We start from the raw sequence: 288,358 nt of genomic DNA, 5'->3' as shown, positions 1-288,358 counted from the left end.
TGGAGTCTTCGGATTGTCCTGGAGTGGATACTGTGGTGGATAGGTTGCATCGGATTTGGGGACAGGTGGTGGACAATTTGGAGTTGTCCCAGGAGAAGACTCGGCATTTTGCTAACCGCCGTCGTCGTGTTGGTCCTCGTCTTCGTGTTGGGGACTTGGTGTGGTTGTCTTCTCGTTTTGTCCCTATGAGGGTTTCTTCTCCTAAGTTTAAGCCTCGGTTCATCGGCCCGTATAAGATTTTGGAGATTCTTAACCCCGTGTCCTTTCGATTGGACCTCCCAGCATCTTTTTCTATCCATAATGTCTTCCATCGGTCATTATTGCGCAGGTATGAGGTACCGGTTGTGCCTTCCGTTGAGCCTCCCGCTCCGGTGTTGGTTGAGGGTGAATTGGAGTACGTTGTGGAGAAGATCTTGGACTCCCGTGTTTCCAGACGGAAACTTCAGTATCTGGTCAAGTGGAAGGGCTACGGTCAAGAGGATAATTCTTGGGTGACAGCCTCTGATGTTCATGCCTCTGATTTGGTCCGTGCCTTTCATAGGGCTCGTCCTGATCGCCCTGGTGGTTCTTGTGAGGGTTCGGTGCCCCCTCCTTGAGGGGGGGGTACTGTTGTGAGTTTGGTTTTTGGGCTCCCCCGGTGGTCACTGGTGGTACTGGACTTGTGTGCTTCACTTTCTCTGTTCACCTGTTTCCATCAGGATATGGGTGTATCCTATTTAGCCTTGCTTCTCAGTTATTCTAGTGCCGGCCATCAATGTAACCAGAGCCTTTCTGTTGCATGTTCCTGCTTCTAGACTACTATCAGCTAAGTTGGACTCTTAGTCCTAAGTTTGTTTTTGCGTTTTTGTTCCAGTTCACAGTTATGTTATTTTTCTGTAGCTGGAAGCTCTTGTGGGCCGAATTTGCCACTCCGGTGTCATGAGTTGACACATGAGTCTTAAAGTAATTTCGGGATGGTATTTTAATAGGGTTTTCAGCTGACCGTGAAGTTCCCTATTGTATCTTCTTGCTATCTAGTAAGCGGACCTCGCTTTGCTGAACCTACCTTCATACTGCGTATGTCTTTTCCTCTGAACTCACCGTCAATATATGTGGGGGGCTTCTGTCTCCTTTTTGGGGGAATTTCCCTAGAGGTAAGCCAGGTCTGTCTTTTCCTCTATTAGGGTTAGTTAGTCCTCCGGCTGGCGCAAGGCGTCTAGGGATAAAACGTAGGTACGCCACCCGGCCACTGTTAGTTGTGTGGTAGGTTTAGCTCACGGTCAGCTCGAGATTCCATCACCCAAGAGCTGTTCTGTTATTTATGTTCTCTGACGTTCCCTTGCCATTGGGAACCATGACAGCTGACATATATTGTAGGTAACATGTTATATTTGCAGGGCACCTAAGGTGCCTAAAAAGCAGAAAACCCCCACAAATGACCCCATGTTGGAAACTAGACCCCTCAAGGATTTTATCCAGGAGTATAGTGAAGATTGTGAACCCAAAGGTACTACACATTATTTGATAACATTAGGTCATCATATTGAATATGTCGTCATCTGTGTTGACTACTTGAGTTTGCATCAGGTGCTCGGGTACGTGCCGAGTGTCACAGGTGCTTGACTGACATGCTCGAGTCCCCAACCCTCATGTCTGTTAGACAGCCAAAAAACATACAAGGATTGCCCGTGTATGGCTGGCAATCCCCGCATTTGCTTTTTGTTGTCTAACAGCTGTAAAACCTGCAGGGCAGAGACTCAAGCATAACTCGAGCACCAGTGATATTTGGTGAATTACCCAAGAACCTGATGCAAACACAAGTATCAAGCATTTGCGCTCAACACTAGTCATCATATGGTCATCATTTTTTTTAAATGATGAGTTATTATTGGCTTTTGTTCACTGTGATAGGGTCTGTCTCCACTCACTGCTACAGCACATGCTGCTTATTCAGAGCGTTCGTTATTGCCTGTATCCTTGTGCACACTGCAATCTGTCTAACTGCTGAAGGTCATTATATGATCGAAATGTCTTCTTTATTTTTGGATTGCCTGCCAACATTTACCTGAGTGTCAAGTTTTCTACAAGATATCACAATGATCAAGCCAGGAACCAATAGGAAAAGTCCCTGCTGGGTGCCGGCCAGCAGATTTCAGCGGGCGCGTGCGTCATTTATTTTTCAGGAACAGGACATGGTGGGCCAGAGGATGGAGCAAGAGGGCCCGGGGGGATGGTAGAGGTGTCAGGGGGGGCTTCGCGACATTATTTCTCTCTCCTATGACATGTACAGTCCTTCTCATCGTTATTGGCACACCTTCATTTTTTTCACAGACTGAAAATATCTTCAGAAATAAATGGAAATGTACCAAACTTATATCCTCAAGATTTTTAAATTAGTGGTGCAAAGTAATACAACAATAAAATATTGTTTTTCAACTTACATGTTGCTATTTCAAAGAAGAAACAGAATCAACAGCATGTGCAGCAATAAAGGCACTCCTAATTAATACTTGGTTGCACATCCTTTGGCATTGTTGACAGCCTCCAAACATTTCTTATAGCCATCAATAAAATTATTGCACTTCTCAGCTGGTATTTTCTCCCACTCTTTCTTTTTCAGTTTGTTCAAGCTCTTGAATGTTTGCAGGGTTCTTTTCCCCAATAGCATATTTCAGCTCATCCCAAAGATTTTCAATGGGATTGGGGTCAGGACTCAATGCTGGCCCTTTTAAAACAGTCCTTTTTTCTTTTTCAAACATTCCTGAGTACTTTTGGATGTTTGCTTTAGGTCATTCTCTTTCTGGACGACCCATGATCTTTGATTCCATGCAAGTTTTCTTACACTGGGTAGGATATTTCACTTCAAGATTTCTTGATAATTCTCTTATTTCATGATTCCTGTGATACGGGTCAAGGCCTTCAGTACCAGACACAGCAAAGAAACCCCACAGCATCATGGAACCTCCACCATGCTTAACTGTTGGTAATTTGTGTTCTTTTCCTTATAAGCTTCATTGCACAGCCTGTAAACAAACTGTTGCTTTGCATTACCAAAAAGCTCTAATTTTGTTTCATCTATCCACAGAACATTTTCTCACAAAGATTGTGGTTTGTCAACGTACTCTTTGGCAAAGATCAGTAATTCCTTTTTATGTGTTTTCTTCAGCAATGGTCTCTTCCTTTTCCTTTGCTGATAAAGCTCTCTTTGGTTTAGTGTGCGGCATATGGTACTTGTTGAAACCATGACCCCAGACTGTTCAAAGTTGATCTTCAGGCGTTGGGATGTTTGACGTGGTGTTATTTCCACCTTTCTCACCAACCTTCGAAGACATCTCTCGCTAATCTTCCTCTTTCCCCCATGTCCAGGAAGGTTCTGTCACGGGGATACAAGGAGGGCGAGAGCTAATAACCCGGGCCCCTGCAATTTCCCTCAGACTAGGGAAACCCTGTCTGACCCTCTACCTGAAGTTTACACTGAAGGTGTGCATGTTCAGGCCTCCACCCTCACCCTGACTCCTGATTCAGCCCTAGACTGAACACCACCGCCCACCACCCAGTGAATGCAATAGACCAATACCCACAGTTATAACAAACAAGGATAAAGGAAAATATACACCACGCCGCAGTCAATCAGGAATACACTATAAAGGAGCAGGGCAAAATAAATACAAATATAGGAAGGAGTAAATAAGACAAAGGAAAATACACCACCAGCAACGATTCTCCAACAACCAGCTCTCCACTCCGGACCAAGATAACTACGGATAAGACAGAAGCTATAATCGGCGACGCCCAAAGATCAGGAGAACTATTTAAAGGAAATGTGCATGGCCCAGCTTCCAATCCGAGGATCAGATAAATTAACCCCGGAGCAGTCAGACGAAAACTAGCCGACGCCAATGAGCAAACAGTGGTCAAACGCGGAATTACCGCTGTCTGTCAGACGACCTGATCTGAACAGTGTCCGACATGACAGGTTCTTGATGGTTTCATGCTTGGCAAATTTCTTAATTACATTGTTCACTGTTGAAACTGGGATACCAAGGTCTTTTGAGATGGCCTTATACATTTTGGAAGTTTTGTGTGTGCGAATAATAGCAGTTCTGATGTCCTCAGACAGCTCATTTGCCTTCACCATTGCGACAAAGGAACAGGGACTACCATGTGGCTTTTTAAAACACTTGAGTCATCATTCATTGGCTAATTCATGTCACATGGGCACTGACAATTAATCACAGGTGATTCTCATTTGTGATTATTCACAGGCCAATTGAAATGTTTTTCTATACTAATTTAATGTAAAGGGTGCCAATACCAGTGTCACAGCAGCTTTAGGTTTTTCTATTTTCCCTCCCATTGTTTTTTGTTTTAAATTACTGTTTATCATTTGCGCTTTTGTATTTAACACAAGTGTTCTATACATTAAAACTTTCACTTGATTAATTTTTTTCAGTAGACATTCCACATTATGTACTTAAACTTCGTGGGTGCCAATGGCGATGAGTAAAACTGTAAATCATGTGAGAATAGAGAGAAATTATTTTAATAGCTGGCATACTTTTTATTTTACGTGATCACCATTGTTCATTTAATTCATTGATTTTTGATTGGGGACCTGAAAATCTGGCCCTGATCATTTTCTCCAGGGTCTCCGCTACTCCCAGTAGCTGAAAGTTTGAAGATTTTTGGATTCTGGGGAGGGGGGCGCTATAACCTTTCTCCCGATTGTCGTTGAGCCGTCTAAATGCGCATTGGTGGTCGTTAAGGAGTTAAGGCTCTTTGCCTCAGCAATAATAGCAATAATAATATTTTTTTTTACAAAATTTCAATGTTTTCTGCAGCTCTGTCCAATAAGTTATACAGTGACATACAATTACAAACGGATGCAATCATACAATATAAACAATAAAGTTGAGACCACCTCTGGCAGCTTAATGTAGCCTAATGGGCCATATAGAAAAGCATTATCTACAGTTGAAAACACTTTATCTGTGTCCTGGATTTAAATCACATTTATGTTAATGCCATCTAAAACAACAACTGCTTTTGAAATTACAAAGAAAACATTTTTATACATACCAACTGCAGAATGATATGCTGTAGAGTTATTGTCATCTCTGGTCCTTGGAAATGGGGAAAGATAGGCGTGTGTGCAATTCTTAGTTGGAGCTTGGTTTGCTATAGAAAAGAATACAATTTCAGAATACAGAAAGGAACAACTACAGTAGGGTCTTCACATTAAATTATTATAGTTGTAGTTTTGAATTACTGCATTCTCTTTACCACGTAAGTATTTAAAAATAAAACTAGTAACTACAGCTATATTCTATCATTTCAGGATATGCATAGTTTTTAACGCTTTTCATTGCATTTTGGTGGGCAGCGCATTAGCTGAAAACTAGCATTTCAATTCTTTTTCTACGAGTCTAAGGGGTAACGTTTCTCTTTGTGGAGAGTGACATACCGGCTCTGGCATGCCACGTTAAGGAGGCTTATTTGCCGTGCATTGATCTGCTGGGAAATTTCATATGCAAATTGCATCTTCAGAGAGGAAGAGGACTTGAACTCTATAGCGCCACCTACAAGTCCCTATTGACCTTTTAACGAGTCTTGAAATGTGACTCAGGACAAAAGCCCAATCAGAATCTCAATTTGCAGATACAGTGTTCTGCGGTATTGCCCCTCGTCAGCGCAGAGTATGAGAACTGATTTGGCTAGGTGAGAAGCTCTGGACTGAGGGCCTTGACTTTTTTAATGATTTCTGGACTACCAATAGATTATAAACACCAGGGAAGTTTGTTTTCTCTGCATAGTTAAGCAGCTGCACTACATCATGGTCCCTGAGGAAGCGAGAAGCCTGCTGACAGACACAGGCAGACAACACGTAGAGAAAGAGATATCGTATTTTTCGGACTATAAGACACACTTTTTTCCTCCCAAATTGTGGAGGAAAATGGGGGGTGCATCTTATAGTCCGTATGTATGGGCTCTTACTGTGGTGGGGAGGTGAGGGAGCGGTTTCGGCAAGCAGCCGGCGGCTGACAGTGTGAACTACTGAAGAGGGATACTCACTACTCTCTGAGATGAACGGTCCCTGTGAGTATTCTGGCAGCTGTGCTCCGCTTGTGAGCAGCGCATGACGTCCCTGCCACTGCAGCTGTTGGCACCGTAGCAGGACGCTGTGAGGCAGTGCTGTGTAGGTGAGTGTAATGGTATGGGATTTTTAATCTTTCCTTAAGATGTCATACATACCAGGAACGGGATGGGGCCAATTATAACGAAAAAAGGATGGGACCAATCATACCAGGAATGGGATGGGGCCAATTATAAAAGGAAAAGGATGGGGCCAGTCATACCAGGAATGGGATGGGGCCAATTATACGAGAAAAAGGATGGGGCCAATCATACCGGGAACGGGATGGGGACAATTATATCAGAATAAGGATGGGACCAATCAAACCAGGCCCGTGATGGGGCCAATCATGCCAGGACTGGGATGGGGTTATGCATACCAGGATGGGGATGAGGGCCATGCATACCAGGATAGGGATGAGAGGGCCATGCATACCAAGATAGGGATGAGGGAGCCATGCATACCAGGAAAGGGATGAGAGGCCATGTGTATCAGAATGGGGATGAGGGGACCAAATATACCAGGATAGGGGATATTACAGTACAGAATTGACCATTTTTTGCTTCAATTTTTTTTCCTAATTTCCTCCTCTAAAACCTAGGTGCGTCTTATAGCGCAAAAAATATGGTAGTTTGTTACCATCTCTGCCTTCCCAATTCCTCCATACAAAGCTCTGTGCAAGCACAGTAGAAAGGAATCAAAAGATTCAAATCAAAGATTCTGATGGTCCTTCTCCTCTTAAGTTCGCAAGGCACTACATCAATTTCACATTTTCATTAATCTGACCACAGAAGAGTTTTCCATTTTGCTTCAGTCCATTTTACATTAGCATTAGTCTGGAGAAGAAGGCAGCATTTATGCATTGAGTTGATATATGGCTTGTTTGCATGATCCAGCTTTCATTTGCATTTGTGTTCACAGACAATGATTTTTGGAAGTATTCCTGAGCCCATGCAGAGATTTAGGCTATGTGCACACGTTCAGTATTTTTCGCGTTTTTTTCGCGTTTTTTCGCTATAAAAACGTGATAAAAACGCGAAAAAAACGCTAACATATGCCTCCCATTATTTTCAGTGTATTCCGCATTTTTTGTGCAAATGTAGCCTTTTTTTCCGCGAAAAAATCGCATCGCGGAAAAAAAAGCAACATGTTCATTAAAATGCGGAATTGCGGGGATTCCGCACACCTAGGAGTGCATTGATCTGCTTACTTCCCGCACGGGGCTGTGCACACCATGCGTGAAGTAAGCAGATTCTGTGCGGTTGGTACCCAACGTGGAGGAGAGGAGACTCTCCTCCACGGACTGGGCACCATATAATTGGTTAAAAAAAAAAGAATTAAAATAAAAAATAGTCATATACTCACCTTCGATGGCCCCGGAGTGTTCCCGCCTCTCCGTGGCATGCTGCCGCTTCGGTTCCTATAGCTGGTGTGCGGTGAAGGACCTGCGATGACGTCACGGTCTTGTGATTGGTCGAGACCGGTCATGTGACCGCTCACGTGACCTCGACGTCATGGAAGGTCCTGAACCACACCGGCATCTATAGGAACGGACGCCTGCAGGTGAGTATAAACATTTTTTTTATTATTTTTAAACATTCTATCTTTTACTATAGATGCTGCGTAGGCTGCATCTATAGTAAAAAGATGGTCACACTTGTCAAACGCTATGTTTGACAAGTGTGACCAACCTGTCAGTCAGGTTTCCAAGCGATGCTACAGATCGCTTGGAAAACTTTAGCATTCTGCAAGCTAATTACGCTTGCAGGATGCTAAAAAAACCCGAAAAAAACGGAAAAAAACCGCAAAAAAAAATGCGGATTTCTTGCAGAAAATTTCCGGTTTTCTTCAGGAAATTTCTGCAAGAAATCTGGACGTGTGCACATACCCTTACACAACCAATTCATAGTTGTTGATAAGGCAGTGCCACCTGAGGGCTCAAATATCACAAGCATCCAATATTGACCATCAGCATTGTCCCTTGTGTACATGGCCAGAATCTCTGAATCTTTTGATGATGTTATACACTGTTCCACAATTTTTAGCCTCAGTTGTTCACTGATTGGTGAACCCCTGATATTATTTGCTTCTGAGAGACTTTGCCTCTCAAACATGCTCTTTTTTATTCAGTCATGTGAATTGAAAATTGAGTTTCATTAGTACCACTTAATTTTTCCATCTCTTGGTGAACGCTGCACCAATTTTTTAACCTCTTCACCCACGAGTCTGCTTTCACCTTCCTGACCAGACCAGATTTTAGAATTCTGACCAGTGTCACTTTATGTGGTAATAACTCTGGACTGCTTTACCGTATCCCAGTGATTCTGAGCCTGTTTTTTCATGAGACATTGTTCTTCATGTTAGGCCAGGTTCACACTGCGATATTGGCGTCCGTTAGATAGACTACGTTGAACTAGATGGACTTAAAGTCTTCCTTCAACCTTAATAACTATGTAACGTTACACAGCGGCATAACGAGGTGTAACGCAGTCTGTTAACGCCGCCATTAATTCCTATGACAGACGCATCGCTAGCACACGCCCATAATGGGCGTGCGCTAGCAATGTGCCATCATTGAGTGACGGACCCTGGGACGTGGGCTGCAGCGTTTCCGGGTCCATCACTGCTAGCGCAGATAGAGCTAGCAGATGCTCTATCTGTGCTAGCGCGATGACAAATTGGCACTTGCGTTAACAGCAGCCCGTTAACGCATGTGTTGAACGGGCTGCTGTTAACGCAATGTGAACCTAGCCTTAGTGGTACATTTAGACCGATACTTTTTGTGTTGATTTGTGAAAATATTGGAATTTTGGCTAAATTCTTGATTATTTCAAAATTTTCAAACTTTTAATTTTTATGCACTTAAGCCAGATAGACATCACACATCACACAAAATAGTTAATAAATAACATTAACTGCATGCCTAATTTACATAAGCATTAATTTTTAAGTATAGTTTTTTTGTTAGGAAATTAGAAGGGTTAAAAGTTTATCAGCAATTTCTCAATTTTCCAACAAAATTTACAAAACCAATTTTTGTAGGGATCACATAACATTTGAAGTAACTTTGAGGGGCCTAAATGACATTAAATACTCAAAAGTTACACCATTTTAAAAACTGTACCCCTCAAAGTGTTCAAAACCACATTCAATAAGTTTATTAACCCTTCAGGAGCTTCACAGTCATTAAGGCAATGTGGAAGAAAAAAATGAAAATGTTACTTTTTCCCTCAAAAATGTTGACTTAGGCCAAAACTTTGCATTTTCACCAGGGTAACAGGAGACAATGGATGGCATAATTTGTTGTCAGTTTCTCCTGACCACACCGATTGCCAACATATGCTGGAAAACTACTGTTTCAGGACATGGCAGGACTCAGAAAGGAAGAAGCACTGGTTGACTTTTAGACTGCAAAATTGACTGGAATAAATAGCAGATGCCATGTCGTAGAGACCCTGATGTGCCAAAACAGTGGAAAACCCTTACAAGTGACCACACTTTGGAAACTACACACCTCAAGGAACTTATCTAGAGGTGTGGTGAACACCTTTAACCAACAGGTACTTCACAAAAATGTATACCGTTGAGTTGTGAAAGTGAAAAAATACATTTTTCCTGCTAAAATGTTGGCTTTGCCCCAATTTTTTAATTCTCACAAGGGTAACAAGAGAAAAGGGACCACAAAATTTGTTGTGCAATTTCTCCTAAGTACACTGATACCCCATATGTGGGGAAACTCTCTTTGGGCACACAGCTGGGCTCGGAAGGGAAGACGCACCAACTGGATTCTTGAACTCAACTTTGGCTGCCATAGATTTTGGATGCCATGTCACATTTGAAGAGTCCCTGACATGCCAAAACAGCAGAAACCCCAACGAATGACCCCATTTTGGAAACTACACCTCTGGAGGAATTCATCTAGGGGTGTAAAGAGCATTGTTAACCCTCAGGCAATTTACAGAATTGTATAATATTAGGCTTCAGTAAATGGAAAATTACAATTTTTTTCCACAAATGTTGCTTTGTCCTCAAGTTTTTAATTTGCATAAGGGATAATAAGAGAAAATGAGATATACAATTTGTTACTCAATTTCTCCTGAGTATGCCAATATGTCATATGTGGTCAAAAACTACTTTGAGCCACAGTGCAAAGCTCAGAAGGGAAGAAGCACATATTGGAGTTCATATTTTGCTGGAATGATTTGAGGGTGTCTTGTCACACTGACATTGGCAGAGCCCTGAGGTGCCAGAACAGCAGAATCACTCCATAAGTGAGCCCATTTTACAAACTACATCCCTTCCAATGAATTCATTTATGGTTGTAGTGAGCATGTTGACATCACAAGTGCCTCACAGAATTTTATACCATTGGGAGGTGAAGAAAGAATAATTTCATATTTACCACTAAAATGTTGTTATATTTTTATAAGGGCTAATAGGAAAAAATGGACCTCACAGCTTGTTGTGCAATATCTTCTAAGTGCGTCTTTGCCCTAGATGTAATGGGGGAGTACTTTTCAAGCACAGTGGAAAGGTCAGAAGGAAAGGAGCACCATATTATAGTGTAGATTTTGTTGTTATGGTTTGCGAGTGCCATGACCCACTGGAAGAGCCCCTGAGGTGCCAGAATAGCAGAACCCCCCAAAAGTGAACCCATTTTACAAACTACACTGCTCAATAAGTTCATCTAAGCGTGCAGTGATCATATTGACATGGGTGTGTCACAGAATTTTATACCATTGGACAGTGAAGAAAAAATAATTATATTTTTACCTAAAAAAATTTAGTTTTAGCCCCAAGTATTACATTTTCACATGAGGAAATAGGTTAAAATGGCACCAAACTTTGTCAAACAATTTCTGCTGAACGTGGAAATACCACATTTGTGTCTGTAAAGTACTGATTAGCCATACGTCGAGGCTCGGGAGTGAAGGATCCGCTATTTCACTCTTGGAGAAAAAAATATTGTAGAATACTTTGCAGACTCCATATACAGAGCCCTTAAAGGGAAGGTGCCACAATTTTGTTTTTGTATTAAAAATGATTGTTTACATAAACAATTATTTTTAATACAAAATTATTTTTTTTTTACTTTAATATCTTTTTTATTATTAATTATTTTTGCAGCCACTGGGTGCCGCCATTTTCCTTTGCAGGAGTGTAAGAGTCCCAGCACGACACTTACAGTCTGAAAATACGGCAGCCCTGGGCATAGGAGGCTGCGGTCGGGAGCCGACCCCATACCTATCATTGTGCTGCTCCCTGCTGTGATCTGGCCACGCCCCCTGAGCTGTCTCCACATCACAGCAGAGGCAGGAGGTCGGCGCCATCTTTCTTCAGCCCACAGTGTGTGAGCTCCACTGTGACCTGAGAGCTGCGAGAGCTGCGCTGTTATAGGAGGGACAGCTCCATCTGTCTCCCCTTTCACATTGTCAGCAGCGGCCATTCCCTGTCCTCTTCTCTGCTGCCTGGTGCCCTGGCTCTAATCTCTAGAATCGCTAGAGAGGGTGAAGTACTGTGGTCTGATGTCGTGTTATCAGGAGCTGCAGAGAGGTAACACGGGGGAGGGGGAGGCTCTGTGCTGCTCCGACCCTGCCTCTCACTGCAGCTCCTCATCAGGACATCAGACCGTGTATCTATCACTATACTGTGCTGAGCCATGTATCTAATCCTCTCCTGTGTGATACTGTCTGCTGAGCCGTGTATCTAATCCTCTCCTGTATGATACTGTCTGCTGTGCCGTGTACCTAATCCTCTCCTGTGTAATACTGTCTGCTGAGCCGTGTATCTAATCCTATCCTGTATGATACTGTCTGCTGAGCCATGTATCTAATCCTCTCCTGTGTAATACTGTCTGCTGAACCGTGTATCTGATCCTCTCCTGTGTGATACTGTCTGCTGTGCCGTGTATTTAATCCTGTCCTGTGTGATACTATGCTGAGCCGTGTATCTAATCCTATACTGTGTGATACTATGCTGAGCCCTGTATCTAATCCTATACTGTGTGATACTGTCTGCTGAGCCGTGTATCTAATCCTATACTGTGAGATACTGTGCTGACCTGTGTATCTAATCCTCCTGTGGAATACTGACTGCTGAGCCGTGTATCTAATCCTCCAGTGTGATACTGACTGCTGAGCCGTGTATCTAATGCTATCCTGTGTGATACTGTCTAGTAAACCGTGCATCTAATCCTCTCCTATGGACTCCTCTCGCCCCTGCATGTCTTTCCCCATTGCACACACAACTCAATGCGTGCGATAACAGGAGCTGCAGGGGTCATGCTGTATTATGGCATTATGTGAGATCTATATGACGGTATTATGTGATCTGTATGGTGGTATTATGCTTAATCAGTATTGGGAGAATTATATGGTGGTATTGTGTGTGATCTATATGGTGGTATTATGTGAGATCTATGTGGCGGTATTGTGTGATCTATATGGCAGTATTATGTGAGAACACTATGGCGGTATTATGTGTGATCTATATGGCGGTATGTGAGAACACTGGTGGTATTGTGTGATCTATATGGTGGTATTATGTGAGAACTGTATGACAGTATTGTGTGATCTATTTGATAGTATTGTGTGTGATCTATATGGCGGTATTATGTGTAATCTATATGGCGGTATTATGTGTGATCTACATGGCGTTATTATGTGAGAACACTATGGCAGTATTATCTTCAGAAAGAGGACCCATTCTATGTTGGTTCTGGTTGAGTACCTGCACGTGGGTCTGGGGTAATAGAGGGGGCAGCATGCCCTAAAGTTAGGTGCAGTCAGGGCTAGTGAGGCAGCTGAAGAGAGGGGTCTCATTTTTATCGTTACTATATGGCTACATTTCCTTCCCAGCGTCACCCCGACTGCGCCTGTCGCCTCGCTTTCACACATCGCCAGGACAGGTATGGGGTCTGCATGCAAAGTCTGGACCAGACCAGGCCATCAATCCACAGAAATGTTTCCTGTATTTTTGTGGAGCAGACAAGCAGTCTGTCCATCCATGTGTATAAAAGACAGCGCTCTATGTACATACAATCCCTGGCTGCTCCACGCACCAAACAGGGTGCCCCCATAGACCAGCACACTGCTCTCCTGAAATACTCTGTGCTGCTGTTACCCTGCTCCCTCCACCATATATCTCCCAGAATCCTTGCTGCCTGCCATCCTCGGTGACTGTCTACTTGTCAGTATAACTTTGCAGTCACCAACAAAATGGCTGCTCACTGGGTTCCTGAATATCATCCTCTTATCCCTTAGCAAACACCTAGAAGGGGAGGAGAGGAGACATCACACACGTCAGCAGACTCCGCCCATAATTACTGCAGTGCAGTAATGTGAGCTAGTTGTACACGAGGTTTTTCTGGAATTTCAGCAGTTGCTCCCCCTAGTGATTAAAAGTGGAAATTCCAAAACTTTTCAAATTATTTTTCATATTTTACTAAATTATGAACAAATGATAATATTTTTTAAGAAAATGTAAACATTAATTCTTTACATTTTTTCAATTGCTGTAAAAAATATTTTTTTAATGGCACCTTCCCTTTAAGTACCAGAAGAGCAGAATCCCATATAGTGACCCATTTTGGAGATTACACCCCTCTAGTAATTTATCTACAGGAGTAGTGATGATTTTGACTCCATGGGTGTTTTCCAGAAACAGGCAGCAGTGGATGTTGCTGAGTGAAAATTGCAAATCTGCCAGTGTAGTGCCCATACATTATGCCCAGCTCGTGCTTCTGGAAACATGCACCAGTAAATTAAATGGGTTCTCATCCCTATAGAAATACTAAACATGTGGACACTAAATGTGGTTTAGGCACACTGGTGCAAAGACGTGATGGGGTGGTGAGCAAAAGTCGCTGGATTTCTTTTGGTGGGCCAAGAGCCATAGCGCTTTTCCTAAACCTTTGTACTACCAGTAACAAGGAAGCCACCTATATTTCCAGAGACAGGTTATGGACCTGAGTGGTGACTTCCTTTTCATGGGGATTGACTGGAAGCTTTTATTGGGAACATTTTACATAACATTTTGGATCATATTTATCATGCGTTTGTCATGCCAGGGCAGACAGATGCCTGACAAGCGGCACAAATTGAGAGGGGGAAGCAGGAAAAGGAATTCCCTGACTATAGGGAGAGGGGGAGATTGTAACCCTTCATCATTTACCTAATGCAGGCTAGTGCGATGGACAGCAAGACACTGGTCTTAATACTACCACAAGACAACACAGGGAAGGAGACAAGCAGGGGAAAACACAGAAATAGAACTCCACGGCATTAATGGAAGACACAAGAGTTTGTCCAGGAACCCTTCTCCAGAGATGTCAGGCTCAGGATAGAAACTCTATTGCTGGCAAGAAAGGAAGCCAGGAATGAGCTAAAATATTGACGGGGAGGGTTCCCAATGAGCAGCAGCTGAGACAAATGCCAAATGGAATCTCAGCAGATTTAAACCTGGAACTTTTCTGTACCATAAGAAACAGTAAACCTGCACCACTCATGTGAACAGCCACATACACTCCAAAGAGGACCTGTGATCAGCTAATCTCTTTGATTCTCTGATCTCAGGCTCACGACATGGTCCAGCAGGGTGCGACACATTGGTGACAGTGCTCTAAGCATCCAGACCTCAACCCAATCAAACATTTGTGGGTAGAGGTGAAGAAAAAGCTGTATACATACCCTAGTGTATCGACCAGTATGCACCAACTTTGGGAATGTGTAGAAGAGACCTGGGATCAGATTTTGGTCAACACATGCTTGAATTTGATCAAGACCATGCCTAAAATGATTCAGGCAGTGTTGAAAGCCAAAAGTAGATTTACAAAATACTAACAAAATAATAAAAATTTAAATTTAGATTTTTAGGAGCAAAACAGTAACAATGTAGTGACATGACATGAATCTACATAGCTAGTCATATGCAAAATAGTTGCAAATCAAATTTAGATATGAGATAGCCAAGATGATTGTCTATAAAATTATGATAGTCACACGTTCGAAGCTGTAGTGGATGGTGAGATACGGAGCCTGAAAATCAAAAGTTCAAAACATTGTTACCCTTTTGCTCCTCACTGTATATCGGGGTTTCCCTCTAAATCTCTGAATGATGTAATTCAGATGAAACCCGTTGTGGCCGATTGCACTTTTATACAAGCTTAAAAAGATTGAAACTGCTGGATCACAGGCGAGACAGGGTTCAAAGTGTCTCCATTTGCCAATCTTCCACTGGGGTTCCATTTGAATCACGTAGTTCAGAGATTTGCATGGAAACTGTGGTGTAAGTGCTCAGTGACAAAAGTTTGGGCATTTTTTAGCTATTTATCAAAATATATCCAAGATACAGTTACATAATCAATATGAGCTTTAATTGAAGGGTATTCACATCTTAACTGAAGTAAGGGTTTAGGAAGGGTTTACGTAGCAGCCTCTTTTTCAAGGGACCAAAGATAATTGGACAATTATCTCAAGGGTATGTGCACACGTTGCAGATTTCCTGCAGATCTGCAGCTTTTTTTTCTGCGCAGAAACGCTGCAGATCCGCAAGTGATTTACAATACAATGTAAATCAATAGCAAAAAAAAATGCTGCGCTAATGGTGCAGAAAAATCTGCATAGAAAACGCAGATTAAAAAAAGGACCATGTCAATTCTTTTTGCAGATCTGCTGCGTTTCTGCACCCATTCCATAATAGAAATCTGCAGGGGTAAAAAAGGAAGAAAGCTGCACAAAAATCTGCAACGTGTGCCCATACCAAAAAAAGGCGCAGATTCTGACCTGCGTTTTCTGCCAAGAAATTCAGAATCTGCACAGAAAATTCCACAGTCAAATCTGCAACGTGTGCACATACCCTGAAAGCTCTTTAATGGGCTGCATGGGCATTTTACTTATCAATCGTTCATCAACTAAGCAGGCAAAAGGTATGGCTCTGATTCCAGGTGTGCATTTGCATTTGGAAACTGCTGCTGTTAACCACAACATGCAGTCAAAGGAACTCTCAATGGAAGAGAAACAGACCATCACTAGGCTGAAAAAAGAAGAGATCCATCAGAGAAATAGCAGAAATGTTGGGAGTGGCAAAATCAACAGTTTGGTACATTCTGCAAAAAAGAAAACTGGTACGCTTGGGAGCTCAAAAATGCAAGGAAGTCTATGGAAGACAACAGTGGTGGCTGATTGCACAATCCTTTCCATCGTGCAGAAAAACCACTTCACAGCATCCATCCAAGTGAAAAACACCCTCCATGAAGTAGGAGTTTTAGTATCGTAGTTTGCCATAAGGAGAAGTCTTCATGAGAACATATACAGAGGGTTCATCACAAAGTGCAAACCATTAATTAGCCTTAAAAATAGAAAGGTCAGATTAGACTTTGCCAAAAAAATCTAAAGAATCCAGCCCAGTTCTAAAAAATGATTCTTTAGACAGTTGAAATTAAGATGAACCTGTAACAGAATGATTGAAAGAAGAAAGTATGGAGAAGGCTTGGAATGGCTTATGATTAGAGATGGGCGAACCAGAACAGTAAAATTCGCAGTCAGTACCGAACACCTAGTGTTTGGGCACAGACCCCAAACACGGACTTCTCCAGGAAGTCCTTGTTACGGTTCAGGTTTAGCACCTGGAGCATCGGGTGTTTTCCATGCTGTCATCTGTATGACAGCGCAAGAAATACCTATGGCTCCAACGCTGTCTGATGACAGCATGAGCGAGCAGCTGTGACTGTCAGTAATTGAAGTTGTGTTCCCACTCTTCACTGTGAGCCGGGACGATGAACTGCGGTGACCTCAATGAGATCCCGTGAACACCATGATTATTTCCTCACGATGCTCGCGGTGATCTCATTGAGGTCACCCAGTTCACCAGGCTGCTCACAGTGAAGTGTGGGAACACAGCTTCAATGAACAGCGGTGAACTCTATGACGTCATAGCTAGTCACTGAAGCTGCGCTAGCAGCACCTCATTCTCCCATGGTTTTCAGCCTGGACAGTCACATCATGTTACCATCCAGATTCTAAACCACATATCGCAGACATGATTACGGTGTGGAACATCTTCACTTTGGACAGGTGAGGGATATATTTGTTTATCATTTTTCTTTTTTTACAGGGGCAAGAGCTTCAATTGAATGGATGTAAGGTGAGTATTTTTGTTGTTTATTATTTTCTGTTTCTTACAGGTGACAAGGGTTTCAATGGAATGGGCGTAAGGTGAGTATAACAGTGGTGCCTGTTCTTGCTGCTATCAGTGACAGAAGGCGTAGGCTGATGGGAGTAGTACTCACATCTGCCAATGCCTCTTTGACTGGGGTTTCCGTGTAAATATCTTAAATACGTGATTCAGACGGAACTCCAGGTGGAAAATTTTCTAGGTAGATGAGGCAGATGGAGCCCCTGTGGACACTGTTTGGCCTATGATCTAGCGGTTTCTGTGTTTTTAAGTGTGCATAAAAGCGTAGTCAGCCACAGATTTGTGCACCTCTGAAAAGAAGGACACTGCTGAACAGAGGCCAGATGGAGCCCAGAGTAATGCTGCTTCCTGAATATAGTGATTGGATCAAATGTGAGTTTCATCTGGATCCCCTCATTTGGAGATTTAGATGGACACCCCATTGTGAGTGCTCAGCGTAGAGCACAGGATAAATGTGATCCAAAATGTTATGTAAAAAGGTTCAACTCAATCCACAAAAAAATCAAGTCCCACTCAGATTAACGGAAATATAGGGGCTTCAACAATACTGGAAACACAAAGGTTCTTTAAAAGCTAAATGGCTTCCCTAACAAGAAATCCAGTGAATTATGTGCTCCAAAATCCAAATGTACCCCTTATGAGCCCCAGTGTGCCTAAATCACATTTAGCATCCAAATGTTTGTCAGTACTGTACCAATGAAAGCCTACTTAATTTACGGGGTGCATGTCTTCAGAAGCACGAGCTATGCACAATGTACGAGCACTATAAGGTTCGTCCATTACAACAACTGAGTACTTCAATTTATGGACACTACAACGTACTGGGCACTACGATGGCAAAATTGCGATTTCACTTAGTAATATTTTTATTGCTGTTTGCTCCTGGAAAACACCCATGCAGTCAAAATCGTTAGTACAACTGTAGATAAATTCCCAGAGGACTGTAATTTCCAAAATAAGGTCACTTGAGTGTTGATTCTGCTGTTATAGAACTTTAGGGGATCTGTATATGGAGTCCCCAAACTTTTCTAGATAATTTGTTCTCTGAGAGTCAAATATTACTCTTTCCTTCCTGAATCTCGCCATGCAGTACTGTACAGGTACATTTGGGTTATTACCACGTTCAGCAGCAATTGTGTGACAAATTTTGGTGCCATTTTATCCCGGGGTGAAAATGTAAAATCTGAGGCTAAAACAATTTTTTTCGTGGTGATAATGTAACTGTTTTTTATTCACTGCCCAATCTTATAAGTGTAATGACACACGGTGTGTGTTATGACGGACACACAGATTGTGTCCAGGGAATGAATGCTAGGGGGAGTGAATGGGGAGACAGCAGTAACTAATAGAAGTGTATAGCTGCTGCAGAGAGCGAGCTGCACTAACAGGACCTGAGACAGGTGATCACAGGGGGAGTGGCTGGAGAAGGAGCAAAGCTCCGTGCAAGGGACAGAGAGAGTGGTCAGATAAGCCTTGTACAATAGCCAGAGGGCAACGCAGTATCCAAGGGCACAAACTTAAGAATGGTCAAATACAAGCCGAAGTCAGAAAAGCCAGAAAGGAACGCAGTAACCAAGGGCACAGACAAGGAGAGCAGTCCGAGAGCAAGCCAGAGATCAGAACCAGAGAAATAGCAGAGGTATAGAATCAGAGCACAGACACAAGACGAGGGACAAGCCAGATCATACACTAGAGAAGCACATGGGAACATATGGTATACACAAGTATAGCAAGGTCAGCTGCTCAGCCGAGGACAGAACTATCACGGACAAGCCCCCCACAGGAGAGTGGGTTAATATAGCCCTCCCAAAACCAAAAAGAGGGCAGCAAAGTTAACTCTGTACAGCCTTGGAAGGCAAAAGGAATTCCCATCCAGAGCCATGACAATAAGGTTCTGTGACACACCCGTAGTGTCATCAAGATCTGATAATGTATTCATTGAAGGGTGTAGCTTGAAAAATGGGGTCCCTTATTGGAGGGTTCTGCTGTTCTATCTCTTCAGGGGCTCTGCCAATCTAACATGGCACAAGCAAACCATGACAGCAAAATTTGCACAATAGCAAACCGCTCCTCCTTCCCTTCTGAGCTTTGTACTGTGCCTCAAAAGTAGTTTTTGACCACATATGGGGTATTGGCGTACACAGGAGAAATTGTGTAACAAATTTAAATATTTGTTTTCTCCTGTTCACCCTTATGAAAATGAAAATTTGGTGCTAAGGCAACATTTTTGTGGGAAAAATTTCACTTTTTTATTTTTGCAGCTGAATATTATAAACTTCTGTGAAGCACCTGTGGGTTTAACATGATCACCACACCTCTAGGTAAATTCTATTGTTTAGGCACATCAGGGGCTCTCCAGACGCAACATAGCGTCCGCTACCTATTACATCCAATTTTGCACTCCAAAAGTCAAATGGTGCTACTTTCCTACCGAACCCTGCTGTGTACCCAAACAGTAGTTTTTCATCACGTATGTTGTATCGGCGTACTCAGGAGAAACTGCACAACAAATTGGACTGTCCATTTTCTCCTGTTACCCTTATGAAAATTTAAAATTTGGAGCTAAAACAACATTTTTTGAGGGAAAAGTCTTAAATTTCATTTTCAAGACTCAACTTACTAAAATTCTGTGAAGCGCCTGTAGGTTCAAAGTGCTCCGCACACATCTAGATAAATTCCTCGAGGGGTGTACTTTCCAAAATAGGGTCTCGTGTGGGGGTTTCCCCTGTTAAGACACATCAGGGGCTGTGCAAACACGACATGGTGTCCACTATCTGTACCAGCCAATTTTGCGCTCCAAAAGTCAAATGGTGCTCCTTCCATTCCAATTGCTGCTGTGCACCCAAACAGTAGTTTTCCACCACATATGAGCTAAAGCAATATTTTTGTGAGAAAAATAAAAAATTTCATTTTTTCCTTTTCATTGCTGTAATTCTTGAGAAGCACCTAAAGGTGTAATAAACTTCTTGAATTTGGTTTTGAGAACTTTGAAGGACACAGTTTTTAAAATGGTGTCTCTTTGGGGTATTTTCCGTCACAGGTCAAAGTCATTCCAAACGTGATGTGGTCCCTAAAAAAATGGTTTTGTAAATTTTGTTGGAAAAATGAGAGATTGCTGGTAAACTTTTAATCCTTCTAGCTTCCTAACAAAAAAAATATTTAAAAAATGATGCTGTTGTAAAGCAGAGGTGTGGGAAATGTAATTAATTAAATATTTTTGTAATATATATGGTAACTCTGCTTTATGGGCATAAAAATTTAAAGTTTGAAAATTGCGAAATGTTCAAAATTTTTGCCAAATTTCTGATATTTTGACAAATAAATGACAAAAAAAAATCGACTTAAATTTACCACTGCTATAATGTACAATGTGTTGCATTCCACAAAAAGTGACACTAGTCAGTATTGGAAAATTTGGCCAGGTCAGGAAGGTGAAAACAGGCTTCAGGGTGAAGGGATTAATTAAGTAATTAATTTTGGATGATTTTTACATAACACACCAATACTACTAATAATTAACAGGGTAATATGTTAGGTGATTATAGCTAGGGATACTCTGCTAAAATCTGTTCTGTAGGTAAAAAAAAGCTTGTGAAAAGAAAATGTATTACTATTATTACTTAGTTGCTATAAGCCAAAAACTTGTGATATGTTCAGACCCAAACAATCTGCATACACACAAAAATAAAATAGTTAGCAGGAATGGAAACCATCTTTTAGGATTTTAGGTTTGTCATATCTGTATACATTCAAATAGTATGAATGATAGCCAATAAGTTAAATAGTATATAGAATATGTATCTTACTGATCCAAAAAGCAGTCATGGTGTTATTATCTGTTCCTACATCCCCATGAAACCAGCATCTCCAAAAGAAACCTTCATGATGAAGTAAAACTGGGTCGACAACCTACGGATGACAGAAAAAAAATACATAATAAAATATATAATGCTTATACTACAGCAAAACAAATTACGACAGAACACTTTAGCAGTAATAACACAAACCCCATCTTGGTTTTTTGAACATTTTTCAACCTCCTTGGCAAGTAGCCAATAGTCTGATCCAAACGCCACCAAAAGGACTAAAATTCCCAAAGCACCAAAAAGGCCACCAAAAAAGATCCCAATGCTGAGCTTCATGCTTTATGTGGATATCAGTGTTTTAAATCGCAAACAATCCCTTCTAGATGAGATTTTTCTCTTCTGTTTGTTACGCAGTATGTCCTCTATCAGTTTGTAGGCAGCTAACTAGTACAGTGAAATATGGGTATGGACTGCTATTTTGGGATTTTGATCAAGCAGCTCTGCTATGTAGCTATGACTAGGGAGTGTCCAGTCAAAAATAACTGACCTTTTTTCAGAGTCAATGGATAGCTTGCAGGCTAGTTTCACTTCATACACTGGTAAAATACAGGTCATCCAACAATATTCATTCCTTGTGAGAAACATTGAACAAGTGATCAGATTTGTCAGATTGTACACTTCACTGTTTAATTTGTTGCAATTTAACAAACTAGCAACCTGTTTCCAATATGGCACAATACAGATTGTCATGTTCCTCTAATATGTCTCCTAGAAATTTATGAATAAATTGACAACTAGGTGTTACTATTCCACCTGTTAGTAGACCATGTCTTTACACGCCCTGGGGCTCCATTCATATAACTATATTTTCAGTCTGTGAAAAAAAACTAAAACCTAAAGAGCTGAACTGGAATATAAGTTGGTTTGGATGCAATGTGTAGGAAAATGTGCACACTGGCCACTAAACAGGCAAAGACTAAGATAAACACAAAATAAGCAAATACCCTGCAGTAAATAGAAAAATACCAATGGTGCATGAAGATAACATAAGATACTTGGCTAACATAATTTTGATTTAAAAAAAAAAAAACGTAAACGCCATCTCACCTCGTCAAGGTGACTCTATTCGGTACTAATCTCTAGTATTAAAACCTCTCTTAGACTAAAGTCGTCTACATCTCTATGGGAAGGTAGGATCCTGCTGTAATTAAAAACACCTGAGGCTGAGGGGGCGGAGTGATCAGTCAAAGAGCTAATGCATACAAATATCAAAAAACTAACCGTCACTTCCAAACAGAAATCAGGTATGAACAGGTGCTTACTAGAGATGTAGACTTTAGTCTAAGAGAGGATTCACATTAGGCAGGTCCTGGCAATGAGAGTTGCCTTATCGTGGCTGCCGGGTACACATGAATTGGCCAATTTATGCACTAAGTATACTCAATTTTTCATATTTTCTAGTGCAGTAATGCAATTCAATTTTCATATTTCATGTTTGCATGCTATAGCGCTACAGAGTGCTACTTTATTTGTTTAGTTGTATATGGAGATGGCTACTCTTAGGCTACGTTCACATTTGCGTTGTGCGCCGCAGCGTCGGCGACGCAACGCACAACGCAAACAAAACCGCAACAAAACGCACGCTAAAACGCTGCGTTTTGCGACACATGCGTCCTTTTTGGCCGAAAGTTGGACGCAAAAAAAATGCAACTTGTTGCGTTCTCTGCGCCCAACGCTTGCGGCCATGCGTCGCAAAACGCAGCACAACGCATGTCCATGCGCCCCCACGTTAAATATAGGGGCGCATGACGCATCCGGCGACCGACGCTGCGGCGCCGAACGCTAATGTGAACGTAGACTAAGTACCTGTTCATACCTGATTTCTGTTTGGAAGTGATGGTCAGTCTTTTGATGTTTGTATGCATTAGCTCTCTGGCTGAGCCTCAGGCATTTTTATTTACAGCAGGATCCTACCTTCCCATGGAGATGTAGACTTTAATCCAAGAGAGGATTCACATTAGGCAGGTCCTGGCAGTGGAAGTGACGTCAGTCTTTTGATATTTGTATGTTTTGGAATGCAGACTTTGATGGAATGGTCTTCATGTGTCACGTTTGGAGAGCCCTTGATTAAAAAAAACCCACAAGTGACACTATTTTGGAAGATGGGTCCCCTTACGTAAAATGACATATTCATCGCTCGTACTGTACGGGCTCGTTCACACAGGCGTAGTAAATGTCCGTGTGCTGTCCGTACGCAATACTGCTAGCATGCAGACAACACACTGACACTCCGGGTAATATGGCCGTCACATGAATGTTTTTACACTCAGAAACATGGGTAAAAAAGCACTGCCTGAACTATGATCAGTATTTCAGAGGAATGGGCATGCAACAAACACTCACTACATGACAATGGCGCCTACAGCTGCAGTGGAGGACGAGTCATTTCATTTTTGGGTCTGATGAAGCAAATATGACTCAGGCTATGTGCACATGTTGCGGATTTCCTGCAGATCTGCGTTTTTTTCCGTGCAGAAATGCTGCAGATCCGCTGCAAATCTGCAAGTGATTTACAGTACAATGTAAATCAATGGCAAAAAAAAAATGTGCTAATGGTGCGGAAAAATCCACACGGAAAATGTAGCAGATTCAAAAAAGGACCGTGTCAATTCTTCATGCAGATCTGCTGCGTTTCTGCACCCATTCCATAACAGAAATCTGCAGGCGTTAAAAAAAAAAAAGAAATCCGCACAAAAAATCTGCAAAATGTGCACGTACCAAAAAAAGCTGCAGCTTCTGACCTGCGTTTTCTGCCAAGAAATGCAGAATCTGCACAGTCAAATCTGCAACGTGTGCATATACCGTTAATATGGAGGCAGTGGGCACTGAGGCTATAATGGGGGGACTGTGGCTAGAATAGGGGCACTGTGATTATAAGGGGAGAACTGTGGCTATAACGGGGCACTGTGGCAGGCCTGCAGCCTAGAGAAACATTTCCGGCCAAACTCCTTCCATAGCCATTAAAAAAAACAAGAAATAATGTTTTGTAGTGACACTTCTATGGTTCATAGACGCCATGATGCTATGGAGATGGAGACACGGCCGGCAGGCGGCGCTACAGGGCGTCAGCAACAACATCGCGCTTTGTGTATAATCCACGTCACACCAGCGCCCGGCATCGAACCCAGCATTCTGCGCATGTGCAGCAGCACTCGGCAGGTTCCGCCGGCAGACTCGGCAGGTTCCGGGTTTTCTCCTTGTTGCAGTGGTCCTGCACTGTGCAGCTACACTGCGGGGCTTCCTCTATAGACGATGGAGAATGGGGGCTGCCAGTCCAAAGAGCACGCCGAATGGGCGGAGCCTGCAGCAGTGCCTACACTTGGTGGGCTTCCTAGTAAGTGACAAGTGGGTGGGGGATGAATGATACTGATATAGCCCTGTGTTACTGTATACGGTCCCTCTGGTCCATACATGGCTGGTACCTGGGCTTGTGTCATTCTGTATCTGCGAATGCTGCACCTGCAAGGTTACATGCTAAATCATAGAAGTATATAACTATTATATCTATGTGTGTGTGTATAGCTATATATATATGTATGTAAATGTATATGTGTACTGTATGTGTATATTTATATAGTTATGCATGTATGTGGCTATATATGTGTGTACATGTGTATGTGTACTGTGTGTGTATATATATATATACTAGCTGTACTACCCGGCTTCGCCCGGGTTAATGACTGCTGTTAGCAAAATAGAATGTGTTAACAAAAATTTATTCTGCACACAAAAACCACAAAACAAATAGATAGAAATGTAATTATTAAAAGGCAAAAACTAAGCAAATAGAAGCATTTCACAACATATATTAGCTTTGTTATACTGAGAATGTCTTTGTTGCCTATATTAACCAATCAGAGCTCAGGTTAATTAACTGTAGCAAAATAGAAGCTGAGCTGTGATTGGTTGCTATTGGCAGCCTGATAAATCCCCAGCCAACAGGAAGCCCTCCCCCCTGGCAGTATATATTAGCTCACACATACACATAATAGACAGGTCATGTGACTGACAGCTGCCGTATTTCCTATATGGTACATTTGTTGCTCTTGTAGTTTGCTTATTAATCAGATTTTTATTTTTGAAGGATACCAGACTTGTGTGTGTTTTAGGGCGAGTTTCGTGTGTCAAGTTGTGTGTGTTGAGTTGCGTGTGGCGACATGCATGTAGGGACTTTTGTGAGATGAGTTTTGTGTGGCGACATGCGTGTAGCAACTTTTTGTGTGTCGAGTTGCATGTGACAGGTTAGTGTAGCAAGTTGTGTGCAGCAAGTTTTGCGCATGGCGAGTTTTGCGCGTGGCGAGTTTTATGTGTGGTGCCTTTTGAGTATGTGCAAGTTTTGTGTGAGGCAACTTTTGCATGTGTTGCAACTTTTGTGCATGTGGCAATTTTTCTGCGTGTGGCAATTTTTCTGCGTGTGCAAGTTTTGCGTGTGGCGAGTTTTGCACGTGTGGCGAGTTTTGCATGTGGAGAGTTTTGCGCGTGGCGAGTTTTGAGCGGCGACTTTTGTGTTTCTACTTTTATGTGGCGAGGTTGGTGTATGTGTGGTGAAATGTGCACTGAGGGTGGTATATGTGTTCGAGCACGTGGTAGTGTGTGGCGCATTTTGTGTGTGTGTTCATATCCCCGTGGTGGTGTGATTATCCCATGTTGGGGCCCCACCTTAGCAACTGTACAGTATATACTCTTTGGTGCCATCGCTGTCATTCTTTAAGTCCCCCTTGTTCACATCTGGCAGCTGTTAATTTGCCTCCAACACTTTTCCTTTCATTTTTTCCCCATTATGTAGATAGGGGCAAAATTGTTTGGTGACTTGGAAAGCGCGGGGTTAAAATTTCACCTCACAATATAGCTTTGACGCTCTCAGGGTCCAGACGTGTGACTGTGCAAAATTTTGTGCCTGTAGCTGCGACGCCTCCAACACTTTTCCTTTCACTTTTTCCCCATTATGTAGATAGGGGCAAAATTGTTTGGTGAATTGGAAAGCGCGGGGTTAAAATTTCACCTCACAACATAGCCTATGACGCTCTCGGGGTCCAGACGTGTGACTGTGCAAAATTTTGTGGCTGTAGCTGCTACGGTTCAGATGCCAATCCCGGACATACATACATACATACATACACACACACACACATTCAGCTTTATATATTAGACTAGCTGTACTACCCGGCTTCGCCCGGGTTAATGACTGCTGTTAGCAAAATAGAATGTGTTAACAAAAATTTATTCTGCACACAAAAACCACAAAACAAATAGATAGAAATGTAATTATTAAAAGGCAAAAACTAAGCAAATAGAAGCATTTCACAACATATATTAGCTTTGTTATACTGAGAATGTCTTTGTTGCCTATATTAACCAATCAGAGCTCAGGTTAATTAACTGTAGCAAAATAGAAGCTGAGCTGTGATTGGTTGCTATTGGCAGCCTGATAAATCCCCAGCCAACAGGAAGCCCTCCCCCCTGGCAGTATATATTAGCTCACACATACACATAATAGACAGGTCATGTGACTGACAGCTGCCGTATTTCCTATATGGTACATTTGTTGCTCTTGTAGTTTGCTTATTAATCAGATTTTTATTTTTGAAGGACAATACCAGACTTGTGTGTGTTTTAGGGCGAGTTTTATGTGTCAAGTTGTGTGTGTTGAGTTGCGTGTGGCGACATGCATGTAGCGACTTTTGTGAGATGAGTTTTGTGTGGCGACATGCGTGTAGCAACATTTTGTGTGTTGAGTTGCATGTGACAGGTTAGTGTAGCAAGTTGTGTGCAGCAAGATTTGTGCATGGCGAGTTTTGCGCGTGGCGAGTTTTATGTGTGGTGCATTTTGAGTATGTGCAAGTTTTGTGTGAGGCAACTTTTGCATGTGGTGCAACTTTTGTACATGTGGCAATTTTTCTGTGTGTGCAAGTTTTGCATGAGGTGAGTTTTCCATGAGGTGAGTTTTGCACGTGTGGCGAGTTTTGCGTGAGCCTAGTTTTGCATATGGCGAGTTTTGCATGTAGCGAGTTTTGAGTGGTGACTTTTGTGTTTCGACTTTTATGTGGCGAGGTTGGTGTGTGTGTGTGGTGAAATGTGTGCTGAGGGTGGTATATGTGTTCAAGCACGTGGTAGTGTGTGGCGCATTTTGTGTTTGTGTTCATATCCCCGTGTGTGGTGAGTATCCCATGTCGGGGCCCCACCTTAGCAACTGTACGGTATATACTCTTTGTCGCCATCGCTCTCATTCTTTAAGTCCTCATTGTTCACATCTGGCAGCTGTCAATTTTCCTCCAACACTTTTCCCTTCACTTTTTCCCCATTATGTAGATAGGAGCAAAATTGTTTGGTGAATTGGAACGCGCGGGGTTAAAATTTCACCTCACAACATAGCCTATGACGCTCTCGGGGTCCAGACGTGTGACTGTGCAAAATTTTGTGGCTGTAGCTGCGACGGTACAGATGCCAATCCCGGACATACACACATACATACATACACACATTCAGCTTTATATATTAGATATACCTGTATGTAATCTCCTGTATATAGTATATACCTGTGTGTCATCTCACCTATATATAGTATATATCTGTGTGTCATCTCCTGTATATAGTATATACCTGTATGTCATCTCCTCCTATACATAGCATATACCTGTGTCATCTCCTCCTGTATATACTATATACCTGTAGGTAATCTGCTCCTGTATATAGTATATACCTGTGTGTCATCTCCTCCTGTATATAGTATATACCTGTATGTCATCTCCTCCTGTATGTAGTATGTACCTGTATGTCATCTCCTCCTCTATATAGTATATACCTGTGTGTCATCTCTCCTGTATATAGTATATATCTGTGTGTCATCTCCTCCTGTATATAGTATATACCTGTGTGTCATCTCCCCTGTAAATAGTATATACCTGTGTGTCATCTCCTGTATATAGTATATAGCTGTATGTCATCTCCTCCTGTATTAGCCCTCGTTCACACGTTATTTGGTCAGTATTTTTACCTCAGTATTTGTAAGCTAAAATGGCAGCCTGATAAATCCCCAGCCAACAGTAAGCCCACCCCCTGGCAGTATATATTAGCTCACACATACACATAATAGACTGGTCATGTGACTGACAGCTGCCGGATTCCTATATGGTACATTTGTTGCTCTTGTAGTTTGTCTGCTTATTAATCAGATTTTTATTTTTGAAGGATACCAGACTTGTGTGTGTTTTAGGGCGAGTTTCGTGTGTCAAGTTGTGTGTGTTGAGTTGCGTGTGGCGACATGCATGTAGGGACTTTTGTGAGATGAGTTTTGTGTGGCGACATGCGTGTAGCAACTTTTTGTGTGTCGAGTTGCATGTGACAGGTTAGTGTAGCAAGTTGTGTGCAGCAAGTTTTGCGCATGGCGAGTTTTGCGCGTGGCGAGTTTTATGTGTGGTGCCTTTTGAGTATGTGCAAGTTTTGTGTGAGGCAACTTTTGCATGTGTTGCAACTTTTGTGCATGTGGCAATTTTTCTGCGTGTGGCAATTTTTCTGCGTGTGCAAGTTTTGCGTGTGGCGAGTTTTGCACGTGTGGCGAGTTTTGCATGTGGAGAGTTTTGCGCGTGGCGAGTTTTGAGCGGCGACTTTTGTGTTTCTACTTTTATGTGGCGAGGTTGGTGTATGTGTGGTGAAATGTGCACTGAGGGTGGTATATGTGTTCGAGCACGTGGTAGTGTGTGGCGCATTTTGTGTGTGTGTTCATATCCCCGTGGTGGTGTGATTATCCCATGTTGGGGCCCCACCTTAGCAACTGTACAGTATATACTCTTTGGTGCCATCGCTGTCATTCTTTAAGTCCCCCTTGTTCACATCTGGCAGCTGTTAATTTGCCTCCAACACTTTTCCTTTCATTTTTTCCCCATTATGTAGATAGGGGCAAAATTGTTTGGTGAATTGGAAAGCGCGGGGTTAAAATTTCACCTCACAATATAGCTTTGACGCTCTCAGGGTCCAGACGTGTGACTGTGCAAAATTTTGTGCCTGTAGCTGCGACGCCTCCAACACTTTTCCTTTCACTTTTTCCCCATTATGTAGATAGGGGCAAAATTGTTTGGTGAATTGGAAAGCGCGGGGTTAAAATTTCACCTCACAACATAGCCTATGACGCTCTCGGGGTCCAGACGTGTGACTGTGCAAAATTTTGTGGCTGTAGCTGCTACGGTTCAGATGCCAATCCCGGACATACATACATACATACATACATACACACACACACACATTCAGCTTTATATATTAGATATATATATATATATATATATACACACACTCACACAGGAGGATGCGGAATGCATTATGCTCCTTTAATCCAGTATAGTTATACATTTATATCATGTATTTCTCCTGTTATTCATTACAGGGGTTGTCCACTACTTTCAATTTACCCCCCAATGTATCCCCCCGGGGCCCCTGATGAATTGTGTAATTACCTTCCGTTGCCATTTTCACCTGTGAGCGGCGCTATGCTGGTGGCTGAGTCCGGGTCACGTGACCCCCAGGCTGCAGCCACCGCTTATTTCCGCCGACGTCACGTCAATTTCCAGACTCTGGAAATTGACGTGACGTCATGAGCAGGCATGACCCAGCCGCACAGTCAGCAGTCACTCATCAAGAGTGACTGGGCTGTGGGCGGCGCTGGGGGCTGCAGGGCTGTGCTGGGGGCTGCAGGGCTGTGCTGGGGCGGGCGGGGCTAGGCAGGGATGTGCAGGAAGGGATGATTGTGCAGGCCGGCGCCGGTATGTGCGGGGGTGTGCGGGCCGGCACCGGTATGTGCGGGCCGGCGCGTGCGGGCGGTGCTGGGGTCTGCTGCGGGGTTGTGCGGTGGTGGTGGCGGCGGGGGTGTCTGTGTGCAGGCTTCGTCCGATGGGACTACAAGTCCCATTGGGCTCTGCCTGCTACAGTGACAATAAGTGACACATTAGCCAATGATGGGACAGTAGTAGTCCCATCATCCGGCTAATGTGTTGAATGTAAAAAAAAAAACACATACACACATATACACTACATACATACAGCACACACCATGTAACATGTGACAACATGCGACAACATACGACATGCGATGACATGCAATGACATACGACGAATGCGACATGCACCATGCAACGACATGCAACATGTGACATGCAACATGCCACATACAGTACGTACATACAGTACATACATACAGACATACAGTACATATAACATAGAGTACATACTCACCATCACTTGTCACTTTGTTCCCCGAAGCCAGTGTCATCTGTAAAAAAGATTAAAATAATAAACAAACAACATACTCCCTGATCCGCAGATATCCAGTTAAAACGAGTGTCCCTCGATGATCTCCCGTGGAGAGCAGGAGCATCAGCTGATGCGACCGCTCTCCAGGGGCTTCAGGAATACAATGATGGAAGGTATCCTTCCACAATGTATTCCTCACAATGTATTCCTACGCCCCTGTGAGAAAATAGCCCCTAGTCTCACTTTATGCCATTAATGTGTAAGAAATTTTCCCGGGCAGCAATTGCCATAAAGTGAGACTTTGTCCTAAGGTAACCTCAGTGATGCATTGCAGGAGCCATTGTCTCCTGTCAGTGTGTCACTGAAGGTCCTATAGAGCAGTGACATCACCCGATGTCACTGTTCTATAGTGGAGATCGTCATGGGATACTCGTTATTAATTGGACTACGGGGGACAGGTAGTATACGGATTATTATTTTACGTTTTTTGCAGGAGCTGAAGTATGGTAAGTATGGTTAAATGAAGAATATTAAAATACTTTTTTCCTAATGTGTGTGTGTGTTTTATTAACCCTTTATTAGTATTGGATTAATAATGGATAGGCGTCTTATTGACGCCTCTCCGTTATTAACCCGGCTTAATGTCACCTTACAATAGCAAGGTGACATTAACCCCTTATTACCCCATATCCCACCGCTACACGGGAGTGGGAAGAGAGGGGCTAAGTGCTGGATTTGGCGCATCTTTCGCCATTTCTGGGGCGGCTGCGGACTGGTATTTGTAGCTGGGGGGGGGACCAATATCCATGGCCCCTCCCTAGGCTATGAATATCAGCCCGCAGCTGTCTGCGTAGCCTTACTGGCTATAAAATATAGGGGGACCCCACGTCATTTTTTTGGGGGTCCCCCTATTTTAACAGCTGCGGGCTGATATAGCAGGCTACAGATATTGGTCCCCGGGCGTCGGCTTTCCCCCTCTGGCGCAGAAAATTGCGCAGGAGCCCACGCCATTTTTTTCCGTTTTTTTAATTAAATTCAACGCTCATTTACGCCTCTTTCATACTTGCGTCGGTACGGGTCCGTCGCTATGCATCGGACCGACGTTCCGACGCACGTTGTGAAATTTGTGCACGACGTGGGCAGCGGATGCAGTTTTTCAACGCATCCGCTGCCCATTCTGAAGTCCGGGGAGGAGGGGGCGGAGTTTTGGCCGCGCATGCACGGTAGAAAATGGCGGACGCGTCGGACAAAAAAAGTTTACTTGAATGGTTTTTTGTGCCGACGGTCCGCCAAAACACGACGGATCTGTTGCACGACGGATGCGACGTGTGGCCATCCGTCGCTAATACAAGTCTATGGGTAAAAATCGCTTCCTGCGAGCACATTTGCAGGATCCATTTTTTCACCAAAAAGACGGATTGCGACAAACGCAAGTGTGAAAGTAGCCTTAGAAACATTGGCCTTTCTATTATATATCTATGGATATATCTATCTATCTATAGATACATAGATGTATCTATCCATATATCTGGCTGCTTTCACACATCAGGTTTTTGCCGTCAGGCACAATCCAGCGAGTTTTGTAAAAAACGGATCCATTTTTTTTCCGCCGGATCCGTTTTTTCATCATAGAGTTGAATTAGCGCCGGATTGCGCCTGATGGCCACACGTTTCATCCGTTTTTTGCCGGATCCGTCAAAAAAGCTATTTCCGCCGGACGGAAAACACATACAGAGGAACGTTTTTTCTGTCCGGCAAAAAAACGCACAGCGAAAAACGTATGAAACTGAGATGTGAAATGATGAATCCGGCCTCCGAATCCGTTTTTTCATGTATGTTTCTATTCCAATCATGCACATTTTCCGTTTATTTATTTCCAAAAACTGCATCAAAACCACGCAAAAACTGTACCAAAAACAGCATCAAAACCACCAAAAAATTCATCAAAACTGCACCAAAAACTGCATCAAATCCTAGTGCAGTTTTGGTGCGGTTTTGATGCAGTTTTTGGTGCGGTTTTGATGCCGTTTTGATGCGTTTTTCATGCAGTTTTTGGTGTGGTTTTTGCGCGGTTTTGGTGCAGTGTTGATGCAATTTTGGTGTGTTTTTGATGCAGTTTTTGGTTCGGTTTTGATTCAGTTTTTGGTGCAGTTCTGATGCTTTTTTTAATGCAGTTTTTTGCGCGGTTTTGATGCATTTTTTAATTCGCTTTTTGCACGGTTTTTATGTATTTTGGTGCGTTTTTGAAAGCTAAATAAAGATGTATTATTGAACAAAAAAAAAAGATTTGTGATCTCATTATTGTTCAACCTTCTCTTTTACATTTGTCCAACCCACACTCCATTACACACACAGATAGACAGATAGATGATAGATGAAATGGATAGACAGAGCTACATATAGATAGATCTATAGATGCATCTATCTATTCCTATATCTATCTATAGATATATCTGGATAGATATATCTATTGATAGATGTATGGATAGAGTAGGGTGTGTGTCCACTGTCCAGATTACATCCGAATGAGCTGCAGATTGGATGCTGCGTACTTGTAGTCCCATCGGATGATGCCTGCACACACACCCCAAAAGACCCCCGCACGCACCCGAACAGCCAGGCACCCACTCGAACGGTCCCGCACACACCTGAGCAGCCCCGCACACACACGAACAGTCCTGCACACACCCGAACAGTCCCGCACACACCCGAGCAGCCCGCAGACCCAGCACACACATACACGCACGCACACAGTCACCGCCCACTTTCCGCCCACACACTTCCCTCCTCCTGAACTGCAGCGTTTCTCGGACCCACATCCGCATCTAAACTGCAGATCTTTTTTACATCTGCGGTTTTGCTGCGGATGTGCCCGACTCAATGAAAGTCTATGGGTGCAGAAACGCTGCAGTTCCGCATAAAAGAAGTGACATGCTGGGATGCTTTTCCACAGCATGTGCACAACAAGTCTGCGGCTCCCATAGACTTACATTGGTTGAGCACTACACTGCGGATTTGATGCAATTCAGTGCAGCAAAAAACGCTGCGGATCTGCAATTAAATCCGCAACGTGTGCACACAGCCTTAGCACTTAGTGAACCTAGCAAAAAAGCCAAGCAAAAAACAAGTGTGGGATTTGCACTTTTTTTGCAATTTTATCGCACTTTGACTTTTTTTCACATTTTCTGTTACACGACATGGTAAAACCAATGGTGTCGTTCAAAAGTAGAACTTGTCCCGCAAAAGATAAGCCCTCACATGGCCGTATTGACGGAAAAATTATGGCTCTGGAAAGAAAGGGAGCGATAAACGAAAAAAGCTCCAGGGGTGAAGGGGTTTAGAAACATGGATATGGACATAGCTATAGAAATAGACATAGATATATAGATATATCTGTATGTATTCATCTACAGTTAGGTCCATATATATTTGGACAGAGACAACATTTTTCTAATTTTGGTTATAGACATTACCACAATTTAATTTTAAACAAAACAATTCAGATGCAGTTGAAGTTCAGACTTTTAGCTTTCATTTGAGGGTATCCATATTAAAATTGGATGAAGAGTTTAGGAGTTTCAGCTCCTTAACCTGTGCCACCCTGTTTTTTAAAGGGACCAAAAGTAATTGGACAATTGACTCCAAGGCTATTTCATGGACAGGTGTGGGCAATCCCTTCATTATGTCATTCTCAACTAAGCAGATAAAAGGCCCGGAGTTGATTTGAGGTGTGGTGCTTGCATTTGGAAGGTTTTCCTATGAAGTAAACATGCGGTCAAAAGTGCTCTCCATGAAGGTGAAACAAGCCATTCTTAAGCTGTGAAAACAGAGAAAAAACCCATCCGAGAAATTGCTACAATATTAGGAGTGGCAAAATGTACAGTTTGGTACATCCTGAGAAGGAAAGAAAGCACTGGTGATCTCATCAATGCAAAAAGACCTGGGCATCCACGGAAGACAACAGTGGTGGATGATCGCAGAATAATCTCCATGGTGAAGAGAAACCCCTTCACAACAGCCAACCAAGTGACCAACACTCTCCCGGAGGTCGGCGTATCAATATCCAAATCTATCATAAAGAGAAGACTGCATGAAAGTAAATACAGAGGGTTCACTGCACGGTGCAAGCCACTCATAAGTGTCAAGAATAAAAAGGCTAGACTGGACTTTGCTAAAAAACATCTAAAAAAGCCAGCACAGTTCAGGAAGAACATTCTTTGGACAGATGAAACCAAGATCAATCTCTACCAGAATGATGGAAAGAGAAAAGTATGGCGAAGGCGTGGTACAGCTCATGATCCAAAGCATACCACATCATCTGTAAAACCCGGCGGAGGCAGTGTGATGGCTTGGGCATGCATGGCTGCCAGTGGCACTGGGTCACTAGTGTTTATTGATGATGTGACACAGGACAGAAGCAGCCAAATGAATTCTGAGGTATTCAGAGCCATATTGTGTGCTCAGAGCCAGCCAAATGCAGCCAAACTGATTGGTCGTCGTTTCATACTACAGATGGACAATGACCCAAAACATAAAGCCAAAGAAACCCAGGAGTTAATTAAAGCAAAGAAGTGGAATATTCTTGAATGGCCAAGTCAGTCACCTGATCTCAACCCAATTGAGCATGCATTTCACTTGTTAAAGACTAAACTTCAGACAGAAAGGCCCACAAACAAACAGCAACTGAAAACCACCGCAGTGAAGGCCTGGCAGAGCATCAAAAAGGAGGAAACACAGCGTCTGGTGATGTCCATGAGTTCAAGACTTCAGGCAGTCATTGCCAACAAAGGGTTTTCAACCAAGTACTAGAAATGAACATTTTATTTAAAATTATTGAATCTGTCCAATTACTTTTGGTCCCTTTAAAAACAGGGTGGCACATGTTAAAGAGCTGAAACTCCTAAACCCTTCATCCAATTTTAATGTGGATACCCTCAAATGAAAGCTGAAAGTCTGAACTTCAACTGCATCTGAATTGTTTTGTTTAAAATTCATTGTGGTAATGTCTATAACCAAAATGAGAAAAATGTTGTCTCTGTCCAAATATATATGGACCTAACTGTATCTATCTATCTATCTATCTATCTATCTATCTATCTATCTATCTATCTATCTATCTATCTATCTATCTATCTATCTATGTGTAATGGAGTGTGGGTTGGACAAATGTAAAAGAGGAGGTTGGACAGAAATGACATCACAAATCTTTTTGAAGCTAGAGGAGGGAGGGGTTGGGGTGTGTTTTGGAGTGGGTGTGGTAGGTTCGTGCTTAGTAGCAGTGCAATGCATCATGGAACTTGTAGTATTAGAGCACAATAACTCAGGAGAAAGGAAGTTGTCGATTAACCCCATGAGAGCTGGATCCAGCACTGAAGATGTGCTGCTACAGCATGATAAAAGGTAATATTGCTAAAATAAAAACAGTGGATGTTTTCAGTGGCACATAATAGCAAGATTTATGAAAAAAAAAAGTTATAGTAGTGGACAACTTCTTTAACTATCTACACAGACCTCATTACTGTAATTAAGCACAAATGTGGCACTAAGGTGTTGCTGCCCTTTCAATCAAAGATTTTAAAATATATATATTTGTCTTTAAGTCACTGTTTTTATGAAAATAGTTACAAGAAAGTTATATATTATATTTTACCCATTTTCTCATTTCGGTTACTTATATAAACAAGTACTGTGGAGAACTGGGGTCTTCTGGAATGCAGACTTCCACCAGTAAGGAAGTGAAATGTAATAATAATAATAATAATCTTTATTTATATAGCGCCAACATATTCCACAGCGCTTTACAGCTAAACAGTTTCAAACACAACAGTCATAAGTAATAGCGTAAGCAATACAATAATTAAAGCGAAATAAGACGACCCTGCTCGTGAGAGCTTACAATCTACAATGAGGTGGGGGAGATACAAAGTACAGGTGTGTATTTACAATGATGTACTTATGTAGTTCTACCTTGGCAATCTGGCACCAATTCCTATGGAAACCAATTTTGGTTTATGTTGAAAGGCAAGACATGTTTTTATGGGGTTAATAAATTACTTTTCATTGTATGGTTTCTTACATTCATATAACACACCATTCATCAAAACTGGCGTAGCACACACTCGCGTTATGCCAGGCTTGTTAGAGTAGAAGGTGCTAAATTCATTAAGAGGAGATCGCAACTTAGTGAATTTGGCATCATTTTCGGAGTGGCTTGAACCGGGCCAGAAATGTTATTCCAGTTAGTAACTGGAATAGCATTTCTGGCATGCAAAACACCGGAACATTTGAAGACTTTGATGGGCTAGCGTGCTCACGCACCCATCCCGCCCTGAATCCTTTCCATCCTCACCTATATTGGCACAGCAGATTCAAACTCATGTATAAATCCCAAAAGTCGCTAAGTGTTTTGTGCAACTCTCAGTTGCGCTAAAATGTTGCAACTTGTTAAAGCTTTTATGACAGTTTTCTGGCGTGAAAGCTTTGTTTATATACAGTATTGGGTCCCTGATGGACCTGATGTATAACAGGGGAATATTCAGTATGTGCCTTTATACAATATGAACCCTTGCAGAGCCCCCTATATACAATGAGCCTTCACATAGCCCCCTATATAGAGTATGTGCCCCAACATAGCCTCTCTATATACAGTGTGAGCCTTCACATAGCCCCTATATGCAATGAGCCTTCACACAGCCTCCTATATACAGTAAGGGGTCCCTGATTGACCTGATGTATAGACAGGGGAATATGCAATATATGCCTTTATACAATATGAACCCTCGCAGAGTCCCCTATATACAATGAGCCTTCACATAGCCCCCTATATACAGTATGTGCCCCCACATAGCCTCTCTATATACAGTGTGAGCCTTCACATAGCCCCTATATGCGATGAGCCTTCACACAGCCTCCTATGTACAGGAAGAGCCCCCACATAGCCTCACTATATACAGTATGAGCCCCAACATAGCCTCACTATATAGTGTGAGCCACCATATAACTTCACTATATACAGTATAAACCCTTTCATAGACTCACGATATACAGTAAGAGCCCCCACATAGCCTCACTATATAGTGTGAGCCACCATATAACTTCACTATATACAGTATAAACCCTTTCATAGACTCACTATATACAGTAAGAGCCCCCACATAGCCTCCTATACAGTATGAGCACCATACAGCCTCTTATATACAGTATATGCCCCCACATAGCCTCTCTATGTATAGTGTGAGCCCCACATAACCCCTCTATATAATGTGAGCTCCACATAGCCTCTTCATAGACAATGAGTCCTCAATTAGACCCTATATACAGTATGATCCCCTACATAGTTCCTGCTTTCACACTAGCGTCGGTACGGGCCCGTCGCAGTGCATCGGGCCGACGTACTGACGCATGCTGTGAAATAAATGCCTGACGTGGGCAGCGGAAGCAGTCTTACGATGCTTCCGCTGCCCCATTGCAAGGTTCGGGGAGGAGGTGGCGGAGTTTCGGCCGTGCATGCGCGGTCGAAAATGGCAGACTCGACGCACAAAAAAAATTACATGTAACGTTTTTTTGTGCCGACGGTCCGCCAAAACACGACGCAACCGTCGCACGACGGTTGCGACGTGTGGCAATACTTTGCAATGCGTTGGTAATGTAAGTCTATGGGGAAAAAACGCATCCTGCAGACAACTTTGCAGGATGCGTTTTTTCTCCTGAACGACGCATTGTGACGTATTGCAAACAACGCTAGTGTGAAAGTACCCTAATGGAATGTCAGCCCCTGACTAGTGTCATAAAGGAATGCAACAATCATGTATATCCTTGAAGTTATATTAGGGGTTAGTAATAATTTTAATATTATTTATTAAAATCTACATTTTCTTATATTCTACTTGAGCTTTATTGATACAAATGAGACATGTTCACTGGGACTTATAATGCAAATATTTGCCAAAATACACTGCTCAGAGGACAAATCTTTAATACAAAAGGGCACAACTTATGTCAACATGGGCTAAAGAGAGCATTCTCTATACAGGTTTATCAAGTTTGGCGTTTGCGTTGAATTATCTCCAGTTTGACTGGAATGGTTAACAGTAAGGCTAACTTCCCATGATGAGCTTTTGGTGCGTTTCTGACATTACAGAATTTCTGCACCATTTCTGCACCTATTATTTAAATTAGGTTACTTGCTTTTTCTCATTGCGTTGTATGCGCTTTTTTTTACCATTCGTTTTTATTGTGTTTTTAATGCTGCAGTTTTTGTCTCTTTTTGGTGTGTCATGTTTTAAAGGGAGCCTGTCAGCAGGATTGTGCACAGTAACCTACAGTTCAGGTCAGCGCCATTATACCGATTACAATGAAACTTTGGTTGATGAAATCCATCTTGTTGTTGTTTAATCCTTATTTTCAGTTTTGAGTTAATGCTTGTGCTTCAGGGCGGCCTGTTGGGAGGGTCTTTATTTGGCGCTCTGGCCTCATATTAATTCTGGTGGGCTTATATGACAGGTCAATGAACCATCAGTGACTTGTCTCCTATTTTTAATTCTGCGCTTGCGCAGTTAATAGTATGAGCTTTAGAAAAAAATTAACTCTAGCAAAATGGAGCCGGTGTCGAATGCGCAGTAGCATCTATCTTTTGCCGATAGATGCTACTGCGCATGAACCACCGCCATTTTGCTGGAATTATTTTTTTGAAAGAGTGCCAAATAAAGATCCCCCACAGGCTGCCCTGGAGCACGAGCATTAACTCAAAACTGCAAACACAGATTAAATAAGAACCACAAGATGGATTTAATCAACCAAGGTATCATTTAAATCAGAATAACGGTGCCAACCTGACACTGTCTGTAGGTTACTTAGCTAAATCCTGATAACAAGTTCGCTATTAATAATGCAGCTTTTTGATATTTCCTGTTTTTTTTGCTTAGACAAAACTTTAACATATTTAGGTGGGAATTACATGTTTTTGATGATTTTGTGCTGAGGAAACGCACTAAAAACGCATCGGCTTTTTTTTGCTGCGGAATTTCCGCATTGAATGTAAGTCTATGGGGAAAATCCACACAGAAAACTCGGCGTATCTGTAAGAAAAATTGACATACTGCAAATTTGAAAAACGCACTGCGGTTGAGTTTACGCAGCATTAAAAAGAAGCACAGTGGCCATGAGATCTCTATAAATCCCATCCACTTTGATAGAACTCTAAGGGTACCGTCTCACAGTGGCACTTTTGTCGCTACGACGGTACGATCCGTGACGTTCCAGCGATATCCATACGATATCGCTGTGTCTGACACGCAGCAGCGATCAGGGACCCTGCTGAGAATCGTATGTTGTAGCAGATCGTTTGGAACTTTATTTCGTCGCTGGATCTCCCACTGTCATCGCTGGATCGGTGTGTGACACCGATCCAGCGATGCGTTCGCTTGTAACCAGGGTAAACATCGGGTTACTAAGCGCAGGGCCGCGCTTAGTAACCCGATGTTTACCCTGGTTACCATCGTAAATGTAAAAAAAAAAAAACCGTACATACTCACATTCCGGTGTCCGTCAGGTCCCTAGCCGTCTGCTTCCCGCACTGACTGACTGCCGGCCGGAAAGTAAAAGCAGAGCACAGCTGTGACGTCACTGTGTGCTCTGCTTTCACTTTACGGCCGGCAGTCAGTCAGTGCGGGAAGCAGACGGCGAGGGACCTGACGGACACCGGAATGTGAGTATGTACAGTTTGTTTTTTTTACATTTACAATGGTAACCAGGGTAAACATCGGGTTACTAAGCGCGGCCCTGCGCTTAGTAACCCGATGTTTACCCTGGTTACCCGGGGACTTCGGCATCGTTGGTCGCTGGAGAGCTGACTGTGTGACAGCTCCCCAGCGACCACACAATGTCTTACCAACGATCACGGCCAGGTCGTATCACTGGTCGTGATCGTTGGTAAATCGTTTTGTGTAACGGTACCCTAAGACGTTGTGTTTTTGATGCAGCTCATTGTGGGAACGTTGCCTAAGGCTCCGATTCATCAAGACTAGCTTTCCTCTCAACGGTCTTGATTAGTGATGAGCGAATATACTCGTTACTGGAGATTTCTTGAGCACGCTCGGGGGTCCTCCGAGTATTTTTTAGTGCTCGGAGATTTAGTTTTCCTTGCCGCAGCTGAATGATTTACATCTGTTAGCCAGCATAAGTACATATGGGGGTTGCCTGGTTGCTAGGGAATGTCGAGTAACGAGTATATTCGCTAGTCTTAATGAAAGGGCGTGTTGGCTTCAGGATCTCCTGATTAAGAGGCGCTACAGGGCTGTTGAGTCGGAGTCCATTTTGGTGGAGTCGCAGTCGGTGTCATGGAAATTGAGTCGTCGGAGGATTGGCTTAGGCTGCTTTCACACTAGCGTCGGCCCGACGTGCCGACGCGCGTTGTGAAAGAAATGCCTGACGTGGGCAGCGGAAGCAGTCTTACGACGCTTCCGCTGCCCCATTGTAAGGTCCGGGGGGGAAGGGGGCGGAGTTTCGGCCGCGCATGTGTGGTCGAAAATGGCAGATTTGACGCACAAAAAAAAGTTACATGTAACGTTGTTTTGTGCTGACGGTCTGCCAAAATACGACGCAGCCGTCGCACGATGGTTGCGACATGTGGCGGTACGTCGTAATGCGTCGCTAATGTAAATCTATGGGGAAAAAACGCATCCTGCAGACAACTTTGCAGGATGCGTTTTTTCTCCTAACCGACGCATTGCAACGTATTGCAAACTACGCTAGTGTGAAAGTAGCCTTACCGACTCCACAGCCCTGGAGGCGCACACCTCTTAATGGTTCTGGAGCGTCTGACGAGTGGCGTGCGCCTCCATGTGCCACGTCAGGAATCTTACCCAATACCTGACTGGAGAGAAATTTCCAGAGTAAGGAATGCCACTGCTCATTATGCATTAGACAACCTGCGGTGTCCTGCCCCCACGGCACCTCTGTTCCATCCTAGATCTGCCCATATTGGTGCAACTGGGAAAAACGGGCGTGAAAATGTCAAAGTCGCAAAAAAATCTTGTGTAATTACGAGCGGTGCACAAATTTTGCAACTTTTCAAAACGATTTAAGCCAGAATTTTGTAGAAATTGCTTTGATAAATCGGGTCCTTTGTGTCCACTCAGAAGTGAATTGCAATCAGTGACTGATTACTGTGATGAGAGGAGAGAAAGGAAAAAGAGCAATGTGGAGCACTGAAAAGGTCACAGCTCACACTTTTTTTTTTTTCGGGAGTATACTTTTTATTTTTAACCTAATGGCCGATCAAAAAACAGATATATTGATCTCATGGCAATGTATGACGAGCAGAAAACATTGCTGGAACCTGATGCAGATTCATCATTAGATTTTTTACAATTCACAAAGCAGAAAACCTTAGGCCGTGTTTACACCTTGAAAAACGTAGCATTTACACTTCAGCTGCTTATTACCTGCACCGTGATACGTGATAACAATCGTCTCTGATTACTGAATTTTTTCTATGTTTTCCCACTATATTTGATTTGTTTTTAGTGTAAAAATGCACAGCATGGTGTATGGTTTTTTTTTTCAGTACAGAAAAGCTTTGATTTTGTAGTAGAAACACAACTGCATTTTTTTTTCATGCACTTTTTTCAGGCTCCGCAAAGAAGCCTATGGAGGAGAGAATGCAGCAGAAAATGCACATTCACATCACTTCCACTTTGCTTGAACAGCTCAATGCAGCAGAATTTCTTCAGTGGAAAAACTGCAGCACTGTGTGAACATGGCCTCAGGGGAAAAAAAAAAGTACGGTAATCACAAATTAAGCTCGGACTTCACTGGCACTTATATGTGCTTTTCAGTTTCATTAACCATGCGGGAATAGCCAGGTATAATTATGCTGAAAAGACTGTCATATGAAATAGACCCTATATAGTAATAGCATGTATTTGAACACACGCATATGATCAGTGGGGAAGTATAAGGTGCATAGAGGAATATGTGTTATATATAATAACAGTCAACCATGGATGGCATGTGTATGTAGAGGCTGCAGGAGACAACCATTAAACAGTAAATATGGTCCATTAGACCTAATAATGATTACTTGACATCCCACTAATGAAGTAATGACCTAATACAAAGAATTTCACCCACATAATACACAATCCTGATTAAAGTAACTCCTGTTTTTTAAGTAAAGAGAAACTTAATAATAGGAACAAGTGACCAACCTGCTGCAAATGTGGGAGAGACAGGCCCCGACGCGCGTTTCGCTATTTGCTTCTTCTTGTTTACATAGCAACACCCCTGGCCACCCACTATACATTAGGCTAGGGTCACAAGCTATTTTATTTCTGTCATCCAAGAGAATCAGATCGATTATGCAAATCACACTCTGATCAAACTCTGATCAGAAAATCACCGACAATACGGCCATGTGCATGAGCCCTGAGACTGGGGCATCAGTGTGCAGGAAGAGTATAAATCCTTTGATAAATGGATGTAAATTTTGGAACCTGGAGATGAGGATCTATCTGGCTTGTCCTTAAAATATTGTATTGTTAATGTTGATGTTGTGATTTGTGACTATAGTTATACTTCTAGTTAACTACCGTATTTTGTTTTTCTGTTTAGGATAATAAAACAATAAAATAAGGCACATTTATTTTAAAAGGTTACGGTATATATTTTCTTCCCTTTTTATAACATTGGTGACAACATTTAGAAAGTGAACTGCAGCTACATTTAGTCGTCAGCTGCTCGAGCTGACTCCCTGACCATTTGCCCCAGAAATACCAGCCGTGGAATCCCAGAACACCACCAGCTCCACTTTTAACAAGGCATAGAAATAGGTTTGAAGCTTGCTGTGAGTGCATTGTGTTCTGGAGAGAGCACATGATTCTCATGTTACATTGTCATACAAAATATATGAATCCAATGTAAATGAGTGCAGAACATGTATCATATCATATTCATTTTTTTAGCTACCCAGGAGGGAAAGGAGATTTAGGCCGTTTGTAAGCCAAAACCAGGAGCGGAACAATCAGAAGAAAGGTATAATAGAAACAAGTCACCACTTCTGATTTTGGCTTACAAATAAGGACTCGCTCAGACTGGCGTATAGCCTGCGTATAACTCAGACGAGTGCTCTCCGATGTTTCATCAGATAGCATTCACTCCAATGTTACACTATGGAGTAGTGCTGATGAGCGTTTATTTTCTCATGTCCAGTCGGTGGAGAAAAATTGCTGCATGCTGCGATTGGCAGCGTATATTGGACGGCACGCATCAAGGTAAAACAGGCAGTGAAATGTTTTTATCTCCCAGAAAGAATCAGCTGTGATCCCCTGCTGTAATGTCTTTATACTTTTTTGCATCCTCCTCTGCCCAGGAGCTGTGGTATGATGAGAGCATTTTCCTGTATGGTCAGACACAGCCATTACACAGTACTCAGAAAGGGCCCATGTATGAGGGTATGTTTTCACGGTCAGGAAATGCTGCGTTTTTGACACTGCGTAGAACCGCAGCGTCAAACACGCAACGTTCAGATGTTACAACATAGAGGAGGGGATTTCCTGAAATCTCGTCTCCACTATGCGTTAAAAGACGCAGGCGCCAGGCCCGTGTAAACGGACATGCGGTGCATCTTTCCAGAACACAGCATGTCTGTTTACAATGCGGCGACGCTCCGTCACCGCACAATAAATTTACCATAGACTATCATTAGATGCGGTAAAACCGCATCTAATGATTAGTCACATACGTAGAACTGCGTAAACGCAGCTTACTACGGGTGTCTACTGATTTACATATGGTCTGACCAGTCCAACCGCCGGAAGTCCGCATCTACTGCAGTTTTCGCGATAACTTAGCTTACCGCAAGAACTGTCGTGCACTTGACCGGGGGTAATCTCCAGTCACCCTAGGCTGGTTCTCACGGTCAGCTGACCGCGAGAGCTATAGTGTAGGTGATCGCCAGAGATCTTCGGTGGTCACCTACAAGCTCTGCTACAGTTAAGTCCATATATATTTGGACAGAGACAACATTTTTCTAATTTCGGTTATAGACATTACCACAATGAATTTTAAACAAAACAATTCAGATGCAGTTGAAGTTCAGACTTTCAGCTTTCATTTGAGGGTATCCACATTTAAATTGGATGAAGGGTTTAGGAGTTTCAGCTCCTTAACATGTGCCACCCTGTTTTTAAAGGGACCAAAAGTAATTGGACAATTGACTCCAAGGCTATTTCATGGACAGCTGAAAGTCTGAACTTCAACTGCATCTGAATTGTTTTGTTTAAAATTCATTGTGGTAATGTTTATAACCAAAATTAGAAAAATGTTGTCTCTGTCCAAATATATATGGACTTAACTATATGTCTGGATGTCAGGCATCCAGATGTAGCAGAGCTGGACTCGTCGTGGGACACTCGGACTGCGTCGGATCACGTATATTGTTGGTTTATTATTATTTTTTTCTTTCAGAAGATCGATGGCTTCGCTTGGATTACCAGTACAATAAAGATGTCAAAACTGTGTGGTGTTTTATTTAATTAAAATACTTTATTCTGCATGTGTGTGTTTTATTAACTCTTTACCAACTATAGGATTAGTAATGGTAGGTATCTTATTGACGCCTCTCCATTACTAAGCCGGCTTAATGTCACCTTACAAAGGTGACATTAACCCCTTATTACCCCATATGCCACCACTACAGGGCAGTGGGAAGAGAGAAGCTAAGTGTCGGAATTGGCGCATCTTACAGATGCGCCATTTCTGGGGCGGCTGGGAGCTGGCATTTGTAGCCGGGGGGGGGGGGGGGGCAATATCCATGGTCCCTATGACCCTATGAATATCAGCCCGCAGCTGTCTGCATAGCCTTTCTGGCTATAAATTATAGGGGGACCCCACGTCATTTTTTGGGGGTGTTCCCCTATTTTAATATACAACTGTGGGCTGATATTTATAGCCTGGGAAGCTCCATGGATATTAACCCCTTCCCAGGCTACAAACATCTGTTCCCCGGTCGCTGGCTTTCCCTCTCTGGCGCAGAAAATTGTGCCGGAGCCCACGCAATTTTTTTTTTAATTTATTTATTTTTAATTAAACAGATATTGCATTTAAGGCCGAGGTCACACTTGCGAGAAACTCACACGAGTATCGCATCTCAATACCCGGCACTGCCGCCGGTATTCGGACCGGAGTGTTCAGCTACATAGAAATACACGTAGTCGCATGCTTCGGTCGGCAGTGCCGGATATTGAGGTGCGAGTCTCATGCGAGTTTCTTGCAAGTGTGACCCCGGCATAATGCAGATTTTGTGTGTGTGTCTTTATTTAAGGCCGGGATCACACATGCGAGAAACTCGAACGAGTCTCGCATCTTAAAACTTGGCACTGCCGCCGGCACTCGGGAGCGGAGTGTGCGGCTGCATAGAAATACATGCAGCTACACGCTCTGCTCCCGAGTGCCGGCGGCAGTGCCGGGTATTAAGATGCGAGACTCGTCCGAGTTTCTCGCATGTGTAATCCCGGCTTAATTCTTTATGTACCATTTTATTACGTTTATTACTAAACATCGGGCTTGGTATTTTCTATCATATCTACGGTATGTATCGTATCTGTCTATCGCATCTACCTATCTATTATCTGTCTATTATCTATCCCATATCTATCTATCTATCTCTGTCCTATCTATCTCTCCTATCTATCGTATCTATCTCTCTATCTATTATCTATCGATACATCTATCTAGCTTTCTATAGATATATCTATCGATAGATATATCATTAGATAGATAATAGATACGATAGATAGATAGATAGATGTGATAGATACTATAGATAGATAATAGATAGATGATAGATAGTGATGAGCGAATATACTCGTTACTCGAGATTTCCCGAGCACGCTCGGGTGTTCTCCGAGTATATTTTAGTGCTCGGAGATTTAGTTTTCATCGCCGCAGCTGAATGATTTACATCTCTTAGCCAGGCTAAGTACATGTGGGGATTCCCTAGCAACCAGGCAACCCCCACATGTACTTATGCTGGCTAACAGATGTAAATCATTCAGCTGCGGCGATGAAAAGTAAATTTCCGAGCACTAAAATATACTCGGAGAACACCCGAGCGTGCTCGGGAAATCTCGAGTAACGAGTATATTCGCTGATCACTAATGATAGATAGATACGATAGATAGATAATAGATAGATACAGTAGATAGATACAGCTATAGATAGATAGCTATAATAATAATTTTATATAGCGCCAACATATTCCGCAGCACTTTACAAATTATAGAGGGGATTTGTACAGACAATAGACTTTACAGCATAACAAAAATCAGTTCAAAACAGATACCAGGAGGAATGAGGGCCCTGCTCGCAAGCTTACAAACTATGAGGAAATAGGGAAGACACGAGAGGTGGATGGTAACAATTGCTTTCGTTGTTCGGAACAGCCATAGTGTAAGGCTCGGGTGTTCATGTAAAGCTGCATGAACCAGTTAACAGCCTAAAAATGTAACAGTACAGATATAGAGGGCAAATATATGCATAAAGTGTATGAGATCACGATGCAAGGAACCTGATTATGGTTTAAGTTTTTTGAATGGGCCACACAGGGATGGTTAGGTTAATGCATTGAGGCGGTAGGCCAGTCTGAGCAAATGCGTTTTGAGGGCACGCTTAAAACTGGGGATTGGGGATTAATCGTATTAACCTGGGTAGTGCATTCCAAAGAATTGGCGAAGCACGTGAAAAGTCTTGGAGATGGGAGTGGGAGGTTCTGATTATTGAGGATGCTAACCTCAGGTCATTAGCAGAATGGCGAGCACGGGTAGGGTGGTAGACTGAGACCAGGGAGGAGTTGTAGGGTGGTGCTGAGCCATGGAGTGTTTTGAGGGTGAGGGTAATAAGTTTGTACTGGATTCTGGAGTGAATGGGTAACCAGTGTAATGACTGGCACAGGGTAGAGGCATCAGTGTAACGGTTGGCTATCTCTATCTATCTATCTATCTATCTATCTATCTATCTATCTATCTAATCTATCCATCTACAGATGTATCTATCTATCCATCTACAGATGTATCTATCTATCTATCGATGTATCTATCTTTGTGTAAACATTATTCTTCAATGGAGTATGTAAAAGAAGAGATTGGACAAGGAAATTACATCATAATTCTTTTGTATATCTTTATTTAGCTTATAAAAACACACACAAATCCGCATGAAAAACGCGGATGTAAGCAGCATCCAACCCGCAGTGTTTACTGACCGTGGGAACATATCCCAATATATCTGCAAACAGGAAATCACTTTTTTTTCCTTCCCAGAAGCCAACTTTCAATTAGCTTTATTTAAAATGACAAAAAAAACACATGCAATGAAAAAACGCATCAAAAACGCATGCAGAAAAAACACGGCTGCATAGAAATACATGCAGCTACACGCTCCGCTCCCGAGTGCTGGCGGCAGTGCCGGGTATTAAGATGCGAGACTCGTCCGAGTTTCTCGCATGTTTGATCCCGGTCTAACTCTTTATCTACCATTTTATTATGTTTATTATTAAACATCGGGCTTGGTATTATCTATCGTATCTATGTAACATATCTATCTATCAGATCTATTATCTATCCCATACCTATCTATCTCTCTCCTATCTATCGTATCTATATATCTATCATCTATCGATCTATCTATCTAGCTATATATAGATATAGAAATCCAAAAATTTTTTGCAACTATATATAGATATATCTATCTATCAATAAATATATTGATAGATAGATATATTGATAGATAGATGCTAGATATGGCATAGATAGATAATAGATACGATAGATGTGATAGATAGATATGGGATAGATAGATAAATAGATAGATAATAGAAATGATAGATATATGCGATAGATAGATACGATAGATAGATAGATACGTTCTGATACGATAGATATGAGATAGATAATAGATAGATAATAGATAGATACGATAGAGAGATAGGTACGATAGATATAGCTATAGATAGATAATAGATAGATACATAGATATGATAGATATAGCTATAGATAGAACTATCTATTATCTATCTATCTATTATCTATCTCCATTATCTATCCATTATCTATCTATAGATGTATTTACCTATCCCATATCTATCTATTGTATCTATCGATCTATCTATCGTATCTATCGTATCTATCTATCTATCTATCTATCTATCTATCTATCGTATCTATCTATCTCTTATCTATCGTATCTATCTATCTCTTATCTATCGTATCTATCTATCCATCTATAGATGTTTCTATCTTTGTGTAAACATTATTCTTCAATATGGAGTATGTAAAAGAAGAGGTTGGACAAGGTAATTACATCACAATTCTTTTTTTTGTATATCTTTAGCTTACAAAAACAAACACAAATCCGCATGAAAAAGTGCTTGAAAAACGCAGTTGTAAGCAGCGTCCAACTCGCAGCGTTTACTGACTATGAGAACATAACCCAATATATCTGCTAACAGAAAATCACTTTTTTTTTCCTTCCCAGAGGCCAACTTTCAATTAGCTTTATTTAAAGTGACAAAAAAAACCACGCATGCAATGAAAAACTCATCAAAAGTGCATGCGGAAAAAACGCATCAAAAACGCATGTAAAAAAATCATCAAAAACGGAGGTGACCTGCCAGTGACCTCAGGTGCAGATTTGGTGCAGATTTTACCTGCGCCAAATCCTGAGCAAATCCTGACCATGGAAACATACCCTGAGATTATCTCAGCACAGGTACATTTTTTTTTAACACATCCTGACATCCACATATTAATGATAGAGAAACTTGTTATGTTTCTCATCAGTGAAAAAAAAACTGATGGAACTTTGATCAATATCACTTATGAAACTCAGTCCTCTTTTCTTGTACTTCTGAATGGGGCCCAACACATCGCCATCTTGCGATCAAAGAGGGAAGTTGTTGTTTGTCCTTTGGGTGCAGCAGTACTTGTGAGCCAGGTGTTCTAATAAAAGCTGTTAATAATGTGGTTATAATGTTAGAAAATTAAAGTTAGATGCCTATAAAAATGTGATGCCTAACGAAAAGCATCTGTGTCAGTGTGAAGCTTTTTCTTTCAAAGGCATACATCATACGGTCTAGTATTTGCTTATAGGGAAGCAGGAAAATGACATTGCTTAAATCAGGTTTTTCTGTTATACATAATGTAAAAACAAATTGGCAATGTTTTCTTTTATATCTCGATCTTTATAAAACAAAACCCTTTCCCTGGCACCCAGCAGTTTTATGTTAGTTTTTTTTCTGTTGGTGAATATAGAAGCTATTAAACCCTTTTTGTTCCATGACATAACATGAAACAAATCTGTCATGAGTTGTGTGACCGCCATTTGTTTCCTTTTATTAGTGGTCCACTTAGACCCCGACTGTGTCTAAAAATGCTGCCTGTCATTGCTGTCCTGATACAGAGGTATTGTAGGGTATTAAATGAGCGGTCAGGCTCATAGATGTCCTAGTGTCCCAGTGGGACTAAAAGGATAAAAAGTTTAATAAAAAGTCAAATAAAAAACACTAAAAAAAAATCACATTTTTCTCTTCGCTCATTGTGTTGAGAAAAAACATACCAAAAACAATTGAAAAAAAACCCATTACACTAATTATAAAAATATCACATTATTTTACACCTTTCCAACACTACCAGTATCCTTTTATTCAAGAGAAACATCTTTTTTTATTTTTGTCCACATAGACGTGTGAGGGCTTTTTTTCAGGAAGAGATGTACTTTTGAATGACACCCATTGTGGTCATCAGTACCTGGCGGTATGTCCACAATGTCTATCGTCATCAGTACTTGGCAGTATGTCCACAATGTCTGTCGTCATCAGTACCTGGCAGTATGTCCACAATGTCTGTCGTCATCAGTACTTGGCTGTATGTCCACAATGTCTGTCGTCATCAGTGTTTGGCAGTATGTCCACAATGTCTGTCGTCATCAGTACTTGGCAGTATGTCCACAATGTCTATCGTCATCAGTACTTGGCAGTATGTCCACAATGTCTGTCGTCATCAGTACTTGGCGGTATGTCCACAATGTCTGTCGTCATCAGTACTTGGCAGTATGTCCACAATGTCTGTCGTCATCAGTACTTGGCAGTATGTTCACAATGTCTATCGTCATCAGTACTTGGCAGTATGTCCACAATGTCTGTCGTCATCAGTACTTGGCAGTATGTCCTCAATGTCTGTCGTCATCAGTACTTGGCAGTATGTCCACAATGTCTATCGTCATCAGTACTTGGCAGTATGTCCACAATGTCTGTCGTCATCAGTACTTGGCAGTATGTCCACAATGTCTATCGTCATCAGTACTTGGCAGTATGTCCACAATGTCTGTCGTCATCAGTATTTGGCAGTATGTCCTCAATGTCTGTCGTCATCAGTACTTGGCAGTATGTCCACAATGTCTCTCGTCATCAGTACTTGGCAGTATGTCCACAATGTCTATCGTCATCAGTACTTGGCAGTATGTCCACAATGTCTGTCGTCATCAGTATTTGGCAGTATGTCCACAATGTCTGTCGTCATCAGTATTTGGCAGTATGTCCACAATGTCTATCGTCATCAGTATTTGGCAGTATGTCCACAATGTCTATCGTCATCAGTATTTGGCAGTATGTCCTCAATGTCTGTCGTCATCAGTACTTGGCGGTTTGTCCACAATGTCTGTCGTCATCAGTGCTTGGCGGTATGTCCACAATGTCTGTCGTCATCAGTACTTGGCAGTATGTCCACAATGTCTATCGTCATCAGTACTTGGCAGTATGTCCACAATGTCTATCGTCATCAGTACTTGGCGGTATATGAATGAATGCTGCAGAATTTGTCATGTTTTCATGGCCTTTGGGGGAATAACCAAAACGGCATTGTTCATAACTTTTCATAATACCACTCCTTTGAGCACAACACATTAGATTACAACATTTCATATCTAGTGTTTATAAACTGTGTATGATATACAGAATTTGTCTCTTTTTCTAGGACCTTTTTGGTGTAAGCATGATTGTGCCATTGCTGAACCATCATATGAAATCACTTGGGGCAAGTCCCACTACAGCAGGAATAATAGGTAAGAACCGTAATTACCATACATTACAAATTGTAAGGCCACGTTCACACGTTCTGCATTTGGTCAGTATTTTACCTCAGTATTTGTAAGCCAAAATCAGGAGTGGAACAATCAGAGGGAAAGTATAATGGAAACACGTCACCACTTCTGTATTTATCACCTACTGGTTTTGGCTCACAGATACTCATGTACAATACTGACCAAATACTGAGCATGTGAACATGGCCTAATAATGCAGTGTTGTTAAAGAAAAATATGTAAACTTTTCTTTTAACCACTTCTTGTGTCTGTCGATTTTCATTTCTTGTGCTTTCATTTTTTTTCCCTCACGTTCTTTTATGGGTTTTTTTCGACACCGCTATATAAGGCCGGTTTCACACGTCAGTGGCTCCGGTACGTGAGGTGACAGTTTCCTCACGTACCGGAGACACTGACACACGTAGACCCATAAAAATCAATGCATCTGTTCAGATGTCATTGATTTTTTGCGGACCGTGTCTCCGTGTGCCAAACACGGAGACATGTCAGTGTTCGTGGGAGCGCACGTATTACACGGACCCATTAAAGTCAATGGGTCCGTGTAAAACACGCACCTCACACGGACGGTCTCCGTGTGGCGTGCCGGAGACAGCGCTACAGTAAGCGCTGTCCCCCCCACTGGTGCTGAATCCGCGATTCATATGTTCCCTGCAGCAGCGTTTGCTGCAGAGAAAATATGAATAATAGTGTTTAAAATAAAGATCTACCTGTCCCCTGCCCTCCCACCCCCTGTGCGCCCCCCCACCCCCTGTGCGCCCCCCCCCCCCCGCTGTTCAGAAAATACTCACCCGCTCCCACGTTGGCTGTCACTCCTTCCTCTCTGCCCCGCGCCTTCTACTGTATGCGGTCACGTGGGGCCGCTCATTTACAATCATGAATAGTCGGCTCCGCCCCTATGGGAGGTGGAGCCGCTTATTCATGACTGTAAATGATCGGCCCCACGTGACCGCATACAGTAGAAGATGGGGCCAGACCAGGAAGCCGCGACAGCCAACGAGGGAGCGGGTGAGTATTTTCTGAACAGCGGGGGGGCGCACAGGGGGTGGGGGGGCGCACGGGGTGGGAGGGCGGGGGACACATAGATCTTTATTTTAAACACTATTATTCATATTTTCTCTGCAGCAAACGCTGCTGCAGGGAACATATGAATCGCGGCTTCAGCACGATGCAGGGTACCACTCGTGTGGGTACCACACGCTCCGTGTGGTACCCACTCGCCATACGGGCGGCACACATGTGCCTACGTGAGTATGGCCTACGTGAGTTCACAGGCACACGGACACGGATAACTCCGGTACCGATTTATTCCGGTACCGGAATTATCTGGACGTGTGGGACAGCCCTAAGGGATTGTTTTCTGTGGGACAATTTGTAGTTTTGCATAACTTGTTTTGCCATACAATGTACTAGAAAACACAGAAAATGTCAAGTGCAGTGAAATGATGAAAAAAATGCCATTCCTCTTCCAATGTTTTTTCGGTTCTGTTTTTACAGTGTTCATTTTATGGTTAACATGACCTGTTAAAATGATTTTCCTGCTCAACATGATTACGGCTATACCAAATTCGTATAGTTTTTTGTAATTTAAAAATGTATTATGAAAATCTTTTGTGTCTTCATATTCTGAAGCGACCTATAACGTTGTATTTTTCAGTCCATGGACCTGTGTACTTGTACTGTGTGTGGCGAACTGAAGATTTTGTTCGCACCATTCTTGGTTACATATAACAGTTTGGTCACTTTGTATTACACTTTTTAGGGGACAACCAAAAACAGCAATACTCACATTTTCAATTCTGTATCTTTTTACAGCGATTACCATACAGGTTAACTAATTGTCATCTAGGGCCCCAGCTGCTAGGCAGCAAATGCCATGAAACTTTGCCACAGCTACTGTTGAAATCTGTTAAATAGGTAGAAACGGTAGCTTCATGTCAGTTACTATGAATATCAACATGTATTTTGATTTCTAATTAGACAGTTGAGAAGTTAATTTTGACAATTAACTCTTAGCTTTTGGAACTAACAGTAATATCAATATTCTTTTTTTTAGGTTCCTGTTATGGCATCCTCCAGCTCTTTTCTAGCTCGATGGTGGTAAGAATCACACAGCAAGCTACTATTACCAACACCTTGATTGACCCTTCAAAACATGTCATGAGAGAACATCACCCACCCCAATTTGCTCCGTTTGCTGATTCAGTCAATGCCAGCTTGTATCTGTCAAAGTGAAAATCTCCCTGAAAGCAGATACTTGTATTGTGTACCCCTTTGTGTAAAGGGGCCAAAGCTATCACGCTGCACTGAACCAACTTGCTTTAACGCATTGTTATGAAAGTGAAACTATCCTCATAAAATAACCTACTCTTTAATTCAGGTTTTTGTGTTGCATGAACTGTGGATATAAAAAGTCTACACACCCGTGTTGAAATGCCAGGTTTTGTCATAAACTTTTTCCCACCTTTTATGTCACCCATAATCTGTACAATACAATTGAAAAACAAACTGAAATCTTTTCAGATGGATAAAGAAAAGTAAAAAATAAAATAATGTGGCTGCATAAATATGCTATTACTATTGATGAAGTAACCTTTGAATTTATGACTGCATTCGGTAATTTTGGGTAGGAGTCTAAGGGTACCGTCACACAGTGAAATTTCCATCGCTACGACGGTACGATTCGTGACGTTCTAGCGATATCGTTACGATATCGCAGTGTCTGACACGCAGCAGCGATCAGGGACCCTGCTGAGAATCGTACGTCGTAGCAGATCGTTTGGAACTTTCTTTCGTCGCTTGATCACCCGCTGACATCGCTGGATCGTTGTGTGTGACAGCGATCCAGCGATGTGTTCGCTTGTAACCAGGGTAAACATCGGGTAACTAAGCGCAGGGCCGCGCTTAGTAACCCGATGTTTACCCTGGTTACAAGCGTAAACGTAAAAAAAACCAAACAGTACATACTTACATTCCGGTGTCTGTCCTCCGGTGTCTCAGCTTCTCTGCACTGTGTGAGCGCCTGCCGGCCGGAAAGCGAGCACAGCGGTGACGCGGTGACGTCACCGCTCTGCTTTCCGGCTATGGCGCTTACACAGTGGAGAGAAGCAGAACGCCGGGGACAGACACCAGAATGTGAGTACGTACTGTTTGGTTTTTTTACGTTAACGCTGGTAACCAGGGTAAACATCGGGTTACTAAGCGCGGCCCTGCGCTTAGTAACCCGATGTTTACCCTGGTTACCCGGGGACTTCGGCATCGCTCCAGCGCCGTGATTGCAAAGTGTGACCGCAGTCTACGACGCTGGAGCGATAATCATACGACGCTGCGACGTCACGAATCGTGCCGTCGCAGCGATGGAAATTTCACTGTGTGACGGTACCCTAACAGAATTGCACATCTAGAATTGGCAGTCTTTGCCCACTCTTCCTTGCAGTAGCGCACCAAATCTGTCAGATTGTGAGACCAGCTCCTGTGTACAGTGCCCTCTTCAGGTCAACAAACATATTTTCAATTGGATTCAGATCTGGGCTCTGGCTGGGCTATTTCAAACCTGTGGTTGGAGGTATGCCTTGGGTCATTATTATGCTAAAATGTGAAATCCCTCTTCATCCTCAGCCTTTTAGCAGAGGCCCGAAGGTTTGGATGCAAAATTGACTGATCTTTGTAACTGTTCATAATTCTCTCCACCTTAACTAAAGTCCCAGTTCCAGCTGCCGAAAACAACCCCAGATCTTCCACCGTACCTCACCGTGGGTGTGGTGTTCTTTTGGTGATAAGCAGTGTTAACATTGCACCAAACATACCTTTTGGAATTTTCATCCAAAATATAGCCAGGCTTGGATGTTTTTGTAAGAAAAATGCTTCCGCCTTGCCGCTCTACATCACAGGCTAGACATATGAAGAATATGGGAGATTGTTGCCACATGCAGTAAGTAACCATATATTGTCAGAAATTCCTGCAGCTCTTTTAATGTCCCTAGGTCTCTTGCCAGCAGTTTAGAACCAACTTATTTTTGTTTTCTTTCATCAATTTTTGAGAAGTGTCCAGTTCTGTATAATGTCACTGTGGTAACAAATTTAAGTCACTTGATGCCTGTCTCCACAGTGTTCCACTGTATATCTAAACCTTTGGAAATGTTATTGTACTTTTCTCGTGACTGATAACTTTCAACAACGAGATCTCTTTGCTATATTGTAAGCTGTTTACTGGTCATGGCTTTTACTGGAAAAAATACAACTAAGAAAATGTGAAGAAAATTTTACCAGAACAGTTACATTTTGTATAGGGTTAATCAGAATTAAAAATAAAAGTAGAACTATTTAAATTTTTGCACGGGCCACTGTGGCTTTTTTTTAGACTTAAATTTCCTATTGTTTCAGGAAATATCACATGTACAATAGCCCCAATAGTAGGATCTCTCCCCAATCTTTTGTATTGAGCTATATAATGAGCCTGTGCAAAGGCCATTGTGAAGGGTGGTGGAGCAGGGTCAGGTGTGAAATCTCCCCTGGTGATTGGTAGATCTTGTGATATCAGCTGTGTACAAAGATGGTACCTGCCATTGTAATACTGCTTCTGATAATATGGAACCTGATGAAACTTCCTGATGGAACAGTAAGGGTATGTGCACACGTCAGGATTTCTTGCAGAAATTTCATGAAGAAAACCGGAAATTTTCTGCAAGAAATCCGCATTTTTATTTTTTGCGCTTTTTTCCCGTTTTTTTCCCGTTTTTTTTTTTTTTAAGCATTTTGCAAGCGTAATTAGCTTGCAGAATGCTAAAGTTTTCCAAGCGATCTGTAGCATCTCTTGGAAAACTGATTGACAGGTTGGTCACACTTTTCAAACATAGTGTTTGACAAGTGTGACCAACTTTTTACTATAGATGCAGCCTATGCAGCATCAATAGTAAAAGATAGAATGTTTAAAAATAATTAAAAAAAAATAAAAAAATGGTTATACCCACCTGCAGACAGCCGATCTCCACAGCGGCTTCCGTTTCTATAGATGGTGTGTGTGTGTGCAGGACCTTCAATGACGTCGCGGTTACGTGACCGCGACGTCATCGCAGGTCCTTCACACACACCATCTATAGGAACGGAAGCGGCAGCATGCACCGATGAGAGGCGGGAAGACTCCGGGGGCCATCGAAGGTAAGTATATGACTATTTTTTATTTTAATTCTTTTTTTTTTTACCAATTATATGGTGCCCAGTCCGTGGAGGAGAGTCTCCTCTCCTCCACCCTGGGTACCAACCGCAAATGATCTGCTTACTTCCCGCATGGTGGGCATAGCCACATGCGTGAAGTAAGCAGATCAATGCATTCCTAGGTGTGCGGAATCCCCGCAATTCCGCAAATTTAATGAACATGTTGCTTTTTTTTCCGCAATGCGATTTTTTTTGCGGAAAAAAATGCAACATTTGCACAAGAAATGCGGAAGACACTGAAAATAATGGGAGGCATATGTAAGCGTTTTTTTTGCGTTTTTATCACGTTTTTATAGCGAAAAAACGCGAAAAATACTGAACGTGTGCACATGGCCTAAGGCTATGTGCACACGTCAGGATTTCTGGCAGAAATTTTCCTGACAAAAACTGGACATTTCTGCCAGAAATCCGCATGCGTTTTTACCGCGTTTTTGACGCGTTTTTTGTGCGTTTTTTCCAAATGTATAGAATCGGGGGAAAAACGCGGAAAATCCGCAAAATTAATGAACATGCTGCTTTTTTTACCGCGATGCGTTTTTTTTGCGGAAGAAAACGTACCATGTGCACAAAACATGCAGAATGCATTCTAAATGATAGAATGCATAATGTATGCATTTTTAATGAGTTTTTATAGCGTTTTTATTGTGAAAAAACTGTGAAAAAACCTGAACGTGTGCACATAGCCTGAGTGTAAGGGTACCGTCACACATAGAAATTTCCATCGCTACGACGTTACGATTCGTGACGTTCTAGCGATATCGTTACGATATCGCAGTGTCTGACACGCAGCAGCGATCAGGGATCCTGCTGAGAATCGTACGTCGTAGCAGATCGTATGGAACTTTCTTTCGTCGCTTGATCACCCGCTGACATCGCTGGATCGTTGTGTGTGACAGCGATCCAGCGATGTCTTCGCTTGTAACCAGGGTAAACATCGGGTAACTAAGCGCAGGGCCGCGCTTAGTAACCCGATGTTTACCCTGGTTACAAGCGTAAACGTAAAAAAACAAACCGTACATGCTCACCCGTCGGTGTCCTTCAGGTCCCTTGCCGTCTGCTTCCTGCTCTGAGTGCCGGCCGGAAAGTGAGAGCAGATCACAGCGGTGCTGCGCTCTGCTCTCACTGTATGGCTGCACTCAGAGCAGGAAGCAGACGGCAAGGGACCTGAAGGACACCGACGGGTGAGTATGTACTGTTTGTTTTTTTACGTTTACGCTGGTAACCAGGGTAAACATCGGGTTACTAAGCGCGGCCCTGCGCTTAGTTACCCGATGTTTACCCTGGTTACCCGGGGACTTCGGCATCGCTCCAGCGCCGTGATTGCAACGTGTGACCGCAGTCTACGACGCTGGAGCGATGATTATACGATCGCTGCGACGTCACGGATCGTGCCGTCGCAGCGATGAAAATTTCAATGTGTGACGGTACCCTAAGTCTAAAATAAAAACAATAGGCAGTGTGAAAATTGCTAGATTACTAATTGTTTTTTTTTTAAATAAAGACCGTAATATATGTAGCACAGAAAAGCATTTCAAACAATAGGTAATTTTCTGATGATCACTTCCATTTAATTTGGGCCAGAACCCCTGATTCAGAAGCAGCAGGGTGAAATTATCTTGGAATATAAGGTACAATGCTTCAAGAAAAGAGAATATATTAGGCCGGCCTCACACTCAGCGTATGTAAATACGGTCCGTTTTTTACGGCCGTAATACGCAGAAAAGTCCCCAAAATAGTGATCCGTATGTCATCCGTAGGCAGGGTGTGTCAGCGTATTTTGCGCATGGCATTCTCCGTATGTAATCTGTATGGCATCCGTACTGCGATATTTTCTCGCAGGCTTGCAAAACCGACATCTAATGGATTTATGTGCTCAAATGTTCGTTAAAACATATATACAGTATATATATATATATATATATATATATGTCATAGAGACACACATATATATATATTCTGTATTTATATTTACTACAGCGCGATATCTGTGAACAGCCGGTAATTCAATTGCCGGCTTTTCATTTCTCCTTCACAAACCCGACAGGATATGAGACATGATTTACATACAGTAAACCATCTCATATCCCCTTTTTTTTGCATATTCCACACTACTAATGTTAGTAGTGTGTATGTGCAAAATTTGCGCACTGTAACTTGTAAAATAAAGGGTTAAATCGCGGAAAAAATTGGCGTGGGCTCCCGCGCAATTTTCTCCGCCAGAGTTGGAAAGCCAGTGACTGAGGGCAGATATTAATAGCCTAGAGAGGGTCCATGGCTATCGGCCCCCCCTGGCTACAAACATCTGCCCCCAGCCACCCCAGAAAAGGCACATCTGGAAGATGCGCCTATTCTGGCACTTGGCCACTCTCTTCCCACTCCCGTGTAGCGGTGGGATATGGGGTAATGAAGGGTTAATGTCACCTTGCTTTTGTAAGGTGACATTAAGCCAGATTAGTAATGGAGAGGCGTCAATTATGACACCTATCCATTATTAATCCAATAGTACTAAATGGTTAATAAAACACACACACATGATTACAAAGTATTTTATTGAAATAAAGACACATGTTGTTGTAATATTTTATATTAGACTCTTAATCCATCTGAAGACCATCGTCCTGAAACAAAGTTAAAAAAACAAACAACAATATTCCATACCTTCCGTTGTTATGTCCCACGAAGTAAATCCATCTGAAGGGGTTAAATCATTTTACAGCCAGGAGCTGTGCTAATGCACTCGCTCGTGCCTGTAAACCCCGGGTACTGAAAGGAAAGCTGGGTGATCTGTAGTTACCTTGAGTTGCGGTGATGCGCCCCCTGCTGGATGTCCTCATATGAACTCGAGCGTGGGAACTTTTCCAAGGCTCCAGTTCATGAGGACATCCAGCAGAGGGCGCCTCACCGCAACTCAAGGTAACTACAGATCACCCAGCTTTCCTTTCAGCACCCGGGGTTTACAGGCACGAGCGAGTGCATTAGCACAGCTCCTGGCTGTAAAATGATTTAACCCCTTCAGATGGATTTACTTCGTGGGACGTGACAGATCATCGGAAGGTATGTATATTGTTGGTTTATTATTTTTCAGAGCGAGGGTCTTCAGGTGGATTGAGAGAGCAATAAAATATTAAAACAACCTGTGTGTTTATTTCATTAAAATACTTTTTAATAATGTGTGTGTGTTTTTTTAACCCTTTCATACAATTGGATTAATAATGGATAGGTGTCATAATTGACGCCTCTCCATTATTAATCTGGCTTAATGTCACCTTACAATAGCAAGGTGACATTAACCCTTCATTACCCCATATCCCACCGCTACAGGGGAGTGGGAAGAGAGTGGCCAAGTGCCAGAATAGGCGCATCTTCCAGATGTGCCTTTTCTGGGGTGGCTGGGAGCAGATGTTTGTAGCCGGGGGGGGGGGGGCAATAACCATGGACCCTCTCCTGGCTATAAATACCTGCCCTCAGTCACTGGCTTTACCACTCTGGCGGAGAAAATTGCGCGGGAGCCCACGCCAATTTTTTCCGCCATTTAACCCTTTATTTTACAAGCTACAGCGCCCAAATTTTGCACATACATACTACTAACATTAGTAGTGTGGAATATGCAAAAAAAAAAGGGATATGAGATGGTTTACTGTATGTAAACCATGTCTCATATCATGTCGGGTTTGTGAAGGAGAAATGAAAAGCCGGCAATTGAATTACCGGCTTTTCACTAACACCGCTGCGTATTTCTCGCAAGTCACACTGCTGGTCCGTGTGGAATCCGTATTTTTCTCGCCCCCATAGACTTTCATTGGCAATTTTTTTTCGCAATACGGTGACAAACGCAGCATGCTGCGATTTTCTACGGCCGTACAAGACCGTATATTACGGATGCGTAATATACGGCAGATAGGAGCTGCGCCATAGAGATTCATTGGGCCGTGTGTAATGCGTATTTTACGGATTTAGTTTATGCGCTCATACGTCCGTAAAACTCGCTAGTGTGAGGCCGGCCTTAAGGTGTCCTTACAAAATTCAGTGGCAGAATATGGAGGTTAAGGCTTCTTTACTTAAGGCCATCACTTGACCAACAAACAAAATGCTTGGTCATCCCACGATAGATCTTTTATACCGGCAAAGAAATCATTGGTTTCGACAGCACATCGTCCCCTTTAAACGGGAGATGTACTGACGATAATGAAGATATTCTATGGGCAAAGAACAATCATATTAATGTTCTGTCTGTGCCCATGGGTTGAAACAGGTTAGTAAATGAGCCTCTATAGACTTCTGTATCCTCGATCAACTGTCGTTTAGACCCCTTTCACACATCAGTTTTTTGCTATCGGTCACAATCTGTCAAATTTTGAAAAAACGAATCCGGCGACTGATGCCGCCGGATCCGTTTTTTTCTCATAGACTTGTATTTGCGACGGATTGCGGTGGCTGGCCTGACGTTTCATCCGTTGTTCGCCGGATCCGTCGAAAATTGTCTGTCTGGCGGCCAGAGACGATGGACAAAGTAATGTTTTTTGTGTACATCGAAAAATCGGACAGCGACAGATCCGTCGCCATCCGTCGCTTGCTCGAATGGAAGCCTATGGGTGCTGGGTCTGTCAAACGACGGAATCCGGCAACGAATTCCGTTTTTTTTTTTACTGAGCATGCTCCAATTTATTTAGGATCCAATTAACCAGATCCGCTAGTCGGATCCGTCGTAAAACAAATCCGTCGCATCAGTTTTTCACAATCTGCGGCAGATCCGTCGAGCCAACGGATTGTGACTGACGGCAAAAAACTGAAGTGTGAAAGGGGCCTTAGCAGCCTGAATACCAGTATAAACACAGGGCTGGATCATACCTCTGTTATCAGAAGGACATTTCTCTCACTTCTGATCACATGACTTTCTCATAACTATAGCCTGGTTTACACATGGCATTTCAGGCTATTAAAAGTGTGCCGATAGACCGTTGATTGGCTCTCGTTTAGACAGACCGACGAAAATGAATGGGGCAAGGAACGATTGTTAACCTGTTTCTGACCTCGGACGGGATAGTACGTCCGAGGTTAGATACTGTGCTTTGATGCAGGGCTCCGGCGGTGAGCCCGCAGCAGAGCCGATCGAGCTGTGCCAGCTTCTTGCCTCCCATGGAGGCTATTGAAGCATGGCAAAAGTAAAAAAAAAAAAAAAAAAAAATTTAAATCGCCCCCCTTTCGCCCCATTCAAAATAAATCAATAAATAAAAATCAAACCTACACATATTTGGTATCGCCGCGTTCAGAATCGCCCGATCTATCAATAAAAAAAAAAAAGGATTAACCTGATCGCTAAACGGCGTAGCGAGAAAAAGTTTTTTTGGTCGCCGCGACATTGCATTAAAATGCAATAACAGGCGATCAAAAGAACGTATCTGCACAAAAGTGGTATCATTAAAAACGTCAGTTCGGCACACAAAAAATAAGCCCTCACCCGACCCTAGATCATGAAAAATGGAGACGCTACAGGTATCGGAAAATTTTTTTTTTTTTTTTTTTTTTTTTTTTAGAACTCGTACGGACCTGGAGAATCATAATGGCAGGTCAGTTTTAGCATTTAGTGAACCTAGTAAAATAGCCAATCAAAAAACAAGTGTGGGATTGCACTTTTTTTGCAATTTCACCGCACTTAGAATTTTTTGCCCGTTTTCTAGTACACGACATGCTAAAACCAATGATGTCGTTCAAAAGTACAACTTGTTTCGCAAAAAATAAGCCCTCACATGGCCATCTTGACGGAAAAATAAAAAAGTTATGGCTCTGGGAAGGAGGGGAGCGAAAAACGAACACGGAAAAACGGAAAATCCCAAGGTCATGAAGGGATTAAAGATGACTTGTTACCAGGTTAAAAGCAGACAGTTTTGTTTTTATTTTATTCTCACTGTTCCCCTGAGTAGCCCATTTTGATTTTTTTGTTGCTTAAATTCCACATGGTTCCAGAGATATGAGCTTTCTTATTTATTACTAATGTTATGGCTTTTACTAAAGGGGCAATGTTCACAGGGTAATAATGCAGAGAAGACCAAAGACAAGCCCTAGAACATCCTGTGGGGTCAGCCTCCTTGGTATCGACCATAAAATTAGCTTTAAATGAAAAGACTCACATCTCTGGAATAGTATGGAATAAAAACCAGCATACTGAGGGGATCATTGGTAATAAGTAACACCAAAAACTTGCCACTTTTACCTGGTGATGGGTCCACATTAACACGATTGTTCGGTGCCCATAGAATTTCATTATTACTGCAGTGCATTTACTATATACACAGTACGATATGCTGCCGATAACAATCATTTTTATGCCAGAATAAAAGATCCATCATCTGACAAACAAAACATTCTGGCAGATTTACACAGGCCTACAACTGCCGATACGCCTTTTACGATACGGCGACAGTTAAGGGGCCTTATTCGTCAGTGCCGCTTTTTACGGCGCTGAGAAATAAGGGTATAGCGCCATCCAGCGTCGGAAAATCTCTGGGGCCTCGGCTACAGGGGGTAGCTGAGACCCCGGAGAACATGATTCGGGTCGGCACTTACCGTCCACAGTCTTGTGATCACCGTTATTTACTGATTAACGGCGATCGCAAAAAAAAGTCAGATTTCACATTTATTTCTCTCTCTGATATGATCCAGCATACCAGACGAGAGAGAAATGGGGTCCCCCGAGCCCCCCGGTACCTCCGCTATCCCCAGACCCTCCTCCTTGAAGAAAATGGCAGGCGCATGCGCAGTGCGCCGGCTGAGATCTGCTGGCCAGTACCCAGCAACAATAGGAGATTTTTCCTATTGGTTTATTTTGATCACTGTCATACACCCTATCACAGTGATCAAAAAAAAAAAAAAAGTAACTTAAACTCCCACTTAGGTAAAAATAACAAAATAAAAAAATGTAATTTTTTCCATTAGGGTAGGGTTGGGTTTAGATCTAGGGTTAGGGTAGGGTTGGGGTTGGAACTAGAGTTGGGATTGGGTTAGGGTTGGGGCTAGGGTTAGAATTGGGGCTAGGATTGGGGTTAGGGTTGTGTTGGGGTTAGGGTTGTTACAGTTGTGGTGTTGGGGTTAGGGTTATAGTTGTAGTTAGGGTTGGGATTACGGTTAGGGTTGGGATGAGGGTTAAGGCTGTGTTAGGGTTGGAGTTACAATTGGGGGGTTTCCACTCTTTAGGTACATCAGGGGCTCTCCAAATGTGACATGGTGCCCATCATTGATTCCAGCCAATTTTGTATTAAAGAAGACAAACGGTGCTCCCTTCCTTCTGAGCCCTGCCATTCGCCCAAACAGTGGCTTTCCCCCACATATGGGGTATTGGTGTACTCAGGAGAAGTTGCACAACAAAGTTTGTGGTCCATTTTCTCCTGTTATCATTGTGAAGATAGAAAAGTTTGGATTTAAAGTACATTTTTTGTGAAAAAAGTAAAATGTTCATTTTTTTTTCTTCCATTGCTTTAGCTGTTTGGAGCACCTGAAGGGTTAATAAACTTCTTGAATGTGATTTTGAGCACCTTGAGGGGTGCAGTTTTTAGAATGGTGTCACTTTGGGGTATTTTTAACTTTTAACCCTTATAATGTCCTAACAAAAAACAATTATGTTTCCAAAATTGTGCTGATGTAAAGTTGACATGTGGGATATGTTATTTATGAACTATTTTGAGTGACATAGCTCTCTGATTTAAGGGCACAAAAATTAAAAGTTTGAAAATTGCAACACTTTTCAAAATTTTTGGCAAATTTCTGTTTTTTTTTAATAAATATACGCAAATCTTATCCAATAAGTTTTACAACTAACATGAAGTATGATATGTCACAAAAAACAATCTCAGAATCAGTGGAATTCATTAAAGCGTTCAGAGTTATTGCCACATAAAGTGACAGTGGTCAGAATTGTAAAAATTGGCTTGGTCACTAAGGTCAAAATTGGCTCTGTCACGAAGGGGTTAATCAGCCTGTGTAAAGAGTGCTTAAAGGGAATCTGTCACCAAGTGATCTGGGAGCAGCATAACGTAGAGACAGTAACCCTGTTTCCAGCGATATGTCACTTACTTGGCTGATTAGTGTAGTTTTGATAAAATCATTGATTAATCAGCAAGAAATTATCACTAAAGGACTAGTAAATCTGCTGCCAGGTAGTCCTCTATATTCATGAGTTCTGTATAACCCCGCCCCCACCACTGATTGTCAGCTTTCTGTGTACACTGTACATGGGCAGAAAGCTGCCAATCAGTGGTGTGGGCACTGGTAGATCTGCGGCAGATAAAACATTAAATTAAATTTATCAAACATGCAAACCCGTAAGTGACACATCGCTCAAATCAGGGTATTTGGCCCTTCATGCTGCTTTCAGAAGGGGTAGCAAAACATGTTGTCAGATTCCCTTTAAGTCACTCACTGAGATGGATACAAAGGATAAATGGTCAAAAGCAAAATGGCATTAGGCCATTAAAAATGTCCTTTACAGCAACACCAATTTATGTAAGAGGGTTTTGGATACCAAAGGTGACTATAATCATGTAATCATGCTTGATATCACACTGGGGGATATTTTTTCTTTTGCATACCTGGTTAACCCCTCGGTTAATGGGCTGAAAACTGACTAAATTACATGCATGTATTCCAGCATTGTTCTGTATTGTAAATGGCCTGGATCTTGTTACATGAGCATCTACCGCTCTGAGCTTCATAAGGAGAGTATATGGGAGCTGACTCCTTGCTTTCTAATCTGCCAGCCATTAGCTTGTAGGCCTGTCCGGCCACAACTTTCTTTTATGTTTTCTCAGCTATATTTCCAGAATTTCTAATCCCAAGCTAGTCATACCAATACACCCTGTAAATAAGAAGCATATGTGCTTCATGCCTCCCCCCATGCTGTCTATACAGTGGATCATGAATGTGAATAGACTGCCAATATAAACAGACAGGAATTATTTATACATTTATTTACATTCAAATCAAATCCTTAGGTCATATGTAGCTTATATTATATCGTTTTTTTCATGGTTTCCGTAAATGTATTACTTAAAAAGGACCTATTATCAGGTGAAAAGTGGCCAGTTTTTGCTCTTATTTTATTTCTTCTGTGCCCCTGAGAATTCCACTTTTTATTTGTTTAAATCTGACAAGTGGTTTGTGAAGTACGGGCCTTTTATCCGGTGCTAATGTTTCTGCTCTTTACATAATTTAATAAGTGCCCTTATTAAAGACCCCCTCCCAGAGAATCCTGTAAGTCACCCGTCCCTTGGCAAAGACTATGAAAATGACCCCTAATTATAAATGCCTGTATCTTTGGAACCGTATTGTGGGTTAAAAAAAAGAAGGAAAACAGAATTCTCGGGAGCAGTGGAATAGCATAAGAGAAAACAAATGGAGTCTTTTGACCTGTACAGGTCCTCCTTGACCTTTTCGGAGTATACTGGCACTTTCTGTTTTGGTGTTTGCCTTTTCCACTAGCCCAACCCAGTGATGCATGCAATTCAACAAAAACACTGTAAGAGAGACAAACCGCAACTGTGACCCCCTAGCTGACCACCTGTGTAGTATATACTGTGGACTGTTATTTTTTTTTTAAAGGGTTTCCTTGTTTCAACATTTTTTTGTTCCATGGGCTAGTCTAGCCGAGGTATAAAATACCAAACTGAGCTGTGCTCCCCTTCACCTGCTCCAGCCATTGCTTGCAGGCTGCAGTGGTGACGGCACCATTACAGTGCACATCCCTGCTGCTGCCAATCACTGAGCTCAGGTCTACACTACAGTCGTGATGTCACCACTGCAGCCTGTGAACAATCACTGGCACAGTGGAGGAGAACCTGCACTGGCGCGAAGGAAGGGGAGTACCAGCTCAGTTTATTTATTACCTTTGCTAGCCGGAAAACCAAAGTACTGAGGATGCACTACTAATTTATGGGATGGGAAGAATTATTATGAGTCTTCCAAAACTAGAAATCTGACTAAAAAACCTGTAACATTATAATGAAATATGAAATGACGTTTTATTTCTTTGCAGGGGAGTTGGAGTGATATTGTTGGACACCGGTATGCACTAATTACCTGTATTCTTATTAGTGCACTTGGATATGGTCTCCTTGGTATATCCATTAACATATACATATATGCAATTGCTAGAATACCTGTGGGTAAGTCATCAAAATTTCGTGACCTCAGGGTTTTTTAGATCACTACCATATCTGAATTGTTCTCCAGGCAGCACGGTGGCTCAGTGGTTAGCACTGTTGCTTTGCAGCACTCATGTCCTGGGGTTCAAATCCCACCAAGGACAACATCTACGTGGAGTTTGTATGTTCTCCCCACGATTGCGTCAGTTTCCTCCAGGTAGTCTGGTTTCCTCCGACACTCCGAAGACATGCGGAAAGGGATTGGGAACAGTGCCAATAATGTTTGTAAAGCGCTGTGGAATTAATGGCGCAATATAAGTGAGTAAAATAACTAAAATAAAAATAATGTGATGCAGGAACCACTACGGGCAATTCACAAGATAGATAATTGCACTAAAACAATTTCAGCTAAATATAATAATACAAACTATAACATTAAAAATGCTAAATAAATATATTTTTCGTCTTCACGTAATAGTCCTTGTGTCATCGTTTCTAAGACAAGACATTCTGGCAGACAGGGTGCCCGCTGATGTGTAACGGTTAATTGCAGAGACACCCCTCAAGCTTTACGTAGTTGTGCTTTGGAGTCTTTGTGGAACAGATTCGTTTCCACTCCACTATCAAAATTTTAGTGGGGCTGTTTCCTCATTAAATCTGAAACCATAGGCTTTCTGTCTGCATGCTAGAAAACTTCTGTATACTACAATGCTTAAAAAGAAACTGACTTTGCAATAATCAACAGCACAGGCGAATATAAGAAAGTTTGTAATATAATCATATATCCACCTCCTTCTGTCTCCTACACATCATCTACTCTGAAAAACTAGTTAAAATCCGTCTTGCTCCTTCAAGACTCGCTGCGTGTATCATGGGGTGTCTATGAGAGGGGAGAGTAAGGAGCAAGGAGAGGATACAGGCAGAGGGACAAATAGAAGCGTCATGATGAACGTTCTATCAAGTCTTTTACCCCACCCCAAAACTGATTCAGAAAACTCAGCTCTGCTGTCTAAAACACTTCATTATGCTATACTAAAAAATGAGCCCAGGAAAGAGTAGGACTTGTATGCTTGTATATAAGGGTTTGGGCATTTTCTTCTTAAATAGCATCTAAGGCTTCTTTAAAACCATTGATCTTTCTGACTATAACAAGCTTTTAACTATAGCGAGAGGTTGGCTGGTCCACAGATTAATTTTGCTCATTGTAAGGGTACCGTCACACATTGAAATTTTCATCGCTGCGATGGCACGATTCGTGACGTCGCAGCGTCGTATAATCATCGCTCCAGCGTCGTAGACTGCGGTCACACGTTGCAATCACGGCGCTGGAGCGATGCCGAAGTCCCCGGGTAACCAGGGTAAACATCGGGTAACTAAGCGCAGGGCCGCGCTTAGTAACCCGATGTTTACCCTGGTTACCAGCGTAAACGTAAAAAAACAAACAGTACATACTCACCCGTCGGTGTCCTTCAGGTCCCTTGCCGTCTGCTTCCTGCTCTGAGTGCAGCCGTACAGTGAGAGCAGATCACAGCACCGCTGCGCTCTGCTCTCACTTTCCGGCCGGCACTCAGAGCAGGAAGCAGACGGCAAGGGACCTGAAGGACACCGACGGGTGAGTATGTACGGTTTGTTTTTTTACGTTTACGCTTGTAACCAGGGTAAACATCGGGTTACTAAGCGCGGCCATGCGCTTAGTTACCCGATGTTTACCCTGGTTACAAGCGAAGACATCGCTGGATCGCTGTCACACACAACGATCCAGCGATGTCAGCGGGTGATCAAGCGACGAAAGAAAGTTCCAAACGATCTGCTACGACGTACGATTCTCAGCAGGGTGTCTGATCGCAGTAGCGTGTCAGACAGAGCGATATCGTAACGATATCGCTAGAACGTCACGAATCGTAACGTCGTAGCGATGGAAATTTCAATGTGTGACGGTACCCTTAAGACAGCAGGTTAAAAAGTCAGATAAAATGGGGTACATCCATAGGGATCAAAATTGTGAAAACCTAAATAGCATATAGGAGTTGCCATCACTCACTGATTGGTAAGATGCCGACCACTCGGACTTCCACAAAAACAAATCCTATGAGTAACGTACAACAGCGCTCTGGACAATGCTGGCAACTGGTTTACCTGAATTGGTTGAGTTGCACTCCCTAGATCAGAGGTGTCAAACTGCATTCCTCGAGGGCCGCCAACAGGTCATGTTTTCAGGATTTCCTTAGCATTCCACAAGGTGCTGGAATCATTCTGTGCAGGTGATTAAATTATCACCTGTGCAATACAAGGAAATCCTGAAATCATGACCTGTTGGCGGCCCTCGAGGAATGCAGTTTGACACCTCTGCCCTAGATGTACAATATCCTTGTAAGAAAGTGAACGGGGTAAGTGCTGATATACCATCACTATCCTTGATGGGCTTCACCTTTGTAAAGGACCACTGCAGCAGTGTTTAATTACCTGTGTTAGCAATCAGTACTGTGTTTCAGTGTGTGCAGTGAAATACCCATCTCTGTCTTATGCGGTTACCAGTTCTACATCGGTCCCTCTCCTGCATCATGTCACAATAATTATGACCAGCTGGCTCCACATAATGTTATGTTTATGGACCAGACATCATTTTCTCAATGTAAGCGAATGAGACTCCGAACGAGGCTCTCATAGACTTACATTAAGGGTTCGCTCACACTAGTGCATATATGAAACAAATGCTATTCAGTGTTTTTTCAGATAGCATAACAATTGGTCCGAGTGCTATAGGTTAGTGCTGATCAGCGTTTTTTTCTCTATAATGATTTGGCATGCATGCTGCAATTTTTGCAGTGCAAATTGGATCAAACTCGCCATTTAAGCCTATGGACTCGTGAAAAACATTGGACTGCACACTGTGCCATGCTCTACTGTGACATCTGAGTGCAGTCCAATATATGGGACTCAGAGAATGGAGAAGATGGAGGATTTTTGATCTCCATCTTCTCTTTCCCTGTTTTACGATTCTCTGGTCTGGGACTCAGATCAGAGTTTGTTTGGAGTGTCATTAACATAGTTGATCCAATCCTCTGGGAAGTTACCCCGGCCTTAGAGAGGAACTAATGGTCTGCAGCGTGAACAGCCAAAAAAGAGCTGCCGTCACATGATGCAGGAGAGAACTGGAGCAGCGCTAGAAACGGCCAAAGACAGCAACGTGTAAGCATTTTAATACACGCACTGCATACACCGTTCTGATGAATAATAGAGGAGGCAATAAAAAAAACACTTACGTGGTCCTTTAAAATCTCATCACGGAAAGTAAGCAGATGGGGGGGGGGAAGTAAGCCTAGTATATGACAAAATAAAGATGGTGCATAAGCAGAGGTTTGTCAGTAGAACAGATATTCAAATTACACCAATATGTTTGTTTTTTTCTTTTATAGGAATTTTTAAACATTCACTTTCAATTTCTAAAGCATTCCTCTCTGAGCTTGTATCTGAGAAAGAGCGCCCCCATGTCATGGGAAGATTTAATTCAGCGTCCAGCATGGGTTTTATCCTGGGACCTGTTGTTGGTGGTTACCTAACAGAGCTGCAGGGAGGTTTCTATATTACCTCTGTCCTTTGTACATGCATATTCATTATCAATGCAGGTAAGGAAGGAAAGACATATTAACCAGTGCAAGGTCTGCTTTTCTTTTTATGTATCTGTTATCTGCTTTATTATTTCTTTTTAGTGCACCATTGGCTCCATGGTGCTGTACATAAGAAGGGATTACATACAAGATACAGATATAAATTACAGCTAAGAAACTACCAATCACAGACTGGTACATAGGGGAGAGGGCCCGGCCCTTGCGGGCTTTCAGTCTATAGTAAAATGTCACTGCTGTTTATAGGTACAGGTGGAGCATCTTTCTGTGGGCTGTGCAGTATCCAACATGCACTGTATACCACCAGCCCAGCTGACTCCATTGACTTCTCATGGGGCCAGTCAGGTTCAGTAACAGAGGCTTCAAACAATCTCCAGCAAAGATGTGACCAGAGTTTAACGAATTCCTGTAACTTTTTTTATAACTATAGGGAGGTGAGACAAGAACTTTTGTCATGTGTAATCCTCTTACTCCCTTACCAACCACTTCGATTGACACATTTAGGTAATATTTAGCATTTTACAAAATTAGAGAGATGACCCTTTGCATATCTGTGCACTCCTAAATTAGGCAACTTGTCGCCTATGTGACTCTGTATTTACTCTACTTGTTAGTGTAGACCTGGGTACATGTAGTATGTACTAACTCTGAACATGTTTTAAGTCCAATGCTCTGCTTGGGTCAGAATTTAAAGGGAATCTGTCACCCCAAAAATCGTATATGAGCTAAGGCCACCGACATCAGGGGCTTATCTACAGCATTCTGTAATGTTGTAGATAAGCCCCTAATGTAACCTGAAAGATAAGAAAAACAGGTTATATTATACTCACCCAGGGGCGGTCCGGTCCGATGGGCGTCGCAGTCCGGGTCCGGCGCCTCCCATCTTCATACGATGTCGTCCTCTTCTTTTCTTCCTGCCAGGGCTGCTGCACAGGCGTACTTTATCTGCCCTCTTGAGGGCAGAGCAAAGTACTGCAGTGCGCAGGTGCCGGGAAAGGTCAGAGAGGCCCGGCGCCTGCGCACTGCAATACTTTGCTCTGCCCTCAAGAGGGCAGACAAAGTACGCCTGCGCCGGAGCCGCGGCAGGAAGACAAGAAGAGGATGTGATCGTATGAAGATAGGAGGCGCCGGACCCGGACCTCGACGCCCATCGGACCCGGACCGCAGCGTGTCCGCCCCTGGGTGAGTATAATCTAACCTATTTTTCTCATCTTTCAGGATACATCGGGGGCTTATCTACAGCAAACCAGAATTCTGTAGATAAGCCCCTGATGCCGGGGGCCTTAGCTTATATATGATTTTTGTGGTGACAGGTTCCCTTTAAAGGGAATCTCGTCACAAGGATTTTGCTACTTCAGCAGCACAGTGTAGGAAAAGTGACTGATTCCAATGATGTATCAGTCAGTTTACTAGGCGTAGCCGTTGTGACACAATCAATGTTCTTAGATATAGCGTGAATCAGAGCTGAGAAAGCTAACCCCATCCCCGAGAGGCTCTGTATGTACATGGTTTGTTGACAGATTACATATCAAAAATCTGCTGATTTCTGTTTGGTTTTTCATTTTTTCTTTTTTTGATATACACATTGTATTATTTTTTAGGCCATTTAATTTATGATATTATGTGCAGAAAAACAAGAGTGGAATGGTGAAAAACACAATTGTGAAACTTAGGTTATGCGCACATGACGTCATTTCGACGAGGCTTGCACAGCCACTGAGTTTTCCTAGGCGAAGTGCTTTAGGGAAATGGTGATTGTTCCCTTAAAGGGCCACTGTCACCCCCCTCCAGCCGTTATAAACTAAAAGAGCCACCTTGTGCAGCAGTAATGCTGCATTCTAACAAGGTGGCTCTTTTAGTTTTAGGTTCAAGCATACCCCAAATAAAGCGTTTTTATACTTGGCCACAATTCCTGTCTCTGGCCACGTAGGCGGGTCCTCACTCCCCAGCTTGGCCAGCTCCTCTGCCGTCACTCACATCTTCCTGCGCTTTCGGCGCCGCCCCCTCAGCGCTGTTATCTTTTCAAATCCGGCGCCTGCGCTGTGTACTGGTGTCCTGCGCAGACGCAGTAAGCTCTGGCCGTCTGATGTAATGGCTGATACCAGAGAACAAAAGACATCCACAGAAAACCAGGATGAATCTGCTGCACAGCAAATAGCTGTAGGACCTGCGATGACGTCACTGCCATGTGATTGCCCTAATCACAGGGGGTGACAGTGGCCCTTTAATGCGACTTTCACTCTGTATGGTTAAGTAAAGAGAGTGGGTTGCTTCCACTAGAGTTAGCATGCCTACTTTTTTAAGTGCTTCAGGGTTTATGAACTTTGAAGCGGTTAAAAGACATGAAACAAGAGGGATCATGGGCATACTGTCAATTTTACGTCACTGCGCACTCTGTTCATTTTATGTGGCGCTTTTTCAAGAGGATTCTACCTGAAAAAGATGGCGTGTGAACATACCTTTACTTTTTTTATTTCGGTGTTCATTGTGCAGTAAAATGACCTGATATCTTTATTTAAAGATATTCCCATTAATTATATAACAGACTTTAAATGCTTAGTTCAGATACACAGAAAGATGGTCAACCCATTTCACATAGCTTTTTATCTCTTTGCTACTTCTCACTTCTACTTCGTGTCCAAGAATCATGTAGAACAATTTCAATTATTTCATATTTTAATTTTCAGGTCTTGTCTGGATGATGCCACAGACTACGGACACAGCAAACATTGTCACTCCTGGTAGACATGGGAATTTGCCCGATAACCTGACATCTCATTCTAATGGTACAATACAACTCTCATTGGAAGCCAATGGCATAATGCCAAGCAGATCTGCACAAACATTGTGGGCACAGATTGTGTCTGTATTTAGGAAAGTCACAGGCGTGGCTTTTTCTCAGATGTGGGACATATTTTTGGTTCGTCTGTTAATGGCAGTTGCTGTCATGCTGTACTACAGCAACTTTGCTTTGGCAATGGAAGAAAGATTCCTTATGACTCCACGGATGACTGGCTATTTAATAAGTTACGGCAGCACACTGGGAGCCCTTGCTGGTTTTTCGCTGGGACCACTTTCTAGACTTTATCAATATAATATTTACACCATGCTGTTACATTCCAGCGTCCTCACGTTCTTTTCCATCTTGTTATATTCTGTAGCACCGAAGATGTGGATCGTTGTATTGTCCTCAACGTTCTTGGCTTTTTCTACAAGTATAGGGCGAACATGCATTGTGGATCTAGAACTCACTCTAGGCCAGAAGCATGGAAGCGGTACTCTTATAGGTGTTGGACAGTCAGTGACATCGGTGGGACGAATACTTGTTCCCCTCTTCTCAGGAATTGCTCAGGAATATAGTCCTTGTGGGCCGCCACAGCTTGGAGCCGTCTTGGCGTTAGCATCTATATTCCTAATGTACAAAAGTAAATCACACTATGATGGGTCAGCCCAAAGCAAACATAAAAGAGAATGAATAGTCTTTCTTTAATATTACAATAGAAATATATTGAATCTTATATAGGGGCATGTGCAATAACTACTGATTTCTATAGCGTAAAACACAAGGTAAGATGATACGTCTCTAAAAGCCATGACTTGTATTTGATGCTCTGCTACTGATATACAGATTTTAATTAATAAGTTTAGTGATTGTAACCACTAATACGATAGACATTCTGCTGTTCTAGACTATGAAGTCAAACACAATTTTGCTTAATGATGAGCGATTCTCGTTAGGCTGGAGTTGCCTGGGAATGGCGTATGTAATTCTAGTTTAAGTGCCTCCTTAGGAACAAAATTACACTAAAAATGATTGAAGTAAAATGTAGTATATTGTTACAAAGACACTACCGGTATTAGAAATTAATATCTTGGCTGTGGATGAATTAGATTATTATACCATGATAATTTGTAGGGCTTCCACATTAAAAAGGTGTTCTCATCATAAAATGTTTTGGTATACTTCCAGGACTCCATGCCATACCTGATACATATTGATGGTGGTTCTCCCTCTGAATCGGAGAGGACCACACAGGTGAATTTATATGTATAGTGGCTCACTACACAGTGCAGTAGGTTGCCAAAAGACTTCATGCAGAGGGAATTACTGTGAAAGCCATAGCACTTTGCTGCAACTCCTTATTCGAACAGTCCTGGCAATCCGGTGGCCAAGATCAGTGATGGCACTGAAATAGGTCATTACTTTGGATGTAAAACAGTCCTTAAAGCACACCTCCAGCTCATACTAAAAACTAAGGGGTCACATTGGGTAAAACTGAAAGGATAGTGCATGATACATTGCATGCAGCGATTCTCTTTCATACACCAGCTCTTCAGGTCCTGAGGAAGTTGGCATCACACAAAGTAGCCATCACTCCACACAATGGTGAATTGTACTGTAATTTGCTTCAGATTTCTGTTGATTTTCCTTTCCTAAAAAAACAGTACAGACTCATAAAATATAGGCCAAATATTTTTTTGGTGATGCATAGTGTACAGCACAAATTTTTCAGTGCCAAAAGCAATAGTAGAATTGTTCGTTTTTCTACCCTCGGCACCCAGAAAGAGTATGAAAAGTTATATGTTCCCCAAAATGCTGTTGAAAAATACAAATTAAGCACACAAAAAGAACAAAGCAAGTTTTCGTGCAACACATCAAAGAAAAAGTTAAAACGTCATTAAAAAATTCACACTGAAGGCATCAAAACTATGAATTAACACATGGAATTATATACCGTATTTTCCGGCGTATAAGATGACTTTTTAACCCCTGAAAATCATCTCAAAAGTCGGGGGTCGTCTTATACGGCGAGTGCGGTGCGGATGGTTCCCAGGGTCTGGAGGAGAGGAGACTCTCCTTCAGGCCCTCGATCCATATTCATGTAAAAAAAAAAGAATAAAAATAAAAAAATATGGAATATACTTACCCTCCGATGGCCCCCGGCTCTCAGCGGTGCAAGCGGCGGCCTCCGTTCCTAAGGATGCAGTGAGTGAAGGACCTTCGATGACATCGCGGTCGCGTGACTGCCTATTACAATAGTGTATATAGTGCAAGTGATCAAACGATTACAGGTTCTTTTCCTATATGAGGGACATAAAAATGTTTTTTTTTTTTTTTTTTTCTAAATATACATTTTTTTTATACTGAATCAACCCTTTTTCTTCATTTAAGGCTGTGTGCACACGTCAGAATTTCTTGCAGAAATTTCCTGACAAAAACCGGACATTTCTGCCAGAAATCCGCATGCGTTTTTTTCGCATTTTTTGCGCTTTTTTTCCCCAATGCATTAAAATAGCGGGAAAAACGCGAAAAATCCGCAAAATTAATGAACATGCTGCTTTTTTTACCGCGATGCGTTTTTTTTTCGCTGAAAAAAACGCATCATGTGCACCAAAATTGCGGAATGCATTCTAAATGATAGGATGCATATGTATGTGTTTTTTATGCGTTTTTATAGCGCTTTTATCGCGAAAAACGCAAAAAAACCTGAATGTGTGCACATACCCTAAAAAAAGAAAAAAAAACACAACATTTTTTCGGTATCTCTTATTCTGTTAAGGGTTGTCCACTACTAGGACCACCCCTTCTTAAAGTATATGTTCGGCCCCGATGAAATAATAAAGCCTATACTCTCCTCTCGTGCCGGCTCCTTTCCAGCGGTGTCAGAACTTGCGGTTCTGGGGTTGTGATGCGGTGGAAGGACACATGATGTCCGCCCAATCAGTGCTGGCGTCAATGTCTCCGCCTTTGAACAAACTGAACATGAAGAGGAAATCTGGGATGAGCTGCAGCCCAGACTTGCTCTTCATGTTCAGTTTGTCCGAGGCCTTAGACAGTGACACCAGCGTTGATTGGGTGCCGGGCATCACGTGTCATTCCACCACATCACAGCCCCGGGTAGAGCGAGGGCTGACACTGCGGGAACAGCGCCGGCACAGGAGGAGCTTATAGGCTTTATTATTTTATCAGGGCCGAACATTTACTTTTAGAAGGGGTTATCCTAGTAGTGGACAAACCCTTTAAAGTCAAATCCATCAAAATAAAAACCATTTATTTAACCAGTGAGGTAAATGTATATAAGAATTGACGTATTTCACTTGTCGCACACCTTCCGCCCAAAATATGCAACACAAAGCAATCAGAATTTGTATCTACTATAAATGGTACCAATAAAAAATATACATCTGGGTAAGCAAAAAAGTCCCATTGATGGAAAAATAAAATTTTTATAGGTCTTGGAAAATTGTGACACAAAGAAATGTGAAAGTTTACGGTACACTAAACTGATTATAAGAAAACCCCCAAAAAAGATATGTTTAATGTTGTCATACTTGTACTAAACAGGAGAATCGTGTTGTCAAGTAATTTTTATCACACAATAAATGCCGTAAAAAAAAAAGAGCAATGGTGGAAATGCATTTTTTTTTTCAATATTTCACCTCCCTTGGCATTTTTTATTATGTCTTTCAGTTCAATATATGGTAAAATCAGTAATATCATTTAAATATACACTCTATAAATATAAGCCATCTTTCTCCTAATTTGACTGAAAAATCGAAAAGTTGTCTCTTGGAGGAAGGATGGAAAATGGAAGCAAAAAAAAACAGAAATTGTCTTAAGGGGTTGGGGTTAAAATAGGACAGGGCATTACATTTTTGGTTGGAGGTGTGCTTTAAAACACTTTATTGCATTGTGCATGGAATTATGTTGCATTAGCAAATTTATTACTTTGTTATTGATAGGCTAAAAAAAATCCTGCATATACACTACTGTACAATACTCAATCCTCCACATACATATTCTATCAAGTGTATAGATATAAAACACTTTCTATTGTAGAATATTAAAAATATACACTTGACATTCTTCTGTAACATGGCTTACAAGTTCTGAGCTTGGGGCGTGACATTTTCACTTATTTCCTTCTTCATTTCCTGGAATTTTATCACATAACTAAGCCATGTTTTCGTCATAATTAATGGAACATATACAGTTCCTTGAAAAAGTATAATTAATATCCCGTGAACAAACATAAATGTATTTTACGGGTATTTATGTGATGTACCTACACTAATATATATATGTAAATTGTGGCATGCATTTGTATTCAGCCCTCTGTAGTCTGGTATCCCTATTTAAAATCTTGAGTGACCAATTGCCTCCAGAAGTCATAGAATTAGTAAATTGAATCTACTTGTGTGTCATTTATTCTCACCATAACTACAGTTGTTCTGTAAAGGCCTCAGAGGTTTGTAGAAGAACATTAGGGATCATAACAACCAAGGCACACCCTACGGAGGTCGGGGATAAAGCCAAGAGGCCCATGGTCACTCTGTAGGAGCTGCAGAGATCCACAGCTCTGGTGGGAGAATCTGTCCAACTATTAGTCATATACTCCACAAATCTGGCTTTTATGTAAGAGTGGCAAGAAAAAAGCTATTTTTGAAAGGAAGCCAAAATAAGTCCCTTTTGCAGTTTTCAAAAAGCCTGTGGAAGAAGCTGATCTGATGTGACCAAAGTTGAATTTTTTTGTCTAAATGCAAAATGTTATGTGTGGCCGAAAACTAACACTATTTATCACTCTAAATCCCCATGCCCACCATCAATCATGGTGGTGGCAGCATCATGGTGTGGGGATGCTTCTCTTCAGCAGGGACAGGGAAACTATTCAGAGTTGATGGGAAGATGGATGGAGCTAAATACAGTGCGATCTTGAAGGAAAACTTGTTAGAGGCTGCAAAAGACTTGAGACTGGGGCGGGGGTTCACCTTCAAGCAGGAAACTGACCGTTAACATACTGCCAAAGCTGCAATGGAATGGTTTAGATCAAAGCATATTCATATATTTGAATGGTTCAGTCATTGTCCAGGCCGAAATCCCACTGAAAATCTGTGGTAAGACTTGAAAATTTCTGTTCACAGACGCTCTCCATCCAACCTCACTGAGGTAGAGCTAGTGTGCAAAGAAAATTTAGCCTCTAGATGTGCAAAGCTGTTAGACACATACTCCAAAAGATGTACAGATATAATTTCAGCAAAAGGTGGTTCTAAAAAGTATTGACTCAGGGGAGCTGAATACAAATGCACATCACTATTTTGTTATTAATATTTTTAAAATATTTAAAGAACCATGTATCATTTCACTTCAGAAATACTTGTTACTTTGTATTGGTATATCAAATAGAATACATGTAAGTTATTGGATGTAATGTGAAAAAATGTGGAAAGTTCATGCTATATGAATACTTTTGAAATGCACTGTATGAAAGGTGTTTAGAGTGCTTCTTTGGATCTATTCACACTAAAGCTGCAGTGTCCATCAGAGAACTGCAGCTCAGCTCCTGTTCAGTTCAGTAAGAACTGATCTGCAGGTCTTGGCAGCGGCCACTACATAGTGCTGCTTTGGCTCCATTCACAGTCCCGCTGCAGATGCAAATAACAGCGTATTAGTGGGGATGGTGGGTGTCTGACCCTCACTGTTCTTATATCATCGTCCTATTCTAATTATAACCGTATGGGGCTAGCTCTGGTTTTAAACTCTTCATAAATGTGATAAAATATATCTATGTAGGTTCACAACTATTATTGGAGAGAAAAATACAGTTTCTGATTCTTCACTGATTGTACTGTACTGATATAGGCCACAATGAGGATGTAAAACATAAAGTTCTCAATTTTTTTGTCTCTTTGTGCTTTCAGATTATTTAAAGAGTCCAAATGTGTGTCTAATGTGTCTTCCGGAAGGTCTTCGTGTCTCCATAGTTATGGTAGATTGGAAAAAATAGCTGTTGGCTGAACAAATGTTTGGCTTTCAGTTGCCAAAACAGTATGGACAGATTCAGTGCTCATGCAGAGCAATATATCCCATATTAGACTAGGGCCGCCGCATTATGGCTTACACTTTTTTATATTTGGGATAGCTTCCCCAGCAGATGACACAAAATTACAATTGATAGCAGTGGTGGGAGCTATGCAAGAGCACAGTTTGTCATTTTCTGTGGTGCTCTTTTTAGACCAAGATTGCAAAGCTCATTACATCATCATGTCATCTTTGTCATTTTGATTACTGCCTATGCAGAGTGCAGCAGCCGATGAAAACTTATTTCCACTGCTGTGCTTGGCATAGAAATCTGTGGCACCGACCTAGATGTCAAAGCAATTTCTGTCTACATTATTCTGATAGTTTGCTGGTTAATAGATAGGCACACGTTGCTCCCTAGCACCACACCAAGAAAAATCATCAGTGTTGGTAGGTGGAGGTGAATTTTTGCACCCCAATAGAATTTGGCAACTACACTAAACCACCCCTGTGTCCTCCTACGTCACTGGGGCCTTTAGGTCATAGCCCAGTAAGTATTCATTCAAACGAGTGTATTACATGTCCGTGTGCTGTCCACGTGCACAATTGCTAGAATATGGACAGCACACTGACCAATGTACTGGAAATCAGTGTGGTAGAGAGAGTCTGCCAATAATGGTCAAAGTGTGTGCACCAAACAGATCACATACGGGTTACCATCTGCATGTCATACGTTCTTCTCGGATTCATTCCGATTAGTAACTTAGGGAACTGTATTTGGCCTTTTATTGGTCATTAAATTGTTCATGTAAAAGCTGACATACGGATGACAATTAGGAGGAAGATTTATCCATTTTTTTCTGTATAAAAAAACCCAGAATATTTTGCACTTGCTTGTCTAAACCCAACCTAACATGACTGAAATATGTTAGAAGTATGAAAAGCCTCAATGATCATTATGGTCTTAGCTCATGAAATTCCTCCTGTGAAAACGTCTGAAATGTTAGAATATGATTTTTTACATGATGGTGGTGTTTAAATTATGTCCATTCCTTCATCTTCTGCAAAATAAAGTTTTAAAGTGTGATCTATCTCCATTATTGGCACAATACGTGAGATTTACTGACGCTAGAAAGTTGTATACAGTGGCATGTAAAATTTTGGGCACCCCTGGTCAAAATAACTCAAAATTACTGTTATTGTGAACAGTTAGGCAAGTTAAAGATGAAATGATCTCTAAAAGGACTAAAGTAAAAGATGACACATTTCCTTTATATTTTAGGCACAAAAATATATATTTTCATCTTTTGGGCACCCTGCATGGTTATTACCTAGTAGCACCCCCTTTTGAAAGTATCACAGTTTGTAAACGTTTTTTGTAGGCAGCCAAGAGTCTTTCACTTCTTGTTTGAGGGATATTCATTCATTCTTTCTTTGAAAATTCTTCCAGTTCTGTGAGACCCCTGGGTCATCTTGCATGCACTGCTGTTTTGAGGTCTAGCCACAATATTGTTTAGATCAGGGGAGGGACTGTGAGGACTATTGTAAAACCGTCAGCTTGCTCCTTTTAAGATACTACCTACAAATAAACTGAAGCATATGCCAAGTAAAAATTCAAAAAAAATTGTATTTATCAAATATTGACACACAACTGTTTAAAAAGATTTACTGGATGAATACACACATATGGACCTAAGAACACAGGACTTAATATACCCATGTCATAAACATATCCAAAAAATGGATAAATATCCAGAGCATACAAAGAAAACATTTTTTTTTCTCTCTAGGGTTCCTCAGAAAGGGCTACCTTATATATGGAGCAAAGCTTTCTTGAATGTTAATCAATGTTACTGTATATAATTCAATATATTTCTCTTTGCAAACAGTGCTCTTGGACTCATATGTCAGCCAAATTTGGTATTCAATATAACATTCATAAAGCATAGACACATAAATAAGGCAAAGAGTTTTCCATACAGCTCTATTTAGATGCCCATATAGCTTGTCTACATATATAATTATAAGATTGCTTGCTATCTCTATATCCAAAGACAATAAATAACATTAAAGTGCATAGTGCTAAATAATGTCCAATATTAGTGCAAAACATGCTTTAGAATACTTGCAGAGACAAAACCATATTGTGAGGTGCAAAACCAAGCTACTAAATATGGCAGCAATCAAATGGATGACAGTTTATTTGTAGGTAGTATGTTATTTTGTGACTAGGTCATTGCTTCTTGGTTGCTCCTTTTAAAGTAGTCTATTGTGGATTATGATGGTGCTCTATAAATGAGTAAAATAAATCACTATTAGACAGGAAACTTGAAGCGCTAAATCCACTGTGGCCCTATAACAATCTCATATTTTAAATGTTTAAAATAATTGAACCTCTTTGATTTAAAGGTAGTATAACATTAATTTGAATTGCATTATTGTGTTGATAAAGCGTATGTAGAAAACATTTCTGCCTGTGTTGTTCAAATTCTCCACTAGATGGTGATATAACACCTTATAATGGTGTTATCAGCAAAGTATGTGAAAGAAAAAAAGCTTTAGTACCATGTTAGCCAGTTGAAAAAATATTTCCCTTAGTGGGAAAAAACAAAATAATAATCTTATAGTTATTATACCTTTAAATAGCTAATAAAACTAAATGTTGTTACAAAGCAAGATTTCAAGTCTTCTTAGTTCTCTTCATCAGACATGATGAAGAACTAAATATTTGGTACAGAAACCTTTGTTTGCAATTACAGAGGTCAGATGTTTCCTGTAGTTCTTGATCAAGTTTGCACACACTGCAGCAGCAATTTTGGCCCACTCCTCCATACAGAGCTTCTCAAAAAATTTTCAGGTTTCGGGGCTGTTGCTGGGCAACATTGAGATTCAGCTCCTCCAAAGATTTTCTAGTGGGTTCAAGTTTGGAGACTGGCTAGGCCACTCTAGGACCTTGAAATGTTTCATACGGAGCCACTTATTAGTTGCCCTGACTGTATCTCGGGTCATTGTCATGCTGGAAGATCCAGCCACAATCGATCTTCAGAGCTCATACTGAGGGAAGGAGGTTGTTGGCCAAAATTTTGCTATACATGACCCCATCCATCCTCCCCTCAATACGGTCCAGTCATCCTGCCCCCTTTGCAGAAAAACATCCCCTAAGTATGGTGTTTCCCCCACCATGCTTCAAGGTTGGGACAGTGTTCTTAGGGTTGTACTCATCCTTCTTCCTCCTCCAAACACAGTGAGTGGAGTTAGTACCACATAGTTCTATTTTGGTCTCATCTGACCACATGACCTTCTTCCATGCCTCCTCTGGGTCACCCAGATGGTCATTGGCAATCTTCAAGGGGGCCTGGACATGTGCTGGCATGAACACAGGGACCTGGCATGCCCTGAAGGATTTTAATCCATGACATTTTAGTGTGTTACTAATGGTAATGTTTGAGACTGTGGTCTCAGCTCTCTTCAGGTTATTGACCAGGTCCTCCAGTGTAGTTCTGGGCTGATTCCTGACTTTTCTCAGAATCACTCTTACCCCACAAGGCGAAATCTTGCATGGAGCCCCAGACCAAGGAAAATCAGTCATCTTGTTTTTCTTCTATTTTCTAATAATTGTGCCAATAGTTGTTGCCTTCCCACCAAGCTGCTTGCCTATTGTCCTGTAGCCTTTCCCAGCCTTGTGCAGGTCTACAATTTTGTCCTTGGTGTCCTTAGGCAGCTCTTTGGTCTTGGCCATGGTGGAGAGATTGGGATGTGATTAACTGAGTGTGTGGACAGGTGTCTTTTATACAGGTAACACATTCAAAAAAGTGCAATTAATACAGGTATTGAGTGCAGAGTAGGAGTGCTCCTTAAAGAAAAACTAACAGGTTTGTGAGAGCCAGAATTCTTGCTATTATTATTTATAGCGCCATTTATTCCATAGCGCTTTACATGTGAGGAGGGGTGTACTTAATAAAACACAAGTACAATAATCTTAAACAATCAATACAAGTCACGATTGGTACAGGAGGAGAGAGGACCCTGCCCGCGAGGGCTCACAATCTACAAGAGATGGGTGAGGATACCATAGGTGAGGGCAGAGCTGGTTGTGCAGCAAATTGGTGGTTACTGCAGGTTGTAGGCTTGTCGGAAGAGGTGGTTCTTCAGGTTCCTTTTGAAGGTTTCCACGATAGGTGAGAGTCTGATATGTTGTGATAGAGAGTTCCAGAGTACGGGGGATATGCGGGAGAAATCTTGTATGTAATTGTGGGAAGAGGAGATAAGAGGGGAGTAGAGAAGGAGATCTTGTGAGGATCGGAGGTTGCGTGCAGGTAAGTACTGGGAGAAGAGGTCACATGTAAGGAGGGCACAGGTTGTGGATGGCTTTGTATGTCATGGTTAGGGTTTTGAACTGGAGTCTTTGGGCAAAGGGGAGCCAGTGCAGTGATTGACAGAGGGGAGAGGCCAGGGAATAGCGGAGGACAGGCGGATTAGTCAGGCACCGGAGTTTAGAATAGATTGGAGGTGTATGAGAGTGTTAGAGGGGAGGCCACAGAGCAGGAGGTTGCAGTAGTCAAGGCGGGAGATGAGGAGGACATGGATTAGGGTTTTTGCAGATTCTTGGTTGAGGAATGTACGGATCCGGGAAATATTTTTGAGTTGAAGTTGGCAGGAAGTGGAAAGGGCTTGGATATGTGGTTTGAAGGAAAGATCAGAGTCAAGGATTACCCCGAGGCAGCGAGCTTGTGGGACTGGGGAGAGTGAGCAGCCATTTACTTTAACCCCTTTCTGCCAGCTGACGGAATAGTACATCAGCTGGCAGTATCCCCCGCTTTGAGGTGTGCTCCGGCAGTCAAAGCTGCGACATGTCAGCTGTTTTAAACAGCTGACATGTGCTCGTAAGGGGCGCGAGCGGAATCACGGTCCACCCGCGCCCATTATCTAGTTCAATGCCGCTGCCGGCTGCGCGGCCGGAAGTATGTGCACCGGTGACCCCCGTCACATGATCGGGCGTCATCGGTGCATTGCCATCACAAGCAGAGGTCTCCTTGAGACCTCTATGGATGTTGATGGCAGATTGCTGTGAGCGCCACCCTGTGGTCAGCGCTCATAGCAAGCCTGTAATTCTGCTGCATAGAGGTGATCTTTGCTTCACCTCTATGTAGCAGAGGAGATCGAGTAGTGGATGCTTCTAGCCTCTCATGGAGGCTATTGAAGCATGCCAAAATTAAAAAAAAAGTTTAAAACATATATAAAAAAAATAAAAGTTCAAATCACCCCTTTTTCGCCCCAATCAAAATAAACAATAAAAAAAATCAAACCTACACATATTTGGTATCGCCGAGTTCAGAATCGCCCGATCTATCAATAAAAAAAAGGTTTAACCTGATCGCTAAACGGCATAGTGAGAAAAAAAAATCAAAACACCCAAATTACAGTTTTTTGGTCGCCGCGACATTGCATTAAAATGCAATAACAAGCGATCAAAAGAACATCTGCACAAAAGTGGTATAATTAAAAACATCAGCTCGGCACGCAAAAAATAAGCCCTCACCCGACCCCAGAACACGAAAAATGGAGACGCTACGGGTAATGAAATAGTGCGTTTTTTTTTGTTTTTTGGGTTTTTTTAAACAAATTTGGGAATTTTTTTTACCACTTAAATTAAAGAGAACCTAGACATGTTTGGTGTCAATGAACTCATATTGACCCGGAGAATCATAATGGCTGGTCAGTTTTAGCATTTAGTGAACCTAGCAAAAAAGCCATACAAAAGACAAGTGTGGGATTGCACTTTTTTTGCAATTTAATTGCACATTTTTTTCCCGTTTTCTGTTACACGACATGGTAAAACCAATGGTATCTTTTAAAAGTACAGCTCGTCCCGCAAAAAATAAGGCCTCACATGGCTATATTGACGGAAAAATAAAAAAGTTATGGCTCTGGAAAGAAGGGGAGCAGAAAACGAAAAAAGGGGTTAATGGATAGGTCCATTGGGGGAGTCGAGTGGGATGGGGGAAAGATGATGAATTCTGTTTTGTCCTTGTTAAGTTTCAGAAATCTAGCGGAGAGGAAGGATGAAATAGTGGACAGACATTGAGGGATTCTGGTTAGTAGGGAGGTGATATCTGGTCCAGAGATGTAGATCTGTGTGTCATCTGCATAGAGACGATACTGAAAGCTGTGAGACTCTATGAGCTGTCCCAGGCTAAAGGTGTAAATGGAGAAGAGCAGGGGCCCAAGGACTGAACCTTGCGGGACTCCGACAGATAAGGGGGCGAGGTGAAGAGGTTGTGTGCTAGTGGGAGACGCTGAATGTCCGGTTCATTAAGTATGATGAGATCCAAGATAGGGCCAAGTCTGTGATGCCAAGAGATGAGAGGGGCTGTAGTAATAGGGAGTGAACCAACAAGACTCAAACGAATGGATTTATATATAGAACAAATGATATATATAAATAAATATATCAGACTAGATGTATAGAAATTGCCTTTATTTAATAATATTGGCAGACAGTAATACTAAAAAAGAGACATGTGCACATGTCTGAACTTATACTCCCTAAAAAAAAAAAAATATATATATATATATATATATATATATATATATATATGTGTGTGTATAAAAAAAAAATCATAAAACAAATGAATTAAAAACACATAAAAAACCGGACCCAATGATTTATATAATTGTATAAATATTGCTCCTAATCATAAAAAGAGTCCCATAGGGTAATAGAAGGGAAATATATGGGAATTTTATGTGAAAACATAAAAATGTAAATATAATAGTGGGTAGGTGAAAAAGAAAATCAATTATAAATAATCACACAAAAAAAAAATTTTTAAAGAAGTGCTACAAAAACTTATTAACTGAACACTTTATGAGTGGCAAAAAATATATAGAATAAAATAACGCCATTACTCTAGATCAATAATAGATCGTTAAAGTGCTGGAGTGCAAATAAGAAAAGATCGCACAATTGTATAAGGACAATTTCAGGAGCAATATACCTTGGAGGTCCAGGCTGGGGGAGACACAGACACACGCACACCCCGACGTGCGTTTCGCATTGGAATCCTTCGTCGGGGTAATAGTAATAGGGAGTGGGCCACTGTCAAAGGCAGCCGACAGGTCCAGGAGGAAGAGGAGAGAGTAGTGTTGCTTGGCTTTGGCGGTTAGTAGGTCATTGGTGACTAGTTAGGGCAGTTTCAGTGGAGTGATGCGGCTTAATTCATATCTCGCATTGGTATGATGCACTTATGTGATGCATGCTGCAGACTGACTGAGGTGTACTTATTTTATGCAATTTAATAATTTAAAAACATCATACAATGTGATTTTCTGGTTTTTATTTTGAGATTCTGCCTAGCCAGTCTCCAGCCCTGAACCCAATAGAAAATCGTTGGAGGGAGCCGAAACTCAATTTTGCCCAGCAACAGCCCCAAAGCCTGAAAGATCTGAAAAAGATACAATGGGGGAATTAAGTATTTGATCCCTGGCTGATTTTGTAAGTTCGCCCACTAACAAAGACATGAACAGTCTATAATTTTAAGGGTAGGTTAATTTTAACATTGAGAGATAGAATATCAAAAACAAAATCCAGAAAATCACATTGTATAAATTATATTAAGTTATTTTCATTTTGCAGTGAGAAATAAGTATTTGATCCTCTACCAACCATTAAGCGTTCTGGCTCCTACAGACCAGTTAGATGTTCCCAATCAACTCATTACCTGCATTAAAGACAGCTGTCTTACATAGTCACCTTTATAAAAGACTCCTGTCCACAGACTCAATCAGTGAGACTCTAACCTTTACAACATGGGCAAGACCAAAGAGCTTTATATGGATATCAGGGAAAAGATCATAGACCTGCACAAAGCTGGAATGGACTACAAAACCATAAGTAAGATGCTGCGTGAGAAAGAGACAACTGGTGGTGCAATAGTAAAAAAATGGGAAAATTACAAAATGATTGTCAATTGACGTCAATCTGGGGCACCATGCAAAATCTCACCTCGTGGGGTATCCTTGATCATGAGGAAGGTGAGAGATCAGCCAAAAACTACACCGGGGAAACTTGTTAGTGATCTCAAGGTAGCTGGGACCACAGTCACCAAGAAAATGATTGGTAACACATTACACCGTAATTGTTTAAAATCCTGCAGTGCCCGCAAGGTTCCCCTGCTTCAGAAGGCACATGTGCAGGCCCGTCTGAAGTTTGCCAATGAACACATAGATGATTCTGTGAGTGATTGGGAGAAGGTGCTGTGGTCAGATGAGACAAAAATTGAGCTCTTTGGCATTAGCTCAACTCGCCGTGTTTGGAGGAAGAGAAATGCTGCCTATGACCCAAAAAACACCGTCCCTACTGTCAAGCATGGCGGTGCAAACATGTTTTAGGGGTGTTTCTCTGCTAAAGGCACAAAACTACTTCACAGCATCAATGGGAGAATGGATGGAGCCATGTACCATAAAATCCTGAGTGACAACCTCTTTCCCTCCACCAGGACATTAAAAATGGGTCGTGGCTAGTGTTGAGCGATACCGTCCGATACTTGAAAGTATCGGTATCGGAAAGTATCGGCCGATACCGGCAAAGTATCGGATCCAATCCGATACCGATACCCGATACCAATACAAGTCAATGGGACTCATGTATCGGACGGTATCCCTGATGGTTCCCAGGGTCTGAAGGAGAGGAAACTCTCCTTCAGGCCCTGGGAACCATATTAATGTGTAAAATAAAGAATTAAAATAAAAAATATTGCTATACTCACCTCTCCGACGCAGCCTGGACCTCACCGAGGGAACCGGCAGCGTTGTTTGCTTAAAATTCACGCGTTTACTTCCTTACGTGAAGTCCCGGCTTGTGATTGGTCGCGTGCCGCCCATGTGGCCGCGACGCGACCAATCACAGCAAGCCGTGACGTAATTTCAGGTCCTTCAGGATTTTAAAATTACGTTCCGGCTTTGTGATTGGTCGCGTCGCGGTCACATGGGCGACGCGACCAATCACAAGCCGTGACGTCACGGGAGGCTGGACACGCGCGCATTTTAAAATGCGCGCTTGTCCTGCCTCCCGTGACGTCACGGCTTGTGATTGGTCGCGTCGCCCATGTGACCGCGACGCGACCAATCACAAGCCAGAACGTAATTTTAAAATCCTGAAGGACCTAAAATTACGTCACGGCTTGCTGTGATTGGTCGCGTCGCGGCCACATGGGCGACGCGACCAATCACAAGCCGGGACGTCACGGGAGGCAGGACACGCGCGCATTTTAAAATGCGCGCGTGTCCAGCCTCCCGTGACGTCACGGCTTGTGATTGGTCGCGTCGCCCATGTGACCGCGACGCGACCAATCACAAAGCCGGAACGTAATTTTAAAATCCTGAAGGACCTGAAATTACGTCACGGCTTGCTGTGATTGGTCGCGTCGCGGCCACATGGGCGGCACGCGACCAATCACAAGCCGGGACTTCACGTAAGGAAGTAAACGCGCGAATTTTAAGCAAACAACGCTGCCGGTTCCCTCGGTGAGGTCCAGGCTGCGTCGGAGAGGTGAGTATAGCAATATTTTTTATTTTAATTCTTTATTTTACACATTAATGTTGTTTCGATACCGATACCCGATACCACAAAAATATCGGATCTCGGTATCGGAATTCCGATACAGCAAATATCGGCCGATACCCGATACTTGCGGTATCGGAATGCTCAACACTAGTCGTGGCTGGATCTTCCAGCAAGACAATGACCAAAAACATACAGCCAAGGCAACAAAGGAGTGACTCAAAAAGAAGCACATTAAGATCATGGAGTTGCCAAGTGGCAGCCTCAAAATCTTAATGATTTAGAGATGATCCGCGAAGAGGAGTGGGCCAAAATTCCTCCTGTGCAAATATCATCATTAACTACAAAAAAATGTCTGACTGCTGTGCTTGCCAACAATGGTTTTGCCGCTAAGTATTAAGTCTTGTTTGCCAGAGGAATCAAATACTTATTTCTCACGGCAAAATGCAAATAAATTTATATAATTTATACAATGTGATTTTCTGGATTTTATTTTTGATTCTATCTCTCAGGCTGTGTGCACACGTTGCCTTTTTTTTTGCGTTTTTTTCGTGATAAAAACGCTATAAAACCGCAAAAAAACAGCATACAATATGCATCCCATCATTTAGAATGAAATCTGCAATTTTTGTGCACATGATGCGTTTTTTCCGCGAAAAAAACGCATTGCGGTAAAAAAAAAGCAGCATGTTCATTAATTTTGTGGGTTTTTTGTGGATTTCCCACTATAAAATGCATTGGGAAATGTCCAGAAAAAAACGCACCAAAAACGCGCAAAAAACGCATGCAGATTTCTTGCAGAAAATTTCAGGTTTTTCTCAGGAATTTTCTGCAAGAAATCCTGAACGTGTGCACATAGCCTTAATGTTAAAATTAACCTACGCTTAAAATTATAGACTTTTCTTGTCTTGGTCAGTGGGCAAACTTACAAAATCAGCAAGGGATCAAGTACTTATTTCCCCCACTGTATGTATGAACAGGGCCAAAATCCCTCCTGCAGTGTGTGCAAACGTGGTCAAGAACTACAGGAAACATCTGACCTCTGTGATTGCAAACAAAGGTTTCTTTACCAAATATTAAGTTCTGTTTTTCTATTGTATACAATACTTATTTCATGCAATAAAATGCAAACTGTAGTGCCACTCAATTTATGTAAAAATTAAAACAATACAGGGTTCAAGAAAATGTCAGCTTTTTTTTTTTTACAAACTTTATTTATAACCTAAATTATCACTATCACTGTAATTGTATCGACATGTAAAATCATTGTCAGTTCATTTTTACCGTACAATGAATACTGTAAAAACAAACCCCCAAAAACAATTTCACCACATTTGGATTTTTTTTCCATTTTTCCTGTGTATTGCATGTAAAAATGATTGTGTCATTCAAAATTACAACTTGTCCACAAAAAACAAGCTTGGTCAGGAAGTGGTTAATTATCTAACAGATGGTGCTTTAACACTTCCTAATAGTGGTTTTATCATCAGACTAAATTTAAGACTTTGAAGAGATATAATATGAAATTTATTTATTTATAGAGTATTATCCAACATTAAGACTTCTCACCTAATAGTAAATTCTAATAAAATATTCCAAGGCTTAAGTGGTCTCTAAATGATGTCAATGTCTTCAGAATAAAATACTAATATTACAAGTTTGTGTAATCTCTCTCTTATTCACATTATCTCCTCAAGCAGATTTTAAACAGAACCTGTTAGCAGGATTGAGCCATATAAATTAAAGGCTATGTCCGTCATAGGTCGACTCCTCTTCTTTGGTGCAATGAGCCCACCCCTTTTCCAGCACATGACAGCTGATCCGATCCGGGTGGAATCGCAAAGCCGAAATCTCAATCTGCGCATGTGCCGCCCCTGGCATCGTTTTATTTAAGTCCTGCACACATGACTTTGGCTCCCACTGCGCGCACGCCACTCACATAATGATGGTGGCGGCACAACATTTTAAAAAGGAGGGAGGTCGCTGCACAAGAAACAGGAGGCTGATGGAGGGGCGGAGAACGAAATGGCCATGTTACCACATCCTGCCCTAAAATACACAGAAGCATTTAAGACGTCAGTTTATGAAAACTTCATAAAGGTTAGTAACTACTGAGGGTATCGCTTCACATCAGGTATCATATTAATTAGCACCACAGTGCCGTTATGGCCATGCCTTTAGTTTATAGGGCTCAATACTGCTCACATGTTCTATTTAGGATTTTTTTTAGGTCTGAAAACCTTAAAACTGACCTTTAACCAGATTGAGCATGTTAAAATGGTCACATCATAGAATAGTGGCTACAGAACTGAATGAAAAATTTTTATTTTTTCATTTCTCATCTCCTTTGCAGAGATATTAGCTTGTAAAGTTTTGAATATAATTTACAAGTTCAATGGGGCGTTATCAGGTGTACTCCTTCATCTCCCTCTTTTAATTGTGCACTCTGGAATCCATGGTCTATATGCAATAAGCTTCCTTTCCTCCACAACTACTTTATAAACAACTCTCAATCTGTTGGCCCTCACTGAAACCTGGATTCAGGATTATGACACCGTCTCCCCTGCTGCTATTTCTCATGGCGGCTTGCATTTCTCCCATTCCTCGAGACCCGCAAACAAACTTGGTGGCGGAGTCGGCATTCTCCTATCCCCACAATGCACTTTCCAGGTCATCCCCCCAGTTCCATCACTATCATTTCCTTCTTTCGAGGTCCACACCATGAGGCTCTTTCATCCCCTCTCCCTCAGAGTAGCGGTCATATACTGTCCCCCAGGCTCACGCACCCACTTCCTTGACCATTTCTCTGCCTGGCTGCCATACTTCATGTCCTCAGAATTACCTGAGACTTCAACATCCCCATTAACATTCCCACTTCCCTATCTGCATCCTAACTCCAACCACTTCTCTTGGCCTTTCACAACTCTCAACCTCAGAAACACACAAAAATAGTAACACCCTTGATCTGGTCTTTGACTTCTCAATCTCCACCCAAGATAACTCACCTCTTCCCCTCTCTGATCACAACATTCTCTCCTTCACCCTCACAAATCCTCTCCCACCCCAGCACACTCCTACCTACCACACTTGCAGAAATTTACAAGCCATTAATACTCATTCACTTACAGACTCCCTACACTCATCACTGTCCCCGATCTCCTCTTTTTCCTGTCCTGATCTGGCTGTACACCACTACAACGACACTCTCGGAAGCACCCTTGACTAAGTAGCGCCCCTCACCTTCAGAACCTCCAAACAGAGTAAAACAGCCCTGGCTCACATCGCAAATGAGATTTCTCCAGCAATGCTCTAAGAGTGCTGAACGCCTATGGAGGAAAACTCGCACACAAGAAAACTTCAATCAATACAAATTTATGCTAAGGACCAATTACTCTGCCCTTCATCTTGCCAAACAGACCTACTTCACCACCCTGAATTCCTCGCTATCCATCAACCCAGAAAACCTTTTTGACACCATTCACTCAGTCCAAAAACAAAGGCTCTTACAACAGACATCTGTGCTGATGACCTGGCCTCCCACTTTATAGGGAAAATAGAGAATATCCGTCAGGAAATCTGCTCCCAGCCAAGTGCTGTGACTCCCATTCCCCTCTGCATATCCCCTGGCTCTCTCCACATTTGATCCCATCACAGAAGTCTCCAGGCTCCTCTCTTCTCGTCCGACTACATGCACTACCGACCCCATTCCCTCATATATCCTCGAGTCTCTCCAGTCGTTACTACTCACCTAACTACAATCTTCAATCTCTCCCTCTGGCATTTTCCCATCCTCCTTCAAACACTATCATTACAACATTATTAAAAAAAAAACCTCTCTCGATCCATCCTGCACCAACAACTACCAACCAGTCTCTAACCTCCCCTTCATCTCTAAACCCTTGGAGCACCTGGTCTACTCCTGCCTTACCCGGTACCTTTCCACTCACTCTCTCCTAGATCCATCACAGTCCGGCTTCCACCCCCTACATTCAACAGAAACTGCACTTATCAATGTGACTAATGACCTTCTGACAGCAAAACGTAATGGTGACCACTCTCTGCTCATTCTTCTCGACCTCTGCAGCTTTCAACACTTGACCATCTCCTACTCTCTATGCTCCAATCAATAGGCATAAAGGACACTGCCCTCTCCTGGTTCCTATCTTTCAGATCGCTCCTTCAGTGTATCGAATGTCAACTAGGAGCATAATTTCATGGTTTTGGACGTCTTAGGTGTGATCAATGAATTCATAGTATAGTCATGTCAGGATACCACATCTATTTGTTCTTGCCGATCTCTGGCAACCTCTGGAAGAACAGTAGTCAGTGATAAAAAGGCAATCTATAGTGATGTGCTATCAATTAACCCCTTTACCTTCAAGGGTGGTTTGCACGTTAATGACCACGCCAATTTTTACAATTCTGACCACTGTCCCTTTATGAGGTTATAACTCTGGAACGCTTCAATGGATCCTGATGATTCTGACACTGTTTTCTCGTGACATATTGTCCTTCATGATAGTTGTAAAATTTCTTTGATATTACCTGCGTTTATTTGTGGAAAAAAACGGAAATTTGGCGAAAATTTAGAAAATTTAGCAATTTTCCAAATTTAAATTTTTATGCCCTTAAATCACAGAGATATATCACACAAAATACTTAATAAGTAACATTTCCCACATGTCTACTTTACATCAGCACAATTTTGAAACCAACATTTTTTTGTTAGGGAGTTATAAGGGTTAAAAGTTGACCAGCAATTTCTCATTTTTTTTTAGGGACCACATCACATTTGAAGTCACTTTGAGGGGTCTATATGATAGAAAATACCCAAGTGTGACACCATTCTAAAAACTGCACCCCTCAAGGTGCTCAAAACCACATTCAAGAAGTTTATTAACCCTTCAAGTGTTTCACAGGAATTTTTGGAATGTTTAAAAAAAAATGAACATTTAACTTTTCTTCACAAAAAAATTTAATCAGCTCCAATTTGTTTTATTTTACCAAGGGTAACAGGAGAAATTGGACCTCAAAAGTTGTTGTGCAATTTGTCCTGAGTACGTTGATACTCCATATGTGGGGGTAAACCACTGTTTGGGCGCATGGCAGAGCTCAGAAGGGAAGGAGCACCATTTGACTTTTCAATGCAAAATTGACTGGAATTGAGATAGGAAGCCATGTCGCGTTTGGAGAGCCCCTGATGTGCCTAAACATTGAAACCCCCCACAAGTGACACCATTTTGGAAAGTAGACCCCCTAAGGAACTTATCTAGATGTGTCGTGAGCACTTTGACCCACCAAGTGCTTCACAGAAGTTTATAATGTAGAGCCGTAAAAATAAAAAATCATATTTTTTCACAAAAATCTTTTTCCCCTAATTTTTTATTTTCCCAAGGGTAATAGAAGAAATTGGACCGCAAAATTTGTTGTCCAATATGTCCTGAGTACGCTGATACCCCATATGTTGGGGTAAACCCCTGTTTGGGCGCACGGGAGAGCTCGGAAGGGAAGGAGCACTGTTTTACTTTTTCAGCTCAGAATTGGCTGGAATTGAGATCGGACGCCATGTCGCGTTTGAAGAGCCCCTGATGTGCCTAAACAGTAGAAACCCCCCAATTCCAAATGAAACCCTAACCCAAACACACCCCTAACCCCAACCATAACCCTAACCACACCCCTAACCCTGACACACCCCAACCCTAATCCCAACCGTAAATGTAATCCAAACCCTATCCCTAACTTTAGCCCCATCCCTAACTTTAGCCCCAACCCTAACTGTAGCCCTAACCCTAACTTTAGCCCCAACCCTAACTAGCCCTAACCCTAACTTTAGCCCCATCCCTAACTTTAGCCCCAACCCTAACTTTAGCCCTAACCCTAACTTTAGCCCCAACCCTAACTTTATCCCCAACCCTAAGCCTAATGGGAAAATGGAAATAAATACATTTTTTTATTTTATTATTTTTCCCTAACTAAGGGGGTGATGAAGGGGGGTTTGATTTACTATTTATAGCGTGTTTTTTAGCGGATTTTTATGATTGGCAGCTGTCACACTAAAAGACGCTTTTTATTGCAAAAAATTGTTTTTGCATGTCCACATTTTGAGAGCTATAATATTTCCATATTTTGGTCCACAGAGTCATGTGAGGTCTTATTTTTTGCGGGACGAGTTGACGTTTTTATTGGTACCATTTTCGGGCACGTGACACTTTTTGATTGCTTTTTATTCCGATTTTTGTGAGGCAGAATGACCAAAAACCAGCAATTCAGCAATTTCTTTTTTTTTTGGGGGGGGGGGGCGTTTATACCATTCCACGTTTGGTAAAATTGATAATATGTAAAATAAACTTTGGCACTCAACTTGTGATGAAAATGAGATTTTAATGGCAGCCACTTGTACAAACATTTCGGTCAAACATATAGACCTTCTTCAGTGTACTGGTCTCTTAGAGACACTGTTCATGTGTGGCCTGAAATCAGACTGTGGTCCTATATGGATCCTATGCATGAACATGAATGATGATACGGATAATCTGTAAGGATAACCCCACTATTTGTCTGAATGGGTCAATAGCATAGATTAAGGTAATCTCCAGAAGTATACTACCGAGGTACATGTGACCACAAGGAAAAGGCTGATACAGTCTCCAGGAGTGTAAGCCTGTATACGGGTCAGCAGCATGGATCCAAAAGAAAGGACTAGAATCCCTTGTCAGGGGAGGCAGTGATGTGATCATGGAACGCGGTGGACACCGCGTTCCATGATCACATCACTGCCTCCCCTGACAAGGGATTCTAGTCCTTTCTTTTGGATCCATGCTGCTGACCCGTATACAGGCTTACACTCCTGGAGACTGTATCAGCCTTTTCCTTGTGGTCACATGTACCTCGGTAGTATACTTCTGGAGATTACCTTAATCTATGCTATTGACCCATTCAGACAAATAGTGGGGTTATCCTTACAGATTATCCGTATCATCATTCATGTTCATGCATAGGATCCATATAGGACCACAGTCTGATTTCAGGCCACACATGAACAGTGTCTCTAAGAGACCAGTACACTGAAGAAGGTCTATATGTTTGACCGAAACGTTTGTACAAGTGGCTGCCATTAAAATCTCATTTTCATCACAAGTTGAGTGCCAAAGTTTATTTTACATATAGTTACTGGTTTGGGAACCTTCTTTGTGCACCTCTACAGCTGTGCCACGATATACCACACTATTGGTAAAATTGATAAGGCATTCTTATTTTTCGGGTCAGTACGATTACAGCGATACCAAATTTATATAATTTTTTTATGTTTGGCGCTTCTATACGATTAAAACTATTTTATATAAAAAATAATTATTTTTGCATCGCTTTATTCTGAGGACTATAACTTTTTTATTGTTTTCGCTGATGACGCTGTACGGCAGCTCCTTTTTTGAGGAACAAGATGACGTTTTCAGCGGTACCATTTTTTTTATATCCCTCTTTTTGATCTCGTGTCATTCCACATTTTGTTCGGCGGTATGATAATAAAGCGTTGTTTTTTGCCTCTTTTTTTTTTTTTTACTGTGTTCACTGAAGGGGTTAACTAGTGGGACAGTTTTATAGGTCGGGTCATTACAGACGCAGTGATACATAGTGTCAGATCGCTGATCTGACACTTTGCAGTGCACTGTGTCAGATCAGCGATCTGACTGGCACTGCAGGGAGGCTTGCTGGCGCCTGCTCTGAGCAGGCGCTTGAAAGCCACCTCCCTGCAGGACCCGGAAGGAGCCCCGTGGCCATTTTGGATCCGAGGTCTGCAGGGAGGAGGAGGTAGGAGACCCTGGGAGCAACGCGATCGCACTGCTCTGAGGGTCTCAAGGATACTTCCCTATGCCGCCAAAACGCTGAAGACAGATTTTACCCATAAATTCAGAGAGAAAAATCAAACCAGGAAGAGAAAGAAGCAGAATTTTCTAAGGCTAGGTTCACATTGCGTTAGGGCAATCCGTTTAGCGCTAGCGCTAGCGGATTGCGCTAATGCAATGTATTTGTAGGGGTCGCGGTAACGTCCCCGCTCTCGCAGATCCCCGATCTGCGAGAGCGGGGAACGGACCTCGGGCGCGCCGCGGACGCTGCAAGCAGCGTCCGAGGCGCGCCACAAAAGAACGGCACATCGCTAGCACGAGCCGAAAAAGGCACACGCTAGCGATGCGCTTCAGGCAGAAACAACATTGCTGTCAATGGGTGCGCTAGCGGACCCGTTGCACGGAGTTAATTGCGACATTTTCGCCGTGCAACGCTGTGTGTTAGCGATCACCCAATAACGCAATGTGAACCTAGCCTAATAGGATTTTCAACAAAGTTTCTTATCTTCATTTGTACTGTTGTATGGAAAAAAAAATATAGAATTACGTTTGCATTTTAAATTAAAATTGGGTTACAACAATGTGCGTACAAGTTTTACTGTAAAACCTTATAGAATTAATAAGACATCATAGTTAAACATTTATGTAAAATCAAAATAGCAGATGATTGGTCTGGAATGTCAAGTGCCATGTATTTTGTAGATTTTCCACTAGATAGTGCTATAACATCTTAGCAAAATTTTTCTTTCGACACTGTTGATCACTAGCCAAATTGGTCTCTCCTGAAATAACCCCTGTCCCTCAGTTCCACAATATATCCAATAAGGCCACATAGAAGTTTCCAAACAGCAGAACAGTTCTGGATGCTAATGACACCTCTTTTTCCTCATCTCTCCTAGTCTGGACCACTGTACCAGAACTTGATTCAGAAGCATTAAATTAAGCATGCTTTCAGTTTTTGTTTTTTTTATTATTATCTTCCAGAACCTAGATTACATCATTTTCATTTTTAAAGCATTGTACATATTTAAAATCTACTAGGTAAAGACTTTTATATTGTTTAGGCTACATTCACACTTTCAGTATTTGGTCAGTATTCTACATCAGTGTTTGTAAGGAAAAACCAGGAGAGGAACAGTCATAGGAAAAGTATAATAGAAACACGTCACCACTTATGTATTTATCACCCACTCCTGGTTTTGGCTTACACATACTGAGTTAAAAAACTGACCAAATACTGATCGTGTGTGATTGATAGCTTGACACCAGCCAATAATTGGAATCTATTGGTTCTCCTTGCAGAGTTCCAGCAAGTGTAGGGTGTCTTACAAGCTATACTCCTTGTAACAAAACGCACATTATGCAAAAAAAATACATTGACTCACATGGTAGCTACCAATATGATGTTCAAGAGAGACCCTAGTTTAAAAAAAAAATAATAATAATTAAAAATAATGCCTCATTCATAATTGTATTATTTAATTTATTTTATTTTGGGGGCATTTGAGATATAAAACAAATCGGACCAATTTTCAAAAGTATGGAGTCCAATGTTCTTCCATTTCTGGTCTGTGATTTTTTTTTTCACCAATATGTCATCCTTTTTGCTCATGTGCAAAAAACAAACATCTTTTTCAAGATTCTACTCATTAAGCAATAAAAAATGAGCCATCTGAAGGCAATTGTGCACTTTCCAGTTTTTTTTTTTACTGAACTGTTGATTTAAATCAGGGGTGGGGAACCTCAGGCCCCAGGGCCAATCGCCCTCGATGACCTTTTATCAGGCCCCCGAGCAGATTCTCAGGGACCGCATTCTTGGGCAAGGAACTGTATTTTGATTGCCACCAGCTCGTTAATTTCTTCTTGCTCTGTTAGCACACACACGCAGTGTTCACTACTGAACACTGAAGGGCATGCAATGAAAGATTACGTCCTGAAACCAGTGCCAGAGTCAGGATGTACTTTGTGAGCGGAGTTTGTATGACCCCTGAAGGATGGTATAAATATCCAAATGACCCTTGGCAGAAAAAATGATTCCCCACCCCTGATTTAAATGGACAAGTTTAATCCATGACTCCGAACACAAACCGACATGCTTTAGATTTTTATTTTTTTTTTGCTAACACTCGATAAACTTGTAAACTTGCCCTATAGACTCACCGGGTTGCAAGTTTTATCCTTGAAAAACAAAGAACATGTATGTGAAAAGCGGAAATAGATTCTGAATGAGGCCAAAATTCAAACAATGTCAGGAATCTTTCTAAAACATTGGACTTTCATTGTATAATGAAAAGTTATACCTTCTACATCCGTACCGTAAGGTTTTCAGCTTGCAGCAGTCCTTGTTTTTTATTATGAGCAAATCATCACAAGTTATACATTCTATTTGTGACATTCTTAGTAAGTGTGATACAACATATAGTACTTTCTCATGTATTCTTATATCTGTCTTGTGTATTTGGAACTTGTAGGAAAATATTGTGCCAATTCTACTAATAAAAGACGATCAAGAATAATGTTGCTTAACTGATGACCATCATCTCGGATGTAAATCGAAATGCATGTATAGAGCTGATCTATGTGATGTGGGTTACTATAGTCTCAAAACGTTTTACTTGCATGCGGTTTATTATAGTCCCAAAGTGTTCTACTACATGGGCCCAACCCTAGAATTATAGACGTAAGCCATAAGCTTTTTATCTTATTTATTTTAGAAAATATGCACTGCGTTTCAGCAATGGTTGATTAAATTGGAAAATATTTCCGCAGGTACTGTAATAAATAACATTCCAAAATCAAGGTATATATTAAAACATTCTTGAATCATCTTAAAATCAGTTATAACATAAAAACAGTGCATATTAATGGGGTTACACTGCAGGCAATAAGTGCGTGAGTCCACAAGAAACCTCCTCTGAAGTGTAAAGGTGCATTTACCCCGCACGATTACACGATTACTGAGCTCATGAATGTGAAGTACTACATGGCAGCAGGTTTGCTAGTACTGTAGTGATAATCTGCTGCTGTCTGATTAAAGAGTGATTTTATCAAAACTGCAACACGCAGCCCAGCAAGTAACATATCGCTGGAATCAAGGTGTCTCTACATTATGATGCTCTTAGATTGGCAAAAAATTGGTGGCTAGTTGCCAGTCGGTAGTCATTTAACACTATGCATGCGCAGTGTATATGGTCCTTTTGGTATAAGTGAAGGATACAGAGGATATCGGGCAGTTTTCTCAGAAACCCTTCATTGTAGGTAACACAATCCAACAGTGGATATAGAAGAGGATTTAAGGTTTCCGTCTCCAGCAATTACTGACCTGTCTAAGACATGATACTTTTTTAATTGAGGAGAAAGATTGCATTGCATATAATGTATATTGAGTAATTCTGTAATGGAAACTACACCCTTTATTATAGCCCAGAGCTGATTACTGATAGTTATCAGGACCAGTCATCATCAGCTTATTGAAAAACATAAACCTGACTGCCCAGATAATGCCCTTTAAAGATTTTTTTCCCATGATTTAGGGCTCCTTTTTACTTGCGAGACACACGTCCGTGTCTCGCATGTGGAAACCAAGCTCTGGCACCGGCACTCCAGAGCGGAGCGTGCGGCCGCATAGGAACACATGGAGCTGCACGCTCCGCTCTGGAGTGCCGGCGCCAGAGCTTGGTTTCCACATGCGAGACACAGGCGTGTTTCTCGCAAGTGGAAACAAGCCCTAAAGGTGATGATCTATTGGTGGGATATACCATCATTTCCTAATCAGTAAGCAGTAAATGGATCCTTTATGGCAAATCTGCACCTCTCTGCACAGTGGTTAAAAACTAATTTAAAAAACCAAGGGACAGAGGCACCAGGATAGGCGGCAGGCCCATGGGTCAGACACAGTGGGGAACATAAGTATTTGATACACTGCTGATATTGCAAGTTTTCCCACCTACAAAGAATAGAGTGGTCTGTCATTTTTATCTTAAGTACACTTCAAGAGACAAAATCTGAAAATAAAAAAACAGAAAATCACACTGTATGATTTTTAAATAAATTTATTTCATTTTATTGCATGAAATAAGTATTTGATCACCTACCAACCAGCAAGAATTCTGGCTCTCACAAACCTGTTAGTTTACCTTTAAGAAGCTCTCCTACTCTGCAATCATTACCTGTATTAATTGCACCTGTCTGAACTCGTTACCTGTATAAAAGACATCTGTCTACACACTCAATCAAACTCCAACCTCTCCACCATGACCAAGACCAAAGTGCTGTCTAAGAACACCAGGGACAAAATTGTAGACCTGCACAAGACTGGAATGGGCTACAGGATAATAGACAAGCAGCTTAGTGGAAATGCAATAACTGTTGGCACAATTATTAGAAAATTGAAGAAACACAAGATGACTTTCAATCTTCTTCGGTCTGGGGCTCCATGCAAGATCTCGCCTCATGGGGTAAGGATGATTCTGAGAAAGGTCAGGAATGAGCCCAAAACTACACGGGAGGACCTGGTCAATGACTGGAAGAGAGCTGAGACCACAGTCTCAAACATTACTGTTAGCAACACACTACACCGTCAGATGATACTAAAATAGAACCTTTTGGTATCATCTCCACTTGTGGTGTTTGCAGGAAGAAGAAGAAGGATGAGTACAACCAAAAGAACATTGTCCCAACTGTGAAGCATGGTGGGGGAAACATCATACTGTACTTTGGGGAAGCTTTTCTGTAAAGGGTACAGGAAGACTGCACTGTATTGAAGGAGAATTTATGTGGTCATGTATCACGAGATTTTGGCCAACGACATCCTTCCCTCTGTAAGAAGCATTTCAAAATCCTGGAGTGGCCTGCCCTGTCTCCAGACCTGAACCCAATAGAAAATCTTTGACGGGAGCTGAAACTCAATGTTGCCCAGCGATAGCCCCGAAATCTGAAAGATCTAGAGAAGAAAAGTGGGCCACTGCTGCAGTGTGTGAAAACTTGGTCAAGAACTACAGGAAACATCTGACCTCTGTAATTGCAAACAAAGGTTCTGTACCAAATATTAAGTTCTGTTTTTCTATTGTATCAAATACTTATTTCATGCAATAAAATACAAATCAATTATGTAAAAATCATACAATGTGATTTTCTGGATTTTTTTTTAAGATTCTGTCTCTCATAGTTGAAGTGTACCGACGATAAAAATTGCAGACCTCTCCATTCTATGTAGGGGGGGAAACTTTCAAAATCGGCAGTGTATCAAATACTTATTTTCCCCACTGTCCATTAACATAGAAGACCCTTTTAATTAAATGATCTCTGATTCACTGCATTCTGGGAGAGTTACAGTAGGTTTCCCTTTAAGTACAGCACGTAGTGCAAAATGGACACTCCCCAAATTGCAAGCAAAATCTTGAGGTCAGATTCAGTAAAAGATAAGTAATTTAATATGTCTTCAAAGCTGCTCAACTTTTTATGTAGGTTAAAATTGTATATAAAGTATCAATTACATGTTTAATGGAGTTGTGCTTAAGCCATGTGTTGTTTTTGAACACGTAAGAGTAGAAATCCTGTGTGCATCTATGGTCTTTACAACAAAAACAGACTGTCATACAATTCCCACCTTCCTACTGGCAGATTCAAGGCAGGAATACCAGACAAACAGTGCAATGTGCCTTTTCATCATGGACATATACTTTTCAGCAGACCTCTTGGTATTTTGATCCTTTTCTCTTACATTTACAAATAGGATTGTACAATCGCGTGTAAACACATTATCACACATTTCTGAGTAGAACAATAAGTTAGCATCCTGTAGACGAGATATCCACAGTAAATAGAACGAAAAGAGTTGTAATTTAAATATCATCATGCATCTCAAGTAAATTAAGTAGACCATCTAAAACAAAGGGTTAAACTTAGTGTTGAGCGATACCGTCCGATACTTGAAAGTATCGGTATCAGAAAGTATCGGCCGATACCGGCAAAGTATCGGATCTAATCCGATACCGATACCCGATACCAATACAAGTCAATGGGACTCAAGTATCAGAAGGTATCCTGATGGTTCCCAGGGTCTGAAGGAGAGGAAACTCTCCTTCAGGCCCTGGGATCCATATTAATGTGTAAAATAAAGAATTAAAATAAAAAATATTGATATACTCACCTCTCCGACGCAGCCTGGACCTTACCGCTGTGAACCGGCAGCCTTCTTTGCTTAAAATGAGCGCGTTCAGCACCTTCCATGACGTCATGGCTTCTGATTGGTCGCGTGCCGCTCATGTGACCGCCACGCGACCAATCAGAAGCCGTGACGTCATCCCTCAGGTCCTAAATTCCTAGAAGGGAATTTAGGACCTGAGGGATGACGTCGCGGCTTGTGATTGGTCGCGTGGCGGTCACATGAGCGGCACGTGACCAATCAGAAGCCGTGACGTCATGGAAGGTGCTGAACGCGCTCATTTTAAACAAAGAAGGCTGCCGGTTACCAGCGGTGATGTCCAGGGGCCTCCGGACAGGTGAGTATATCAATATTTTTTATTTTAATTCTTTATTTTACACATTCATATGGAACCATACACTGGAAACTTCCGATTCCGATTCCCAATACCACAAAAGTATCGGATCTCGGTATCGGAATTCCGATACCGCAAGTATCGGCCGATACCCGATACTTGCGGTATCGGAATGCTCAACACTAGTTAAACTTCAATTTTAGCAATTAAAATCTAAGGCTGGCATCACTATTTTGGTGCTCGAGGGTGAGGTCTATTCTCTCTAGATCTCTGATTTCGACTGTCATGTTCTGATGTTCTTCTAACTCTTGGTGGAGCAATTGGTGCCACGTTTTCTTCATTTGGCCCTCTGTCTTCTCTTAAAGTGCCAAATCTTGGTCTAGGTAGGAGTGGTTCCTGAACGCCTCCTTGTGCTGGAGAGTCGCTGCCTGAGTTCTCAGCTTTACTATTTTGCTTTTCATCTCTCCATTCAAACTTGATGTTGTATGGAGCGCGTTGTCGTCTCTCTTTCCGCAAAATCTCAGCCGCTCTGGGGTAGAAATTTAACTCTTGGCTGGAGTTACCACCATCTGAGTCTCCATCGCCCACTGTGCAGGTGCCAAAAATACCAGATTTTCAGATTACAAATTTTCCATAACATACTGTGTAATTTTGCTGTGCTATATGTTTTACCATAGATGACAAATATTTAGTCTTATTCTTACATTGTACACCATTCACAGAGACAACATGAGATTTTATTGATGGGGTTTATGCCCCTTCAGCTGTCGGTAGCTTGTTTGGGTAAAGGCAGGCCATAGTCTTGAAAATCAATTGGTCCATCAATACTATTAGTTGCAATACCAGACACAAGCTATAGACAGTGTGGCTCTGTCCCTTGCAGAAATCAGCCACGTATGTCTAGTCCTGTCTAAACCCATTGAGTTTTCGGTACAGAAGACCTACAAATGTTTGACTTTGGATAAGGGAAATCTACATGCTTTGGTTCTCACCTCTAAAGGTAGCTGTATTCTTTTTTGGTGGTCCTTCAGACAGCTTTGTGTGCCCAGGAAGAGACAGATAACGAGCGTGATGTGTAGTGGCCTGTGTAAAAGAAATGTACAATATAACTCACCAAGTCGTGCAGTTGCCAGAAATGTCCTTCTTTTCAAATATTATTCACTTCTCACATGCCATTTCTGTCTGAAATACATTGAACCCTTCCCAAAACACCACCCATTTGAGAAGTTCCATCATGTTTTATGCATACCGGACATATTCTTTGAGAAGTCTACTCTTTTAGAAGACCATTTTTTAATATCATTTTAGGTGGTAGTCTAAGAGGTTTTATATGTGTGGATAATGTTGAGGCATTACCTATTTGAATGCAATATTTCCTTCCATCAAATATACCTATATATTGAAATTCGATCCCACAAAAATTAAAGGATCGGTGCTACTAGCACACCCTTATAATCCTGTACTGGAGGATGTAGGAGAATCTGGAGATTCATCCTTGAGAACTCTCTCTAAAATATAATTGCAACTATTTTAAGATTAACTTTCCTGTAGCAGGGAAATTAATGTTAATCTACAGTGTGCCCAACCCACAGTTAATAATAGAGGTAGTGGTCCATCCTGATTCTCCCATCCGAAGTAGTCTTTGTAATTACCCAGCCCCAAGAGGTAACTCCATCCTAACGTGCCTTTTGACAAAGGAAGTCTTTACGAAGCTAACAATTTCCTAATTCCTCTTGCTATTCATAATTTCAGAGTCTCCTTGTATCCTGGAGCATATGTCAGGCATCACTGAAATTCTCGTACATCCGAGGAATATCTGACCTACTGTAAGCTCTACATAATACAAAAACCAAAGTAGTCGTACCGGTCTGTTCCTTGTGATAAGGCTGTTATGCTTCTTTATGCTCTCTCTCATGCTGTGCCTCCGGCGGATCAGTATTTCTTTGGCTTGTTTTTCATTGGTCCCACTTGCAAGATTGTGTCTGTTATAGGAAAGTGTCTGCAACAATACAAATATAATAAGACTACACACATGAGTCACTATTACTTTGTGTGCCTATGGCAAAACTATTCAATGCTTTATCTACATCATATACATTTGCTTTACAGTTTCTACTATTGAATTAGTCAGTCTTAGATCCAAAGGCTGTACACAATTTTCTCCTAAAGCCCTGCTTAAATTAGTGATATGGCCTCCTTTCATAAGGGAGCCATAATAGATATGTCAGATTTTATAAAGGTACCTAATGAATCCCGATTTGATGACTCTTGGCATATAATGGACTTTTTCAGGCTTCTGCCAAGGTTCTGGGATTTTTAAAGCTCGATAAGTGCTTCAGATTATGCTAATGCTGCCATGAAAGATAACTAAAAACACCAGTGTCAACAGAACCTTATTAGATTCAGGACGTTCTTGTATTTCTTGATGAATAATAAAAGTGTTTCAGAGGTGGAAGAAGAGTGGGAAATGTTATAAAACAAAGAAATAGTTATCTCTTAATTCCCACTTAACCCTCAGCTTAGTGACTCAGATGGTCCCCAGCAATACTGGAAGTAATGATACTCTATCTAGAATTCATGTGACCGCTGCAGCCAATCACCTCAAATGTGATATTTCCAAGTAAAGGATGTGACCATTAAGACCAATAATTGGCTGCAGCGTTCATAGGAATTAAAGAGGTTCAAGTGTGAATATCGCCCTTGATTTCACAACATTTGAATGAGGCTTTTTACAAATTGTTCATATGTTTGCTTCTAAATGTTCATCTTTTTGTATCATTTTACGCTCTTTTTCTGTCCAGTGTGAATGTTTCTGAATCTTGCATAGTAACACCTACTGTGGTCTCTTTCTAATTGCTTACATATTCAACAAGGCAACCTGGTCCTATATCATAGCATACACTTCCAATATATCCAGATGTGCTGGGACACATGTGAAACATATTTCTAAGTGTAATATTTTCAACGTATCTAGCCAGTTAAACATGGTAAGTGGACAGAGCAGGAGACAGGTAAGCTATGCCAGATATTCATACAAACATGCTCCTCATTCAGTTGTACAACATCATCTAATTTTCATACCTCTCTGCATCATATGTTTAAGCTGCTGCTTCCCTTCATCTCTATTGCCCTTTTACATATTCTACACAGTCTATCTACATCAATCCCTTACTGACGTTTCACAATCACTCCAAACCATCCACTACTACCATAAAGCACACTAAACGCTCACACAATTCATTGAACTAACTGCTCTTTCTCATTTTTCTCCATCTATTCGCTGCCGACATCTCTCCCAACCCTGGACCTCCTTCCATTATTATACATAACTCGTCCTGCTGCATATAGAAACCCTGCTAATCTAATCAACATTTGTTGCTCACCTTCTGCTGTCTCTTTTAATTGAGCCCCTTGTAACTCATGGTCCGCATGCAACAAACTCGGCAACATCCAAGATTTCATCTTTTCTAACTCCCTTAACTTTCTGTCTTTTACTTATACCTGTATCCAGCATTCTGATACCAAGACTGCTGCTGCTCTGTCATATAGTGGGCTACAATTCTCACATACCCACAGACCTGAGAATAGACAAGGTGGAGGTGTTGGTCTGCTCCTTTCATCACAATGTATTTTCCAGGTTATCCCCCGGTTCTCTCACTTATGTTTCCTTCCTTTGAAGTCCACACCGTCAGATTCTTCAAACCCCTCTCCCTTTGACTGGTGGTTGTATATTGCCCTTCAGGCTCCTCTTGTCAGTTTCTCGATCACATTTCCTATCCTGCTCTCCCTATCTGCCTCTCATCTTCTGTCTCTAACATCCTCCTTTAGGCTTTCACAGCTTTCCAACTTTTCTACACATGAAGATGGGAATACTCTGGACCTAGTCTTCTCCCAGCTCTGCTCACTGCATGACTTTACTAACTTTTCTCTCCCACTCTGTGCCACAACAGTCTTTCCTTATCTGTCAAGAGCTGTCTCCACACCTAGGATACTCTCACTTAACGGACATACAGAAATGTAGAGGCCCATCAATAACCAGTAACTTATGAACAATATACAATCATCTTTAGCTCCCATCTCCTCTCTCTCCTGTTCAGACTCGGCATTGTCACATTATAACAATACATTGCAGAGTGCCCTGGATGAAGCAGCACCTGCTAAATGCAGAACGACCCAGCATGGACGACAGCAGCCCTGGCACACACTGCAAACATGTTTTCTCCAGCGCTGACCAAGGTGTGCAGAGCATCTGTGGAGGAAATCACTTTTAGCTGAAGACTTCATCCACTATACGTTCATGCTCAAAATGTATAACTTTGCGCTCCATCTGGCTAAATAAGTCTACTTCACCATCCTCATCACATCACTAGCCAACTATCCAAAATGACTTTTTGAAACCTTTCACTCTCTCCTAAGCCCTAAAGTATAGGCCCCCATCACCAACCTCAGCACTGATTATCTGGCCACTTATTTCTTACAAAAAAATCAATCAAATCCGTCAAGACAATTTTGCACAATCCTCTCAGAGCTTGGATCCCCTTCGTGCCCGCACCTCAAGTTCACTTTCCATCTTTGAGCCTGTCACAGAAGAAGAAGTGACCAGGCTCTTTGCTTCTTTTTGCCCTACAACCTGCTCCAGTGACCATATTCCCTCACATATCCTTCAGTCCCTCTCCCCAGCTTCCCACTACCCACCTAAGAAAAATATTTAACTTCTCTCTTTCTTCTGGCATCTTTTCCTCTTCATTCAAACATGCCATAATTACCCCTTTACTTAAAAAGCCATCCCTGGGCCAGAACAGTGGTGCTAACCACAGACTGGTCTTTAATCTTCCCTTTATCTCCAAACTCCTCCAATGCTTGGTCCACTCCCGTCTCATCTGCTACCTCTCAGATAGCTCTCTTCTCAACCCTTTCCAAATTGGTTTCCGCTCTTCACACTACTGAAACTGCCCTTACTAAAGTCTCTAATGACATATTAGCAGCAAAATCCAACGGTCACTACTCACTGCTGTTTCTCCAGGATTTCTCTACAGCATTTGACACTGTAGATCACCAGATCTTCCTCACCATGCTCCACTGTATTGGCCTCAAGGATATTGTCCTCTCATGGTTCCCCTCCTATCCAACCACTCATTCACAGTATCTGTTGCTGGCTCTTATTCCTCTACTCTTCCCCTTACTACTGAGGTTCCTCAATGGTGAGTCCTAGGCCCTCTCCTCTTCTCCTTATATACTGCCCCTATTAGTCAAACCATCAGTAGATTAGGTTTCCAGTCTCTATGTCGATGACACCCATTTATACACCTCTTCACCTAACATCACCCCTACTGTAATACAAAATACCAGAGATTGTCTGTCTGCAAACTCTAACATAATTTCCTCCCTCTATCTGAAACTGAATTTCTCCAAAACTGAACTCATTGTGTTTCCTCCCTCTACTAACCTACCTATACCTGACTTAAGCCATAATCCAAACCTTCATCTCCAAGACTTCTCTCATGCTGCTCAAATCTACTCGAATGCAGTTTCCCAAACGATCTGACTGATATCTAGACCCCATGTTTTTAAGCGTGCTTTAAAAACCCATCTGTTTAGACAAGGTTATCACCTCAACTCACTAACCTAACTCTCCTGTCCCCTCCTAAATGTTAATCATAATCTGCTCCCTCCTAATCATCTGTTTCCAAACTCTCCATGCACCCAATAGCACATGGTTACTGCACTCAGACAGATCCTGGTTGATGTCCAGATCATGCAACTTAATATGGAAACCCATATCCATAATAATGATGGCTGTACCGCACATAACAGTACGTTCTAACTATTGTGTCCCCCTATTTCCTTACAGAGTGTAAGCATGTGAGCAGGACCCTCACTCCTCCTCTAACTGTTCAAATGTGTTACATTGTAATGTTTTTATTGTCTACACATGTCCCCGCTTAATTGTAAAGTGCTGTGGAATATGTTGGTGCTATAGAAATAACAATTATTATTATTATTATTATTAAGAGGTTTTCAAAGCCAAGGCAAATATTCAGCATTGTACCATGCCAAAATCTAACAATGTGGAACATACACACTTTTAGGATTCAGCTCTACTTGTTGGTTCGAGTCAATAAACAATTTACTTGCCAACACGCCTTTCTAAATGTCACGTCACGTGACGATCGTTTGAACTGGAAATTAGAATTGAAACCTAACAGTATGTATAGTACATCTTTTATGATTCAGCATGTTGCAGTGCTGTCCGAAAATTTGCCTTGGCTTTGAAAACCTCTGCGAAGACTGGATTTCAGCACTTTTGATACCACAGGACCAAAAGGTTGAAGTTGCAGTTGTGGCGAAAGGGTTCAACAGGTAAGTAATGCCTATTTATTTTATAACATTCCTTTCTCTTTGCCCACTTTTGAAAAATCTCAGAAAAAGCCATTTGAACAAGTCATTACTAAACATAACAAAATACATTATCTTACACGTTGACGAATTTGGTAGAGGTTCCTTGATAAGACATCTCGCATCTCATTGACTTCAGTTGAGGAAAGAGGTTTCACTTTATTTCTCTCATATGTTCTGGTTTATGAGAAAGAATAAGACAGAAGATGATAACATAAAGCAAACAATTCTAAAAATATTCTCTTCACTCTAAATAGTAAAAAAAACTTAAACATTTTGAAAAATAAAACAATTTTGCAAATAGTATTTTGTCACTATGTTCAATCTGCTCCTTACTAAGCAGGTTTAGAAGAGGAGACTGTTGGAGAAGGGTAACACTTGGCTGCAAGACCCAATTACCTATGTTTTGCTTGAGGTCTGTACTACTGCAATTAAAGGTTTGCTCATACTAGTGTATAATAGCCGAATGCTATCCGATGTTTTAGATAGATAGATCTCGGCTCAATGTTATACTGTGGAGCAGTGCAGATCTGCGATTATTTTTCTCATTATGATTCAGCATGAGAAAACAATTGCAGCATGCGGTGAGTGGCTCCGACATTCAGATCACACGCACCTATACAAGTCTATGGGTGCGTGTGAAGCATCATGCTGCACTCGGATGTTATGCTCACAGAGACAATGGAGAAGATGGAGTATTTACATTCTTAGTCTTATCCGCACCTGTGATGCGACAAAATGAGATCACACTCAGATGGACACTCGGATCAAACTCTGATCAGTTTGAGCTGAGTGTCATTGGCATAATCGGCCCAATTCTCTCACATGAGAGAATATACGGCAGTGTGATCGAACCCTAAATCTCATTATTCTGTTCTCCATTCATAAATGTTTGGTTCTAGGTTTTCATCAAGGTCCAATCAATCAGGACCCAGCACCTCGGCCTATCAGATGCTCTCAGTGTCAGCGGCCGCCATCCGGAAATGCTCAATTACAGGGCCGCTTCGTCTTCTGATAGTGACCGCGGCTGGGTAGTGCACATCTGCCTCCTAATCCAATGAAGTCACACACACACTCTGTGTGGCAGAAACTAAATCAGATGCAGAGCTGAGAGGGTTTCTACCTGGCTCCCTCCGCAGAGTCATTCACCTACTATGCATACCTGTGGAATTAGCAATGCAGTTTTTTTTCAGTTTAGTGTAGTACACAGTATTTGACACCCTGCACATAATATTTAGGTGGCACTTACCCCAAAGAGGATACAGATGGATCTCTGCTTAGGCCAGTCTCTGCCATCTCAATAGCTTGCTTTATTTCCAGCTTTTTGTATAGCGAAACTATACTCGATTTGGGCTCATGTTCTCTAACCAACAGCTTTCGCAAAAAATGTTGATCAATATATTTAAATCTATTGGGAAAATACAAATATTTAATTTAACTATAGATATGTAAAAAAATAAAAAAATGAACTTTCAAGGTTAAAGATGTGACAGAAACCTTGGAAGGTTAACAAGCAGCAAGTGCACATTCAACCAACGTCATCAGTCAATTATTGACATGCAGTAGAAACTAGAAGTCATTCTTATGTCCAGCTCTGAAATCTTAGTAAATCAGTTACAATGTCACCATAGTGATATTTATACCTACGCTTAGTATAAAATGCAATGCCTCATTCCTTTTGTGTAGAAAAATAATAAAAAAATAATATTAAGTATTTTTGGGCCATATTGTAATTTAGTAATATTGGGGCAAGGGGTTATATGGCAGAGTTGCTTTTCACATGAGCGATACGAGTGGTGAATAACTTTTCCCTTTTAAAAGGACTCAGAATGACTGTTCAAACCCAGTACAGGTGCTCAGGGCATTATGGCGGCCAATAATTTATATACACCTTCCCACCTGCTTGGTTTACATCTGCTCCCTTCTCTGGCCCTATGAAGCCAGAGCTGTCAATCAAAGAAGAGGGGGGTGGAGATTGAAGGAAACCAAGTGGGTGGGAAGGTGTATATAAATGATTCGCCTCACCATGAAGCACCATACGACAGGACTTAGTTTAAACAATCATTCTGTGCTTTAAATTGGTATCCAAATCCACTGCTATAAATCTCAGACAAGTGCAGGTATCACTTCTAGGACGTCAACTGATCTCCAAAATAAAGGTCATTGACCCCTCCCTACCATAGAAGATGGCCACTCAATATTGGCAGAAGATGAATGGGGAGGTAATTTGTATACATCTCTCTCCAATCACCTCTATGGGAGCTGCTGAAACAGCTGTACCTGTTTGCTCACCTTCTCATAAATGTCAACTGAGAGAGGCGCAATGGGATTATTAAGAGTAAAGCAGTGATCAACAACCTTTTCTGGTACCAGTAAAGTGTTGTGCTAACAGCCTAGAGTTTCATAGTTCCCATAAACTACAGTGGAGAGAGCAGCATGCATAGATGGCCACTTCTTTAGATTATATTCTCCTTTCTGGAGTGCCAAACAGGTCAACGGATTCTGTTCTCTTAATATATGGGAACCTAGAGATGTGAACCCTGCTCCTAAATTGTGTGCTCCTACTCTTCTCTCACTGTGTAGCTGCTCACATTCAGGTTTTTTGCCAGATAAGCAATTTTTGACTTATATTTTAGGGTCACGCAGAATGGCATTCCAGGCTGTATGTAGCCTCTTGGACTGCAGATTGCGCATCTCTGGATTAAAGCATACCATGCCATATTTAGCTCTATTAACATTAAAGCAGTATTGGTGTTTTTCGATAAATTATATCCATAGTCCCTGTGTTGTGGATTATGGAATTTATAGCTATGGTGTCTCCCACTCAATTAGGAATATGGGTGGGCATCCTAAAAATGCTGTGACAGATGAGTAGAGTTAAAGATCAATAGTTATTCATATTTCGACAATTTCCATGTGACCATGAGGCGAGCTTCCAGGGCTGCTGAGCGCAGATGGAAAAGATCCCACTCCAACGACCACTTCATCGCATTCAAACAGTCCCTCACTACTTTCAAGACCACACTCGCCACAGCTAAACAAACCTACTTCTCATCTCTCATATCCTCCCTGTCTCACAACCCTAAACAGTTATTCAACACCTTCAATTCTCTCCTCCGTCCCCCAGCACCTCCTCCCTCCCCACTTATCTCCGCTGAAGACTTTGCCTCATTTTTCAAGCAGAAGATTGATAGCATCAGAGACAGTTTTGGTCAACAACCCCCAGAGCCCTTCCTCCCGACTTCCCAGCCCTCCACCTCCAAAACCAACTTCTCCACCATTACAGAAGATCAACTCTCCACGCTACTCTCAAGATCGCATCTCACCACCTGTGCACTTGACCCGCTCCCATCCCACCTCATCCCAAACCTCACCACAGTCTTCATCCCAACCCTAACCCATCTCTTCAACCTATCACTAACAACTGGTGTTTTCCCCTGATGCTTTAAACATGCCTCCATCACACCTATCCTCAAAAAGCCCTCTCTTGACCCATCCTCTGTATCTAGCTATCGCCCTATATCACTTCTCCCTTATGCCTCCAAACTACTGGAACAACACGTCTACCTTGAACTGTCCTCCCATCTCTCTTCTTGCTCCCTCTTTGACCACTTACAATCTGGCTTCCGGTCACACCATTCCACTGAAACTGCCCTAACTAAGGTCACCAACAACCTCTTAACCACCAAGAGCAAGCGACACTACTCTGTTCTCCTCCTCCTCGACCTGTCGGCTGCCTTTGACACAGTGGACCATTCCCTATTATTACAGACCCTCTCATCCCTTGGCATCACAGACTTGGCCCTATCCTGGATCTCATCATACCTAACAGACCGGACATTCAGCGTCTGTTATGATCCGGTGACCTTGGAGCCGCATGAGACTTTCTCAGGAGAAGGTGGAACCTGTACTGACCGCAAACCCTAAACTGTCACCGCAACTAGAAGTAGCCGTGGGGTGTACCTAACACATCCTAGACACCTCGACACAGCCGGAGGACTAAATACCCCTATAGATGGAAATGTGAATTCTATCTTGCCTCAGAGCAGAACCCCAAAGGATAGGCAGCCCCCCACAAATATTGACTGTGAGTATTAGAGGAAAGACACACGCAGGCAGAAATCAGGATTTAGCAAAAGAGGCCACGCTAGCTAAATAGGAAAGGATAGGACAGAATACTAAGCGGTCAGTATAAAACCCTAAAAATATCCACAGCAGATAATACAAAAATTCCACCATCTAACTAAAGACATGGAATGTATATCTGCATCTCCTGAGAATCCAACTTGACTGAAATATCCAAACACAGTCTAAGCTGGACAAGAAAAAACATTGAATAGTACTGAATTGTAAAGCACACAGCATGTGTGCTGCAGAAACAAAACCAGACACTTATCTTTGCTGATTTGGCAGCAGGGCAGGAGGAACCAGACAGAGATGCAAAACCTCCAAGAACAATGGACAACTGGCAAGGGCTAATGAATCCTGCACACCTAAATATCCCAGTCAGAGCTGCAATCAGCAGGGACACCTGCCCAGGATTGCAACCCAGGGACAACTGCATTACTACCAACAACCACCGGAGGGAACCCAAGAGCAGAATTCACAACAGTGTCTCCCACTCACACACCACCTCCTCACCTCGCCCCCTATCTGTGGGAGTCCCACAAGGTTCAGTCCTTGGGCCCCTGCTCTTCTCCATTTATACCTTTGGCCTGGGACAGCTCATAGAATCTCATGGCTTTCAGTATCACCTCTATGCTGATGACACACAGATCTACATCTCTGGACCAGATATCACCTCCCTACTAACCAGAATCCCTCAATGTCTGTCCACTATTTCATCCTTCCTCTCCGCTAGATTTCTGAAACTTAACATGGAAAAAACAGAATTCATCATCTTTCCCCCATCTCACGCGACCCCCCAACGAACCTAACCATTACAGTAAATGGCTGCCCACTCTCCCCAGTCCCACAAGCTCGCTGCCTCGGTGTAATCCTTGACGCTGATCTCTCCTTCAAACCACATATCCAAGCCCTTTCCACTTCCTGCCGACTTCAACTCAAAAATATTTCACAAATCCGTTCATTCCTCAACCAAGAATCTGCAAAAACCCTAGTCCATGCCCTCATCATCTCTCGCCTTGACTACTGCAACGTCCTGCTCTGTGGCCTCCCCTCGAACACTCTCACACCCCTCCAATCTATTCTAAACTCTGCTGCCCGACTAATCCACCTGTCCCCCCGCTATTCCCCTGCCTCTCCCCTCTGTCAATCCCTTCACTGGCTCCCCATTGCCCAGAGACTCCAGTATAAAACCCTAACCATGACATACAAAGCCATTCACAACCTGTCTCCTCCATACATCTGTGACCTCGTCTCCCGGTACTTACCTACACGCAACCTCCGATCCTCACAAGGTCTCCTTCTCTACTCCCCTCTTATCTCCTCTTCCCAAAATCGCATACAAGATTTCTCTCACGTATCACCCCTACTCTGGAACCCTCTACCACAACACATCAGACTCTCGCCTACCATCGAAATCTTCAAAAAGAACCTGAAGACCCACCTCTTCCGACAAGCCTACAACCTGCAGTAACCACCGATCAACCAAACCGCTGCATGACCAGCTCTATCCTCACCTACTGTATTCTCACCCATCCCTTGTAGATTGTGAGCCTTCGCGGGCAGGGTCCTCACTCCTCCTGTACCAGTTATGACTTGTATTGTTTAAGGTTATTGTACTTGTTTTTATTATGTATACCCCTCCTCACATGTAAAGCGCCATGGAATAAATGGCGCTATAACAATAAATAATAATAATAATAAGTATACTGATAAAATTCAATCAGTAGTAAGCCTACTTGTCTTTGCAGTAATTGTGTCCCCAGTGTCCACATACGTCTTCAATACCTGCTTTCACGTGATCCAAGAACTAGGAAAAAATAAAATGGAAATATAGAGTAAGTCAAAGATGTTGTATACAGCAGTTACCCCGATTCACATTTTACAAGACTAAATGATGCCCCTCTGTATATTTCGGCTGAATTTTGGCATCAATTTGGGTAAGAAAACTTTAACTTTGTTGCTGTTATAGTACAAACAGGTCACATAACCAATTATTCATCTTTGAATCAACCCATAAGAAATGAATCCTAGTGGAGGTAAATAACTTCAAAGTGGAGCTTGTCTTCTACTCCAGATGTAGAGCCTGTGTTATTGAAGACTTAATATTGTGTCAGACCAATTGGTGAACCCTCTTGTATTCAGTGTCCATAACAATTACACAGGTATAGTTGATAGCATACATCATCTTGCCTTACCCGGTTATGGATTTCCTCACTGATAATTTGCTGCTTTTTATTTGCACGTTTAACATTTAAAAATTCCACCAGAGGACAAATTGTAATCCCCTAAAAGAGAAAAATCCTGTTCAACATAGTTTTCTTATTAAAGTATCTTCAAACATCTGCATTTAACGCTGCATTCTGAGCCTGTAATGCAGATTACTTTATGTTGGACAAGAAAGTCATACAAGAACCCATTACTAGTACATGGGATCTATCAGCTCTATCCTTTGTACAACAGATTACGAACAGAAGCCATGACGCAAATAAGAACATAGCCAAAGATACATTATGTCACTAGTACCTTCGCCAAAATTTCAGAAAAAGCCCTGACAGAGGTTTGTTCATGTCATATAGAAAAACAACTAAAATAGTATTTTGTAAAATGATTCTTACCTGAATAAACACAGTAAAAAAGATCACCACTATAACTGATGTAATGAACAGTTTCTTCCTTGGGAATACAGAACTATCAGGAAGTAGAAAAACCAGGGAAAAGCAGATCGCCCCTCGTAGTCCACCATATGCAATGATGAACTGGTCTTTTGGTGTTAGCTGTATTGTACGGAACTGGTTGCTTATCAGCGTCAAAAGAAAAACACCTAAGGAAGAAATTTAAAAAAAATGGTTCTCAAATCAATAGGTAATAAAGAGAACATCAATGTTTCAGTAGTGCAATGTATAAATTGGAAGTTATGGCCGTAGTGGCTTACAAAAGAAAAACCCCTGTTAAAATATAACCTTTATTATGTATCCACTTAGAAAAATCCAATCTAGATACCCCTTAAATAGAAATGCATATTAAACATGGGCAAAAAAACAGAAGGAGACAGTCAATAGCCTTCGTACGAGCGGGGGCGCCATTCTCGTTTTTCTCAGGGTGCCAACCTCCGCATCTAGGTAGGCATCCAGGCAGATTGGTATCTAGGGTAAGATCACTTATATCTGCACATCTACTGTATGAGAGTGTGCGAGCACATCTATGTCACGTATTTTGGGCATCATATGTTCAATATGAGGTTATAGGATGGGCTTACCTCTGCATGTACTGTTGTAAACAGAGGTGGTTATTAGCTAAGAAGATGATACATTAGCGATTCTAGGAGGCTTTAGATGGCTATTGACTGTCTCCTTCTGTTTTTTGCCCAGATTTATTAGGCATTTCTATTTAAGGGGTATCTAGATTGGATTTTTCTAAGTGGATACATAATAAAGGTTATATTTTAACAGGGTTTTTTCTTTTGTAAGCTGTTGCATTTACCCTTGTTTGACATTAATTTTGTAAGTGGTGGCCGTAGTGCCAAGAACCAGTTATACAGTATTTTTTAGTAGGATTTAATCATCAGTGAAATAACGCTAAGGCTGGAATCACATGAGCGTATATCATCTATTGTGAGAGTATCGGATGTGATTATGCTAATGACCCTCGGCTCCTGTTCTGCTGTGAGAGTGACCCGAGTGTCAGTACTCTGTGCTTCGAACCTCTCACATGAGAGAATTGCACCAAAGGGGCAGAGAATACGGAGAAAGTAATTTCTCCATCTCCTCCATGGCCTTTCTCAGCGTATATCAGACTGCACTGGGATGAGAACCGACTGCAGTCCGATGTTTCACATGTACCCATAAACTTGTATGGGTGCGAGTGAGCCGTGTCTCGCTGCGATTGTTTTCTCATGCTGAATCGGCACGAGAAAATATTCACTGATATTCCCTGATCCGCACTGCCCCATAGTAAAACATTGGGCTGAGTGCTATCTAATAAAACATCAAACAACACTCTGCTTTGCTATACGCTAGTGTGACCCCGGCCTAAGTCTTAGGAAAATTCATCTCTAGAGCTAAAATTTGACTAAGGTGAGTTTATTATAGACCAGTTGCTAGTATTGCACAACATAGCAAAGTTATCAAGCACATTGGGAAGTACATATGAAGAGTGGAGAGACCGGCACACAGAAAGAGCTGGTAAATGATTATAGTTTGCTCCATAGGATAATTGAATTTGAAGTGGTCAAATAGAGAAGTTAATTGCCTGTCGCATAGCAAGGTTTGAAAGGTGTGGTATCGCATCAAAGAAGTCATCTAAATTATAGTGGAATTGTGAAACAATGGTTTAGAGCATTGGAAAGGGTATGACATAGAAAAGATCTATCCAGTATTTTTTGATTTTTATTATTGATGCGTGATGGATACATCTTCTCTACATTGTTTGGGACCGGCTGCCTGCTTCATTCTTTGCACCACCTGACTTATTAGACCGTGGATTTTGCTTCACAGAAGGATGAGCGGAAATTGCATTTGTTTTCCTATGTCTGATACAGAGATAAACCTGGGGAAGGACTGGTTTGAAATCCATCCATGTCTATGAATAAGACAAGAAAGGTTTTATTAAACATAAATCTTTTTCCCAGGAGGCTGGCCATAATGTTGTACTGTAAATACATCTAGATTTGGAAGTGAGACATTTGAGTTATTTTAAGTACAGTTGAGTGAATTTGATCGGCTCCCTCTTTATCCGGCAAGCTATAGCACTTGCCGAATAAGCTGCAGAGGGAACCCGGATACATGGAGCACACCGGCTGATCAGCTGTCCGGCTCCACAGCTGCATGTGTCGCGGCTGTGTCACTGTCACAGCACATTCATGGAGAGTCTGTGTGTTGGGCTCTCCATGCATGTGCTGTGACAGTGACACAGCCGCGACACATGCAGCCGCGGCACATGATCTAGACTCTATACTTCTCTTAATACATCTTAGAACTGTGTTTGCCTTTTTTGCTGCTCAATCACTCTGATATATATGTATATAAATGATTGGCCTCGACATGAAGCACCATACAACAGGACTTAGTTTGAACAATCATTCTGTGCTTTAAAGTGGTATCCGAATCCACTGCTATAAATCTCAGAAAGTGCAAGTATCACTTCTAGGACATCAACTGATCTCCAAAACAAAGGTCATTGACCCCTCTCTACCATATCCCTACCAATGGGGGGTAATTTGTGTACATCTCTCTCCAATCACTTCTATGGGAGCTGCTGAAACAGCTGTACCTGTTTGCTCACCTTCTCACAAATGTCAACTGAGAGAGGCGCAATGGGATTATTAAGAGTAAAGCAGTGATCAACAACCTTTTCTGGTACCAGCACTCTAATAAAGAATAGGCTATTTCATTAAAGTGTTGTGCTAACAGCCTGCAGTATACCGGACTGCACTGGGATGAGAATCGACTGCAGTCCGATGTTTCACATGTACCCATAAACTTGTATGGGTGCGAGTGAGCCGAGTCTCGCTGCAATTGTTTTCTAATTTTGACTCATGTGCAGTCTGTGATTTATTAGTATGCCCAAGTCTTTTTCACAAGTGCTGTTGCTTAGTTCTATTCCTCCCATTCTTTAAATGTAATTTTTTATTTTCTTGCCCAGATGTAGAATCTTGCATTTCTCCCTGTTAACCCCTTTATGGCCCAGCCTATTTTGACCTTAATGACCTGGCCGTTTTTTTTGCAATTCTGACCAGTGTCTTTATGAGGTAATAACTCAGGAACGCTTCAACGGATCCTAGCGATTCTGAGATTGTTTTTTCGTGACATATTGGGCTTCACATTAGTGGTAAATTTAAGGCGATAATTTTTGCATTTATTTGTGAAAAAAATGGAAATTTGGCGAAAATTTTGAAAATTGCGCAATTTTCAAATTTTGAATTTTTATTCTGTTAAACGAGAGAGTTATGTGACACAAAATAGTTAATAAATAACATTTTCCACATGTCTACTTTACATCAGCACAATTTTGGAAACAAAAATTTTTTTTGCTAGGAAGTTATAAGGGTTAAAATTTGACCAGCGATTTCTCATTTTTACAATGAAATTTACAAAACCATTTTTTTTAAGGACCACCTCACATTTGAAGTCAGTTTGAGGGGTCTATATGGCTGAAAATACCCAAAAGTGACACCATTCTAAAAACTGCACCCCTCAACGTGCTCAAAACCACATTCAAGAAGTTTATTAACCCTTCAGGTGTTTCACAGCAGCAGAAGCAACATGGAAGGAAAAAATGAACATATAACTTTTTAGCCATAAAAATGAACTTTTATCAACAATTTTTTTATTTTCCCAAGGGTGAAAGGAGAAAGTGGACACCAAATGTTAATGTACAACTTGTCCTGAGTACGCCGATACCCCATATGTGGGGGGGAACCACTTTTTGAGTGCACGACAGGGCTCGGAAGGGAAGGAGCGCCATTTGACTTTTTCAATGAAAAATTAGCTCCAGTCATTAGCGGACACCATGTCGCGTTTGGAGAGCCCCTATGTGCCTAAACATTGGAGCTCCCCTACAAGTGACCCCATTTTGGAAACTAGACCCCCCAAGGAGCTTATCTAGATGCATAGTGAGCACTTTGAACCCCAAGGTGCTTCACAAATTGATCCATAAATATGAAAAAGTACTTTTTTTTCACAAAAAATTTCTTTTAGCCTCAATCTTTTCATTTTCACATGGGCAACAGGATAAAATGGATCCTAAAATGTGTTGGGCAATTTCTCCTGAGTACACCGATACCTCATATGTGGTCACAAACCACTGTTTGTTCACACGGCAAGGCTCGGAAGGGAAGGAGCGCCATTTGACTTTTGAATGAAAAATTAGCTCCAATCATTAGCGGACACCATGTCGCGTTTGGAGAGCCCCTGTTTACCTAAAGATTGGAGCTCCCCCACAAGTGACCCCATTTTAGAAACTAGACCCCCCCCCAAGGAACTTATCTAGATGCATAGTGAGCACTTTGAACCCCCAGGTGCTTCACAAATTGATCCGTAAATATGAAAAAGTACTTTTTTTTCACAAACAATTTATTTTAGCCTCAATTTGTTCATTTCCACATGGGCAACAGGATAAAATGGATCCTGAAATTTATTGCGCAATTTCTCCTGAGTACACTGATACCTCACATGTGGGGGTAAACCACTGTTTGGGCACACAGCAGGGCTCGGAAGGGAAGGAGCGCCATTTGACTTTTTGAATGAAAAATTATCTCCAATCGTTAGCGGACACCATGTGGCATTTGGAGAGCCCCTGTGTGCCTAAACATTGGAGCTCCCCCACAAGTGACCCCATTTTGGAAACTAGACCTCCCATGGAACTAATCTAGATGTGTGGTGAGCCCTTTAAACCCGCAAGTGCTTCACAGGAGTTTATAACGCAGAGCTGTGAAAATAAAAAATCATTTTTATTTCCTCAAAAATTAATTTTTAGCAAGCAATTTTTTATTTTCACAAGAGTGACAGGAGAAATTGGACCCCAAAAGTTATTGTCTAGTTTGTCCTGAGTACACCGATACCCCATATGTGGGGGGGAACCACTGTTTGGGCACAAGTCGGGGCTCGGAAGGGAAGTAGTGATGTTTTGAAAGGCAGACTTTGATGGAATGGTCTGCGGGTGTCACGTTGCATTTGCAGAGCCCCTGATGTGCCTAAACAGTAAAACCCCCCCACAAATGACCACATTTTGGAAACTAGACCCCCAAGGATCTTATCTAGATGTGTGGTGAGCACTTTTTACCCCCAAATGCTTCACAGAAGTTTATAACGCAGAGCCGTGAAAAAGAAAAATCTTTTTTTTCTTCAAAAATGATTTTTAGCCCGCAATTTTTTATTTTCACAAGGGTAACAGGAGAAATTGGTCCCCAAAAGCTGTTGACCAATTTGTCCTGAGTACGCTGATACCCTATATGTGGGAGGGAACCACCGTTTGGGCGCATGGCAGAGCTCGGAAGGGAATGAACACCATTTGGAATGCAGACCTAGATGGATTGGTCTGCAGGCATCACATTGCGTTTGCATAGCCCCTAATGTACCTAAACAGTAGAAACCCCCCACAAGTGACCCCATATTGGAAACTAGACCCCCAAGGAACTTATCTAGATGTGTTGAGAGAACTTTGAACCCCTAAGTGTTTCACTACAGTTTATAACGCAGAGCCGTGAAAACAAAAAATCATTTTTTTCCCACAAAAAGGGTTTTTTAGCCCCCCAAATTTTTATTTTGCCAAGGGTAACAAAGAAATTGGACCAAAAAAGTTGTTGTCCAATTTGTCCTGAGTACGCTGATACCCCAAATGTTGGGGTAAACCCCTGTTTGGGCGCACGGGAGAGCTCGGAAGGGAAGGAGCACTGTTTTACTTTTTCAACGCAGAATTGGCTGGAATGGAGATCGGACGCCATGTCGCGTTTGGAGAGCCCTGATGTGCCTAAACAGTGGAAACCCCCAATTCTATCTCCAACCCTAACCCCAACACACCCCTACCCCTAATCCCAACCCTACCCCTAATCCTAACCCTACCCCCTGGGAAAACTGGGGCAGGGGGGGACAGCGGGGCAGGGTGGAGATCTGCGGGGAAAGGGAGGACATCAGCGGGGAAGGGGAGGACATCAGCCGGGCAGGGGAGGACATCAGCGGGGAAGGGGAAGACATCAGCGGGGCAGGGGAGGACATCAGCGTGGCAGGGGAGGACATCAACTGGGCAGGGGGCGATCCACAGTGCAGGGAGGACATCAGCGGGGCAGGGGAGGACATCAGCGGGGCAGGGGAGGACATCAGCGGGGAAGGGGGAGATCAGCGGGGCAGGGGAGGACATCAGCGGGGCAGGGGCGGCGATCCGCAGGGCAGGGGGGAGATCCACGGGGCAGGGAGGAGATCAACGGGGCAGGGAGGAGATCAGCGGGGCAGGGAGGAGATCAGCGGGGCAGGGAGGACATCAGCGGGGCAGGGGAGGACATCAGCGGGGCAGGGGGGACATCAGCGGGGCAGGGGGCAATCCACAGGGCAGGGGGGAGATCTTCAGGGCAGGGGGGACATCAGCAGGGCAGGGGGCGATCCACAAGGCAGGGGGGAGATCTGCGGGGCAGGGGAGGACATCAGCAGGGAAGGGGGAGATCAGCGGGGCAGGGGAGGACATCAGCGGGGCAGGGGCGGCGATCCGCAGGGCAGGGGGGAGATCCACGGGGCAGGGAGGAGATCAACGGGGCAGGGAGGAGATCAGCGGGGCAGGGAGGAGATCAGCGGGGCAGGGGAGGACATCAGCGGGGCAGGGGAGGACATCAGCGGGGCAGGGGAGGACATCAGCGGGGCAGGGGAGGACATCAGCGGGGCAGGGGAGGACATCAGTGGGGCAGGGGGTGATCCACAAGGCAGGGGGGAGATCTGCGGGGCAGGGGGGACATCAGCGGGGCAGGGGGGACATCAGCGGGGCAGGGGGCAATCCACAAGGCAGGGGGGAGATCTGAGGGGCAGGTTGGACATCAGCGGGGCAGGGGAGGACATCAGCAAGGCAGGGGGTGATCCACAGGGCAGGGGGGAGATCAGGGGGGCGATCAGAGGAGAGATCAGGGGGATCACTTGGGCGGGGGCTATCAGATGCGATGCAGCAGAAGGTGGAAATGGAGCCGGCAGCAGCAGGGGGGTGATCTCCGGGGCAGGGGGGAGGGGGCGATCACCGGGGGGCAGGGGGGAGGGAGCGAAGGTCGGGGGGCATGGAATCGCAAGGGGGGGAAGAGAAGCAGAGGGGAGCACCTGGCGGTGGCGGCCACTGCAGCGGTGGCGGTGACTGCAGCGGCGGGGATGACTGCAGCGGCGGCGGTGATCGCTGTATGTGGCAGGGCAGTATGCAGGCACCTCGCTGTTCAGCTTCCACGAAAGGCATGAAGCTGGACAGCGAGGCAGCCATGGTTTTCTCCGTCCCCCCACATCTGAATGGAGAGCTAGCGTCACATGGACGCTAGCTCCAATCAGATCTGGGGGGTGGTGACAAAGTGGTCACCAGGGCGATCGTAGCCAAGTGGGGGCTGAGCCACCCCCCCCTGGGCTAAAGTACAAGTTCCCCTGTACCTGCAGGTCGGGTGAAATTTCAGTTAACCCTTTCACCCGACCTGCAGGAACGCGATTCCGCCATGACGCATATGCTGCGTCACAGGTCGGATTGGCACCGACTTTCATGACACAGCGTATGCGTCATAGGTCGGGAAGGGGTTAAATACCATTGTATTAGTCACTGACCATTGTTCAAGCTTATCTAGATCCTTCTGAATCCTTTCTTTGTCTTCTCTAGTGTTAGCTATCCCTCCTAGCTTTGCATCATCTGCAAATTTGATTAGTTTGCCTTCAGTTCCATTATTTAGATCTTTATAAAAATGTTGAACACCACTGGGACTAAGGGTACCGTCACACAGTGCCATTTTCATCGCTACGACGGCACGATTCGTGACGTTGCAGCGTCGTATAAGTATCGCTCCAGCGTCGTATACTGCGGTCACACGTTGCAATACACGGCGCTGGAGCGATAATTTCATGACGTATTTGCGATGTAGAAGCCGTTGGTTACTGTGCGCACATCGTATACAACCTGTGTCACACAATGCAATCATGCCGCCACAGCGGAACACTAGACGACGAAAGAAAGTTTCAAACGATCTGCTACGACGTACGATTCTCACCGGGGATCCGGATCGCAGTAGCGTGTCAGACACAGCGATATCGTAAATGCATCGCTGGAACGTCACGAATCGTGCCGTTGTAGCGATCAAAATTGCACTGTGTGACGGTACCCTCAGACAGAGCCTTGTAGTACCCCACTTGAAACACTTTCCAATTGGACGTGCAACCATTTGTGCGATCATTGAGCCATTTATGAATCCACCTAAGCCTTGTCAATCCCATACTTGGTCATTTTTTCAATAAGGATAGTATGAAATACTTTATCAAATGATTTGCTGAAGTCGAGATATACTATATCTACCGCATGTCCCTGATCCACCCAGTCAGTGATTCCATCATAGAAGGAAATTAAATTAGTCTGGCATGACTTGTTTGCTACAAACCCATGTTGGCTCTGATTAATTACTGTATTCTTATCCAAGTACTTACATACATGCTGTTTAATAATTTGTTCAAAGATATTTCCTGACATAGAAGTAAGGTTCACTGGCCTGTAATTTCCTGGCTCCATCTTCATTCATTTTTTGAAGACAGGGACAACATTTGCCCTTCTCCAATCTTCTGGGACTTCTATTTTACAGGATTTTTCAAAAATTCTGGATAGTGGTTCTGAAATTTCCTCTGCTAACTCTTTCAGTACCCTAGGATGTAATTCTTCTGGACCAGGAGATTTAAATTCATTTAAATTAGCTAAGTGTTCCCTCACCATCTCTCTGTTTATGGATAGAGTGGATCATTTAATTCCTTTGAGGGCACCGTGAGGATCAGTTGATGTTACATTTGCTTGCTTAAAGAACACAGATGCAAAATAGGAATTTGATCGGCCCTCTCAACATCATTTTTGACCACTTCATATATATATTTATTTACACACAACCCAACATTTAAATTGCAACACCTCTTCTGATGCTTTGTTATACCATGCGTAAGATGGCCGCCGGACGAGTCCTTGAGGGGAGATATGTGTCATCGCGGCTATTAGCTGCAGTGATGTGAACTCAGAAGCATGCTCCAGCTCATAAAGTGCTGAGAGCCTTATCAGACCGCTTCCTATGCCTACCTCAACCCCAGCCGAGTGAGTACAAACCTCTACACGTGCTTGACCTAAGTTGTCTTGAAAACTTGCTTTGTAACATCATTTATTTTATTTTTGTTAGCCATTAAAAGGTACCATAACTAGTGATGAGCGCAAGTGCTCGTTACTCGAGTTTCCAAGGGTGCTCGGGTACGCACCGAGTATCACGGATGGTCGAGTGGCATGTTACGAGTCGCCGCGGCTGCATGTTCCGCAGCTGTTAGATAGCCACAAAAGAGGGATTTCCTGACAAACAAAAGCAATCCCCACATGTTTTGTGGCTGTCTAACAGCTGCAATACATGTGGTCACTGGGAGTAGAACATCTCACTCGAGCACTCGCGCTACTCAGTGCATACCCGAGGACCCTAGGCCAACTCAAGTAATGAGCAGTAACTAATCATAACTCCAAAAATATTATTTTGTTTGTCCCACTGAGAACAATCAATCTTGTTTCCTTATTATTCTCACTTTAACAGATGAAAATAATCAATTGAAGATGGGAAAATGTACACTTTTCATTTAGTTGCATAATAATTCTGTACTCTAAGGGTAAGTTCACACAGGGCATTTTTGGTGCATTTTTTTGCTGCTTTTTTATGCTAATTTTCATCTGCAAATACCATCAAAGCCTATGAGATTTCAGAAATCTCATGCACACACATTGTTTTTTTGTGTGATCAGTATTTTGTGCTTTGCTGCGTTTTTTGGACATAGAGCATGTCACTTCTTTTAGCGTAGGTATCATTATTTGCTGCGTTTTTGCTGCTGAAACATTAGCATGGACAAAGAAAAAAAAAAACGCACCAAAAATGCACCTAAACCTGTGTTTTTTACTCAGCTTCTTTCCTGCCAAGAAGATCAGGTTTTGCTGCAGAAAAAGAAAGCCGCAAAAATGCCCTATGTGAACTTACCCTAATAGTTGCCCAATTATTATGCACACAGATATTTTCCTGAGGAAGATAACGTTTCAGGTTTATTAACCTCTTTGATTAACCAACAGCAATGTAGTTGTTCAATAATAAAAGTAATCAAAAAACAAATTGCCTACTACTAAAAACAAAGAAAACCATTACATGAACAGGTGCATCCATATATATTTCTATATACATACATACACACACACATATGTTCGCCTTGTAAAGTATAAATAGCTGGACTGTAGAATATGTAACATGTTATTTTGTGAAGCTCTTTCTGTGTCATACTTACCCATTGCACGCCAAATCAAGCAGAATAATAAAGTAAAGCAAACAAAGGCCCAGTTCCATTCGTGATTTCTTCCAACTGTAGAAACGCCCATGAAGATAAAAATCAAGGTTTCGCTGACGCTGCTCAACATTTTCATGAAATATTTAATGGTTGTATACGATTTCTGAGACACGTTCTCCTCAACATATTTATTCATGGACATAGCACAAGTTGTGATCCTGAAACAGAAACTTCCAGTGTCAGACATGTAATAAGATCTCTGTGTAATAATCTATGGTCATTACATCTTACAATGCTGTACTTTCCATAAGGTTATATATGCCTGTAATTATAGAGGGTGTATGCCATTATACATGCATATATTATACAGTCACTTTTAATGTTCTAAATCATATATCTACACATGTAATTGATAAAGGTCATCTCACTCTAAGAACAATTAATCCCAGATTTTGCATATTTTTCCAGATATATGCAACAGCTTGAAAATGTCATTTTCACTACCGTGGATTGTAGATCATAAGTGAACAATAGAGTGCAGTGCAAAGAATATGCCCCATTAGTGGATATCATCAGAAAGCATAAGGGTATGATTTTTTTTGTGCTGAATTTTTGGAAAGGAAACTGAGGAGAAACTCCCAAGTTTTTGATGAGTTTTTTTTTTTAAGGATTTACAGAGTTTCTGCTCAATTTCTGTTCCAAAAACTGTTTAAAAACTCAGTGTACATATAGTTAGAGTTTGTGTACATGACAATTGGAATTCCAGGGCAGCCGATGAATTTTTCAGGCAAAGCCACTTCCACAAAATGCTGGCAGTGGTTTTGCAGTAGCTGCTTTGACGTCATTCTTGCAGCAGGTTTCACTCTACACTGCTAAGTATACAGAGCAGGTGGCTTCACAGTATGAGCATTGCACAGGAATTTAGCAATAATGAATTTCATGTAAATATGACAAATTTAAGTTTTACAAGTAATTGCAACCTGAAGACTTTGGAATAGTCATCTTGCTTATATTCTATAACTCTCAATTGGTCTATTTACATGGACGGACCGGTGACACAACATGGCAGCCGATCGATAAACTTTTACTGATCGACAGTCATTTAATGCCTGTTTACCATGTCAGACAAAAGTAAATGATGCACACTAAGTGATCTACTGTATATTAGATCACTCAATGCACAAATGCTTCCATAGTTCTTGACAATGCAGGTCCTGTTTACACTGGACGATGCACCATCTAGAATGATTTTTTGCGCAGCACAAAAAATCATTTCACCCACTGAACAAGTTCGTTCATTGGGTGATCAGCAGCTTGTTTACATGGCAAGAAAATTGTGAAAAAAACATTTTTAACAACGCTCATTTACCATTATCTTGCAGTGTAATTGCCCATTTAGTCTCATTTTTTACGAGTCCTATTGTTTTTAGCAAATAGAGTTCTATTAACTAAATACTGAAGTTGCTGAAACTTTGTGATATGCGTGAAGTGAACATTTAACCTATAAACTGAGACTTTGGGAAGTACTAATACAGGACTATACTGTGTTTATTTAGCAACTGATAACACTAACATCGGTCTATACATTGTATTGTTTCATCATTTTTAGAGAAATATCTCAAGTTACATCCATTTCCATGTCAATAGGACTTTTACTATTGTTTTTATGAGTTTTAAATGTTCCATAGTTTATCATATTTATGATACTATACATTTCAATAATGCATCAATACAGCAACATTATATGAGCTTATTTATCACGTCAATATGCTATTAGAGGTATGAACAAACTAAGGTAAAGTCCAAAGAAGTTAAGAGAGACGTCTCTAATTGGAAATACAATCGGTTTGCTTTATGAAACCTTTGCAATACTATCTACCAAGTAAAATGTGGAGCCCTGACTTTTCCCTCATGCTTTACCCGCATCAATTTAATCTGTTTCGTTGGTCAACAAGACAACAAATGAGATTTCATGCCTTTCATGATTCAGCCCATAAACTGAGACCTTGGGAATGACAAGTACAGGACTATACTGTATTTGTGTAGTCTCTGTTCTGTTCACACTAACATCAGTCTCTCCATGTTAAGTTTTACTTATAGAAAAGAGAAAAAAAACGGGAAAAATTTCCATTTAAGTTGTTAAAATAGTACTTGTTCCTGATGCCACTTTTGGAGGGTATACATACAGTAGAATATCAATATTTTGGAATTACACAAATATATTTCCCCATTTACTGTACTCTAGTGTTTGGCACAGTGTTCAGACAGAATTTTAGAACATTTTGCTTGGTAAAACTCTGCCACCGTCTGACAGCTATATAGTGTGAGACCACAACACAGGGGCCCCCCCAACAGCTCAAGAAGTTTATCTTGATCATGAAGTGACAGATGCTAATATATAATGAATAATACAGTCATTTATAAAACCAACTTTAATGGATATTCTTAAACTAATAAGAAACTACTCTTATCAGTTTATCGGGACAAAACCATAGAATGCAGAATTGCCCAAGGAGAAAGGTATTAGTGACCTCAAGTTATAAAACAATCTCAAATAAACAAATATGTGCAGGTTGATACCGTCATGATCCAGCCCGGTTTTGAGTCCTGTTTTCCCTTTTATCCTGGTCTGGTCATGTCAAGAGATAACCTTTCTCAGCCTCTGTCTGGGTTCAGGTTGGCTATTTATCGCCGTTGCTCCCTGCAGGCGATGTTACTTATAGTTTTTTTCCTAGTGCTGCTGTAGCTGATTCTGATTGCTCTGATTTGTCCTGCTGCGTTTGCTGTCTGAACCCGTGTCTGTTTTCCCCTATTCCCGTCTTGACTCTGTGTTTCCCTTAAGTGTGCTGACTCCCTGGTTTTGACTTGGCTTGTATCCTGACCTGTTTCTGTCTTTTGTCTTTTGGCTTATCCGCTCCTGACCGTTACAGACTACCTGGCTTGTCTCTGACCGTGAGTTTGCTTATTCCTTTGGTGCTGCGCTACAGTCTAGGATTTGACCCGGAGTGTTTGACTATTCTGCTTCCACCTGTGGCAGCCTCACTGCTGCACTGCAGGCCAGCTCTGTACAGGTACAGTTCTGATTCCACTCTACTGCCATCTAGTGGAGCCTGCACCTACCTGCATTGCAGCAGCGTGACAGATACATGGGCACATGATGGATTTCCAATAATTTATTTATTCTATTGCTAGATCACCATGTGGATGAAAAATTGTGTTTTTCTGGATGAAAGCAAATGATTAAACTGGCCTTATAATAATTAGCTTTTTGCATTATTAATTTACGAAAGAAGAGAAAAACTTAATTTATTGAAGCCCAGAGTGAGTGAAAAAAAAAATATAGCTTTATTAATTGCAAGAAATACATAAAAATGAGGTACAAGCGGGAACAAATAACCGGGGAAGAAACGGATGCAATACACAAGGGACAAGCTGAAATCACAGGCTGGAGTTAAATAAATAGTACCTGCTATAGAGTGGAAAGGGTGTTCATCAGCTGTCCCGTGGATGCATCCACCCTGAGGCGCGTTTCGGCATCTGCCTTTATCATTATTAATTTGTATAGAATTTCTCTTAAAAAGTAACTTTTAAAAGTGGGAAATGAACAGCCAAAACTGCAATATGTAGATGTCACTATGGGTTATAAAAAATGGGACTGAAGCTGAGCATTTATGGTGCTTCGCTTCCTAAATCTAAAAGTTTGGGGGAGGGGTGTGGCTTGTGGACTGCTGTCTAATCCTTTTACACACTCAGCAATGATACTTTTTCTGAGCTCAGTCAGTTTCAGGCAATAAAAACTAATTAGGGCAATTTGGAAACACCGGATTACGTACCGGTAATGCTCTTTTATAGAGCCACGACAGCACCCACTGAGAGAGGGGATCCGCCCCTAGGAACAGGAAACCCTACAGAGAGATAAAAGGGGCGGTCCCCCTCGCTCCCACAGTTTGGGTTACAGAGATTGCGAGGAACCGCCCACCAGTTTTAGTATGTCATTTTATATTAACATTTTATCTTAACTAAATTACGTATATTTACAAGAACCAAATCACCCTTAATAGTGCTCATATGCAAACTAATATATATAAGGGAGGGAAGTGAAGGGGTGCTGTCGTGGCTCTATAAAAGAGCATTACCGGTACGTAATCCGGTGTTTTCTCTTCGCCACGACAGCACCCACTGAGAGACTTTCAGAGATAGTTATTTGGGGGGGATTATCGTGTTAAGAACTGATCTACCGAAACACAAGTCAGTGGAGGCAGATAAATCTAGTCTATAGTGACTATAGAAGGTAGTAGGAGACGACCAGGTTGCGGCCTTATATATGAGTTCTATTGGAACCTCTCCTCGCTCTGCCCAGGATGATGCTATCGCCCGGGTGGAGTGTGCCTTTACAGTCTCAGGTGGATCTTCCCCTTTAGACGAATAGGCCAGGTATATCGCCTCCCGAATCCATCGGGATAATGTGCCTTTTGTAACACCAGCTCCTTTCCTTTGACCCTGGAAGGAAACAAAGAGAGCCCTGCTCTTCCTCCAGGGACTAGTCCTGTCTAGATAGGTTATCACAGCCCTTCTCACATCTAAAGTATGGTATTTTTCTTCTTCCTGATTTGTAGGGTTATTATAGAAGGTAGGAAGAAGAATTTCTTGAGATCTATGGAACTTAGTACACATTTTAGGCAAGTAGGAAGGGTCTGTTTTCAGGACAATCCTATCTGGCAATATTGACATAAATGGAGGATCTACTGATAGTGCCTGTATGTCACTTACCCTTCTTGCCGACACTAAGGCGACAAGAAGAGCAGTCTTGAGGGAGACATGTTTAATGTGAGCAGAATGTAGAGGCTCAAATGGGTGATCTGTTAAGGCTTCAAGGACCAGATTAACATCCCAAGGAGGTGAGTGGGGAATATGGACTGGTTCTGCCCTCTGGCAGGCTGAAATAAATCTGGATATCCACCTATCTCCTGCAACGTTGTGCCTATACAACGCCCCTAACGCAGAAATTTGCACTCTTAAGGTATTAACTGAAAGGCCTAAATCACGTCCTCTTTGAAGAAATTCAAGAATAATAGAGACTGGAATTTCCTTTGACAGGGCTGAGGGATAGAGGCTTAGAAATTTCTTCCATACTTTTACATAGATTGATGTAGTGGATCTTTTCCTACTCAGCAATAGGGTATCAATTACTTTATCAGAGAAGCCCCTTAGCTTTAATAGCTGCCTCTCAAATCCCAGGCTGTCAACCGTAGACCCTTCACATGAGGGTGGTTGAAGGGCCCCTGGAAAAGCAGATCTTGATTCTGTGGGAGAATCCATGGTTCCGAGACGGACATGGCTCTGAGCAGGGAAAACCATGGTCTCTTTGGCCAGAACGGGGCAATTAAGATTATATTCGCTCTGTCCTCTCTTATCTTCCTGATTACCGTTGGAAGAAGAACCATCGGGGGAAAGGCATATGCTTTCTGAAACGTCCACGAAATCTGGAGGGCGTCGAGAATATCGGGGTTGTCGGTTCGGAACATTGAGGCGAATGTTTTTACTTGCCTGTTGTCTCTTGTAGCGAAGAGATCTATGTCGGGCATACCCCATTTTATAGTTATCATTTTGAATATCCGACGATTTAACACCCACTCCCCCTGATGGAGGGTATGACGACTGAGAAAGTCTGCTTTTGCGTTGTCTATCCCTCGGACATGAAGTGCTGATAAGGATAGAAGATGATCTTCGGCTATAGTCAAGATGTTTTCGGTTATAGACATGAGAGTGCCTGATCTCGTTCCGCCTTGATGGTTGACGTAAGCCACTGATGTCATGTTGTCTGAGAGTACCCTGGTATGTGTTCCGTGCAACTGTGGGAGGAATTCACATAGAGCATGATAGATGGCTTTTAGTTCTTTTTTATTAGACGAGTCGTCTAATTCCGTAACCGACCACAACCCTTGGACAACCTGGTCCCCCAAGTGTGCCCCCCAACCATGAGGGCTGGCATCCGTAAATATAATGTTTGAGGGTTTAATCTCCCAGGGAACCCCGCTAACTAGATGATCTGGTTGTAGCCACCAGGTTAGGGATTGGATTACGTCATTAGAAAGGGAAATTTTACCGTCTAATCGCCCTTGTAATTTCATCTCCTCATGTAAAATTGTATACTGTAAGCACCTCGAATGGAACTGGGCCCATGGAACCGCTGGGATACATGACGTGAAGGAGCCAAGTATGGACATGCCTTCCCGGAGGGAAATTATAGGTTTATCTAGTATAGACTGAACTTTATTCCTAACTGTTATTTGTTTAGTTTCCGGGAGAAAACATTTTTGACTTACAGAATCTAATATAATTCCCAAAAATACCTGCCGAGTAGTCGGGATCAGTCTAGATTTTTCCCAATTTATTAACCATCCTAAGTCCTGCAAGGATGAAATCATATGACATAATCTTTGCTGACATTGTGAGGGGGATTTTCCCACTACTAGAAGGTCGTCTAGGTATGAGATTATGAGGGTGTCTTTTAATCTTAGATATGACATGACCTCTGACATTAGTTTAGTGAACACCCTTGGAGCAATTGATAGTCCAAAGGGCATTGCCGTATACTGAAAGTGCCGGATACATCCATTCAACACAACCGCTACGCGGAGAAACTGTTGATGTTCTTTAAAGATTGGCAGATGGTAATACGCATCTTTCAAGTCCAGAACCGCCATAAAGCAATGGGGAAACAGGAGTTTTACAGTGGATCGAATAGATTCCATTTTAAAGGTTTGATTTTCTAAGAAGGTGTTCAGTTTTTTAAGATTTATGATGGTTCTGAATGATCCATCAGGTTTTGTAATTAGAAATAGCGGGGAATAGAACCCTTTCCCCTGCTGAAGAAATGGAACCTCCACCAAAACTCCTTTGGATAGAAGATTCATTACTTCTTGCTGTAATGCCTCCTGTTGAGACTGTGACTTTAAAGAAGTCAATAGAAATGAGTCCGAAGGGACTCGGGCAAATTTTAACTTTAAGCCAGAGGTGACGAGACTATTTGCCCAAACGTTCGATGTTATTCTTCTCCATTGGTTTGAGAAGGAGGATAATCTACCTCCCACAGGTAGATCTGCCCTAACGGGGCTTGTCTTCAGTTTTAAAAGGGCGCTTCCCAAAGAATGCACCCCTCTGTTTGGCGTCTCTAGGGGTCCAGCGATCTTGGTTTTTAAAATCTTTTCTTTTATTAAATATGGGCTTCCGGAATGCTTTCCTATAGAATGGAAGGTAATTATTATTATTAGGGAAGCCTTTCCTTCTTTCTCCCGCCTTAGTTAAGATTTCGTCCAGTTTGGTACCAAACAGGTACTCACCCTGACATGGGAGGCCACATAATTTGGACTTCGTCTGGGGATCGCCTTTCCAGCCCTTAAGCCATAGGGCTCTACGTGCCGCATTTGTGAGACCTGTCGATTTGGCTGCCAGGCGTATAGAGTCGGCAGATGAATCCGCCAGGAAAGCTGTAGCCCCTCTAATTAAGGGTATAGAGGACAACAGTTTGTCTCTAGAAAGACCATTTTTAAGTCCTTCCTCCAAGTCACTCAGCCAGACCAACATAGACCTGGCGGTGCAAGTAGCGGAGATAGATGGCCTGAAGGCTCCCGTACACGACTCCCAGGCTCTTTTTAATAGTGAGTCGGCTTTACGGTCTAACGGGTCTTGTAATGAGCCAGAATCCTCCACAGGTAGCAAGGATTTTTTGGATGTGGATGCTACCGCAGCGTCCACTTTGGGTGCTTTTGTCCATGTCGAAAACTCTTCATCATTGAAGGGATACCGTCTTTTTGAGGACGGAGGTAATCCTCTTTGGCCCTGGCTTTCCCACTCTTTTTTAACTAAAGTTTTTATTGCTGCTATCACCGGAAAAGAAGGCTTTTTCTTTTCCGATAAGCCGGCAAACATAATATCCTGCTGTGTTCTGGGGACTTTAGAATCCTCGATGCCCATCGTATTACACACGGACCTGACAAGGTTGTCAATACTGTCGGTGGGAAAGCATGTATCCTGGTCTTCCTCAGAGGATACATAATTGTGGGAAATATCAGAGTCTGCTTTCTCCACGTCAGAGGATGGATCAGATATAGGGGATTCGTATCCTCTTTTACCCTTGGCACGCGGTTCTTTATCTAAACTATGTAAGGCTTGTAACTCTTGTCTAATTAAAAGTCTGTTGTCCTCTGATTTAACTGAGGCTTCCTCCCGTAAGGTGGAATCAATACATAACTTACAAAGCCTCTTTTTGTAACTATCCGGGAGGGGCTGGAGACATAACGCACACTGTTTGTGTTTCGTTTTTTCAGTTTTCTTTCCCTAGGGTGTGTAGAAGGAAAAGGGAACAATAGTCAGCCTATGCGGGTAGATGCACACTTACCCCAGTGAAGCTTTAACAGTACCGATTGACGAGGGGGAGACCGGGGCGGAGGACCAGCCTGGTCCGACTTTTTCCTTGAGGATCCGCTCTGCTTAGAGCGACCGCTGCTGCCACGTGTACGTGGGGTAGATGCGGCGGTGTCTTCTACCGAAGGCATCGCAGGGATCTGCGATGAATCCATTGTGGACGCCGGGGCAATGCGCCGGCGTCCTTTTCATATGGGGGCCGCCATCTTCTTCCGGTTGAACCCGGAAGTGCTAACCACTTCCGGGTCGCGGCCCTGCATTATGCGCCTGCGCTGCCACCGGAATCAGCGCAGGTGCCGTCTGTCTCCTCCCTCACCCCGGAGGATACCGCAATCCTCCCGGGGAAACAATGGACCTCCACGCTGCCAGAACGCTTACCCAGCGGTCCTCATATGTCGCGCTTGGTCCCGCAGACGTTCCCCGGGTGGATCTCCATGAGCCAGTAACTCCCACAGTCCTGGCCTCACGGCGCCTGCCAGCAGAGGGGGGAAGCTGAAAAAGGAACCCCCGACGCTGCATCCAGCTCTGGAGCCCTTGCCGTCCTCTCAGGTAAACTGCGCAAGCGGCATCCAGGCTAGGCATCCTCTTCTCCGTGGATTCCCGTAGGAACAGGAAACCAAACTGTGGGAGCGAGGGGTACCGCCCCTTTTATCTCTCCGTAGGGTTTCCTGTTCCTAGGGGCGGATCCCCTCTCTCAGTGGGTGCTGTCGTGGCGAAGAGAAAAAAGAAGTAAAAGTTTATATGCTGTGGAGATAAGATTATGAGAATGACTGATATATGTGTGGCTTTGTTACTTGCTTCTTGAGGTTAATCTGCAATATGCTACCATGGTGCGCTGTTAGACCAGTGCTTTTCTCAGTAGATGTCTACTGTCTAAAAGGCTTGATGAAAGGCTGCAGTGTAGGCAATCAAGAAGTTTTAAGACTGTGGGTACTTCCGTAGCCATCAAAGCCATGGCTGTGACTGGCTGGCGTAGCATGTGACCCTGCCTGTATAAAGGCCGGATCACGAGTTTCCCCGCTATTATCTTCTTGTTGGGGTAGGGTTAGAATGGATCTGGAGTGAGGGAGAGATTCTGACTACGTTCTCTGCAAACAACTCTGTGTACTCTACAACCCCTATATGTGCTATTTCAATGGTGAAAGCCACTGGTTATACTCTGTAAACCCGTCTGTGAGAGTACTGTGCTAGCCGCTGTGTGTATTCTGCACCCCTCCTGCCTGTAATGGTATTATCCTTTAAGCTGCTGTGTGCATTCTGCAACCCCCACCTGTAGGAGTAGCCGCTGTGTGTACTCTGCACCCCTCAGCCTGTGGAAGTACTGACCTTGAAGCAGCTGTGTGTTTTCCATTAGCCTGAGAAATAAATAATTGGCACCAGTTTTCTCATTGCTATTAGAAGGCCTCAAAAATAATTTTTCAAGCCTGGTGTGTATTTTCTAGTATCAGCATTCTATTGCCATTTCTAGGCCACAAAAAAATACTTTTTCAGGCTTTGTGTCCGCCTTCTAGTAGTTTTGCAAATCAATATATTTCATCAGTCTTCTTGTTGCCATTTCTAGGCGACAATTTTTTCAGCCCTGTTCTCTGTTTTCTAATAGTTCACAAATCAATATATTGCATCAGCCATCTCATTGGCCTTTGCAGACCCTAAAAACACTTTTTTTTAGGTGGTGTGTGTTTTATAGTACTTTTGTAAATCAATATATCGCATCACCCATGTCGTTACCATTTCTAGGCCCCAAATATACTTTTTCAGGTCTGGCGTGTTTTTCTTCTACTTTTGCAAAGCAATATATCGCATCAGCCATATCATTGCCGTTTCTAGGCCACAAAATAATTTTTAAAGTCTGGGTTCTGCTTTCTAGCACTCTTGCAAATCAATATATTTCTATGCCCCAAAAATACTTTTTCAGGCCGGGTATCTGTTTTCTAGTAGTTTTGCAAATACCGGTAATTAGGGTTGAGCGAAACGGGTCGTTCATTTTCAAAAGTCGCCGACTTTTGGCTAAGTCGGCGTCTCATGAAACCCGATCCGACCCCTGTGCTTGTCGGCCATGCGGTACGCGACTTTCGCACCAAAGTCACGTTTCAATGACGCGAAAAGCGCCATTTCTCAGCCAATGAAGGTGAACGCAGAGTGTGGGCAGCGTGATGACATAGGTCCTGGTCCCCACCATCTTAGAGAAGGGCATTGCAGTGATTGGCTTGCTGTCTGCGGCGTCACAGGGGCTATAAAGGGGCGTTCCCGCCGACCGCCATCGTACTGCTGCTGATCTGAGCTTAGGGAGAGGTTGCTGCCGCTTCGTCAGAAGCAGGGATAGCGTTAGGCAGGGTCCACTAACCACCAAACCGCTTGTGCTGTAGCGATTTCCACTGTCCAACACCACCTTCGGTGTGCAGGGACACTGGAAGCTACATTTTTTTTTTTCCCTCAGCGCTGTAGCTCATTGGGCTGCCCTAGAAGGCTTCGTGATAGCTGTATTGCTGTGTGTACGCCACTGTGCAAACCAACTGCTTTTTTCAAAGCACATATCCTCTTGTTCCTTCCTTTCTGCACAGCTATCTTTTTTGTTTGTCCACACTTTTTATTTAATTTGTGCATCAGTCCACTCCTATTGCTGCCTGCCATACCTGGCTTACATTACTGCAGGGAGATAGTAATTGTAGGACAGTCCCTGTTTTTTTTTTGTTTTTTTTTTGTGGAAGATTAAGATTAGCATTTCTGCTACAGTGCCATCCCTGTGTGTGCCATCTCTCACTGAGTGGGCCATAGAAAGCCTATTTATTTTTTTCCTTGATTTGTGTTCTAAAATCTACCTCAACACAAAAACACTACATCAATCAGTGGGAGAAAAATATTGGCCTCAGTCAGGGCTTGTGTGCCACTCTTGTGTGTGCCATCTCTCATTCAGTGGGCCATACAAAGCCTATTTATTTTTTTGTTTTTTTTAATATTATTGGGTTTCTAAAGTCTCCATGAAAAAAAAAAATACATAAAAAAACAGTGGGAGAGTAATATTGCCCTTTCAGCTTGTGTGCCAGTCTTGACTCCTGGGTGTGCCACCTCTCTCTCTCTAATTGTGGGCCATAGAAAGCCTATTTATTTTTTTGCTTTTTTTAATATTATTTGGTTTCTAAAGTCTCCCTGAAAAAAAAAAAACATTAAAAAACAGTGGGAGAGTAATATTGCCCTTTCAGCTTGTGTGCCAGTCTTGACTCCTGGGTGTGCCACCTCTCTCTCTCTAATTGTGGGCCATAGAAAGCCTATTTATTTTTTTGTTTTTTTTAATATTATTGGGTTTCTAAAGTCTCCCTGAAAAAAAAAAAAAAACATAAAAAAACAGTGGGAGAGTAATATTGCCCTTTCAGCTTGTGTGCCAGTCTTGACTCCTGGGTGTGCCACCTCTCTCTCTCTCCAATTGTGGGCCATAGAAAGCCTATTTATTTTTTTGTTTTTTTTAATATTATTGGGTTTCTAAAGTCTCCCTGAAAAAAAAAATACATAAAAAAACAGTGGGAGAGTAATATTGCCCTTTCAGCTTGTGTGCCAGTCTTGACTCCTGGGTGTGCCACCTCTCTCTCTCTAATTGTGGGCCATAGAAAGCCTATTTATTTTTTTGTTTTTTTTAATATTATTGGGTTTCTAAAGTCTCCTTGAAAAAAAAAAAATACATAAAAAAACAGTGGGAGAGTAATATTGCCCTTTCAGCTTGTGTGCCAGTCTTGACTCCTGGGTGTGCCACCTCTCTCTCTCTAATTGTGGGAAATAGAAAGGCTATTTTTTTTTTTTTTATTAGTATTTGGTTTCTAAATTGTCCCTGAAAAAAACATTTTATCTTATTTGGTTTCTAAAGTCTCACTGAGAAAAAAAAAAAAAAAAAAAAAAATTAGGTGGGAGAATAATATTGACATTAGTGCTTGAGTGACAGTCCTGCGTGTGTGTCATCTCTGTGATTTTGTGCCACAGAAGACAGAGTGTGTAACATTGTGCCTGATTTTCCTTGTGGTCTCACCAACCTGTTAAGGGATATAGAAATCATACTGAAGTTATAGCTCACCGTGTAAGTTGTTTGACAGCAACAAATAAAGTTACTTTGGTTAATTTTTTAAAACAATGAGGAAGTCTGGTGCAAGAGGTCGTGGCCGTGGGCGTTCATTGTCAGCTGGTAATGATGGTAGTGGTAGTGGAGCATCAGGTGGTCGTGGGGATAAAAATATTCCACCTAAGTCTGGAGCTGTGGAGCCAGTTTCGTCGTCTGGCTACACAAGGCCTCGAACGCTCTCTTTTCTGGGAGTAGGAAAAACGCTTTTAAAGCCGGAGCAGCAACAGCAAGTTTTGGCTTACATTGCAGACTCAGCCTCTAGCTCTTTTGCCTCCTCTTCTGAAACTGGTAAATGTAAAAGCAGCGCGTCGCTTGTGGATGTTCACGGTCAGGGACAAGTCGCTTCCTTGTCCTCCTCAGCAAAAACTACAACAAGAGAGAAGGATGCAGCAGGCGACACAACGGGTCACTCCATGGAGCTCTTTACACATACCGTCCCTGGCTTAGAAAGTGAAACACTTAACAGGCCATGCCCATTACAAGTAGATTCTGACATGGAGTGCACTGATGCACAGCCACAGCCAGAGTACTATGCTGCTCCTTTGACTCAGACCACCACATTGCCCTCTCAGGGTACAGATCCACAATCAGACCCTGATGAGACTATGTTGCCCCGCCACGAACGCTATACCACAGACCGACACAGTGACACAGACGAAGTTGCACACGAGCTCGAAGAGGAGGTAATAGATGACCCGGTTGTTGACCCCGATTGGCAGCCATTGGGGGAACAGGGTGCAGGCAGCAGTAGTTCAGAAGCGGAGGTGGAGGAGGGGCCGCAGCAGGCATCAACATCGCAACAGGTTCCATCTGCCGGGCCCCTATCTGGCCCAAAACGCGTGTCAAAGACAAAACCTGTTGGAGCACAGCGTTGCCATCCGGTTAAAGCTCAGTCTGCAATCCCTGAAAAGGGATCCGATGCTAGGAAGAGTGCAGTCTGGCATTTTTTTAAACAACATCCAATTGATCAGCGCAAAGTCATCTGTCAAAAATGTTATACTAGCTTAAGCAGAGTTCAGAATCTGAAAAGTCTCAATACTAGTTGCATGCATAGACACTTAACCACCATGCATTTTCAAGCCTGGACTAACTACCAAACGTCCCTTAAGGTTGTAGCACCCTCAGCCAATGAAGCTAGTCATCAACGCAACATCCCTTCCGTCACTGTAAGGCCACCATTTTCCGCACCACCGGCAGTATCTGTGCAGGTTTCTTTGCCAGCCAAAAGCAGTCAGGGTCAGGGAATCACCAGTTTTGTAGGCGGAAATATTGCATCTAGGGCACCGGCGGAAACAATACCGTCTCCAACCGTCTCTCAGTCTGCCATGTCCACCGGCACACCCGCAAGTTCCACGATCTCCATCTCTCCAGTTCAGCTCACACTACATGAGACTCTGGTTAGAAAAAGGAAGTACTTATCCTCGCATCCGCGTACACAGGGTTTTAACGCCCACATAGCTAGACTAATCTCGTTAGAGATGATGCCCTACCGGTTAGTTGAAAGCGAAGCTTTCAAAGCCCTGATGGAGTACGCTGAACCACGATACGAGCTACCCAGTCGACACTTTTTTTCCAGAAAAGCCATCCCAGCCCTGCACCAGCATGTTAAACAGCGCATCGTCCATGCACTCAGGCAATCTGTGAGTACAAAGGTGCACCTGACTACAGATGCATGGACCAGTAGGCATGGCCAGGGACGTTATGTGTCCATCACGGCACACTGGGTGAATGTGGTGGATGCAGGGTCCACAGGGGACATCAATTTCGGGACAGTTGTGCCTAGCCCACGGTCTAGGAAACAGTTGGCTGTAGGCGTTCGCACCCCCTCCTCCTCGTCCTCCTGCAGAAGCTACAGCTCTTCCACAGACCGCAGTCGGCCAACCACTCCATCGGCAGATGACACTGTTGCACACCAGTTGTCCCATTATGGGCCAGCTACTGGCAAGCGTCAGCAGGCTGTATTGGCTATGAAGTGTTTGGGCGACAACAGACACACCGCAGAAGTTCTGTCCGAGTTCTTGCAACAAGAAACGCAGTCGTGGCTGGGCACAGTAGATCTTGAGGCAGGCAAGGTAGTTAGTGATAACGGAAGGAATTTCAAGGCTGCCATCTCCCTTTCCCAACTGAAACACATTCCTTGCCTGGCTCACACCTTAAACCTGGTGGTGCAGTGCTTATTGAAAACTTATCCTGGGTTCTCCGACCTGCTCCTCAAAGTGCGTGGACTTTGCTCACATATCCGACGTTCGCCTGTACACGCCAGCCGTATGCAGACCTATCAGCGGTCTTTGAACCTTCCCCAGCATCGCCTAATCATAGACGTTGCAACAAGGTGGAACTCAACACTGCACATGCTTCAGAGACTGGGCCAACAGAGGCGGGCTGTTATGTTTTTGTGGGAGGATACACATACACGGGCAGGCAGTAGGATGGCAGACATGGAGTTGTCAAGTGTGCAGTGGTCGAAGATACAAGACATGTGTCAAGTCCTTCAGTGTTTTGAGGAATGCACACGGCTGGTTAGTGCAGACAACGCTGTAATAAGCATGAGCATCCCCCTAATGCGTCTGCTGATGCAAAGTTTGATGCACATAAAGGAGCAGGCGTCTGCACCAGAGGAAGAGGAAAGCCTTGATGACAGTCAGCCATTGTCTGGTCAGGGCAGTGTACAGGACGAGGTAGCGGGCGAAGAGGAGGTGGAGGACGAGGAGGATGATGGGGATGAGTATATTTTTAATGCGGAACCTTTCCCGGGGGCACTGGAAATTGGTTGCGTGTCAAGGCCGGGTTCTGGTTTTTTGAGGGACACAAGTGACGTAGATTTGCCTGCAACTGCCCCTCACCCAATCACAACCGGAGATTTGACAACTGGAACTTTGGCCCACATGGCGGATTATGCCTTACGTATCCTAAAAAGGGACACACGCATAACGAAAATGATGAACGATGACGATTACTGGTTGGCCTGCCTCCTTGATCCACGCTATAAAGGCAAATTGCAAAATATTATGCCACATGAGAACTTGGAACTAATATTAGCAACCAAACAATCAACTCTTGTTGACCGTTTGCTTCAGGCATTCCCAGCACACAGCGCACGTGATCGTTCTCACACGAGCTCAAGGGGGCAACAGACTAGGAGTGTTAGGGGTGCACACATCAGAAGTGGCGTTGGACAGAGGGGTTTTCTGACCAGGTTGTGGAGTGATTTTGCTATGACCGCAGACAGGACAGGTACTGCTGCATCAATTGAAAGTGACAGGAGACAACATTTGTCCAGTATGGTTACTAACTATTTTTCATCCCTTATCGATGTTCTCCCTCAACCGTCATTCCCATTTGATTACTGGGCATCAAAATTAGACACCTGGCCAGAATTGGCAGAATATGCATTGCAGGAGCTTGCTTGCCCGGCAGCAAGTGTCCTATCAGAAAGAGTATTCAGTGCTGCAGGTTCAATATTAACCGAAAAAAGGACTCGTCTGGCTACCCAAAATGTTGACGATCTAACATTCATTAAAATGAACCACAACTGGATTTCGAAATCTTTTGCCCCACCTTGCTCGGCCGACACCTAGCTTTCCTATGAAAAGCTCTTGCCTGTGAATTACTTTTCTAATGTCTAATTTGCTGCAGCTGATTGTACAGCATACGACATGTTTACACCTCCCTAAATGGCCAAACTCCCCACACGGGGCCGTGGTATCGCGACTTGGCGCAAGCACCCGTGAGACTGCTGTTTGTCTGAAGAGGTGGGTGTGCTCGCTTTTGGTTGACGGCATTGCTACTGGGTCCCTCATAGTACAATGTAGTGTCTCTGGCGGTGGTGGTGCGCACCCAACGTCAGACACACCGTTGTAACATGAGGGGCCCTGGGGCGGTCCCGCCGGCCTCAAGAGAGTTCCCCCCTCCCCCAGCTCAAACTGTGCTCTACCACGTGCAAAATTATGTCGCACAGCTCCACCAATCTTTAGTCTATTCGCTGACATCATTCAATGTCTGGCACTGACAATACAAATTTGTAGACATCTATGATGCAACTTAAAGTAGTCTGTGTCTGTGTCCTATATTGGCACCATTAAATAGTTACTGCCAAATTACTATGTCAGAAACTCAGCAGATGAGCCCACCCCTGTACCTAAGTATGCCACCTTTTTTTTTTTTTGGGTTGTTTTGCGAGACATTAACATCTATTTATATTTTGGGAGTACTGGGACAGACACTCCTTGCAATACTCCTCCACTGACCACCAAGCTGCCTGCCCGTGTATCCATGTAACCGATGTAAAACTGCCATAAGCCTATTGTTTGTTATTTTAGGCCTTTGATAGCCTGTCTGCGGTCCCTACTTTAAATACTCCTCCACTGACCACCAAGCTGCCTGCCCGTGTATCCATGTAACCGATGTAAAACAGCCATGAGCCTATTGTTTGTTATTTTAGGCCTTTGATAGCCTGTCTGCGGTCCCTACTTTAAATACTCCTCCACTGACCACCAAGCTGCCTGCCCGTGTATCCATGTAACCGATGTAAAACAGCCATGAGCGTATTGTTTGTTATTTTAGGCCTTTGATAGCCTGTCTGCGGTCCCTACTTTAAATACTCCTCCACTGACCACCAAGCTGCCTGTGTATCCATGTAACCGATGTAAAACTGCCATGAGCCTATTGTTTGTTATTTTAGGCCTTTGATAGCCTGTCTGCGGTCCCTACTTTAAATACTCCTCCACTGACCACCAAGCTGCCTGCACGTGTATCCATGTAACCGATGTAAAACTGCCATAAGCCTATTGTTTGTTATTTTAGGCCTTTGATAGCCTGTCTGCGGTCCCTACTTTAAATACTCCTCCACTGACCACCAAGCTGCCTGCCCGTGTATCCATGTAACCGATGTAAAACAGCCATGAGCCTATTGTTTGTTATTTTAGGCCTTTGATAGCCTGTCTGCGGTCCCTACTTTAAATACTCCTCCACTGACCACCAAGCTGCCTGCCCGTGTATCCATGTAACCGATGTAAAACTGCCATAAGCCTATTGTTTGTTATTTTAGGCCTTTGATAGCCTGTCTGCGGTCCCTACTTTAAATACTCCTCCACTGACCACCAAGCTGCCTGCCCGTGTATCCATGTAACCGATGTAAAACAGCCATGAGCCTATTGTTTGTTATTTTAGGCCTTTGATAGCCTGTCTGCGGTCCCTACTTTAAATACTCCTCCACTGACCACCAAGCTGCCTGCCCGTGTATCCATGTAACCGATGTAAAACTGCCATAAGCCTATTGTTTGTTATTTTAGGCCTTTGATAGCCTGTCTGCGGTCCCTACTTTAAATACTCCTCCACTGACCACCAAGCTGCCTGTGTATCCATGTAACCGATGTAAAACTGCCATGAGCCTATTGTTTGTTATTTTAGGCCTTTGATAGTCTGTCTGCGGTCCCTACTTTAAATACTCCTCCACTGACCACCAAGCTGCCTGCCCGTGTATCCATGTAACCGATGTAAAACTGCCATAAGCGTATTGTTTGTTATTTTAGGCCTTTGATAGCCTGTCTGCGGTCCCTACTTTAAATACTCCTCCACTGACCACCAAGCTGCCTGCCCGTGTATCCATGTAACCGATGTAAAACAGCCATGAGCCTATTGTTTATTTTAGGCCTTTGATAGCCTGTCTGCGGTCCCTACTTTAAATACTCCTCCACTGACCACCAAGCTGCCTGCCCGTGTATCCATGTAACCGATGTAAAACTGCCATAAGCGTATTGTTTGTTATTTTAGGCCTTTGATAGCCTGTCTGCGGTCCCTACTTTAAATACTCCTCCACTGACCACCAAGCTGCCTGCCCGTGTATCCATGTAACCGATGTAAAACAGCCATGAGCCTATTGTTTATTTTAGGCCTTTGATAGCCTGTCTGCGGTCCCTACTTTAAATACTCCTCCACTGACCACCAAGCTGCCTGCCCGTGTATCCATGTAACCGATGTAAAACTGCCATAAGCCTATTGTTTGTTATTTTAGGCCTTTGATAGCCTGTCTGCGGTCCCTACTTTAAATACTCCTCCACTGACCACCAAGCTGCCTGCCCGTGTATCCATGTAACCGATGTAAAACAGCCATGAGCCTATTGTTTGTTATTTTAGGCTTTTGATAGCCTGTCTGCGGTCCCTACTTTAAATACTCCTCCACTGACCACCAAGCTGCCTGCCCGTGTATCCATGTAACCGATGTAAAACTGCCATAAGCCTATTGTTTGTTATTTTAGGCCTTTGATAGCCTGTCTGCGGTCCCTACTTTAAATACTCCTCCACTGACCACCAAGCTGCCTGCCCGTGTATCCATGTAACCGATGTAAAACAGCCATGAGCCTATTGTTTGTTATTTTAGGCCTTTGATAGCCTGTCTGCGGTCCCTACTTTAAATACTCCTCCACTGACCACCAAGCTGCCTGCCCGTGTATCCATGTAACCGATGTAAAACTGCCATAAGCCTATTGTTTGTTATTTTAGGCCTTTGATAGCCTGTCTGCGGTCCCTACTTTAAATACTCCTCCACTGACCACCAAGCTGCCTGTGTATCCATGTAACCGATGTAAAACTGCCATGAGCCTATTGTTTGTTATTTTAGGCCTTTGATAGCCTGTCTGCGGTCCCTACTTTAAATACTCCTCCACTGACCACCAAGCTGCCTGTGTATCCATGTAACCGATGTAAAACTGCCATGAGCCTATTGTTTGTTATTTTAGGCCTTTGATAGCCTGTCTGCGGTCCCTACTTTAAATACTCCTCCACTGACCACCAAGCTGCCTGCCCGTGTATCCATGTAACCGATGTAAAACTGCAGTATTTTGCTTATAAAAAAGAAAATACTGGAGAGATATCAAATGCAGACATTTTAACATTAAAAACAAAAACACATACAACAAAAAACTGGTACAGTACAAAAATTGGCCACCAGCTACAAAAACTTTCTCCTGCAAGTGGTTAACTGAAAGGTTTTTTTCCATTGAAAACACAGATATGGCATCCACCGAGTGTTGTCCTGTCGCGTCTTCTTTATATTATTGCCAAGAAGCTGCAACTGAATAAAGCTGTGCTTCAACCTTCTGTTCCAAATTACCATTTTTAAAAATGCAATTGGCTGTTCCGGCCTACTAAAGGTGAATGTCTGCCCCTGCCTGGTGTTGTCCTCAACTGAATAAAGCTGAGCTTCAACCTTCAGTTCCAAATTACCATTTTTAAAAATGCAATTGGCTGTTCCGGCCTACTAAAGGTGTCTGTCTGCCCCTGCCTGGTGTTGTCCTCAACTGAATAAAGCTGAGCTTCAACCTTCAGTTCCAAATTACCATTTTTAAAAATGCAATTGGCTGTTCCGGCCTACTAAAGGTGAATGTCTGCCCCTGCCTGGTGTTGTCCTCAACTGAATAAAGCTGAGCTTCTACCTTCTGTTCCAAATTACCATTTTTAAAAATGCCATTGGCTGTTCCGGCCTACTAAAGGTGTCTGTCTGCCCCTGCCTGGTGTTGTCCTCAACTGAATAAAGCTGAGCTTCAACCTTCAGTTCCAAATTACCATTTTTAAAAATGCAATTGGCTGTTCCGGCCTACTAAAGGTGAATGTCTGCCCCTGCCTGGTGTTGTCCTCAACTGAATAAAGCTGAGCTTCTACCTTCTGTTCCAAATTACCATTTTTAAAAATGCCATTGGCTGTTCCGGCCTACTAAAGGTGTCTGTCTGCCCCTGCCTGGTGTTGTCCTCAACTGAATAAAGCTGAGCTTCAACCTTCAGTTCCAAATTACCATTTTTAAAAATGCAATTGGCTGTTCCGGCCTACTAAAGGTGAATGTCTGCCCCTGCCTGGTGTTGTCCTCAACTGAATAAAGCTGAGCTTCTACCTTCTGTTCCAAATTACCATTTTTAAAAATGCAATTGGCTGTTCCGGCCTACTAAAGGTGAATGTCTGCCCCTGCCTGGTGTTGTCCTCAACTGAACAAAGCTGAGCTTCCACATTCTGGCTTTCGCCCTATACTATCAGATATTAAACTGCATTTGGCCTACTAGTGTGGTTAGGCCCTTGAAACAGTGTCTGCTGCTCTTGGGTTTGCTACTCCACTGAACAAAGCAATGCCGCCTGTTTAGTCCTGTTACCAATTTTGAACTGCATTTAGCCTACTTTATTCTTTGGCCCTATATCTGTTTCCTCCTCATCCTGCCCATTGCCCAGCCACTGCTAGATGAGTCTGCTGGTACATTGACCTAGACCACTACATTCCCCTTATACTCTACACAGCCAGAATCTGACCCTGCTGAAAGTAAGGTTCCCCTTCCCGCATGTTATACCACCTTACACAGGGACAGAGAGGAAGGTGCAGATGAAAGTGCAGGTTCCTTCATCAGGTGGGGGGGCATACTCGTTGGCGACGTCACTGGCACAGGGCCCCTCAGAGTACGCAAAAGTGTCGCTGCTGGTGGGAGGCGCCCCCGCCATGCAAACACACCGCCGTACTTTGAGGGGCCCTGTGCCAGTGCCAATGCGAACGAGTGGGCCCCCCCTGCTTGCTCAGGATCACAGCACTTGCAACGTTGAAATACTTACCTCTCCCTGCTCCACCGCCGTGACGTATTCCACGTTTCCTGGGCCCACTAAAACCTTGAACCAGCCCTACCCCCCACAAATTTGCCAAATGACCCCCAATTCCCTATGCCCAACTATTATTATAAAGTTAATTAAGATTGACAAGCTTCAGAAACAAGAATGGATGTTTTTGGCATTAAAATGGGCACTGTAGGTGTTTTCCTGGCCTCCACTCACTGCCGACTATGCTTCCCCATTGACTTGCATTGGGTTTCGTGTTTCGGTCGATCCCCGACTTTTAGCGATAATCGGCCGACTGCACTCGACTCGACTCTGGACAAAATCGGGTTTCACAAAACCCGACTCGATCTTAAAAAAATGAAAGTCGCTCAACTCTACCGGTAATTATATCACATCAGCCGTGTCGTTGCTTTTGTAGGCCCCAAAAACACTTTCTCAGCCCTTGTGTGTTTTGTAGTACTTTTGCAAATCAATATGTTATATCAGCCGTGTCCTTGCCATTTATAAGCCCCCCCCCAAAAAAAAAACATTTTTAAGGCCTGGTGTCTGTTTTCTTGTAGTTTTGAAAATTAACATATCATGTCACCCATATCGTTGCTGTTTCTAGGCCCCAAAACCAATTTTTCAAGGTTGGTGTGTGTTTTTTGTGAGTCTGGGAAATAAATAATTGCTTCAGCCATCTACTTGCAATTTTGTAGGCCAAAGACATAAGTTTTCAGGACTACTGTGTTTTTACTAGTACTGTTGAAAATAAATAAATCTACTCTTCTGCCATCTGTTTGCGGGTAGTGTTTAGAAAATCAACTTCCAAAAATGAGGAGAGCATCAAATAAGGGACGTGGCCATGACTGTGGTGGGGCTGGTGTAGCTGCTGATGGTGGTGGTGGTGTAGCTGATGCAGGGAGAAGATGTGGTCATTCTGTACCCGCTAAATGCACAATTCCAACACCTTCCTCTGGCGCAGGCGACAGGACTTTATGCGTCTCTTCGTAGGCCTGAATACCATTGCACAAATGGTGAGGCCACAAGATGTTGAAAAGGTTTTAGATTGGATTGCTAAAGTGGCTCCAGTTCCATCGCATTATCTTCCACCCGTTACAGTACACAAAGTGCACAGCTGGCACCTGTGGACCATGGTCATCCGGCTTCCACCTCACCCCTTTGCAAATCAGCCAAGTAGCCTGAGCCCCAAGTCATGCAACAGTCTCTTCTGCTTTTTGATGACTCTGCTGGCTGTGGTTCCGTAGCCCATCCACCTGCCCCTGCCCCAGAAGTGGAAGAGAATGAATGCACTGAGGCCAAGCTACTTTTTAGCTTAGATGATGAGTACGTGAGAGGGCTTGTGAACATAGTCAGTGGACCACCGCAGTACCTGTCAGATGATGATAAAACTCAGTTGCCAACTGCACCATCTTTATGCAGTGTGAAGACTGGCAAGGAGGGCAGGGTAAGATGATGCAGCAGATAATAAGGTCCTAGACCCTACATGGAGCGGAGGCTATCTTAGTGACGTGCACAGTTCAGAGGAAGGGGAGGTGGCAACACTGCCACAACAGCACAGAAAAAGAGGGAGCAGGGTACAAAGGCACAGCGGGCAGCCCCTAGCTTGTACATTGGCTGCTACTGCCCACCACGCTGCTATAAGCGCACTCAAAAGAGCTCCCTGGTGAGGAATTTCTTCAGGGAATGTACTGCTGACAAGTGACAGGTGGCTTTCACTCTGTACCATCAGATCCTGAAGCGAGTCATAAATGTTCTGAACCTGAGCACCATCTGTATGACGAGGCATCTGAATTCCAAGCATGAGGTGCCGTGGAGCATACACTTTAAAAACCATGACAGATCTGAGCCTCCTTCTGCTCCCTCTTGCTGCGGTCTCAGTCTTTTCCTCCCACTCGCGATCAACAGGGCCTCCTGCCCCCCCACGCAATTAGAGGATGTGACAGCATCACCACCACGTATCACCGAGCATCTCCACACCGTCCCATGGAAGTTTTCAGCTTTCCATCCCCCAAATAATCGAGAGAAAGAGGAGATACCACCCTAGATGCCCACAACCCATGGTCTTGAATGACAGCATTTCAAAGTTACTGGCCTTTGAAATGCTGCCATTCCGCCTTGTGGAGTTGTTCAGTTTAAAAAAATTATGTCGGTGGCTGTCCCACATTACACAGTTTCCAGCTGCCACTACTATTCTGGGTGGGCCATCCCTGCTCGGCACAAACATGTTGCAGACCAAATCAAGTGTGCACTGCGCAATGCCCTCAGTGGCAAAGTCCACATAACCATTGATATATGGACCAGTAAGCAAGGTCAGGGATGTTACATCTCACTAACTGCCCACTGGGTAAATGTAGTGGCGGCTGGGCCAGAGGCGGAAGGCATTCTACCTCATGTCCTACCACCACCTTGTATTGCTGGATGTTTATCAGTCCAGGTTCCATCCTCCTCCTACTCTTCTTCCTCCACCACCTCTTCATTCAGTGGAAGACCTGCACCACCAAATTGAACACAGCCAATGGGGAAACAAAAGCAGGTTTATTCTTAAACTCCTCTGTTTGGGGGACAAATCCCACAACGTGTAGGAGTTGTGGACTGTGATCAAACAGCAGAAAAATGAGTGGTTGCTACCGGTTGACCTCTTGCTCCGCCTGGTGGTGAGCGATAACCGTCGAGATCTCATTGCAGCTCTGGGCTTAGTCGGTTTGACGCACATCCCTTGCCTGGTGCATGCGCTAAACATGGTGGTGCAGCAGAGCTTCCTAAAAAAACTATCCACAAATGTCGGAGCTACTGCTGAAAGTGTGGGCAGTGTGTGCACTTTTGGCATTCTTACCCTTATGCTGCTCGCCTCTCTGTGCTACAACATCACTTTGGCCTTCACGCTCACTGGCTGATATGCGACCTACCAACAAAGTGGAACTCCACCTTGCATATGCTGGAGACAATGTGCGAGCAGCAGCAGGCAATAGTGGAGTTTCAGCTGAAGCATGCATGGATGAGCTGCACTGCAGAACAACACCACTTTAACACCAATGAGTAGACCTCAATGCGGGAAGTGTGTGCAGTTTTGCGCTGCTTTCAATATTATTATTTATTATTATAGCGCCATTTATTCCTTCCGTGCTGTAAATAAATAATTTTAAAAAAATGGCATGGGTTCCCCTGTGTTTTCTATATCCAGTCAGGCAAACACCTACTGTTTCGGCACGGACAACGAACACGGACTTCATCAAGAAGTCCATGTTTGGTGAAGCTGACAGATGAGATGAAGCTGCATCCCTCTGCTGTCAGCTTCACCGAACATGGACTTCATGATGAAGTCCGTGTTTGTTGTCCGTGCCCAAACAGTAGGTGTACGGACTCCGAACTTTACTGTTCAGGTTCGCCCATCTCTATGGGGGACATATTTTTTGCAGGAATCACAGTTAGGGACAATTATGTATCAGAAGCACAGCATTGTCAGAAAATATTATACAGAGACTTTATATTGACACTGTATTTTTTAGAGCACAGTGTCGGGATGTAATACAAAATGCCAGAAAAGAGGGAAATCTGCAGAGATAAACTTAGCATGTGAAAACCTTATTATGGCATCTGGATCACAAGGAGACAAAACGGATGATAAAGACTTAATTAAAAAGATGTCACCTCTAAGTTGCCATTGTATAAAAGGTTGATATATGGTACAAGTGTATAGAAAGTGGAGTGACTAGTGTTGAGCATTCCGATACCGCAAGTATCGGGTATCGGCCGATATTTGCTGTATCGGAATTCCGATACCGAGTTCCGATATTTTTGTGATATCTGAATCGGAAGTTCCCAGTGTATGGTTCCCAGGGTCTGGAGGAGAGGACACTCTCCTTCAGGCCCTGGGATCCATATTCATGTAAAAAATAAAGAATAAAAATAAAAAACATGGATATACTCACCCCTCGGACGGCCCCTGGACCTTAGCGGTGTAACCGGGAGCCTCCGTTCCTAAGAATGCAGTGAGTGTAGGACCTACGATGACGTCGTGGCTTGTGATTGGTCGCGTGAGCGGTCACATGAGCGGTCACGCGACCAATCACAAGCCGCGACTGTTGTGAATTCTGCTTTTGGGTTCCCTCCGGTGGTAGTAGGTGGTAATGCAGTTGTCCCTGGGTTGCAGTCCTGGTTAGGTGTGTCTGCTGATTGCAGTTCTGACTGGGGTATTTAGGTGTGCAGGATTCATTAGTCCTTGCCAGTTGTCAATTGTTGTTGGGAGGTGTGGACCTCTGCCTGGTTCCTCCTGTCTTTCTGCCAAATCAGCAAAGATAAGTGTCTGGTTTTTTTTTCCTGTGGCACACATGCTGTGTGCTTCACAATTCAGTGCTATTCTTTGTGTTTTCTTGTCCAGCTTAGATTGTGTCAGTATTTTCTCAGTCTTGCTGGATTCTCTGGAGTGGCAGATATTCATTCCATGTCTTTAGTTAGATTGTGGAACTTTTTGTATTATCTGTTGTGGATATTTTTGGAAGGGTTTTAATACTGACCGCCTAGTAATCTGTCCTATCCTTTCCTATTTAGCTAGAGTGGCCTCTTTTGCTAAATCCTGTTTTCTACCTGCATGTGTCTATTCTTCTCCTACTCACAGTCATTATTCGTGGGGGGCTGCCTATCCTTTGGGGGGTCTGCTCTGAGGAAAGATAGCATTCCTATTTCCATCTATAGGGGTATTTAGTCCTCCGGCTGTGTCGAGGTGTCTAGGGTTTGTTAGGCACACCCCACGGCTACTTCTAGTTGCGGTGTTAGTTCAGGATTTGTGGTCAGTACAGGTTCCACCGACTCCAGAGAAAGTTTTCATGCGGCTCCAAGGTCACCGGATCACAACAGTACAACTGGCCAATAATGAGTTAAATGCATCTCAGAAGAAGGGAAGATAGGTGTTGAGCCATTTTTTTTTTCTGCAGTCTGTTTTGTCTTCTCTTCCCTCTTTACTTATGGGTGGCTGAGGAGTCTTGTGCCAGCATGGATGTTCAGAAATTTTTGGTGATAGGTCCAAATTTTGGGGTTTTAAAAACAATTGTAAACTGTTTTTTGCTCTGAGACCGCGATCCTCCGGTGATTCCATTCAGCAGGTTAAAATTGTCATCTCCCTGCTGCGTGGCGATCCACAGGATTGGGCATTTTCCCTGGTATCTGGGAATCCGGCCTTGCTTAATGTAGATTCCTTTTTTCAGGCTTTAGGATTATTATATGATGAACCGAATTCTGTGGATCAAGCGGAGAAAACCTTGTTGGCCCTGTCTCAGGGTCAAGAGGCAGAAGTGTATTGTCAGAAATTTAGAAAATGGTCTGTGTTGACTAAATGGAATGATGATGCTTTGGCGGCAATTTTCAGAAAGGGTCTTTCTGAATCCGTTAAAGATGTTATGGGTTTCCCACGCCTTGCGGTCTGAGTGATTCTATGTCTCTGGCCATTCAGATTGATCGGCGTTTGCGGGAGCGTCAAACTGTGTGCGCTGTGGCGTCGTCCTTAGCGCAAAGTCCTGAGCCAATGCAGTGTGATAGGATTTTGTCTAGAACGGAACGACAAGGATTCAGACGTCAGAATAGGTTGTGTTATTATTGTGGCGACGCTTCTCATGTCATTTCAGTCTGCCCTAAGTGGACAAAAAGGATTGCTAGTTCATTTACTATCAGTACTGTACAACCTAAATTTCTGTTATCGGTGTCCTTGATCTGCTCATTGTCATCATTTTCTGTCATGGCGTTTGTGGATTCAGGCGCCACCTTGAACTTAATGGATTTTGAGTTTGCCAGGCGTTGTGGTTTTCCCTTGCAGCCTTTGCAGAACCCTATTCCTTTAAGGGGGATTGATGCTATACCTTTGGCTAAAAATAAGCCCCAATTTTGGACACAGGTGACCATGCACATGGCGCCAGCCCATGAGGAAGATTGTCGATTTCTGGTGTTGCATAATTTGCATGATGTTATCGTGCTGGGTTTCCCGTGGTTGCAGGTACATAATCCTGTGTTCGATTGGAAATCTATGTCTGTGACTAGTTGGGGTTGTCAGGGGGTTCATAATGATGTTCCTTTGATGTCAATCTCCTCTTCTTCCTCTTCTGAAATTCCAGAGTTTTTGTCTGATTTTCAGAATGTATTCGATGAGCCCAAGTCCAGTTCCCTTCCACCGCACAGGGACTGTGATTGTGCAATTGACTTGATTCCAGGCAGTAAGTTTCCTAAGGGCCGACTTTTCAACCCGTCTGTGCCTGAACATACCGCCATGCGGAGTTATGTTAAGGAATCTTTGGAGAAAGGGCATATTCGGCCATCTTCTTCACCGTTGGGAGCAGGTTTTTTTTTTGTTGCCAAGAAGGATGGCTCCTTGAGACCTTGTATTGATTATCGCCTCTTGAATAAGATCACGGTCAAGTTTCAATACCCTTTACCTTTGCTTTCCGATTTGTTTGCTAGGATTAAGGGGGCTAGTTCGTTTACGAAGATTGACCTTCGGGGGACATATAATCTTGTTCGTATTAAGCAGGGTGATGAATGGAAAACTGCGTTTAATACGCCCGAAGGCCATTTTGAATACCTTGTGATGCCATTCGGGCTCATTAACGCTCCATCTGTTTTTCAATCCCTCATGCATGATATCTTCCGGACTTATATTGATAAATTCTTGATTGTATATTTGGACGATATTTTGATTTTTTCCGATGATTGGAAGTCTCATGTGGAACAGGTCAGGATGGTATTTCAGATCCTTCATGACAATGCTTTGATTGTGAAGGGGTCTAAGTGTCTCTTTGGGGTGCAGAAGGTTTCTTTTTTGGGCTTTATTTTTTCTCCCTCATCTATGGACCTGGATCCGGTTAAGGTTCAGGCCATTCATGATTGGATTCAACCCACATCCGTGAAGAGCCTTCAGAAATATTGGGGTTTTGCAAATTTTTATCGCCGGTTCATTGCTAACTTCTCCAGCGTGGTTAAACCCTTGACTGATTTGACGAAAAAAGGCGCTGATGTGGCGAATTGGTCCTCTGCGGCTGTCTCTGCCTTTCAGGAGCTTAAACGCCGATTTACTTCTGCTCCGGTGTTGCGCCAACCAGATGTTTCTCTTCCGTTTCAGGTTGAGATTGATGCTTCTGAGATTGGGGCAGGGGCCGTTTTGTCTCAGAGGGATTCTGTTGGTTCTTTGATGAAACCGTGTGCCTTCTTCTCCCGCAAGTTTTCGCCTGCTGAACGCAATTATGATGTCGGCAATCGGGAGTTGTTGGCTATGAAGTGGGCGTTTGAAGAGTGGCGACATTGGCTTGAGGGAGCTAAGCACCGTATTGTGGCCCTGACCGATCATAAGAATTTGATTTACCTCGAGTCTGCCAAACGGCTGAGTCCTAGACAGGCTCGATGGTCCTTGTTTTTTTCCCGTTTTGATTTTGTGGTTTCGTATCTTCCGGGTTCTAAGAATATTAAGGCTGATACCCGTTCTAGGAGTTTTTTGCCTGATTCTCCTGAGGTCCTTGAACCGGTCAGCATTCTGAAAGAAGGGGTGGTCCTTTCTGCCATTTCCCCTGATTTACGGCGGGTTCCTCAGGAATTTCAGGCTGATAGACGTGACCGCTGTCCTGTGGGGAAATTGTTTTTTCCTGACAGATGGACTAGTAGAGTGATTTCTGAGGTTCACTGTTCTGTTTTGGCTGGTCATCCTGGTATTTTTGGTACCAGAGATTTGGTTGGTAGGTCCTTTTGTTAGCCGTCGTTGTCACTTGATGTGCGTTCTTTTGTGCAGTCCTGTGGGACTTGTGCGTGGGCCAAGCCTTGTTGTTCCCGTGCTAGTGGGTTGCTTTTACCATTGCCGGTCCCTGAGAGGCCCTGGACACATGTTTCTATGGATTTTATTTCTGATCTTCCGGTTTCCCAGAGGATGTCGGTTATCTGGGTTGTTTGTGACCGGTTTTCTAAGATGGTTCAATTGGTGCTTTTGCCTAAATTGCCTTCCTCTTCAGAGTTGGTTCCGTTGTTTTTTCAGCATGTGGTTCGTTTGCATGGTATTCTGGAGAATATTGTGTCCGACAGAGGTTCCCAGTTTGTTTCTAGGTTTTGGCGGGCCTTTTGTGCTAGGCTGGGCATTGATTTGTCTTTTTCTTCTGCATTTCATCCTCAGACAAATGGCCAGACCGAGCGAACTAATCAGACTTTGGAGACTTATTTGAGATGCTTTGTGTCTGCCGATCAGGATGATTGGGTGGCCTTTTTGCCATTGGCCGAGTTTGCCCTTAATAATCGGGCTAGTTCGGCTACTTTGGTTTCGCCTTTTTTTTGTAATTTTGGTTTTCATCATCGCTTTTCTTCTGGGCAGGTTGAGCCTTCTGACTGTCTTGGTGTGGATTCTGTGGTTGACAGGTTGCAGCAGATTTGGGCTCATGTGGTGGACAATTTGGTGTTGTCTCAGGAGGAGGCTCAACGTTTTGCTAACCATCGTCAGTGTGTTGGTTCCCGGCTTCGGGTTGGGGATTTGGTTTGGTTGTCTTCCCGTCATGTTCCTATGAAGGTCTCTTCCCCTAAGTTTAAGCCTCGGTTTATTGGTCCTTATAGGATTTCTGAGATTATTAATCCGGTGTCTTTTCGATTGGCGCTTCCGGCCTCTTTTGCTATCCATAATGTCTTCCATAGATCTTTATTGCGGAAATATGTGGTGCCCGTTGTTCCCTCTGTTGATCCTCCGGCCCCTGTTTTGGTTGATGGGCAGTTGGAGTATGTGGTTGAGAAGATTTTGGATTCTCGTTTTTCGAGGCGGAGGCTTCAGTACCTTGTCAAATGGAAGGGTTATGGCCAGGAGGATAATTCTTGGGTTTTTGCTTCTGATGTCCATGCTGCTGATCTGGTCCGTGCCTTTCATCTGGCTCATCCTGATCGGCCTGGGGGCGCTGGTGAGGGTTCGGTGACCCCTGTTCAAGGGGAGGGTACTGTTGTGAATTCTGCTTTTGGGTTCCCTCCGGTGGTAGTAGGTGGTAATGCAGTTGTCCCTGGGTTGCAGTCCTGGTCAGGTGTGTCTGCTGATTGCAGTTCTGACTGGGGTATTTAGGTGTGCAGGATTCATTAGTCCTTGCCAGTTGTCAATTGTTGTTGGGAGGTGTGGACCTCTGCCTGGTTCCTCCTGTCTTTCTGCCAAATCAGCAAAGATAAGTGTCTGGTTTTTTTTTCCTGTGGCACACATGCTGTGTGCTTCACAATTCAGTGTTATTCTTTGTGTTTTCTTGTCCAGCTTAGATTGTGTCAGTATTTTCTCAGTCTTGCTGGATTCTCTGGAGTGGCAGATATTCATTCCATGTCTTTAGTTAGATTGTGGAACTTTTTGTATTATCTGTTGTGGATATTTTTGGAAGGGTTTTAATACTGACCGCCTAGTAATCTGTCCTATCCTTTCCTATTTAGCTAGAGTGGCCTCTTTTGCTAAATCCTGTTTTCTACCTGCGTGTGTCTATTCTTCTCCTACTCACAGTCATTATTCGTGGGGGGCTGCCTATCCTTTGGGGGTCTGCTCTGAGGCAAGATAGCATTCCTATTTCCATCTATAGGGGTATTTAGTCCTCCGGCTGTGTCGAGGTGTCTAGGGTTTGTTAGGCACACCCCACGGCTACTTCTAGTTGCGGTGTTAGTTCAGGATTTGCGGTGAGTACAGGTTCCACTGACTCCAGAGAAAGTTTTCATGCGGCTCCAAGGTCACCGGATCACAACACGTGATGTCATCGAAGGTCCTTCACTCTGCATTCTCAGGAACGGAGGCTGCCGGTTACATCGCTAAGGTCCAGGGTCCGCCGGAGGGGTGAGTATATCCATATTTTTTATTTTTCTTCTTTATTTTATACATGAATATGGATCCCAGGGCCTGAAGGAGAGTTTCCTCTCCTTCAGACCCTGGGAACCATCCAGGATACCTTCCGATATTTGTGTCCCATTGACTTGTATTGGTATCGGGTATCAGTATCGGCGAGATCCGATATTTTGCCGGTATCGGCCGATCCAATCTGATACTGATACTTTCGAATATCGGAATGTATCGCTCAACACTAGGAGTGACCTGACATTGCAGTTGATTGCTGTAGTAAGCTTGATGTTGTCTTCAAGTACTGTTGATATTGGTGCTGTATACATGTTCTGTTATTGGTTCTGATCCTGTGCACATGTAGTCAACCATAAGTTTCAGATGATTTGCTGCATGACTATTTTAATAAAGTAGTGAGTAGTATGCCATCTGACAAGTTAAGGATTACGACAAATGTATTTCTGTTAGGAGCAAATAACTCAGAAAAATGGAAATCTGATCTCAGCTTGCAATGTAATTTGTAATGCTTGTGAAATCCTGTACAATACTTGTATAAAATTGACTAAATTATCAGTACTACATGAGGCATCACTGTAGTGCTCTTTGTGATGTTACCTGGGACTGCATGACCGCGTATGCCGAATACGGTTTCTTACATGGCAACCTCCATCCTGAAACCAAACTGTACCAAAATTCTCACCCATTCCTTAAATAAAAACACTAGTATTTATGTTCTTTGGATAAATTTTGGCTACAGCGGCCAACTTTTATTAACAAATAATAACATAAAATATTAATACAATCTGTATGTAGATATGAGGGGAGGGTTCTTGGAGCTAAAAAATCTGGCAAAAAGACAAAATTGAACCTCGACCAACATGTTACCTTCAGTCGTACATCACCAGCTCGAGGGCACCATACATCCCGTTCCGGGAAGACTAACCTCCAAAAGCTCCCGGGGTAAAACCCCATCCAGAGCCCATAACCAAATGCCAGATCAACCTATTGATCCCCTTTAAAGCTCTAGCCGCCCTCCACTTCTTTCTAGGCACAATATTCGACCACACGGTCAACAAGCCCGGAAAAGATGTCCACAACCTCAAGAAGTCAAAACGTATATCCCTAATTAATTCCCTAACATGCCTAACCCCCAAATCATTCCTGCCCATATGCACAACCAAAATGTCGGGTGATCTTTCCAAACGAGGGGCTCTGGAAAACTTAGATAGGACCCTGCCCTCTAAACGCTAACCATCGAATAACCACTTGCACCCTACTAAAACCCATTTGCCTACCATCCAGCCTTACATCAGCCCGCAGCGCCCCCCCAATACACGAACGAACGAATGTCCAAAGATCCAGGCTAATAAGGGGTCACCACCTGAAAAATACATAACAACAATCAATTTCAAACCAAAGCCCTCACATTCTACTGCAGTAATTAATGACGCACGTACGTTAAGTAACGGTCGGAAATCCAGCTTCCAATTCTCCTTATCGCATCAGAACCTAAACCAAGACTATCAGCCTCTGAAGCAGCCCTGTTCCTGAAAGAATGTAACCCGTACATACCCGGGGTAAGGCCCAACTCTTGCAATCCCCTCTACAATACCGCAATAAACTGGAAACAAGAAAAATATGTCCCTTCCGTGTGACACAACAATAGGCCCACCCTCCATGACCACAAACGCCAGTGCGATTCCAAACACCTTTGCGGGCACATCAACAACCCATCAACTCTTCCCAACACCACGGGTCTACCTCTACTGAATTGATCAGTTTTTGAACGCCTTATCCAAAAAACAATTCCCCCCACACAAGATTCAGTACCTTCCGCCAACAAGCCACTTGCCCTGTCCCTGCTGCGAGACACAAGTTCGCCTATTCACATTGTCCCAAAAAAGGCTAAAGAGAATGCTAGCCTAAAAAATGCCAATTCAAAATCAGAACAATAAATCTTTTCCAAAGCTCCGCCCAACCTTTCCAACATGCTGAATGAGATTGGTCTACGCTTATCAAAAGTCAGGTTGCCTCTTCTAAAACCCCTTAATGCCTGCTTAACCAAAAATGTCTTCCTAATGTCCGCCAACCCCTGCAATTTAAAGCCAAATACAAGTCCAGCAACAAATTTATTCACTTTAGAAATTGACCAACCTATTTCAGCCGCCTTACCAACTAAAAATAACACTGCCAATGTCTTATCTTCCTCGGACTCCAACACACCCCAACGTGACAACCAGCTTTCCCATACCCGCCACGATGATTTATATGACGACCAGGTCTGGCTCATAACCAACTCCCATATCAACGTTCCTGCTTGTCTATAATCACGTGCCACAAATGCAGTGGGCATTCCACTCCCGAGACCTCCGCGTTTGGCGTCAACTCCTGAAAATGCTCCCACTGGAAACGAGACAGTGCATCCTCTATTGAATTTTGCACACCTGGCACATGTACAGCAGAAATCCAAGCATTCAGTTCCAGACACCGAAGAACCAGTTCTCTAACCAACTTAATCACCGGGGAAGATGAAGCTGACAAGCTGTTAATCACTGACACCACGCTCATATTGTCGCAATGAAACCAAACTCTCTTGTTAGCAAACTTTCCTCCCCAGATTGAAACCGCCACGACAATTGGGAACAATTCTAGCAAAGCAAAGTTTTTTTTAAGGCCCATCTTTTTTCACGGCTCCGGCCATCTTCCAACACTCACCTTCCCTTACAATAAGCACCATAACCAGCCCCGCCTGCTGCATCTGTGTAAATCTCGCAGTCAAAATTGTTCAATATCTCCTGCTGTATTAATGACCGACCATTGTAATTCTCCAGAAAACGCCGCCACACCATCAAATCATCCCTGTGCTCCTTATTCAAACGAATGAAGTGGTGCGCCGCCTTCACCCCTGCTGTCGCGCAAGACAACCTGCGACAAAAAATTCTGCCCATGGGCATGATCCTGCACGCAAAATTCAACCTGCCCAACAACTGCAACTCCTTCAATGTCACCTTCCACAGCTTCCTAGTTCTATCCACTTCTTGCCTCAGTAATGACAATTTGTCCTCCGGTAACCAACACTCTATCCTCTCTGAATCAATTAGTATACCCAGGAAACTTAAAACAGTACTAGGACCTTCAATCTTTTCCTTTGCCAACGGCACACCAAAATGCTCTGTGACCCACACTATGGCCGCTAACGCATTCTTACATGACAGTGAATCCGGAGGACCAATAAACAAAAAGTCATCCAAGTAATGAATGATGGAATGAACGCCGGCAACATCCCTAACCACCCATTCCATGGTACCTAGATACCAACAATCTTTGGTTTATATACCCTAAATCTATCAGGTGTGAGTGACTGTGATTGATTGCACTGTCTCTTTTTTTTACATTCATATACCCCTACCCTTTGCTGGCATCATATATTTATATATATTTCATGCATGTACTATTCCAGCATTGTATCAAACAGACAATACAGGCCATCTGGCCCTCTGTTTCTGTGTTTAAGTCTTATAGGGTGTCAATAGGAGAAAAGGGACAGCCGTCGCATCTTAGTCGTGAATCTTAGAGTGCCAACCTCGGCACCTAGGTAGATATCCAGGTAGAGTGAAATTTAGGGACAGGTCACTCATTTCTACACATCGGCTGAGTAAGATTGTTGTGACATACCAGCACTATTATAAAACCATTATTTTAGTTACCACTCACTGTGGTGCTATTTGTTTGTGAGGACCAATACTGGGCGTACCCTTGGATATTTTTGTACTGTTGATATAGCTTGTTGGTAATATCCTCAAATCATTGAATAATAATTAGAGAGTATATAGGAGATTTATTGATTTTTTTCTCCACTATCTCTCAGCCCAGTGCATTTACAGTTAGGGGGATCTTTATTAGGGTCTATTTTATCTATATTCATTAAAAGTTATACCTTATGACACTTGCCAATATTGCAAATGCCTGCAACCAGTTTACAAATGTCTGCAGAATCATCCGCCACCTCCGCTTTTCCTCCTCCTTCTTTTTACCATCATCCTTCTTCCCCTTATCCAAATTAAACTTTTCCAAGGGGATGAGGGAAAATATATCCACATACTCATCCCGCCAAATCTTCTCTTTCACCTCTTTTTTCAAAAGACCCTCAAAGCACACATAAACTTCTCCTTCACCCTGTCATCCAGTTTTACAGCAACCCCTTTTTCTTTTCCCATCTGAACTGACACTGAGACACCCGAAGATGCCACCTCAACACCCCCAACGGGTCTCAGCAACTCATTCCCAGACTGAGACCCGAACCCCTGCCCCCTGCAGCCATGCCCCCTCTGGCGATTTACCAGCCCCACTCGCTGCCTTACCCTCTAATCTCAAAATTTGCGACATACTGTGCAAAATATCCCGGAGGCCCATCATCTCTGCCCCGCTAGGCCCTCCCAACCTTCGATCCCCACACCTTACTGCCTGGCTCCCCCCAGCCTCTTGCAACACGGCCCCTGCAGGTAACAAACAAGACATGGAGTTATACTTACTCAGCTGCGCGGGTGCTGTGTCCACGCCAGCTGGACCTCTGGATTTCTGTTGCTCTTTTTCTCCACTCTGATTCCTCTGCTCCACTCTGCTGCCCCAGGCCCGTGCCCCTGGCCTCCTCATCACCAGAGGGGACCCGAGCACGTGAAGACTGCCATACCACCGACCTCATCATCGATCGGGACCGAGCTCGATCGCCAGACCCGGACCCGCCAGCCCGGTCCGCATTGTGTTCCCGAGGACTGCCAGACAGCCCAACACTGCTGCCTGCCACTCCTCCTTTCCCTTGATAACCACCGGGGCCAGGCAGCAGGTCTGCATTGCCGCTGCCTGCCCACTGATACCTGCTGTCTGGCGCTCTTTCTGGAAGGCACCCTGACAGGCACATCACCAGAGGTACTTGCCGCATGTGACTCCTCCGGACTTGTCATCTAAACTGCCGCCGACGCCTCATGCACCCCTCACTCTGGCCTGATTGTGAGTCCCTGTGCTTCCTGGACTCACCGTGGGCTTGCAATGCTAGCCGCATGTCCTGTACAGGCTGTACTTCCGGTGTGCTCCTCACTTCTGCTGTGGTGCTTGCTTCTCGCTGTCCTGCGCCCACAGGCCGGATGTTTGAATTCCTGCCGGAGTGGGTGCGGCGGGGAAGGACTGCACCTCCGCAATTGCCATCTGCAGGGTCCCTGGAGGGGCTCTGGAGCCGTCACCTCTAGAGAAAGCCTCTCTGGGGGCCTGGTCCTCTTGCCCCTGGTACTCGGACTGGATGGCTCTTTGGCCCCAAGGAGAGAGGAAATCTGCGCTTCAAGTCATCCTCCTTTCCTGGAGTGAGTGACTTCCTGCAGTCGGGCCATCAGCGCCTCCACGGACTCCATCAGGTGTGGGCTACATGCGCTGTTGAGGTCTTCCTTCTCCAGCTCCCAAAATAGAAAGGCGGTTTTTCACGCACTTTCTCCAACTACTCCCCCAGCCCCCTCTTTAAAACTCCTCCCCTACCACCAATCACATCCTCCTTAATTTTAAAACCTCCCCGGCCAATCGCAGTCATGGGGGGGCCTTCTTATAGCTGCACCCTACTCCTGCCCCCCATCTGGAAACATCTCCTACATTACCTGCAAAAAAAAATTCCTTTAATTTTGGTTAAGATTACTTTCAGCTTATGGGTCATAGAGAGGAGGATGTAAATGTTTGTGGTCTGAAGAAAGGGGTATGATTATAATAGGGGTGTGATTTCCTTCACATAAAAAGGGAACCTGAAGATATAAATATCTAAAAATATTGATGACTTATCTGCTGGATAGGTCATTAAGATGTTGATGCCTGGGACAACCATTTTAAATGTTCTATCTCAGCAAATTTCTAAACTTAAATATGTTCTTTTATATACAATGTTTCTATCTGGGTAGATGTGAGAATCTCAATAGGAAGCAGAAAAGATCACACATATTTGTGCCAGAGATCAGCAGAACGATAGTTTTTAGACTCATTTATATGTAGAAAATGTTCAGCAGGCTTGAAGGTGTGGTATTATTTGCAAAAAGCTTACAAAAACAGTTGCAGTAAGAACATTTAGTATTTTAATGCGAAAAGCAAATCACAGCAAATCATAGTTTAAAATACACATTCTGTGCAATGTTAACACATCACTCCTCCATCCTCTCACTGCAAACCTGTTTAATCACAATGTGTAGAGTCAAACTGTGATTAACCCCTTCACCCAGAAGCCTGTTTTCAACTTCCTGACCTGACATTTTTTCCAATTCTGACCACTGTCACTTTAGGAGGTCATAACTCTGAAACGCTTCAATGGATCCTGGTGATTCTGAGGCTGTTTTTTCGTGACATAATGTACTTTATGACAGTGGTAAAATTTCTTCGATTTGACTTGCGTTTATTTGTGAAAAAAATGGAAATTTGGCGAAAATTTCACAATTTTCAAATTTTGAATTTTTATTCTGTTAAACCAGAGAGTTATGTGACACAAAATAGTTAATAAATAACATTACCCACATGTTTGCTTAACATTACCGCAATTTTGGAAACATTTTTTTTGTTAGGAAGTTATAAGGGTTAAAAATTGACCAGCGATTTCTCATTTTTACAACAAAATTTGCAAAACCATTTTTTTTAGGGACCACCTCACACTTGAAGTGACTTTGAGGGGTCTATATGACAGAAAATGCCCAAAAGTGACACCATTCTAAAAACTGCACCCCTCAAGGTACTCAAAACCACATTCAAAAAGTTTATTACCCCTTGAGGTGCTTCACAGGAATTTTTGGAATGTTTAAAAAAAATTGATACAGGAAAGATATATATCTTGGTACCGTGTTAGCCAGTAGATAGAAAAATGTTTAGAATTGAGTGTCCTCAGTGGTTGATACCTTTTAATGGCTAACTGAAAAGATGGTAACAAATTGCAAGCTTTCGAGACTACTCTGGTCTCTTCATCAGGCATAGACTAATACAAATTCTGAAGAATCACATATGTATGCACAACATAGCACAGAAAAAAAAAAAACATGGATAAGACAGGTGGCATGAAGCAGAATAACCATGAGTGATTAACAGTTATGTCCATAAATGTTGGGCCAGTTCTTAGATAAGGAATGTTTTATTGTCCTCTGATTGGGGTCTCTGTTGTGATGACCCCTCATAGTCTGAGGGGCAAGTTCCTTAGTTGATGTAAAAAGACATAAATCCATGCGACACATTCATTCCACCATTAAGACAGTCAAAGGTCGTCATCAGTTTATATTCCCAGACTCTTCTGTCTCTCTGAGTTTTGAAGTTACCTTTCAACACAAGTAATTTCATGTCCATAATGCTATGATTTGGGAGACAAAAATGTATTGCCACAGGTAGATCCATTCTTTTTTCTCTTATTGTATGGCAGTGAGAATTCATTCTTGTTCTAAGCTTTTGCCCTGTCTCCCCCACATACAGACCCCCAGTTGGACATTTAGTACAAATAATTAGGTACACTACATTAGATGTGATGCAGCTGAAAGTACCTGGTATCTTGTAGTCCTGATGTGAATTGGGGATCTTTATCTTGTCCGTGGTCATTATAAATGGACAGGTTTTACATTTTTTCTGATTGCAGGGAAAGGTACCTGCAGCTGTTGGAGAGGACAGGGAGCTCTTGACAATGATGCTTCTTAGATTTGGGGGCTGTCTAAAACACAGTAATGGGGGGTCTGGAAAAATGGATTGTAATCGGGCATCTTTTTGTAGTAAAGGTTGTAATTTCCGTGCAGCTCCCCTTAGCACCTCCAGATTTGGATTGTAGGTAACTACTAGAGGTACCCGGTTATTTTCTTCTTTAAAAGGGATCCTAACAACAAAGAAGAGGTCAGACTGGACACCTCCACCTGGACGCAACCCTCATTTGGATAAATATATAGACTCCTTCAGACATGTGATAAAATCCACCATCATAGATACTAACAGGAGACAAGCATCCAACATCAGTGCCCAGGAGAGAAAGGCCATACAGTCTCTGAAAACCAACAAAGAAATCATCATCAAACCTGCTGACAAGGGAGGTGCAATAGTCATGATGAACACATCAGACTATACGAAGGAAGCAAACAGACAACTTATGGACACACGCTACTACAAAAAATTGCAGTCGGATCCTACACAGGACTACTACAAGGAACTAAACAAGTTGGTATCTTGTCTGCCCGACGAATCCGTAAGAGCCAATGACCTGATACCAGAAAGTCCAAGAACAGGGACATTCTACATGCTTCCCAAAATCCACAAATCTGGAAATCCAGGAAGACCAATTATTTCATGTGTGGGCACCCTTAATGAGCAGGTATCTGGATGGGTAGAGGGTATTCTTAAACCCCTGGTAAGGGATACACCCAGCTTCATTCAGGATACAACTGACCTATTGAATAAACTATCAGCAATAGGTCCTCTACCAGAAGGAACCATCCTGGCCACCATGGATGTGGAGTCTTTGTACTCCAATATCCCACACCAGGATGGATTAAATGCCTGCAAATTCTTCCTGGAAAACACAGGGACTGATGCAAATTCTGTGGTGAAACTTATAAAATTCATCCTCACCCACAATTACTTTGAATTTGACAAGAAGATCTATCTACAGGAGACTGGCACAGCAATGGGAAGTAATATGGCCCCACAGTATGCAAATCTTTTCATGGCCAAGCTTGAAAGCGACTTTTTGTCCTCACGTCCCATAAGGCCTCTGGCGTACTACCGCTACATTGATGACATTTTAATCATCTGGACGGAGTCTGAACCACAGCTAAAGATGTTCCATGAACAGTTTAATCAATTTCACCCTACTATCAACTTGACACTCAACTACTCCTGTACTGAAATTAACTTTTTGGACACCATCATTAAGCTGCAGAACAATAAAATAGAGACATGCCTGTATCAGAAGCCAATCGACCGTCCAACATACCTTAAATGGGACAGTTTCCATCCAAAACACATAAAAAACTCCATTGTCTACAGCCAAGCCATCAGATACAATCGTATATGTTCCAACCCAATGGATAGGGATGAACACCTTGATCGCCTCAGAAAGACCTTTTTGAATCAGGGCTACCATCCAAGAACAATTGAAAACCAGATTACAAGAGCCACCAGAATATCAAGGAATCACCTGCTACATTACAAAGCTAAAGAAGAAAATAACCGGGTACCTCTAGTAGTTACCTACAATCCAAATCTGGAGGTGCTAAGGGGAGCTGCACGGAAATTGCAACCTTTACTACAAAAAGATGCCCGCTTACAATCCATTTTTCCAGACCCCCCATTACTGTGTTTTAGACAGCCCCCAAATCTAAGAAGCATCATTGTCAAGAGCTCCCTGTCCTCTCCCAACAGCTGCAGGTACCTTTCCCTGCAATCAGAAAAAAATTAAAACCTGTCCTTTTATAATGACCACGGACAAGATAAAGATCCCCAACTCACATCAGGACTACAAGATCCCAGGTACTTTCAGCTGCATCACATCTAATGTCGTGTACCTAATTATTTGTACTAAATGTCCAACTGGGGGTCTGTATGTGGGGGAGACAGAGCAAAAGCTTAGAACAAGAATGAATTCTCGACGCCATACAATAAGAGAAAAAAGAATGGATCTACCTGTGGCAATACATTTTTGTCTTCCAAATCATAGCATTATGGACATGAAATTACTTGTGTTGAAAGGTAACTTCAAAACTCAGAGAGACAGAAGAGTCTGGGAATATAAACTGATGACGACCTTTGACTGTCTTAGTGGTGGAATGAATGTGTCGCATGGATTTATGTCTTTTTACATCAACTAAGAAACTTGCCCCTCAGACTATGAGGGGTCATCACAACAGAGACCCCAATCAGAGGACAATAAAACATTCCTTATCTAAGAACTGGCTCAACATTTATGGACATAACTGTTAATCACTCATGGTTATTCTGCTTCATGCCACCTGTCTTATCTATGTTTTTTTTTTTTTTCTGTGCTATGTTGTGCATAAATATGTGATTCTTCAGAATTTGTATTAGTCTATGTGAGGGGTCGAGTTCCCACTTCTGCACAGGGGGAATCTCGGGCCGTCTGTGCTGCGGCCATTCTTCTCCTGCCGCAGTGGAGCCTGCTCAGCGGAGACATTGGTCCCAGCGTCTTGCTCAGTCCCACTCTGTACAAAGAGTTACTGCTGCTTCTCCGGCTTCTGCCATTGAAGTCAGTGATGGGCAGTGGCGAATAGACGCTTCTGGGACTAAGTCCTGCTTTTCTCGTTCTGAGCATGCCCTGAGTGAGATCTCTCAGTGGAGATCGAGGGTCACATGGTCAGACACTGCAGCTAAGTCCATTGGTCCTTTCTGGAAAGTCCTTTAAGTGCAAAGGCTAAGTCTTGCTTTGCACACACTGAGCATGCCCAGGGCAAGATCTCTCAGTGGAGATTTAGGGTCACATGCTCTGGTATGACAGTCTCTCATTGGTCCTTTTAGGAAGGTCTTTTACTTGCTGCAGCTATATAAGACTCGCATGGCCGCACGGCCATGCGCTAGTGTACATTTGTATACGTGTGTTTGTTGTGAGTGCAAGTCGTTCATTAAATACCCCTACCCTATTGTATGAAAGATCGCGTAAGGTGTATGGCTGCTACCTAGCGCCCGACTAAACACTCCACGTGTTACACACGAGTCAGCGTCTATCGCTGTGACCGCCAGCGCGGCGCCACGCGCCAGTATTGTGCTTCTTAACCCACGTCTGGGTACTAGTGGTGTCTGCCAGCACGGCACAGTTCGCACTTCGGTGCTCTTACTATACCTACACACCCAGTTGCGGTGTGTTGAGCAAGTTGTCTGTACGGACTTCTACCCTGAGTCTTGGGATTGAGTTCGTCGACTTCTTTGTGCGGTATTGCGGACCTGTGGCTTAGCAGGGTTCACTTCCACCGCCATTTAGCGCCGCCATTTGCTAGCAGCGGGTTTTCACCTGCACGGTGGACCTCGGACTGCGAACGCACCAATATTATTACATCTTTTACTTGGTGCGTTCCGCCAGTCCTAACAGTCTATGCCTGATGAAGAGACCAGAGTAGTCTCGAAAGCTTGCAATTTGTTACCATCTTTTCAGTTAGCCATTAAAAGGTATCAACCACTGAGGACTCTCAATTCTAAACATTTTTCTAAAAAAAATTTAACATTTAACTTTTTTTCACAAAATATTTACTTCAGATCAAATTTGTTTTATTTTACCAAGGGTAACAGGAGAAATTGGACCACAAAAGTCATTGTACAATTTGTTCTGAGTACGCTGATACCCTATATGTTGGGGTAAGCCATTGTTTGGGCACATGGCAGAGCTCGGAAGGGAAGGAGCGCCATTTCACTTTTCAATGCAAAATTTGCTGGAATTGAGATCGGACACTATGTCGCGTTTGGAGAGCCCCTGATGTGCCTAAACAGTGAAAACCCCCCACAAGTGACACCATTTTGGAAAGCAGACCCCCTAAGGAACTAGTTTAGATGTGTGGTGAGCACTTTGAACCTCCAAGTGCTTCACAGAAGTTTATAATGTAGAGCCATAAAAAAAAATCATATTTTTTTTATAAAAAATGATATTTTCGCCCCATATTTTTTATTTTCCCAAGGGTAACAGGACAAATTGGACCCCAAAAGTTGTTGTGCAATTTGTCCTGAGTACGCTGATACTCCGTGTGTGGGGGTAAACCACAGTTTGGGCGCATGGCAGAGCTCGGAAAGGTAGGAGCGCCGTTTGACTTTTCAATGCAAAAAAATTGAGATCGGACACCATGTCGCGTTTGGAGAGCCCCTGATGTGCCTAAACAGTGGAAACCCCCCACAAGTGACACCATTTTAGAAAGTAGACCCCATAAGGAACTAGTCTAGATGTGTGGTGAGCACTTTGAACCTCCAAGTGCTTCACAGAAGTTTATAATGTAGAGCCATAAAAAAATCATATTTTTTTTTATAAAAAATGATATTTTCGCCCCAAATTTTTTATTTTCCCAAGGGTAACAGGACAAATTGGACCGCAAAAGTTGTTGTGCAATTTGTCCTGAGTATGCTGATACCCCGTGTGTGGGGGTAAACCACTGTTTGGGCGCATGGCAGAGCTCGGAAGGGAAGGAGCGCGCCGTTTGACTTTTCAATGCAAAATTGGCTGGAATTGAAATCGGACACCATGTCGCGTTTGGAGAGCCCCTGATGTGCCTAAACAGTGGACACCCCCCACAAGTGACACAATTTTGGAAAGTAGACCCCCTAGGGAACTAATCTAGATGTGTGATGAACCCCCAAGTACTTCACAGAAGTTTATAATGTAGAGCAGTAAAAAAAAATCATTTTTTTCACAAAAATGATCTTTTCACCCCAAATTTTTTTTTCCCAAGAGTAACAGGACAAATTGGACCCCAACAGTTGTTGCTCAATTTGTCCTGAGTACGCTGATACTCCATATATGGGGGTAAACCACTGTTTGAGCGCATGGCAGAGCTCGGAAAGAAAGGAGCGCCATTTGACTTTTCAATGCAAAATTGGCTGGAATTAAGATCGGAACCCATGTCGCGTTTGGAGAGCCCCTGATGTGCCTAAACAGTGGAAACTCCCCACAAGTAACCCCATTTTGGAAAGAAGACTCTCTATGGAACTTTTCTAGTCGTGTTGTGAGTACTTTTGACCCCCAATTGTTTCACTAAAGTTTAGAATGTAGAGCCGTGAAAATTAAAAAAAAATAATTTTTTCTTTCCACCAAAAGATTTTTAGCCCACAATTTTTTCCCCCAAGGGTAACAGGAGAAATTGGACCGCAAAAGTTTTTGTCCAATTTGTTCTGAGTACGCTGATACCCCATATGTGGGGGGGAACCGCTGTTTGGGCACACGGCAGAGCTCGGAAGGGAAGTAGCGCCATTTGGAATGCAGACTCAGATGGGTTGGTCTGCAGGCGTCACGTTGCATTTGCAGAGCCCCTGATGTACCTAAACAGTGGAAACACCCCACAAGTGACCCCATATTGGAAACTAGACCCCCCAAGGAACTTATCTATATGTGTTGTGAGAACTTTGAACCCCCAAGTGTTTCACTACAGTTTATAATGCAGAGCCTTGAAAATAAAAAATATATTTTTTTCCACGAAAATGATATTTTAGCCTCCAAATTTTTATTTTCCAAGGGTAAATGGACAAATTGGACCCCAAAAGTTTTTTTCCAATTTGTCCTGAGTACGCTGATACCCCATATGTGGGGGGAACCACTGTTTGGGTGCACAGCAGAGCTCGGAAGGGAAGGAGCGCCGTTTGGAATGCAGACTTAGATGGATTGGTCTGCAGGTGTCACGTTGCATTTCCAGAGCCCCTGATGTACCTAAACAGTAGAAACCCCCCATAAGTGACCCCATATTGGAAACTAGACCCCCCAAGGAACTTATCTAGATGTGTTGTGAGAACTTTGAACCCCAAAGTGTTTCACTACAGTTTATAACGCAGAGACATGAAAATAAAAAATATATTTTTTTCCACGAAAATGATATTTTAGCCCCAAAATTTTTATTTTCCCAAGAGTAACAGGACAAATTGGACCACAAAAGTTGTTGTCCAATTTGTCCTGAGTACGCTAATACCCAATATGTGGAGGGGAATCACTGTTTGGGTGCTCGGAAGGGAAGGAGCGTCGTTTGGAATGCAGACTTAGATGGATTGGTCTGCAGTAGTGTTGAGCGATACCTTCCGATACTTGAAAGTATCGGTATCGGATAGTATCGGCCGATATCCGAAAAATATCGGATATCGCCGATACCGATACCCGATACCAATACAAGTCAATGGGACACAAGTATCGGAAGCTATCCTGGATGGTTCCCAGGGTCTGAAGGAGAGGAAACTCTCCTTCAGGCCCTGGGATCCATATTCATGTAAAAAATAAAGAATTAAAATAAAAAATATGGATATACTCACCCTCGGATGAGCCCTGGACCTTACCGATGTAACCGGCAGCCTCCGTTCCTAAGAATGAGGAGTTTAGGACCTTCGATGACGTCACGGCTTGTGATTGGTCGCGTGACCGCTCATGTGACCGCTCACGCGACCAATCACAGGTCCTAAATCGCAGGTCCTAAACTCCTCATTCTTAGGAACGGAGGCTCCTGGTTACATCGGTAAGGTCCAGGGGCCGCCGGAGGGGTGGGTATATCCATATTTTTTTATTTTAATTCTTTATTTTTTACATGAATATGGATCCCAGGGCCTGAAGGAGAGTCTCCTCTCCTCCAGACCCTGGGAACCATACACTGGGAACTTCCGATTCCAATTTCCGATATCACAATAATATCGGAACTCGGTATCGGAATTCCGATACAGCAAATATCGTCCGATACCCGATACTTGCGGTATCGGAATGCTCAACACTAGTCTGCAGGCATCACGTTGCATTTGCAGAGCCCCTTATGTACCTAAACAGTAGAAACCCCCAAGTGACCCCATAATGGGAACTAGACCCCCTAAGGAACTTATCTAGATGTGTTGTGAGAACTTTGAACCCCCAAGTGTTTCACTACAGTTTATAATGCAGAGCCGTGAAAATAAAAAATCCTTTTTTTTTTCCACAAAAATTATTTTTTAGCCCCCGGTTTTGTATTTTCCCAAGGGTAACAGGAGAAATTGGAGAAAATGTGTTGCCCAATTTGTCCTGAGTACGCTGATACTCCATATGTGGGGGTAAACCCCTGTTTGGGTGCACGGGAGAGCTCGGAAGGGAAGGAGCACTGTTTTAGTTTTTCAACACAGAATTGGCTGGAATTGAGATCGGACGCCATGTCGCGTTTGGAGAGCCCCTGATGTGCCTAAGCAGTGAAAACCCCCCAATTCTAACTGAAACCCTAACCCAAACACACCCCTAACATTAATCCCAACCATAACCCTAACCACACCCCTAACCCTAATCCCAACCCTAATGCCAACCGTAAATGTAATCCAAATCCTAACTTTAGCCCTAACCCTAACTTTAGCCCCAACCCTAACTTTAGTCCCAAACCTAACCCCAACCCTAACTTTAGCCCCAACTCTAACCCCAACCCTAACCCCAACTCTAACCCTAACCCTAACCCTAGCCCTAACCCCAACTCTAACTTTAGCCCCAACCCTAACCCTAATGGGAGAATGGAAATAAATACATTTTTTAAAATTTTATTATTTTTCCCTAACTAAGGGGGTGATGAAGGGGGGTTTCATTTACTTTTATAGTGTTTTTTTGGTGCATTTTTATGATTGGCTGCCGTCACACACTAAAAGACGCTTTTTATTGCAAAAAATAGTTTTTGCATCACCACATTTTGAGAGCTATAATTTATCCATATTTTGGCCCACAGAGTTATGTGAGGTCTTGTTTTTTGCGGGACGAGTTGACGTTTTTATTGGTACTATTTTTGGGCACATGACATTTTTTGATCGCTTTTTATTCCGATTTTTGGGAGGCAGAATGAACAAAAACCAGCAATTCCTGAATTTCTTTTAGGGGGCGCGTTTATATCGTTCCGCGTGTGGTAAAATTGATAAAGCAGCTTTATTCTTCGGGTTAGTACGATTACAGCGATACCTCATTTATATTTTTTTTATGTTTTGGCACTTTTACACAATAAAAACTATTTTATATAAAAAATAATTGTTTTTGCATCGCTTTATTCTGAGAGCTATAACTTTTTTATTTTTCTGCTGATGATGCTGTATGGTGGCTTTTTTTTTGCGGGACAAGATGACGTTTTCAGCGGTACCATGTTTATTTATATTCGTCTTTTTGATAGCGTGTTATTCCACTTTTTGTTCGCCGTATGATAATAAAGCGTTGTTTTTTGCCTCTTTCTTTTTTTTTTTTTTTGCGATGTTCACAGAAGGGGTTAACTAGTGTCATAGTTTTATAGAGCGGGTCATTACGGACGCGGCGATACCAAATATGTGTACTTTTAATGTTTTTTCTTTTATTTACATAAATAAATGGATTTATTGGGAATTTTTTTTTTTTTCTTCATTTGGGGATATTTTTTTTTTTTTACCTTCTAACATTGTCCCAGGGTGGGACATCACTATATTAGATCAGATTGCTGATCTGACAATTTGCATAGCACTGTGTCAGATCAGCGATCTGACAGGCAGTGCAGGAGGCTTTCCGGAGCCTGCTCTGAGCATCGCGTTGCTCCGGTGGGAGAGCGCAGGGAGCGCGATGCCCCTCTATGTCGCTGTCACTACTGACAGCGGCATCAGAGGGGTTAAATGCCCACGATCGGCGCTAGCGCCGATCGTGGGCATTGCTGCGGGATGTCAGCTGTCATATACAGCTGACACCCGCACGCGATCGCAGCGGCGCTCAGCGCGAGGCCACGCGATCGTGCCACCGTACTAGTATTGCGGTTTGCGGGAACTCAGTTCCCGCAGAGCAGTACTAGTACAGCGCATGTCGGGAAGGGGTTAAGGAAGCAGATAAGTCTCCATAACATAGATACATAGTTCACAATCCATACTTTTTTGTTGTTTTTTTTAAGTCATTTTCATGTTTTGTCTTATGGTTTTAGTCGCTGTTTTAGGCACCAAATTATTCAAAATTGCGCACACATTGCATGAATTTGGCGCAAAATCAAGTATGGTCCTTTTCTGTGTCTTGAATTGTTTTTGAAACTTTTTAGAGGTAAAAGTCACATATTTTGCAAAATGGCGCAAAATTTGCACCAAAATACTAAAGTACTCAAAAATACACTGGGGGGTGAATGGGGTGGAGTTGTGCCATATTTTGAGACTTTTTAAGTGATAATTGATGAATCAGGTGAAAACATCTGAATCACAACTCTGCCAACAAAGCAGAAAAAAGAAACAAAACAGGTAACACCACATAAAGTCACAAAATGCACAAAACCAGACAAAAAGAGGTGCAAAGGTAATGATAAATCGGGACCTATGTGTCCACAATCTCTAAAATTGTGAATCCATTCTGAATCCTTCTTCAATATTACACCCTCGGGGTATGAGCAAAAAGACCAACAACTCCGCTACTTGTCAAATAAAGTACATATATAATCATAAATAGACAATTACACCAATTACATTTTCAATTGCTATCACGATAGAGTTACAAAAAATTGTTGTGCAAGTCATGACAAGTTCCATCATAGACTCTTCCTCTAGATCAAAGGTGCACAACCTTTTCTGGCTTGAGGGTCACATTGTCACAGTTAACTACTTCCATGAGCAGCAGAAAAGTGAATGGTGTATTTCCTTTTGAGAGGTTCATGACATGACATATCAAAAGTAAATGGCATAAATGTCTAAGGGTATGTACACACGATCAATAAATGCTGAGGGTAGAACGCTGCGTACTTGTACAACGTCCAACTCACAGCATCCAGATGTTACAGCATCCCATGCCCACTATGCTTCCACAGATGCCCGTGGATCACCCGTGGAGACGGACATGAGACTTGTCTCTCCAGATCGCAGCATGTTAATTTCACCAATGGTATTGGTGAATCCACATGGATTATTGAACACATGTGGATTCACCTGCATTGAATAGACGGCAGCGCTTTGGACACGATGAACATGCCCTCCATCCAAAGCGCTGCCACTTCCGGGTCATGTGCACATACCCTAAGAGAAATTGGGTTCCTCTTATATCCTATTCAGTACACTAGAGAGGAGACTCTGCACACCTGTAACTCTCTCCATTAAAGATTATGGGTCTTATAGTAGCTGGATGCATTTTTTTAATTCGACTATTTAAGAATGGTGTGAGTGCAGCGCCCCAGAGTCCTGGTCGTTGCAGTACTGACGCTCCACCACTAAGCGGAGTGATGGTACGTCTGATGGCACTAAAGGAGTTCACCTGACCAGGTATCACAGTCACACATTACACTTCACACTCCGGCCACCAGGGGAAGCAAAGGGTTCTATGTATTAGGCCACTCTTCACACTCTGGTAAAACTGGGGGCTGGATAGGAAGTTAGAGAGAAGCTGACTGGGTTTTGCCCAGGTAACACCTTGTGAGAGAAGAGGTTGCTTGGGAAGATACAGGGGGGTCCCTGTCAGGGGTGGGATCCTGGCAGAGGCCTAGCGAAAAGGACAGATCGTTACGGAGCCGCGCCTGCACTTCATTGCGGTGGCATCTTAAGAAAAGACACAAAGCGAGGTATATTGTGGAGAAGTGAGAAACGAGATCACAGCACAAAGGCGATAGAACCAGTAGGAGTCGTGCCCCGAGATCGGCAACATCCTACTGAGGTGCGTAGCCGGTGGCCGGAACGCCGAGGAAGTATTGGGCTTCACGCATTACTTCAAACCAACGGCAGGGCAGTTAATTTTAGGTTGGCTGCCTCACCTAAATCACCTAATGAAGACAACGGAGGCAAATGTGGGAGAGGGGCGTCTCTAGGGTCCCTATAAAATAACTCCAGGCCTACCCCGTCATATGGGTGCGTCCTATCCATATCATCTGGGGGACGGAGAGAAAGAACAGAAACATACACAACAGTTGTGAGGACTATCCCGTGGTGCTCCGCAGGGAAGTAGGTAGGCACTGATTTCCACCTGCAAAGGGAACTCTGGATGTGCTTTCGGACCGGCCGGTCTCAGCCAGCCCAGTTAACAGTGCTCTGGATTGCGGATGCCGAAGCCTTCAGTAAAGAGGTAAAGAGACTGCAACCCTGTGTCCTCATTATTTACTGCGACCTACACCTTTTATTGGGCGCCCCTTAGCAGGGCCACGGACCGGGTCAGGCCACCGTGACATCCTCAGAACCGATCGACCCGATACCGAGTACCCCGCCATCCTGCGTCTGGGGGCCGCTCCATGAGCGTCAGAGGGAACAAGGCTCTGATTCCCATACAGCAGAGGTCCTCAACCTGTAGCTCAGGAGCCACATGTGGCTCGCGGTCCCATGAATTGTGGCTCGTGGCTGTTTTTCAGCTTGGTGCATTAGCTCCAGGGCTAGCAAACAGGTATGAAGAGCACATCTCAAAATGGTGAATATTTTGAGCAGCTCTGCACAGAAGAGCAGATTTGGAGGCACACATGTTTAGAGATAATTTAACTATAGTAAGCTGGAGACAGGATGATACTACCTATCAGAAGGGACAATTGAAACTGGATGCGACAATTTCTTGGGAGAATATTGAATGGGGGTATTGAAGAAACCCTTGGATCTTGGTATGCTGCTTCCGGGTGATTTCTGTAGAAAAACTTTTATGTTCATTATACCAGTAATGGGGTCTTTGGTTGCCATAACTGTGAGGTCAGTGGGAGCTGGATGTAGCTCGCGACCCTCTCTCAGACCTGAATGTGGCTCTCAAGGTCAGAAAGGTTGTGGACCACTGCCGTACAGTATGCTTCTCTGGACGGCTAGAGAAGAGACCCTCCTGATTCATGGTGGACCCAGATGACATTACACTGTGCTGTATTCATGCTAGCCCATTCCTGCTCCTGAGGAGCGTGTTACTCTTCTTACCTCTGATATAGAATTACATTATACAGAAGGTTGGGGGCCGAATAGAATGGCATGGTGGGCCACATGTAGCTTCGGGCTGCTGATTATGCACCCTTTATTTAGATACATAAATGTACACGTTGGTCCCTGTCCACAACATCTCAATTATTAGATCAATAAGGCAACCAAGTACTTCTTGACAGACAAAACTCATTTGGAAAACCTCTGTCTCTCGGATGCAATTTACTTTGATAAGAGAAACCACACTTTGATCACACTCCTCAGGTCCAGTGATGAGTCTCCACCACTACTCCAAATGTCTGTTATTGTCCGCAGCGCTGACATCACATCGACAGCACTGTAGACAATAACTGAACTCCGCAGCTCTGCCCGATTTGATGGCACAGACCACTAGACTGACTGGCAGTGGCAGAGAGTTAGTGCTGAACCCAGTTTTTTTAAAGCAAATTTCAGCCAGGGGACAAGGATTTTTCGAAAACCCTTTAAAGGGATTGTTCAGTCTAAATCAATAAGTCTGCAGTCACTCTGTGTGACTGCAAACTTATGAATCCCCCCAGCGCATACACTGTGCACTGCGGAGATTCCCTGTTTTTCGACCCAGGAACGGAGGATTTGCATGAGTTATACATGTTCCCAGCTGGTAAGTGTGGCCTCTTTCAATGCAATTGTATGGAACGAGGCCACGCCCCATCTAGTGCCGCTCCACGCCAATGTGCGTGGTCAACTACAGGTCACGGTCTCGCTTCATACAAGTGTATGGGTGTGAGGACGCGCCCACCGGCCGGGAGCATGCAAAATTCATGCATATCCTCCGGTCTGAAATCGGCGAATCCCCGCAGTGCACACTATGTATGCTGGGGGGATTCATAAGTGAGTGCAGAGTGACTGCAGACTTATTGATTTGGACCGGACAACTCCTTTATGAACCATCACAATTTTGTGGATAAATTCAAATAGAAATAAGTAAGATGTAACAACATTGGTGTCTGAGCTACTTAAACATTTTTGAAATAGACCAGTATAGCAAATTGATGTGTAATTACTTACGCCACAATGCCAGAAAGGTGGAACATTTCTGCAGTTAAGTATGACAAGTAGCTATACAGGAAGACAAACAGCGGCTCAATCACACGGATGTTGCGGGTGAATCTGGTGGTGAATGCAGCTACTAATCCAAATACGATACCAATTAAAACACCCCCTATTCCGACCACCACGAAATTAGCCACTCCAGACACGATATCAGTCGTCCCAATTGTTTTCATCTCACAGAATGACTTGAATAAATTATACAGCACCTAAAAACAAACATGGAAACATATTATATATTTTGCACCATGTCTAACAATAATGTATTTCCTGCTATGAGTGGATCAAAAGGTTGGTACGTGAGCCAGCAAAATGAGCCCTACCGTCCGTATTGAGGAACCTGGCACATCATTTGCCAATACTAAGCTGTCTGCAATGTCTTATATAGTGATGCAATGCAGTGTGCCAGCGGGGGCAGTCCAGGACATCAATCACAATGCGAGTGAATATTATAAAGAGGACCGTAACTTAAACAATCGGAAGCGCCACCCATATGACTGAAAGACAATGCCCGTAAAGCAATTGCCTAAGCATAAAAAGTGTTTTATCGACAGGAATACTGGGGACATTTGGCTTGAGAACAACATGTTAGTAAATGCACATCACTAATAACACATTGGAGCTAGTTTAGTATCGACGAATGACGTGACATCTTACCTTTAAAATATAATAAACTATTATTGTTCATAGTTGTAAAGCGAAATTCTTATATTACATATATTCTAACAATCATGAAAATCAATTAAACTAAACGAAATTCTATGATGCAGTTCAATAAACAGTGAATCATTTACGGCAGGGGTCCACAAACTTTTGTAGGTCACAAATCACTTAAATCTGCATCACAGAATATTAAATGGGAAAAACACTATTAATATTACAAACAGGTAAAGTAGTGCTAACTGCCTGTGAAATGGCTTTTGACTTCGGCACTAAGGTCATGAATTACTTTGACCTCCCTGGTGCCAGATGTGCACAATAGTTTACACAGCTGAGAATAACTGAGAAGCAAAGTTACTTCATATAGTATAATGCATCCCATAGTCCTCATAGTATAATGTACTCCCCATAGTCCTAGATAGAGTATAATGCAGCCCCACATAGTACATATAGTATAATGCATAGCACATAGTCCTTGATAGAGTATAATGCATTCCCAATATAGTACATATGAAAGTGCTCATTTCCAGACTGCTTGCCATGGAAATGTTGTCATTTAGACTTGTGGACACCAAGGATTTCCGCTGACTCATGATGGCAGCAGTCCCTTGGTACTCTGTCCCCAGCCCCACTTTTTCTCCCTTTGTGGCGTCCCCACCTTTTACCAGCACAGGACCCTTACCAATGCACATATTGGGATTGTCCACTTAACAACCGACATGTGGACAAGTGCTTGTGGCCAAGGACACTATATTTGCCTGAAGGCACACTGGGTGAACATTGTGGAGGCTAGGGCCGAGTCCCACCCTGGCACGCACGTACTCCCAACACCAAGGATTGCTGGCCCTTCTTTCATAAACTACACTGAAATTTCTATTGTTTTAATAAAAATTTCAATTTTGGTTTACATAAATTACTTAAATTATATTTTTTTTAATACTTTTTAAATGTTGCTTTATATACAGGAAATAATGTTTCAAAACATTTTTTTTCCTATAAACTCCAATTTCTCATTGATTTTGAATGTTTTATTGTCAGTAAAAGTAAAACGCCATTGTTCTCAGCAGCTATCTGGTAGTCAGAGATGCTTCCAGGGGTCTGCCCCATGCAGTTCTCCTTCCATTCAGAACTTTTCCATTCTTTTTTAACATTTTCACTGCCCCCAGACCTCATTATAGGTCTTCCAGAAAAATATTCGGATTTCCCATTGACTCCCATTATACTTGTTACTCAAAATGAGAATCTGGGCATTAGGAATTGTTCTGTTCGAGTAACGAGCACCCGAGCATTTTAGTGCTCTCTCATCCCTAATGATAGCTATTACCATACTGTTTTCTATTGGTTGATTAGTGCCTCATTGTTAAATGCCATACATGCCTGTATCACTACTAAATACTAGTAGGGAGCACCAAAGGGATTAATAAAGAGAGTATACTGTAGGTTACTTTTGTTTTGTTTGTTTTTTATGCCATTTCCTCCTCATGGAAGATGTTCTTAAAACACTGAAAAGTTTTTTGACCTCTGATTAGAAATATTTTATCTCATTTAGCAGTCAATTGTGCCACGCAAAGATGAATGGAATAATAGGAGTGAAGTCAGTTCCAGAGTATGGGGATGCATAGGAGAAATCGTGAATGCCATTGTAGAAAGAGAAGGTAAGAGAGGAGTAGAGAAGGAAATCTTGTGAAGATCAGAGGTTGTGTGCAGGTACGTACCGGGAGAATATACCATATTAGCAATTTCATGGATATTAGTATATGCAAACACTATTGTTTTGGGTTATTATATTTCTAAAGGAACCCCAACACTGTATTTGTGGGAAAAAAAAGATTATGGCACATATTATTGGAATAATCTGTATATTTGAAAAAAAAAAAAAATACAAATATGTTTGAGACTATTGGAAAAATACCCTAGTTTATAGCCAACATAATTTTTCTTTTTCTCTCTTTATTTTTTCCTCATAATTGGGTAGGATGGGAAAGGGATGGGAGGTTTAAAGAATGCATACAAAATTATATCGAATTATCTATGCCATTTTTATATTATAATCCTGAAATTAAAATAAAAAACTGATATGACTCAAACAAATATGCACACATGATTCTTATTATTAAAGGAGACTTACAGAAACTTGTAATAAGCAAATTAAAAAATATTGCTCTAAAGTAATAGATAACACTAATTTTACCCGGAAACCAGAAACTTTCTGCTTTTTATGTACTTCGCATACTTCACAAACAAAGGAATGTCAGGTATGTCTTGTGTGTGCTATACAGTGATGAATAACTTATTCACATACATTTATTATTTATCTGTACTATTCAACGCAATCCCTTGTTGCGAAGTTACTCATAGCAGATTATTTTACCAGTTTGGTTACTTGATGCCAACTTTAATTATGGTTTTTAGAATGCTACTTGTAAGGCGTTCAGTGTGTTAAAACTGGCACCTGCAGCTTTTTCTATGTGCTTTAGCCTGGGACAGTTTATAGAATCTCACAGCTTTCAGTATCACCTCTATGTGGATGACACACAGATCTACATCTCTGGACCAGATATCACCAGCCTACTAACCAAAATCCCTCAATGTCTGTCCGCTATTTCATCCTTCTTCTCCACTAGATTTCTAAAACTTAACATGGACAAAACAGAATTCATCATCTTTCCCCATCTCACGTTACCCCCCCCCAACGAACCTATCCATTACACTAAATGGCTGCTCACTCTCCCCAGTCCCACAAGCTCACTGCCTCGGGGTAATCCTTGACACTGATCTCTCCTTCAAACCACATATCCAAGCCCTTTCCACTTCCTGCCACATTCAACTAAAAAATATTTCACGTATCCGTATATTCCTAAACCAAGAATCTGCAAAAACCCTAGTCCATGCCCTCATCATCTCCTGCATCGACTATTGCAACCTCCTGCTCTGTGGCCTCCCCTCTAACACTCTCGCACCCCTCCAATCTATTCTAAACTCTGCTGCCTGACTAATCCACCTATCCCCCGCTATTCCCTGGCCTCGCCCCTGTCAATCCTTTCACTGGCTCCCTATTGCCCAGAGACTCCAGTACAAAACCCTAACCATGACATACAAAGCCATCCACAACCTGTCTCCTCCATACATCTGTGACTTCGTCTCCGGGTACTTACATGCATGCAACCTCTGATCCTCACAAGATCTCCTTCTCTACTCCCCTCTTATCTCCTCTTCCCACAATCACATACAAGATTTATCTCGCGCATCACCCCTACTCTGGAACTCTCTGCCACGACATATCAGACGCTCGCCTACCATCGAAACCTTCAAAAAGAACCAGAAGACCTACCTCTTCCGACAAGCCTACAACTTGCAGTAACCACCGATCGACCAAACTGCTGCACGACCAGCTCTACCCTCACCTATTGTATCCTCACCCATCCCTTCTAGATTGTGAGCCCTCGCGGGCAGGGTCCTTTCTCCTACTGTACCAGTCATGACTTGTATTTTTTAAGATTATTGTACTTGTTTTTATTATGTATACCCCTACTCACATGTAAAGCACCATGGAATAAATGGCGCTATAATAATAAATAATAATAATGTGCTTATTATATATACATGGCAATCTATACTACGCCATGTTGCACGTAAGGCAGGATTATAAGTAGGGCAGAACATAAAATTGTTCCCAGGCCACTATCACCCAGTGACCTCCACTACCCAGTTCAGCATTTCCAGAAGTCAGAAACCCACTTACTACTGTATCCTCACTATGCTAAGTGCGCAATAAAGGAGCTGCATGGCGCAGTGGCAGAAGAGGGAATAAATATAAAATTGGATGCAACAAATACACAGCTCTGACAAAAATTAAGAGACCACTGCAAAATTTTCAGTTTGTCTGATTTTTCTCTTTATAGGTATATTTTTGAGTAAAATGTAAATTGTTTTTTTATTCTATAAACTACTGACAACATGTCTCCGAAGTTCCAAGCAATAAATGTTGCGTTTAATTTTCTGAAAATGACAAATGGTCAAAATAAAAAAAATGCATTGCTTGCAGACCTCACATAATGCATAAAAAAAATAAGCTCATAATCATTTAGAAACTACAATTCTAATGTTTTAACTCAGGAAGAGTTCAGAAATTAATATTTTGTGGAATGACCATGATTTTTAATGACAGCTTTCATGCGTCTTGGCATTCTTTCCACCAGTCTTTCACACTGCTTCTGGTGCAAAAAAATTAAGCAGTTTTTCTTTCTTTGATGGCTTGTGACTATCCATCTTCCTCTTGATTACATTCCAGAGGTTTTCAATGGGGTTCAGGTCTGGAGATTGGGCTGGCTGTCATGGTTCCCAATGGCAAGGGAACATCAGAGAACATAAATAACAGAACAGCTCTTGGGTGATGGAATCTCGAGCTGACCGTGAGCTAACCCTGCCACACAACTAACAGTGGCCGGGTGGCGTACCTACGTTTTATCCCTAGACGCCTAGCGCCAGCCGGAGGACTAACTAACCCTAATAGAGGAAAAGACAGACCTGGCTTACCTCTAGGGAAATTCCCCCAAAAAGGAGACAGAAGCCCCCCCACATATATTGACGGTGAGTTCAGAGGAAAAGACATACGCAGTATGAAGGTAGGTTCAGCAAAGCGAGGTCCGCTTACTAGATAGCAAGAAGATACAATAGGGAACTTCACGGTCAGCTGAAAACCCTATTAAAATACCATCCCGAAATTACTTTAAGACTCATGTGTCAACTCATGACACCGGAGTGGCAATTTCGGCCCACAAGAGCTTCCAGCTACAGAAAAATAACATAACTGTGAACTGGAACAAAAATGCAAAACAAACTTAGGACTAAGAGTCCAACTTAGCTGATAGTAGTCTAGAAGCAGGAACATGCAACAGAAAGGCTCTGGTTACATTGATGGCCGGCACTAGAATAACTGAGCAGCAAGGCTAAATAGGATACACCCATACCCTAATGGAAACAGGTGAACAGAGAAAGTGAAGCACACAAGTCCAGTACCACCAGTGACCACCGGGGGAGCCCAAAAACCAAATTCACAACAGTACCCCCCCCTCAAGGAGGGGGCACCGAACCCTCACAAGAACCACCAGGGCGATCAGGACGAGCCCTATGAAAGGCACGGACCAAATCAGAGGCATGAACATCAGAGGCTGTCACCCAAGAATTATCCTCTTGACCGTAGCCCTTCCACTTGACCAGATACTGAAGTTTCTGTCTGGAAACACGGGAGTCCAAGATCTTCTCCACAACGTACTCCAATTCACCCTCAACCAACACCGGAGCGGGAGGCTCAACGGAAGGCACAACCGGTACCTCATACCTGCGCAATAATGGAAGACATTATGGATAGAAAAAGATGCTGGGAGGTCCAATCTAAAGGACACGGGGTTAAGATTCTCCAAAATCTTATACGGGCCGATGAACCGAGGCTTAAACTTAGGAGAAGAAACCCTCATAGGGACAAAACGAGAAGACAACCACACCAAGTCCCCAACACGAAGACGAGGACCAACACGACGACGGCGGTTAGCAAAATGCCGAGTCTTCTCCTGGGACAACTCCAAATTGTCCACCACCTGTCCCCAAATCCGATGCAACCTATCCACCACAGTATCCACTCCAGGACAATCCGAAGACTCCACCTGACCGGAAGAAAAACGAGGATGAAACCCCGAATTGCAGAAGAAAGGAGAAACCAAAGTGGCAGAACTAGCCCGATTATTGAGGGCAAACTCCGCCAACGGCAAAAAGGCAACCCAGTCATCCTGATCCGCAGACACAAAACACCTCAAATAAGTCTCCAAGGTCTGATTAGTTCGCTCAGTCTGGCCATTAGTCTGAGGATGGAACGCAGACGAAAAAGACAAATCAATGCCCATCCTAGCACAGAACGCCCGCCAAAATCTAGACACGAACTGGGTCCCCCTGTCAGAAACGATATTCTCCGGAATACCATGCAAGCGAACCACATTTTGAAAAAACAGAGGAACCAACTCGGATGAGGAAGGCAACTTAGGCAAGGGCACCAAATGAACCATCTTAGAAAAACGGTCACACACCACCCAGATGACAGACATTTTCTGAGAAACAGGGAGATCAGAAATAAAATCCATAGAGATGTGAGTCCAAGGCCTCTTCGGAATAGGCAAAGACAACAACAATCCGCTAGCCCGAGAACAACAAGGTTTGGCCCGAGCACAAACATCACAAGACTGCACAAAAACTCGTACATCTCGAGACAGGGAAGGCCACCAGAAGGACCTAGCCACCAAATCCCTGGTACCAAAGATCCCGGGATGACCTGCCAACACAGAAGAATGAACCTCCGAGATGACTCTACTGGTCCAATCATCAGGAACAAACAGTCTACCAGGCGGGCAACGATCAGGTCTATCCGCCTGAAACTCCTGCAAAGCCCGTCGCAGGTCTGGGGAAACAGCAGATAATATCACCCCATCCTTAAGGATACCTGTAGGTTCAGAATCACCAGGGGAATCAGGCTCAAAACTCCTAGAAAGGGCATCCGCCTTCACATTTTTAGAACCTGGTAAGTATGAGACCACAAAATTAAACCGAGAGAAAAACAACGACCAGCGCGCCTGTCTAGGATTCAGGCGCCTGGCAGACTCAAGATAAATCAAATTCTTGTGATCGGTCAATACCACCACCTGATGTCTAGCCCCCTCAAGCCAATGACGCCACTCCTCAAAAGCCCACTTCATAGCCAAAAGCTCCCGATTACCAATATCATAATTTCGCTCGGCGGGCGAAAATTTTCGAGAAAAGAACGCACAAGGTCTCATCATGGAGCAGTCGGAACTTTTCTGCGACAAGACCGCCCCAGCTCCGATCTCGGAAGCATCGACCTCAACCTGAAAAGGAAGAGTAACATCAGGCTGACGCAACACAGGGGCGGAAGAAAAGCGGCGCTTAAGCTCCCGAAAGGCCTCCACAGCAGCAGGGGACCAATCAGCAACATCAGCACCCTTTTTGGTCAAATCAGTCAAAGGTTTAGCAACATCAGAAAAACCAGTTATAAATCGACGATAAAAATTAGCAAAGCCCAAAAATTTCTGAAGGCTCTTAAGAGAAGAAGGCTGCGTCCAATCACAAATAGCCCGAACCTTGACAGGATCCATCTCAATGGAAGAGGGGGAAAAAATGTACCCCAAAAAAGAAATCTTTTGAACCCCAAAAATACACTTAGAACCCTTCACACACAAGGAATTAGCCCGCAAAACCCGAAAAACCCTCCTGACCTGTTGGACATGAGAATCCCAGTCATCCGAAAAAATCAAAATATCATCCAGATACACGATCATAAATTTATCCAAATATTCACGGAAAATGTCATGCATAAAGGACTGAAAGACTGAAGGGGCATTTGAAAGACCAAAAGGCATTACTAAATACTCAAAATGGCCCTCGGGCGTATTAAATGCGGTTTTCCACTCATCCCCCTGCTTAATTCGCACCAAATTATACGCCCCACGGAGATCAATCTTAGAGAACCACTTAGCCCCTTTTATTCGAGCAAACAAATCAGTCAGCAGTGGCAGAGGATACTGATATTTGACTGTAATTTTATTCAAGAGTCGATAATCAATACACGGCCTCAAAGAGCCATCTTTTTTAGATACAAAGAAAAAACCGGCTCCTAAGGGAGATGAAGAAGGACGAATATGTCCCTTTTCCAGGGACTCCTTAATATATTCTCGCATAGCAGCATGTTCAGGTACAGATAGATTAAATAAACGACCCTTTGGAAATTTACTGCCCGGAATCAGATCTATGGTACAATCGCAATCTCTGTGAGGAGGTAGTGAACCAAGCTTAGGCTCCTCAAAAACATCACGATAATCAGATAAAAATTCCGGAATCTCAGAGGGAATAGATGACGAAATGGAAACCAAAGGTACGTCCCCATGAGCCCCCTGACATCCCCAGCTTAACACAGACATTGCTTTCCAGTCAAGGACTGGGTTATGAGATTGTAACCATGGTAATCCGAGCACCAAAACGTCATGTAGATTGTACAACACAAGGAAGCGAATCATCTCCTGATGGTCTGGATTCATACGCATAGTCACTTGTGTCCAGTATTGTGGTTTATTACTAGCCAATGGTGTAGAGTCAATACCCTTCAGAGGTATAGGAACTTCCAGAGGCTCTAGATCAAACCCACAGCGCCTGGCAAAGGACCAATCCATTAGACTCAAAGCGGCGCCAGAGTCGACATAGGCATCCGCGGTGATTGACGATAATGAACAAATCAAGGTCACAGACAGAATAAACTTAGACTGTAAAGTGCAAATTGAAATAGACTTATCAACCTTTTTTGTACGTTTAGAGCATGCTGATATAACATGAGTTGAATCACCACAATAGAAGCACAACCCATTTTTTTGCCTAAAATTCTGCCGTTCGCTTCTGGACAGAATTCTATCACATTGCATATTTTCTGGAGCCTTCTCAGAAGACACCGCCAAATGGTGCAGAGGTTTGCGCTCCCGCAAACGCCGATCAATCTGAATAGCCATTGTCATGGACTCATTCAGACCTGTAGGTGCAGGGAACCCCACCATAACATCTTTAATGGCATCAGAGAGACCCTCTCTGAAATTCGCCGCCAGGGCGCACTCATTCCACTGAGTAAGCACAGACCATTTACGAAATTTTTGGCAGTATATTTCAGCTTCATCTTGCCCTTGAGATAGGGCCATCAAGGCTTTTTCAGCCTGAATCTCTAAGTTAGGTTCCTCATAAAGCAACCCCAAAGCCAGAAAAAACGCATCCACATTGAGCAACGCAGGATCCCCGGGTGCCAATGCAAATGCCCAGTCTTGAGGGTCACCCCGCAGCAAGGAAATTACTATCCTAACCTGCTGTGCGGGATCTCCAGCGGAGCGAGATCTCAGGGAAAGAAATAATTTACAATTATTTTTGAAATTCAGGAAACGAGATCTATCCCCGGAGAAAAATTCTGGTATTATCCCTAGACGCCTAGCGCCAGCCGGAGGACTAACTAACCCTAATAGAGGAAAAGACAGACCTGGCTTACCTCTAGGGAAATTCCCCCAAAAAGGAGACAGAAGCCCCCCACATATATTGACGGTGAGTTCAGAGGAAAAGACATACGCAGTATGAAGGTAGGTTCAGCAAAGCGAGGTCCGCTTACTAGATAGCAAGAAGATACAATAGGGAACTTCACGGTCAGCTGAAAACCCTATTAAAATACCATCCCGAAATTACTTTAAGACTCATGTGTCAACTCATGACACCGGAGTGGCAATTTCGGCCCACAAGAGCTTCCAGCTACAGAAAAATAACATAACTGTGAACTGGAACAAAAATGCAAAACAAACTTAGGACTAAGAGTCCAACTTAGCTGATAGTAGTCTAGAAGCAGGAACATGCAACAGAAAGGCTCTGGTTACATTGATGGCCGGCACTAGAATAACTGAGCAGCAAGGCTAAATAGGATACACCCATACCCTAATGGAAACAGGTGAACAGAGAAAGTGAAGCACACAAGTCCAGTACCACCAGTGACCACCGGGGGAGCCCAAAAACCAAATTCACAACAGCTGGCCATGACAGGAATTTGATGTGGTGGGCCTTCATCCACACCTTGATTGACCTAGCTGTGTGGAATGGCACATTGTCCTGCTGGAAAAGCCAGTCGTCATAGTTGGGGAACATTGCCTGAGTAGAAGGAATCAACTGTTTATCTAGGATAACTTTGTATGCTGCTTGAGTCATGCGTCCTTCGCAAAGATTAACCTGCCCAATTCCAGCCCTTCTGAAGTATCACCAGATCATCACCGATCATCCACCAAATTTCACAGTAGATGCAAGACACTGTGGCTTGTACGCGCCTCTCCAGGTCTCCATCTAATCATTAGAAGACCAGGTGTTCGGCAAAGCTGAATATTAGACTCATCAGAGAAGATTATCTTACTCCAGTCCTCTATGGTCCAATCCTTATGGTCTTTGGCAAACTTCAGCCTGGCTCTACTTTGCTTCTCATTGATGAAAGGCTTTTTTTCTAGCTTTACATGACTTGAGTCCTGCCTCTAGGAGCTTGTTATGAACTGTTCTTGCCGTGCACTTCACCCCAGCTGCCATTTGCCATTCATTTTGTAGGTCACTTGATGTGATCCTGCAGTTGCTGAGTGACATTCGAATAAGATGACGGTCATCCCGGTCAGTGGAGAGTCGTTTTCGCCCTCTGCCGATCTGTAGCTTTGTTGTCCCCAATATCTGCTGCTTGACCTGGTTATAATGGACTGCCATCTTAGAAATTTTAAGGATGGAGGCAACATGATGCTCACTGTGTCCGTCTGCTAGTAAAGCCAGAATTGAGCCCTTCTTTTCCTCACTCAAGACTTTTCTTTTCAACTCCTTTGGCATGGTTAAAAGTTATTTTTTCATTCCTATTACTTTTGGGATATTAGTAGCACTTGTTTTGCCATCCACCTTGTCCTATTGCAAGAGGATTGTGAACACTACAGCAGTGTTTTTTATACTTTCCTTTGTTAAATAAGATTTGGCTCAGGTGATCACCTAATCAGATGTGCATTAAGTATAATGAGGTGTACTCTGGTTGGAATTCATCGGACACTGGAATGGAATGGCTGTCAGACATGTAGAGAAGCTGATTTTTATAAAACTGTGCAGTGGTTTCTTAATTTTTGCCAGAGCTGTGTATACTGTGGCATGTAAAATGCATAAAGTTAAAGATGACACATTTCCTTTATACTTTAGGCCAAAAAAATATTGTCGTCTTTATCATTTTAAAAATTTACAAAATGTAAACTGGGCCAATGCACAAGTTTGGGCACCCTTGAAGATTTGTGTACTCAGATAACTTTGACCAAGGTTTCAGACCTTAATTAGCCCATTAGGATTATGGCTTGTTCACTGTCATCATTAGGAAAGGCCACGTGATGAAAATTTCCCAGCTTTATAAAAAAACCCAGCCTCCAACCTTGAAAAGAGCATGACTTCTACAAATGGATAATGATCCTAAACATATGTCAAAATCCACAACAGACTACCTCAAAAGGTGCAAGCTGAAGGTTTTACAGTGTCCCTCACAGTCCCCTGATCTGACCATCATTAAAATCTGTGGCTAGACCTCAAAATAGCTGTGCATGCAAGACAACCCAGGAATCTCACAGAACTGGAAGCATTTTCCAAGGAGGAAATTTTTCAACATTTGAAAGACTCATGTTTGGCTACAAATAGCGTTTACAGGCTGTGATACTGTGAAAAGGGGGTGCTACTAGGTACTAACCATGAAGGGTGCCCAAAGTTTTGCATTGGCCTAATTTCCTTTTTATATTGTTTAAAATGAAAAAGATGAAAATATATTTTTTTTTGCCTAAAATATAAAGGAAATGTGTCATCTTTAACTTCAGGCCTTTTTGAGATCATTTCATTGATCTTAAACTTGCTTAACTGTTCACAATGACAGTAATTTTGACCAGGGATGCCCAAACATTTATACAGTACTGTGTAAAACGTTTAGGCAGGTGTGAAAAAAGCTACAAAGTAATAATATTTGAAAAACAGAAGTGTTAGTAGTTTATTTTTTATCACTTAACAAAATGCAAAGTGAATGATCAAAAGAGAAATCTAAATCAAATCACATTTGGTGTTACCACTTTTTGCCTTCAAAACAGCATTAATTCTCCTAGGTACACTAAAACACAGTTTTTGAAGGAACTCAGAAGGGAGGTTGTTCCAAATATCTTAGAGAAATAACCACAGATCTTCTATGTATTTAGGTTTATGTCTCTTCAGGAAATCCCACGATGATAAAGTTGAGATTGGGGCTTTTTGGCGACCATATCGTCACTTCTGGGATTCATTTTTTTTTTACTCTAAAGATAGTTCTTAGTGATATTGGTTGTATGTTTGAATGCAAATTTGTTCTGCAGCAGGACAATGACCACAATCAGATGCCTCTCTGATGGTATTGCATGATGGATAAGTATCTGCCTGTACTAGTTCTCAGCATTGAGGACACAGGGCAATGGGCAAAGTCGAGGACAGTGGTCGGCCAAGTGAATTTAATAGATGAAAGACACATCATACTTACTTTCCTTTAAATATAAGTGCTGTAAGCAACTGCTTTACTAGGGCCAAGTTTTAGTTACTGAAGCAAATTGATTCATTGCCAGTTAGAAAATGGTTATGCCTAGCATTTTCTATAACATAGCCATTACATTTATTGGTTCTGTCACAAAGTCTCTAACCTCTTTACCCCTATTTTGAAAGATTTTGCCAAAGGAAAATATTTCTAATATGTATTATTTGTTATCTTGCTCATCATATCTGAGATCTATAATCATTGTGTTAGCACCCATTTAATATCGCCAATGTGGGGTATGTACATTGGCAGGTAGGCAACAGAAGTGTTGTATTAACCCTAATTAGAAAATAATGATGTGCTTATTCCAGCAGCGATCATAGCAGCACCTTCCATGTCGCTCCTCCGCTAAAGAGCTAGGGTAAAATAGCTTTTCTTTTTCATTTATTTATAATATAATATTTGGAAATGCAGATAAATACTGTATCTGAATGGTGCCTTGGCAGCGGTATTGATGTATTAACTAGAAAGTAATGCTTCTTATAGAAGTAATCTCTGCAGTGCCTTCCTTGCCTCCACTAAAAACCTTGACTAAAATAGTAATTTTCCTGCATTTTTCAATTATGTAAAGTAGGTAAAAAGAAATGCTGTGCCAAAACGATGCCCTAAAAATACATATAATATTTCATATAGTCATGTTTTAGGCAACAATTAAAAAATATGAATTAAAAAATGTGGATCCTGAAGGTCAAGACTGTTGTGGTCCTGAACGGTTAAAACACATTTTAGTCATTCTAATTTTTTTCCCTCAGTAAAATCTGTAATTGCACAAAGAAACTTATGCAAGCAGCGGGGAAACCAGAATTTATTATACTGGGAAACACTTTCAAGATAGAGAACAAGAAGTCTATTGTGTACTTCTCAGCATGTACTCCTCTATATTCAGTGTACCTGGATCCCTAGCAGAAAGAGTCTGGTACAAATCCTTAGACAAGTAAACAAAAAGATGTAACTTTATATATTAGATAGACACCAACGTAAAACTAAATATGACGTTCCTACCTCATCACATTGACTGTCCTATTTTTCTAAATGAGGCCAGCATAAATCCAAGCAAATGCTGCTGAATCAACCCCATTCATTTGTGGGGAATGGATTTTTAGATCTCAAAAATGTCCGCAGTAAAACTGAAACATGTGAGCATATCCTTGATGTGTATTGTAAATGGTGTGAGTGTGAGGAGCAATGCTGTACAACATTAACCTCTTCACGACATTAGACGTATCCGTTTATCCAGGTTGGAAAGCACTTCCCGACGTTGGACATATGGGAATGTCCTGGCAATTTTGCGCACACAGGAGCTGTGAATCTGACAGCTGACTCCTGGCTCTCACTACCAAGAGTGGTGTCCGCACCGATCCCGACGGTATAAACACCTAAATTCTGAGATCGATATAAATTTAAAAGGCAAAGAGAGGGAGGGGGCTCCTTCTCCCCTCCGATCAGAACCCTGACAACATTATCGTGAGGGGCTGATTGTTACCATGGTGATCCGATGTCGGCATGACGATATTCATGTCACCAAGACTAGTCTATCTTGTGGGGTCTAGTTTCCAAAATGGCATTAGTTGTGCGGGTTTACCAGTGTTTAGGCACATCAGGGGCTATCCAAACCCAAAATGGCGTCCGCTAACGATTCCAAACAATTTTTCAATCAAACCGTCCTTCCCTTCAGAGCCCTGCCGTGCGCCCAAACAGTAGTTTTCCACAACATATGGGGGGTATCATCATACTCACAAGAAATTGCACAACAAATTGTACAGTGAACTTTTCTCCTGTTACCCTTATGAACATAAAAAAGATTTTTGCTGAAAATTTTTATTTTTTTTCAACATTATAAACTTCTGTGAAGCACCTGGAGGCTCAAGGTGCTCATCACACATCTGTGAACTAACCAGATTAGATCTTAATTACCTAGATGACTATGTTTAGCAAACCAAGAAGAATTGACTTGTTATCTGTATGTTGGCTTTTGATTTGAGTGTTGATTTCTGGTTGGTCAAGAAAACAGACTTTTGTTTGTGTAAGCCTGGAATATTGACTTGTAAGCTGATATTTGAAATAACATAGTGTGCTCTTATCATTGATGAATAGTGAGGTCTACTGATATGCTAATTATACATTGTCTAGCTCAGATAGTTTGTTGATTTTTAAAACAGAGGAGGAAAATCTATGCAAATAGATTACATAATCAAACAAGGCAACTTGGTCCTCACCACTCTTCCCCTTATCTGTGAGGGTGGACTGAAGGACACTGGGTAAATAAAAAAATAGGCTACATGCCTCTGTATAAAGAGACTTCAAGACAGAGAGACTAAGAGAGAGACAGCTGGAGCCAAACATTCAAAGGACCAGAGACATGACAGCAGCCATTTTACATCATGGCTCCATCATAAGGGATACGGATCTATCATGCTGCAGGAAACAACCTAGGAGTTTTTGGCTCTCTTTGGATGGATACAGATCTGCTCCATTTACCATCGCTGAACCATGGATACATTTGGAGAAAGCCAGGATTGGGACCCGCTGGTCGCCTGGCTCCATGATGATCACACTGTCAAAAAACTTGGCACTGAAGTCGGATTCATATGTGAAAATGAGGTTCCTCTTTTATTTAGCATTTACTTAGGTTATTTAGCATAACCTTCATCAGAACTGAATGCTGTAGAGGAGGAGGAGGAACTAGTTATGTCATCCCATAGTGACGCAGATCGCAGCACTACGCGCTGATATAACTGTTTCCTACTCCCCCTCACTCTACTTGAGTGCCAAGTTTTTTGACAGTGTGATTCATAGGCTGGATACCCTACTTGGGCACCTCACTCCCAATTAAGAGTGCTGTATATGACTTTACACAGTGGCTCCATGGAGATGTTCGAATAAGACAGGTTGTGACTCTCGTGTCAACTGGCCTTGTATCTCGTATGGACTCAATGGACTGCCATCTTCCTACACTTGTCATTACCTCCTCTCTGTATGTGTACCACAGGTGGGATAGCCGACCCTGGGAACTCTGACGTAACATCTGCCAATATCCCGGTGGGTCAGCGGAAGGGTGAGACTCTAATGTGCACCATCTTGGGGAATTTTGCTGGGACTGTTCTATGTGTTATCTGCCTATTTTGTGGTTCAATAAAACATTGCCACAATGTTTTACCCTCACCCCTCACCCTGTGTTGTCTGAGTTGCGTTAAGCCCACGCTAAAGGGAGAGCAGGCGTTAGGCTGGACGATCCCTGGTCCATGCATTTCCAGCAATCGGACTGGGGCGCCCACCGAACCCCCGTTTCCTCACAACACGTAAGAACATTCTTTAAGAGGTCTAGTTTAAAAAATGGGGTCACCTTTGGAGGTTTCCACTGTTTAGGCACATCAGGGGCTCTGCAAATGCAGCATGGCATCCGCTAATGACTCCAGCAAATTTTGTGATCAAAAAGTCAAATGGCGCTTCTTTCATTCCAAGCCCTGCTGTGCGCCCAAACAGTAGTTTTTCTCCACATATTGGGCATTGGCGTACTCAAGAGAAATTGCACAACAAGTTGTATTGTGCACTTTCTCTTGTTATTCTTCTAAAATTGTAAAATTCGGGGCTAAAATATTTTTGTGGGAAAAATGTGAATTTTTATTTTCACAGCTCTACGTTGTAAACTTCTTTGAAGCACCTGCCCACACCACTGATTGGCAGCTTTCTTCCCATGTATAGTGTACACAGAAAGCTCACAATCAGTTGTGAGGGAGGTATACAGAGTTCATGAATATGAAGGACTACATGGCAGCAGGTTTATAAGTCCTCTAGTGCTTATTTCATGGTAATAAAACAGTGATTTTATCAAAACCACAAGGAAAAGCCCAGTAAGTGACACTTCACTGGAATCAGTCTCTACATTATGTTGCTTTCTGATTAGGAGGCAAAAACCTTGTGACTGATTCCCTCTAAGCATCTGCAAAATAAAATGTTTTTGTTGGATTTAATTAAACATTCTTTTAATTAAATGTATATGTAATTCCTATAGTTTCTGCTGTCACATAGTGGAAGAAACCTGGCAAGCAAAGAGGAAATACTGATGAAAGCCAAATGAAACTACTTCAGCTCTTTCATTGTAAGTTTCAGTGAGGAGCAGGCAAGACTGGTTACAGGGAGCTCAGGTTTGGAGCAAGAAAACAGCACGCTTGCACAGAGAAGCATGTGTGTCGGTCAATATTGCCATCTGTTCGTTATTAGGTTACTGTAAAATTCCACTTCCTATGGTGGCCCTGATTAGTAATATAAGCCAGGAATTCATTAAAAGGGGTTTGTCCAATTTCACAAATACAAACTGACTACATTATTATATAGATCTCTTAGACCAGGTGAGGCTAGTGTACTTAGGTATCATGGTGGCTCAGTAGTCAGCACTGCAGCCTCGCAGCGCTGGGGCCTGGTTTCAAATTCAACCAAATACAACATCTGCAAGGAGTTTGTATGTTCTCCCCGTGTTTGCGTTTGTTTCCTCCTTGTTCTCCAGTTTTTGCTCACACATTAATGACATGCTGATAGGGAATTTAGATTCTGAGCTCCAGTGGGGACAGTGATGATGATGTCTGTAAAGTGCTGCAGAATATGATGGCACTATATAAGAAACGCATAATGAAAAACAAAAACATACTTTCTGTAAACATCCATATCAAAATGGCTGTATAATCCTTTTTGAAAGGATTCCCATTAAGTATTAAAATAAGAATTTTATGAGTCTAGATAGAGCCGAATTCATAAAATGTTAGGAAAACATTCAATAACCAACTTTTCCATAACCCTCCTAAAGTGATATTCCCAGTGTTGGCTTGTATGAACTACTTCTCTACCATGACACATTTATTGGTGTTAAAAGGATTGTGCATGAAAAAGCTTTTATCAGGGGGGATATACAGTGCAAGGACGTTATTACAGATTGTTTCAACCAACTTTAAAAACACAATGGAAATCTTATGTTCATCTTCGAGTGGACATTTCAGGGAATGGTTATGCAGCGCCCCAGAGTCCTGGTCGTTGCAGTGACGTCGCTCTGCCGCTAAGGGGGGTGATGGTACGTCTGATGGCACTAAAAGAGTTCACCTGACCAGGTATCACAGTCACACATTACACTTCACACTCCGGCCACCAGGGGGAGCAAAAGGTCCTATCTACTAGGCCACTCCTCACACATGGGTAAAACTGGGGGTTGGATAGGAAGTTAGGGAGAAAGTAGCTGGGGAGAGTTCGAGAAAGGACCTGTCAGGGGTGGGATCCTGACAGCGGCCTAAGACAGACAGATCGTTACGGAGCCGTGCCTGTACCGTATAGCGGCAGACTCCTAAGAAAGGACACAAAGCGAAGTATATTGTGGAGAAGTGAGAAACGGGATCACAGCACAAAGGAGATAGAACCAGAAGGAGGCGTGCTCCGAGATTGGCAACATCCTTCTGAGGCGCGTAGCCGGTGGCCGGAGCACCGAGGAAGTAATAGGCTCTACGCATTACTTTGAACTACGGCAGGGCAGTTAACTCTAGGTTGGCTGTCTCACCTTTACACCTAATGAAGACAACGGAGGCAATTGTGGGAGAGGGGCGTCTCTAGGGTCCCTATAAAATAACTCCAGGCCTACCCCGTCATACGGGTGCGTCCTATCCATATCATCTGGGGGACAGAGAGAAAGAACAGAAACAAACACGACAGTTGTGAGGACTATTCCGTGGTGCTTAGCAGGGAGGTACTACAACACACAGGCGCTGGTAGGGAGGCTACTGATTTCCACCTGCAAAGGGAACTCTGGATGTGCCTTCGGACCGGCCGGTCTCAGCCAGCCCTGTTAGCAGTGCTCTGGATTGCGGATGCCGAAGCCTTCAGTAAAGAGGTAAAGAGACTGCAATCCTGTGTCCTCGTTATTTACTGCGACTTACACCGTCACCTACACCTCTTATTGGGCGCCCCTTAGCAGGGCCACGGACCAGGTCGGGCCACCGTGACATCCCCAGAACCGAGAGACCCGGTACCGAGTACCCTGCTGCCCTGCGTTTGGGGGCCGCTCCAGTTGCATCAGACGTAAAAAAAATGCAAGTAAACATGTTAAAAGTTAGAACTGTTCCATAACTTAATAAGATGAGGAAAGAAAGCATCATTGTCTTTCTAATAATAATAATAATAATAATAATAATAAGCCCTATTATTATTGATGGGAGGAGGTTAGTTGTACCAGATATTGATCAATACAGCTAGGAAGTAATGAAGCTTCTCAGTGGTTCTTCTAAATGCCAACAAGGAATTCAGTTTAGGATTTTAGAATATTTATTCGATTATTACATTACTGCAAATAGTAAGTTTAGTGTTATAGTCAGATAATACTTCAGGATGAATGTATTGTGCACATGCTGATGGTGATGAATACAGACACAGAGCACAGACGCTAGGGAGATTCACTGTTCATAGAAACTAAAGAATAAAGCCTTTTTACATGCAATCTTCCAGGTGGACTGTTTTAGGGGGCTCAGATTACTGTCTTCACAAAGATGTCTAAGTTAAAAAATCGACTGCGCTGAAAAAAACCCAAAGGCAATTGTGATTAGTTAAAGGGAAACGGTCACTAGATTTTGCCATCTAATCTTTAGGGCAGCATATCGTAGAGACAAATACTCTGTGTTTTGCACAAGGATCCTTGAAGCATAAGTTTTGGGGGGACACATGGACCCTGGATGATCACAGAATCATAGAATGGTAGAGTTGGAAGAGCCCTCCTGGGTTATCTGGTCCAATCCCCTGTTCAAAGCAGGATTCACTAAACCATCTCAGATAGCTGTCTGTCCAGCCTCTGTTTGAAAACTTCCATGGAAGGAGAACTCACCACCTCTCGTGGCAGCCTGTTCCACTCATTGATCACCCTAACTGTCAAAAAGTTTTTTCTAATATCTACACTGTGTGCAGAATTATTAGGCAAGTTGTATTTTAGAGGATTATTTTTTATTATTGATCAACAACTATGTTCTCAATCAACCCAAAAGACTCAAATATCAAAGCTTAATATTTTTGGAAGTTGGAGTGGTTTTTTTTTTAGATTTGGCTATCTTAGGAGGATATCTGTTTGTGCAGGTAACTATTACTGTGCAGAATTATTAGCCAACTTACTAAAAACGAAATATATTCCCATCTCCCTTGTTTATTTTCACCAGGTAAACCAATATAACTGCACAAAATTTAGAAATAAACATTTCTAACATGCAAAAGCAGAACCCCCCAAAAATAGTGACCAATATAGCCACCTTTCTTTATGATGACACTCAACAGCCTTCCATCCATAGCTTCTGTCAGTTGCTTGATCTGTTTACGATTAACATTGCATGCAGCAGCCACCACAGCTGTTATGATCTGGTGGCCTAAGAGCAGCATGAGACGTACTCTGGAGAAGGTGGTACCTGTACTGACCGCAGACCCTGAACTTAACACCGCAACTAGAAGTAGCCGTGGAATGTACCTAGCGCTCCCTAGACATCTCGACACAGCCGGAGGACTAATTACCCCTAGAGATAGAAAAGGGAAAACTATCTTGCCTCAGAGAAAATCCCCAAAGGATAGACAGCCCCCCACAAATATTGACAGTGAGAGGAGAGGGAAAAAACATACACAGACTGAAATGAGAATTTAGCAAAGGAGGCCACTTCTAGCTAAATAGAAAGGATAGGACAGAGTACTATGCGGTCAGTATTAAAACACTAGAAAATATCCACCACAGAAAATACGAAATCTCCACAGCTAACTAAAGATATGGAGGGTATATCTCCATCTCCAGAGATACCAGCTTGGCTAAACAAATCCTTATACAGACCAAGCTGGACAAGACAAAAACATGGAAAAGAACTGAACAATAAGGCCACAGCATGTGAACAGCAAAAATCAAGGCCAGAACTTATCTTTGTTGAAATGAACTGCAAAGCAGAAGAGACCAGGCAGGGATGTGAATTCTCCAGGAACAATGGACAACTGGCACTCACTAAAGGGTGAAGCAAGACTAAATAGCCCAGTCAAAATTGCAAAAAGTGAACACACCTGATAAATGCTGCGATTCAGAGACAGCAGCGCTACCACTTACAACCACCGGAGGGAGCCCAAGAGCAGAATTCACAACAGTACCCCCCCTTGAGGAGGGGTCACCGAACCCGCACCAGAGCCACCAGGCCGATCCGGACGAGCCAAATGAAAGGCACGAACCAAATCATCAGCATGAACATCGGAGGCAACAACCCAAGAATTATCCTCCTGGCCATAACCCTTCCATTTGACAAGATACTGAAGCTTCCGCCTCGAAAAACGAGAATCCAAAATCTTCTCAACCACATACTCCAACTCCCCATCAATCAACACCGGGGCAGGAGGATCAACAGAGGGAACAACGGGCACCACATATTTCCGCAACAAAGATCTATGAAAAACATTATGGATGGAAAAAGAGGCTGGAAGGGCCAAACGAAAAGACACTGGATTGATAATCTCAGAAATCCTATAAGGGCCAATAAACCGAGGCTTAAACTTAGGGGAAGAAACCTTCATAGGGACATGACGGGAAGAAAACCAGACCAAATCCCCAACCCGAAGCCGGGAACCAACACACCGACGATGGTTAGCAAAACGCTGAGCCCCCTCCTGAGACAACACCAAATTGTCAACAAAATGAGCCCAAATTTGCTGCAACCTGTCAACCACAGAGTCCACCCCAGGACAATCAGAAGGCTCAACCTGCCCCGAAGAAAAACGAGGATGAAAACCAGAGTTACAAAAGAAGGGTGAAACCAAGGTAGCAGAACTAGCCCGATTATTAAGGGCAAACTCGGCCAATGGCAAGAAAGCCACCCAATCATCCTGATCGGCAGACACAAAGCATCTCAAATAAGTTTCCAAAGTCTGATTAGTTCGCTCGGTTTGGCCATTTGTCTGAGGATGAAATGCGGAAGAAAAAGACAAATCAATGCCCAGCCTAGCACAAAAGGCCCGCCAAAACCTAGAAACAAACTGGGAACCTCTATCGGACACAATATTCTCCGGAATGCCATGCAAACGAACCACATGCTGAAAAAACAACGGAACCAAATCAGAAGAGGAAGGCAACTTAGGCAAAGGTACCAAATGAACCATCTTAGAAAACCGGTCACAAACCACCCAGATAACTGACATCCTCTGGGAAACCGGAAGATCCGAAATAAAATCCATAGAAATATGCATCCAAGGCCTCTCAGGGACCGGCAAAAGCAAAAGCAACCCACTAGCGCGGGAACAGCAAGGTTTGGCCCGCGCACAAGTCCCACAGGACTGCACAAAAGAACGCACATCCCGTGACAAAGAAGGCCACGAAAAGGACCTACCAACCAAATCTCTGGTACCAAAAATCCCAGGATGACCAGCTAACACAGAACATTGAACCTCCGAAATCACTTTACTAGTCCATCTGTCAGGAATAAACAATTTCCCCACTGGACAGTGGTCAGGTTTATCTGTTGTGAATTTGGATTCTGGGCTCCCCCGGTGGCTACTGGTGGAATTGAACTTGTGACATCATCTTCCCTGTTCACCTGTTCTGATTAGATCTGGGTGTCGCTATATAACCTGGCTTCTCTGTTAGATGCTTGCCGGTCAACAATGTTATCAGAAGCCTCTCTGTGCTTGTTCCTGCTCCCAGACATCTACTAGATAAGTTGGACATTCGTCCATGTTTTGTTTTTGTATTTTGGTTCCAGTTCACAGCTGCAGTTTCGTTACTGTGTCTGGAAAGCTCTTGTTGATCAGGAATTGCCACTCTGGTATTATGAGTTAATGCCAGAGTCCTAAAGTAATTTCTGGATGTGTTTTGTTAGGGTTTTCTACTGACCATGAAAGTATGCTTTCTGTCTTCTGCTATCTAGAAAGCGGACCTCAAATTTGCTAAAACTATTTTCCTGCTGCGTTTGTTATTTCTTCTAAAATCACCGCCAATATATGTGGGGGTCCTCTGTCTCCTTTTTTTGGGCATTTCTCTAGAGGTGAGTCAGGTCTTATATTTCCCTCTGCTAGCATTATTTAGTTCTCCGGCCGGCGCTGGGCATATAGGGATAAAAAGTAGGACATGCTACCTGGCTACTTCTAGATGATGCGGTAGGTTTAGTTCATGGTCAGTATAGTTACATCTTCCAAGAGCTTGTTCCTATAGAGGCTTATGCTAGTTCTCTGGCCATGGAGATCATGACAGTTTGACCGGCCCACTAAAGGGTTAAAATCCTTGGCTGAGAAAGGAGAGAAATAAGAAGTCTGCTGAGAGTTTTTTTTTTTTTTTTTTTTCTCTCTGTGCTCTTAATAATGGATCTTCAGAGTGTAACTGCAGGTTTGAATAATCTCACCACGAAAGTACAAAATTTGCAAGATTTTATTATTCATGCTCCGGTATCTGAGCCGAGAATTCCTTTGCCGGAATTCTTCTCAGGGAATAGATCTAGCTTTCAGAATTTTAGAAATAATTGTAAGCTATTTTTGTCCCTGAAATCTCGTTCTGCTGGAGACCCTGCACAGCAGGTTGGGATTGTGATTTCCTTGCTCCGGGGCGACCCTCAAGACTGGGCTCTTGCATTGGCACCAGGGGATCCTGCGTTGCGCAATGTGGATGCGTTTTTTTTGGCCTTGGGCTTGCTGTATGAGGAACCTCATTTGGAACTTCAGGCAGAAAAAACTTTGATGTCCCTATCGCAGGGGCAAGATGAAGCTGAAATTTACTGCCAAAGATTCCGTAAATGGTCTGTGCTTACTCAGTGGAATGAGTGTGCCTTGGCGGCTACTTTCAGAGAGGGTCTCTCTGATGCCATTAAGGATGTTATGGTGGGGTTCCCTGTGCCTGCGGGTCTGAATGAGTCCATGACAATGGCCATTCAGATCGATAGGCGTCTGCGGGAGCGCAAACCAGTGCACCATCTGGCGGTGTCCACTGAGAAGACGCCAGAAAGCATGCAGTGTGATAGAATTCTGTCCAGAAGCGAGCGGCAGAATTTTAGACGGAAAAATGGGTTGTGTTTCTATTGTGGGGATTCTACTCATGTTATATCAGCATGCTCTAAGCGTACTAAAAAGCTTGATAAATCCGTTTCCATTGGCACTTTACAGTCTAAATTTATTTTGTCTGTGACCCTGATTTGCTCTTTGTCATCTATTACTACTGACGCCTATATCGACTCTGGCGCCGCTTTGAGTCTTATGGATTGGTCCTTTGCCAATCGTTGTGGGTATGATTTAGAGCCTTTGGAAACTCTTATTCCTCTGAAGGGGATTGACTCCACCCCATTGGCTAATAATAAACCACAATACTGGACACAAGTGACTATGTGTATTAATCCGGATCACCAGGAGACTATTCGTTTTCTGGTGCTGTATAATCTACATGATGATTTGGTGCTGGGATTGCCATGGCTGCAGTCTCACAACCCAGTCCTTGACTGGAGAGCTATGTCTGTGTTGAGCTGGGGATGTAAGGGGACTCATGGGGACGTACCTTTGGTGTCCATTTCATCATCTATTCCCTCTGAAATCCCTGAGTTCCTGTCTGATTATCGTGACGTCTTTGAAGAACCCAAGCTGGGTTCACTACCTCCGCACCGTGAGTGCGATTGTGCTATAGATTTAATTCCGGGTAGTAAATACCCAAAGGGTCGTTTATTTAATCTGTCTGTGCCTGAACATACTGCTATGCGAGAATATATAAAGGAGTCCTTGGAAAAGGGACATATTCGTCCATCGTCATCTCCCTTAGGAGCCGGTTTTTTCTTTGTGTCAAAAAAAGACGGCTCTTTGAGACCATGTATTGATTATCGGCTTTTGAATAAAATCACGGTTAAATATCAATACCCATTGCCGTTGCTGACTGATTTGTTTGCTCGCATAAAGGGGGCCAAGTGGTTCTCTAAGATTGATCTCCGTGGGGCGTATAATTTGGTGCGGATCAGGCAGGGGGATGAGTGGAAAACCGCATTTAATACGCCCGAGGGCCACTTTGAGTATTTGGTGATGCCTTTTGGTCTTTCTAATGCCCCTTCAGTCTTCCAGTCCTTTATGCATGATATTTTCCGCGATTTTTTGGATAAATTTATGATAGTGTATCTGGATGATATTCTGATTTTTTCGGATGACTGGGACTCTCATGTCCGGCAAGTTAAGAGGGTTTTTCAGGTTTTGCGGTCTAATTCTCTGTGTGTCAAGGGTTCTAAGTGCGTTTTTGGGGTTCAGAGAATTTCCTTTTTGGGATATATTTTTTCTCCCTCTTCCATTGAGATGGATCCTGTCAAGGTTCAAGCTATTTGTGATTGGACGCAGCCCTCTTCTCTTAAAAGTCTTCAGAAATTTTTGGGCTTTGCCAACTTTTATCGTCGATTTATTTCTGGTTTTTCGGATGTCGTTAAGCCATTGACCGATTTGACTAGACAGGGTGCTGATGTTGCTAATTGGTCCCCTGATGCTGTGGAGGCCTTTCAGGAGCTTAAGCGCTGTTTTTCTTCTGCCCCTGTGTTGCGTCAGCCTGATGTGACTCTTCCTTTTCAGGTTGAGGTCGACGCTTCTGAGATCGGAGCTGGGGCAGTGTTGTCGCAGAAAAGTTCTGACTGCGCCGTGATGAGGCCTTGTGCCTTCTTTTCCCGTAAATTTTCGCCCGCTGAGCGGAATTATGATGTTGGGAATCGGGAGCTTTTGGCCATGAAGTGGGCGTTTGAGGAGTGGCGCCATTGGCTCGAGGGGGCCAGACATCAGGTGGTGGTATTGACTGACCACAAAAATTTGATTTATCTTGAGACCGCCAGGCGCCTGAATCCTAGACAGGCGCGCTGGTCATTATTTTTTTCTCGGTTTAATTTTGTGGTATCGTACCTACCAGGTTCTAAGAATGTTAAGGCGGATGCCCTTTCTAGGAGTTTTGAGCCTGATTCACCTGGCAACTCTGACCCCACAGGTATTCTTAAGGAGGGTGTTATCTTGTCAGCCGTTTCTCCAGACCTGCGGCGGGCCTTGCAGGAGTTTCAGGCGGATAGACCGGATCGTTGTCCGCCTGATAGGCTGTTTGTTCCTGATGATTGGACCAGTAAAGTCATCTCTGAGGTGCATTCTTCTGCGTTGGCAGGTCATCCTGGAATTTTTGGTACCAGGGATTTGGTGGCAAGATCCTTCTGGTGGCCTTCCCTGTCACGAGATGTGCGAGGCTTTGTGCAGTCTTGTGACGTTTGTGCTCGGGCCAAGCCTTGTTGTTCTCGGGCTAGTGGATTATTGTTGCCCTTGCCTATTCCTAAGAGGCCTTGGACACACATCTCGATGGATTTTATTTCAGATCTGCCTGTTTCTCAGAAGATGTCTGTCATCTGGGTGGTGTGTGACCGTTTTTCTAAGATGGTTCATTTGGTTCCCCTGCCCAAATTGCCTTCTTCTTCCGAGTTGGTGCCCCTGTTTTTTTCAAAATGTTGTTCGTTTGCATGGTATTCCTGAGAATATCGTTTCTGACAGAGGAACCCAATTTGTGTCTAGATTTTGGCGGGCATTTTGTGCTAGGATGGGCATAGATTTGTCTTTTTCGTCTGCTTTTCACCCTCAGACTAATGGCCAGACCGAGCGGACTAATCAGACCCTGGAGACATATCTGAGGTGTTTTGTGTCTGCTGACCAGGATGATTGGGTTGCTTTTTTGCCATTGGCGGAGTTCGCCCTCAATAATCGGGCCAGCTCTGCCACCTTGGTTTCCCCGTTTTTCTGTAATTCGGGGTTCCATCCTCGATTTTCCTCCGGTCAGATGGAATCCTCGGATTGTCCTGGAGTGGATGCGGTGGTGGAGAGATTGCATCATATCTGGGGGCAGGTGATGGACAATTTAAAGTTGTCCCAGGAGAAGACTCAGCTTTTTGCCAACCGTCACCGTCGTGTTGGTCCTCGGCTTTGTGTTGGAGATTTGGTGTGGTTGTCTTCTCGTTTTGTCCCTATGAGGGTCTCATCTCCTAAGTTTAAGCCTCGGTTCATCGGTCCGTATAAAATATTGGAGATTCTTAACCCTGTTTCCTTCCGTTTGGACCTCCCTGCATCCTTTTCTATTCATAACGTTTTTCATCGGTCGTTATTGCGCAGGTATGAGGCACCGGTTGTGCCTTCCGTTGAGCCTCCTGCTCCGGTGTTGGTTGAGGGTGAGTTGGAGTACGTTGTGGAAAAAATCCTAGACTCCCGTGTTTCCAGACGGAGACTCCAGTATCTGGTCAAGTGGAAGGGATATGGCCAGGAGGATAATTCTTGGGTCACTGCATCTGATGTTCATGCCTCTGATCTGGTTCGTGCCTTTCATAGGGCCCATCCTGATCGCCCTGGTGGTTCTGGTGAGGGTTCGGTGCCCCCTCCTTGAGGGGGGGGTACTGTTGTGAATTTGGATTCTGGGCTCCCCCGGTGGCTACTGGTGGAATTGAACTTGTGACATCATCTTCCCTGTTCACCTGTTCTGATTAGATCTGGGTGTCGCTATATAACCTGGCTTCTCTGTTAGATGCTTGCCGGTCAACAATGTTATCAGAAGCCTCTCTGTGCTTGTTCCTGCTCCCAGACATCTACTAGATAAGTTGGACATTCGTCCATGTTTTGTTTTTGTATTTTGGTTCCAGTTCACAGCTGCAGTTTCGTTACTGTGTCTGGAAAGCTCTTGTTGATCAGGAATTGCCACTCTGGTATTATGAGTTAATGCCAGAGTCCTAAAGTAATTTCTGGATGTGTTTTGTTAGGGTTTTCTACTGACCATGAAAGTATGCTTTCTGTCTTCTGCTATCTAGAAAGCGGACCTCAAATTTGCTAAAACTATTTTCCTGCTGCGTTTGTTATTTCTTCTAAAATCACCGCCAATATATGTGGGGGTCCTCTGTCTCCTTTTTTTGGGCATTTCTCTAGAGGTGAGTCAGGTCTTATATTTCCCTCTGCTAGCATTATTTAGTTCTCCGGCCGGCGCTGGGCATATAGGGATAAAAAGTAGGACATGCTACCTGGCTACTTCTAGATGATGCGGTAGGTTTAGTTCATGGTCAGTATAGTTACATCTTCCAAGAGCTTGTTCCTATAGAGGCTTATGCTAGTTCTCTGGCCATGGAGATCATGACATTTATCAGCCTGAAATTCCTGAAGAACCCGTCGTAAATCAGTTGAGATGGCAGAAAGAATCACCCCTTCCTTCAGAATACCGACCGGCTCAAGGACCTCAGGAGAATCAGGCAAAAAGCTCCTAGAGAGGGCATCAGCCTTAACATTCTTAGAACCCGGAAGATACGAGACCACAACATCAAAACGGGAGAAAAACAGGGACCATCGGGCCTGTCTAGGATTCAGCCGTTTGGCAGACTCGAGATAAATCAGATTCTTATGATCGTCAAGACTACAATACGGTGCTTGGCCCCCTCAAGCCAATGTCGCCACTCCTCAAATGCCTACTTCATAGCCAACAACTCACGATTGCCGACATCATAATTGCGTTCCACAGGCGAAAACTTTCGAGAAAAGAAGGCACACGGTTTCATCAAGGAACCATCAGAATTCCTCTGAGACAAAACGGCCCCTGCCCCAATCTCAGAAGCGTCAACCTCAACCTGAAAAGGAAGAGAAACATCTGGCTGACGCAACACAGGGGCAGAAGTAAATCGGCGTTTAAGCTCCTGAAAGGCAGAAACAGCCGCGGAGGACCAATTCGTCATATCAGCGCCTTTCTTCGTCAAATCGGTCAGGGGTTTAACCACACTGGAGAAGTTGGCAATGAAACGGCGATAAAAATTAGCAAAGCCCAAAAATTTCTGAAGGCTCTTCACGGATGTGGGCTGGATCCAATCATGAATGGCCTGAACCTTAACCGGATCCATTTCTATAGATGAGGGAGAAAAAATGAAGCCCAAAAAATAAATCTTCTGTACTCCAAAGAGGCACTTAGACCCCTTCACAAACAAGGCATTATCACGAAGGATCTGAAATACCATCCTGACTTGTTTCACATGAGACTCCCAATCATCTGAAAAAATCAAAATATCATCCAAATATACAATCATGAATTTATCAAGATAATTCCGAAATATATCATGCATGAAGGACTGAAACACAGATGGAGCATTAGAGTCCGAATGGCATCACAAGGTATTCAAAATGGCCTTCAGGCGTATTAAATGCAGTTTTCCATTCGTCACCCTGCTTAATACGAACAAGATTATATGCCCCTCGAAGGTCAATCTTAGTAAACCAACTAGCCCCCTTAATCCTAGCAAACAGATCAGAAAGCAAAGGCAAAGGGTATTGGAATTTGACCGTGATCTTATTCAAGAGGCGATAATCAATACAGGGTCTCAAGGAGCCATCTTTTTTGGCAACAAAAAAAAACCCTGCTCCCAATGGTGAAGAAGATGGCCGAATATGCCCCTTCTCCAAGGACTCCTTAACATAGCTCCGCATGGCGGTATGTTCTGGCACAGACAGGTTGAAAAGTCGGCCCTTAGGGAACTTACAGCCTGGAATTAAGTCAATGGCACAATCACAGTCCCTATGCAGTGGAAGGGAACTGGACTTGGGCTCATTGAATACATCCTGGAAATCTGACAAAAACTCAGGAATTTCAGAAGAGGGGGAGGAGGCAATTGACATCAAAGGAACGTCACCATGAACCCCCTGACAACCCCAACTAGTCATAGACATAGATTTCCAATCTAATACCGGATTATGCACCTGTAACCATGGGAAACCCAGCACAATAGCATCATGCAAATTATGCAACACCAGAAAACGACAATCTTCCTGATGGGCGCCATGCACATGGTCAGCTGTGTCCAAAACTGAGGTTTATTTTTAGCCAACGGTGTAGCATCAATGCCCCTCAAAGGAATAGGACTCTGCAAAGGCTGCAAGGGGAAACCACAACGTCTGGCAAATTCTAAGTCCATTAAGTTTAGAGCGGCGCCTGAATCCACAAATGCCATGACAGAAAATGACGATAATGAGCAGATCAGGGTCACAGATAACAGAAATTTAGGTTGTACAGTACTGATGGTAACAGAACTAGCAATTCTCTTGGTACGCTTAGGGCAATCAGAAATAACATGAGCAGAATCGCCGCAGTAAAAACACAACCTATTCTGACGTCTGAATCCTTGTCGTTCAGCTCTAGACACAATCCTATCACACTGCATAGGCTCAGGACTCCGCTCGGAAGACAATGCCATAGTGTGCACAACTCTGCGCTCACGCAAGCGCCGATCAATCTGAATGGCCAGAGACATAGAATCACTCAGGCCAGCAGGCGTGGGGAACCCCACCATAACATCTTTAACGGATTCAGAAAGACCCTTTCTGAAGATTGCCGCCAAGGCATCCTCATTCCATTTAGTCAGTACAGACCATTTTCTAAACTTCTGGCAATATGATTCTGCCTCTTCTTGACCCTGAGACAGGGCCAACAAGGTCTTCTCAGCATGATCCACTGAATTAGGTTCGTCATACAATAACCCAAGCGCCTGAAAAAAGGTGTCTACATTAATCAACGCCGGATTCCCAGGTTCCAGGGCAAATGCCCAATCCTGGGGGTCACCACGCAGCAGAGATATAACAATTTTAACCTGCTGGATAGGATCACCAGAGGAACGGGGTTTCAGAGCAAAAAACAGTTTACAGTTATTTTTAAAGCTCAGAAATGTGGACCTATCCCCAAAAAACAAATCAGGAGTTGGAATTCTAGGCTCTAAAACCGGAGTTTGAACGATATAATTGGAAATACCCTGTACTCTAGCAGCAAGTTGATCCACACGAGAAGCCAATCCCTGAACATCCATACCAGCGCCGAACTCCTGAGCCACCCAGAGGTAAAGAGGGAAGAAAAAAAAAAAACACAACAGACTACAGAAAAAAAAATGGCTCAGCACTTTCCTTCCCTTCTTCTGAGATGCGGTTAACTCATTGTTGGCCAGTTGTACTGTTATGATCTGGTGGCCTAAGAGCAGCATGAGACGTACTCTGGAGAAGGTGGTACCTGTACTGACCGCAGACCCTGAACTTAACACCGCAACTAGAAGTAGCCGTGGAATGTACCTAGCGCTCCCTAGACATCTCGACACAGCCGGAGGACTAATTACCCCTAGAGATAGAAAAGGGAAAACTATCTTGCCTCAGAGAAAATCCCCAAAGAACAGGCAGCCCCCCACAAATATTGACTGTGAGAGGAGAGGGAAAAAACATACACAGACTGAAATGAGAATTTAGCAAAGGAGGCCACTTCTAGCTAAATAGAAAGGATAGGACAGAGTACTATGCGGTCAGTATTAAAACACTAGAAAATATCCACCACAGAAAATACGAAATCTCCACAGATAACTAAAGATATGGAGCGCTTTTTTTGCCCAACACGCTTCTTGCGACCCTGTTGGCTATTTGCCATGAAACGCTTGATTGTTCGGTGATCACGCTTCAAAAGTTTGGCAATTTCAAGACTTCTGCATCTCTCTGCAAGACATCTCACAATTTTGGACTTTTCAGAGTCCATCAAATCTCTCTTCTGACCCAATTTGCCAAAGGAAAGGAAGTTGTCCAATGACATCAAAACCCTATATAAGGTGTGCTTAATTATTAGGCAACACCCCTCCTCATTACAGAGATGCACATCACCTGATTTACTTAATCGGTATTAACCAAAATATTCTGGCCTAATAAAGGCACTTCCAATTCAACAAATCCTACAACCACAACGGAAGTAATGCCATAGTAGAAGATTAAAATGTCATATATACGTACAATACAAAAAATAAATAAAAGGGGGAACAACACAAAAACAGCCGCAGAAACACAGTGTATTGCACTCCAAAGTGCTAAAAAATATCCTTTTTCCTCTGTACCAGTCTGCCATTGTTAGTTTTGTTTACTGTAAGTGATATTTGTATTTTGATGTAACCCCTTCTCATGTACAGCACCATGGAATCAATGGTGCTATATATATAAATAAATAATAATAATAATAATAATAATAATAATAACTTGCTCCAGTTTGTTGATGTCTTTTTTAATATGTGGTGACCACAACTGGACACAGTACTCAGATGAGATCTGACCAAACAGGAGTAGAGTAATAATGACTTTGTGTGATCTAGACTATATGCTTCTGTTGATACATGCCAGAATTGCATTTGCCTTTTTTGCTGTGCATCACATTGTTGACTCATATTCAGTTTATAATCTATTAGTATACCCAAGTCTTTTTCACATGTGCTATTGCTTAGCCCTATTCCTCCCATTCTGTATATGCTTTTTTCATTTTTATTGCCCAGATGTAGTACTTTGCATTTTTCCTTGTTAAAAACCAGTCTGTTAGTTGCTGCTCACTGCTCCAGTTTATTTATATCTTTTTGAATCCTCTCTCTCTCTTCTCTAGTATTAGCTATCCCTCCTAGCTTTGTGTCATCAGCAAATTTAATTAGTGTACCCTCAATTTCTTCATCTAAATCATTGATAAAGATGTTGAACAATACAGGGCCCAGGATAGAACCCTGTGGTACCCCACCTGAGACATTCTTCCAACTGGATGTGCAGCCATTTACGACCACTCTTTGGGTCCAATCACTAAGCCAGTTATGAATCCACCTAACAGTTGCCTTGTCCATTCCATACTTTGTCATTTTTTCAATAATGTCATTGAAGGAAATTAAGTTAGTCTGACATGACTTATCAGCTTACAAACCCATGCTGACTCTGGTTAATCACTTCATTCTTATTTAGGTACTTAAATACATTTTGTTTAATAATTTGTTCCCTTCTTCCCTTTTTTGAAGATAGGAACAACATTTGCTCTTCTCCAGACTTCTGGGACTTCTCCTGTTCTCCCAGAATTTTCAAAGATTATTGAGAGTGGTTCAAAAATGTCTTCTGCTATCTCCTTCAGTACTCTGGGGTGTAATTAATCTGGACCCGGAGACTTGAATTCATTTATGTTAGCTAAGTGTTTCCTCACTAACTTTCTGTTTATAGATATCCTGGATTATTCTATTCCTTTAATAGGACAATGAAGATCAGTTGATGTTACATTTTCTTTCTGAGAGAAAACAGATGCAAAATAGGAATTTAAAAGTTTTGCCTTCTCAACATCCTTTCTTACCATTTCATCATTTTCATCCTGTAAAAATCCTATCGCATCTTTGATTTTTCGTTTACTTTTGACATATCCCCAAAATCCTTTTTTAATGCTTTTGACATCTCTTGCAAGCCTTAATTCATTGTCAGCTTTAGCTAATCTGATTCATGCCCTGCAGGTTCTGCCGACAGCATTATATTCTTCTTTAGATATGCCTCCCTCTTTCAATTTGATAAACATTTCTTTATTCCTTTTTAGCATGTGCTTAAGTTCTGTTTTCATCTATCTTGATTTCCTGAAATGCTTCGTATTCTTCCCTCTTTTAGGAATTGTTAACGATTGTGCTTTGAGAATCTCATTTTTCAAGATTTCCCATCCTTCCTGGGCATTTTTGTCCTTAAGGATATCCAGCAATTGGATCCCTCTGATTCTCTTTCTGAGTCCCTTAAAATCTTCCTTTCTGAAATCTAACCTTGAAGTCTGAGTCTTCACAGGTCTTCCACCTCTAGTTATCCAAAGTTCTAATATAGCATGGTGGTTACCTCTTAGGGTCCCAGCCACTCTCACCTCCTCAACCATTACCTCCCTGTTTATAAGGATTAGATCCAAGGTAGCAGATCACCTTATTTTCTCCCCTACCTTTTGGAAGATATAGTTGTCAGCAATGATGCAGCAAGCAGGAAAGCATGTAAGTAGCGAAGATTTGGCACACTCAGGAATCTCAGAAGCAAGTGGATGGATGAAGAATAACCCAGCAAGGATGGAAGCAAGTAAATGCATAGTATGCACAGAAGTTGGAGCACACCAAACATAGAGGTCTAGCCCCTTAACCCCTTCACCCCCAAGGGTGGTTTGCACGTTATGGACCGGGCCAGTTTTTACAATTCTGACCACTGTCCCTTTATGAGGTTATAACTCTGGAACGCTTCAACGGATCCCGGTGATTCTGACATTGTTTTCTCGTGACATATTGTACTTCATGGTAGTGGTAAAATTTCTTTGATATTACCTGCGTTTATTTGTGAAAAAAACGGACATTTGGCGAAAATTTTGAAAATTTTGCAATTTTTCAACTTTGAATTTTTATGCAATTAAATCACAGTGATATGTCACACAAAATACTTAATAAGTAACATTTCCCACATGTCTACTTTACATCAGCCCAATTTTGGAACCAAAATTTTTTTTTGTTAGGGAGTTATAAGGGTTAAAATTTGACCAGCAATTTCTCATTTTCACAACACCATTTTTTTTTTAGGGACCACATCTCATTTGAAGTAATTTTGAGGGGTCTATATGATAGAAAATACCCAAGTGTGACACCATTCTAAAAACTGCACCCCTCAAGGTGCTCAAAACCATACTCAAGAAGTTTATTAACCCTTCAGGTGTTTCACAGGTATTTTTGGAATGTTTAAATAAAAATGAGCATTTAACTTTTTTTTCACACAAAATTTACTTCAGCTCCAATTTGTTTTATTTTACCAAGGGTAACAGGAGAAAATGGACGCCAAAAGATGTTGTACAATTTGTCCTGAGTACGCCAATACCCCATATGTGGGGGTAAACCACTGTTTGGGCGCATGACAGAGCTCGGAAGCGAAGGAGCGCCATTTGACTTTTCAATGCAAAATTGACTGGAATTGAGATGGGACACCATGTTGCGTTTGGAGAGCCCCTGATATGCCTAAACATTGAAACCCCCCACAAGTGACACCATTTTGGAAAGTAGACCCCCTAAGGAACTTATCTAGAGGTGTGGTGAGCACTTTGACCCAACAAGTGCTTCACAGAAGTTTATAATGCAGAACCGTAAAAATAAAAAATCATATTTTTTCACAAAAATTATCTTTTCACCCCCAATTTTTTATTTTCCCAAGAGTAAGAGAAGAAATTGGACCCCAAAAGATGTTTTACAATTTGTCCTGAGTACGCTGATACCCCATATGTGGGGGTAAACCACTGTTTGGGCGCATGGCAGAGCTCGGAAGGGAAGGAGCGCCATTTGACTTTTCACTGCAAAATTGACAGGAATTGAGATGGGACGCCATGTTGCGTTTGGAGAGCCACTGATGTGCCTAAACATTGAAACCCCCCCACAAGTGACACCATTTTGGAAAGTAAACCCCCTAAGGAACTTATCTAGAGGTGTAGGGAGCACTTTGACCCACCAACTGCTTCACGGAAGTTTATAATGCAGAGCCGTAAAAATAAAACAAACATTTTTTTCCCACAAAAATTATTTTTTAGCCCCCAGTTTTGTATTTTCCTGAGGGTAACAGGAGAAATTGGACCCCAAAAGTTGTTGTCCAATTTGTCCTGAGTACGCTGATACCCCATATGTGGGGGGGAACCACTGTTTGGGTGCATGGGAGGGCTCGGAAGGGATGGAGCGCCATTTTGAATGCAGACTTAGATGGAATGGTCTGCAGGCGTCACATTGCGTTTGAAGAGCCCTAATGTACCTAAACAGTAAAAAAAAAACACAAGTGACACCATTTTGGAAAGTAGACCCCCTAAGCAACTCATCTAGATGTGTTGTGAGAGTTTTGAACCCTCAAGTGTTTCACTACAGTTTATAACGCATAGCCGTGAAAAAAAAACAAAACATTTTCACCCCAAAATTATTTTTTAGCCCCCAGTTTTGTATTTTCCCAAGTGTAACAGGAGAAATTGGACCCCAAAAGTTGTTGTCCAATTTGTCCTGAGTACGCTGATACCCCATATGTGGGGGGGAACCACTGTTTGGGCGCATGGGAGGGCTCGGAAGGGAAGGAGCGCCATTTGGAATGCAGACTTAGATGGAATGGTTTGCAGGCATCAGATTGCATTTGCAGAGGCCCTAATGTACCTAAACAGTAGAAACCCACCACAAGTGACACCATTTTGGAAAGTAGACCCCCTAAGGAACTCATCTAGATGTGTTGTGAGAGCTTTGAACCCCCAATTGTTTCACTACAGTTTATAACGCAGAGCCATGCAAATAAAAAATATTTTTTTTCCACAAAAATTATTTTTTAGCCTCCAGTTTTGTATTTTCCCAAGGGTAACAGGAGAAATTGGACCCCAAAAGTTGTTCTCCAATGTGTTCCGAGTACGCTGATACCCCATATGTTGGGGTAAACCCCTGTTTGGGCGCACGGGAGAGCTCGGAAGGGAAGGAGCACTGTTTTACTTTTTCAACGCAGAATTGGCTGAAATTGAGATCGGACGCCATGTCGCGTTTAGAGAGCCCCTGATGTGCCTAAACAGTGGAAACCCCCCAATTATAACTGAAACCCTAATCCAAACACACCCCTAACCCTAATTCCAACGGTAACCCTAACCACACCTCTAACCCAGACACACCCCTAACCCTAATCCCAACCCTATTCCCAACCGTAGATGTAGTCCAAACCCTAACCCTAACTTTAGCCCCAACCCTTAACCCTAACTTTAGCCCCAACCCTAACTGTAGCCTTAACCCTAACCCTAGCCTCAACCCTAACCCTAGCCCCAACCCTAACCCTAGCCCCAACCCTAGTCCCAGCCCTAACCCTAGCCCCAGCCCTAACCCTAGCCCCTGCCCTAACCCTAGCCCCAACCCTAACCCTAGCCCCAACCCTAGCCCCAACCCTAACCCTAGCCCCAACCCTAACCCTAGCCCCAACCCTAACCCTAGCCCCAACCCTAACCCTAGCCCTAACCCTAGCCCTAATGGTAAAATGGAAATAAATACATTTTTTTAATTTTTTTTATTTTTCCCTAACTAAGGGGGTGATGAAAGGGGGTTTGATTTACTTTTATAGCGGGTTTTTTAGCGGATTTTTATGATTGGCGGCTGTCACACACTGAAAGAAGCTTTTTATTGCAAAAAATATTTTTTGCGTTACCACATTTTGAGAGCTATAATTTTTCCATATTTGAGTCCACAGAGTCATGTGAGGTCTTGTTTTTTGCGGAACGAGTTGACGTTTTTATTGATAACATGTTCAGGCATGGGAGATTTTTTGATCGCTTTTTATTCCGATTTTTGTGAGGCAGAATGATCAAAAACCAGCTATTCATGAATTTCTTTTGGGGGAGGCGTTTATACCGTTCCGCGTTTGGTAAAATTGATAAAGCAGTTTTATTCTTCGGGTCAGTACGATTACAGCAATACCTCATTTACATCATTTTTTTTATGTTTTGGCGCTTCTATACGATAAAAACTATTTTATAGAAAAAATAATTATTTTGGCATCGCTTTATTCTGAGGACTATAACTTTTTTATTTTTTCGCTGATGATGCTATATGGCAGCTCGTTTTTTGCGGGACAAGATGACGTTTGCAGCGGTACCATGTTTATTTATATCCGTCTTTTTGATCGCGTGTTATTGCACTTTTTGTTTGGCGGTATGAGAATAAAGCGTTGTTTTTTGCCTCTTTTTTTTTTTTTTTTTTTTTTTATGGTGTTCACTGCAGGGGTTAACTAGTGATATAGTTTTATAGGTGGGGTCGTTACGGACGCGGCGATACTAAATATGTGTACTTTTATTGTTTGTTTTTTTTTATTTAGATAAAGGAATGTATTTATGGGAATAATATTTTTTTTTTTTTCTTTATTTAGGAATTTTTTTTTTTATTTTTTTTTTTACACATGTGGGAATTTTTTTTACTTTTTTACTTTGTCCCAGGGGGGGACATTACAGATCGCTGATCTCACAGTGTGCACAGCACTCTGTGAGATCTCCGATCTCACTTACAGCCGTGCAGGCTGCAGCTTTCATCTGCAGCCTGCTCGGCACCCGGAAGTGATCCCTGCAGGACCCGGATGCAGCCCTGCGGCCATTTTGGATCCGGGGCCTGCAGGGATAGGAGGTAGGAGACCCCCGGAGCAACGCGATCACATCGCGTTGCTCCGGGGGTCTCAGGGAAGCACGCAGGGAGCCCCCTCCCTGCGCGATGCTTCCGTGTACCGCCGGCACACCGCGATCATGTTTGATCGCGGTGTGCCGGGGGTTAATGTGCCGGGGGCGGTCCGTGACCGCTCCTGGCACATAGTGCCGGATGTCAGCTGCGATAGGCAGCTGACACCCGGCCGCGATCGGCCGCGCTCCCCCCGTGAGCGCGGCCGATCGTGCTGGACGTACTATTCCGTCCTTGGGAATTAGGGCCCACCCCACATGGACGGAATAGTACGTCCGATGACAGAAAGGGGTTAATGACCACCAATAAGTATTTTTACTGACCTGAGATATAAGAGAATAGCATCCCCATACAGGTGACAATCCAGCAGCTGTCAGCTGTACACTGTAGCTGACATCTTGCTGTAACAGCCATGATCAGTGTTGGCATCTTCCATATCTGTTTAACACCTTAGATGCTGCTGTCAATAGTGACTACATCATATAAATGGTTAACAGAGTGTGGGGGCTTCCTATTTAACCCCATCGGCACCCTGAGATCATGATTCTGTGGTCTTGATATTTGCCGTGGCAATTCACAGCCAAATAGCGGCCTTAGAGTCTTCTGGCCATAGCAGCCTGTTCAGAAGTTAGTGACATTTAGGGGGTAAAAATAAACTTCGTCATTCCTGTCATGTCACTTTGCATAAATTGCTGAAAAGCACCTGAAGGGTTAATAAACTACCTGACAGCAATTTTGAATATGTTGAGGGGCGCGATTTTTAAAATGGTATCACTTATGGGGGTTTTCAATATGTAGGACTCTCAGTGTCACTTCAAAACTGATCAGGTCCCTATAAAAATAAGTTTTGTAAATTTCCTTGAAAAAATGAAAAATTGCTGCTACATTTTTAAACCTTCTAAAATGCCAGTAAAATAAACATTTTACAAATGGGGCTGCTGTAAAGCAGACTTGAAAGAAATTATATGTATTAATGTTTCTGCGTGATATGACTATCTGGATTAACCCCTTCATGACGGATCCCTTTTTGTGTTTCTGTTTTTCACTCCTCCTTCCCAGAGCCATAACTTTTTAATTTTTCCGTCAATATGGCCAAGTGAGAGCTTGTTTTTTGTGGGACAAGTTGTAATTTTGAACGACACCATTGGATTTACCATATTGTGTACTCAAAAAACAGGAAAAAAATTCCAAGTGCAGTGAAATAGCAAAAAAGTGCAATTCCACAACAGTTTTTTGGGATTTTCTTTTCACCATGTTCACAAAATGCTAAAACTGACCTGCCATTATGATTCTCCAGGTTATTACGAGTTCAGAGACACCAAACATGTTTTTGTTAAAAAAAAAAAAAAATTGTGTTATTTTCCATGACCTGTAGCGTCTTCATTTTTCATGATCTCCGGTTGGGTGAGGGCTTATTTTTTGCTTGCCGAGCTGACGTTTTTAATTATACAAGTTTGGTGCAGATACGATCTTTTGATCGCCCTCTATTGCATTTTAATGCACTGTTGCGGTGACCAAAAAAACATAATTCTGGCGTTTTGACTTTTTTTTCTCATTACGCCGTGTAGCGATCAGGCTAATTCTATTTAATATTGATAGATCGGTAGATTCTGAAAGCGGCAATACCAAATATGTGCATGTTTGATTTTTTTAATTTTATTTTGAATGGGGCAAAGGGGGGTGAGTTGAACTTTTATATATTTTTTTATATTTTTTAAAACTTTTTTTTACTTATGGCATGCTTCAATGGTCTCCTTGGGAGACTAGAAGCTGCCATAACCAGATCAGCTCAGCTACAAACAGGCGATGATCAGATTGCCTGTGTGTAGCAGAATTGCTGACTTGCTATAAGCGCCGACCACTGGACTGGGCTCATAGCAATCCAGCAGTGACAACCATAGAGGTCAGCAGGAGACCTCTGGTTGTCATGCTGACCCCACGGTGACCCACGATCATGTGATGAGGTCACCGATGGGCGGGATTTCTGGCGCGATTCCCGGAAGTGGGCGTTATATATCGCTGCCAGAGTTTGACAGCGGCATTTAACGGGTCAACAACCATGGGTGGATCGCGATTCCACAAGCGGCTGTTCCGAGCCCATGTCGGCTGTTCAAAACAGCTGACATGTGCCAGAAAAGATGTGGCTTCAGCGCCGGAGCCCAGGTCAAAGGGGGAGACACGACATGTGCAGTACTAGCACGGCGCATGTCGTGAAGGGGTTATAGGGATAATCATTAAAAATTTGAAAATTGCAAAATTTTTTAATTTTTGTCAAATTTCTGATATTTTTATAAAATAAAGCAAAACATATCAACCTAAGTTTACCATTATCATAAAGTATAATGTGGCGCCCCTAGGGGTATTTGCCACAAAAATAGTTATTGACACCAAATACAAATATTAAAATAGCAAGACTGCACTACCATCTCCGGCCAGAAGGGGAGCTCCAGAGACTCCCCTTGATCTATTCTGGTCTGAGAAAAGGACTGGCAGTTGGGTTGAGGAGTTGAAAGTGAGAGGTCGTATAACTGAACTCCTAACAGCCCTATGACGGATTATAGGCCCGTGATACCCATAGTAGGAAAAGAGGAATAGAGAAAAAGGACATTGTGAGAACCGGGTAGCAATAACCTCTACCCAGAATAGGCGCAGAGACGGATACCGGATCCGTGGCTATATTCATTATATATAATACAGCAACCGGAAGGAAGTGAGGTGATATCAGCTTCCCCAGGGTAAGACGCAGCAACAGACACAGAGTTCAGCGGTACTCCCAGAGGGGGTAAGCCGACAAAAAAAGGACTCGGGTTGTCCGTCGAACCAGAGCACAGAAGAGACAAATTGGGTCGGCAGCCAGTTCACAAACAGCAGCAGGGCCATACAGAAACTGCGCATAATAAGAGGTGGAAATCCTGACAGGGTCAAAGTAATTCAGAGTTCTTAAACAGACTCCGGTGACAGTATTGGTTGCAAATCCCTTTTTGTTGAAGTAAACTGGTTAAACGTTTCAGCGCCTCAGTCTTTCATTTGGACAATAGCCATCGATCCAGGATCGGGGTCATCACAGCTGAGAGGACCTGCTGCTGATCAAGTAAGTGTCTGTTCCTTCATGATATCCCTTACATTGTGCATCGCCTGAGGCCACAGCACCGGGTCAAGCCACTAGTGACATCCCCCTCAAGAGATGGACCTCATTGATCTGGTGCTGGGTACCTCGGTCTCCTGGGCGTCACAACTGGCGTCACGAACAGGATTGGGCCAGCCCGTACACCGGGTATTGTGTGCCGTAATTTGAGTCTGAAACTGTGAAAATTTGGATGAAAAATCTTGGAGATTGACTTTGTTAAAGAAAATCCCGTTCCCCATTGAAAACTATTGAAAGTGACTTTTCTCCATTGGTTATAATGGGGTAAAAATGGCCGCCATCCCCTGATGTAATCATCTCATAACCGTTAGGCACAAAACTGTTAATCGAGCTACGTCATTACCCAAGCCCAAGTCTAACTGAAAAACTTCAAAATCCACCATCACAGAGCGTGCGGCAGTTAGAGGCAGCAGGGGGCGTGTCATTGTCATCCTGCTGCACAGAGGAACGAATCTACATTATCTAGACAGAAGCTGGGACCGGAGGGGTCTGGATTAACTAAGGGGGTACAGTATGTCGCAGCACGGAGATGCCGCAGCACCCGGCGACGCTAATGCAGCTGAAAGACAGAGTGTCGATAGAGAGCCTGGCAGCGCAGTAGTGCAAGGAGTGGTGCCCATCATGCCGGTGTTGATGCCATATACCCCAGGTGGCCCGTGGCTTCCAATGTATGAAGGTGAACCTAATACCCTTGACGGTTTCAGGGAAAAGATGCTGGCTCATTTTGATATGTTCCCCGTGGGTGAAGCTCAGCGTGTTAGTCTCCTGATGATGCAGTTAAGTGGCCATGCTAAGAGAAGTCAAGGCATGGGCAACTGATCTAAAAGGTACTGTTGAACGCATATTTGCTGGATTAAAAGCTACATTTGAAACCACTGCCAGCAGCAAAGCAGTACGATTCTTTAATTGCAAACAAAAACTAATGAGGGCGTGAGAGATTTTGCCTTAAACCTGCAGGAAGCCCTTAAATCACTTATACTGGCTGAACCCATTTTTAACACAGGAGCCGATAAACTGCTAAAAGATCAATTTATTGAGGGACTCTACACCCCTTCTCACCGGGGGCATGTGAGCATGCTTGTTTTTAAGAACCCTGAATTGACATTTGCCCAAGTAAAGGAGAGCGCTATACGTCTCCAGCTGGCAGAGGCACCTCGGGATCAGGATCTCACACAACCCATGGCAGATCCACTTCAGCAACGGGGAATGCCAGTGACATCAGCTACGTCCGGTGCCAGTGCTAAGTCCCTGGGGCCCATTACTAATGAGGCTCTTCAGCAAAAGCTTGACTCTTTAACTGATGTTGTTGCTTCAATGGCTAAAACCATGCAGGAGATGAGAGAACCCAAGATGGAGTTGGCAAACCGTAAAGAGGATGTTCCATGGATGAGGTCCCGGAGATACCGACATGGAGAGGACGACCCCGTGACCGCTACCAACCAGATGGACAGCCCATTTGCCGCGGTTGCCAGCCACCAGGCCACTTTGCACGAAATTGTGATTTAAACGGGAATCCCCTGGGAATGCGGGCCGCTTCGCAGGAATGAATTTTCAAGGCCCAACACCCTGGCACGACAGGTACATCGGAGGACGACCCATCATCCCTATCGTGCTGGACGGAATTCCCCTCAACGCTTTGCTGGATACAGGTTCCCAGATTTCATCTATACCATATATCCTTTATAAGAGGTACTGGGCTGAGGTAGATATTGATAAAGGACCCTCTGATGTTGAACTAGATATATGGGCCAGTAATGGTAAGTTGGTACCGAAACTAGGATTCAGGGAGATGACCATAAAGATTGGTAACGCAGAATTGAAGAAACAGGGTATAATTGTCGTTGATGTTGACCGACAGAACTGTGAACCAACTGTATTGATAGGAATGAATGTGTTAGAGAACTGCTTTTCCGAAGTTATTTCTGTCTTACAACAAATTGCTGAAACTGCCCGATCCTGCCAGCAGAGAGTTCTCTGGAGGGAAATAAAAGTATAAATGTTAAGGCAACAGATAGAAGTTGCAGGTGGAGAAATCGGCAGTGCGAGGGTAAGTGATCCAACGTCTATTGTAATCCCACCAAAAACAGAAATGCTGGTATGGTGTAGAGCGGCTATTGGTACTAAAGGATGAGACTATCAAGCCTTAATAGAACCAACGTACACCGACAGCAGGCCCACTATACTCACGGCACGAGGGGTGGTCGAGGTACACCGGGGACGGGTGCCGGTACGACTTTTGAACTGTGGAGAGGAAGAGGTCACTTTGCCAAGGTACGCTACAGTGGCAAAGTTATATACTGTTGACAACAATGCCATCACAACCGTTGAGCCCTTAGAATCGACCTGTCAGGTGGAAAATAACGGCTCAGATGGAAAATTGGAGGATTGGTGCCAACAGCTAGACGTAGGTGTAGATTCAACACCTACCCATCAAAGACAAGGGGTGTATAGATTAGTGACGGAATATGAACAGGTCTTCAGTAAACACCCATTGGACTTCGGACGGATAAAAGGGGTGGAACATACAATCCCCACCGGTGACCATCCCCCGATAAAAGAAAGATATAGACCCATACCGCCCGCTCACTATCAATGCGCGAAGGACATGCTGAGAGAGATGAAACAGGCCGGGGTAATAAGAGATAGTTGTAGCCCTTGGGCGGCCCCTCTGGTGATTGTCAAAAAAAAGGACGGAACCATGAGAATGTGCGTAGACTACCGGCGGATTAATAACATCACCCATAAAGACGCCTATCCCTTGCCTATGATAGAAGAATCCTTGACTGCTTTGAAATCTGCTAATTATTTTTCCACCTTAGACTTAACAAGCGGGTATTGGCAAGTCCCTGTGGCTGAGAGAGATAAAGAAAAAACGGCATTCACCACACCAATGGGTCTAAGCGAATTTAATTGCATGCCGTTCGTACTCTGCAACGCATCCGGTACTTTACAGCGACTGATGGAATGTTGCCTCGGACACAAGAACTTCGAGACCGTCCTCCTGTACCTAGATGATGTGATCGTCTACTCAAAGACTTACGAACAGCACTTAACAGACCTGGCAGAGGTGTTCGAAGCCTTATCCAAGTATGGTATGAAAATCAAACCATCCAAATGTCACCTTCTCAAGCCAAAGGTACAATACTTAGGGCACATCGTGAGTTCGGAGGGAGTAGCACCGGATCCCGAGAAAATAACTGCCATAAGGGATTGGCCAAGACCTACCAACGCAAAAGAAGTGAGGCAATTCTTGGGATTAGTGGGTTACTATCGTAGATTTATAAAAGGATTTACCAAATTGGCAGCGCCCTTGCAAGATGCTTTGATAGGGCAGACGAAGAAACCTTCAAACCGAAACCCTCCTTTTCAGTGGAACGACGAAAGAGAAGACTCCTTTGAACAACTAAAGAAGACACTAACCGGAGAAGAAGTTCTGGCGTACCCGGATTACCATCAACCTTTCATCCTCTACACCGATGCCAGTAATGTGGGATTGGGAGCGGTGCTGTCACAAAAGCAAGAAGGTCGGGAGAAAGTAATCGCCTTTGCAAGTAGAAAACTCCGGCCTACTGAAAGAAATTCTGAAAATTATAGCTCCTTCAAATTGGAGCTACTGGCAGTAGTTTGGGCTGTGACTGAACGTTTCAAACACTATTTGACCGGTGCAGAATTTATTGTCTATACTGACAACAATCCATTGACCCACCTAGACACGACTAAATTAGGTGCGTTAGAACAGCGATGGATAGCCCGGTTATCTAATTACAACTTCGTGATCAAGTATCGAGCAGGTCGCAAGAATGGAAATGCCGATGCCCTATCCCGGATGCCACACTTGAGAGATGTAGAAGAAGAAACGGGGGAGCTTGAAGAAATTGAACTACCAGCCTTTCATCAGTCCAAGGTAAAACATCGTCAGTCAAATACCTATCAGAAACAACAAGAAGTGAATTTTAATCCGTTAGCACACCATAGATGGGCTGACACCCAAGATAGCAATCCGGCTGTGAAGCTAGTGAAGGAACTATTGACTGAGCAAAGTGCATATCCCGATGAGGATGCCCCAGAAGAGACGCATCAACTCTGGAAAGAGAGAGGCAAAATGTTCCTGTATCAAGGGAAACTCTGTAGAAGATACACCAATCCGAAAACAGATGAATTGGTTTGGCAGATTATCGTGCCTAAACAAGATGTGAGGATGGTCCTCGAGGCTTACCACAATGGTGCTGGTCACTTTGGTTGGAAAAAGCTAGAAGTACTTCTGAGAGAAAGATTTTATTGGGTCGGGATGAGAAAATCAATCGAATAGTGGTGTAGAAACTGTGGCCCGTGCAACCTCAGAAGGAACGATCAAAAGAGCCAAAGAGCACCACTGCAGCCCATAATCACCAAACAACCACTTGAACTGGTAGCCATGGACCACGTGAAGTTGACACCGAGCCGGTCCGGTTACGTCTATGCCTTGACCATCGTGGATCATTATTCGCGCTTCTTGGTAGTAGTACCTGTAAAAGATCTGACTGCAAAAACAGCAGCCAAAGCGTTCCAAACGTACTTTTGTAGACCCCATGGATATCCGGAACAGGTTCTCACTGACCAGGGTACAGCCTTTGAATCAGAGATCTTCAGAGAATTCTGTAATATGTATGGTTGCAAAAAGATCCGGACGCCGGCCTATCATCCGCAAACAAACGGCTTATGTGAGAAGATGAACCATATTGTGATAGACCTACTAAAGACTTTACCTGAAATGGAAAGGAATGAATGGCAAGAGAAATTGCCTGACTTGGTGGATCTGTATAATCATGTCCCGGTGAGCTCTACCAACTGCACCCCAGCTTATCTTATGCGTGCAAGACCCGGCCAATTGCCAATCGATCTAGAAATGGGAATTCTGAAACCAGACGCAGAAGTTCAAGACTCCAATTGGGATGTCGTACGGCAAAAGCAGTATCGCCAAGTGCAAGAGAGTGTGGATAGAAGCCTCCAGCAAACCAGAGAAAGACAAGAGCGAACTTTCAACCAGAATGCTCTAGCAACTCCATTAAGACCTGGTGACCATGTACTCAAGAGGAATCGTCGAACCAATAAACTGGATAATCAATGGGAAGCCGTACTCTACACAGTTTTACCAACAAGAATGGATAATCCTAAAATGTGTCTCATTAGCAAAAACGGAGGTTTAACATCTGTACTAGTGTCAAGAGACAATCTTAAATTATGTCCGGAAACGCTGAAAAAGCCAGAAGTTGTCCAGCCAGAATCAGAAGTTATTCAACCTATACAGGTTCAATCAGTAAAGGAAAAAGAGGAGGAAATGTATCACACCTGTATAGGAGACTTTCCCAAAACCCTACTAACATACCATGGTGCAGTAGTGGTTCCCATGGTGGCCTTGTATCCAACACCGAACCCAATATTAGAAGTTCCAAGACAGGAAGAGGCTGACCCCGTACTACAAGAGGTTCCAGGTCAGGAAGAACAGATTCCTGATCAGAGTGATCCCATTCATGGTGGACTTGCCAACCCCATAGTGGTGGAATTATCTATAGCAGAGAGGGCAGATACTATATCTGCAGTAGACAGAAGTACACAACATAAAGAGACACCGCTATTACGTAGATCCCAGCGTAGTACCCAGGGTCAATTACCGGCCAGGTATGCGGATTACCAACTATAAGACTATAGTCATTGTTATCGTTCTGTAACGTTTAAGCCCAGTACCTACAGAGACTTACCTGTATGAACTTTTTGCATATTCTTGAACTTTTTATCAGCCCGGAAACACTAAATCAAAGCTCCGGAAAGACTGCTTTGTGAACTTTTCTTCCTAGTACCTTCAAGGATAGAACTGTATTAATGGATGCTATTTGAAGTGACTTTTTACAGAATTCCATTTTTTTTGTTTCTTTGAGTGTTTTTTGTAACTTTTCATTTTTAAGACTCTGTACATATCAATTGTTATTTCAAAATGTTATCATCTCACAGTCCCGGAGTACTGTTCTTAACTAAGGGGGAATGTGGCGCCCCTAGGGGTATTTGCCACAAAAATAGTTATTGACACCAAATACAAATATTAAAATAGCAAGACTGCACTACCATCTCCGGCCAGAAGGGGGAGCTCCAGAGACTCCCCTTGATCTATTCTGGTCTGAGAAAAGGACTGGCAGTTGGGTTGAGGAGTTGAAAGTGAGAGGTCGTATAACTGAACTCCTAACAGCCCTATGACGGATTATAGGCCCGTGATACCCATAGTAGGAAAAGAGGAATAGAGAAAAAGGACATTGTGAGAACCGGGTAGCAATAACCTCTACCCAGAATAGGCGCAGAGACGGATACCGGATCCGTGGCTATATTCATTATATATAATACAGCAACCGGAAGGAAGTGAGGTGATATCAGCTTCCCCAGGGTAAGACGCAGCAACAGACACAGAGTTCAGTGGTACTCCCAGAGGGGGTAAGCCGACAAAAAAAAGGACTCGGGTTGTCCGTCGAACCAGAGCACAGAAGAGACAGATTGGGTCGGCAGCCAGTTCACAAACAGCAGCAGGGCCATACAGAAACTGCGCATAATAAGAGGTGGAAATCCTGACAGGGTCAAAGTAATTCAGAGTTCTTAAACAGACTCCGGTGACAGTATTGGTTGCAAATCCCTTTTTGTTGAAGTAAACTGGTTAAACGTTTCAGCGCCTCAGTCTTTCATTTGGACAATAGCCATCGATCCAGGATCGGGGTCATCACAGCTGAGAGGACCTGCTGCTGATCAAGTAAGTGTCTGTTCCTTCATGATATCCCTTACATTGTGCATCGCCTGAGGCCACAGCACCGGGTCAAGCCACTAGTGACATCCCCCTCAAGAGATGGACCTCATTGATCTGGTGCTGGGTACCTCGGTCTCCCGGGCGTCACAATAATATGTCACGAAAAAACAAAATCAATGGGAAATGTTGAGGCATTTCAGATCTATTACTACATAAAGTGACACTGGTCAGATTTAAAAAAATTTGCCCGGTCACTAAGGGGCTAGAGTCTCAATCCCAAGGCACAGGTGTGTGTCTAAATGGGCCTTCAATAGGCCTATGGAGATAATGTCATTGATCAACATTGGGCAAACTGCAAAACTGACGTGGAGCACAACAGTGGGCAGTGGACAGTTGGGATGGAAGTAGAGCCCCGGATACAGGTGTGTAACATTCTGATTCATTGTCATTTACTAGTTTGATTTCTGTATAAAATCACTGTTTTATCAGCATGAGATAATTACTAGAGGATTAGTAAACCTGCTGCAATATAGTCCTCCATATTCATGAGCTCTGTATAAACCTATGCATACTGTACACAAAAGCTGTTGATCACTAGTGTGGGTGGGGTTATACACTGATCAGAATTCAGAGAACTGCTAGATTTGGAGCAGATAAAACAGTGATTTTCTTGAAATTGCAGTAAACAGTCCAGTAAGTGATACATTGCTGGAATGAGTGTCACTGCCCCTATATAATGCATCCCTCAAATGGAATAGCATCTTGAGATCATGAAAACTTTTACAATAAATACAATGAAAAGAGAGTTTATAAAAAAAATTGCAAAATAAGACTAGAGCACATGGGGGAACGATTCTCAACGCTGCAAAGCCTGCCCCCATCGTTACATTACTGCCCTCCCGATGCGATAGCATTGGGCCTCCATCTAGTATTCATATATATGCACAAACAATGTCACTTCAGTTTCTCAATGCAGAGGGTGTTAAGGCTCCCATACACAGTAGAGATACATTAGTTGAACCTGCCTGTAAAGAGGTTCAGCCAACTGTCTGGGACCAATGAATCTCCCCTTACAGATGTTGGCAGGGGAGATAAGGACCCAGCATGTCCAATTTCAGACTGCCCATCCATTTGTACTCGGCAACGTAAGCTACTGCCATAGATGTCTTTGCAGAGCAAAGGCTCCTGTCTGGGAGAGTCAGGCAAAATAGTTGCCAGATGAACGATAAGCCGAACCAGTCAGCCAACAGCTATCTAAAGAATATCAAGGGTTACCTATTAAGATATTTATGTAAGCTTAGATTAGGTGAACATGTATTTATCACCTTTGTTTTAATTGACATTTTATAGTTCTCTAGATTTGATGACCCCACTATATGTGGCTTGCCTCGTGAAATTATTGTGTTCCACTCTCATACCAATATCTTCAGTATGTCCTACTATAGACATTTCATTTTTTATATAGACTCTATTGTTAAGAAAACTGTGCCTGATGGGTTAATTCTCTAAATTTAAGGTTGCAGGATTAGTAACAAGGAGATAACAATAAAAGTGTAAAGGAAATGGGCTTAGGATCACAGCGTAACAAGGAAGTGTACACTGCGGGAAACCACAAAGGATTAAATTGTACTTTGCTTCTGGTTTGTTTCAGAAGGATTATAAAACAATTGCAAAATAAAAAAAAGTTTTCCCTATTTACATTATTTTCTGTGTGCTGTATTAGAAAAAGCCTAAAGCTCATTGTGTTATTATTTTGGTTTGGTAATATTTATACAACTTAAAACTATTTTTTTTATTTTTTATAGTTTTACTCATGACCTTCATCTATGTAAAAACAAAAATAGTTGTAGGTCTTTTTGCTTGATATGTGGTATACTATCACAAAACTATGATGGACAAAAATTAAAATATTACAGAAAAAAATGAAAAAGGAGGTTACACAGAATTTGAAATGTTCTTTTTCTTCCAAAAGCAGAGGAACATACGTTATTTGCCCGATTTCACAACTCTGTTACCCTAAAGAGAATGGAGCTGTGCTGCAGCACACACACAACCGGGGGTAGACCTGGCAATCCCATCCAAAAGGTCAAATAAAGAGATTAAAAAGAATCGGTTCTAGCACACATCCCTGCAGTCTCCACTACTGACTATATCCCATTTAGAGAACGTACCATTTATGACAACTCTTTGTTTCCTGCTAGCTAGCTTGATTTTATTTTACATTTATAAATGAGATCATTATACTCCTGAAATGCTATTTCTGTATTCTCAGCCTGCAAAATTTTGAATGTCCTTTGTTTTTGTCTTATTAAACGTTGTAGTGTCTTATTTATCCATAATGGTTCTTTTTTATTCCTTGACATTTTATTACCAGAAGGTATAAGTTTTCTGCAGGATTCTAGTAGTATTTCCTTAAACATGCCCCACTTATGTTCGGTATCCCCAGTTACCATGACCTGGTTCCAGTCTACATGATTAACCATCAAAGGTCTTGGTTGTATTGCCAATATACTCTGCCATATAGTGTAATGTGTTAGTACTGCGGACACCGACATTGCTGACAAATTGCTCTTGTGAATGCTTTACTATTAATTCCCAGATTATTTTAAAGAGTACTAGAGCAGATTATTGGACTTGATAGACTACTAAACACACTTGTGTCACCTAAAGGAACAACCTAAATGAAAATACTCAAAAAATTTTCAATATGACTCATGAGATCATCCATGCCCCCCTTTCTCCTTCATACTCTTATGTATGTGGCCGTAAGACAACTTTCTACATCAGAAATGCCCCCATGTTTTGTCCTTTGTACAGTAGGACAATAATTTGCCATACCTACTCTCTTGACTAGGGCTATTGGATTCCGTTAAAGTAATATTCTCAAGATCGTAAATTGCTTGAATTAGTTAGACAGCATGAAAATTAGCAAGCTGGCAAATGACTTGCTTTTTTATCTGCTGTCATTCTCCTGCAATTACAGCTTTTATCTTTCATAGTGTACAGCTCATTTTCATGTAGCTTGGTCCCCAGACCGTGGCAAAGTATGCACAGTAGATGTGTTCATGGACTGAGGTTAACTCTGAACATTCTAGTCAGCTCTTGACAGCCCAATGATTTCTTTACAACAGTTAGCTGCTCACATCCCTACTCTTCCTCCTGTATTCTGGAACGCTGCAGTTATAAATCACTAGTCAGCAGCTTTTAGAGCCAGTCTGATAATCATGGCTCTCAGAACTTGCTGTCTGAAGTGGTGTGCTTTTTCAAATGCCCTGTTATCTCTATATGTAAAAACAGTGATAACAGTGCACACTTCAGAATAAACAATGGAATTAATGTGTTACAGCAGAACTTGTGCTGAGCTTTGTAGTTCTACTACTACTTTAGCTCTACTATTCACTAGAGCTGTCACGCAAGGAGGATAACCTACACTGCTAGAAACCAGGACATGAAAGAGACTGGAAATCCCTGTGTTGCTCAAGAGACAAATTGAGAATAACCCCTTAACCAACAGCCAAATATGAAACTGATCGACAAGGGATAAACTCATATTCTCTGCAACTAACCGCTTTGGTATCATGCAGAAGACGCTACAGAATAAGGAACTGTGAGGCCAGCTATATTTTTTATTAATTTTTTCACTTCTAGACTTAGTGTTACCTTTAAGATTTTTTAATATTGTTATTTTTTCTGGGACCTTAAAAAATGTATGCAATTTCTGACAGGCTAGGTTACGCTCTAATATTATAATCTGTTGTGTAACAATGGTGTGTTGGCAGTCTTCCTCATTATTCCCGAGAAGGATAAGAAAATTACAAGTTATACAGCAGCTATTTGCCAGGTTACGTTGGCTCATACCTTATTTCCTTCTCACAAAATGTGTACCCAATGACATATACAGTAGCAGTGCTGGCACAAATCTGGTACTAGACAAACAAGTTTGGCACTATAAAGATTGGCATGCAAAGTAATGGAAATGTTCAACTTTACAATTCAGAGGGATAATTTTACTAACTAACTAACTCCTTTGGCAGACACAGACAATGCAACTGCAGATAAAACGATACAGTAGATTTATTTCTTAAATGGGTTAGTAATATTCTGTCAATGTACATTTCCACCAAAAGTAAAGGATTCAGCTGATCAGCAATTGGCTGCAGTGACCTAGTGAAATAATAATGTTATGTGACCAGCTTTCACTAACAGTGCTGACATCAGAGGAAATTGTTTTCAATTTCTATTGGGCTCTGAATTAATTAAGCAAGAGTTATCCAGTAGGTGACTCTAAGGAGGAAGACCGGGCTGTGGGTATCTGCACAATACTGGGTCCGGAACTGCTGAGGCTTCGTCCAGTGTTGCAGGGGGGAAGGAAATGGGAGCTGGAAAGGACCCATGACCTGGAGAGAAGGGGTGTGGTAAGCAGGGGGACGAGAGAGAGTGTAGAGTGGGAAAAGCCAAAGAGTTCCCCCAGAGGAAGGAGAAAGCCGACTGCGCTCTGTGAAGGTGAAGCATGGAGCAGAGACCCGGAGGAATTCAGTGAGGGCTCCTGAGTACCAGTGAGCATGCAGAGAGTTGGGCGCCGAGCGAAGCAGCGCGGCGCAGGTGCACTGAGGAACGAGTATCAGAAGCAGTATCGTGAGGTGTGTATCCAGCTATCGGAGGGTGCACAGCGGAGCACACACTGAGTAGAGACTTGTGCAGAGCTCCACACTTCGGCTCTGCAGTTTAATGGACAAGGGGCTCAATTGGCAAAACTGGTGACCGCCCATTGCCGCCAGAAGAGGGACAGTGTCGGCCTTCGCCGGCATTCCATCATCCATTGGACCGCAAGCGACTAAAGGACAGTGGAGTCTCGATAAGTTAAATTTGATAGCATGACTGTTGCATTGTATTGCAATTACATTGTTTTCACTTGCTTTCCCCCTTCCTGTTATCTCCCTGCCTGGAGTTTATTATTGTAAATTAAACCAAACTCTTGTTAACCCTTGCTCGGCATCTCTGCATTAGTGCATCCGTTTACCTGCTTAAATGACAACCCCAGTAACTGCCCAATTTTTAAGTTTTTCTTCAACTGTGGTCAAGGACCTCATCCTCCATCAGAGGCCCCATTAAGCCGGGTTAAACTAAATTGCCAACCTACAATCCAACTTACTGTGAAACTATTAACCTGAATGGTTACTATTTGTCACAGCCCACTTAATTGCAACTAGCAGAGTTGAATAAGTTAATTAGTATGGGAATTGCAACTTGGTATGCTACTCCATGTCATGAAATCTTGACTATCCTTGGCAGTGAGCATACAGCGTGTATAAATTCTGTGCAACACAGCAGTATGGTACCCAGGGTGCAAAGTGGCCAAGACAGTCCCAATCCAAATTATCATTAAAAAGGGGTGCCATGACTTTAAAGGACTGCTCAATATAGTTTGTGGAGATAAAAACCTACAAAAGTACTCCACCAAATAATTTCTAAACTCCTCTAACAAATCAAAAAAGGTATAACCTAAAAAGAAATGTACATCTAATAATAATAGTATCAATATAGTGAAAAGAAATCAAAATAAAGAAAGAAATAAAGGATAACCAAAGTACCGTAATATAATAAACAATTTATTAAGTAGTCATTAACAGTACATACAGTGGGGGAAATATAGAACGCCCGCCAGGGCCGGGGGGAACTCGGTACCGGGTCCGGTACTTAAAGGGATGTGTCATGGTGGCGGCGACACGATCCGTGGCCCTGGGCGCCCATGTTAAAGGGAAGGTCTTTAAAGAAATTTGTGAGATAATAAGAGTTCGTGACGCCACCTGTGGTATTCAATCAGGGATGACCAACGCTGCTTTAAGGGGTCCACTGGGGTGATTTTATGGCAGCTGGGATGGTGTAGCTTCCCACATGTGAAGCTGGGACCCCAGGGCTCCCGGTGTAGTAGATGAAGATGGTGAGCGTCTGCTGTCTGGCACCAACTGTCAACTCTTCCTAACTCCCTAGCAACTGACTCCTCCTCCCGACCAGAGAGAGCAGCTCCCCCCTGAAGTTGGGTGTAGAGCTCCCCCTACTGGACTGGAGTCAGAATGGTGTTGTATGTGCTGATTACCTGTCAAAAGGAATCCTTCATGGCTTCCAAGCGTGACATCACTCTCCCCGTGAGAAAAACAATGCCACTGTGACAACCAGGACTGCTGATTTTGTAAGTTTGCCCACTGATAAAAACATGAACAGTCTATAATTTTAAGGGTAGGTTAATTTTAACATTGAGAGATAGAAAATCAAAAATCAAATCCAGAAAATCACATTGTATAAATTATATACATTTATTTGCATTTTGCAGTGAGAAATAAGTATTTGTTACCTCTGGTGTTATGACCCCAGTGGACAGGGTCTCAGAGGAACGTGTAAGTCTGCGATATTAAAAAATCCAGCTCATAGGGCTGTGGTAACTGGGTTGACCAAATAGCTACTCCTAACGCCAACACTAGAAGTAGCCGGGGATCAAGCCTACGGAGATCGCTAGATGACTCGCGCCAGCCGGAGAATCTAACTACCCCTAGGAGAAGAAAACAAAGACCTCTCTTGCCTCCAGAGAAAGGGACCCCAAAGCAAGATACAAGCCCCCCACAAATAATAACGGTGAGGTAAGAGGAAATGACAAACACAGAAATGAACCAGGTTCAGCAAAGAGAGGCCAGCTTACTAATAGCAGAATATAGCAAGATAACTTATCTGGTCAACAAAAACCCTATAAAAATCCACGCTGGAGATTCAAGAACCCCCGAACCGTCTAACGGTCCGGGGGGAGAACACCAGCCCCCTAGAGCTTCCAGCAAAGGTCAGGATACAGATAGGAACAAGCTAGACAAAAATACCAAACAAAACAAAAGCAAAAAGCAAGGAAGCAGACTTAGCTTGAAATACAGGATCCAGGATCATAGGACAAGAGCACAACAGATTAGCTCTGATTTCAACAATGCCAGGCATTGAACTGAAGGTCCAGGGAGCTTATATAGCAACGCCCCTGAACTAACGGCCCAGGTGAGGATATAGGAAAAGACAGAAGCTCCAGAGTCAAATCACTAATGACCACTAGAGGGAGCAAAAAGCAAAATCACAACAGTACCCCCCCCTTAGTGAGGGGTCACCGAACTCTCACCACGACCACCAGGGCGATCAGGACGAGCGTCGTGAAAGGCACGAACTAAATCGGCCGCATGAACATCAGAGGCGACCACCCAGGAATTATCTTCCTGACCATAGCCCTTCCACTTGACCAGGTACTGAAGCCTCCGCCTGGAGAGACGAGAATCCAAGATCTTCTCCACCACGTACTCCAACTCGCCCTCAACCAACACCGGAGCAGGAGGCTCAGCAGAAGGAACCACAGGCACAACGTACCGCCGCAACAAGGACCTATGAAACACGTTGTGGATAGCAAACGACACAGGAAGATCCAGGCGAAAGGATACAGGATTAAGGATTTCCAATATCTTGTAAGGACCAATAAAACGAGGTTTAAATTTGGGAGAGGAAACCTTCATAGGAACAAAGCGGGAAGAAAGCCACACCAAATCCCCAACACGTAGTCGTGGACCCACACTGCGGCGGCGGTTGGCAAAGCGCTGAGCCCTCTCCTGTGACAACTTCAAGTTGTCCACCACAAGATTCCAGATCCGCTGCAACCTATCCACCACAGAATCCACCCCAGGGCAGTCAGAAGGTTCCACATGACCCGAAGAAAAACGAGGGTGGAAACCAGAGTTGCAGAAAAACGGCGAAACCAAGGTGGCGGAACTAGCCCGATTATTAAGGGCAAACTCAGCCAACGGCAAGAAGGTCACCCAATCGTCCTGATCAGCAGAGACAAAACACCTCAAATAAGCCTCCAAAGTCTGATTAGTTCGCTCCGTCTGTCCATTAGTCTGAGGATGGAAAGCAGACGAAAACGACAAGTCAATGCCCATCCTACTACAAAAGGATCGCCAGAATCTGGAAACGAACTGGGATCCTCTGTCTGACACAATATTCTCAGGGATGCCGTGCAAACGAACCACGTTCTGGAAAAACACAGGAACCAGATCAGAAGAGGAAGGCAGCTTAGGCAAAGGAACCAAATGGACCATCTTGGAGAAGCGATCACATATCACCCAGATAACAGACATGCCTTGAGACACCGGAAGATCAGAAATGAAATCCATGGAGATATGTGTCCAAGGTCTCTTAGGGACAGGCAAGGGCAAGAGCAACCCGCTGGCACGAGAACAGCAAGGCTTAGCTCGAGCACAAGTCCCACAGGACTGTACAAATGACCGCACATCCCTAGACAAGGAAGGCCACCAAAAGGATCTGGCCACCAGATCTCTGGTGCCAAAAATTCCTGGGTGACCTGCCAACACCGAGGAATGAACCTCGGAAATGACTCTGCTGGTCCACTTATCAGGCACAAACAGTCTGTCAGGTGGACAAGAATCAGGCCTATCAGCCTGAAATCTCTGCAACACACGTCGCAGATCTGGAGAAATAGCTGACAAGATAATACCATCCTTAAGAATACCAACAGGTTCAGCGACTCCAGGAGCATCAGGCACAAAGCTCCTGGAAAGAGCATCGGCCTTCACATTTTTTGAACCTGGTAAATACGAGACAACAAAGTCAAAACGGGAGAAAAACAATGACCAGCGGGCCTGTCTAGGATTCAGGCGTTTAGCAGACTCGAGATACATCAGATTTTTGTGATCAGTCAAGACCACCACACGATGCTTAGCACCCTCGAGCCAATGACGCCACTCCTCAAATGCCCATTTCATGGCCAACAACTCCCGATTGCCCACATCATAATTTCGCTCCGCAGGCGAAAACTTCCTAGAGAAAAAGGCGCAAGGTCTCATAACAGAGCAACCAGGGCCTCTCTGCGACAAAACGGCCCCTGCTCCAATCTCTGAAGCATCCACCTCAACCTGAAAGGGAAGCGAGACATCAGGCTGGCACAAAACAGGCGCCAAAGTAAACCGACGTTTCAACTCCTGGAAAGCCTCCACGGCAGCAGGAGCCCAATTAACCACATCGGAGCCCTTCTTGGTCATATCAGTCAAAGGTTTCACAATGCTAGAAAAGTTAGCGATAAAACGACGGTAGAAGTTAGCGAAACCCAAGAACTTCTGAAGACTCTTAACTGACGAGGGCTGAGTCCAATCAAGAATAGCTCGGACCTTGACTGGGTCCATCTCCACAGCAGAAGGGGAAAAAATGAACCCCAAAAAGGGAACCTTCTGTACACCAAAAAGACACTTTGAGCCCTTGACAAACAAAGAATTTTCACGCAAAATTTTAAAGACCATCCTGACCTGCTCCACATGCGAGTCCCAATTATCAGAAAAAAACAGAATATCATCCAGATAAACGATCAAAAATTTATCCAGATAGTTCCGGAAAATGTCATGCATAAAGGACTGAAAAACTGAAGGGGCATTAGAGAGCCCAAAAGGCATTACCAAGTACTCAAAATGACCTTCGGGCGTATTGAATGCGGTTTTCCATTCATCCCCTTGCTTAATGCGCACAAGGTTGTACGCACCACGAAGGTCTATCTTGGTAAACCACTTGGCACCTTTAATCCGGGCAAACAAGTCAGACAACAGCGGCAAAGGATACTGAAATTTGACAGTGATCTTATTTAAAAGCCGATAGTCAATACAAGGCCTCAAAGATCCGTCCTTTTTAGCCACAAAAAAGAATCCCGCACCAAGAGGGGAAGAAGACGGACGGATGTGTCCTTTCTCCAGAGACTCCTTGATATATGAACGCATAGCGGTATGTTCAGGTATCGACAGATTAAACAGTCTTCCCTTAGGAATTTTACTGCCTGGAATCAAATCTATTGCACAGTCACATTCCCTATGAGGAGGCAATGCACTGGACCTGGACTCGCTAAAGACATCCTGATAATCAGACAAATACTCCGGAACTTCCGAAGGCGTAGAAGAAGCAATAGACACAGGCAGGGAATCCTCATGAATACCACGACAGCCCCAACTAGACACTGACATAGCCTTCCAGTCAAGGACTGGATTATGGGTCTGTAACCATGGCAGCCCCAAAACAACCAAATCATGCATTTTATGTAGAACGAGAAAACGTATCACCTCGCGGTGTTCAGGAGTCATGCACATGGTAACCTGTGTCCAATACTGCGGTTTATTTTCTGCTAATGGCATAGCATCAATACCCCTAAGAGGGATAGGATTTTCTAATGGTTCAAGAATAAAACCACAGCGCTTAGCAAATGAGAGATCTATAAGACTCAGGGCAGCACCTGAATCTACAAACGCCATGACAGGATAAGATGACAGTGAGCAAATCAAAGTTACAGACAGAATAAACTTAGGATGCAAATTACCAACGGTGACAGGACTAACAACCTTAGATATACGTTTAGAGCATGCTGAGATAACATGTGTAGAATCACCACAGTAGTAGCACAAGCCATTCCGGCGTCTATGAATTTTCCTCTCATTTCTAGTCAGGATTCTATCACATTGCATCAAATCAGGTGTCCGTTCAGACAACACCATGAGGGAATTTGCGGTTTTTCTATCACATTGCATCACATCAGGTGTCTGTTCAGACAACAACATGAGGGAATTTGCGGTTTTGCGCTCCCGCAACCGCCGGTCAATTTGAATAGCCAGGGACATGGTATCATTCAGACCTGTGGGAATGGGAAAACCCACCATAACATTCTTAATGGCCTCAGAAAGGCCATTACTAAAATTAGCGGCCAGTGCACACTCGTTCCAATGTGTCAGCACGGACCATTTCCGAAATTTTTGGCAATACACCTCAGCCTCGTCCTGGCCCTGAGACATAGCCAGCAAGGCTTTCTCTGCCTGAATCTCAAGATTGGGTTCCTCATAAAGTAAACCGAGCGCCAGAAAAAATGCATCAATATCAGCCAATGCCGGATCTCCTGGCGCCAACGAAAAAGCCCAATCTTGAGGGTCACCCCGTAAGAATGAAATAACAATTTTTACTTGTTGAGCAGAGTCTCCAGACGAACAAGGTTTCAGGGACAAAAACAATTTACAATTATTCCTGAAATTCCTAAACTTAAATCGGTCTCCTGAAAACAGTTCAGGAATCGGAATCTTGGGTTCAGACCTAGGATTTCTGGTAACATAATCTTGTATACCCTGCACACGAGCGGCAAGCTGGTCCACACTTGTAATCAAGGTCTGGACATTCATGTCTGCAGCAAGCTTAAGCCACTCTGAGGTAAAGGGGAAAAGAAAAAAAAAAAATGAGAGAGGGAAAAAAAAACTCAAAATTTTCTTTCTTATAATCCCACTTCTGCAATGCATTAAACATTTAATACTGGCCTGGCATACTGTTATGACCCCAGTGGACAGGGTCTCAGAGGAACGTGTAAGTCTGCGATATTCAAAAATCCAGCTCATAGGGCTGTGGTAACTGGGTTGACCAAATAGCTACTCCTAACGCCAACACTAGAAGTAGCCGGGGATCAAGCCTACAGAGATCGCTAGATGACTCGCGCCAGCCGGAGAATCTAACTACCCCTAGGAGAAGAAAACAAAGACCTCTCTTGCCTCCAGAGAAAGGGACCCCAAAGCAAGATACAAGCCCCCCACAAATAATAACGGTGAGGTAAGAGGAAATGACAAACACAGAAATGAACCAGGTTCAGCAAAGAGAGGCCAGCTTACTAATAGCAGAATATAGCAAGATATCTTATCTGGTCAACAAAAACCCTATAAAAATCCACGCTGGAGATTCAAGAACCCCCGAACCGTCTAACGGTCCGGGGGGAGAACACCAGCCCCCTAGAGCTTCCAGCAAAGGTCAGGATACAGATAGGAACAAGCTAGACAAAAATACCAAACAAAACAAAAGCAAAAAGCAAGGAAGCAGACTTAGCTTGAAATACAGGATCCAGGATCATAGGACAAGAGCACAACAGATTAGCTCTGATTTCAACGATGCCAGGCATTGAACTGAAGGTCCAGGGAGCTTATATAGCAACGCCCCTGAACTAACGGCCCAGGTGAGGATATAGGAAAAGACAGAAGCTCCAGAGTCAAATCACTAATGACCACTAGAGGGAGCAAAAAGCAAAATCACAACACTCTGGTAAACAAGACTTAATACTTGGTGGTAAAAACCCTTGTTGGCAAGCACAGCAGTCAGATGTTTTTTGTAGTTGATGATGAGGTTTGCGCACATGTCAGGAGGAATTTTGGTCCAATCCTCTTTGCAGATCATCTCTAAGTCATTAAGATTTTGAGGCTGTCGCTTGGCAACTTGAAGCTTCAACTCCCTCCATAAGTTTTCTATGGGATTAAGGTCTGGACACTGGCTAGGCCATTCCACGACCTTAATGTGCTTCTTTTTGAGCCACTCCTTTGTTGCCTTGGCTGTATGTTCAGGGTCATTGTCTTGCTGGAAGACCCATTTTTAATGTCCTGGCAGAGGGGAGGAGGTTGTCACTCAGGATTTATGATACATGGCTCCATCCATTTGCCCATGGATGCGGTGAAGTAGTCCTGTGCCCTTAGCAAAGAAACACCCCCAAAACATAATATTTCCACATCCAAGCTTGACAATGGGGACAGTGTTCTTTGGGTCACATGCAGCATTTCTCTTCCTCCAAATATGGCGAGTTCAGTTAATGCCAAAGACCTAAATTCTTGTCTCATCTGACCACAGCAACTTCTCCCAATCACTCACAGAATCATCCAGGTGCTCCTTGCCAAACTTCAGACAGGCCTGCAAATGTACCTTTTTGAGCTCTGGAGGCAGATTATCATACTGTCACGGGGAGACTAGGTGAGTGAGAGCTAATAACCCGGGCCCCTGCAATTTCCCTCAGACTAGGGAAATGCTGACTGACCCTCTACCTGAAGTTTACACTGATGGTGTGCATGTTCAGGCCTCGAACCTCACCCTGCCTCCTGTTACAACCCTAAGCTGAAAACCTCCGCACTCCACCCAGTGAATGTAATACACCAATACCCACAGTTAGCACAGACAAGGATAAAGGAAAATATACACCACGCTGCAGTCACTCAGGAATACACTATAAATGTGCAGGGCAAAATAAACACAAATATAGGAAGGAGTAAATAAGACAAAGGAAAATACATCACCAGCAACGATTCTCCAACAACCAGCTCTCCACTCCAGACCGAGATAACAACGCAAGACAGAAGCTATAATCGGCGACGCCCAATGATCCGGAGAACTATTTAAAGGCCATGGGCATGGCCCAGCTTCCAATCCGAGGATCAGGTAAATTAACCCTGGAACAGCTGGACAAAACCTAGCTGACGCCAATGAGCAAATAGTGGTCAAAAGCGGAATTACCGCTGTCTGTCGAACGACCTGGTCTGAACAGCGTCCGACATGACAGTACCCCGCCTTCTACGAGGGACCCCAGGGCCCTCACGGCTTATAGGACCCGGCTTGTCTGGATGGCGACGATGAAAAAACCTGACCAGCCGATCCGCATGAATATCCGAGGCTGGTACCCAGGACCTCTCCTCAGGCCCATAACCACGCCAGTGTACCAAGTACTGTAAAGTACGACGCACTACACGAGAGTCAACCACCTTGGAGACTTAAAACTCCAAATTACCATCCACCAAGACTGGAGGTGGCATAGGCGCCGCGTCCACAAAACCCACCACCTTCTTTAGAAGAGACCTGTGGAACACGTTGTGTATCTTATACACTGTAGGGAGTCGCGGTGAGGTGCCCTCTGCTGGATGAACTCATATGAACTCGAGCGTGGGAACTTTTCCAAGGCTCCAGTTCATGAGTGCATCCAGCAGAGGGCGCCTCACCGCGACTCAATGTAAGTACAGATCACCCAGCTTTCCTTTCAGCACCTGGGGTTTACAGGCACGAGTGAGTGCTTTAGCACAGCTCCTGCCTGTAAAATGATTTAACCCTTCAGATGGGTTTACTTCGTGGGACGTGACAGATCAACAGAAGGTATGTATATTGTTGGTTTATTATTTTGCCAAGCGAGGGTCTTCAGGTGGATTGTGAGAGCAATAAAATATTAAAACAACCTGTGTGTTTATTTCATTAAAATACTTTTTAATAATGTGTGTGTTTTTTTAACCCTTTCATACAATTGGATTAATAATGGATAGGTGTCATAATTGACGCCTCTCCATTATTAATCTGGCTTAATGTCACTTTACAATAGCAAGGTGACATTAACCCTTCATTACCCCATATCCCACCGCTACACGGGAGTGGGAAGAGAGTGGCCAAGTGCCGGAATAGGCGCATCTTCCAGATGTGCCTTTTCTGGGGTGGCTGGGGGCAGATGTTTGTAGCCAGGGGGGGCCAATAACCATGGACCCTCTCCTGGCTATTAATATCTGCCCTCAGTCACTGGCTTTACCATTCTGGCGGAGAAAATTGCGCGGGAGCCCACGCCAATTTTTTCCGCCATTTAACCCTTTATTTTAGCAGCTACAGTGCCCAAATTTTGCACATACACACTACTAACATTAGTAGTGTGGAATATGCAAAAAAAAAAGGGGATATGAGATGGTTTACTGTATGTAAACCATGTCTCATATCCTGTCGGGTTTGGGAAGGAGAAATGAAAAGCCGGCAATTGAATTACTGGCTTTTCACTAACACCGCTGCGTATTTCTCGCAAGTCACACTGCTGGTCCGTGTGTAATCCGTATTTTTCTCGCCCTCATAGACTTTCATTGGCGATTTTTTTGCGCAATACGGTGACAAACGCAGCATGCTGCGATTTTCTACGGCCGTACAAGACCGTATAATACGGATCAGTAAAATACAGCTGATAGGAGCTGGGACATAGGGAATCATTGGGCCGTGTGTAATGCAAATTTTATGGACGTAGTTTATGTGCTCATACGTCCATAAAACTCGCTAGTGTGAGGACGGCCTAAGACAAAGGAAAATACACCACCAGCAACGATTCTCCAACAACCAGCTCTCCACTCCAGACCGAGATAACAACGCAAGACAGAAGCTATAATCGGCGACGCCCAATGATCCGGAGAACTATTTAAAGGCCATGGGCATGGCCCAGCTTCCAATCCGAGGATCAGGTAAATTAACCCTGGAACAGCTGGACAAAACCTAGCCGACGCCAATGAGCAAATAGTGGTCAAAACCGGAATTACCGCTGTCTGTCGAACGACCTGGTCTGAACAGCGTCCGACATGACACATACAGATTTATGTCCAACCCATAGAGCTTTTACATAGAGAAATTCTCTATGTCATTTACATATTGTTTTCAAAGGAAATGTTCTTCAAAACACATACACATAGATAGATCTGATCTTCACCTTTGTGTAGCAGAGGCAAGGCGATCGAATACTGCAGCCTCTATTGAAGCATGCAAAAAGTTTAACAAAAAGTTTTAAAAAATAATTTAAGAAAAAAAAATGATATATATTTCAAATCACCCCCTTCACCCCAACAAACAACACAAAAATATACAGTACAGACCAAAAGTTTGGACACACCAAACAGTCATCAAAGCAAAAGGTGGCTACTTTGAAGAACCTAGAATATAAGACATATTTTCAGTTGTTTCACACTTTTTTGTTCAGTATATAATTCCACATGTGTTAATTCATAGTTTTGATGCCTTTAGTGTGAATGTACAATTTTCATAGTGGTGAAAAGGCAGAAAAATCTTTAAATGAGAAGGTGTGTCCAAACTTTTGGTCTGTACTGTATATATACACATATTTGGCATCACCGCGTTCAGAATCACCTGATCTATCAATTTAAAAAAAGAATTAACCCGATCGCTAAACAGTGCAACGAGAAAAAAAATTAAAAACGTCAGAATTATATTTTTTCGAACACCGCTACATTGCAATAAAATGCAATAATGGGCGATCACAAGACTGTATCTTCACCAAAATGGTATCAATAAAAACGTCAGCTCGGCGCGCAAAAAGTAAGCCCTCACCCAGCCGCAGATCATGAAAAATGGAGATGCTACAGGTCTCGGAAAATGGTGCCTTTTTTTCTGTTTTTGTTTATTTTTTTGTTTTTAACCAAATTTTGGATTTTTTTTTCACCACTTAAATAAAAAAGAACCTAGACATGTTTGAGGTCTATGAACTCGTAATGACCTGCAGAATCGTAATTGTAAGTCAGTTTTAGGCCCCCTACACACGTTCAGGAATTCATGCAGAAAATTCCTGTGAAAATCCGGACATTTCTGCGTTTTTTGCGCGGTTTTGACGCGTTTTTGACGCGGTTTTTCCCGGACATTTCCCAATGCATTAGACAGTGGGAAAACCGCGAAAAAAACGCAAAATTAATGAGCATGTTCATTATTTTTCCGCAATGCGTTTTTCATGCGGAAAAACACACATCATGTGCACAGAAATTGCGGATTTCATTAAAAATGATGGGATGCTTAATGTATGCAGATTATTTGCGGTTTTATAGTGTTTTTATAGCACAAAAACGCTAAAAAAACGCAAATAATCTGCAACGTGTGCATATAGCCTTAGCATTTAATGAACATGGAAAAAAAACCAAAAAACAACTGTGGAAATGCACTTTTTTTGCAATTTCACCTTGGAATTTTTTTTCCCGTTTTCTAATACACTATATGTTAAAACCAATGGTGTTGTTCAAAAGTACAACTTGTCCCACCAAAAACAAGCCTTCACATGGCCATACTGACAGAAAAAAAAAAAAAGTTATGGCTTTGGGAAGAAGGGGAGCAAAAAACAAAAACACAAAAACGAAAATACCTCTGGTCGTGAAGGAGTTAAAAAGTCAATCCAGCGAACGCTCATAATTATTAAAACCAATGTCTCATTTATGTATTCATAGTTTGAGAGGGATTGAAAAGACTGACTGTTCAATTTACTGCTGTTAACCCCTTCATGACCCAGCCTATTTTGGCCTTAGTGACCTTGACGTTTTTTGCAATTCTGACCAGTGTCCCTTTATGAGGTAATAACTCAGGAACGCTTCAACGGATCCTAGCGATTCTGAGATTGTTTTTTCGTGACATATTGGGCTTCATGTTAGTGGTAAATGTAGGTCGATAATTTCTGAGTTTATTTGTGAAAAAAACGGAAATTTGGCGAAAATTTTGAAAATTTTTCAATTTTCACATTTTGAATTTTTATTCTGTTAAACCAGAGAGTTATGTGACACAAAATAGTTAATAAATAATGTTTCCCACATGTCTACTTTACATCAGCACAATTTTGGAAACAAATTTTTATTTTGCTAGGAAGTTATAAGGGTTAAAATTTGACCAGTGATTTCTCATTTTTACAATAAAATTTACAAAACCATTTTTTTTAGGGACCACCTCACATTTGAAGTCATTTTGAGGGTTCTATATGGCTGAAAATACCCAAAAGTGACACCATTCTAAAAACTGCACCCCTCAAGGTGCTCAAAACCACATTCAAGAAGTTTATTAACCCTTCAGGTGTTTCACAGCAGCAGAAGCAACATGGAAGTAAAAAATGAACATTTAACTTTTTAGTCACAAAAATGATCTTTTAGCAACAATTTTTTTTATTTTCCCAAGGGTAAAAGGAGAAACTGGACCACGGACTTTGTTGTCCAATTTGTCCTGAGTACGCTGATACCTCATATGTGGGGGTAAACCACTGTTTGGGCGCACGGCAGGGCTTGGAAGGGAAGGAGCGCCATTTGACTTTTTGAATGAAAAATTGGCTCCAATCTTTAGCGGACACCATGTCGCGTTTGGAGAGCCCCCGTGTGCCTAAACATTGGAGCTCCCCCACAAGTGACCCCATTTTGGAAACTAGACCCCCCAAGGAACTTATCTAGAAGCATAGTGAGCACTTTAAACCCCCAGGTGCTTCACAAATTGATCCGTAAAAATGAAAAAGTACTTTTTTTTCACAAAAAAATTATTTTAGCCTCAATTTTTTCATTTTCACATGGGCAACAGGATAAAATGGATCCATAATTTGTTGGGCAATTTCTCCTGAGTATGCCGATGCCTCATATGTGGGGGTAAACCACTGTTTGGGCACATGGTAAGGCTCGGAAGGGAAGGAGCGCCATTTGACTTTTTGAATGAAAAATTATCTCCATCGTTAGCGGACACCATGTCGCGTTTGGAAAGCCCCTGTGTGCCTAAACATTGGAGCTCCTCCACAAGTGACCCCATTTTGGAAACTAGACCCCCCAAGGAACTTATCTAGAAGCATAGTGAGCACTTTAAACCCTCAGGTGCTTCACAAATTGATCCGCAAAAATGAAAAAGTACTTTTTTTTCACACAAAATTTCTTTTAGCCTCAATTCTTTCATTTTCACATGGGCAACAGGATAAAATGGATCCATAATTTGTTGGGCAATTTCTCCTGAGTATGCCGATGCCTCATATGTGGGGGTAAACCACTTTTTGAATGGAAAATTAGCTCCAATCGTTAGCGGACACCATGTCGCGTTTGGAGAGCCCCTGTGTGCCTAAACATTGGAGCTCCCCCACAAGTGACCCCATTTTGGAAACTAGACCTCCCAAGGAACTAATCTAGATGTGTGGTGAGCACTTTGAACCCCCAAGTACTTCACAGAAGTTTATACCGCAGAGCCGTGAAAATAAAAAATAATTTTTCTTTCCTCAAAAATGATTTTTAGCCCAGAATGTTTTATTTTCCCAAGGGTAACAGGAGAAATTGGACTCCAAATGTTGTTGTCCAGTTTGTCCTGAGTACGATTATACCCCATATGTGGGAGTAAACCACTGTTTGGGCGCACGGCAGGGCTCGGAAGGTAAGGCACGCCATTTGGCTTTTTGAATGGAAGATTAGCTCCAATCATTAGCGGACACCATGTCGCGTTTGGAGAGCCCCTGTGTGCCTAAACATTGGAGCTCCCCCACAACTGACCCCATTTTGGAAACTAGACCTCCCAAGGAACCAATCTAGATGTGTGGTGAGCACATTGAACCCCCAAGTGCTTTACAGAAGTTTATAACGCAGAGCCAAGAAAATAAAAAATAATTTTTCTTTTCTCAAAAATGATTTTTTAGCCCACAATTTTTTATTTTCACAAGGGTAACAGGAGAAATTGGACCCCCAAAAGTTGTTGTCCAGTTTCTCCTGAGTACGCTGATACCCAATATGTGGGGGTAAACCACTGTTTGGGCACAAGTCGGGGCTCGGAAGGGAGGTAGTGACGTTTTGAAATGCAGGCTTTGATAGAGTGGTCTGCGTGCATCACATTCCATTTGCAGAGCCCCTGATGTGCCTAAACAGTAGAAACCCCCCACAAATGACCCCATTTTGAAAACTAGACCCCCCAAGAAACTTATCTATATATGTGGTGAGCACTTTGAACTCCCAAGTGCTTCACAGAAGTTTACAACGCAGAGCCGTGAAAATAAAAAATCATTTTTCTTTCCTTAAAAATTATGTTTTAGCAAGCAATTTTTTATTTTCACAAGGGTAACAGGAGAAATTGGACCCCAATAGTTGTTGCCCAGTTTGTCCTGAGTACACTGATACCCCATATGTGGGGGTAAACCACTGTTTGGGCACAAGTCAGGGCTCGGAAGGGAGGTAGTGACTTTTTGAAATGCAGGCTTTGATGGAGTGTTCTGCGTGCGTCACATTCCATTTGCAGAGCCCCTGATGTGCCTAAACAGAAGAAAATCCCCACAAGTGACCCCATTTTGGAAACTAGACCCCCCAAGAAACTTATCTAGATATGTGGTGAGCACTTTGAACCCCCAAGTGCTTCACAGAAGTTTACAACGCAGAGCCGTGAAAATAAAAAATCATTTTTCTTTCCTTTAAAATGATGTTTTAGCAAGCAATTTTTTATTTTCACAAGGGTAACAGGAGAAATTGGACCCCAATAGTTGTTGCCCAGTTTGTCCTGAGTACACTGATACCCCATATGTGGGGGTAAACCACTGTTTGTGCACAAGTCGGGGCTCGGAAGGGAGGTAGTGACGTTTTGAAATGCAGGCTTTGATGGGGTGGTCTGCGTGCGTCACATTCCATTTCCAGAGCCCCTGATGTGCCTAAACAGTAGAAACCCCCAAAAGTTACCCCATTTTGGAAACTAGACCCCCCACGGAACTTATCTAGATGTATAGTGAGCACTTAGAACCCCCAAGTGCTTCACAGAAGTTTATAACGCAGAGCCGTGAAAATAAAAAATCATTTTTCGTTCCTCTAAAATTATGTTTTAGTAAGCAATGTTTTATTTTTGCAAGGGTAACAGGAGAAATTGGACCCCAATAATTGTTGCCCAGTTTGTCCTGAGTATGCTGGTACCCCATATGTGGGGGTAAACCACTGTTTGGGCACATGTCGGGGTTCGGAAGGGAGGGAGCACCATTTGACTTTTTGAACGCAAGATTGGCTGGAATCAATGGTGGCACCACGTTGCGTTTGGAGACCCCTGATGTGCCTAAACATTGGAAACCCCTCAATTCTAACTCCAACACTAACCCCAACACACCCCTAACCCTAATCCCAACCCTAACCCCAACACACCCCTAACCCTAATCCCAACTCTAGCCATAACCCTAATCACAACCCAACCCCAACACACCTCTAACCACAACCCTAACCCTAATCCCAACCCTAACCCTAATCCCAACCCTAACCCCAACCCTAACCACAACTTTAACCCCAACACACCCCTAACCCTAACCATAACCCTAACCACAAGCCTATTCTTAATCCTATTTCCAACCCTAGCCCTAATTCCAACCCTAACTCTAATTCCAACCCTAACCCTAAGGCTATGTGCCCACGTTGCGGATTCGTGTGAGATTTTTCTGCACCATTTTTGAAAAATCCGCATGTAAAAGGCACTGCATTTTAGCTGCGGATTTACCACGGATTTCCAGTGGTTTTTATGCGGATTTCACCTGCGGATTCCTATTGAGGAACAGCTGTAAAACGCTGCGAAATCTGCACAAAGAATTGACATGCTGCGGAAAATACAGCGCAGCATTTCCACGCGGTATTTTCCGCACCATGGGCACAGCGGATTTGGTTTTCCATAGGTTTACATGGTACTGTAAACCTGATGGAACACTGCTATGAATCCGCAATGGCCAATCCGCTGCGGATCCGCAGCCAAATCCGCACCGTGTGCACATAGCCTAATTCTAACGCTAACCCTAGTTCTAACCCTAACCCTACCCCTACCCCTACCCCTAACCCTAACCCTAGTTCTAACCCTAACCCTAGTTCTAACCCTACTTCTAACCCTAGTGGAAAAAAAAAAATATTTTCTTTATTTTATTATTGTCCCTACCTATGGGGGTGATAAAGGGGGGGGTCAATTACTATTTTTTTATTTTGATCACTGTGATAAGTTTACCACAGTGATCAAAATGTACATGGAACGCATCTGCCGGCCGGCGGATTCGGCGGGCGCACTGCGCATGCGCCCGCCATTTTGGAAGATGGTGGCGCCCAGGGAGAAGACGGACCGACTTCGTGAGGCTCGGTAAGTATGAGGGGGTGGTGGGGGGTGGATCGGAGCACGGGGGGGGATCGGAGGACGGGGGAGCGGACAGGAGCACGGGGGAGCGGACAGGGGGACGGAGGGGGGTACCGGACAGGGCGGTGGGGGGGGCAGAACATGATTTCCAGCCATGGCAGATCCTATTGCAGCATCGGCCATGGCTGGATTGCAATATTTCACCATTTTCATAGGTGAAATATTGCAAATTGCTCTGATTGGCTGTTGCACTTTCAACAGCCAATCAGAGCGATCGTAGCCACGTGGGGGCAAAGCCACCCCCCCTGGGCTGAAGTACAACTCCCCCTCTCCCTGCAGATCGGGTGAAATAGGAGTTAACCCTTTCACCCGATCTGCAGGGACGCGATCATTCCAGAGTTTGCATCTCTGCTTCAGGAAAATGGCCGCCGCGATCTCCATCTGCGCACGCGCGGCATCCCGCGGCCATTTTCCTGAAGCCACGGACAGCAGAGCGCCGCTTCTGCGCACGCGCGGCCAAAGGAAGATGGCCGCCCCCACCGATCACCAATGAAATAGCGCACATTGCGCTCTTTTCACTCCCCTGTGCAGTGGATTCGGGACCTTGGACATGCGCACACCACTACGCCACCAACGGAAAACTAAGCAAGATCTGGGGGAAGACACCACGCCCATCTGACCAGACCAGCCTGATTGACAGGCGAAAACGACTACTTTGGTTACGTATTTCGGCAGCATAGGTGGGGAATCGGGGTCCACAAAATACACTATTGCAATGCACAGCTCAGGCCCTATTTAACAGTATTTTTATCTCATACGGAAAAAACGGGGTGACAGGCTCCCTTTAAATTGCACCACGTGTTTGGCTTCATATGCTTGTTATAGGCTAAAGGGAGCTGTAGAACTTTACATTTACATTACATCTAGGGCTTAGTACAGCGAGATGAATAAAACAAGAAAATCGGGGTTATCAGCCTCTGATGCAGCAGGTGCCATGTCTCCTAAGATGAACCTTCTGTTCTATTTGGATGTTTATTGTACAGATAATTTTTTCTTGCATGTGCCTTATCAACTATTTTATTAAACACAATGAAATTTGCTGCTCTACTTCATACATTAGATAACAGATCAAAAAAAGACTCAGCCCTTTAATTGCCAATTGAGGTATGTAACATAGCTACTGAGATATAACAGGGTGTAACCGGTGTGGCTCACCATCGAATATCTGTGCATAAAGGTGGCGAAACCTTCTCACATATACATTGCACAGTGTGAGACCTGTGTAGACCATGCACTCTCTCAGACAAAGAACTATTGATTCTGGGAGGGAATACCGAGCATGTACACAGTGCGCCAAAGATTGCCTACAGCTTATAAAAGCTACCAGCTTTATAATGTTGGCACACAAGGCTTAGTCTTCTATTTGCTGTAAATATATCTGTACAAATTGTTCAGGAGTAATAAAAAGTTATGCACTGCTATACTTTCCTACAGTTTCCTAAAACTTGCTTTCTGTCAGTATAATTAGTTGTATTGTAGATTATATCCAACTCCAGCTTCCAGCACTGTGAATATTTGATTGCTGAAGTGCCTTCTTCATTAAAGCGAATATATTAAGTCAGATAATGCTCTAAATCTGCAGATATGGGTTTAATCTGCAGGGTAAAAGCATTATGAAGGGGTCGGGACACTGTAGTAAAAGTGCAGCACCCAGGAGAAAATTAACTTTGTTCCCCCAGGGAGCCACCGGCTTTCAGTCATAGGCCAGAGTCACACTAACGTAGAATACGGACGAGTGCTATGCGAGAAAACATCGCATAGCACTCGGACCAGTGTTAATCTATGGGGCAGCTCCCATCACCGTTTATTTTCTCGGGCATATTCAGTGCGAGTAAAATCGCAGCATGCTGTGATTGTCACCGAAACTCGCCCATGCAAGAAAAAAAAAATTGCATAGCACTTGGACCATGCATGTGCTGTCCGATCTTTACGCACCGGTATCCTTTGAAAAACTGGCGCAATTCATGCGCCGCATACAGTAAAATCACACTGACAGGTTAGAATAAAAAAGATATAATAGATATGGAGCGCCCACTTGGACCTTGGGGTACTCAGGCCAGGTCCGGTGGTCATTAACCCCTTAACCCCTAAGGGTGGATTGCACGTTAATGACCGGGCCAATTTTTACAATTCTGACCACTGTCCCTTTATGAGGTTATAACTCTGGAATGCTTCAACGTATCCTGATGATTCTGACAATGTTTTCTCATGACATATCGTACTTCATGATAGTGGTAAAATTTCTTTGATATTACCTATGTTTATTTGTGAAGAAAAAGGAAATTTGGAGAAAATTTTGAAAATTTCCCATTTTTCCAACTTTGAATTTTTATGCCCTTAAATCACAGAGATATGTCACGCGAAATACTTAATAAGTAACATTTCCCACATGTCTACCTTACATCCGCACAATTTTGGAACCAACATCTTTTTTGTTAGGGAGTTATAAGGGTTAAAAGTTGACCAGCAATTTCTCATTTTTACAACACCATTTTTTTAGGGACCACATCACATTTGAAGTCACTTTGAGGGGTCTATATAATAGAAAATACCCAAGTGTGACCCATTCTAAAAACTGCACCCCTCAAGGTGCTCAAAACCATATTCAAGAAGTTTATTAACCCTTCAGGTGTTTCACAGGAATTTTTGGAATGTTTAAAAAAAATGAACATTTAACTTTTTTCACAAAAAATGTATTCAGCTACAATTTGTTTTATTTTACCAAAGGTAACAGGAGAAATTTGACCCCAAAAGTTGTTGTACAATTTGTCCTGAGTACGCTGATACCCCACATGTGGGGGTAAACCACTGTTTGGGTGCATGGCAGAGCTCGGGAGGGAAGGAGCGCCATTTGACTTTTGAATGCAAAATTGACTGAAATTGAGATAGGACGCCATTTCGCGTTTGGAGAGCCCCTGATATGCCTAAACATTGAAACCCCCAAGTGACCCCATTTTGGAAAGTAGACCCCTAAGAAACTTCTCTAGATGTGTGGTGAGCACTTTGACCCACCGAGTGCTTCACAGAAGTTTATAATGTAGAGCCGTAAAAATAAAAAATGATATTTTTTCACAAAAATAATATTTTGCCCCCAATATTTTATTTTCCCAAGGGTAACAGAAGAAATTGGCCCTCAAAAGTTGTGCAATTTGTCCTGAGCACGCTGATACCCCATATGTTGGTGTAAACCCCTGTTTGGGCGCACGGCAGAGCTCAGAAGGGAAGGAGCACTGTTTTACATTTTCAACGCAGAATTGGCTGGAATTGAGATCGGACGCCATGTCATGTTTGGAGCCCCTGATGTGCCTAAACAGTGGAAACCCTCCAATTCTAACTGAAACCCTAACCCAAACACACCCCTAACCCTAATCCCAACCTTAACCATAACCCTAACCACACCCCTAACCTGAACATGTCCCTAACCCTAATCCCAACCACACCCCTAACCCCAACACACCTCTAACCCTAATCCCAACCCTAACCACACCCCTAACTCCAACACACCCCTAACACCCCTAACCCTAATCCCAACCCTAATCCCAACCATAAATGTAATCCAAACACTAACTTTAGTCCCAACCCAAACCCTAACTTTAGCCCCAACCCAAACCCTAACTTTAGCCCCAACCCTAACCCTAACTTTAGTCCCAACCCTAACTGTAGCCCAACCCTAACTTTAGCCCCAACCCTAACCCTAACTTTAGCCCCAACCCTAACCCTAACTTTAGCCTCAACCCTAACCTTAAATGGAAAATGGAAATAAATACATTTTTTTTAATTTTATTATTTTTTACTAACTAAGGCGGTGATGAAGGGGGGTTTGATTTACTTTTATAGTGGGTTTTTTAGCGGATTTTTATGATTGGCAGCTGTCACACACTAAAATATGCTTTTTATTGCAAAAAATATTTTTTGCGTCTCCATATTTTGAGAGCTATAATTTTTCCATATTTTGGTGCACAGAGTCATGTGAGGTCTTGTTTTTTGTGGGACGAGTTGACGTTTCTATTGCTACCATTTTTGGGCACATGACATTTGTAAATCGCTTTTTATTCCGATTTTTGTGAGGCAGAATGACCAAAAACCAGCTATTCATGAATTTCTCTTGGAGGGGGCGTTTATACCGTTCCACGTTTGGTAAAATTGATAAAGCAGTTTTATTCTTTGGGTCAGTATGATTACAGCGATACCTCATTTATATTTTGTTATGTTTTGGCGCTTTTATACGAAAAAACTATTTTATATAAAAAATAATTGTTTTTGCATCTCTATTCTGAGGACTATAACTTTGTATGTTAGCTCATTTTTTGCGGGACAAGATGACGTTTTCAGCGGTACCATGTTTATTTATATCTGTCTTTTTGATTGTGTGTTATTCCACTTTTTGTTTGGCGGTATGATAATAAAGCGTTTTTTGCCTCTTTTTTTATGGTGTTCACTGAAGAGGTTAACTAGTAGGACAGTTTTATAGGATAGATCGTTACGGGCGCGGCGATACTAAATATTTGTACTTTTATTGTTTTTTTATTTAGATAAAGAAATGTATTTATTGGAACAATGTTTTTTTTTCTTTATTTAGGAATTTTTTTTTTTTTTTTTTTTTACACATGTAAATATATATTTTTTTACTTTTGCACAATGTCCCAGGGTGGGACATCACTATATATTATCAGATTGCTGATCTGACACTTTGCAGTGCACTGTGTCAGATCAGCGATCTGACAAGCACTGCAGGAGGCTTGCTGGCGCCTGCTCTGAGCAGATCCACAAACTGAGTGGACTGTTGACAGTTTCTAGGCCACAGGGCTTTTCTTGCAGTATTTCATTCTGCTACTTTGATTGAAATTATCTCTCTAAGATTACAGTGATAGATTAGCGATAGTGATGAGCGAACATGCTCGCCACTACTCTTTACTATTTAGTATCGCCATGCTCGGTGTACTCGGCTAGCACAGAGCATTTCCGGGATTATTCGGCGGTAACTGCAGTCTCCAGCCAGTAGTGTTGGCGGACTTTAGAGACCCAATCACGGTACAGGGATTGTCTGCCAGGCAATGAAACGCCGCAGCCTTCTTTGTTGTGGTCGTGCAGTGATTGGCTGGGCCATACAGCATCATCCTGAGTATAAAAGACTTGGCGCCGCCCTGCTCGCCGCATTCTGCTCCTATTTAAGCGAGAGTAGGGAGAGCTGCTGCCATGATAAGGTCAGAATCGTGGTCTTAGAGTTAGTGTAGGTCTGCAACTCTTACATCCACAACTCCTCAGAAACCAAAAGTCCTTTGTAGGGCTAATTCGTGGGTCCCGATATTGCAGCGCTAGGTAGGCAGGGCACAGCATATCCACATCAGTGCAAGGCCTGCAGGCACTGCATGTGCGTCTATTGGTCCCACTGCATCCTTCTCAAAGCTCCATAACTGCCTGCTGCTGCTGTAGCAGCTTATTTACTGTCTATATACCTATTTTTTTTAAAAAAAAATTCCCCCCCCACAAAAAAAATACAGTCTGTTCTGTCAGACTGAGGACTGTTGAAAAGTTATAGTTTGTCAGGCATACGTAGCATAGTTGTGTGTGCTACCCTTGTGCCTTTTTTTGTTTGTTTGTTTTAAATTCACCGAAAAAAGCCTCATATATCTGCGTGCTCCAAGTTTGGTCATGGGAGGCTGGTGTACTTATTTTTTGGCTGTTTGATACTCAAATTCTATACAGCGCTATTTTGCATCAAAAAAATTGAAAGGCCACAGATTTGCCAGTGTGATATTTCCGTTATAGCCGTCATATATCTCTGTGCTCCAAGTTTGGGCATTGGAGGCCGGTGTACTTATTTTTTGGCTGTGTGATATTTAAATTCTATACAGTGCTATTTCGCATCAAAAAAAAATTCAAAGGCCACAGATTTGCCAGTGTGGTATTTCCGTTACAGCCGTCATATAGCTCTGTGCTCCAAGTTTGGGCATTGGAGGCCGGTGTCCTTATTTATTGGCTGTGTGATACTCAAATTCTATACAGCACTATTTATCATCAAAAAATTCCAAGGCCACAGATTTGCCAGTGTGGAATTTCTGTTAAAGCCGTCATATATCTCTGTGCTCCAAGTTTGGGCATTGGAGGCCGGTGTCCTTATTTTTTGGCTGTGTGATACTCAAATACTATACAGCACTATTGTGCATTAAAAAAAAATTCAAAGGCCACAGATTTGCCAGTGCGGTATTTCTGTGAGAGCTCTCATATATCTCTGCTCCAAGTTTGGGCATTGTAGGCCAGTGTACTTATTTTTTTGGATGTGATACTCAAATTCTATACAGCGCTTTTTCACATAAAGAAAGATTCAAAGGCCACAGATTTGCCAGTGTGGTAGTTACGTCACAGCCGTCATATATTTCTGTGCTCCAAGTTTGGGCATTGGAGGCCGGTGTACTTATTTTTTGGCTGTGTGATACTCAAATTCTATACAGCACTATTTCACATACATTAACTTTAAAAAAAAAAAAATTGAATACAGTCTGTTAAGTCAGGCTGAGGTCTGCCTGGTGTTTGGGTTTAAAAAATCTTAGATTTGCAGGCATACTGATAACATATTATTTCGCTACTAATAAAGACATTTGTGTTGAGCATTTGAAATAGTGCAGTAGTCCATTTAAAATGGTTAAGGCAAGGGACGGGGAAGTGGACGTGATGCTGATCCAGTGCATCCAGAGGACGAGGCCGTGGGCAAGGTGAAAGTGGGCAACAACAAAGACCCACATCTTCTCGCTTGACCTTCCTGTTCCAGTTTCTAGGGGACCGCAGCACACCACTATTGAAGCCGGAGCAGTGTGAAACAGTTGTTGGTTGGATAGCGGATAATGCTTCCAGTCACTTAGCCACCACCACCATCTTGTCTTCCACACGGTCAAGACTGAGTAGCTGTGAGTGTGGCCAGGATATTCCTCACCCTGATCCTCCTTCCTCAAACCATGCCGAGTGCCCTGAGACAACTGATCCCACACTTGGACACTCTGAAGGTCTGTTCAGTTTTTTATTTCATGATTCAGAAAGAAGTTGACCGGCAGAGGAAGTGGGGAAAGATGAGATCGCATGTAGAGCTGCCCAAAGCTTTGACCAGCCTCGGTCACACGAAGGCGATGGTGAGAAAGTGTCACAAGAGGTGGACGATGATGAGACACAATTGCCAGAAAGTGAGGAGGAGGAGCAGGGTGCTGATGTGGAAGACGAAGTGGTGGATGACATAGTGACTGACCCAACCTGGCAGGAGGACATGCATAGCGAGGACAGCAGCACAAATGGGGAAGGATGCATATCCCCCAACAGGCAGGAAGAAGCAGTGTGGTGGCCACAGACAGAAGGCGTGCATCCGTTCCCCGTAACACCAACATGAGTGAAGTTGCCATTCCACCCGTGAGATCGTCCCGAGTCTGGCTATTTTTTAAAGACTCTGCCGATAACCCCAAACAGGCCATTTGCAGCACCTGCCATGCCGGCATCAGCATGGGTAGCAAAACAACCAGCCTGACCACCACCAGCATGATCAGGCACATGCAAGCAAAGCTCCCGACTTTGTAGGCCGAACCCCAGGCTCCAGTACCACTGCCTGCTGGTCACACCACTGCTTCTTCCACTGTTTTGAATAGAAGCCAAACCCCAGTACACAGTGCATGTGAAGATGCCTCTAGCCCTGCACCTGTTGTGGCCAACAGTCAAGCAGCACCATCAGCAAGGCCGTCCACATCCTTGTCGCAGCACAGTGTTCAGTTGCCTGTAACCCAGTCTTTGGAACGCAAGCGGAAATACCCAGCCAACGCCCCACAGGCCTCAATTCTAATATTTCTCTTCTGCTTGCGCTAAAAATGCTGCCTTTTAGGCTTGTTGAGACAGAAGCTTTCTGCAACCTGATGGCGGCGGCCGTCCCAAGGTACTTGGTCCCCAGTCGCCACTATTTCTTCCGGTGTGCCGTACCGGCATTACACCAGCATGTGTCCCACAACATTACCCGTGCCCTCAACAATGCTGTTACTGGGAAAGTCCACCTAACCATGGACACATGGACAAGTGCTTGTTGGCAAGGATGGTACATCTCAATGACGGCACACTGGGTTAACATGGTGGAAGCCGGGACCCAGTCGGACCTTAGGATGGAACACATCCTCCCCACGCCGAGGATTGCTGTCCCTATATCAATCAGGGTTGCCCCCAGTTTACAGCTCCTGCACCTCCTCCTCTTCATCCTTCATCTCTGAAATCAACACATCAGTGAGAAGCTGGAAGCACTGCAGCACTGCCTCAGCCAAGCGGCAACAGGCTGTGCTGAAGCTAATCTGCATAAGTGACAAACTGCACAATGCAGAAGAGTTGTGGACAGCGCTGAAAGAGCAGTCAGATGTTTGGATGACACCGCTGAACCTACAGTAAGGCATGGTCGTGTGTGACAACGGCCATAACCTGGTGGCGGCTCTGAGGCAAGGTGAGCTCACACATGTACCTTGCTTGGCACATGTGCTTAACCTCGTGGTTCAACGTTTTCTGAAAAGCTAACCGGAGCTGCCGGATCTGCTAGTGAAAGTACGCCATCTGTCTGCCCATTTTAGAAAGTCAGCTACAGCTTCAGCCGCCCTTACCGTGCTTCAGCAGCGTTTTCAGCTTCCAGCTCACCGAGTGTTGTGTGATGTCCCCAAGTGCTGGAACTCTACACTGCATATGTTGGAAAGGATTTGTGAGCAGAAGAGGGCCGTTGTTGACTACCAACATCAACAATGCCGTCGAATTTCAGGTCAGACTCTACACATAAGACCTTAGGAGTGGACATGGATGTCAGACATATGTAACATCCTCCAAAACTTTGAGGACTAGACCAAGATGGTGAGCGGCGATGATGCCATAATTAGCATCACCATCCCGCTTCTCAGCATTCAGAAAAACTTTCTGCTCACAATCAAAGAGGATGCATTGCAGGCGGAGCACGAGGACATAGAGCAAGGAAACATACAGGGGGATTACACGCAGCCCAGCCTCATGTCTTCTCAACGTGGATTGGTAGGCAATGAGGAGGAGGAGGAAGAACAGGAGCTAATTTCATGCACTATAGACGGTACTACAAACACATCTGTATTAGTTTCTGTTCAGCGGGTATGGCCTGAGGACAGGGAGGAGGAGGATGAGGAGGACAGCATGGTCAGTCGTCCTGTTGGTGAGGACACGGACGTCTTGCCTGTGATCAGTCTGGCACGCATGGCTGACTTTATGTAGCGCTGCATTTCACGTGACCCTCGGATTATCAAAATTTTGGGTGACACTCATTACTGGTTGGTGATACTTCTAGACCCATGCTACAAGGAGAACTTTCAATCTCTTCTGCCTGAGGCAGAGAGGTGTACTAAAATGTTGCAGTACCACAGGGCCCTTGTAGCAGAATTACTTAGAAAATTCCCATGTGAGAACGCTGGCAGCAGGCGTCAGAGTTTGTTGTATAACCAAGGACTCCAAGGAAGAGAGACAGAAGTACAATCCAGCTCAGGCAGGGGAACAATGGCCAAGTTCTGGGACAGTTTTCTCAGACCCTCCCATCGTGGCGGCACAGAGGCAAGGGGTGCTGTCACAAGAAGTGCAATGTTTGGGAAGATGGTGAGGGAGTACCTTGTAGATCGTACAAACATCCTCTGTTATTCCTCTGTGCCTTTTAATTATTGGGTATCCAAGCTGGACACGTGGCATGAACTGGCTCTCTACGCCTTGGAGGTCCTGGCCTGCCCTGCTGCTAGCGTTCTGTCAGAGAGGGGTTTTAGTGCCGCTGGTGGAATTATAACAGATAAGTGCATCCGCCTGTCAACTAAAAATGCTGACAGGCTGACTCTTATAAAAATGAACAAGGCCTGGATTGGGAAAGACTTCTGTACACCACCAAGTGAAAACAGCGAAACATAACCTCAAATGCATTCTATCTTTTGGGGAGGTGTATTCTCATGCACCTGTTCACAACCACATATGGGTATATGCTTCCAGATTTGGTCTGTTTCTTCTTATCCTCCTCCTTATCCTCATCCTCCTCATCCAGAACCACTATATCACCAGGGTGAATGTGGTCTGTACGGTGCATTTTGGCCAAGGGTGCTGTGATGGCACTTTTATTTTTTACAAAAAGGACAACACATTGGGGAATTGGGCATGACATTACATTGGGCCTTCTTCTTAACTAGGTCTCTTGCGATCTGTCCTGTACCTGCCAGTAGATCACCAGTGTGAATGTGCTCTGTACAGTGCATGTTGGCCAAGGGGGCTGTGGTGGCACTCTTATTTTTTTTTAAACTCTGCCTGTGGTGGTTTGATCTAAATCCTTGTGGCTTTTAATTTCTAGGGGTTTATGGCCCCTCGTCTGATGAATCCATGATATCTCAGTTTCATCCAATCTTGAAAAGTGGCCACTTGAAGGTCTGGGTGAAACTAGAATTACTACATAGTGTAAATCACAATATAAGACCAGAGAAACATGACTAAGACAAATGCCAAAACTGGGGTACCTGTACATGTACAGTGTGCTGAAGCCTGCATAATTGGGGACGCCCCCTTGCAGTGTAGGTAATCTCCCAGGGGTTCTCTGTCTTGGTGTTGCTTCTCGGATATTACAGACGGATGATATTTAAAAGCCTCTTGGTGATGATCTAAGTAGACTGTGTGAAGTTAATCTTCATATATACATAATCAGTATATGTATGTAATCCTTATATGTACTTATTAACCTTTGTATGTTATTGTTAACATATACAAAAATGTACACACTCACACTATTCAATCTTAATATTCCTTGAATTTTGTAGTTTGCATTGAAATTGCTTTGTATTGCAAGGATTAGCCTTTTCTAAAGTCGTATCTGAACCTTAGTGTTAAAAACATGGCAAGCACAATTGCCAAATTCTCCTGTAAATTTTACTGCAAAGAGGGAACAATCATACCATTAAAAAATACGAGTGGATTTTCATGGGCCCATCCAGTATGTGTGTTCCAAGGCATAATGGGGTGCATATGACTGACTATGCAGCAGGGCTGGCCTTGCTGCCAATGTGTAAAACAAAGGAGTATGGGAGCACAAAATGCATATTGTGAAGTGGATTGTCATGGGGCCATCCAGTATGTGGGTTCCAAGGCCTAATGGGGTGCATATGACTGACTAAGCAGCAGGGCTCGCCTTCCTGCCAATGTGTAAAACAAAGGAGTACGGGAGTACAAAATGCATATTGTGAAGTGGATTTTCATGGCCACATCCACTATGTGGGTTCCAAGGCGTAATGGGGTGCATATGATTATGCAGCAGGGCTGGCCTTGCTGCCAATGTATAAAACAAAGGAGTAAGGAGTACAAAATGCATATTGTGAAGTGGATTTTCATCGGGCCATCCAGTATGTGGGTTCCAAGGTGTAATTGGGTGCATATGACTGACTATGCAGCAGGGCTGGCCTTGCCGACAATGTGTAAAACCAAGGAGTACAAAATGCATATTGTGAAGTGGATTTTCATGGGCCCATCCAGTATGTGGGTTCCAAGGCGTAATGGGGTGCATATGACAATGCAGCAGGGCCCGCTTTACTGCCAATGTGTAATACAAAGGAGTACGGGAGTACAAAATGCATATTGTGAAGTGGATTTTCAGGGGCCCATCCACTATGTGGGTTCAAAGGCTTTTTGGGGTGCATATGAATTGGTAGCAGGGCAGGCCTTGAATTCAATGCAACACTTTTTCAGGAGTCCTCCCCGGACATCTTATGACAGGGGTATTGTGGTGCATTGTAATTCTTGGCAGCCCATCCACTCACAGCATAAGCTACAACAGCTTAGGAGACCCACTGTTTAATAATGGCCCTTTAAGATTAATGCCACCTGATGCACCAGTAAAAATAGTCTCTGTGACTTTAAGAGTCCCTCCTTCATAAATGAAACAAGATGGGTCTGCTTATGTGTCACACGCCACATGGCCAGCTAGGGGTGTTACATGTTACAATGACATTTCCCAGTGAATGCATTTGTAGTGGTTGAAAGCAATGTTAAAGTTGAAAAACGCTTCAAAAACGCTGCGTCTGAACTAAGCCTAAGTGGGGGAGGAAATTTTTGGTCTAGGGTTAAATATTTGGCCTTACAGGCAAGTCATTAACCTGCAAAAGATGTACCTTTACATATTATCAAGCAAAACCCGTTTTGGTTTCATTTTCATGTGTCTTTTGTGGCACCGGGAAAATTGGCATGAATCTTGGAAAAAAATGATTAAAGCTGTGAACTAGCAGTCAGGAATGCTTCCAGGGGCGATCCCCATGATGTCCCTGTGTCATTTGAGCAGTGTTTCCATCATTTTCAGACGTTTTTATACCTTAAAAAGACCCCCGGGGGGGATCGTGGTAAAAATACTCGGGTCTCCCATAGACTTACATTGGGCTCATTGCTCGGGTCGAGTACCCAAGTATTCCAATTTGCCCGACCTGAGCAACGAGAATCCGAGCATTTTAGTGCTCGCCCATCACTAATTAGCAATCTGAGGATGCTGTTAACCAAAATTCCTTACCGTATCTTGACTTTAAGGACCCCTGAGAGTGTAACATGTTGGTTTAAATAAAGTAAGGGTCATAAGGGACATACAGTAGGTAATGTTATTACTTACAGGTTGTGATTACTAAATATATTAGTCAAACATGGGAGAAGAAATGTGTACTATACACAATGTTTTCAAGGATTGGTTTGTAAATTTTTTCTTTTGGCTTATGATTCGTAAAAGGCCGTTCTATACCCTAGATCTGTTACTGTTTTTCCCATGAATGTTTAAAGGGCCACTGTCACCCCCTCCAGCCGTTATAAACTAAAAGAGCCACCTTGTGCAGCAGTAATGCTGCAGTCTAACAAGGTGGCTCTTTTAGTTTTTGCTTCTGTTATTCCCTCAATAAAGCGTTTTATAATTTTCCCCAAATACCTATCTTTGTACCTGGAGGCAGGTCTGAAGCCTCCTCTGTGAAGTGCCCAACTGCCATCACTCATCTCTTCTGGGGCGATGGTCGCCGCCCCCTGCGCGCTGTTCTTCTTAAATCCGGTGCCTGCGCTGTGCGTGCCTGCCTGGGGCAGGCGCAGTGTTCATTGGCCGTCATAGCTCAGATGCCGGGTGCCTGACTGCGCCTGCGCGGGCAGTGCGGCCACCCTGTTACTGAATCCCCGCCCCGCACTGTGTTATGCATTATGCACAGTGCGGGCAGGGATTCCTGGGCATGTGCACTGCGCTTGTCAGACGCTCCCCCAGGTTCCCCGCCTTCCAGCGTCGGTCTGTGCAGGAATCTGCCCAGGAATCCCAGCCCGCACTGTGCATAATGCATAACACAGTGCGGGGCGGGGATTCAGTAACAGGGTGGCCGCACTGCCCGCGCAGGCGCAGTCAGGCACCCGGCAACTGAGTTATGACGGCCAATGAACACTGCGCCTGCCCCAGGCAGGCACGCACAGCGCAGGCGCCGGATTTAAGAAAAACAGTGCGCAGGGGGCGGCGACCATCGCCCCAGAAGAGATGAGTGACGGCAGTTGGGCGCTTCACAGAGGAGGCTTCAGACCTGCCTCCAGGTACAAAGACAGGTATTTAGGGAAAATTATAAAACGCTTTATTGAGGGAATAACAGAAGCAAAAACTAAAAGAGCCACCTTGTTAGACTGCAGCATTACTGCTGCACAAGGTGGCTCTTTTAGTTTATAACGGCTGGAGGGGGTGACAGTGGCCCTTTAAGGATAATGCTAATAAAGAACCTCATATACCTTTTATACTAATATTCACGTTGTTTTCTGCTTTATTTTCTGGCACCAGATCTGGTGGGCTCAGTCAGGGTGATACAGAGGGAGGTGACGCAGTCAGTCAGGGGTGATACAGGGGGAGAGGGGCTCAGTCAGGGTAATACCGAGGTAGGTGACACAGTCAGTTAGGGGTGATACAGGGGGAGTGGTGCTCAGTCAGGGGGATACAGAGGGAGGTAATGCAGAGATACAGAGGGAGGTGACGTAGTCAGTCAGAGATAATACAGGGGGAGAGGGGCTCAGTCAGGGTGATACAGAGGGAGGTGATGCAGTCAGGGGTGATACAGGGGGAGGGGGCTCAGTCATTCAGGGGTGATACAGGGGGAGAGGGGCTCAGTCATGGTGATACAGAGGGAGGTGATGCAGTCAGTCAGGGGTGATAAAGGGGAGAGGGGCTTAATCAGGGGCGATACAGGAGGAGGTGGTGCTGTCAGGGGTGATACAGGGAGAGGTGGCGCAGTCAGGGGTGATACAAAGGGAGGTGGTGCTGTCAGGGGTGATACAGGGAGAGGTGGCGCAGTCAGGGGTGATACAAAGGGAGGTGGTGCAGTCAGGGGTGATACAGGGGGAGGGGACACAGTCAGTCAGGGGTGATACAGGGGGAGGTGTTGCAGTCAGGGTGATGCAAGGGGAGATAATTATTTACTGAGATAATGACTTTTGGGTTTTCATTGGCTGTAAGCCATAATCATCAACATTAACAGAAATAAACACTTGAAATATATTGCTCTGTTTGTAATGACTATCTAATATAGGAGTTTCACTTTTTGTACTGAAATAAATTAACTTCTTGATGATATTCTAATTTTGTGAGATGCACCTGTATATATTTATATTGTTGCCTAAAATACAAAGGCCCCTTAGAGATAATCTTCAACGTGCTTAGCTGTTCAGAACAACAGTAATTTTGACTAGGGGTGCCCGCCACGATATATACTGTACATAAATATATATGTAAAATGTTTAGCTTAGGTACTCACCACTGTAACAGCATCATTCAGCAAGGATTCCCCAAATACTAAAATGTATAATTGTTCATTAACATGGATATTTTCAAACACCGCTAGAACGGCCACTGGATCTACAGCTGAAATTAGGCTGCCAAACAATAGGCATTGTAACAAAGAAATGTTTAATAGTCCGAAAGCTTCAATCTGACAAATCCCAAATAAGGATAAACCAATCCCAAAGGCATTCCAAAGAGTACCCACCACGGCATACAAAAATATTGTGCCCACATTGTCAAAGAAGGGGCGGGTGGGGAGGAAATAGCCGGCGTCTAGCACAATTGGAGGTAGAAGATACAAGAAAAAGACATCCGTTTTCATGGCAGGAGGAGACTTTTCATTGACAGCAAATATAATCCCACCAAGGAGAAGTCCAACCAAGATAAGTAGGCAGCTCTCTGGAACTATGGTATGCAGCCGGTGGTAGAGATGGAAACCTGTGTAAAAAGGTGAATAAAAGGATGTAATGAAATGTAGTGGTGTTAAAATAGAAGCAATCTCAAACCCCATGAACTTTGATTACTTTGTATCCTGCTAATGGAGAGAGGTTGTCACAATGTGCTGTCTCCATTAAAGGAATGCAGCCTTCGTAAATGTCCCATGTGTTCTACTCACAACCCTATTGGCTTGTGCATATTTTCTGTTGTAGTGCGATGCGACAACACATTGGATCGCACTCCGACAAATGTTATTCTATGGGCCCGTGCAAATGTCTGATTTTTTTTTCCTCAGACCGAGTCTGTCTGAGGAAAAAAAATAAAAAATTGCAGCATGTACAGTTTTTATCCATAAATCAGATTGCACTCAGCCATGCAAGTCAATGAGTTCGTGGAAAAAAAATCAGACTGCACTCCGATGACATGCTAGTGCAGTCTGATTTTCCTGGACTGACAGAAAGGACAAGATGGAGACATTTTTTTTCATGCTCTCCTCATCCGAGAAAATCAGCATACCATGATCAGAGTCCGATCAGAGTGTGATTGGTATAATCGGACCGATTTTCTCGGATGAGAGAGAATACACTTGGGTGACCCTAGCCTATTACAGACATTCAGACGAGATGATTTTAAGGTGGCAGACGCACATTAATGAATTGTGTCACTTAAAGAAGCAACTAGATTGTAATCAACTGTAATTTTGGTGTCACCAAGTAGTCTCACACCACACTACTATTCCCCCATATGGTAATATAACTGCATGGAAAGCACTGTATCCTATCACTGTAATTTCTCCTTGTAGGATAAGGTATCTGGCGTCACCCTTAGAGTTAAGGCCCCGTCTCACATAGCGAGATAGCTAGCGAGATCGCTGCTGAGTCACAAGTTTTGTGACGCAACAGCGACCTCAGTAGCGATCTCGCTATGTGTGACACGTACCAGCGATCAGGCCCCTGCTGCGAGATCGCTGGTCGTGTCGGAATGGCCTGGACCTTTTTTTGGTCGTTGAGGCCCCGCTGACATCGCTGAATCGGTGTGTGTGACACCGATCCAGCGATGTCTTCACTGGTAACCAGGGTAAACATCGGGTTACTAAGCGCAGGGCCGCGCTTAGTAACCCGATGTTTACCCTGGTTACCAGCGTAAATGTAAAAAAAAAACAAACAGTACATACTCGCCTTCTGATGTCCGTCAGGTCCCTTGCCGTCTGCTTCCTGCTCTGACTGAGATCCGGCCGTACAGTGAGAAGTGAGAGCACAGCAGTGACGTCACCGCTGCGCTCTGCTCTCACTGTACGGCCGGATCTCAGTCAGAGCAGGAAGCAGACGGCAAGGGACCTGGACACCGAAAGGCGAGTATGTACTGTTTGTTTTTTTTGGTAACCAGGGTAAACATCGGGTTACTAAGCGCGGCCCTGCGCTTAGTAACCCGATGTTTACCCTGGTTACCCGGGTGCTGCAGGGGGACTTCGGCATCGTTGAAGACAGTTTCAACGATGCCGAAGTCGTTCCCCTGATCGTTGGTCGCTGGAGAGAGCTGTCTGTGTGACAGCTCCCCAGCGACCACACAGCAACTTACCAACGATCACGGCCAGGTCGTATCGCTGGTCGTGATCGTTGGTAAATCGCTTAGTGAGACGGGGCCTTAAAGGAAATATGATGAAACTCTCTATGTCCATGTTCTCATGTTGAGTATTTGGCTAGTTTTTACCTCAGTATCTGTAAGCCAAAGCCAGGAGTGGAACAATCAGAGGGAAAGTATAATAGAAACCCGTCACCACTTCTGTATTTATCACCCACTCCTGGTTTTGGCTTACACATACTGAGGTAAAAAAACTCATCAAATAATCAACATGTGCACGTGGCCTTATAAAACACACCTTTGGCATCAACATGATGGCAGAAATTTCCAGTCACTAAACTTTTAATAGAGATATCTTTTATATATTTTATGCCCAAGGTGCGACTCACAATGCCTTTTCATTTGTGAGGATAGGAATCTGTGTATTATGCTTAAAGGCAGGAAGTTACAATATGGGCCAGACTTATGCATGACCTCCTTGAGGATACACATATGGTATAGCTAGGTTCTATAGAAGAGGTCTTTACAGCAGAATAAATGTGACAGAACAGCAAGATGGATTTCCATATACAAACATGATAGATGATGGGACAGATCCTAGCTAAAAAATGTGGTGTAAAGTTTCACCTTTACAAAGGAAAAGCTTTTAGATCCGGTTCAAACAATATTTTCCCAGTGCATTTTTTTTCTTAAATACAGAAAAATACCAAGTTTTTGCCATATTTTTGAGAAATCATGAGAAAAAAAATGATTTGGTTATGCAACGTGTGAAGCACAGCCTTAAACTACGTTTAAGATGAAAATACATCTAGTAACATTTCCTAATAGTTTCTTTAAGTGACTGTCCTGTAACAAATCCATATCTAAATGTCCCTTGGGGCATATGAATTTCGTAGGGGAGTGTAGCTAACTTTTAAACCCTGTCTATTACCTAGAACAGAGAGTGGGGCCCTGGAGCTGGATACAGGTGGGTCCTTGGCACCCCAGTCTGACATTGGATACCTATAAGTGCTGACAACCTTCCCTGGTAATGACAGCTGAGTGAGGCCATGCTGATCACCTGGTTCTGCTAAACAAGATGGGAAAGTTCTAAAGGAACAACCCTGTTAAAAAAGTGGTACATTTCTTTTGATATGAGCTGGTTCTTCTAATGTCATTTCACCAACGAAGCAGATCTGGTTGAAAAAAACAAGAGCCTACTAAGTCACATTTTATGTACAATTTAAAATGTAATATAGTTTGTTCAACTTTTATACGGAAACTAAATAGACAGTAATGAATATGAAAATTAACAATAACCATTAACCCCACTTAGCTATGTCAGCCATACATATGACACACTTAACTGCTCCCAAAACTGGAGGCGAGCTAATGCATGTATGACACCCCAGGGTCCTGGTTGTCACACTGACATTGCTTTCCTCATGGGGAGAGTGATGTCAAGCTTGGAAGCAAGGGAAGATCTCTTCTATCAGGTAACCACAAAGAACACAACATGTTCACACTCCAGGCCAGAAGGGGGAGCCCTGGCCCAGTGGCTCCCCTATATATATATACATTCTGGTTTGGAGGGAAAGCAGTCAGTCTGTCAGAGGAACAGAGCAGAGAGAGAAGGCCAGACAGCAGACTGGAGCAGTCTGAGGCTGAGAGGAGAGTTGGGGAAGGCCAGAGAGGAGTTTGTCATGGAACTTCAGTTAAGGCGGAGCTGGTACGGAAGGAGAATAGTTGAGCAGACGTGGGGGGTCTGCAGCTCCTGGCGGAAAGAGGAAAGAAGAGAGATGTGTGACGGGCCGTGCAGCCAGAGGTGCTGCAGCTCCTGGATAGGGAAACAGAGAAGGAAGAACAGCGTATATTGAGCATACAGGAGAGGGAAGCGCAGTAGAGTGACACCAGGAGAGGATAGCAGCGTGTGGGCTATCTCCCTGTGGAGCACAGATTCCCGGTAGTCGGAAGACCAAGGTTGTGCCAGACTCTAGGAGGCACAGCAGAAATCAGTAGAACAGCTGGATAATTACACGTAATCTGACCTAATACCCAGGAGACACAGTGACACATAGAGCCCGGGTCGTGACAGAGACCATGTGAAAAGGCTCAAGTCACCTGTCATACGGGTTTGTGTCCCACCTTTATGGAGGACAGAGAGAGCTGTGAGGACCTTGATTGAAGCCACAGGCAGCAAGGGACTACATCAAGGTGCTGGTAGGAAGGCTTCTAACTCCACCTGGTAAAGGGGACTCTGAACTTGTTTCCAAGCCAGCCGGACCCTGCCTGTACCTGTGATCTGGTGCCCTGGACTGTGGATACCTGAAGTCTCCAGTAAACCAGGTAAAGAGACTGCAAACCTGTGTTCTTTGTTTCTACATACACTACCCACCATCACCAGCTACACACCGGGAGCCCTGAGGATCTACTTCACCTGTTTGAAGTTATACAATCTAGCTGCCATAACATCACCCCAGTGGACCCCTTGAAGCAGCGTTGGTCCCCTCTAACCTAATACCACAGGTGGCATCACAAACACAAACTGTATTAAACCCTTAAAATACCTTTCCCCTTTATTTGGGCGCCCAGGGCCACAGACCGGGTTGCAGCCACTGTGACATCCCCTTTAAGTACTGGACCCGGTACCGAGTAGCCCACTGCCCTGGCGGGCGACTCACATGACCGGGAAGAAATGTTCTGTCTTTACTGTAACGTGACATTACAAAGTAACAGAGTAGTCTGAAAACCAGTCCATGATATTATACAACAAGGCCAATACTTCATTGATTGGATAATCCATAAGCATTAGTATTTAGTAACACGGCAACACATTATTTTCTTATCTACTTTATCCCTTTCCTAAAATCAAACACATTTAGCAACCATGTTTAATATAAATTTAACCCTAACAATGTCCATTAAAGAAATAGATACTGTAACTAATGCATCTGAGGAATAGGCGTCCCCCACACTCTTGTGAGTGCAGTATGTTTTTAGTGGGAGTAGACGATTTTTAAAGTGACGCTGCAACCCAAAACCTAAATGTGACTATACATTTTCCATGTTTAGTCAGCGTACCTGGTGCCCTTCATCCTGATGTTGTAGCCTTCCTTTGTCAACTCAGCGACCCCTTCTCCACTTCTTCAAAATGGCTGCAACAGAGGCATGGAGAGCGCTGTGTAAAGTGTAAACTATGTCACCTCTACCTTTTCATTGGTGTGGAATGAACCAGTACTGATAGTGATAATGATGGTGACCCATATCGCTGCACAGAGAAGACATGGGAGAAGAAGTTCAGATTTTTCCCATGTCTCTGGAGGAGCCATTTTTGAGAAGAAAATGAGCTGCTGATCTGACAGAGAAAGCAGATGGCAGTAGGATAGAGGGAACCAGGTGACTATACATGAGAAATGTATGTTCACAGTTAGTTACAGGGGTGGAGGGTCACATTTCAGGAAGTCAGTCACCTCTGAATTGCCTAAGTGCAGTTAGAACAGACTATGGATTGCTATCACCTTATCTATGATGTGCAAGGTGTAGTTTGCACTCAGTTGTAGTTTGGAAGGAGAAAATAATGTTATACTTAAACCATAGTTTTTCCATTAAAGTCATCTGAGCAGTCATCGCTGTTCTTCCAATTGTGCTCACTGTTCACTTTTTGAAATCCCACTCACCACAATCATACAGTAAGCAAGACCTCAATCACCTGAATAATGGGCTTGATGGAAAGAAAAGCAGCGTCTGCTCAGTGCTGCACTCCATCACCGCATGACTGGAACAGGACTGGTAGAGCACGATTAATAACATTTTCTTCATTCACTGCTTTCTGTAAACTACAACCTGGAAATTACCGAAAACTTAACAAGCTCTTCACTTACATTCTGAGGCGACAAGTTATCTCCATTGTTTAGGTTCACTTATGCCTACAAAGCACCTGTTGTCCCAGTCGGGGCTGCTGTTTTTATTTAATAAAACAGAATGCAGCCCCAGAAAAATATTAGAAAAATCTCCAATTAGCAAAAATTGTTTAGAAAGGTGCATAATGTCCCCCCAAAAGACGCAAATATTTTAGCAAAAGTTAGCATAGGGTACAGTGGGTACGAAAAGTATTCAGACCCCTTTAAATTTTTCACTCTTTGTTTCGTTGCAGCCATTTGGTAAATTCAAGAAAGTTTTTTTTCTCATTACTGTTCACTCTCCACCCCATCTTGACTGAAAAAAAAACCTGAAATGTAGAAATTTTTTCTACCTTGCCTGTTTTCACCTGTGTGACCAGTCCACATTTTAGAATTCTGACCAGAGTCACTTTATGTGGCAATAACTCTGGAAAACTTCAATGGACTCCAGTGATGCTGAGATTTTTTTTTTTCGTGACAAATTGTATTTTATGTTAGTGATAAATTTAGGATGATATTGTTTTATCAGTGAAAATACTGAATTTGGTGAAAATTTTCCAAATTTTTATTTTTATCACACAAAATAGTTAACAAATAAAATTTCCCTCATGTCTACATCAGCATCATTTAAAAAAAAAAAATGTTACGACGTTAGAAGGGTTAAAAGTTGACCAGCGATCTCTCAATTGTCCAACTATAGTAAAGAAAATACCCAAAGTAACACCATATTAAAAACTGCACCCCTCAAAGTGTTCAAAACCACATTCAATAAGTTTATTAACCCTTTAGGTGCTTCACAGGAATTAAAGCAATGTGGAAGGAAAAAATGAACATGTTACTTTTTCAATGAAAAATGTTGCTTTAGCCCCAAATTTAGGATTTTCACAAGGATAAGATGAGAACATTTGTTGTGCAATTTCTCCTGAGTATGCCAGTACCCTACATGAGGTGGAAAACTACAAGGGTCAGATGGGAAGAAGCATCATTTCACTTTCTGAATGCAAAAATTGTCTGCAATCGAGAGCGGACACCATGTCACATTTGGGGAATCCTTGATTTGCATAAACAGTGGAACCCCCCCCAAAAGTGACCCCATTTTGGAAACTAGACCCCTCAGGGAAATTATCTAGATGCATGGTGAGTACCTTAAACCCCCAGGTGCTTCACACAAGTTTATAAGGTAGAGCGGTTAAAATAAAAAAAAATCAAATTTTTTTCCACAAAAATTATATTTTAGCCCAATATTTTTTATTTTCACAAGGGTAAGAGGAGAAAATGGACCCCAAAAATTGTTGTGCAATTTCTCCTGAGTATGTTGATACTTCATATGTGGGGGAAAACCATTATTTGGGCGCATGGCAGAGCTCGGAAAGGAAGAAGTATCATTTGACATTTCGAATGCAAAATTGGCTGGAAGCGACAAGGGGCATCAAGGTGCTTCACAGAAAATTATAATGTTGAGTCATGAAAATAACAAAAACGGTAATTAGACCTACCGGCAATTGTATTTCCAAGAATCCAATCTGACAGCACCATGGAGGATGTCCTTCTTATCCATAGTGGGTCAGGAAACCACGAGAGTTTAAAAGGACCCTCCCCCTACCACCCTTCAGTGATTTTCCAAAGTAACACATCTGGATGGATGCAAAAAAGAGAATTTTATTTACACACACAACTGTTATACATTTGTTACATCACATAAGTATGAAGTGTTCTTGTAATAGGGAGGGAACTAACAGTGCTGTCAGGATGGATTCCTGGAAATACAATTACCGGTAGGTCTAATTACCATTTTCCAGGTCACCACCTGACAGCACCATGGAGAAGTACTAAAGGAGATTTGGTCCTAGGGTGGGACTACTGCCTGACGAACCTTTCTCCAGATGCTAATTGGGATGACACTACATCTAGTTTGCAATGTTTAGAGAAGGTACTGAGACTAGACCAGGATGCAGCCCTTCAGATCTGTTCTGCCGAAGCCCCCCCTTTCTCTGACCATGAAGCTGCTACAGCTCTGGATGAATGAGCTTTAAGACTTTCTGGGGGACTCTTTCCCTGTGCCTCATAAGCTAGGCTAATTGTACAGTAGATCTGATCCATCTTGCAATGGTTGATTTTGATGCCTTTCTGCCCTTATTTGGACCCCTATAAAGGACAAACAAATTACTATCCTGTCTCCAGGTCCTAGTTGCCTCCAAGTATCTGAGTACTGTCTGCCTAACATCCAAGTTATGGTAGAAACTCTTTCTGTTTTTTAGGGAGCTGACAAAATGAGGGAAACACCACCTCCTGATTTATATTTGAATCTGAGACAACTTTAGGAAGAAAAGCTGGATCAAGTCTCAAGACCAGTCTATCATCGAACAACTGTAAATAGGGATTTTGAATGGATAGGGCCTGAAGCTCCTCCAGTCTCTTAGCTGACGTGATGGCTGCTAGAAAGGCGGTTCTGAGTGAAAGAACACCAATCTCTATATCCTCCGCTAGATCAAATGGTCGTCTGCACAACTCGTTAAGGACCAAGTTAAGATCCCAAGGTGGGATAGTCTTTCTTATTAAGGGTCTTAACCTTTGAACTGCTCAGGGGAATAGGACTATCCAAGGGTGGGAAGCCAGGGAAGAATCATAGAATATACTGAGGGCTGCTACTTGGACCCTCAGAGTAATGGGTCTAAGACCTTTCCTAAACCCCTGTTGTAAAAAAACAAGTATTTTGGGAATGTCGGGTTGGTCAGCATCAACTGTTGTGTCTCCACAGAAACTGCAGAATTTTCTCCATATTTTTAAATAAATCACGGAGGTCACAGGCTTTCTACTTGCTTGAAGAATAGAAATAACCCCCTTTGAGAGACCCTTACCTTTCGGAATCTGGCGCTCAGGTTCCAAGCTGATAACTGGAGGTTCTCTGGGTTTTGATGTAGAACCGGACCTTGGAGAAGTAGGTCTCTTCTTTTTGAAAGGAGAAAGGGTTCTTCTACAGACAACTACTTCAGTAAGGGGAACCAGCTCCTCTTGGGCCAGAAAGTAACCACGAGAATGACTCGTATATCTTTCTGAGAACCCTTGGAATCAGTGCGAGAGGAGGGAATGCATACAACAGACCCCTGCTTCATGACTGTGACAGGGCATCTACTCCCGCTGGGTTTTCTTGGAGGTTCAGAGAATAGAAGGCTCTGACCTTTGCATTCCGTCTGACCGCAAATAAGTCTACCTCCGGCGTTCCCCAGCGCTGGCACAGCTCGCTGAATACTTTGTTGTTCAATTCCCATTCCGTTGCTGATAATTTTTTCTTGCTTAGGAAGTCTGCAATCTGGTTCTTTGCACCTGCCAGGTGTACCGCCGAGATTGAAAGTACAGATTTTAGATGTTGCAATTTTGGATGTCTTGGACTGCCCTGATGATGAAGGAAAGCAAGCAACCGTTGTTGTGTTGTCTGACAGTATCTTTATGTGTTTGTTCTTCAGTAAAGCCTGCACTGAAGAAAGGACTTTCCAAACTGCATGCAGTTCTCTGTGATTTGAGGAATTCTTGCTGTCTTCTGAACTCCACTGTTCTCTGGACGTGTCCACCCCATCCCTGCTGGCTGGCGTCCATGGTTACTGTGACTTTTGGAGACTGAATCCACGAAACCCTAACTTGGAGATCCGACTCGGAGATTTCTGGGGATGATCCACCAGTGTAGGGATCTTCTGACCTGATGGGATAGACAGAACTCTTTGTCCAGTAAGCTCTGCCTTCTGTCCCAGGAACCGAGAACTGCCCACTGTAATTGCTGAGAATGAAACTGGCTCCAGTTGACAAAAGGAATGCAGGCTGTCATTAGTCCGAGGATCTTCATTGCATCCCTGATGGAGACCCGGCTTCTTGAGAACTGGCGAACCTTTTTTATCAAATCAGTTAGTTTTTCTTCTGGAAGAAAAGATTTTCTCACCCTTGAGTCTAGGATGACTCCCAGAAATCTTATTCTTGGTTTGGGTACTAGGTATGACTTTGACCAGTTCACTACCCATCCCAATTTCTGCAGCGTGGAGACCACTGATTGACAGTCGATTCTGAGCTGACTTACAGAATCTGCCACTATTGGGAAATCGTTAAAATAAGGGACTATCATGATGTTTTGATTTCTTAAATAAGCCACTACCTCTACCATAAGCTTTGTGAATATTCTGGACGCTGTTGCTAAGCCAAATGGGAGGCAACAAAACTGATAGTGGTAGACCCTTTCTTCTTTCTCCACCGCAAAACTGAGATACTTTTGGTGATCTGAAAAAATTGGCATGTGGTAATATGCACTTTTTAAGTCTAAAATGCACATTACCACCTCTTTCCCTAAGAGGGGAATTGTGGATCTTATAGATTCCATTTTGAACCTCTTGTACCCTAGCCATCTGTTTAGGTGTCTGAGGTTTATTATTCTGGATTCCCTCGAAGGCTTTTTTATGGAGAAGAGGCCCAAGTAATGTCCTCTTCCTATTTCTTGAGGAGGTACTGGACAGATTGCGGTCACGTGTAGGAGGTCCTGAATGTCCGACCACATAGGGGAGCTTAAAAAGAGATTGGCGTTGGACACAAAAAATCTTTCTGGGGGAAGGGCATTGAATTCTGTTCTGTACCCTTGGGAGATAACCTGGAGTACCCAAGGACTCCTGGAAATCTTTTTCCACTCTTCCAGGAATTTTGACAGCTGCCCCACTACTCTGTTGGCATCACTTCCTTCGGAACCCAGAGCTTGAGGTTGAGGAACCCGAATCTCTATTTTTGTTCCTACTTTCTCTCCCTTTGGGATAGCTCCACCTCCCTTGCTTTCCCTTCCCCCTATAGTCTGATCTTTGACTATAATAGGGTCTGCAAAATGGCTGGTACTTTTTACGGTTTTCTTCTGGAAACCCCTTCTTTTCATCTGAGGCCTTCTCTAGAATGTCATCAAGAATGGGGCCAAATACCCTACCCTCTAAGAAATGGATAGAGCATAGCTTATTTTTAGAATGAATATCTCCTGACCAGTTCTTTAGCCAGATAGCTCTTCTGGCTGCATTGGATAAAGACTGGCTGCTAGCTGTGAATCTAACAGACTCTGCAGTAGTGTCTGCTAGAAAGCCGGTTGCCAGCTTTAGTAGGGGAAGAGATTTTAGGATAGACTCTCTAGGGGTTCTGGATGACAGCTGTTCTTTCAAATCGTCTACCCACAAATGCATAGCACGCTCTACAGATGTTGCTGCTATATTTGTACGGATGACCGATGCTGAACTTTCCCAGGTTCTCTTCAAGAGTCCATCCGCCTTGCGATCCATAGGCTCCTTCAGGTTAGAGGAGTCCTCAAAAGGAATGGCGGTTCTTTTAGACACCTTGGCAAGTGAAATGTCTATTTTGGGAACATCCTCCCAGTCCTTGATCTCATCATGATCAAATGGCAGGCGAAGCCTGTAGTCTCTAGGAATCAATAGTCTCTTTTCCGCCTCTTCCCATTCTTCTAAAACCATGGACTGTATATGGGAGTTCACTGGGAAGACCTTTGAGGTCTGAGAACGTAGCCCCCCAAACATCTCATCCTGAACTGTCAGAGTAGTTGAGGGCTCCTCAATCTGCATAGTCTGTCTTACTGCCCCCAGGAGCCCATCTATGTCCCCAGATGAGAACAAATATCTCTTCCCTTTCTCTGGAATATCTCTGCTTAACTCTTCTTCCAGATCTGATCCAGAAAAGCTCTCCTCAGATGACAGATCCGATTCCCTCGGTCTTTTTCTGGATCCTAGGGGGTCTGACTGCATGGGCTGGGGGAATACCAAGCCAGATATCAAGGCCTGCACCTCCTCTCTGACAATAGCCCTCATACTAGTCATGAGTGAAGCTTGTTCCTCCCCCACAATTCGACTGGTGCATGTCTCACAGAGATTTCTGCCAGGAGTTCTTAAGCCTTACGGTGGAAATGGGGCACTTTTTATACTTTCCAGACTTCTTATTCTTTTCCATCGTGTAGGAAAGCCCCCATAATACATAAATTTAGATGCCTCATAGGACTGTATCCTACTGAGGTACTGAGGGGAACCCCTAACTGGGAACTTACATGTGCCTGGCTCTCCTGCACCATCTCAGGTTTAGTGTTATCCTCCATACTGCTCCTTAAGTTAGGACAGGAGAGTAGGAGGAGTCCATGCACCGCAGCTGCGACCTGCCCCGGACCCTCCTGACGCTCCAAAGAGTAGAAGAGGAGGAGACGCTGCCCCACACTGCCGGCCGTGACCCGGAATTGACGCATTTGGACGGCACCTGATGAGCCTAAACAATGGAAACCCCACTCCAGGTGACCTCATTTTGGAACTTCCTGGTATGTACATTTTATAATGTATTGGCAAACGCACATAGAGTGTATCAGGTTGGCATATGTGAGTTGTTTAGGTCAGAAAGGAATTTGGTAGTCCATAAATGTGTGGTACAATTTAGAGTATTCTTTTATACACAGGCCAGGTTTGTTGGGCCAGGTGTCGCATTGATAAGTGGTGTCCTTATGTACCTCCCCCTTCTTTAACACACTTGGCACCTCTTTTGCAACTTTCCTTTCTCATAATTGCGGGGAAAGGGGGAATCCATGTACCCTACTGCAAGACTGAGTGAGACCTGAATGCAATCACTGTGATTGCGGTCGTGGTGCTGCATTAAAAATATGACTTATCCATACGTCCAAGGTCAGTAAGTTGAAGTCAAGGAGTGGAACAATCAAAGGAAAAGTATAAAGGAATGTGACCATGATCAGGAACTGCTGCGGGTTATTTATGCAGCGTCAAACTCGCAGTGGCTAGCTGTGACAGCAGAGTGGATAGGATTTCTAGAAATCCCATGTCCACAGACGCTTGTGGATCACTTGCAAACACAGACATGCAGCACGTCTATCAAGCTCGCAGCATGTCAAATTACATCAATACAAATATTTAGAATTGAGAGTCCTCAGTGGTTGATACCTTTTAATGGCTAACTGAAAAGATGGTAACAAATTGCAAGCTTTCGAGACTACATACGTCTCTTCATCAGGCAAAGACTAAAACAAATTCTGAAGAATCACATATTTATGCACAACATAGTATAGAAAAAAAAGGGAGAGGGGAAAAAAACCATGGATAAGACAGGTGACATGAAGCAGAATTACCATGGGTGATAAACAGTTACGTCCATAAATATTGGGCCAATTCTTAGATAAGGATTGTTTTATTGTCCTGTGATTAGGGTCTGGTTCTGTTGTGATGACCCTACATGGTCTGATGGGCAAGTTCATTAGTTGATATATTTCTTTCCTGTATCAATACAAATGTATTGAATGGGGTGAATCCGCACGGTTCAGTGAACACATGCGGATTTACCTGCATTCAATAGAAGGCAGTGCTTTGGACGCAGTGAACATATGCCACATCCAAAAGCGGCTAGTTCCGGATCGTGGGCACCCGGCTTAAAAGAAACACGTCACCACTTCGGTATTTTTCACCCACTCCTGGTTTTGGCTTACAAATACTGAGGTAAAAACCTCACCAAATGCTCAACGTGTGCACGTGGCCTAATATACAAGTTAAAGTTCACTAAGGGCAATGTATATTCATTGCTGCCACAATTTATGTCAACACATGAAAGAAGCCACTTGTGAGGCCCAGTATAAAGGACCGCTTCATATTAGTCCAGTTACTAGGACTGGTTGTGTCACAACAACACTGTGACCTATTAGATGTATTGTTGGCATATTTGTTCAATACGTGAAATACATCAAGGTATTCTCAATAATATACAATGCCATCTTTATATACCCTGGAGATAGAACAGAAGATTACACATTACCATAAAGTTCTCCCTGTGCTCCTGCATTGTAAATGTGTTCTCTGAAAGCACCACCATTACTTGTGGCTAACCACATAGAAATAGATTGATGAGGCCCTAAGAACTCTACTAGTCCTAATCCAAAAATCTTTGTTTGGAGAACTCCTGTCTCATTGTGTTTTGTGTGAGTGCCAAATAAATGCAATTAGGAATTCATTTTTTTTGACTGGATACTTTTATACCTTGGCTTCTATACGAGCTGCATATTAATTATTCATTTCTAATAATCTGGCTCCAAATATGTGCCGAGCACTAAAAGGCAAAGTATTATCTGTTTGCTTAATTATCATATTATAAATGCATACTGTATATTCACATAGAGAAATATATGGAAATAATGGAGACATCTTTCTCATATTCTTATCATTGTCTATCTAATTTTACAGCATTAATTTCAAAAATGATATATAATTAAGCAAATGATTTATAATTAAGTGAATGAGTTTGTCACATCTGCCAAAATGCTTAGATAGTGAATCAGAAAGCTTAGCTTCTAAATGAGATGCAACATGTCTTTTGGGAGTTTCGATTGGTGGTGGTCCGGGTCCCAAGAAAGTCTATATGACCGATTCATCAAGAAGTTTTCAAATGAATTCTGGAGTAAAAATCGAAGTTGCACAAAAAGTTTGCCACTTTTGTCATTTTTACATAATTGCGGCAAGCTCCTCCAACTTTCGAAAAGTAAGTGGAACTTTAGTCACAAATGTACGCCTGCCCCTGACCATAGTACGTTTCTGGCGTAGGTGCATGGTGAAAAATGCGTTAATTCTTAAAAGCGACGTACATTTCTTAATGAATTCAGTGCATCTTACTACAGCTCTCCCTTCATTAAAACTGCCATATATTGCTCTGCTCACTCTCGAAAGATCATGTTAGCGCTTCTGTCATTTATTTCAGCAATCTCTGGACCTGCACCACCACAGAGCAAGACTTTTTACATTTTGCTGTATCATCTACATTTTTTGTCCATCTACACTTTAACCCCTTTCTGACATTGGACCTACTATCCCGTCGAGGTGGGGTGGGCCCGTATGACCACCGACGGGATAGTACGTCCAGCGCGATCGGCCGCGCTCACGGGGGAGCGCGGCCGATCGCGGCCGGGTGTCAGCTGGCTATTGCAGCTGACATCCAGCACTATGTGCCAGGAGCGGTCACGGACCGCCCCCGGCACATTAACCCCCGGCACACCGCGATCAAACATGATCGCGGTGTGCCGGCGGTACAGGGAAGCATAGCGCAGGGAGGGGGCTCCCTGAGTGCTTCCCTGAGACCCTCGGAGCAACGCGATGTGATCGCATTGCTCCGAGCGTCTCTTACCTCCTCTCCCTGCAGTCTCCAGATCCAAAATGGCCGCGGGGCTGCATCCGGGTCCTGCAGGGAGTGGCTTACCAAGTGCCTGCTCAGAGCAGGCGCTTGGTAAGCCTGCAGCACTGTAAGTCAGATCGCCGATCTGACAGAGTGCTGTGCAAACTGTCAAATCAGCGATCTGTGATGTCCCCCCGGGACAAAGTAAAAATTTAAAAAAAAAAATTTCCACATGTGTAAAATAAAATAAAAAAATTCCTAAATAAAGAAAAAAATATATATATATATTATTCCCATAAATACATTTCTTTATCTAAATTTTAAAAAAACAATAAAAGTACACATATTTAGTATCACCGCGTCCGTAACGACCCAACCTATAAAACTGTCCCACTAGTTAACCCCTTCAGTGAACACCGTAGGAAAAAAAAAACGAGGCAAAAAACAACGCTTTATTATCATACTGCCGAACAAAAAGTGGAATAACACGCGATCAAAAAGCCGGATGTAAATAACCATGGTACCGCTGAAAACGTCATCTTGTCCCACAAAAAACGAGCCACCATACAGAGTCATCAAAGAAAAAATAAAAAAGTTATAGTCCTCAGAATAAAGCGATGCCAAAATAATTATTTATCCTATAAAATAGTTTTTATCGTATAAAAGCACCAAAACATAAAAAAAAGATATAAATGAGGTATCGCTGTAATCGTACTGACCCGAAGAATAAAAATGCTTTATCAATTTTACCAAACGTGGAACGGTATAAACGCCCCCCCCCCAAAAGAAATTCATGAATAGCTGGTTTTTTGTCATTCTGTCTCACAAAAATCGGAATAAAAAGTGATAAAAAACTGTCACGTGTCCGAAAATGTTACCAATAAAAACGTCAACTCATCCCGCAAAAAACAAGACCTCACATGACTCTGTGGACCAAAATATGGAAAAATTATAGGTCTCAAAATGTGGAGACGCAAAAACTTTTTTGCTATAAAAAGCGTCTTTTAGTGTGTGACAGCTGCCAATCATAAAAATCCGCTATAAAAAGTGCTATAAAAGTAAATCAAACCCCCCTTCATCACCCCCTTAGTTAGGGAAAAATAATAAAATTAAAAAAATGTATTTATTTCCATTTTCCCATTAGGGTTAGGGCTAGGGTTAGGGCTAGTGTTAGGGCTAGGGTTAGGGTTAGGGCTAGGGTTAGGGTTACGGCTAGGGTTACGGCTAGGGTTAGGGCTAGGGTTAGGGCTAGGGTTAGGGCTAGGGTTAGGGCTAGGGTTAGGGCTAGGGCTAGGGTTAGGGTTGGGGCTAGGGTTAGAGCTAAAGTTAGGGTTAGGTTTGGGGCTAAAGTTAGGGTTAGGGTTTGGATTACATTTACGGTTGGGATTAGAGTTAGGGGTGTGTCAGGGTTAGGGGTGTGGTTAGGGTTACTGTTGGGATTAGGGTTAGGGGTGTGTTTGGATTAGGGTTTCAGTTAGAATTAGGCAGTTTCCACTGTTTAGGCACATCAGGGGCTCTCCAAACTCGACATGGCGTCCGATCTCAATTCCAGCCAATTCTACATTGAAAAAGTAAAACAGTGCTCCTTACCTTCCAAGCTTTCCCGTGCGCCCAAACAGGGGTTTACCCCAACATATGGTGCATCAGCTTACTCGGGACAAATTGGACAACAAATTTTGTTGTCCAAGTTCTCTTGTTACCCTTGGGAAAATATAAATTTGGGGGGCTAAAATTCATTTTTGTGGGAAAAAAAAGGATTTTTTATTTTCATGGCTCTGCGTTATAAACTGTAGTGAAACACTTGGGGGTTCAAAGTTCTCACAACACATCTAGATAAGTTCCTTGGGAGGTCTAGTTTCCAATATGTGGTCACTTGTGGGCGGTTTCTACTGTTTGGGTACATCAGGGGCTCTGCAAATGCAACGTGATGCCTGCAGACCAATCCATCTAGGTCTGCATTCCAAATGGCGCTCCTTCCCTTCCGAGCTCGGCCATGCGCCCAAACAGTGGTTCCCTCCCACATGAGGTATCAGCATACTCAGGACAAATTGGACAACAACTTTTGGGGTCCAATTTCTCCTGTTACCCTTGGGATAATACAAAACTGGGGGCTAAAAAATCATTTTTGTGAAAAAAAAAAAGAATTTTTATTTTTACAGCTCTGCGTTATAAACTGTAGTGAAACACTTGGGGGTTCAAAGCTCTCAAAACACATCTAGATGAGTTCCTTATGGGGTCTACTTTCCAAAATGGTGTCACTTGTGGGGGGGTTTAATGTTTAGGCACATCAGGGGCTCTCCAAACGCAACATGGCGTCCCATCTTAATTCCAGTCAATTTTGCATTGAAAAGTCAAATGGCGCTCCTTCCCTTCCGAGCTCTGCCATGCGCCCAAACAGTCGTTTAACCCCACACATCAGGTATCAGCTTACTCAGGACAAATTGCACAACAACTTTTGGGGTCCAATTTCTTCTCTTACCCTTGGGAAAATAAAAAATTGGGGGTGAAAAGATCATTTTAGTGAAAAAATATGATTTTTTATTTTTATGGCTCTGCATTATAAACTTCTGTGAAGCACTTGTTGGGTCAAAGTGCTCACCACATATCTAGATAAGTTCCTTAAGGGGTCTACTTTCCAAAATGGTGTCACTTGTGGGGGGGTTCAATGTTTAGGCACATCAGGGGCTCTTCAAACGCAACATGGCATCCCATCTCAATTCCAGTCAATTTTGCATTGAAAAGTCAAATGGCGCTCCTTCCCTTCCGAGCTCTGCCATGCGCACAAACAGTGGTTTACCCCCACATATGGGGTATCAGCGTACTCAGCAGAAATTGTACAACAACTTTTCGGGTCCATTTTCTCCTGTTACCCTTGGTAAAATAAAACAAATTGGAGCTGAAATAAATTTTGTGTAAAAAAAAGTTAAATGTTAATTTTTATTTAAACATTCCAAAAATTCCTGTGAAAGGGTTAATAAACTTCTTGAATGTGGTTTAGAGCACCTTGAGGGGTGCAGTTTTTAGAATGGTGTCACACTTGGGTATTTTCTATCATATAGACCCCTCAAAATGACTTCAAATGAGATGTGGTCCCTAAAAAACAATGGTGTTGTAAAAATGAGAAATTGCTGGTCAACTTTTAACCCTTATAACTCCCTAACAAAAAAAAATGTTGGTTCCTAAATTGTGCTGATGTAAAGTAGACATGTGGGAAATGTTACCTATTAAGTATTTTGTATGACATATCTCTGTGATTTAAGTGCATAAAAATTAAAAGTTGGAAAATTGTGAAATTTTCAAAATTTTCGCCAAATTTCCGTTTTTTTCACAAATAAACGCAAGTTATATCGAATAAATTTTACCACTATCATGAAGTACAATATGTCACGAGAAAATAATGTCAGAATCGCCAAGATCCGTTGAAGCGTTCCAGAGTTATAACCTCATAAAGGGACAGTGGTCAGAATTGTAAAAATTGGCGTGGTCATTAACGTGCAAATGACCCTTGGGGATAAAGGGGTTAAAGGTGGGTAGTGAGTTAAATAATAGTGTGGGCTTAATCCCATGATAGGTGTCATTATCAGCTCTATTATGTGATACACACTGGGCTCAGTCATTGCAGCCTGATAGGCCAGCCAATAAGGGGGATGCAGGTCCCAGGTAATAAGACCATCTAATTAAAGCGAAGCGGCACATTACTGCAAGTTTTATGATTCTATTAGAGAACAGCACATCTTGCCATTCCCTTATCTAACCCTACTACTAGATTAAATCCCCTCAAAGTGCTTTTAATATATTGATAATTTGCAGGACTACAGGGAACTCGAGCACAATTTCCATGCAAGTCAGCAAAATACAGCTACACTTTAAACCTCCCTGTAGACTATGAATAGACAACAGTCACTGAGTTCTGCACTGGGCTGGTCATTTCTTTAGATTAGACTTCAGAGGGCATTTATGTTTTGGAATGGAATATTTGGCTTGGCATTGGCAAAATTGCTTGTGATTCTTACACACTTTGCACATGGTCAATAGCACTGGATGGTGGATAACATATGACACAATGGTAACAGCTAACCTTGTGACAAATCTAAAATTAAACATGCCATAGCATATTATTATACAATAATATATGCATGTCCTCTCCTGGCATACATGCCTACCAGGCAATAATATGTGCATGTCCTCTCCTGGCATGCATGCCTACCAGAGAATAATATGTGCATGTCCTCTCCTGGTATACATGCCTACCAGATAATAATATGTGCATGTCCTCTCCTGGAATACATGCCTGCCTGGCAATAATATGTGCATGTCCTCTCCTGGCATACATGCCTACCAGACAATAATATGTGCATGTCCTCTCCTGGCATACATGCCTACCAGACAATAATATGTGCATGTCCTCTCCTGGTATACATGCCTACCAGATAATATGTGCATGTCCTCTCCTGGAATACATGCCTGCCTGGCAATAATATGTGCATGTCCTCTCCTGGCATACATGCCTACCAGACAATAATATGTGCATGTCCTCTCCTGGCATACATGCCTACCAGACAATAATATGTGCATGTCCTCTCCTGGTATACATGCCTACCAGACAATAATATGTGCATGTCCTCTCCTGCATACATGCCTACCAGAGAATAATATGTGCATGTCATCTCCTGGTATATAGGATTGTGAGCCCTCGCGGGCAGGGTCCTCTCTCCTCCTGTACCAGTCCTGACTTGTATTGATTAAGATTATTGTACTTGTTTTTTTTATTATGTATACCCCTCCTCACATGTAAAGTGCCATAGAATAAATTGTGCTATAATAATAAATAATAATAATAATACATGCCTACCAGACAATAATATGTGAATGTCCTCTCCTGGCATACAGGATTGTGAGCCCTCGCCGGTGGGGTCCTCTCTCCTCCTGTACCAGTTGTGACTTGTATTGATTAAGATTATTGTACTTGTTTTTTATTATGTATACCCCTCCTCACATGTAAAGCGCCATGGAATAAATGGCGCTATAATAATAAATAATAATAATGCATGCCTACCAGACAATAATATGTGCATGTCCTCTGCTGGCATACACGCCTACCAGCTGCACGGTAAGGAGACTATTTCTTTATAAAGTAGCTTTGTAAATGAAAGTCACATTGTCAGATCTGTAATAGGATGACATGAGATCTACTCACCGATTTTAGCCAAGGAAGCCAGCAGAATCCATAGAGTGATCTCAAATGGCACCTGTACATGGGGGTAGTCAAGTGTGAAGACTGACAGCCGAGTCTCTGCTGGGGTCACCCCATGCTGGGTGCTGGTCTCTAGATTGTAGCCAGAAGATGAACTAGTTAACCGAGCGAATATGATGAGACAGATGGGCAAGGAGTACAGCAAGCATCGATTCATGTTGTATCACTGAATCCGCAATAATGAGCATACAGATGTGCCCAGCTCAATGTATAGCGGAGGGTCACGTTGGCATTTGCACCATCCCAGGCACTGAAGTAGTGACAGCCTCTCACGTAAAGAACTGATTCACAGAGACCTTGTACTGACTTTCTGCCTTGTCTCTAGGAGTCTCATTGTGGGAACAGGTGCTGACTACATTGCCCGCCCATCAAGACTGGGACAGCCCAGCAACTCTGCCCTAAGCCCGCCTGCCTCATGAGGACATCCAAACATTTTGTGCAGGTGTCTTTTGACTGAGTGTCCTATAGGGGTAAATTCCTGTTCACATGGGAGGATAAAAGACGGTTTCCTGGGCTTAGAATTGTTTCCTATAACTATTGGCGTGGGGCCATGTGCTAGGTGAAGTAATAAAAGTGCAGTTCTTCTCCCCCAGGGTCAATTCTGGTGTAAAGTAACACATCAGTGGGTCTCATGCGATCTCTGATCTGCATTGTGACCATTATGGCATACAACCTGTCGGCTTTGGTGATGAAAAAAAAATGCTAACGATGTTTCTCCTGATTGGCACCAGATTCTGACAACTGCTTCTGCAGTCATGGCTCATCCCGCACCCTGCCCCCCTCAGTAGGACTATGTGAATCATGCTCACCCCACCAGGTGCAAACATATCATTGGTGCAACCTATGCTGCCGCACTGGGGCCCTAGAGGTAAGGAGCCACACATCCAGCTCCAAAGCAAGTGGAATTGTGCATTATGATGAGCTATTGGACTGTAAAGAACCTTATATTGTTCTTTCACAGTAACCCTCTTCTGTCTGTGTCTGCCAGTGCTCAGCCCCATTATATAGTTCAGTCATTGCTCATGCCCGAGCTTCTCAGCACAATCCTCCTAATATGATTTCAGCTAGAACACAGCCTGGAGTTGTCACAGCTTCCATCTCGCTCCACAATTCCCGGTTACATGATCCATCAGTCTTTCCTGTGCTTCAGACTGCAGCTGAAGAGTCTTCACAGCTTCCCTGTATGTGCTCCTTCTATGTCTAAACCAGCCCTAGCTCCTGCGCCGCCCCCTGAACTTGCTAACCCTTTGCAGTCCTTGCCTCATCAAAGAAGCAGGTAGCACAGCACCTGTGTAGGTTATGGGACATGGATTTTGAAGCAGATTTGCTGCAAAATCTACATCGAACAGTATTCAAAGAGTGTTTGAAGCAGTTTTTGATGTGGATTTTAAAGTGGATCCACTTCAAAATCCATATCAAAAAGCTCCAGCTAAACATCCACTTTCTCTTCTGCAGAGCAGTTTGGGCTACAGGGGGAGACTGATATATTCCTTTGCCCCTAAATAGATAAACAAAAAAACAACAAAGAAACGCATAGCTAAAAGGGATTTCAATATAGGGGCCGTAAAGGCTAACCAATGGTTACAGCTACGAGAAGATCTAACAGGACTGTGATACAGGACAAGTCGCTAAACAGAGACAACAGAGGAATATGGGTCACAAGGACCCAGAAATAACGACCAATACGTCCAACAAATGATAATGTATGTAAAAATTCAATAACTTTATTTCTCCACAAAATTCATATACATTATATAACATACATTATATAAACAGGATACAGGTGAGTATCAGGTGCTGTAAGGTGTAACAGAACACCGCATAATTATAAAACAAACAAATTAAGGGCGCACGGAGCCCGGGACACACACACCCATAGTAATCAGAACATGTGCCAGCCAGAATTTAATAAATAAATAAATATATTGCACATATTAGACTATACACGGCCTCACTTGGACCTAAGAACAGGTCCTTTTGATACAAAATAAGGTAACAACTATTCAATAAGGTATGTCCGTTCAGGGCACAATCAATACCATTTACCTCCAAGTGGAAAGCTGGGTGGAATGTCCGCAGGGTCCGTGCGTCCTCCCCGACGCACGTTTCGGTTTGACACCTTCCTCAGGTGGCATGTTAAGTGAGGTTAGGCACGTAGTTTTATAGTCACTCATACAGGAAGTAACCGGGAGCGACCCGGAAGTATCTAGCGGTGACTATGGCAACCGCTCTGTGTTTCCCTAAAGAGCTTACAGCGGCCGTATGATGATATATATAGTATCGATCGGGGTGTGCGCCGCAGACCGCCGACCACCGGACAAACACAGGGCCCTGTGAAGTCCAGTGGCGGACGCACATACGGCGAAGACACCGACCGACAAAGGAGGGGGCGAAAGTGCGCATGCGCGGATGATACGCATTACCGGAGCCGCCATCATACAAGTGGGAAGACGCTGCCCAAACAATAGTAAGTGTCTAAAGCACAGAAAACAATAGTGCACATTAAAAACACAGGACAAATGCAGAAATCTTAATTACTATACATAGATCACAAAATAAACAAATAAACAAAATTTTGAAAAATGTATTATATGGATGCAGGACCAAAGACAAGGGGGAGATGCACCTAAAAATCTATCCCCATTATGGATATACCTGAATAGAGCTCCAAAAGTCAATTAAGACATCCACAGATATCACATCACATTCTATACCTAGATAAGCTCCATAAATAGATGCAGGTTTTCCTATTACAAATCCTGCTACTTCACAAGTTACTCTTGTGCCAACATTTGTTGGAGATCTCATACTTTTATGTTTCGGTTTTAGAAGGAGTTCTGCTAGCGAAAGACATGAAATTTGACGTAACATCGCTTCTCACACAAACCAGACAGACACCGTTCTCGTAATCACAGTCAAATGTGTCACAAAGAGCATTCCCAAAGATCTAGGCATGACCAGTTGGGCTCCTTGGACTTTTTATCCACTGGGCCATAAATTGGCTCTAGTTGAGTAAGAAGACAGTACAAGAATCAGAAAAGGGACAATGGAAAACAGAGAGAAATGGACGCCGATCCTCAGGAGGCCATCATTCTCCTTTCTTCTAGTGCTGTAGCTGCCATATTTATGCCACTGGTGTGTCATTAGAGACTATGAAACAGGAAAAGGTCTTGTTGGTGCCAAGCATGAATTCTGGTGAGCTTAGTCGCAATGCTTGTATACCAGGAGGTGGGAGTTTATCACTAATGGCTAAGGCTTTTTGCACCACATGTGCCAAACTCTTCTTTTGATATTTTCAAGTACTCTGCTCAGAATTTGCAGTCATCCAGATAAAGTAGCCAAAAAGGAAATTTCTCTGTTTAGGACTATCACCAGCCCAGCACCAGCACCAGGAGCCTGTTCTTCAAAATGTCCATATTTCTCTAGTCGAGGTTGTTCCCCCGGCCCCCCCAAGGAAAAAAAAAACAAAAGCAAAAAAAAAACCATGTGCTTTAACCTCTGGGTGAATGGGCTAGTGATTGCATCAAGAAACATAAGGATAGCTGCCAAGTTCTCTAACAATCCTCTTATTATTTTAGGAACCTGTTTGGTGCATCTCATTTGGAGGACAAGATGGATGACTGTCTACTGAGTTTTATTTTTTGAGTAATAAAAATCGATACAGTTGAAACGGTCTGCTCTGCTGGCTTCCTTGAACTTGTACATTTGCAGACTATAATTGATATATGGTTTGGCTGCCAGAAAAGTCACTTTAAAACAGCTTTCCTTCTTGTTGGACCTGCTGAATTTTGCATGTGAAATTTTTCCAATGGGTTGAGTCTTAAATTAGAGTCTTTTCGGAGCTCAGCATTACTTTATCAAACTTACCAAATTGAGCACAGTTAAGGCAAAGATTCCTCAGTGGGTTTAATTATTATTATTATTATTATTTTAATGAAATGAAATGAAATGATGATAGTTTAATGAAAAATCATGCATGTTATGGCTAGAGTTTCAGAAGTGCAAGACTTGTTTTGGGTCTCATGGCCGTCGTGCTGTTTGGTTCTTTGTGACTTTACGCTTTCTGGCCTTCTTGAAGGAGGGAGACTGGCCTGAGTATAATTTACTCAATCTTTTTAGATTGAAGCCAGGCTTCTTCCGGTTTGACATTAGACTTTATTTATTTACTGTTTAATGTGTTTATCCTTTAGTTTTAAGAAGACCAAGCTTTTAGGGCAGCTTTACATTTAATGGGTAACAGAAGAAGCATCTTATAGGCTCGAAGGGTCATTCTCAGACGCTACAATATTGTTTTGTTATGATGAGGCCTCAAATGTTTATAAATCCCCCCTGAGCTGCTACTGTGCAGTCGCAGTCTGCGCCATTTTCAAATAGATTTTTTTAGTGAATTTCAGGATAACCACAAAAAAAGTAATTATTTACATAATACACGTGATCAGCCTGCAGCGCTGGCACCTGCTTGCATTAGGGGAGTTTTTTTTCCAAGATATATATTGACTATATAATTGTCTAAGGGTCACTTCCGTCTTTCTGTCTGTCCTTCTGTCTGTCTGTCTTTCTTTCTTTCTGTCACGGATATTCATTAGTCGCAGCCTCTGTCTGTCATGGAATCCAAGTCCCTGATTGGTCTCGCCAGCTGCCTGTCTTGGCTGCCGCGACCAATCAGCGACGGCCACAGTCCGATTAGTCCCTCCCTACTCCACTGCAGTCAGTGCCCGGCGCCCGCTCCATACTCCCCGCAGTCACAGCTCACACAGGGTTAATGCCGGCGGTAACGGACCGCGTTATGCTGCGGGTAACTCACTCCGTTACCTCCGCTATTAACCCTGTGTGACCAAGTTTTTACTATTGAGGCTGCCTATGCAGCCTCAATAGTAAAAACATCTAATGTTAAAAAATAATTAAAAAAATAAAAAATCATTATATACTCACCTTCTGCCGCCTTTCCAGCTCCTCACGACGCTCCGGTGACCGGTCCATGCAAGCGGCAGGTTCCGGTGCTAAGGATGGTCTGCGAGAAGGACCTGCCATGACGTCACAGTCATGTGACCGCGACGTCATCACAAGTCCTGCGCTCCTGCGCGACAAGGACCTGCCGTGATGTCATGGTCATGTGACGGTGACGTCATCACACCCTGGGACTGGATGCTGCTGCCTGCACCACACACAGGCGACAGAACTACAAGGGGCCCTCGGAAGGTGAGTATATGTTTATTTTTTATTTTTTTACCTGTGACATACGTGGCTGGGCAATATACTACGTAGCTGGGCAATATACTATGTAGCTGGGCAATATACTACGTGGCTCTGTGCTGTATACTACGTCGCTGTGCAATATACTACGTGGCTCTGTGCTGTATACTACGTCTCTGTGCAATATACTACGTGGCTCTGTGCTGTATACTACGTCTCTGTGCAATATACTACGTGGCTCTGTGCTGTATACTACGTAACTGGGCAATATACTACGTAACTGGGCAATATACTACGTGGCTGGGCAATATACTACGTCACTGGGCAATATACTATGTCACTGGGCAATATACTACGTCACTGGGCAATATACTACGTAACTGGGCAATATACTATGTGGCTGGGCAATATACTACGTGGACATGCATATTCTAGAATACCCAATGTGTTAGAATCGGGCCACCATCTAG

General features: G+C 43.1%; 3 protein-coding genes across 3 annotated transcripts in view; 1 reads left to right on the top strand and 2 right to left on the bottom strand.

The window, feature by feature from the left end:
• TMEM182 (transmembrane protein 182) overlaps positions 1 to 22,231 on the bottom strand; it is a 63,840-nt gene extending 41,609 nt beyond the window's left edge. The window contains exons 1-3 of the mRNA XM_077296658.1: positions 21,313 to 22,231; positions 21,112 to 21,214; positions 5,059 to 5,157 (exon numbers count right to left, since the gene is read on the bottom strand). Of these exons, the coding sequence (XP_077152773.1) occupies positions 5,059 to 5,157; positions 21,112 to 21,214; positions 21,313 to 21,447 (337 nt within the window). The 5' untranslated portion in view covers positions 21,448 to 22,231. The remainder of the gene's footprint in view (positions 1 to 5,058; positions 5,158 to 21,111; positions 21,215 to 21,312) is intronic.
• A 1,974-nt stretch (positions 22,232 to 24,205) lies between these two features.
• On the top strand, positions 24,206 to 75,662 carry SLC67A2 (solute carrier family 67 member 2). Its single transcript, XM_077296657.1, has 6 exons — positions 24,206 to 24,505; positions 51,438 to 51,525; positions 53,618 to 53,661; positions 66,800 to 66,929; positions 70,325 to 70,534; positions 73,222 to 75,662. The coding sequence occupies exons 1-6, from the start codon at positions 24,431 to 24,433 to the stop codon at positions 74,007 to 74,009; spliced, it is 1,335 nt and encodes a 444-aa protein (XP_077152772.1). The 5' UTR covers positions 24,206 to 24,430; the 3' UTR covers positions 74,010 to 75,662.
• A 27,616-nt stretch (positions 75,663 to 103,278) lies between these two features.
• Positions 103,279 to 283,818, bottom strand: LOC143818313 (sodium/hydrogen exchanger 2-like). The gene is made up of 12 exons (XM_077299665.1): positions 282,639 to 283,818; positions 262,354 to 262,817; positions 178,239 to 178,489; positions 126,760 to 126,977; positions 116,380 to 116,585; positions 115,960 to 116,049; positions 115,501 to 115,571; positions 110,886 to 111,044; positions 109,717 to 109,813; positions 105,105 to 105,239; positions 104,233 to 104,323; positions 103,279 to 103,827 (listed from the first exon to the last, which is right to left on the bottom strand). Exons 1-12 carry the CDS (start codon positions 282,850 to 282,852, stop codon positions 103,469 to 103,471), a joined length of 2,355 nt encoding a protein of 784 aa, XP_077155780.1. The 5' UTR covers positions 282,853 to 283,818; the 3' UTR covers positions 103,279 to 103,468.
• Positions 283,819 to 288,358: the final 4,540 nt, after the last annotated feature.

Source organism: Ranitomeya variabilis, chromosome 3 (genome assembly GCF_051348905.1).
Source record: "Ranitomeya variabilis isolate aRanVar5 chromosome 3, aRanVar5.hap1, whole genome shotgun sequence".
Taxonomy (NCBI): domain Eukaryota; kingdom Metazoa; phylum Chordata; class Amphibia; order Anura; family Dendrobatidae; genus Ranitomeya; species Ranitomeya variabilis.
This window is presented reverse-complemented; position numbering and strand designations above follow the sequence as displayed.

Coding starts and splice junctions, on each gene's coding strand:
- LOC143818313 (XM_077299665.1), bottom strand. CDS start 282,852: ATGAATCGATGCTTGCTGTACTCCTTGCCCATCTGTCTCATCATATTC. Junction 262,818..282,638: donor GGCTTCCTTGGCTAAAATCG/GTGAGTAGATCT, acceptor CTTTTTACACAG/GTTTCCATCTCTACCACCGG. Junction 126,978..178,238: donor CACCTTTCTGGCATTGTGGC/GTAAGTAATTAC, acceptor TTTCTGTTTCAG/GATCACAACTTGTGCTATGT.
- SLC67A2 (XM_077296657.1), top strand. CDS start 24,431: ATGGGGGCTGCCAGTCCAAAGAGCACGCCGAATGGGCGGAGCCTGCAG. Junction 24,506..51,437: donor TACACTTGGTGGGCTTCCTA/GTAAGTGACAAG, acceptor CTCTTTTTCTAG/GACCTTTTTGGTGTAAGCAT. Junction 66,930..70,324: donor AATTGCTAGAATACCTGTGG/GTAAGTCATCAA, acceptor TTTCTTTTATAG/GAATTTTTAAACATTCACTT.